At 42.7% G+C, this 288,358-nt stretch overlaps 7 protein-coding genes and 1 long non-coding RNA gene across 16 annotated transcripts; 5 read left to right on the top strand and 3 right to left on the bottom strand.

The window, feature by feature from the left end:
• Window positions 1–41,825: 41,825 nt before the first annotated feature.
• Window positions 41,826–107,069, top strand: Trpc3 (transient receptor potential cation channel subfamily C member 3). 5 transcript variants are annotated; one of them, XM_040754486.1, is made up of 12 exons: window positions 41,829–42,176; window positions 59,465–60,236; window positions 67,480–67,668; window positions 76,084–76,248; window positions 79,278–79,494; window positions 80,652–80,885; window positions 83,250–83,514; window positions 86,921–87,116; window positions 89,057–89,266; window positions 92,626–92,709; window positions 102,960–103,035; window positions 106,161–107,069. In XM_040754486.1, exons 1-12 carry the CDS (start codon window positions 41,998–42,000, stop codon window positions 106,301–106,303), a joined length of 2,730 nt encoding a protein of 909 aa, XP_040610420.1. In that variant the 5' UTR covers window positions 41,829–41,997; the 3' UTR covers window positions 106,304–107,069. The 5 variants fall into 5 exon arrangements, with proteins under 5 accessions (XP_040610424.1, XP_040610422.1, XP_040610423.1 ...); XM_040754490.1 differs by lacking the exon at window positions 106,161–107,069 and having other exon boundaries at window positions 41,826–42,176; window positions 92,673–92,709; XM_040754487.1 differs by lacking the exon at window positions 92,626–92,709.
• Window positions 107,070–115,615: 8,546 nt separating this feature from the next.
• Window positions 115,616–155,561, top strand: Bbs7 (Bardet-Biedl syndrome 7). Its single transcript, XM_040754491.1, has 20 exons — window positions 115,616–115,798; window positions 116,821–116,886; window positions 118,751–118,813; window positions 119,022–119,197; window positions 121,666–121,852; window positions 123,709–123,781; window positions 124,491–124,607; window positions 125,974–126,104; window positions 130,587–130,671; window positions 131,929–132,031; window positions 134,579–134,771; window positions 136,405–136,479; window positions 139,475–139,540; window positions 141,515–141,654; window positions 149,694–149,858; window positions 152,080–152,189; window positions 152,289–152,392; window positions 152,522–152,645; window positions 154,429–154,574; window positions 155,148–155,561. Exons 1-19 carry the CDS (start codon window positions 115,763–115,765, stop codon window positions 154,560–154,562), a joined length of 2,148 nt encoding a protein of 715 aa, XP_040610425.1. The 5' UTR covers window positions 115,616–115,762; the 3' UTR covers window positions 154,563–154,574; window positions 155,148–155,561.
• A 989-nt stretch (window positions 155,562–156,550) lies between these two features.
• On the top strand, window positions 156,551–164,393 carry Ccna2 (cyclin A2). The gene is given in 8 exon segments (NM_001281634.1): window positions 156,551–156,864; window positions 157,537–157,780; window positions 159,764–159,876; window positions 160,219–160,442; window positions 161,313–161,520; window positions 162,137–162,250; window positions 162,669–162,802; window positions 163,055–164,393. Coding segments are annotated over 8 exon segments (1,266 nt in total). The 5' UTR covers window positions 156,551–156,684; the 3' UTR covers window positions 163,104–164,393.
• Window positions 163,658–172,984, bottom strand: Exosc9 (exosome component 9). 2 transcript variants are annotated; one of them, XM_040754492.1, is made up of 12 exons: window positions 172,827–172,984; window positions 172,441–172,535; window positions 171,802–171,921; window positions 171,611–171,713; window positions 170,957–171,094; window positions 169,851–169,933; window positions 168,614–168,746; window positions 167,625–167,713; window positions 166,466–166,612; window positions 165,762–165,940; window positions 164,045–164,123; window positions 163,658–163,903 (listed from the first exon to the last, which is right to left on the bottom strand). In XM_040754492.1, the coding sequence occupies exons 1-12, from the start codon at window positions 172,890–172,892 to the stop codon at window positions 163,822–163,824; spliced, it is 1,314 nt and encodes a 437-aa protein (XP_040610426.1). In that variant the 5' UTR covers window positions 172,893–172,984; the 3' UTR covers window positions 163,658–163,821. The 2 variants fall into 2 exon arrangements, with proteins under 2 accessions (XP_040610426.1, XP_040610427.1); XM_040754493.1 differs by having other exon boundaries at window positions 164,045–164,168.
• Window positions 172,985–197,119: 24,135 nt separating this feature from the next.
• On the top strand, window positions 197,120–234,612 carry Smim43 (small integral membrane protein 43). Of its 2 annotated transcripts, XM_040754495.1 has the most exons (4): window positions 197,120–197,936; window positions 198,638–198,758; window positions 224,660–224,785; window positions 232,631–234,612. In XM_040754495.1, exon 1 carries the CDS (start codon window positions 197,707–197,709, stop codon window positions 197,896–197,898), a length of 192 nt encoding a protein of 63 aa, XP_040610429.1. In that variant the 5' UTR covers window positions 197,120–197,706; the 3' UTR covers window positions 197,899–197,936; window positions 198,638–198,758; window positions 224,660–224,785; window positions 232,631–234,612. The 2 variants fall into 2 exon arrangements, with proteins under 2 accessions (XP_040610429.1, XP_040610428.1); XM_040754494.1 differs by lacking the exons at window positions 224,660–224,785; window positions 232,631–234,612 and adding an exon at window positions 203,703–204,678.
• On the bottom strand, window positions 204,894–205,736 carry LOC101842781 (28S ribosomal protein S35, mitochondrial-like). The gene has a single exon (XM_040755208.1). The coding sequence runs from the start codon at window positions 205,734–205,736 to the stop codon at window positions 204,894–204,896; it is 843 nt and encodes a 280-aa protein (XP_040611142.1).
• LOC121143209 lies at window positions 223,510–228,528 on the bottom strand. 2 transcript variants are annotated; one of them, XR_005880394.1, is made up of 3 exons: window positions 228,277–228,528; window positions 226,797–227,208; window positions 223,510–224,952 (listed from the first exon to the last, which is right to left on the bottom strand). It is a non-coding gene; the product is annotated as an uncharacterized LOC121143209 (long non-coding RNA). The 2 variants fall into 2 exon arrangements; XR_005880393.1 differs by lacking the exon at window positions 223,510–224,952 and adding an exon at window positions 224,980–225,156.
• Window positions 234,613–243,353: 8,741 nt separating the features above from the next.
• On the top strand, window positions 243,354–270,195 carry Anxa5 (annexin A5). Of its 2 annotated transcripts, none has more exons than XM_013113111.3 (13): window positions 243,354–243,580; window positions 243,693–243,732; window positions 253,579–253,663; window positions 254,711–254,805; window positions 256,805–256,918; window positions 258,183–258,273; window positions 260,870–260,949; window positions 261,369–261,425; window positions 265,417–265,510; window positions 266,582–266,677; window positions 268,367–268,425; window positions 268,626–268,748; window positions 269,656–270,195. In XM_013113111.3, the coding sequence occupies exons 2-13, from the start codon at window positions 243,724–243,726 to the stop codon at window positions 269,716–269,718; spliced, it is 966 nt and encodes a 321-aa protein (XP_012968565.1). In that variant the 5' UTR covers window positions 243,354–243,580; window positions 243,693–243,723; the 3' UTR covers window positions 269,719–270,195. The 2 variants fall into 2 exon arrangements, with proteins under 2 accessions (XP_012968565.1, XP_021082567.1); XM_021226908.2 differs by having other exon boundaries at window positions 243,696–243,732.
• The last annotated feature ends 18,163 nt before the right edge of the window (window positions 270,196–288,358 follow it).

Consider the following 288,358-nt stretch of genomic DNA (forward strand, 5'->3'; position numbering starts at 1 on the left):
CAAGTAAACTCCTGAGTCCGTGGGAGCCATCCCTATTCAAACCACCATACCTTTCCTTTGTTTATGGCTATTTTGTAGTTAGAAGAATAGGGAATAACAAATACAACCTACCCTTGGGACAGTGTCCTCGGACTGACCAGGATCAATCACACCCTGTGAATTCAACCTGTAAGAATTGAACAGGTCTTGGTCATCAGATGGCAAGAGGGGGGAGTCATTTGCCTTTACAAAGTATCAGAACTTGTGGAGACAGTGTAGTGAAAATAATATGATGACCCACTTTCCTAAAATAGAGCATGTATAAGAAACATTTGTTTCCTAAATTTAGGGCTTGAACATCTGAAGTCCAAGATCTGGTATTTGGGGATTTGGTAATACTAATATAGTAAATATAATTTATAAGCATTAATATAAAAACATTGATCCATTGGAAAGATGGCTACACTCAAAATCATTAGATACAGACATAGCAGAAATTTCTTCAAGCAGTGGAGAACATAAAAAGAGCACAGGGAATTTTAATCAGGTTACAAAATTAAAATCTCAATAAGGAAGCAAATAAGAAGACTTGAACATCTAACTTGAACTTGTGCATGCTTCCATTTAACCTGGCCTCTCCCCATAAGATTAAGTAACATTAGGACAGACACAAAAAGCTGTCAAATTATTCACCGAAGAGGCTAAAGTCTGTGTTTTCATAATGAATGGAATAGAGACTAACAAACGATGCCATTGTGTCCACATCACAGAATACAAGAGCTCTTTCTGCAAAGGTCTGTATGTTTTGTGAACAGAAAGACTATAAAAGCTTATATTGCTAAGAACCAAGTATAATCACTAAAACCTTTACTAAAGGTGAGGAGTGCTTCTCCCTTAGAAGGCAATTAAAGAGACGTGGGGTGCGTTTCCCTGACTTTGCAAGGGAACTTGCCCTGGGAACAGAGTAGGGATGTCGTGCTAGCATCAGAGTGCCAAGCTTTTCTGAAGACAAGCCCAGTGTCACATGGAACTAGAGCCACATTCGTCAGAGTTTCCAAATGGGGGCAAAGACAGGTGGCGGATGGGCGTTCACATTCCAAGAGACACACCTTGGCAATCAGCCCCTACCAGGAGGCTTTCACTGCCAGTCATGTTTGCAGTTCAGCCCTTTCACTGTTGCTGAATAGGGTGCTTAGTGCAGCAGCTCCATCAAAGGAGTGTCGTGTAAGAAATCACGTGCTAACACACCCCTGAGCCCCTGGAGATGGAGTGATGGCTCCACTCAAGAGTTTGTGGTCATGGTAAATGATGAAGGATCAAGATGCTGGGAAGGTGAGTGCGTATGTAATTTTAAAAGAAGGGGCTTGAACTAACACATCTTGTTTTTTTAATAATTAAAGGTGCCGGTTAAAACACAGAAATCGTATGCTGTGCATGCAAACTACTTTGGCAATTATTCCTTCATTCTTCTTGGATCAAGATGATTTTTTAAAAAATCACTCTTTTAGATGACAAAGTGATATTGAATAGAATTTAGATTGCTTATTTCTCCACATAAGGCTTGTCTGTGCTCAATCAATGAATCACTAGGATTGATGCTTTTATAATGCAAATCCGAGTGTATTAATGGATTCATCTAAAATGGTAGTTTAATTTACAATGGAAAACAAAAATGTTGAGCTTACATTCTATGAGAAAACTAAAAGACAATGAAAAACAAAATGACGACTTTTGAAGTTGGTGGCATGCAGGAAATAATTGTGGCACTGTGACAATACTAACAATATATAACTGATAATAACTGACCTGCTAAAGGTTGGCACTATCTTTTACATGTAACCCTATGTTAGGCACTGTCATGGGATGGGGGGATTTGGAGTCATGTTGCAGATTCTCACATGGAAAGGTCACGGGTGAGGTGTCTGTCCTCCAATTCCTTGTACCTTCTGTTTGAGACAGGGTCTCTCATTGGCTTGGAGCTTCACCAAGTAGAGTAGGCTACAAGGCCATTGAGTTTCCACTGTCTTCCATTGTCTCCAAATCCACCACTGGAACTCCAGTCTCTCTCGACCATGCCTGGCTTGTCACACAAGTTCTGGGAATCCAAACTCACTTGTTCAAGGCAAGTACCTTATCCCCTGAGCCAACTCCCAGTCCATACATGTATCCTTGCCCTCATTTTATGGAGGAGAAACTGAGGGCTTGTCCAAAGCCACAGAGCCACACCACATTAGTAAAATGTGGATTTGAAGTGAAGCTATTTCCTCTGTTTGACTCAATGCCTTTGCTAAAAATATCAAAAGTATATAAATAAGGCATCTTTCTAAATCTTCAAGGCAATAACAAGATAGTTTCTTTCTTTCTTTCTCTCTCTCTCTCTCTCTCTCTCTCTCTTTCTTTTTTTCCAAAACAGGGTTTCTCTGTATTGTTTTGGAGGCTGTCCTGGAACTTGTTCTGTAGACCAGGCTGACTTCAAACTCTCAGAGATCCACCCACCTCTGCCTCCCGAGTGCTGGGATTAAAGGCGTTTGTCACCAATGCCCGGCTACAAGATAGTTTCTTAAAGGGCCAAAGATAAAGGGAACATAAGTACTCTGGAAGGTGAATGGATGCCAGAGGGAGGTGGGCAAGGGAGCCATCTTTGCCTTGAAGGGATTTGCCAGCCTGGGTAAATCCAATGCCTGGCTTTGGTGGCCTTGCAGCACTGGAAACATGCTGCCAAATGAAAAGCCCTGTGAAGACATCCCCTCCATGTACGAGAAGCAAGCCTAGGACAGTATGACCAGAGGTGAAACAGTACTGAAGGACACTAAAGCCTGGATTGCATTGCTAGCTCAAGACTTAGGCTCAGTTTAAGGTGGAAGCCCAGAAGAAGCAGACAAAACTTAGTGGTCTTCCATTTGCATACCCCAGTTTCCCCAAACAAATTCTCAAATACACATCGTAGACATAAAGACAATCAGGAATATAAGAAAAGTATACTTAAATAAGGCCCACCCCTACAGAAACAATAAACAATCAAACCCAAAAAGGCCAAAGCAAGCAACAAGAGACCGATGCTGAGCCAGACACAGAAATTGATGCTCCTAGTCCTTGACATCAGAGAGCAGAGGCAGGAATGTCCCTTGAGCCTGGAACAAGACCAGCCAGGGCAAAATGAGAAGGTTTGGTCTTGAACAACTAGCAAACTAACAGAAAGCCGGATTGGTTTTGTTGCTGTAAGTAAAAGAAACTCGGAGACATCTGCTGGAAACACCAGCGACAAAGCTGATTTTTTAAAATACAACTTGCAAAACTTAAAACAGAGGAAACTAAAATTGAACAAGAACCAATACATGAATCTGATACCAGATTAAGCTAAAAAGTCAATTAATGGTATAGAATATGGGTTGGTAGAAATTAGAGTACTATACAAGAACACACTGGTCAGGAAAGCGCAAAGAAAACTCGTTAAAATTTTCAAAAGCAAAACGTGTTAAAAAGCCATCCCAAACTACATGGATACAAAGAATCTGCTGCTAGAAAAGTCAGGATAAAACTTCAGGGGCCAGACTGCTGCCCACACTTATCATTCCAGCACTAGGGAAGCTGAGGCAGCAGGATTGTGAGTTCAAGGCCAGCCTCGTCTACATAGTAACAATCTTTCTTCAAACAGAGCAAGAAAGAGGAATGTTTAAAAGCCCATGGGGATGGAGGAGGGAGGAATTACCTTCAAAAAAATTGGCACCCTTCACCCGACTTTGTAGTAGTGGTTGATCCTCTGGATGTGAAGCAGTGTGCACAGGCCTGTGAACCGTGATAAGAGATTCCCATTCTAATGAATCCAAAACCATTAAAAAGTTGTGAGCAGAGGGATGACAGAATCTCATGTAAGTCTTACAAACTTAAATAACCCTGGCTGCTTTGTGAAGAGGGAATTTAAAAGGAAAACAAGGGACAGTGATTAAAAGGCCATTTCCATAGTCTACACAAAGGACAGTACTTACAGCATTAAAGCAACCCGAAAAAGAGTTTGTTTTGAAGAGCCTGTGTTCAGTTTTTTAGAAAAACTTTACTGAAATTTTCATACGTCAATATAATGTGTTTTGATCAAACCCACCCCTATCCACTCCCCTCCAACTCCTCCTTTCCCCTGACTACTTTTCCATCTCAGTTTTACATACTTAAAAAAATCAGGTCTACTTAGTGCTGTCTATGCATGAGTGTGGGCATCTTCTAGAACACAGGCAGCCCTTCAGGGACCTCATCAGAAGACAGTTGACTCTCCCTCCTTTAGCATCCATCAAATGCCGATACCTTCTGGCTGGGGGTGAGAATTTGTGGACTCCTGCACCACCCACACAGCCTCTAATTCTCTGCACTTTCATCAGTTGTAAATCTCTGAATTCACTAACAACTACTGCAAGAGGAAACCTTGTATTTAGGGTGTAGTTTATTATGGTGTCCATTTAGCTGAGTAAGGCATTGTATAATCCTTAGATTTTAATGTCATTATTCTTATGGTTTAACTGTGAAATGCCCTCATTATGCTCATAGTTTGAATGCTATATCTCCTGGTGGTGGCACAATTTTGGAAGGTTTTGAGGACTCGAGGAGGGGGGCTCAATGGGAGGAATTGGGCCACTGGGAACAAGTCTTTATGTCTATCTGGTCTTGGGTCTCTTCCTGTCTCAGTCTCTATTTCCTGGCTGCCACAATGGGAACTGCGCTGTCTGTCATGGCCTCCCCCAATATGAGCAGAAACCATGAACCAAAGGAGAACTTCCTCCCTTAATTTGTTCCCATCATGTCACAACAGTAAAGTAACTAATACAAGTAGTCAAGATGTAGATACATCATAAAAACCATCTTAGCAGGGCCCAGAGAGATAGCTCAGCAGTTAAGAGTACTGGCTGCTCTTCCAGAGGACCCAGCACCCACATGGCTGCTAACAACCATCTGTAATTATAGTTTCAGGAAATCCAGTGCTGTCTTCTGGACTTCACAGGCATGCCCACAATGCATAGATATACAGGCATGCAAAACACTAAAATAAAAATAATTTTTAAATCTTATCAAATCTGTAGATTATGCACAGTTAAGAACAATAGACATGACCTTATGTGGTAAAAATTAGCACCCCAAAGACTTCAGCTTTCTGGTATAGGAAGCATGGAACAGTTTGAAATTGAGCAGGATAAATGGGAAGGGCTGACCTTTGGATAATGTGTATTTTAAAAACAAGGAAGGGTTTCTTGACAATGAGCTGAAGATGAGTAAACTGTGGTTTCAGCTTTGCACTTCCTAGTTACTTTAACAGTTCAGGTATTTGTGCCACTTAAACCAAACCTTGTTAATGCCTGTCTAGTGCCTTGACAAGGAGATAGGGACAGGAGTGATGAAGAAAGGATAAGATCATATGATAAGTTTTATTTGCACAAGCAAGATATCACCACATGTGCCACCACAGCTTAATATGCCACACCTCAATGTTAGATAACATCATGAAACAATTATAACACACCACAGATGAGGTATTGCCACCAAAGTAAGAGTCACATTCATTCAAGGTAAGGGGATTGCCCAAGTCTTACGTAGAAGTGAGGGCAGGTGCCATTTGGGATCTTGTCAAAGGCTTCTTGACCCTCTATAGGTGTTTTTTTAATGTACTCATAATCTTAAGGAAGCTGAAAAGTTAGAGGAACCAAAATGTGTATAGTAAATAGGAGAGGTATTTTTTGAACCCCAGCCTGGTATTAGGGAACTGAAGTATAATGTTCTTTGAGAAAGCACCTTTTTTATCAAAAAACTCAAGGCAATTCCTCTAAGATCAGAAACAAGGAAAGGCTGTCCCCTCTCCCCATATCTCTTCAATATTGTACTTCAAGTTCTAGCTAGAGCAATAAGCCAACAAAAGGAGAATAAGGGGATAAAAATTGGAAAGGAAGAGGTAAAACTTTCACTATTTGCAAATGATATGATAGTTTACATAAGTGATCCAGAAACCTCTACCAGGGAATTCTTGCAGCTGATAAACACCTTCAGCAAAGTGGCAGGATACAAGATCAACTCAGGAAAATCAGTAACCCTACTATATACAGACGATAAAAGGGCTGAAAAAGAAATCAGAGAATCATCACCCTTTACAATTGCCACAAACAACATAAAATACCTGGGGTAATGCTAGCCAAACAAAGACCTGTATCGCAAGAACTTTGAGTCTTTAAAGAAAGAAATTAATGAAGACACCAGGAAATGGAAAGATCTCCCATGCCCTTGGATAGGTAGGATCAACATAGTAAAAATGGAAATCTTACTGAAAGCAATATACAGATTTAACTCAATACCCATTAAAATCCCAGCACAATTCTTCACAGAACTTGAAAAAACAATTCTCAACTTTATATGGAAAAACAAAAAAAACCCAGGATAGCCAAGACAACACTGTTCAACAAAGCAATGACTGGAGGCATCACCATCCCTGACTTCAAGCTCTACTATAGAGCTATAGTCCTGAAAACAGCTTGGTATTGGCACAAAAATAGACAGGTAGACCAATGGAATCGAATTGAATACCCTGAGATTAATCCACAAACCTATGAACAGCTGATTTTCGACAAAGAAATTAAAATTATGCAATGTGAAAAAGATAGCATCTTCAACAAATGTTACTGGCATAACTGGATATTGGCAAGTAGAAGACTGCAGATAGATCCATGTCCATTGCCATGCACAAAACTTAAGTCTAAATGGATCAAAGACCTCAATATAAATCCAGCCACATTGAACCTCTTAGAAGAGAAAGTGGGAGGTACCTTGAAAGAATTGGTACAGGAGACTGCTTCCTGAACACAACACCAGCAGCACAAACACTGAGATCGACAATTAATAAATGGGATCTCCTAAAATTGAGAAGCTTTTGTAAGGCAAGGACACAGCCAGCAAGACAAAAAGGCAGCCCACAGATTGGGAAAAGATATTCACTAACCCCACATCTGACAGAGGACTGATCTCCAAAATTTACAAAGAACTCAAGAAGCAAGTCTCAAAACACCAAAGGATCCAATTAAAAAGTGGGCTGCAGAACTACATAGAGAATTCTCAATAGAGGAGTATAAAATGACTGAGAGGCACTTGAGAAAGTGCTCAGCATCCCTAGCCATCTGGGAAATGCAAATCAAAACAATTCTGAGACACCATCTCACTCCTGTCAGAATGGCTAAAATCAAAAACTCCACCGACAGTTTATGCTGGAGAAGATGTGGAGAAAGGGGAACACTCCTACACTGCTGGTGGGAGTGCCAACTTGTACAGCCACTATGGAAATCAGTATGGAAATTCCTCAGGAAAATGGGTCTGAGTCTACCACAAGACCCAGCAATTCCACTCTTGGGCATATACCCAAAAGATTCCCATTCACACAACAAAGATGTCTGTTCCACTATGTTCATAGCAGCATTATATGTAATAGCTAGATACTGGAAGCAACCTAGATGCCCCACAACCGAAGAGTGGATAAAGAGAATGTGGTACATTTACACAGTGGAGTACTACTCAGCGGAGAAAAACAATGGAATCTTGAAATTTGCAGGCAAATGGATGGCACTAGAGGACACCATCTTGAGTGAGGTAACCCAGACACAAAAAGACAACCATGGTATATACTCACTCATATATGGATTTTATATATGGATCAGGGGAGTGTCAGCCTACAATCCCAGTGCCAGTGAATCTGGGAATCAGGGAGGTTCCCAAGAGAGATGCATGATACCCCAGAGAAGTGGAACGAGTCAAGATCTCCTGAGCAGATTGGGAACATCAGAGGAGGGGAGAGGGAGCCAGGAAAAAGAGAGGGTGATAAGATGAGGGGAGAAAAAGGCATAGGGGAGCAGGAAGGTTGAGTCGAGGTAAGAATAGAGGAGAGCAGGATGAGAGATCCCATAATAGATTGAGTCATTATAGGCTTGAGGAGTGAGCTGACTCTAGTGAGATCTCCAGAGATCTACAAAGATAATACCAACTAGCAAACTAAGCAATAGTGGAGAGACTATATTAATAGCTCCTCCTTGATGGTAAGATTGATGACTACCTTATATGCCATCCTAGAACCTTCATCTAGGGATTGATGGAAGGAGAGACAGATCCCCACAGCTAAACACTGAACTGAACTCCTGGAACCTAGTGACAGAGATGGAGGAGTGATGAGCAAAAGGGGTCAAGACCATGTTGATGAAATCCACAAAGACAGCTGACCAGATAAGGGCGGTCTTGAATCCCAGACTGATGGCTGAGAGACCAACAGGAGACTGATCCAGACTCCATGAATGTAGTGCCAGGGAGGAGGCCACAGAAATCTCTGGGGCCTTGGGTAGGAGATCAGTGTTTACTATGGTGTATGAATGAGCTTTGGGAGCCCATTCCAAACAGAGGGATGCTCTCTCAGCCTGGACACATGGGGAAGGGCCTAGGTTCTGCCCTGGATGAAATGACAGACTTTATAGATCCCCCCCAAGGAGGGTCTCACCCTCCCTGGGGAATGATGTGGGGAATGGGTGGGGGGCTGTGGGACTGGTGGAGAGACAAGGGAGGAGCGGTGGGAGAGGGAGCTGGGACTGACATGTGAAATATTCAGGTTTCTAATTTAAATAAAAACATATATTGAGAAAAAAATTCACTTCAGTGTAGAGTTATAACTCTAGTAGTAAAATCCTACAGATGCAGCACAAAACAACTACCAAATGTAAGTGATTCAGGAAAATCTGAACAATAGCAGAGAAACTAGTCAGGGTAGAATGGTCATTGGGGTGAGGTGCCACATAACCACCTGTAAAGTCTGACATCAGAAAATAGATCAGGAGAAAATGCCACTCATTGTCACTTCACGCGGGCTAAAAATACAATAAATTCAACATTTATCCATCCCTGATCATAAATGGAGCTCTTAATTGGTCTAGATAATAAAAACCCAGAGTCAGATGAGGAAAATGCTGAGAGATCAGAGAGGAGCAAGGCACCGCCACACCTTACCTCCTTACCATATCTGCAGACAAGAGAGTGGTTTCCTGTTTCTCCCTGCTTACATCCTGTTTCTCCCCAGCTACTTCACTTCCTGTCTGTCTGTACAGACCTCCAGACTTCTACGATTAGTTAGTGTCAAGCTCTGTTCTCTGACCCCCAGACAGGCTTTTTTTGTACAAGCAAGGTATCACCACACCTAATAAGAAGTCTCAGTGAAACATGGCAAAGTAGTTTTCAGGAACTGTTCTCACGTGTGCGAAGAGTCTGGGCTGTGGTAGACTGACCAGCTCAGGCTCCAGTCAAAAGCATCCTTATATTTAAGACTTAAACTACCCTCCAATCAAGAGGGATGGTCTATTTCTCAAGGTCCTGAATCTGAGGTGGCTTGATGGATGGCGTTGGGTAATGGCAGGCAACGGGTGCGACCTTCATGCCAATTTTAAATCTAGCCCTCGAGTGTGTTATAAGCTTCCTTTCACACTTGGACTCCTGCCTCCACAATAAGCAAGCTCTTACAAGCTTGCAAATGAGTGATGAGGCACACGGAGATGGAGGAGAGTCAAGTAATCCAGACTGACAACCAGCCAGGCCCTGGGGGCTAGAACTACCGGGAAATTACAGAGCTGTGTGCAGACCCCTGAGTCCAGATCAGACTATCCTCAACTGCCAACTCATTTGCATGTGTCAGCGGCTAAATAAATGGTTGTTTTAAACCATTAAGCATTGGGGGTGTTTGTTGTGCAGCAGTAACAAATGAGACAGATACTAAATCCACAAACCTCTTCAATCAATTTCCACAAATGGTAATTTCTGATTTGGAATAATTGTGAGTCTCTGTTAAGTTAAATAGAAGTATTATGCATTACTACTATTAAATTGATGATCAAAGGACAGATAATGATCACTTCACCTCAGATATTTTATCACTGCTTTATGTAAGTGATAAACTGTTGTTCTTCTCACAATGCAGTTATTCCTAAGAATGCTTTGATACACTTAGAAGGCAGTCATGAGCCAGGCACAGAGCTATACACCTGTGTATCATCACTCAAAAGGCTAAGGCAGGAAGAATGCTGGAGCCCAGGAGTTCCAGGCTGGCCTAGACAACATAATGATACCCTAACTTAAAAATAAGTTTGTTGATCAATTAATTAATTCTGTAAAAGACTTTTTTCTGATTAAGAATTTTAGGTAGCTTATGTTTTCCCCTTACACCTTTGTGATAATTACTTAGGCTCTGTATTCGTTTTTGTGTTTTGCCAACATCTTTGTTATATGTCACAATTTGGATCACAGTGGAGACACTGCATTTCTAGGTGAGGTGGATCACACCAGCTACGCGGCTCTTTCCACCCAGATGAGGAGGGTCACTCCAGTTACCTAAAGTTTCCACCCAGATGAGGTAGAACACACCAGCTCATCGCTGCCTGCAGTTTTTCACCTGATGTCCCCTGTCCTTTTTTGTGCTAGGCACTATTTTCTGTAAGGGAAATTATAGTTCAAACATCCATGATTGTGTTTTGAATATTAATCATTATTCTAGTTACTCTCTTCCTTAAAACAGACCCCTGGATTAGTTTACACAAAGCAATGCAAATCTGGGTAAATAAACGGTTTGCGGAATAGCTAAAAATCACAGTTAAGAAGTCAAGGTGATCCCTAGACTCCCTACAGGATGAGCTTAGGCTCCTTGGAACATCTGAAGTACAGTATCACAGGAGTAGAAGAATTTCAAACCTACTTTCACTCTCTGGGATGCAAATTTCTCTCTAGTTTTACTTCCAAATATTACAATGAATAAACAAGTTATCTAGAGTAGAAATTATTTCTTCTTATTTTTCCCTTGAATAATCTATTGATTTCTCAATTTACAGAGAGTAAAATGAGTTTTCTTGCTTAGAGTTTTGTCAGTTGAGAGTTTTTCCACTGTGGACCTTTTCATTAGAATCTTTATACTGACATTTGTCTTCTAGAGACTTAGAGAGAGATTAATCTGATCAGGACACTAGAACCCTGAGGAAGAGTATATACAAAGAGAAGATACTAGATAACTCTCCTTCAATCCCAGCCCTTATACAGGAAGCAGAGGCTGTGGGACTCTGGTCTACACAATGAGCTACAAGCCATTCAGGGCTACCTAGTGAGGCCCTGTCTCAAAATCAACAAAACTACTTTTAAAGGTATAGTTCCTCCATATTATCAACAAGATTTGGGGTATCTGGAATAAGGGGGGGTCACTGACAACACTTTTTCTTGAACAATAAAGACAATTACATGGCAGAGAGAAGCTCCAAGCTCACTTTTGTTGCTTAGATTAGAAAATGAATGCCCTATGATTGATAAGCTGAATCCTGGAAACTGTGCCCAGCTGCTTGGCTCTGACCCAGTCATGGCAGCTCTGACAATGAGCTGGAGGACTGTGAGGGGAAAATGAGGTCCAAACAAGCCTTGCTTTGCATCACAATCTCTAGGATGCCCAACTTGCCTTCTGCTCAAGCTATATTGCTGTGAACCCCAACACCCCAACATAGATGTGTCTGAGGTAATCCCATATACTTCATATATGTGTATGCGTGTGTGCGTGCGTGTGTGCGTGCGTGTGTGCACGTGCATGTGCATTACCTTTTGTGGTTTGCTTCATTTTGCTACATTTATAGTCTCATAACAGCCTGCAAATTGGAAATCATTTCACTACCAACATGATTGTGTAGAAAATGTAGCATGATGTGAAAATTATGGCTCTCTGGGACTGGATTTTGCGACATTGATTTTAATTACATCAGACTGGCATTCGGCCTCGTATCTCGTCTGTATCAGGCTCAGCTTCAGGAATTCTGTGTCTCCAGGCTGTGTACCACCCCGATTCCATCCTCACTGTTTTCCTCTCTCCTGCCTTTGCCTCTGGCTCGCTCTCCCCAGTTCTTGCCAATCCTAATTTTAACCCTCTAGAGGATAGCCTCAGCCATCTCATTGACATGCTTCAGGTCCATTCCTTCCTCTGTGTCCTACAGGATAACAGACATCTGCGGCCCCCACCTGTCTAGACACAACCTACTCCATCAACTTCATTCTTCTCTCTGATCTCATCTTTCCCAGTGCCCCCTGCCCTTCTCGGTCCTTCAGCCTCTGTCTTTCAGCTACTTATTGTCAACACACACACCCCTTCCCATTTGGGAAGTCCTGCCTTGCCGTCACAGGTCAAATCAGATGCTGCCACCTGGAGTCTCCCCAGTGTCTCCCTACAAAAGGAACTGCTCTGTCCCACTTCCCTCCTGTGTGGCACAGGGAGATAGTTTCCCTCCAGACCTACCTGAGATGCTTTCAGTTCTGATTCACATAGTATAGAGTGGCTTTTCCATCAGGAGAGGTCTCATGGAGGTAATTCCTGTGCTCTGAGCATGCTTGCTCAATCCCAGTGGGCAATTCAGTTACTCATCTCCAGGAAGAGGGGAGGGGAGGAGGGAGATGGCAGAAGAGACAGAGCAATGGAGAGAGTGAGTGAGTTCAAGGTACCAGCTCTACCTCACAGCGCCTTCCTCCCACTATCTCAAAGTTCTCATTATCGCTCTACAATACTTTTGAACAAATACTTCTGTACTGATTGTCCCTGTGTAGTGCTTCATGTCCATTACTTGAGAACCATTGTCACCCTGCTGTCCTGTGCCATCCCTGTCCTCTGAGCAAGTGCCCAGGGCTGCCCATGTTGCTGGATCCTCTCTTCCCAGGAGAACAAAGGGCAAGCCTCTTGCTTACTTGTAAGATGGATAAATAAAAGACACAGAGACTGATATTGGGGTTCAAACTTCAAGCTGAAGATCTGAAAGGCAAAGCATCTGGCCACTAGCTCTCGCCTCAAACTCAGGCTGAAAGAGTTGATCCATACCGGAGCTCTTCACCAAGTCTCAAACTGCAGCCTCTCCTCAGTGTGACTGGAGAACGAAAGTCTTAGACCTTGCTTCTGTCTTATATACTTCCCTAGTGTTGGGATTAAAGGTATGAGATATAATTCTCTTTTAGACTGATTCACTCTTGTGTAGATCTGGGTGGCCTTGGACTTGAAGAGATCCATCTATCTCTTAATCCTGAGTCCTAGGATGAAACGTGTGCACCACCACCTCTCCTAGCTTCTAGCTGATGGGATTAAAGGTGTGTGCCTGGCCTTTATTGCTTGTGGCTGACTTTGCTTTCTGAATCCTCAGGCAAGCTTTAATAAGTCATAAATAATATATCACTACACTTACTGGTCCATCTAAAGTCTTCACCACAGACCCCACTCCCTTGAAACCTGTTTGTTCTTAGGTTGCTGTGAGCCCAGCGGTGGTGCAGGCAGATCTCCAATTCAGACATTCCTTCCTTTGCTGCCCAGCCCAAATCTCATTCAAGACCTAAACTTCATAACCTCTTGCTCTAAGGAAACTGTTACAGGCTATGGGGAGGGACACCACCTACACAAAACAATCCTGGTGGGATGAGGGGCAGCCACCATATCCACTGGAGAAGAATTTCACTCATGCCTTACACTAGCTGCTGTCTTTCTGAACTGATGATATGGAAACATCTCATATACATTGATTACAATCTCAGATAGTACTGCAGTATTGCTCATTTTGTGAAAAGCTTTCAAAGCTCACAAACACAAAGCCCAGCCAAAGCAGCTGACACAAAAGAGGACACGTATTGCATGATTCCATTTATATAAAGTCCAAAAACACTCTATTGTATTAAAAATAGGAAAAGCAAGGACAGGCAAGGCGTAGGTGGGGATTCTGGGGTAATGCTCTGTTCCTTGATCCACACCACTCACTGCATAAGCTTTGCTCGAGAGAGCTTGAAGAATCATATACATGTGATCCACGCACGGTGTAAGGTATATGTTCTGCTTTGATCGAAAAGCTGAAAATAAGAAAAATGGATATGCAGCACTGTGATAACGGCCCAGTTACTAATGTAAATGACACACAGTCCTCTTTGGATTCAAGGACCTTTAGTTTGAGTAGAGTTTAGTTGTCATCAGCTAAGGTAATTACCCACTACTGTACAGCGCCTACGGTCTGGGGTGTACCAGGACACTAGGTGGGGACTCAAACCAAAGGTAGGGCTGGGAGTGGTGATGCCCTCCCCTAGACTAGCACCCAGGTGACTGAAGCCTTGTAACATAGTGAGACCCTGTCTACAAACCAAACAAACAGCAAAGCCTAAGGAGGAGTGGTATGCTCGTGCAGCCTGCCTTTGCTTGGGAAAGGAAATCCAGTGATGTGCTGACTGTCTCAGTAGGGTTTCTATTGCTGTGAAGAGACACCATGGCTTTCATAAAGAAAAACATTTAATTGGGGCTAGCTTACAGTTTCAGAGGTTCGGTTCATCGTCATTATGGGGGCATGCACACAGGCATGGTGCTAGAGAAGGAGGTGAGAGTTCTACCTACATCTTGATCCACAGGCAGCAGAAAGAGAGACTGTACTGGGGGTAGCTTGAGCATATGTGAGACCTCAAAGTCTGCCCCACAGTGACACACTTCCCCAAATGAGACCACACCTTTTCCAACAAAGCCACGCCTCCTAATAGCGCCATTTCCAAGAGGGCTCTTTTCTTTCAAACCACCATACAGACCTAAGAGGAGTTCCCTATGACTAAGTGTTGAAGGAATTCCTGAATCTGTCTCTGAGCCCTTCCATCTTGTTTCTTATTTAGATTATGCTAATGGGGTGGATTTTATCCTAAGGCAAAGAACTGTCCCATAGCCAGGGCACTACTCTGTGTCAAGACACTGGAAACAGCATACTTGAAGAGATTGTCAGGCAGCAGGGCCTGGTTGAGAGAAACCAGACAGGAACTAACTGTCACCCAAGATGGACATCTACCTCTTTCTCTGCTTAACTGAGAAAGATCAGAAGTCCTGTCTCTCTGGGGCCTGATTTTCCTCACTTAGGTAGTGAAATGACTGTCCTGGTCTGCCAAGGTCCTGTCTAGCTCCTTCCAAGATCCTTTGCTATAATTAGGGTGCAAGTCCTTCATGTAGAGATTAAGTGGAAAAAATGGGGAAAATGGAATCATAAGTTAAATGTTGCCTTCACTGAGTTTTTATAAGTAAAAGGACAGACTCTCTGAGTTTTATTTCTAAATTTTACAGGAAACTAAATATTACTTAAGTAGTAATTAGGGAGACAGAGGTTTTTCTAAAGCCAGACCTTTGTACATTTTCAAGCACTAATATTATTAATTTCCATAAAATATGAGTAAAAAAATCATTGCAACTTGACAGAATAACTTCTATAAACACTTAAGTATGATGTATTACTGTGGTTTGGGTCATTAAAATAACTATTAGTTTCTCATTATTTCCTAATTTTTATGAGCCTCACAAACCTATCCCATTGTGCTCTATTCCAGTGAATAAGGAAACCAACCCCAAGGGTCTGTGAACATCGGGGTGTATCAGGTTGGGTTGGAGTGTGCTTCGTTGTTATTGGTGACATTAAATGAATACTCAATGACAAGAAACAAAAGAGATTCCCGTGACCTGATTTCCTTCTGCCTGGTCAAGGAAATGACCTTGTGACTTAGAGGCTCCATCTATGTCCGTCTCCTCTGTGTCTGAATTCACTAAATCTTAGGCATGGTGTCCATGCAGAGGAAGAGAGGAAACAGGGAAAACAATGAGAAAAAAACCTCCTTGAGATACCTTGGTATTGTTAGATGTTTTTTAAGGTTGAATAGTTAGCTCAGAGGTTTAGAGCACCCACATAGTAACTTAAAGCCATATGTAACTCCAGTCCCAGGGGATCCAGTGCCCTCTTCTAGCCTCCATAGAAACTGTGTAAGTGTGGCACACATACACGCAGGCAAAATACAAGTATACATTTTTAAAAGTTAAAAAACATATATTGTCTGAAAGTAAGTAATGCAATACTATTTCTTTCATTTTTGATGTTATAATGTAATTACACCATTTCCTCACTCCATTTCCTCCTTTAAAGTCCTCCAATAATACACCCCTTCAAGCTCTCTTGCAAACTCATGTCCTTCTTTTTCACTGTTGTTTCACACGCATGCACACGTACACATATGTACACACACACACACACTCCTAAATACATAAATACACCCTGCTCAGTCGGTGTAATGTTACTTGTATGTATGTTTCAGGTCAGAACATTGGGTATTGGATAACAAATTGGTGTGCTCTTCCGTGGAAAAGACTATTTCTCTTGTTCTCAGAATTTCTTAGTTGCCTGTAGGTTTGTGTGTATGTGTGTGTGTGTGTGTAGAATTGAGGCATAGTGGCCTTTCCTCTGTCCATTTTAGCATATCTATTGTTATTATTGTCCAACTTATATTTAGACAGTCATATGAGACTTCATGGGTGTAGCTTCTATTGCTGAAGACACTGTGAACTTCAGACACGGATCTAGAAGCACCTACTCTAGAAACTGAACTGAATGCCTCCCTAAGGATTAGCTTTCATGGTACCAGAAGGTTGTAACACAATATATAAAAGGTCCAGAGACTGATATTGGGGTTCAAGCTTCAAGCTGAAGATCTTACCTCTACCTCAAGCTAAAAGGGCTGATCCTGTCTCCCGGAGCTCTCACCAAGCCTCAGACTGCTGCCTTTCCTCAGTGTGGCTGGAGAATCAATGCCTTCCTATCCTCAATGTGGCTGGAGATGAATGCCAGCTCCGAGGCCCTGTTCCTTTTTTAAACACCTCTCATAAATTCTGTGATTAAAGGCTTGTGATTCAAAGTGCTGAGATTATCTTTGTGTAAGCTGTTTCTCTTTAGGACTGGATATATTTTGTATAGTTCAGTGTAACCTTGAACTAACAGAGATCCATCTACCTCTACCTCCCAAGTGATGGGATTAAAGGTGTGTGCCACCACTGACTATCTTCTATAGCTAACTAGTATGACTGCTTTGGTATTTTGATCTCCAGTGGTTTTAACAAATCATAAACAGTATTATGTGTCATGCCAGCTTCCAAATCAGGGAAGCAACCAACAGTTCTACCAAGTGATGATGCCAATGAACTACAGCAACCATCAGTGTGACATAATAGTCCTAAGGATGCAGCGGTGGCACTCACACCTTACTGGTAAACAACTGCTCTCTATCTGGACTATAGGCTTGTTCAACAAGAGATAAACCAGGTCCTGGTACTGGAAACCTGACCAACCAGGTTTCCCAGGGCTCATGAAGTCATGGGTCTTAGAGGTGAACCTACAACTACTCTTTATTAAGCCTGCATAATTCTAATGACATTATAAATATTTATCCTTACACACAGAGATAAGTGTAGTTCTCAACCCTCATCAAAGAGAAAAAAATTCTCTTTGCAACATTTGGAGAACATTTCAGAAAACCACAACCTATCGAAACACAGAGCTGTTGGAACTGGGCTATATATACAACATGATCCCTGCACCCGAGGCTCAGGCACTATTTTGGAAGAGAAAGTAGAAAGATTAGAGATGCTAGAGGAATAGGTACTTTTCTGTGAGATTGTGTTTTCTAGAAATGGTAGAGAAGCTATACCCATAACATCTTATCAACAGGACTGCCTAAACAAGACCTGAACAGAGATGACACCAAGGGACATGCTAACATGAAGGGGACACTTCTTGAATCTTCAGCTTCAAATAAATAACTATGGACAACTGGGGAATGCTGAGAGCAGCTGAAGTATTCTTTCCCAGAAAAGATCCCACCCACTCTGGTTCATTATCCAATACCAAGTGGTCAGCTCCGAGATCGTATACGCATGGGTGACACTGTACAGACTGAGCAGGTTGCATGTGTGTGTGGGGGGGTGAATGAATGACAAGAGTTAAAGAAAGAGGCCGTGAATTTGAGAGACATGAGAGATAATAAGGAAGGGTACATGGGAGGGGTTGGAGGGAAGAAAGAAAAGAGTTATGTAATTATGATTTCAAAAAAAAGAATATAAAACAAATTTTAAAATTGGGTTCTTTACTGTCCCTCCTACTACAATATTGTTTGTGATGAAGATTTTGTTTAGGAGTTTAAACACCGTTGCTGCAGAATGTTATGGGGAAAGCAACTCAGTTAGAATAAAACCCATAGCTCTTGCATCTGAAGTCAAGAGTTCCTCCCCAGGAGATAACCATAGTTATCAGGAACCATAAGCACCCTAGAAGAGGGCTGCGGTGTTCAGCCAGCACTGCACTGCAGTCAGGGCTCCTGCTCTCAATTCCATTCTCAGAAGATTAGTGTGGACAGCCACAGTGTTCACTGGAGAAGCACAGCTGCATGCAGCATGGTCCTGTAATTCCAAATGTCTGTCTGGTCCCTACCCAAGTAACCCCAGAGCTCCACTTTGGCTGTCAGGAGTGATGTTACCACTGTAGAAAGAGTAATTAGTTTCACCCTAGGAGAGGTGCAATACTGTGGTCCAGTGAGATTTTCAAAGCAGGCGCCTTTAAAAGGGCTTAAGGAACAGATAGTGATTTCCCCAGGCAGAGAAGAAGATATGGAAAGTCATCTCCTGAGCAAAGGGAAATGCAAACGTGAGGACTACAGCACCAAGCACATGGGCACCAGGAGGGGTGACAAGATGAGCCATCTCTGAGTGGCGGCACAGTGGAAGAAGGGTGTTGGATTAGAGAGCTGTGGTCGATACAGAAATCCCTTAAACCCGCAATACTGCGACTGCTAACTGCAGGAGACAATGTGACACATTTAGCAGCAAGAAGTAGACTTTCATTTACTTACTATTGACTTTTTATTTTGAGATCCTGGTATGTTGCCTAGGTAGACTCACACTCCTGCCTCAGGGGTGCTGAGCTCACAACAAATGCCATGTGTCACCATGCTTAGCAAAAGATACACATTTTTAAAAGAACCACAGATTTATTGTATTTTTTACTTATTCACTTACCATTTATGCAAGCTCCTGTGCAAGCACGTGTCACTCCACGTGTGAGTCGGTTCTCCCCTTCTCCCACACGCCTTCCAGGGACTGAGCTCAGGTGGCCAGTCTTCGCAGAATACACCTCTGTTCTGCTGAACCATTGTGCCGACCTAAGAAACATAATTTTTAAATGGCTAGAAAAGTTTAAAAATAATCAGGTGGGACATTTAGAAACAAAGAATATATACTACTCTACATTTTAACTTTTTAATTGCTTTTTGTGTACCTTCTAAACTCTATACACTTTTCTCACTGTGTGTGTGTGTGTGTGTGTGTGTGTGTGTGTGTAAACTTACCGTCTGTTTCCCTATTTTGTCTCTTTAAGGGGAAGTACCTCCTTAAGAGGATATACTTGCTTTATTCAGAACACCCAAGAAGCTGAAACAACACTGGCCACCCAGTGACTTCCTGAATAAATGTGCTGAATAAATGAATAATCCTGTAAATAATGTAACACACAGATATAAAGACATCAAATATGAAAGACGTTTAAACATTGAGGACAGAATGGGGTTTAGCGAGCATGTTTACATCAGCCTAACTAGTGATTTTCATCCGGTCTTACATCAAAATCTTTGATCCCCTTTGAACCAATTCTTGTGCAAGGTGAAAGATGGAGATGAGGTTCTTTCTCCTGAATGTGGAAGTCAGTTGCCCAGCACAGTTTGCTAAAGAGACTGTCCTTTCTCCAGCATGTGTGTTTGACAGCTGTGTCAACAAGTAGGATGCTCTGTTCTTCCAACCCAATGGGCTTCATGCTTGTCTATGTACTTGAACAGTACCATGCTGTTCAAGGCAGTATAATTCTGTAATATAATTTGAGTTGGGAATTGTGGTAGGTACCTCCACCATTGTCCTTTCTGCTAAGGATTAACTTAGCTATCCCAGGCCTTTTGTGCTTCTATGGGAATTTTAGGATTGTTTTTTCTAACTCTGTGAGGAATGTCATTGGAATTTTTATGGCAATTGCATTAAATCTGTAGATTGAGTTTGACAATACAGCCATTACCATGATATTAATTTTACCTATCCATGAGCATGGAAAGTCTTTCAAATGGATGGATCTTAGCAACAAAATATTGAATGTAAGGGAGGGGGGAGTTGCAGAAGATTTGACACCAATTTATAAGTCTGAAAAAGTAAATAAGACTGAACATAGAATGTGAGGAAACGCCTGTGTTTGTCCTCTATAAAGCAGCAAGGATATAGCAAGTATGCAGTGGGCACTTTGAGGTGGGAATTCAGACAAGATGACCCCCATGTGGATCCAATAGTGTGAAACACTCGAGTGCTGTGTCATCTGTCTGTGGGTCAGCTTGGGTCACCATGGGAGTGCCCAGATCAAAAGCTACTTTCCAGTGTGTTAGGAGGGTGTTTCTTGATGAAGGGAGAGGTTGAATTGCTGACTCCTTAACATAACCCTCTTCCCAGCCGGCTTGGGCATCTTCCACACCACCGAAGGCCTGGAGAGAGCATTCGCCCTCCTGCTTCCTGCTTGCCGCTTGAGTGATGTCAGACACCCCAGCCCATCTCAGGCCCTCAGACCAGGCTTGTATCAGTAGCTCACCGATCTCAGACTTTGAACCTGGACTGAATTATTCTATAAGATTTCCTTGTCTTCAGCCTGATTCTCAGCCTTCATAAGTAGATTGAGCCAATCCCTTAAAATAAATATGAAAACATATTTCTCTAGATACATAAACATACCTATATGCATGCACACACCAAAAACTTCCTATTTGTTCTGTTTCTTCGGAGAATCCTAACACAAAGGAGAACATGGAGGCTAATTTTTATGATGGTAGTAACCTACATCCATTACATATCCACTTTTTATTTATTTTAGATTTATATTTTATCTATTTGGTTTTGTTTTTATAAACATGGGGTTCAGTTATGTATTCCAAAGTGGGCTGAAACTCAAAATTTACTGCGTCCTTGTTATAGATACCTGCCACATGCAGTCTCATATGCAGTTTTTATGTGGAGTATAACACCGGTACTTGAGGAACATAACACCGGTACTTGAGGTACAGCTCAGCGGATGGATATACCCAAAAGCCCTGGATTTGATCCCAGTACCTCCTAATCCAGGTTAGTGGCAGGAAGGCCTGTCATCCCAGAAGGAAGATCACAAGTTCAAGGTCGTCTTTGGATTCATTTGGAAACAAGCCATCCTGGGCTATATGAGAACCTATCTCTAAAATATAATACAAAAGGAAAAAAATCCCTGGCCTTAATTTATGCATGTATAGAGTATACAGAACATATAAACTCGAATAACACGATCAATTGGAAATCAAAGCCATAGATCTTTGTCATTTTTCATATATGAGTATTTTTCTTAATAAAGCTGTGAGCCCTTTGACATAGGAAACTTTGACAAAACAAGCTTCCATACTGTTTTGTAACTGCATATAATAATGAAGCAAGTCTCATTAGAATCGGAATATTTAAAATGAAACACAAGTAGCTTGAACTTTACCGAGAGACAACAGGCATGCAGTGGGGGTAACAGGAAAGCGATGGCATGCAGTCTTGGTATGAAAGACGACAGAAGCCGCAGCAAATGCCATGAAATAGCCGTTGGAAAGAAGAGACCGGAAGCACAGCTGCTCATTGCTGGATGCTTAGGAGGCTGTGGGAGCAGGAAGTGGGAGGAGCCTGTAGGCAGTTCAGAGCCAGAGCCCAAGGAGACACAGTGATCCAAGAGGAGGGAGAGGGTCAGGTGACCGGCATTTAGCTCAGGCCAGTAGAAGGATGAAGAGTGAAGAGGAAGGGGGCAGGTGTGTAAGGGAGTTTAGCAGTGCTTGGCTTTGAGAGGTCCCCTAGCTCTTCTTGTCTGTCTCCTTCCTCTCTTCTGGAATAGGTGTGTGTCCAGCTCTCCCTCACAAACCATCCTCTCTGTGACTCAGAGGGTCCCCAAGCCCTCAGCCACAGATGTGAAGAGCAGCTGCGATACAGTTAGAATAGGCATTAGGAGAAGGGAAGCTGCAGAGTTTCACAGTAAGATTTACACTTTCATTGTTGGGTGTATTTTATGCACTTAGCCACCAACAAAACAAATGTATGACAGAATTAGAACTAGAAAAATGATTAGCTTTATAGCATCCTCTTTAATAGTTCATGTCTGTTACCTGCCCTCAGTCCACTATCATCCCTCATAGTCTGCCCTCAGTCCTCCATCATCCCTCATAGTCTGTCCTCAGTCCTCCTCCATCATCCCTCATAGTCTGTCCTCAGTCCTCCATCATCCCTCATAGTCTGTCCTCAGTCTCCATCATAGTCTGTCCTCAGTCCTCCATCATCCCTCATAGTCTGTCCTCAGTCCTCCATCATCCCTCATAGTCTGTCCTCAGTCCTCCATCATCCCTCATAGTCTGTCCTCAGTCCTCCTCCATCCCTCATAGTCTGTCCTCAGTCCTCCTCCATCATCCCTCATAGTCTGTCCTCAGTCCTCCACCATCATCCCTCATAGTCTGTCCTCAGTCTCCATCATAGTCTGTCCTCAGTCCTCCATCATCCCTCATAGTCTGTCCTCAGTCCTCCATCATCCCTCATAGTCTGTCCTCAGTCCTCCTCCATCCCTCATAGTCTGTCCTCAGTCCTCCTCCATCATCCCTCATAGTCTGTCCTCAGTCCTCCACCATCATCCCTCATAGTCTGTCCTCAGTCTCCATCATAGTCTGTCCTCAGTCCTCCACCATCATCCCTCATAGTCTGTCCTCAGTCTCCATCATAGTCTGTCCTCAGTCCTCCATCATCCCTCATAGTCTGTCCTCAGTCCTCCATCATCCCTCATAGTCTGTCCTCGGTCCTCCATCATCCCTCATTGTCTGTCCTCAGTCCTCCATCATCATAGTCTGTCCTCAGTCCTCCTCCATCATCCCTCATAGTCTGTTCTCAGTCCTCCATCATCCCTCATAGTCTGTCCTCAGTCCTCCATCATCCCTCATAGTCTGTCCTCAGTCCTCCATCATCCCTCATAGTTTGTCCTCGGTCCTCCATCATCCCTCATAGTCTGTTCAGTCCTCCATCATCATAGTCTGTCCTCAGTCCTCCAACATCCCTCATAGTCTGTCCTCAATCCTCCACCATCCCTCATAGTCTGTTCAGTCCTCCATCATCATAGTCTGTCCTCAGTCCTCCTCCATCATCATAGTCTGTCCTCAGTCCTCCACCATCATCATAGTCTGTCCTCAGTCCTCCATTATCCCCTTATATTTAACCTTTCTGGTTCCCTTTCCTTCACGTTATACTTCATACATATATATATATTTATTTACACATACACTCTTGCCCATTTATTTTTATATTAGTGGCAGCAAATCCACTTAAATTTAACATACTTAAATATGGTGCTATAAAGGCATCCTTTTAGATTTTAGTTTAAGATATAGTTCAATATTGTGTCAAAAAAAGTGATCTGTATTATTTTTCACAAGAATATCACCTGGAAAATTCGTCATTGGCTATAATATATGTATCTTTATTTTAATCTTTAGAAACCAGGTGAGGGGCTGGGACTCAGTTGGCAGAGTGCTTGCTTTGTGTGAACCAAAGCCTTGAGTTTGATCCCTAAAACCACACAGAACCAGACTGGTGTTGCACAAAAAAAGAGAAAGGAATGAAGGAAGGGAGGAAGAAAGAAAGAAAGACAGACAGACAGACAGACAGAAAGAAAGAAAGAAAGAAAGACAGATAGAAAAGAGAGAAGAAAAGAAAAATGAGAAACCCAATGGGATGGATCCCAGCACTCAGTAGATGCAGCTAGGATAATCAGAAGTTCAGGTCATCCTAGGTTACATACAGAGTCAGCTATCAGCCTGGGCTATATGAGACCCTGTCTTATAGTGACTATTGTACAGCATAGACTGGCTTTGAACTCATAATCTTCAAATTCCAGAGTGCCAGGATTACAGGCATGCACCAATGTGCATGGCTATCCTATAAATTATTTTCAGGCTCTGGGAGGGAGTTGATGGTGAATGGGGTGTTTACATGCTGTATGCTCATATATGTGTATATGTGTGCTTGTCTGTATACACAGAGGCCAGAAGAGACCATGAGGTGTCCTACTCTGTCACTCTCTGTCTCACTGAGCCTGGAGGCAGGCTGATGGCCAGCAAGGCCCAGTGACTCTCCTATGTCCATCCTCACACCCACAACCCCTTCATCTCAGGTCCTGTGGGTACTGGAATGAATCCTGATGCTAGTGCTATAAGGTTTTTGCCCACTGAACTAGCTAGTTTTATGTCAACTTAACACAAGCTAGAGTTATCTGAAAGGAAGGAACCTCACTGAAAAGAAATTTTACCATAAGATCTGGCTGTAAGGCATTTTGTTAATTAGTGATTGATCTTGGAGGGCTCGGCCCATGGTGGGTGGTGCCATCCTTGGGCTGGTGGTCCTGGGTTCTATAAGAAAGAAAGCTGCATGATCTGTGAGAAACAAGTCATCCCTCCACTGCCTCAGCATCATCTCCTGCCTCCAAGTTCCTGCCCTGTGTGAGTTCCTCCTCTGACTTCTTTCCATGAGGGACTACAATGAGGAAAGTGTAAGCCAAATAAACCCTTCCCTCCCCAACTTGCTTTTTGGTCATGATGTTACAACACACTAATAGAAACCCTAGCTAAGACATGTACTAAACCATCTGTCCAGTTCCATTTCTAGTTACTTTTTAATAGATTTTTTTGTTTCAGTGTGCACCTGCTACTGGTTTTTCTTTGAGCAACCTTATTTGTTTTGTCTCCATAAAAGAATTATTTGTAACTTTTTGGTTAAATCAATGAGAAAAAAACATACTTCAGCAGTCTTGGTAGGAATGGAGTTTCTAATATGGATATTAATTTACTGGATGAAACAAAGATGGAGTGGGCCAATAGAAAGGAGGGAAACTAGAATTTTCATAAAAATTCCCATTTCTCCACAGCCCTTATGAATTAGATAAGTATGTGGGGAAATACTTACCCTACCTCATTCCCACTTACCCTGCCTGAGGAAATAGAAAGACCCTGTTATCACTTTTATTGAACCACTTTTTAAATTTATCCTGTGCTTAAGTTACCTCTGGGGAAAAACGCATATTTTCACATGTGGTTCTGAAATCATTTTGAAGGAAATGTGTGAAAATTTATATAGCATAATGGGATAATATGATTCCACAATTATTTCTGCTACCTATCCCAAATGATACTTGGGGAAAGTTACACCATTATTTTCTGATATTAAATGCAAGAAACTGCTTTTTAATTGTTGTTGCCTGACCAAACAAACATTGTGAAGTTGAAAGGGAGATAAATCACCGACTGTATTTATTTAAATTTAGGGGGGACCTTATGTGCGATCCTCTTTATTTTGCCACCCCATGGGCTGGCATGCAGCACTGTACCCTGACGTTTATGCATTTCTGTGAGGCTCTTGAGAACTGTCCACTGAGTAAATCAGTTCACTTTACTGTCTTACATAGCTGAGTGCCAGAGGAAAAAGATAACGTTTTCCCTCCCCATCAGGAGTTAGGCAAAGAAGGAGCTTTATAGCCTATGTCTATATTAAAGTCTGGGGGGGGTGTTAAATGGCTAAGGCACAATGAAAATCACTTATGTGTTAGTAGAGTAGCTTGTCGTCAAAGCCAGGGAATCCAAAAATGGTGCTTTAGTTAGATACTGACACTGAGCCCAAGAATAGGGTTATTTAGAAGTGATGAGATCACTAGAGAAACATGAGGGTTTAGTACCAACGGGAAAGGAAAAACATGGGCCTATTAGGTTCCTTCCAGATAAGATTAAAAGTGACCCCCCCCAGGATAACTGTCCATTTAATTAATTGCTCACTGGCTTCTCCTTCTGGCTCATTGTGCTGTTATCACCTTTTTATGTTTTAACTTTCTCTGTCTCTCTCTTTGTCTCTCTCTCTCTCTCTCTCTCTCTCTCTCTCTCTCTCTCTGTGTGTGTGTATGTGTCTCTGTCTCTATCTCTGTTGCTCTCTCTCTCTCTCTCTCTCTCTCTCTCCACAAAACCCGGTCTCATGTAGCCTAGGCCTCTAAATCAGCATACAGATGCAGATGCCCTTAAACTTCTGACCCTCCCGCCTCCATCCCCTGAGTTTGAGATTACAGATATGCAGCAGTATGCCTGGTTTTATGTGATACTGGGGAACAAACCCAGGGATTCATTCAGGGCAGGCAAGCATCTGTCAACTGAGCAACATACACCCCAGGCTTGTTTTTGACCTTTTGAGGGATTTTATGCTTGTTTTTCAGGTGTGTGTGTGTGTGTGTGGTGGTGGTGGTGGTGGTGGTGGTGGTGGTGGTGGTGGTGGTGGTGGTGGTGGTGGTGATGGTGATGATATGTATCTGTGGAGGCCAGAGGAGCACTCCAGACCCTGTGCAACTGAACTCACAGGTGCAGTTATGGGCCTCCAGATAGGAGTGCTGGGAACCAAACCAGAGTTCTGCAAAGAGCAGCACATGCTCTTGACTGCTGGGTCACCTCTCCAGTCATTAATATTTTATAGTGATAGTTTACACACAATTTTTCCAAAATGTATCTGGAAGTTCCTTCATAGGAAAACTTGCCATTTTAAAATATTTTCCTGGACCACTTTCTAAATATAACACCAGTAGCATAGACACTGAGAACAACAATGAAAAAATGGGGACCTCCTGAAACTGAGAACCTTCTGTAAGCAAAGGATACTGTCAAGACAACATGACAGCCCAAGAATGAGAAAAGATCTTTACTAGTCTCACATCTGACAGAGGACTGATCTCCAAAATTTACAAAGAACTCAAGAAACTAGATATCAAACTATCAAATAATCCAATTAAAAAATTGGATGCTGATCTAAACAGAGAACTCTCAACAGAGGAGTCTAAAGTAGCTGAGAGACACTTAAGAAAGTGCTCAATATCCTTAGCCATCAGAGAAATGCAAATCAAAACAACTCTGAGATACCATCTCACATCTATCAGAATGCCCAAGATCAAAATCATCTATGATAGTTTATGCTGGAGAGGATGTGGAGTAAGGGGAACACTCCTCCATTGCTGGTAGGAGTGAAAACTTGTGCAGTCATTTTGGAAATCAGTGTGGCCATTTCTCAGAAAATTGGTAATCAACCTACATCAAGACCCAGCAATACCACTTTTGGGCACATACCCAAAGGATGCACACTCACACCACAAGGACAGTTGCTCAACTTTGTTCATAGCAGCATTATTTGTAATACTCATAACCTGGAAACAATCTAGATGCCCCTCAACCAAAAAATAGATAAGGAAAATGTAGTATATTTACACAATGGAGTACTACTCAGAGATAAAAAAACAATGACATCTTGAAATTTGCAGACAAATGGACATAACTAGAAAAAGCTATCCTGAATGAGGTAACCCAGACCCAGAAATACAAATATAATATGTACTCACTCATAAGTGGATAGTAGACATAAAGCCAAGGGTAACCTGCCTGTAGTCCACAATGCTAGAGAACCTAGATAACAAAGAGGACCCTAAGAGAGACACACATGGATCCACCTAGGAAAGGAAAAAAGACAAGATCTCCTGAGTAAATTGGGAGCATGATGAGGAGGGGGGGAGGTGGAAGGGAATAAGTAAGGGGGAAGGGAAATGGGGGGGGAATGTACAGCTCTATAAAAATAAATAAATAAAAACAAAAAAATGTCTTCCTGGGGCCTGAGGAGTGAGCTCAGTCAATAAAGTGCTTGACTGATAACCATGAGGACCTGAGTTTAGTCTCCAGAATGCATGTAAAGTAGCCAGGCATGGAAGCATGCTCTTGCAATATACTTGCTGATGACCCTTGGACAGGCGGGTCTTGGAAGTCTTTTGAAAAGTTTGAAGCCAATGAGAGACTGAGTCTCAGAAAATGAAGTAGACAACATCCTTAGTAAAGACAGTTGAGGCTATAAACCAGTCTTCATGCTCACAAACACCTGTGTGCACAGGCACACACAGGACATGGGCTCATAAACACAAATGAACTTGAAAACTAAAGTATCTTCCTGTATATCTCTCACTTGGTTGATATTAAATACTGGTTGATATGGGTAATGAAATTAAACAAAAGCTGCTTGTAATTTGATAAACTGGACTTCAAAAAGGATTCTAATTATAGAAACAATTCTAATTATAGATAATCACTGTAAAAACTTTGAAGATCATGGAAAGACTATAGGAAAGTTCAATAAGTCTTCAAAACCCTTGGCATCTCTCTTCTTTCCTGCTCCTAGAATACACATGACCTTGCTGTCCTTTTGTTCATTTGTTTACAGCAACAGTTCTCAGCCTGTGGGTCATGACCCCCATAGGGATCACATATCAGACATTTATACTATGATTCATAACACTAGCAATGTTACAATTATGAAGCAGCAAGGAAATAACTTCATGGTTGGGGGGTCACTACAACATGAGGAACTATGTTAAAGAGTCACAGCATCAGGAGGGTCGAGAACCACTGGTCTACAGAAAACATGACAAAACTGTTCATGAAGCCTACACTGTTCTGCTTAATGTCATCTTGACCCCCCCACATATAGACCTATTCTTCTGTAGTGTGTCTTTAATATCAGTGTAGTATCCCATCGCATGAGAACACCATAAATTCCACTACACCATTATATTGCTTCTACTTATCTATTATACATTACTCTTCTGTGAATATTTATGTCTGTATCATACCCAATGTACATCATATTGATAATTAATCAAGTATTTTCTCTGATAATAGAAGATATTTGATAAACAGGAAGCAAAAATCAGAACTGATATTTTTTACAATCATGTATTGCATATGTTACATTTTCTTGTGGAAAAAATTATTAGCCCCTGAGTCCGAAGTATGACTGAGACATAAGATACTGAGACTGTATAGGAATAAATATGCACACTAGTCAACTGACTGATTTATATTCTAAGCATGTAACACAGTTATAGAAAATCACAGTCTTAAATCACTTCACAATGGAGTAAACAAAAAGCTTAGCATTTATTATCTACATAATTTAGAATATCTCACTGATTTACTAGGAAGAAATATGGCAAGGACTTTCAGTGACTCAGGAAAGTTTGCAGGCAAGTGCATTCTGGACAAATCTTACAAATTCTCAACCCTCCGATACACAGTCATTCATGAGTTTCGGCCTCGGCTCTGTCACATGCAGAAGTCTAGGTTTTTCAAACTCGAGCACCACAGATCATGACTATATACTTAATCATGTGGTATGGGGCTGTGGCCATCTGTTATGGGCCAGCATCTGCTTTCTAATAATTCCATCACCAAAATAATGATGGCAAATCTCAAAACTAGCTCAAACCTGCCATTACATGGATTAGGTCACAGGCTTGTTTTTTCTACTCCTTTTCGTTGGTAAGGTGTTTTGGTAGCTAGTGATATATTTTTTGAACACCAAATGTCTTACAGGAGGTAATGTATCAAATAATCAATTAAGAAAGCCTGGGAGGGCCATTAACTGCATCATCTGTCTGTTTCAAATATGATCCTTAGCTGCTAGAGTAGCTTCCCATGGGCATTCAGACCAGCAGATATGAGCAATAAAGCAAATAGCAAGAGAAATAAGATGGGTATAGGCCACGGAAGGGAACGATTGACAAAGAATCTAAGACTTCTGCTCTAAGAAAGTGTTTATAGTGTTCTCAGAAATTAAAACTATAATCTCAGCCAGGCTTGAGGTGAACACCCTTTGGTGGAGCTCTGTGAGTTTAAAGCCAGATCATCAGGGGCTTCATAGTCAGATCCTGTCTCAAAAAGCAACTCTAATCCAGCCTGCCTATAAATTCATCCAATTATTGCTCAACAAGGCCATAAAGACGATCTGTCCAAAGGATGATGCTTAACTTAGGATATTTAAGAAACACAATGGTCCATGTCATCAATATCACCCCCTCCCCGTTACAATGCTTACCAGTTTACTCTATTACCTATGATAAAGCAGTATTTTTAAACTAAAATTTCAAATAACTTATTGAATGCTAGTCTTTATCCTTAAAAAAAGACCTAAAAGGAAAAATTGCCTAGAAAGAACACACATGTTTGTGTATGCTCTTCTGTCCACGTGTAGAGCTGACATGTTTATTTGCCCATCACCCCTCTGCGTTATTGTTTATGTCCCACAGGACATAGGAAGACACTTGCTATTCTTGACATTTCTTTACTGTCACACCAGGCGATACCGTCCTGTTTTCCTCTGGGCCTAGCTGCACACAGAGATCACAGTACAGTGGAGTTAGGTTGCCAAGGGGATATAAGGAGGAGAAGTGAGACACAAGAGGGACCGTATTGTTTAGAGGGCAGTTACGATGATCTGGGATTTGAACTAGGTGACAGAGGCATGTGGAACTGAGGGGCTATGTGACAGATTGGAGGTACTGGGAAGACGGAGCTGGGTGGCAAGGTCAGAGTGAGGTGTGGGAAACTGAGATAACGAAGGAGTTTTAGGTAGTTGTGATGACAAATTCCAGGAGATGATCAAAACGTAGTGGCTGAGGGACAGTGTAGAATGCGATGGATGGAAAGGATTCAGGAAACAGAGGCTGAGGGAATGGAGAGATCATCTGCGTTTGTGTACCTCAGACAATCTGCATGGAGACCAACGTAGCAAAATCGGTAAAGAGAATGACAGAATCGGGGACTAACGTCGGAGAGCAGCAACTAGGAATGTCTTGGAGATGAACAGATACTGATAATGAGGACACATTTGTTAGGCCAGTGGGCGTTGATGCCAAAGTTAGAGACAAGGGGAGAGGAGGAGCCTGGAGCAAGGCCCAGAAGGGATAGGGAACTTTCCACAAAGAAGCTGAGGGTGAGGCAGGTTGTGCTGGTTGGTAATGGATGTTGAGCTTCGGATGAAAGAGCAGAAGAGATCCAGGAGTTTTGTAAAGAGCATGTGGGAGGTGAAGGCTTTGACAGATAACCCTCATGTCAATTTGATCGGGTTGAGAGATAGCTGGGAGGTTACTAATGCATACCTCGGGGTGTGTCCACGACTGTCTTTTGTGTCCAGAGATGACTTAGCCATGAGGGTATTGATATGGTGGACAGTTGGTCTTTTGATGGATTCACAGTTTGGTATTGTTAAGAGTGATGAGAGGTGAAAGGATGGTAATCGCACTGCTTTGTGTATTTGGGTTCATTTTAGATTTCTAGGGCACCATCCTAACCCACGTCCAACGATAAGCAATGATAGAAGAGTGTCTGGTGCTACCAATGGTGGTAATGATGAACATGGTGGTGATAGTGATGGTGATGGAGATGATGATGGTAACGGCGGTGATGACGATGAAAATGATGGAGGTGGTGTGGTGGTGGTGGCACTGTGGTGATGGTGGTGGTGGTACTTCTCATGCTGATAAAGGTGTTGATAGTGGTGATTTGAGACTTTGGGACAGAGAACACAGACTCTTGTCAGGTCTTCCAGGAATGATACACTCTGGATTTCTTGTAATAAAATTCTTTAATTCTCCACCACATTACTATCTTGGGACTTCTTTTTCTGAGACAGGGTTTCTCTGTTTAGCCCTGGTTGTGCTGGAATTCACTCTGTAGACCAGGCTCACACTCAGAGATCAGCCTGTGTCTGCCTCCCAAGGACTGAGACTAAAGATATGTGCCACAGCGCCCAGCTCTATCTTGGGATTTTTAATTCCCATAGGTACTGGTAACGTTTTCCTCGCTGTGTTTAACTCAGTTTTATAATCTGTGCTTATAGAAAATGGGTTCTGAATGCAGATCTAAATTCATGAATAAAATCTTCTTATAAATTTTCCCAAGAAGTTACTTCAGCTAAACTCCTTCCTATTTGTTCTCCAACTGTCCCAATCCATAAATCCTCGACACACTGTTGCTATTCATGGTACACTTTTATTATTTCTCCCAAGTCAATTCACTTCTAGATATTGGCTTGTTGCCGAGTTATCTCCAGGGCTGTCTGGGTTTTAATGCATTTGGCTACAGTATGCATGCTGTCTCTAGCCAAGGATGAGCTGATTATTTTGAATGAGGTATTATTGGTGGCAGAGGCCTTTCAATGCGGTTTGGTTAAAATCCACCTGTGATTCACTAATCTGGATTTGCATAAAAATTGGAACCATTTGTGGCTTGGGAGCCTGCCACCTTCTTGCAGTTGTGTGTGAAGCTTCTCTCCCTCTTGGGATGCTGGGGCTTTGAGCTGCTGGCTAATGGGATAGGGGCCCTCAGCAAACAGACACCCTCCTGAAATGATGGTTTCTGTCGTTGCTGTTGTTAGAGCCAAGACTGATATGACTTTTATAAGAAATGCTTTGCTGCATGAGAATTGCTTGTTCAGCTTTTATTGTTCCCAGGCCCGCAGAAGTACTGCCTTCCCTAGGTGTCCACAGAGTCCACCAGACACAGCTCCTTCTCCAGAATAAATTCAGAACTCATACTTTCCAATTATAATTTAGACTGTTCTCCTGTGCTGTAGTCAAAGCTAAATCTATTGCATGCCAAAATTATAACCTGTCTCCTTTCTGCTTTACCATAAAAGCATCTCCCACCACACTCATAAATACAATGGGGTCTCCGATGGAGATGTAGCCAAAGCTTGAATTGAAGGCGCACAAGTTTCAGTGAGGATTGGAGTGTTTACCAAATTGGTTATTTGTGTGTTCAGTTAGATGTCACCAGTCCTCAAACATGTCCAAGCTTTCCAGGAGCCTGCACAGATGTCATTTAAAGTTCTCTTAATCACTAACTCCATCAAGGGCAACTTCTTTAAAAGGGAGTTACAGGTTACCCATGAATTACCATGGAAGTCACATTGGCATGTTTTGTTCTGGTATCTAAACCTCTTCTGAGAAAGTATTGAATGCACTTTGTACCTTTTATTCATTTAAAATGAATGTGTATTTCATTCATTCATTCATTTACTGTGTCCATACACAGTGGCATATTGGCAGAGGTCAGGGGCTTACCTCTGCTCCCTCCTTCCACATGTGGATTCCAGGGACTAAATCAGGTCAAGCTGGATGGCAGCAAGTGCTTTTTTTTTAACCTGCTGAGACCTCTAGGTGACCTGGACTCAATGCATTTTCAAAGGTATGAAGAGGCAAGCAAAATCACATTTAAAAATACCCAATGAAGACGTATGTTGGGGAAATTAAACTGAACCAGAGAATCAAGCATTGTCAGGTGTTGAAACTGAATGTCCTTGAAAATATTTCATCCCCACACAGTTTATCATTTTCTGCATCCTATAGTCTTCTCTCATTTTTTTCCTTACAGCCTGTAAAGCATTATAATTTCACAACATAAGCAATAAGAGCATAGTTATATCTTTGATGTTGTATGAATTTTAGACTTTAAGCTTTATTTTATTTTTAATCGTGTGTGTGTGTGTGTGTATGTGTATGTGTGCGTTATTCATGTGTCTGGTGGGTGGGAAGTGCACATGTGTGCGGGTACCCTTGGATGCTAGAAGAGAACATCAAATCTGAACATGGAGTTTCAGGTGGTTGTGAGCTGCCCGACAAAGGCACTGGGAAGGGAATCAGGTCTTCCTCTTAATCACTGAGCCATCTCTCCAGCCCCTGTGATTTAGTTCTTAAACAAAATTGTCATGTAAGGAACCACTGAGACCCGGTGTCTCACATCTTTAAGGTAATTTATTCCTCAAATACAGGGAGAAGCAGAAAATATTTCTTTTTGTTTTCTCTCCTGTTTGCCATGTTCCTTTACTTTGGCCCCGAGTTACGAGTTACAGAGTGAAGGAGTAGCATAGAAAGACCAGAATAGGAGCAAGGGAAAGTGTCCTTTGTGTGTCCTTAGTGAGCCCAGTGTTACTTCCCCTTCCCTAAGCCTCTGCTGCTCCCACTGGCAGAGTCTCGAGACTGTGTTGCACCTGTTGCAGTGAACAGCTAGCTACTCGTGCTTTTAAGCACAGGCAGACAACCTGCTTCGTCACCTACCTGGTCATTTGGAGACAAGAGTATTACCTTGCTCCTATCATAGAGCAATTCCAGACTGAGACAAGACTGTGTCGTTAGGGGTTGTAAAGGACATTTGTGAAGCATAGAACTAATGAGACACAAAAGGGCTCCATGGTCCTAAGAATAGGTTACACTTGGATTTTTAGTTTTTAAGTGGAATTTCTAATATTAAGAGAACTGAGCCTAGGTAGAGTGAATAAGCTGAGTGACTATTTCATAGAACTGAAAAGACTGCGCCCCTCTGTCGCCACAGCCTCTCCTCCCGACAGGTGACTTGGTGACTTACAGGATCTGTCACTGGCAGCTCCTTGTGTGTAAGTGACTGGAGCCTTCCCTTGCCCTCAAGGAAGGACAAATATAACTTTGAGGAACATATCTTTAAATAGCTTTTGGGAGAAGGTCGGCAGAGATCGCAGTGCTTAGGATGAAGTTGAGTTGTTTTTAACCTTTCCAAAAATAAAGGCTGGCAAGACTTGCTTTCTAAATGCTCACGCTGAGTGGGGTCAAGAAATGAATGCTAAGGCTTTGCCCACTGTTCCTCACATCTCTGAACACAATAGTTGTAGAAAGCCTGGCTTAGTGAGTGACTTTTGAGCGGGCATTCTTCAAGTCATCAGAAAGGCACTGTGATACTCATCAAGTCTATCTTACAAGGTTCCGATGAGCACTGGCTTCACGTTTTAGAGAATGTATTATTAGGTATGCAGAAGAATCCCTATGTATAGAGAAATGAATCAATAATGGGCCCAGCCATGTGGGAAAGTTATCACAAGCCCTCTACAAGCCTCATTTATTCTTGTGGAGTGGTAGGCAGTGGGCTTTTTCATCTGTAAAGTGTGATAATCCTCCAGATCTACGGAGTCTGGATCCAGCCCCGTTTGTCACTCACAGTTTCTCAGATAGTAGCGCAAGGATCAAAGCTCTCAGGCCAGAGACGACGGACAGTGTCTGCCAGTGACGAAATGAGGGGCCATGAGGGGCCAGAGGAGCTCAGCACATGGAGTGGATGGTGCTTTACTTTATTCTAACACACTGCTAGTATTTCTACTCTATGGACTGCAACTTTTGAAAAACATAACTCCTCTAGGTATTTATACAAGTGAGTGTGCATCTGTGTAAGGCATTTCACCTTTAACAGCTAAGAATGGACGTCGTGAAGGAGTAGCAAGTCAGACCAGCGGGGCTGCAGAGAAAACTGGGAAGCATGAAGCACTGTGGGACAGAGATGAGCTGAGAGGCAGCTCTGTGGGAGGGTTAAAGCACTGTGACATCAGGGAAAAATGGGTACCAAGAAAGTGTCGAAAGATGGAGAAGAAGAGTAGGAGACACACCCAAGAGAAGCTCCTGCCCCCTCTCAGGGGCCATTTGTAGTTGGCACCATGCTGCCTTGCCCTACCCAGGCAGGGAAGGACCATGTCTCCTTGTCCCTCATTTCTAGATCTCTTCACCCTCACACATTGGTCAAATACCTGCTGCTGCTGCTGCTGCTGCTGTTAATTGGCACCGTTTTTGAACACTCACTAGCTGCAGCTTCATGATTCCACCAGTGTGGTAAGGCCAAATAAGATGTGTACTAACTCGCTGGGTTTCCTTGGCCTGTAAGGACTTAGAGCCTAGTGTGGACAACAGACAAGTGGACAGTGACATAACAGAAACGCACCAAGCAGTGGCAGGAGCTCAGTGAAAAGGCACTTGCCCAGCCCTCACCATATCCTCAGTTTAATTCCCAGCACAGCAAAAATAAGGTCAATAAAATGTTTGAGGTTTGTCCTTTGTTTATTGAGGCAACATCTCGTTTCAACCCTAGCTGGCCTGGAACTTGCTACATAAGCCATATTGGTCTCAAACTCACAGAGATCCACCTGCCTCCACCTCCAGATTCTGGTATAAAAGGCAGGAGCTACCATACTCAGCCTGGTTTTTTGTTGTTGTTTTTGAGCCGTGCACGATAGCATATACAAATAGACCCAATGCTTGGGAAGCAAAAGCAGGAGAATCAAGTGTCCGTGGTCATCCTAAAATAAATGAGTGTGAAGCCAACCCGAGCTACATGAGATACTGTTTATAAGCATAAATTTCAAAACAAACTAAAGGTAGAATTTAAAGTTGACAGTATGGGTCCTGGACTGAGTACCCAGACTTTGCAGCTCTGTTATTCTGAAGGTCACAATGGCGGGTAGGTAATACCTAAAGTTGACTTAGGACCTAGTGTGTGGTGGGCAGAGTTGGTGTCATAGTCCTTGTAATAGTCTCACTATACATACTATAACCACTCCTGTGACAGAGGCTCCTAGAGGTTGAGTAGTCTTTCCCAAGGCCACTGAGCCTTGGAATGGTGGGGGTGGGATTTGATTCCAAACCTCTGGCCTATTTTCTATGCTCTTAGACAGTTTTTTTCATATGGTTACTAAAAGAAGTTTATGCTAACTATTCTGGAAGGACAGAAATCTTTTATAACTTACTTCTATAATAGAGAAAATTTAAATTCCAGACTTCTGACTCAGAAAAAAATTGAACTGTACTTTATGTTTGGAAACTGCCTGGCACCTGCTTGGTTTATAAGAACTATAAGCATTAGTGACATACAATTTACTAGACACTGTCAGCTCTGTGAAAAGGGCACTAGGATATTAGTTAGTGTCTTAGAGTCTAGAGCAGTAGAAACTATTGCTGCAATGAGACACCATGACCAAAACAAGCTGGGGGAGGAAACAGTTTATTTGGCTTACACTCCCACATCACACGGTGGTTCATCATTAAAGGGAGTCAAGACAGAAACTCAAGCAGGGCAGGAACCTGGAGGCAGATGCTGATGCAGAGACCATGGAGGATGCTGCTTACTGGCTTGCTCATTATGGCTTCCTCAGCCTGCTTTCTTATAGAACCCAGGACCAGCAGCCCAGGATGGCACCACTACAATCACAAATGCCCTACGGGCTTGCCCACAGCCTGATCTTATGGAGGCATTTTCTCAATTAAGGCTCCCTCCTCTCTGATAACTTCAGCTTGTGTCAAATTGACATAGAACTAGCCAGCACAATTAGTATATAGTAAGTTCAGAGATGCTGTACTGGAGACTAATTGTTCTAACATAGCATTTCCTAGTTTAATAGTTAACTTATCCTGCTTTAGAAATTAGTGATGTAAAGTTAGTTTTTTTAAAAAAGCAAGGTCAATTTGTAAGAACTTTTGTTCTTCTGAATGTTGAAAGATGTGTGTTTGAAGCATCCTCACCGACTCCAGTCCTTACTCCTTGGGGAAACTAACCTGCATGCTGTAGTACCATGAAATGACTGTCACAGTGTCTTCACTCAGATGTGTTATACTAAACATGCAAAGAAAAGAGTAGGGTTGGGGAGAAGGAATGGAAGACTTCCTCGGATATTTCTTAAATATTTTCATTAAGATAGAATTACATCACTTTCCACTTTTCTTCCCCCAACCCCTCATCTGCCCCCAGACTCTGAAATGACAGCCACACATACGTGTGTGTGTGTGTGTGTGTGTATGTGTGTGTATGCATATATAAATACTATCTCCCGAGTCAGTTTTTGTAGTTTGTGAGTATATGGCTTCAGGGCTGACCATTTTTTATTAAACAACCGATAAGAGGGCTTGTCCTTGGGAGAGGCTAATTCTCCCTCTCCCAGAAGTCATTAGTTGCCTATAGTTCTTTGTGTAGGGTGGGACTCTGTGAAATGTCTCAACTACCATGATGTAGCAGGGATCCTAAAGAAGGTATAGGGTGTTCTGCCATTGCAACCCTTACCACTCTCAACAGTTCTTTCTCACTTCTCCCTAATCAATCTGTTTGCTCTACTCATAAAAAAAGGTACAAAATGTTCTTAGAAATCAAAGAGCAAATTTGGGAACTATGATCTGCTATCAGTTTTTTAAAACATTATTTGGAATTAACAATAAAGTTATGTTTCGCTTATTCCTCAGTGGCTAAGTCTCTACTTGAAAATAGTTCGGGTTTTGAATATTTATTTTGGGTTCCCCAAAGAAGTAACAGGTTTTGAATGTACCTCCAGAAAATACATACTTAACAGACTGCATAGGCAGCTGACAACATACATGTGCAGTGAGTAGACCCTCTTCTACAGATGAAAGAAATAGACAAAGCTGGATTATGCCAAGAAGGGACCACAGTTCCTTTCTTTCTAGGAACTGTTGTCTTTGTGTTCTCCTCTCCTCTGGGTTTTCTTTGCCCAAGCCACAGTTCATAAGAATAAAAACATTAGATTCTGACTTAGGATGTAGCTCGTTTGGTAGTGTGCTTGCTTAACATGCAGCAAAACATGCGTTTGGCTCCAATTACCTCCTAAGCTGGGTGTGGCGGCACACACTTATAATCACAGCACTCAGGAGGTTGAAGCAGGAGAATCAGAAAAACATTCAATATCAAGTTTGAGGCCAGGCTGGGCTACATAAAACCCTGGGTGAAAAACAACATTGACAGCCTCTGATGGGATAGGTTCCTCCGACCAGAAGAGTCAGCATGTATCACAGGCTGAATTGTGTCTGTGCCCCCTAATGCACAGGTTGAAATCCTAAACCCCAAGATCTCAGAATGTGACAGTAGTTAGAGATGGTTTTACAAGAACATAATGAAGCTAAAGTGGGTGACTGACTTAATCGATCCCTAATCTAATATGAATAGAGTCCCTATAAGAAGAGGAGGATGTGTAGCTTGAATAGTAAAAAAACCCAGAGACAGATATTATGGTTAAAGCTGAAGACCAGAGTAGCAAAGTGGCCAGCCTCTAGAGAATTCTCACCTCTACCAATGCTCAGACTGAAGGGGCGATCCTATCCTCAGACTGCGTCTCCAAACTGCACTGCTCTAGATTGCAGACTGTCTAGATTGCAGACTGAATACCTGCACTCCTGTCTCCACCCACCTTATATTTCTCTCTAGTTCTGGGATTAAAGGTGTGCACCACCATGACCCAGTTTCTATGGCTAACTAGTATGGTTCCTGGTACTAAAGGTATGTACCACCACTGCCTGGCCTGTATGGCTGACTAGTATGGCTAGCTTTGCACTCTGATATTCAAACAAGCTTTATTTGTTAGATCATAAACAAAATATCACCACAAAGATGATAGACAGGTACAAAAGGAAGGACATATGGGGACACAGAGCAAAGGTACACACACAGACACACACACACACACACACACACACACATGTGCACACACTCACATGTACCAAGGAGAGAGATTAGAGACACTGATGACTCTGCTCACATTTATAACTCATACTTCCAGCCCCTGGAATTGTTTAAGCTACTTCATCTTGGAAGTGTTGCTCTGGTAACCCTTGGAAACAAGTGTTGGGGACTCTTACACCCCCAGAACCTTAGAACTCAACTCATGTATTTTTAAGGAACCCATGGACTTGTTAATTCATGTTCTGCCCTTGTTCTGTGCATGATGGATTCAGTTAGATGGCAAAGACAGAAGATGAGCTCTCAGCTCGAAACAAGAAGGAATTCACAGATTAAACAGGAGACCTGCACACAACTAGTTAACTTCAAGTGGTGAGACTGAGGGACACAGACACACAGTAGGATCTTATAGGTGATAAGACCATGGATACTCACAGACACACAGTAGGGCAGCCTCCAGTGTATCTGGGTCCTGAGGATGGCCATTAGACACTGTCAGGCTGTGGGTCACCCCCACCTGCTCTTCAGGGGAGTAGATGAAAAGACAGTTCAGTGTTGGTAAATGGCACAGACAGGGAAATAGGAAAGAGACCTCAGTGTCAGGGGATGAGCAGGAGTGACAGAATGTCCATGATGCAGAGCAAGAGGGAGGCAGAAGAATCAGGGTCAGATCACAGAAGGCTTGCACGACAATGTGGGTTTTGAAAACGGATGTGTGGGGAGTCACCAGAGATCTTTTTTTAATGGAGCAAAGTCATGATCAGACTTGCTTTGAACATGGTCCCTGTCTCAGGCAAGAGGTATGTGACAGAAAGCAGGGAGGACAGTGGGAGCCCGGCTGGAGGCGGGGCTACTGACCTGCAGGAGGCAATCTCTTCATAAGTCTTTAAGAGTGGGATCAAAGGGGTCTGGCAACTCGCCTTCAGAAATTAACACTCTCATATGAAGTAACGAGGGAAATGGATTTCCGAAGGTCCCCATCTTCCCTGTTGCAGAAATAATACACCTTAGCTTCCTTAGACATAAGATTGCTTACTGCCAGTGCAAGGAATACACGGCTGGTTTTGAGGACTTCTTAAGAGCTAACTTAAAGGCAGCCACGTTTCTGTGTTTGTGTTTGTCTTGGGTTTCCTCCATGAAGCACAGTTTCTGACAATTACTTAAACATGTGGGTATCTTTGGTAACTATTACATTATAGGCTTTCTGCGGTTAAAAAAGTGAAGGGTGGGTGTATGCTAGGTAGGGTGGTGGGGGAAACTCGGGAGGGGCTCGAGGCTGGTAGATGGTTTTTAGATGGGCACAAATAAGAAAGCAGCATTTACTACTGAGAGTACAGAAGAGTTTCAAACTCTACAATGAGGACTTTAGGAAAATCTTGTATTATTAGGATGATTTATTGGTACTAGTGGCACTCATTTCATTGGGTCAATTATTCTTACTGTTAAGTTATAAGCTGGGTTTGAATGACCCAAATTTCTGTGTAAAAGGTCTTGTTTCTGCCATTGGTAATAAGTTATTACCTAAGGCTAACAGAATATTCACCCAGAGTATGTCTGTGGAACTCCACCTCACACTCAAATGGATTATCTTTGGTATTTCTTGGCATGGTGATTACCACGCTGGTATGTATGTGAATCTTTGATGTATTGCAGAAGGCGTCTGCCTGCCTTAGGTAACAAAAAGTCTTGAATACTCCCTGGGTCTGATGGGAACTTTCGCGTACCTGCTCACAAGGGGTGATTCACTCAGTCTCTGTAGCCCATGGTGTCCTCATCTGTAAGAGGCATACAGCCTAGTGAATAGCTCACAGATGGAGGCACCTAGCCCTGGGCACTGGGTGCCATTCCCAGCTCCAAGACTAACAAATAGAATGACAATAACAAGATACCTAGGTTCTCTGATCCCTAAAATGCTCAATGATCAAAGTCTGTAATTCTTCCTCCCAGAAAATTGAGTTACTTTGAATTTTAAAGTGAGTTCCTTTAAGTTTTAAAAGAATTAAGTGAGGACCTGAGTTCTCTTGAAAGCCTGGGGAGGTGGGATAGGTGGATTCCTGGGCCTCCTGGCAAGCCTAGCCAAGTCCAGAAGCCCAGGGAGATTCTATCTCAAAAACCAGGGTGGATGATTCTAGGAAGGACACAAAAGTTTGGCCTCTGGCCTCCATACACACCAACACACATGTTCACCAACCGCTATAATTTAGAGGCTGAAGCTGAAGGATTGCAGTGAGGTCGAGGCCAGCCTGTGCCAGATATTAAGTTTCATGTCATCCTGGGCCACCTTGTCTCAAAAGAATTTTTTTCTGTAAAATACTTCTTGAAAAGTATAGTACGCTAGAGTTGGATACTTGGCGACTGTAAAAACTAAAGCATCCTGCACATTAAACACTGACCTGCTGTGAGGAACTGGTACTCAGGAACCGCACTTAAACAGCCAGTGGGTTCAACTAAGCCTGACAACAGCGAATTAGCAATGCTTTGGAAATATAGAGAGCTGAGCGTGCATAAAAACCGATTCCGGGAAGACTAACAAGTCGACGATTCCTTTTCCTTCCCTAGGACACTTGGGTCTGCAGATGCAAGGGGATTCTGGGGCTCGGGTAGAAAGGAGAGTGGAGGGAAGTTTCTGCTGCTTCTCAGCTCCCCACCTGCTGTTCTGTCTGCTTCCTGCGCCGCGCAGTCTGCCAGGGACTGGTCCTCCCACCCCTCCCTCCTCCCTTCTCCCTCCTCCCTCTCCTCGCAGGGAAACCACGCCGTCTCGCCGCGATGCTGTCGGGCCGGCAGACCGTGCGCAGCCGGCATCGCGGCCGCAGTCCCCGAGCTCCGTTGCAGGTCGCGCGCTCGGCCCGGGCGTCCCCGTCGCTGCGACCCCCGGGGCTTGTCGCGGGGCGGCTGGGCTGTTGACTGCGGGCGGCGCCGCGCTCCGCCACTATGTCCACCAAGGTCAGGAAGTGCCGGGAGCCCGCGAGGGTGACCTTGCCTGTGCCGGAGGAGGAGGATGGCGAGGCCGAGGGAGCCGAGCCGCAGCGCCGCTGCCGGGGCTGGAGGGGTGTCAACGGCGGGCTGGAGCCGCCCTGCCAGCGCGCGCCGCCCTCCCCGGGGCCCGACGCGTGAGTACCGGAGCGCGGCCGAGGGGGGCGGGCGGGACGGGGATCGGGACCCGCCACGCGCCGCGCCATTCCGCTTGCCCGGCGGACTCGGGCTCGGCACCCCGGTGTTGCTGAGCCGGGCCCAACCGGGCTCACTGGCTCACGTGCACGAATTGCCCGCGGACGGTCGCCGACGGCGGGACTCGGGGAGGAAGAGCTGCCACCCGGACTAGGACCTCGGAACTCGAACCCCGAGCTGCCTGGAGGTCCGGGATCCTACTGTGTGCGCACGACCCGCAGCTGAGCCGCGGCAGGTGGCAGGTCCCCTCCACCTCTCCGGCCCTCCTGGGTGGAGGGCAGGCGGTGGGGCCCGGAGCGGTGCGGAGTGCAGAGTGGGTGGAAGACTTCCCCGACGGTGCACTCACACCCAAACCCCGAGGACAACGACTGTGAGAGTCGCTTAGGGGCAATTGGGTCGCTGGTTCCCAGAAGGCACAGGGCGGGTGACTCTTCCCCTTCCATCCAGTCCTGACTTCTTCTTCTCCAAGTCTCTGCTGGGTTTCCTCTCGACCAAGTAGCAGTTGACAACCGAGTGAGAAAGAACCGGTTCATTTCCAACATTGACAGCATCCAGCCAGCTTCCAGAGGCAAAGATGCTCTACTTTGCCTGGCGGTGCGCTGGGCGTGCCAAAAACGCGTGTCCTGGGAGGAAGGGTCTCGGGCCCGGGGACCCACGTTGGTGGTGGCTCTGCCGGCTGGACAGGTGGCTTTCTGTCCGGGCACGGGCTCTGCAGCACCGCCTACTGCCCGAAGCCTGCCCGTTGCCGGTCCGTGGCTTGGGGTGGTCCGACCCGCGGAGAACTCAGGCCTGAGCCAGGCCCCGCGGGACTTGACAGGCTAGTAAGGAACATAAACAGAAATCGGTAGCTGGGAGCGGATCTTTCAGGAAAGGTCCGATTTAAAGTCAGCTGCTCATCCTGGCGAAATTCAGTGACTGGTGAAAGAGCGTGCAGTGGAAATGGAGTGTGCCCCAGGAAATGGAGAGAAGGAAGGAGCATCCTTTGGGATTACATCCCGGTTAACTGCTGCCTCACTTCCACCCTCTAAAGTTTGAGAATATCGTCTACTTTTTCTTTGTGCCAGACTGGGTTTTTAATGAACACGTATAGTTTCTTGATTTTTACAAAATTCTTCTATTACCTTAAATAACGAGGACAAAAGGCACTTAACACTGCTGTCCGCGAAAGTAGGACGGATTAGAAATTAGGGCTCTCCCCTCTGAAGTTTGAGGTGGGTTACACAAAGCCCGGGAGCGGGTTCTTCTGGAGGCTTACTACCTGACTGCTGTCATCACTCCTTTCACACATCTACCGACTTACACACTGCAACAATGTGTCGTTCCTCATTTCTTAAGGTCGAAAGGACCGGTCACTTTAAGGAGCAGTGTTTACTTGACACTTGGTGACATCAGAGACTGGCTTGATACCTGCTGTGGGGAGCAGTTCTGTTCCTCCTATTGTGTTGAGTAAAGTCACTGTGTCTCTATGTCACTGTTTAAAGGTGAGTGGTTCGGCCTTGGACTCCGAGTAGCACAGATAACCTAGCAGAGCCAGCCCCAGGGTCTCATTCAGTAACCTAGTAGCACAGCTGAGCTTAGTGCTCAGTAGAATGCTAAAACAGGGTCCCACTTGCTTTTCAAGTCCTTATCTTTGATTGATTTTTTAGGTTTGCTTATGCGTGATGGGTTTCCTCATTGCATCCTCTTTCCTTCCTTGTCATCCCTCTCCTCCCCCGCCACGCTCTCCTATGCCGCCCCCCCACACACACACACTGGTTCTCTCCCATCCTCTAGTTTCCCCATCTACTTATTGAATGCATCCCATTACTATACCCCCCCCCCCAGATTCTTCCTCTCCACTCGTAATCTTCCTTGTGGTTTGGTGACAGAATCATCACACACACTGTAGCTTATTTGTTTGGTCCACATTCCAGATTTCCACTTGGGAATTTTAGTAGGGTTGAAGGGGGAAATGCGTCATTTATTACATCACAGTGAAACATCTTCATCTTTGGAGGGAACTCTTGGTTCAACCATTGAGTCAAACAAAGCTGTTCTATCTCATTTGTTTGCAAACTGGGACCAAATAGCATCATCGGAGAGTTCCTCACTCATGAAGTTTTCAATTACAAAATACATTTGTAAACATGGAAAGTGTTAGAAGTGTGTTCTCACAAGTCTCCACTCAAAGATGTTCTCAAGGGGACCCATGTGCAAAGTGCAGGCTTCATACAAAAACCCACAAAGATGAGGAAGGAAGGATGCCTTCCTCCATGTCTGAGGCGGAGTGAGAAAGGGCTAATGGGCAATGATGCCGGAAATCTGAAGAAAGTGAGTGTTAGTCGAAGCCAAATGAAAATAGAGCTGTGAAGCGCCAGGAACAAAGGAGAGGGGATATTTGTTTGTGGAGATGTTAAAGAAACCAATATGGGCCTGAAGGATTAGCATGATACGCCAGGGTGGGCAATTACCCCACCCTTAAGACTGTGGCTTGTTTCAGGGACATGTTAGTTAACTGAGTCTGGTTGGCACATGGGGTGTGTGAAGGAGAGCCTGAGATTTGGAGACATTTTTATTCTGGCATTAATGTGAAAGGTCTTGTGTGTCAAGATATGGCAGTAGGGCGCCTTAGCTCGTTTAAAGGCAGAAGCGACGTGATCATGGTCACTGTGCACAGCAGGCATGACAGAATGTGCAGGAACAAATCAGGAGGCTGCTGTAGCTGTCAGGGCTGAGCTGGGGTTCTATGCAGGGTGGTGTCGGCGTCATAGATGGAGACTGGAAGAGAGAACATGCAAATGAAATCTAGGGGATGTGGTTTTCAGTGTACTCTGCATGAGGAGTTGTCAAAGGAAGCTGGATTGGGGTAGTTGGAATATCCTGGCCTGGCTAACCAGGACTGTTGATGCCATTGTTGGGAGGAAAGGAGCTGTGAGAAGGTTCTGACGTCTCAGATGGTTCTCATCACCGTGTCTAACAAGAGATGGAAATTCTGGGCTGGGACTCGGGAGAAGGTGAGGGCAGGCTGTTGGAGAGTTGTTCGGGAGTTGTGTGCTCACACCGCTGTCCAAAGGACCAGGACGAGAGAAGCAGAGGAGTCTAAACTAGCGCCTCGAGGGAAAACTGTTCTAAAGGAAAGGTGGAGGAAGAGGGTGAAGGTCAGGGCGGTGTCAACTCTGGGTTGCCTAGAAAACTCTGGAGAAAATGGAAACATTGGCAGTAATTGGTGACAAAAACTCAAGACAACAGATATTTATGAGTCTACTGTAAACATGAATCAATCCTAGTATGTGTGAGTGAATACCAGCAGAGTTATTGCAATTCTCAGGATGCATTCATTAACAGAGTTAGACTTGTAGGAAAGAGAGTTCTGTGCCAAATGTTAGTTATAATGAAAACAACAGTTTGTGTTTGTGTATACTCTGGCTTGAGTCACTGCTCCTTAGAGCAGGTTTTGTCACTGTCATTACAAATGAGGAAATCGGCACACACAGCCACAGAATTTCTAAGAGTTATTAAGCAAGTCCGTGCCATCTGTTGATGCTCAGCCATTTGAAAGGGTGGCTGGGGACACGGTACTTCATATCCCACGCTGTCTAGTTGGGTCTTAGTTTCTGTGGTGGGTTTGGCTGTGGGATAAGAACCTATCATGGGGAATGGTTTAGTTATTAGATTTAAAGTACCACCTCCTCCCAGGGCTGGAGGTGAACTCCAGGTTCTCAAGTGACTGCTGAGTCTCTCTAGACTGGGGAAATTCTGACTGGGGTTGTAAAGGAAAAAGACAGGTTTCCTTACAGTAATTAATTTTCAAGTAGAGCACAGAGTGGCACTGAACTTAAGACCTTTAGTAATTTGACACTTTTCATTATACTGTTGGTTTTGTGCCCTGGAGGCACAACTTCATCCTGCGGAAGAGAGAGTTGTCATTTTGCTAGTTTGTTTTAAATTATTTTTATACAGTGTCAAAGAAATACACAAATATAGCTTTGCATGGTAGACAGAACTTAAAAAGCTTTTGTGAATGGCAACCCCAGCCTTTCCCTTCTTCCTTCTCTCTTCTAGACACTTCCATTCAGCTCCATCATGTGCTGACATCTTGTTACACCAGCACTGGCATACCATCAGAAGTCTTGAGAAGTTTTGCTAACATATGCCTCTTATTCTCCCCTCATCTTCCACAGCGTGAATTGTTACAATTTCTGGCCAACATCTTAAGGTCTTCATTATTTAGTCATGCAGCCACATTACTTTTAGCTAACGAATAGTATACTATTTCTTTTATAGTTCCATATTTTTCTTAAAATAACTATTTGTCACATTTGGGTTTTGGTTTTTTAGCTAAGTCTTCTACTGTCCCCAACAGAGATTGTTTTCCTGAAAATATTCCTTCTAGTTTTTTCTGACTTGCTTTGCCTGTGACCTTATAGAGTGGTCTGTTTATCCCTGCTCTTCTGGGCCCTGGGAGAGGGAGGGTGGTCTTTGCACTGCCAGAATACTTGGTGAACCCTTTGACCTGGAGTTAATTTGTTCTGAGAAATTTTCTTGCATTACTTTCCAAAAGGTTTCTTTTGTTGTTGCAATGTTTCTTAATCACTATTTTCTGTGTCTCCAGAGAGTCCATATTCTCTTTTCTGTAGAAGAGTGTAATGGTTGTCATTTGATTGTGTCTGCTGGGGTTCCTTGTCTAGACTTCAGCAGGTCACTCCTTTCAGGATGCAGCCTGATCTTTCCTTTCTAGAAGGCCCTGAACTTGCGACCTTGCCTGCCAGGGCCGACCTGCTTCCTGCTGTGCTGTCTGGAACACCTGCCTTTCCCCTAAATAATGAAACTCTAGGACCTCTCAGTGCCAGCTGTACATGTCATGGCTTGGAGTCACAGATGTCTCTTGTTTTTAAGGGCTTTGTGTTACTATTTGTTCTCTTATCCGTGGAGGAAATTTGGAGAGAAGGGGGGTAAGAAAGTCCTTTATTCCTTTGCTTGAAACCAAACACGCCTGTGGCTGTGGAGTGTTTATTTACAGCTGACAGCATGTTTTATGTCAGAGCTGCGACTGCAGAAGGAAGAATGTTTGTGGTCATGACAGGGTTTTAAGCAAATGGGTAGGTAATCGTTTCCGCGGTGGGGTAAGGACCCCATGTCCCCATCCCACGCCATCTTAGAACTGCTTCTCCACGTTTAACAGACACGGAGAGTCTCGTGTTTGAGAAGGGAGCCATGTCCCTTGCTTTCTTTTACAAATGCAGAAGCTGAAGGAACAACTGGATATCTAAGTCACAGCAGTCCCAGGTCATCTGAAATATCCAGGTTCCCAGGGCTGTGCTGTTTGCGCTGTGGCCTCCTTTAGTTAACACGTTTATCTCTTCCTCAAAGACATTTTAAAATAAATTTACTCCAGGGAAGAACAATATAGGCAACTATTAATTAGCATTAACTCATTTGTGAGATCCAATTAAGTCATCGTTGCAATGCAGCTGCTGACGGCAGATCAACTTGAGAATGCTTGCGAGATAAGTAGGAGGACCAAGCCAGGGCAAAGGAGAGAAGAGGACCTCTCCAAACCAAAGCGACCCTGCCAAGTGTTACTGCCATCCATGGCTTGCCTCAGTGCCACAGAGGGAGCGGTTCCCAATCCTACACTGCCCATCCTCTGATGAGTAGGACATTAGGAAGTTTCATTCCTGTGATGGAATAGCAAGTGTCTCGTTCTTTCTCTCTTCTTTAAATTTATCTTTGACCATTAAGCTTTTCCTGCCTACAGTGTCCCATAAACCATAACCCCAGTTTACAATTTGACAATAAAAAAACCATAGAAAAAGTGTTGGTGGAAGAAAGCAGTTGGCAGAACTCATGTACCCTTGGTAGGAAAGGGGCCTGATTATCCTGGCTCCTCAGGGAGCATAATCACCTTGCCTGGGCACAGGCATCTGAGGAGAGGGCTCTGGCTCTCAGCCTACCTCCTGCTGCCTTTAACATATAACAGTATTACTAAGTGGGGAGTCTAGCTAGCGCCTTGCAGGGTGACCTTCGGGGAGTCTGGCCCTCCACAGAGGGGCTGGGTATGGACTGGGGGTGGCCAACTTCACACTTGTACAGAAGGGAAACAGCAGTGACATTATGAGAATAATTAGGCCCGCTATGCACTCTGCCTTTAATTTAGCATCTGGGTCAGGGATAGTTAACTCCTGTTACCTAGTTAGAGACTCTCCTATTAAGAGAAACTAAACTTAGCATGGTGGCTTATACCTGTAATCCCAGCGTTCAGGATGCTGAGGCAAGAGAATCACTATGAGTTTGAAGCTGGGCTATATAGGAAAGACCATGTCCCCAAAACCAAAACAAATAAACGAAATAAATAGGAAGAATCCTCTCCTCAGAATTAAAAAATTAAGCAGTAAGACATACCTGATACTGCCGTTTTTTAATGGTATTGAAATGCCGACGGATGTGTAATGTGTTAAGGAAAGAGGTCACCTCAATGGTTTTTCACTCCAGCTTAATATCTCTAGATGCATTTTATCAAATGAAGTTGGTGATTTGAATTTTCTGATGAAACAGGGTGATGAGGGGACTGGAGCAGACATCTGAAAGACTCAGACTTTGGACTTTGAACATGGATGTTCATGAGAAAAAGCCAGGTCTCTCTGCTTTTCATGAAATAATAGGCAAAGCATGCACAGTTAATATAGTGATTAATATTTAAGTAGCCAATATTAGAGTCTCTTGAGTCAGTCGATTTTTGTCATTTGAATTCATTTTGTCTTTATTCTTATTCCATTATGTAGTGACTCCATAGGATTTTCTATTTTATCTCTAGTCTTCTGAAATGTTATAAAACAATTTCAAATGGTATCATGAAAATTAATTTATTTTACAAGGAAGGCCAAATTATTAATTAATCATTAGACATTACTAATTTTATTGTGTAATCCCTATCTGCCCTCAGATTTCCCTGGTAAGACATACTTTATATAGCGTCAAAATCAAAAGGCATCTAACTTACCAAATGCTTCTGGACTAGGGTGTACTAAGAACCAAAGGTAATTAAACAGAAATCTATAATTGAAAAGTTGATTGAAAGAGTGGTTGTTTATATTACTTTAATAACTGATTATTAATTTTCATTAATGCATTCATCTATTCTTTTTATTGAAAAGTTACATATTGTCATATGTGACTAATGGTACTCTGTGGTCTGAGGGAAAACTGTCTCTTCCTTGAGTCTGAGACGTAACAATTAGTATTGGTGCCATATGACCACCCATTTTTCAGCAGGTACTCCATCGTGTGTGAGAGCCAGGCGTATGGGCAAAGAGGCGGTCTGTGCTCTGTGGGAAATGACCGAATCCTTGAGGAGACAGGCATGAAAATGAACGAACACAGTATTGCTAAAGTTGGTTTAATGGTCTTAGGCACAAATGTATCCAGAGAGCATTAATATGTACATTCTAGGAGGTGTTTGCCTGAGTATACATATTTAAGAAGTTTCCTCAAGGGTCAAGCAGGAAATGCTGGAGCTCCCCTCTCTGTTCCTAGTGGGCTTTGGCAGGAGCAGCAGACTGCTCTTTTTTTTTTTTTTTTTTTTTTTTTTTGCTTTGTCTGGTTTTAGCTGCTAAGAATCTGGAAAAAATATCATTCCTACTTTCAGAAGAAGATGAAGGGGAGTGAAGAGAGACCTGAGCTTCCCCCCTACAATACCCAACAGCTTCTTGTCCCTTACAGTTAACATACACCTAGAAGGTTTGCTATTCATTAATAATTCTGAATGTGGACCAGGTCTGGTGGTATATACCTTTAATTCCATCACTTGGGAGTTAGAGGCCGGTGTATCTCTGAAAGTTCAAGGCCAGCCTGGCCTATACAGTGAGTTGTAGGCCAACCAAGGTTACACAGTAAGACCCTGTCTTTAAAAAAAGAAGTCTGATGGAATTCTGACCAACAGCAACTTAGAGATAAGGCCCAGCTATTTTCCAGATCTGTTAAGTGTGGAGATCTCTATATTTTACTTTTGTGGCATGGACATCATTTTTGTAACATTTATATATTTTTTGGTGTGGGGGCCTATGGAGGTCAGAAAGAACTTGCTGCTAAGCCATCTCTCCAACACTACATGGGAATCTTTGTAGAGGGAAGCTATGCCGTCTTCATTGCTACATGAAGTGTCTTCTTTTGCTGGTTTGGTTGTTATGGTGATGATGGGCTGTGATGTCTGACGTGTGCAGGCACTTACAGACTCAGCAGTGGTGGTACTCACACACTTAGGGGTTACAGAAGTCCAGAGTGGCTGCCGGGACACTTCTTTCTCTTCACGATCACATGTTAAGAGATATGAGTTTGGACCGGGTGGTGGTGGTGCACCCCTTTAATCCCAGCACTTGGGAGGCAGAGGCAGGTGGGTCTCTGTGACTTCCAGGCTAGCCTGGTCTACTGAGCAAGTTCCAGGACATGCTCCAAAGCAATACAGAGAAACCCTGTCTCAAAAAACAAACAAACAAACAAACAAAAGAGACAGACAGACAGACACAGAGAGAGATGCAAGTTTGGGGTAGCTCTGTTGAGCTCTTGGTGGGATTTCTTCTCTTATTGTCGCCTGTAGGAATGCTGAATAACATTAGATGTTTCCAGCAGTGGCTACACTGATTGGCAGACGCTGCTCACTGGGGGACTATAGTTTGTCTGTTTCTCCCTGGACTATAGGTTGTCTGTTTCTTGGCATTTCATTGCTCATTTTCAGGTCCTTGTCAGAGCGTTCAGCGTCTCTCCACCCACTGTCCCCAGTACAAGTAGCACAGTGGTTGCTTGGTGACTCATTGTGTTTCTCACCTATAGCTCCTTCTGGCTTTCCTGCCCCTCACGACATGAGCGGTGGGGTTCTGGTCAGCTGGCTCAGCTTCTGTCTTCAGTGTGACAAAGTGCTCCGTCAAAGCACTTTTGCGTTATTCTGTTTAGCATTCAGATGACTTTTTTTTTCAACACAGGGTTTCTCTGTGTGTAAACCAGGATGGCCTCAAACTCACAGAGACCCTGCCTGCCTCTGCCTCCCGAGTGCTGGGATTAAAAGTGTGCCCTACCACTGCCCAGCTTCAGATGGCCTTTTTATCAGCAGCAGAAGTATCAACTAGCTAGTGTTTCAAACATTGACTGAACTGTTCCGGGCCTTGTAGAGAAGACATAAGAAGTTTAAAGTAAGTATTGAACGCTTAGCCTCTATCAAACTGTGCCACTCAAGAGAACACTCCAGGAGACAGAAATCAAGGAGGGCCATAATCGTCGCAGTTTATGAAGTTAACCACACCACAGAAGTCCAGGTCCATGTGGTCAAGGGTAATTGCAGAAAGGACGAAAGACCTCCGTTTCAGAGTGAACACCTAGGCTTCACCCTGGGGAACTTAACCTTCTTTCTTAAGGTACAGTGTGAACTGGACCATGGCAAGAAAAAATGATGAAGGACAGAATTAAGATGTTCAGGGATGGAAACAACAGCAGGAAGAACATTCCAGAAGCAGGTATAGTGGAGTCAAGAAATCACAACAGCTTAGATGAGCAGAGCTTCCTCTTGAGTCTTCAGTGGACTGAATACAAAAGACAGTATAACCCAATTCCAATATGTGGTGGAAATTAGTTTTAAGTTTTCTGTTTTGTTTTCTTTGCTTACTAAACAGATACTTACTCAGCAAGTGAATTAAGCAATCAATAAATTAAGCAATTAAGTTAATTAAGCAATTAAGCAGTTACATGAGCTGACAGGGAGAGAAGATCTGCTCTATATTACCCAGGAATGTGGCCAACTAGGGCAGTGTGTTTTTGTATCCAGAGTCAGTGCATAAAGGCTTTTCCTTCCCGAGTCTCTCTCCAGTCTCTAAAGAGGTTTAGCTCTATATGGCCCAGCTGTACCCATCATTGAGCATGCTTGGAGAGATGCTTGAAGGCTGACCTCATTTAGCTGTTTGATGGTATAGTGAAAGTGTTCTTTGCATGGTTTTCAATAATCCCAGGAAACCATCCCTTCCCCTGCTCTTGGGGGGAGGGGATTACATGTCCCTGGGGCCCCCACCAGGTATCCTTTGATAGATAAAAACTATGCCCCCACTTTGTTGAAAGAAGTGTCTTCTCTTGCTGGTTTGGTTGTTATGGTGATGATGGGCTGTGAAGGATGATGTTGAGAAGCTGTGACGAGGGTTGATCTTTGACTCTTTTCTGCTCTCAGGACCACATTTGGTACCCACTTGGGTTTTTCTTGTCAGGGGAAGCAACTTAATCTTGGCTGATTTGCTTTATAAGGAAAAAGTGCTATCTCTTTGTTGGATTACAGCTGGCATTCCTGGTGGCCATGGCATCCTCCATCTCCCTCCGGGCACCAGCAGTCCACCTACCCTTGGTACTTCACCCTGGCTTTGATGCAGGCACCCTGGACCTCATCTTACATGGGAGTAAGAAGTGGCGGGAGAGAGCTCCCACCGCACCAACCTCTCTACTGCCTCTAGGAAACACCTACTCGTCCTGGTCATCCGGAAACCACACGCCCCTTGTGATTCCCGTTATTCTCTTTGTTCTTTTCTTTCCAAGGACAGTGGGCATCATGCTCTGCTGTGGAAAGCGGGAGAACTATCCTGTCCATGTGATGAGGTTGTGCTGTGGTGAGGTCCTTCAGAATAAATGAATAAAGGAATTGAGCAGGTTCAGCCATGGATGCCTCCTTTTCCCACAAATTCTTCTTATAAAACCCTACTTTTTCTTGTAAAACCCAGAATATTAGCTTGATCTTTTTTTGTATTGCATGCTCACTCTCCCATAAGCAGGAAAGGTACTCACTCAACGAGGGCAAAGCCCTCATATTTGGAAACACAAACTAAAATTTAAAAAAAAACACATTAACACATCTTTAGACAATAGCTTTGACAGTATAGGAGGAAGGGAGGCTGTGTGTTTACAGGATGGATGGGATGAATTTGAGAACAGGTTTGGCTAGGCCAGGTAGAGGGGACTGTGGACATTCCTGAATGTTAATTAGAATGACTCTGAAATATGTAGTAGGGGACTGTGAGATGAGGCATGGTAGACCAGCGTCTGAGAAAGACACCATGCTGGGGTGACTGTGGCTGCAGAGGGTTGGAGCATCAGGAACACCAAAGGGGACAGGGTCCACTGCCTCCCAGGCCTGTGCTTCACTGGATGTGACCTTAGAAAGGGTGTTTAAGGTCAGTTTTGGTGTTTATGAGGCAGAGAGTAAAAAACTTTGCTTCATAATATTGTTTGGAGAATTAAATCTGATAGTGCCTTGAAAACACAGTGCACATGTCAGGTGCTCAGCAAGGCTGACCTGCTTTACCTCCTGTCTGTACCGCAGAGCTGCCGTGATAACCCGGTGGTGACTTGATGAAGCCCTGGAGGGTGGTGCCGGCAAGGATGGGAAGACAGATCCGCCATGAGAGCTGCCCAAAGCTTCAGGACTCTGTGACTGGCAGGATCAAATCCTGGGCCACAGATGACCTTGACGGATGTTTCCCAATCTGACCATGACTTTAAAGATGCACATGCTAGGAATGCAGGGATACCCCTGAGTTACAGGTTGGGTAGCTGTTCGGGGGACCCTTAGGTCACATGGGAAGACAGGTAGCTCAGCTGCACAGACACTTAGGAGCACCTCTCCACAGACACCGGGATGTGCTCCACGGATAATGATAAGTAAGAAATGACCTTCGTATTTGGGATTGAGTGTGGTAGCGGCACTAAAGGAATACTTGTTAACATGCTGCTGTAAAATTTAAATTACTTTAATGGGCCTTTAAAACTCATGGAGTATAGGTTAAAAGACAAATATCCGTCTAGAAAGCAGCTTCTTGATGCACAGGGATGATTGACTTTAGGCTTGAATCCTTATAAAAGGTGTAATGGATTGGTGTCCTTGGCTGAATCTGCTCAATATTTTCAACTCCCTAATTCAGTAGCCTTTTAAAAAGCTTCACTTAGTGACACATCGAGAATGTGCCTTTAAATGGTCATAGGTAAAGACACTTTGTAGGCTACTGTGGCAGTCACCTGGTAAATCAAATGTTAAATAATAACAACAGCAAAACCTAAATGATGTAGGGTTATACCTCCTTTAGCCTTTGCTATTCAAACGCAGCATTTTATCTTTCATTTCGGCAGGGCCGGTGTGACAAGTGTTGAAAAGCCGGGTAACCCAGCATGACTGGTAGAGAGTGATTCCATTGCTCTATGGTGCAGGGTCCCTTATTTTAGCATATAGGAATTGTCAAGGTTGTTCATTTAGAATACATATCCCAGGGCCACACCCCTGGGATATGCCGAATCAGCCCCTCCTGGAATAAGACTGGAAATCTGTATTTTAGCACACACTTCAGGTAGAACTCAGGTCACTGTTGCAGAAACAATATTAGGTCAGATGACTCCATGGAAAGTTATGACAACTGGGAAGTGTTGCTTGTATTTTTGCTTCTGAGTGGAGTGGAGCAGAAGGTTCCCAATGGCTGGACAAAAATAGTTCCAGAAGGATTTTTCACTGGTTTAAATGTTTGTGCAAGTACAAAGATCCCAAGAAGCACTAAAAATTCTTTAAGCAAATGTAAAGGGTCTTACTCAATTCTGTCCGTGCCAAAAAGGCCCCATCGACTGAATCTACAGCAGAAACCTGTTTTCTGACCATTTTGGAGCCTGGAATCCTGAGATGGGAGCTGACACAGTCAGGTTCTGGTGGGGACGTTTCCTGGCTGCTTTCCCCGTGTGTCCTCGTATGCTCCAGCGGCAAAACTGAGAGGGGGCGAGTTCAGTCTGTAGCGGTCAGATGGTCAGGCTGTCCACATCAGCACTGGAGAAGAAGCCTAACCCAGCCTTGCGGGGTCTGTACTGTCGGCCAGCGTGCTCCAGTGCTCGGTGGGCGCAAAGTCTCTCCAGAGCGCCCTCGAAGTGCTGACTGGGTAGAGCCATTGGATGAGGGTCTGAAGAGACGAATAACCCTGGGAAAGTGTTCTCTTAGCGTTCTCAGGGTTTGGCATCTTCGTTCTTTATTTCAAAAGTTGGAAGAGACATGTTGAGCACATCCGACTCTGGACACCTGTTTGCCTAAGGAGGCTGACTCCGCGGCATGGGTGTAGATGATGGAAGTCTGTTTCAGTTCTGTAAGGAAAGTTGAAAGATCCGCCTACTGTGGGTCACGTGGAATAAGGAGCTCTCACTCAGCTCTTTTAAGTGACTGACGGTGTAAGGTATAGTTAGTTTTGATTGAGAGGTTAGGCCTCACACTTGAGTCACTCTTAGGATCTTTTAAAGACGGCACGAGACTGCCTATTTTGACTTACGCTGTATAGAACTTACCTTAGTCACTGTTCTACTGTTCTGTTGCTGTGGAAAGACACCATGGCCAAGGCAATTTTTTTTGTGTGTGTGACAGGGTTTCTCTGTATTGTTTTGGAGGCTGTCCTGGAACTCGCTCTGTAGACCAGACTGGCCTCGAACTCACTTACAGAGATCCACCCGCCTCTGCCTCCCCAGTGCTGGGATACAAGGCGTGTGCTACCAACGCCCGGCCCAAGGCAACTCTTTTTTTTTGTTGTTGTTGTTTGAAGATTTATTTATTATGAACATACTGTTCTGCCTGCATATGTTCCTGCATGTCAGAAGGGGGCATCAGATCTCATTACGAATGGTTGTGAGCCATCATGTGGTTGCTGGGAATTGAACTCAGGACCTCTGGAAGAGCAGTCAGTATTCTTAACCTCTGAGCCATCTCTCCAGCCCCCCCCCCAAGGCAACTCTTATAAAAGAAAGTGTTTAATTGGGCTGGCTTACAGTTTCAGAGCCTTAGTTCATGTCCAGCATGGTGGGGAGCATAGTGGCTTAGAGGCAGGAGTATCTGAGAGTGGTAGCTGAGAGCTTTACATCCTGATCCACAGGCAACAGTCAAGGAGAGAAAGGGGGAGCTTTGGAAACCTCAAAGACACCCCCCAATGACACACCTCCTCCAACAAGGCCACACCTACTCTGGCAGGGCTTTACCTCCTAATCCTTCCCAAACAGTTCCATTAACCAAGCATTTAAGCATTTGAACCCATGGGGACCATTCTTATTCACATCACCACAGTACTAAAATCAAACGTTTTAGTTCCAGTATACATTGTGTAGATAAAGGTTCTGGAAAAATACATATTGAAGAAAACTTTAACATGCTAAAATATTTGATTTATAACACAAGGACTCTAGGTTAAAAACATTGTATGATAAATGAGATTCATGACAGATGAGTAGATTTTAGCTGCTCTCATCAAATCCCATGTTCTATAATTGCATTTTGATTTTTTAAAAATATTAGCTGGTCATGGTGGCTCATAGCTTTAATCCCAGTACTTGGGAGACTAAGGCAGGCAGATAACAATGGATTCAGGGACAACCTGGACTATATAGTGAGTTCTAGGACAGAGTGATTGAGACAGACACTGTTTTTTAAAAGGAGCTAAAAATACAAAGAAATACCAGGAGAAAAACTGATGAAATAATCATTTTCTAGTATTCTCAACTCAGGCTTTTTTGCAAAAAATTGTAAGGTTATTTATATCTAGGTTCTTGTAAGAAAGTCATTAAATTAAAAATCTTGTTCATTAAGATGTGATACTTCATTCAGTCGGGATTCATTTTCCAAAGATAATCCTTATGAGTGTAAGGTGGAGTTCCACAGATGTACTCTGGGTGAATATTCTGTTAGCCTTAGGTAATAACTTATTACCAATGGCAGAAACAAGACCTTTTACACAGAAATTCTGGTCATTCAAACACAGCTTATAACTTAACAGTAAGAACGATTGACCCAATGAAATGAGTTCCACTAATACCAATAAATCATCCTAATAATACAAGATTTTCCTAAAGTCCTCATTGTAGAGTTTGAAACTCTTCTGTACTCTCAGTAGTAAATGCTGCTTTCTTATTTGTGCCCATCTAAAAACCATCTACCAGCCTCGAGCCCCTCCCGAGTTTCCCCCACCACCCTACCTAGCATACACCCACACTTCACTTTTTTAACCGCAGAAAGCCTATAATGTAATAGTTACCAAAGATACCCACATGTTTAAGTAATTGTCAGAGACTGGGCTAAAAGACGTAAGTATTTCTAAGTTCTAAACTACGCTCATAGCTGCTCAAACTGCGCATGGGGGGACAAGAGCAAGGTGGAGTCCCTCCCTGTTCTTGGGTCTCATGTCCCCGAGTTGCAGGGAGCTGCAGCTGGAATGCCATGCCTTGTTCTCTCAAGTACGTTTGGTTGACCTTCTGTGCTAAGCAGTGGGAGTTGGATATTCCTGAAGTTTGATCTAACCTGGGGTACATGGGTGCCTTCACTAGACACCCGTTTTCTCAGCACTGGAGAGCCAAGGTCTCGAGCACACAGAGCTAAGGAGAGCTGGGTGCTGGCACCCCCACTTCCTCTGCTGAGGAAGTTTCTGAATTTAGCCAGGCTCCTGGGGAAGCAGGTGTCCTTTCTCGTGAGTTTTCAAACCCTGGATCTGTGAATACATTTTTCAGTGGTAGGAGATGTTTCTGAAATACATATAATAGAAATGAAGTGACTGCTTTCCCTTCCCAGCCATTCACTTTTAAGTTGGGTTTATTTGCTTCAAAAGTCAGTAACATGGGGGAAAAAAAGCTTAACTGATACCCTTTGATATAGCTCATACCAAAAAAGATTTGACAGATTTTTTAAAAAGAAAGTTATTTTGAGCATTTGAATCAGAAAAAAAAATGTTTGCAACTGAATAAAGGTAAAGATAGAAATTTGTGTATTTATACAATATTTGACTAGTACAATGGATCAGTCATTGAGCTGTTACAGATAAGCACAATGTCAAAATTATGTAATTTATTTTGCAATGTTTTTCAGAGACTCAGAACATTTACAAGAGCTTTTACTTATAAGCACGTAAAATCTGGGACTTTTCATTTTAGTCTCCACTTTTGTAGTCCCGGGTGATGAAACCAGGGTCTGTACATGCTAGACAAGTGCTTTACAGATCATCTAGTTCTCCAGACCTTGTCTTAGGTTTTATCTTGAGTTTACTAAGTTGCCCTGACTGGCCTTGAACTTGAACCTCACCTCCTGCTTTACAGTTCCCCAGTAGCTGAGACTGTAGGTCTGTGCTGTTAGGCCGGACATTATTTATTATTTTAAAGTGGGTTTGTTGTTGTTGTTGTTGTTTTTGAGGAGACAAAGTCTTGGCCTTCTGAGTTCCAGGATTGGCACCAGGGACCACCCTCCAGGTTTAACTTCTCATTTTACATGTGGGATAAGAAGGCTCCGGAGACTTGTAACAATCACGACGTGATCTAAAGGTGCTGCACACGTCAGCCTATGGCATGACTTTGATGCAGTCAGATCTCAGCTAATGTGAGTTGTGGTAGGATTTCAGGGCACATTGTTCTGGCTAGAGGAGCAGTACCTGGAGTTATGTTCATGAAATCACACTAGAGAATTTTAATGCACCAGTCAAGAAATTTCCTTCTAGTTCAACAGGCAATTGTGTAATTTTAGTAATTAAACAATCCTATAACAAGAGTTATTGTCAATGAAGTAAATCTAGATCGATGCTTGGATTTTGTAATTGGTAAATCTTGTCTAGGTCATTGCAAAGATGAACCCTGTAAAACAAGCAAGCAAGCGAACAAACACACAAACCTTGGGTGAGGGGAAGGCTTTCCCGTAAGGGAAATTGTTAAAGCTAAGTCCTTGTTAAGATGGTACTCAACCTAATGTGGGGCTGTGTATATAATTTTGGTTTAGAATGTACAATAACTAGAGAAGGCTATTCTGTCCTGAATCTTGACAAAAAATTAACCTCCATTGAGTACTCCAGCCTGGGGCATGAATGCTGAGTGTCTGTAGACACTGTTTCCAGGATTGTTTTTCTTTTTGTCGTGGTAGAGACAAAATCCAGGTCCTCACACCTGCTAGGCCAAGTACTCTGTCGCTAAGCTATTTACCAGCAGGAACCAGGCTGAAGCTGCAGGATACTGAGTGTTTTTTTTTTACCAGGGAGGGGTAGGTGCATGAAAATTATTCCATTATTTTTCTATTTGAAGTCAGAATTAACTGGAGCTCAGGCAGCCTGTGTTAGGTGAGGGGCGACGGGATGGTTGACGTTAGCAATTTCCCCCGCCCTTCCCTGGCTTCGGGTTTGCAGCCGGGCTTGCTGGGGGAGAAAGCTACAGGCATCAAAGTCCCACACTGTTTTGTCACCCCACTGATCAGGTCCTCCGAGGGCAGCCCATCGAGGTGGCGCACTGCAGGGATGCGTGACAAGGGCAGGCGCCAGGCTGTGCGTGGCCCGGCCTTCATGTTTGGTGCTCGTGGGCCCAGCCTCACAGCTGAGGAGGAGCGCTTCCTGGACGCTGCAGAGTACGGCAACATCCCGGTCGTGCGCAAGATGCTGGAGGAGTCACAAACGCTCAATGTCAACTGTGTGGACTACATGGGCCAGAACGCGCTGCAGCTGGCTGTAGGCAATGAGCATCTGGAGGTGACCGAGTTGCTGCTGAAAAAGGAGAACCTGGCACGTATCGGAGATGCGTTGCTGCTAGCCATCAGCAAGGGCTATGTGCGCATCGTGGAGGCCATCCTCGGCCACCCAGGCTTCGCGGCCAGCCGGCGCCTGACACTTAGCCCCTGCGAGCAGGAACTGCGGGACGATGACTTCTATGCTTATGATGAGGATGGCACGCGCTTCTCGCCGGACATCACGCCCATCATCCTGGCTGCACACTGCCATAAGTACGAGGTGGTGCACCTGCTGCTACTCAAGGGCGCGCGCATCGAGCGGCCACACGACTACTTCTGTCGTTGCGCTGACTGTGCCGAGAAACAGAGGCTTGATGCCTTCAGCCACTCGAGGTCTAGGATCAACGCTTACAAGGGACTGGCCAGCCCTGCGTACTTGTCACTCTCCAGCGAGGACCCGGTGCTCACCGCCCTGGAACTCAGCAATGAACTAGCCAAGCTAGCCAACATAGAGAAGGAGTTCAAGGTAGGCCAGTGGAAGCCCCCTGTCTGCTGTGCCTGAGTCGGTTCTGCCCCGTGCCTGTTGAGATTTTGTTTGTCTGTTTTAAAGTAGATCCTCACTTTATACCTCAGGCTGGCCACAGATTCACAGCAACCCTCCTATTTCAACCTCTCAGACGTTGAGTTTCCAAGAACATGTACCGAGCTGGGCGTTGGTGGCACAAGCCTTTAATCCCAGCACGCGGGAGGCAGAAGCAGGCGGATCTCTGTGAGTTCAAAGCCAGCTTGGTCTACAGAGCGCTTCAGGACAGCCTCCAAAACAATACAGAGAAACCCTGTCTCGAAAAACAAAAAAAGAAAGAAACAAGAACATGTACCATGTCCCGTTTCTTTCTGGTTTAGACAGAGTCCTAGACTGCCCTCATACTTCATAGCCCTTGATGGTCAGGAGCTCACAGCAATCCCTCTACTTCAGCCTCCCAAGTGCTGAGATTACAGCATGGCTTGCTCTGTGGGAGATTTTAAGCTGAAAGGCACTGCTCTGATGGGTTCCCCCTTTCAATGAGACGAGCTGCAGCAGACTCACGTTGGAGACAAGGTAACACAGCCTTAGAGAGAGGTGGTGTTGGTGGCTGCTCTGTGACCTGGTTAAGTAATCAGAAGTTCCGTGTCCCCCTTTTCTAAAAGGGAGATGTGACAAGTCTGTCTCCCTTCCCGATTCTTTGTGTTCAGTTGCATGGTGTCACCTCGTCAGAAGGCTGCACGGCGTCACTGCGAGGTAAGGCTCTGCTTTCTTTTCTCCGATGGAGTGTTCTTTTCTTTGAAGTTCTGTTCGTGACCCCAAGCCTTTGTATATTTTTAGATGTAGCCATGTCCAACGTGTGCTTCACAGGCTGCGTGCATCCCAGGATAGTTATGATTTCTACTCAACACATCTGTAGACGACAGTGTCATATGGCCAAGTCGAGGCTGGGCACCCCTACCAGAATTAGAATTCAAAACGCAAATATAGAATACTACTGAAGCTATGTTATTGTTAATATTAAGGTCACTTCATTAATGGGACAAATGCCTCACCTTGAATTCCATGAACATATTTAGAGTGGTGAGTTGTGACTGTAGGATCAATCCAGAAACACAAAGGACAGCAAAGTGGTTTGCTTCCTTACAGGCTTTCTACTCTACTGGCTTTTTTAATGTGTTACTTTTTTTCTGTCAATCAGTAGTATTTTATGAGAATCCTATGTTTGTGATAGACCATTTTAAAATTTTATTCTATCGCCCCCCCTTCTATGCATTTTAAATGCTCCTACTTCTTAAAACTAGGGTGGAGTGGGTATTTCATTACAAAGGTCAAGTCCATCAGCTCTCTTCAGCAGATTTCCACTCTCCTGTTCTCCAGGTAAGGAAGTGGTTGCAAGCTCTGGCTCCTCAGCATCCACCCTTTTTAGCATAGAGTAATAGTATCAAAATGAGAGTTTACTCTGTCCTTCCAATCTTAATGTTGTTTTTCATAGTTAAATGGGTTTTTCAAGCACAATTGGCAATATAATTCAAGCTTAAGACAACCTGCTTTCTCTGGGGTTTCAAGAAAATGGCACAAATTAGTTTGCCCACTTTCAATCTACGACAAATTCCTTCAGTATTTGTCAACCCTCTCTGTGTCTTGGAGGAGTTCTGGCCTCAGTATAACCATCTTGTTAATCTATTTGTGCTTTTTTCCGATACAAATCTGCATGTTATGATGTAAAAAAAATTGAGGAAATATGGGAAAATCGAAGACTAAAATAAGTCTTGCTTAAGATCTACTCCCTGTAAGGACATCTATAATGTACCACTTGAGAAGAGTTATTTCCTTAAACCCACTATGAATTTTGTTTTTGTTTCATATTTGAGTTTTTAAGACAAGGTCTCATGTGGCCCAGGCTGGCCTTGAACTTGCTGTGTAACTGAGGAACACCTTGGGTTTTTTGATCCTCCTATCTCCATCTCTCACGTGCTTGGATTACAGATGTGCCCCCACCACACCAGGCTTGAAAACTTTTTAAACAGACCATAGGTAGAACAAGTATAAAGCTTCAAGCTTATTAGAGAGAATAGAAAAGTATCTGGGAAAAATACTTTCAGACATCGCTTCTTTATTTTTGAGATAGTCATAAAAGCATAATTCTAAATTTACTTAGTTGACACTTCAAATGTCACAGAAACTTGTCTTGTGTTCTTTATTTGATATATGTTGAAACTCTGCAAGAGAACTTCCATAAAAGGAAATATTTTCTAGGATTATGCTTTAATAATTGACTAAAGATGGTGATGTTTGCAGTTCCACATAGAGAAGCTGCCTTGGTGGAGCAATGGAAGAGAATTTGTTATTCATACTTTCCTCCTGAAGCCAGCTAGATCCACGCTAGTAATGCTCACATTAGAATCCTTTACTCTGACTCCAAGGGTCATCTCTGAGAACCTTCTGGAAGTGGGAAAATACCACAAGTAAAAAAGCAAAAGAGGAGAAAGCACACCTGAGTTCTCCAGGTCAGATGTTCCTGGGTCCAGCTTACACAGCACGTTCGGGAGTGGCCGAGTCCTCTATGAGCCAGAACGGGGCAGCTCCCCGGGACTCAGTCTCCAGAGAGCCTCTCTGCCTCAGCCCATGCCTTTTCTTCCCCACCCTTGGCCATCTCTTTGGTTCTTTCTTATCCCATCTCCGCTTGCCCTCTCACCCCCACACCCTGTCCATCTGTCTGTCAGATAGTCAAAGTCCTAACCCAGCCCTGTTGTGCTCTGACAGGAAGGACAGGACGAGTGAAGCTCATTCGGGAGGAAAGCAGGTAACCTAATTTGCCCTGTTCTGTGCTGTTCACTATATTCCTTCCCAGAGGGATTTTCAGCTCAGAGTCCTGGCCTGAAAATGAAGAGACAGACAGTGTGCTGCTCCCTGGCGAAGCACGGGGATGTTTTCCCTTTTCAGACACCTGTTTCAGCATCTTAGCGATGACCTGGAATGCAAACTTTCTCACCCTCTGCACACTCCACAGTCCCTCGGGGACGCAGAGGACACGTGAAGGTCACTGTCTCGGGAGCCTGAGCACTTGAGGTCATAGGTTTAGAGGAATTGATGGAGGATGGCCAGTGACATGTGATTAAAGTGCCAGTGTAGATGTGCAAATGATGTCTACAGCTGTTCCGAAAAATGGAGACTCGCGTCTAATCATTCGCCCATCAACGGCAAGGAAGCCTGCCGTTTATTAAGATACAAGAACACAAATTGAAATTTCCAGATTCTAACTGAGCTGGTGATGCACTTTTCTGAGAGGGAGGGAGGGAGGAAGGGAGGGAGAGAGAGAGGGAGGGAAGGAGGGAGGGAGGGAAGGATAAAAAGCTATTTCCCTGTGCCTCTGATTTTCTTTCAAAGTAGAAAGAAGTTTCAAATCCTACCACAGTAGAGTTAGAAGGAAAAGGGAAAAGAAACATGACCCAAAGTTAGAAGGCCTTTTACAGCAGGAATAGACTCTGGGCATCATCTAATCACATAGACCTCTCCGTATACAAGTGGAAAAACAGAGGTCAAGGTAATACTGACTAAACCTGATCTGGGCACCTTGGATCCCTGGTTTTATTTATTTAAGGTTTATTTACTTTTATTTTTGTATATAAGTGTTTTTGCCTGTGCACCACAGATGTATGTGTACCATCTGTGTGTCTGGTGTCCTTGGAGGCCAGAAGGGGGTCCCCTGGAATTGGAGTTGCACATGGTTATAGGCTGTCATGTAAGTGCTGGAAACCAAACTCAAGCCCCATGGAAGATCAGCCAGTGCTTTAAACCATTGAGCCATCCCTCCACCCCAAGTCATGGGTTTATGTCCAAAATAGCATGCCTTCTCACACTGAGGCATGCATAAGCTTTCTAATGCATACTGAGCAGGCTCTCAGCGTTCAGTCCCCACAGGACAAACAGGAGGTAGGATTACGCTTATAGGAAAGGTTAAAGAAATCCCAAACATTACCCTGCTGGTACATGATCTGAATGAAGATTAAACCATATATATTCTTAGGAGTGTGGAGAGGCTGTGATGAAACTGGACTTCATTGCTCTTCCTTGAGGTCCTTGAGTTTTTTTTTGTTGATGCTCTGGTCACCTGACCATGGTGCTGGGAAAGACCCATGAAGATGACTCAACAAAACTAAATTGAGAACAGTTTGCTGTCTCTGTTGGTCTGATCTGGGTTGTGAAGCCATGGTGGGTGGGAAGAGCTCAGGGTGGCCTGGCAGACAGTGCAGACGACAGTGCAGACTTTAGCAATGGAGGGAAGGGTGCCATTGGTCAGAGTTCCCCGTCTTTGCCTGAGCACTCTGGGTAGATCTAAAAGCCATGACTGAAGTAGCCAGGTGAGGTGGCATGTGCCTGTAGTCTAAGCAGCTAAGGAGACTGAGACCAGAGGACCCCTGGAGCCAAGAGTTGGAAGCTATCTTGGGCAACAGAGTAAGACCCTGTGTTTTTTTTTTAAATCTTCGTTATCAGTTCCTCTTCCAGAAGTGTCTATTTAATCTGTACAAACCATTATCCTTACGGCCTGTATGATCCCTAAGCCTTTTGTTTGTTTGTTTCTCGACTGATCTGTCAGGCTTTGATTCCTTTAGCTGAACAACTTTGAGGGTATAACTGTAAGAAGTAATGCAACACCACTGGCCCATCCATGCAGAAGCTTAGTTCAGAGCACTGGAAGTCTCTGTGACTTCCGGGTGTTACACAGAATCCTACAGAACACCCTGAACCATTGGGTGGCGGGAGGAAACTCCAGCTACAACACTGTGTTAAGATAGGAGCTGTATATGGAAACATCATGGACGTAATCCTCCTGGAAGCTATAATAAAATATTGCATTAGCTTCCAGGAATGGGATGGATATTTAACTGGCACCCACTCTGCACAGGAACCAGAGGCTTTGTGTTTTATTAATATTATCATGTTAATGGTACCAACTTGAATGGAGACTGGGATTTTATTCATTTTATCTTTTACCTTATGAGGGAATAAACATTAACTGTTATGTTCTTTGTCTGAATTTACTGATAATTGAAGTGGAAACTATTCCAGTCTGTATACCCTTTAAATGGCCTCTCTCTTCTTGTTTATTTTAGTTGGTGGTGTGGTTTTTGCCTACCAAATCAAATTATTTAAGGGAAGAAAATTAGAATTCTTCATGTCTTCTTGAAATGTTTTTGAAGCCTAGAAATTCTGCTGTGTGAAGTATTACTTCTTTATCAAGACACAATGTCTCAGAACACATTAAAATGAGGAATTCCATTTCCTCAAGTACATCAATTAAATTATTATGCGGCTAACTTTTAAATTGTTTCAGACAGGGTCTGACTATATAGCCCAGACTAGTCTCCAACTTGCCATCCTCCTGCCTCAGCTTTTTAAATGCTGGAATTACAGAGTATCTGGTTTAATTTTCTCTATAGGCTAAAAGTTTAGCCAAAGTCACCAAGGTAGAAATGGGGTTTCCAAAAGTGAGGCACTTCCCCAGGAGATGGCCAGTGGTACCTTAACTGGATCCAATGCGCTAAAAATAGAGCTCCATTCAGAAGGTAACAGGGAGGTGGCCAACCATCCATCACACCAAATAAATATGCAAATGGAATTAAAGATTCACAGATTATTTTTAGCAAAGTGTTAGTTCCAGTGGCCTGGAAACTTTTCTCTCAGGTATTGATATTTTATAACCCTGAAGAATCCAATTCCATGTAATCAGCCATTTCTCTCCTTCTGTTTCTGCAAAGAGCAATAACATGCCCTTCAGTCCATGGCTCTCTATGGGGATGGGCTACACCTCCTCTCCAGTTATTATCAGTCATTTGCAAACTCCGACTTGTACCGGATTGCTGAGGCCTTTCTCAGTTTTTACTTCAGGGCAGGACCAAAGAATTGCAGGTTCTTGGTGCCACTGATACTGTTGGTATCAGATCTATGTTTGTTTGACAAGCTATATTTCCCGAAAGGCCGTGGATAAGAAACTGGACACATTTTCATAATGGCCACTTTTTTGCATCAATCTGCCACTTTAGAAAGTTTCCATTATGGAAATAACCCTGCTTTAGCTTCAACATAACTATTGCTTATACAAAGAGATAAACTTGTTTTGACTTTTGGTGTTCAGCATTGGCACCTAGCCATTCTCTCTTTTTTCTTCATAAAACAAGCTTTTATATAACACAAGTGTCTAGTTAGTTGTCTTTATAAAATAGGAAGAAAAACAGGTAGAGAAGGAAAACAGAAACACAGGAAAGGGCAAAATCCCAGTGTTCTAAATCCAGTTACAAACTTGCCACACATTGACAGAAGCCCCCAGTGTCCCGTGAGTGGTGCCTTCCCTGCTCTCTGGAGCTGGAACCCTGGCATTCTGCAGACTCCCCAGGCAACAGGACTGCTTGTGGCATTAAGATGTGCATTTATACTTCAATTATCTTTAATACAAACCAGTGACTTGTGTACATACTACATTTTGTTTTGGGGGTGTGTTTTGGAGCTAATCTTGTTTTGGGGGGGTTTGTTTTGCTCAGACTGACCTTAAATTCACTACAAGGCCAAAGCTTGCCTTGAATCTGTGGTAGTCCTCCTGTGAGCCCTTATGACTGGCTTTTTTGGAGAAGTTTTAGTTTTATAAGCTAGTGTGGTGGCGCACCACTGAAATCACAGCCCCGGGTAGATGGAACCAGTACCGCACAGCGGGTTCCAGGCCCGTGTGAACTAATTGTGAGACCCTATCTCAAGAGCAAATGCCCTACAAAATCTCAGCTCCAAATGCACGTCAGACAAGTCCTGTACTATGAGTTGCAGTCCAGCCCAAACCTGAAACTGACAAAAATAATTGAACATATTATGGTATACCGTATAGTGTGCTGATACATGCATACAATGCTGAATGGTTAAATCAAGCAAATTAGCATATTATATCTTTGGCCAGTTCTACCTCCTGGCCTCTTGCTAAGTACCATTCTATTCTTTGTTTCTATGAGTTTGACTTTTTAAGGTTCCACATGTACGTAAGATCATGACCACGTAATTTTCAGAGCTCTCATACAGCTGGGCAGAAGGAAACTCAGCGAGGGCAGGGGAATACATCTGTATCTGCCTTAAGCAGCCTTGTATCCAGGTAGGGGCTGCATACTCTACCCAGGCAGGGATGTCTTTATCTACCCCCTCTATCCCCAAGTACTTGCTGCTGAGTTATTCTTGACATTAAACACCAAACCTCTTATTTTAGAATGACTACAGGAAGCTCTCCATGCAATGCAAAGACTTTGTAGTGGGCGTGCTGGACCTGTGTCGAGACTCTGAGGAGGTGGAAGCCATTCTGAATGGAGATCTGGAGTCAGCGGAGCCCCTGGAGACACACAGACACAAGGCTTCACTGAGTCGTGTCAAACTTGCCATTAAGTATGAAGTAAAAAAGGTGAGTGAGCCAGTCATCCATAGACGTCAGCTGGTGACCCTGAAATTCAAGGGAACACTTGGAAAACAATCAGAATAGATGGAGGGGTTGAGGGAGCATCGAGGAAAAGTTAAATGTCTTTAGGTTCCAACCCTTCTCAACTGTTACCTATTATAGGTCCTCTTGATAGCAAGGATAAGCCCTCTCTCCATTTCAGTTTCCTCATATGAAGAGGGTTCTATCTTTTACGTATCTCAGAGTTTTAGTGTAATTTCAATGGATTAGGATAAAGCAAGCACTCTGCAAACTGGATTTCAGTATCTCTAATAATAATAGCATGGTGGCACACATTTCTAATCCTAGTACTTGGAAAGAAGAGGCAGGAGACTCAGGTGTTCAAAGCCAGTCTCAGGTACCCAGCAGAGTCTGGGTCCACCCTGGGCTACATGAGACACAGTCTCAGAGACAAAACAAAAAATAAAATAATGATAATGCTGCTACTTGTATGCATTTGTAGAACTAACATATGTTCCCATGTTGATCCTTACTGCAAGCCTGTAATTTATTTTACCTATAAATCAGATTGATGATAAGGTTCTACTATAGAAAGAAATTGAGGATTACAAGCTTAGTGTCTGATGTAACACAGATATGGAGGTAGTCATGCCAGTGCCATAAATAAAGACTACAGTTACTTTCATTATGGTTACTACAGAAAAACTGTTTCAAAGTGTTTTCATTTTCTAGTTTGCATTGAGCTATTAAACAATTCATGAAAACAGTACTCAAAGTATCTCATATGGTGGAAATCTCAGTTTCTGGAATTAGATAATTTAAGTATGTTATGTAACAAAAAAGTTTTTTTTGTACTTAAGAGATGCTGTCAGGGCTTTGTAGTCAGAAGTTTGTACTGCTCTTCCAGAGGGCCCAAGTTTGCTTCCTAACAACCATGTTGAGCGCCTCACAACTACGTATAACTCCAGCTGCAGGGAGTCCAATGCTGGACACCAACCTCCCACCTAAACACACACAGACACACACACACACACTCACACACACACAGAGACATACACACAGACACACACAGAGATACACACACAGACATACACACACACACTCACACACACACAGACACACATGCACACACGGACATACACACAGACACACACAGACACACACAGACACACACATACACAGAGACATACACACAGACACACACACACAGATACAAACACAGACATACACACAGACACACACACAGACACACATGCACCCACACACTCACACATACAGACACACACACAGACACACACACAGACACACACACAGACACACAGACACACACACACTTAAAATAAATCTTTGATAATAAAAAATAGAAGCTGACAAAGCAGCAATAGCTGTGTCTTCTGTTCTTCCTTTGCTGTGTTCTCATACAGTAGATCCAAGCTGCCAGGGTCAAGTCCAGATGTCACTATGGGCTCTTGACTGGCCATGGACCTAGGTCCCTCTCTCTCTCTCTCTCTCTCTCTCTCTCTCTCTCTCTCTCTCTCTCTCTCTCTCTCTCTCTCTCTCTCTCTTTATCCCCTTTATCTCTCTCCCTCTCTCTCTCTCTCTCGTTCTCTCTCTCTCACGTTCTCTCTCTTTCTCCCTTTATCCCCTTTATCTCTCTCTCTCTCACACACACAAACACTGCACTCTTGTGCTCTCACACACACACGTACACTCACTCACATACACTCACACATGTATACACACACATACACTCACACATGCATACACACACATACACTCACACATGCATACACACATACACTCACACATGCATACACACACATACACTCACACATGCATACACACATGTACACTCACTCACATACACTCACACATGCATACACACATACACTCACACATGCACACACACACATACACTCACACATGCATACACACACATACACTCACACATGCATACACACACATACACTCACACATGCATACACACACATACACTCACACATGCATACACACACATACACTCACACATGCATACACACACATACACTCACACATGCATACACACACATACACTCACACATGCATACACACACATACACTCACACATGCATACACACACATACACTCACACACATACACAAGCACACACACTTCCATCACAACACAGGGAACTTTTGGGTCATATCCATGGGATTTGGGTCAGTCATTAATGGCATGGAGATTTATCTTCACTAGACATTGAAAGAAAACAACTTTTCAAGGAACAAATCAGTTCTAAGATAATTAAATCCCTCCTAGGAGTGTTCTTCCTGGGAGGTTTTCCTTATGTTGGGGAGAAGATAATTTTAAACAAGATTGATGGCAAGCCGTTTTTAGAAAAGTGTCCAGACAAAGTCATGGATCTTGCAATATGAATCTCTTCTGTTTGGCACCTGAGAGGGGAGAATTGATTTCACTTGTCACAGGCTTTTTATCATTCCATTGAAAGTGTCATATTAGCAGAAACAGCTCATCCACCGAGTGGCTTCTGTGAGCCAACCCATCTTGCAAAGTGAACACCTTACTTAATTGCAAACAATTTTTAAACAAACATTGAAGCAATGTATACCAATCAACATGTATGACTATGACTTTAACGTTTATTAGGAAAGGCTTTTCAATATATTTCTATTAGAAATCTGGAGAGACTGGAGAGATGACTCAGAGGTTAAGGGCACTTGCAGAAGACCCGGGTCTGGTTACCCTTATTGACATGGTGGCTCACAACCATTCATAACTCCAGTTCCAGGGGATCTAGCATCCTCTTCTGGCCACTGTGGGCATTAGACACACATGTGATGAACACACATGCAGGTAAAACACCTATATACATATGATTTTAAAAGTTGTTTTAAAGTAAGCCTTAAAACAAAATTGTAGATAACTTGACAGCATGTAGTTTGTAACTTCTATGCACTAGAGATATAATCAACAAAACCTGAAAGAAGCGAGTTGGAGAGATTCCACTGTGGTTAAGAGAGTTTGCTGTTCTCACAGAGTTTGTAGTTCTCTGCACCTACATGATGGCTCACAACCATCTATGGGCATACACATGGTGCATATGTATACATGCAGGCAAAACACACATACACATAAAATGCACAAACCCAACATCATTTTTAATAAAAATAAATAAAATTTAAACCCTGTGGTCATAAAAATCAGCTAGGTATAGAGGCACATGACTGTGATATTAGTAGTCACGAGGCTGAGGCAGGAGGACCACTAGCCCCACGCTAGCCTGGGGTCCACATTAAAACCTGTTTTAACCCTCTGCCAAAATAAATAAATGCTAGTATATAAATCTGTTTTCCTGCTCACAAAGAATAGTTACAGTACTTGGTTTACTGATGAAATCAGTGACACAGTTGTGTCTTTTCTGCCTTAGAGAGGATCTGCTCCCTTGCGTCCTAACTCTGGTCATACCTCTCTACTATCTGTGTAATGAAAGCAGGGTTTGTCCCTGCCCCAACACACACACACACACACCTCCATCTGTACTTGAAATATTTATTATAGGAAATTTGTTGACAGGCTATGGTATGCTATTTAGTCTGTAAAACTAGGTTCTAGAGAAAAATAATTTCCGGAGTTCTCCCCCAGTGCTCCAATTTCATCCTTAACAGAAAAGTAATCTAAAAATTAGACCTGCAGCAATACAAATACATTCAGTTATCCGCGGGTGAGTTCTCTGTAGAAAGTGTAAGAGGCCTCAGACCTGAGCGGCTCAAAGGGAGAATGGGGGATGTATTAACATAACAATGCCATTAAAACAAGAGTGGAAGCTTCCCAGGGATTTTGTACAACAGTACCTGCTTGAGGAGAGTTGAAAAAGATAAGCAACATAAATTTTTAAGTATAAGCCTATTCTGTTGTTTTTCTGTCTCCTGCCCTGGTTGGTGGTTCAGCTTACATCTTAGTTATTTGTCAGTGTGTGTGTGTGTGTGTGTGTGTGTGTGTGTGTGTGTGTGTGTGTGTTCTGTAATGCTGTGATAGTTTTGTTCCATTGAAAGACTGAAATGCTCTTATGTGTCAAGCATTTTCTTTTCGAATCAGAAAGCCTCAAATCTGGGTATTATTTTTGTAATGACTTCAATTTGCTGGTCCGCTGCAGTTGGAAAACAACACACAAATCTGGTGCAGCCAGCTATGACAGTGTGGTATCATAAGGGTATTTTTCCAGGAAATAGAGTTGTTTAAGAGATAAAGGGAACTTGCCACATTTTGAAGTTGTTGAAAAGAAAAAACAAAACCATCTCCCGGTGGATTAGGATTTTGTGCTCTTACTTGCTAATATTGTATTGGTTTTATTTTTATAAGTGTGTCTTATGTATTTGTATTAGGAGTTTTATATTGTTGAGGAAAACCTATTTGTTTGGATTTTAAACAGATATATTATACATCTCAAGAAGAGCATAGGCTGTGATCCTATTTACAGGAAATAGGCCAATGACACTGAATTATGTAACAGGTGAAATGCTAGGGTTTAGCGTATAGTGAGTGTTCACAGCATGTGGTGAAGCCACAAGTGTGGATATGGGTCCTCTCACACACGCTGTGGGGAAGGGTGATTAGTGCCCTAGCACACATCCTCACACTTAAAGATGACCTCGCTCTGTCCTCAAGTGTTGGGAGCAGCTCACACCTATAATCCCAGCATGAGGGAGACTGAGGCAGGAGGATTGCTTTCTGCTCTAGGCCAGCTTGGGCTACAGAGTGAGACTCTGTCAAAATCAAAATGAACAAAAGCAGGCTGGTAGGATGGCTCAGTGAGGAAAGGTGTTTGCTAGGAAAGCGTGGCAACTGGAGTTCAATCCCCCTGTGCCCTGGTTGGTTTATCAGCTTGATACCAGCTAGAGTAATGTTCGGGAAGAAGAACCTCAGTTGAGGAAATGTCACCATCAGATTGCCTGTAGGCAAGTCTATGGGGATATTGGAGGGCCCAGCCCATTATGGGCAGTGATGCCCCTAGGAGGATGGTCCTAGGCTATATAAAAAAGCAAACCAAGCAAGTCAGGGAGCTGCACCCCTGCATAGTTTCTGCTTCAGCTTCTGTCTGTAGGTGCCTGCCTTGAGTTCCTGCCCTGACCTTTGTCAGGGATCGGGGGTCATCTGAGAGTTGTAAATTGCTTTCAGTTATGGTCTTTATCACAGCAATAGAAACCCTAACTAAGTCACGGTAGATCCTGCACAGAGCTGGAAGAGAACCCACAGGTTGTCTCCTGATCCTCACATTAGCTCTACAGCACCCTCCTGCTCACACACACATACACAGACAATAGTAATAATACAATTTTTGTACAGTTTAGGCCCTAGGAAAGGCAGCGTCTTGGTTCATTTGTGCTGCTGTGACAATAACTGAGTCAGGATAGATACAATGTGTTTTCTCAGTTCTGGGGTGGAAAGTCCAAGACGAGGGTACTGGCAGGCAGGTATGTATCCTCCAGAAGCACTAGCAGTGTCCTCTTGTGACGGAAGAAAGGGAGAGAAAACTGACAATTACCGAATGGCTCTTCTATGATTCTTCATCCTAAAGCAATGGCTGTGTCACCTCTTAGTCAGGTTATTGTTTTTAAGCACAGGATGTTTCTGAATTACTCAGACTAGCCTTGAACTCCTAGACTCAAGCAATCTTCTGCCTCCAGCCTCCTAACTAGCTGAAACTACAAATGAACAGTACTGGGAGCTCTGACCACCTCCTCTAGTCCTTACCTCTCTCACCTCTCCAGAATGTCACATGACAGCACCAGAATGTTAAAGGAGGTGCACTCAGGCCACAACAAGCAGATGCTCCCTAAAGGGAAGTGAGTTCATCCATCCTGATGGACACAGTGCATTAGTCTCTTAGCCATGTGGATACTCTGTGCCTTATAGAAACTTTTACGTTGCCCCAGAAAAGTACTCTATGCTCACCCTGTGTCTTTCTGGGCATGCCCATCTCCTTGTCCTCAGCCCGGCTGGCTGGGGTCTCCAGAGAGCTTGGATCCATGCAGCATCTCGTCTCACAAACACAGAGCCCTTAGGTACTGAGATATTTCCACTAAGACAATATTGTTCCAACTTACTGTCTTGATGAGGATGTGGAGTTTGGTTTTATTATAATGGCTTACATTGCATTTATTGACAGCCTGCTGTAGTTGGAATTTTCTTTGGGCTATCAACTAGCTACAAGTAAAAACACAGAGACTTTTTATTAATTACAAATGCTCGGCCTGAGCTTAGGCTTGTCCCACTAGCTCTTTTAACTTAATTTAGCTTGTTTCTATTCCTCTATGTTTTGTCTCGGGGCTTTTACCTTCTTTCATTCTGTATGTCCTACTTTCCTGCTGGAGTCTAAATTGCTCTTCCTACTTACTCTCCCTGCCTGGGAGTTCCATCTTTACCTCCTCCCTCACTACTGGTCTTTAAGATTTTTACTAGACCAATCAGGTGCCTTAGGCAGGCAAGGCAAAATAGTAATACATCGTTAGGTAAGTAAACAAATGCAACACATCTTTGCACAGTTAAACAGAAATTCTGCGAAAGCCTACCATGTACTCTGAAGAAATGACTGCTCATGGTTTAAAGTAATATAGACTCTATTAATAGTTTGTTGTAGTTGTAAAATGTATTTATTTTACGTCCTGACTGCAGTTTCCTCCTATCCTCCCAGTCTATCCCCCCCACATCCACTTCTCTGTTTCTGTTCTGACTCTATTTATTTATTTATTATTTCTGCTTTTTGAGACAGGGTCTCTCTGTGGCTTTGGAAGCTGTCATGGAACTCTGTCTGTAGACCAGGCTGGACTTGAACTCACAGAGATCCACCTACCTCTGCCTCCCGAGTGCTGGGATTAAAGGTATGTGCCACCACTGCCAAATGACTCGCTTATTTTAATCTTATGCTAAATGCCCAGTGCAGTAGCTGGCTGATAGTGTATAAAGCATTCTGAAGAGTGAATGAATAAACAGAATAGACATTTAGGATCTACAGAGGAAGGAGTGAAACAGAAAAGAAATAGTTTAAATATAGCATAGGGCAAAAGTGGAGCTTTGGGGCTCTTCTCGGAATCCAAGGCAACACAGACCTGGGAGTTCTTCAGCTTTGATTGTATCTACAGCATTTCCCAAGAGATTATTTAATGACTATGTTAGTGTGTGAGACAGCTTTGAAACTGTGAACTTTACAGATGTGGTGGCCTGCACCTTTAATCTCAGTATTCAAGAGTCTTGAGGCAGATTCCCAAATTCAAGGCAAGTTGGGCTCATAGTGAGTGAGACCCCGTCTTAAAAGAAAACTGGAGAGAAGGAGAGAGAGGAGCACAGCAAGTGAACAGTTTGGAAAGAAGATGTGACATACCCCTAGCAGCTAGCTGTGGTGGGCTGATCAGAAAGGACCTTCAGTCGGGTATTTCTTGGGCAGTTTGGGTGCTAAAAACAAGACACCATAACGAGGGCGGTTTATAGACAATAGAAACTCATTTCTTAAAGCACTGAGGCTGGGAATTTGAGGTCAAGATGGCAGCAGGGGCTGTTCCAGGCCAGGGCCACCCATTCAGTTGCAAAGTACTGACTTCTCTTCGTAATACACGTGACCTTGTGTAGGTGTGAGTGTCTATTATACATAGACACCAATCTCACCATCTCATGTACTCTGTCCCCAGGTCCCAATGTGCCCTGAAACCCTGCCTCCTAAGGGTAGCACATTGGGAGTAAGAAGTTCAAAATGTGAATTCGAAGACACAGTCTTTGACCCAAAGCAATGCTGTTTTCACAATAAGTCATCCAACAAAGAAAGGAATCGCTAGGCCAGCCTGAAATACAGTGAGACCCTGTGTGAGACCATTAAAAATGTTTTCGAGTCAAGACTAAGAGTACAGAAAGCAAATGGACAAGGTTTAAGACACAAACAGGGCTGGGGAGGTAGCCCGGCAGTTAAGAGTGGTGCTTGTGTGGGTCCTGCAGATATCTGTTGACTCGGAAACCACTCTGCAGCTCTTTCTCATATCCGGCCACAGTGTTTTTATACATTTTAAGGAACAACTCAGAAATTTAGTAACATTTCTCTTACTTCTAGCCAACAGTAAGTCAAATAACGTCTTCCTTTTCCACTTTGAAATGAACGCAAGAAAGCTGCCAAGTGGCATGGTGGGGGTACACTTTCACAAAAGAAAGCCAGGGTCACCCATTGCCAGGAAGGAGTCAGCTACCAGGAAGGACTGTGAGTAAGGGCAGCATCAGCTTCCCCTTTGGTCCCCACCTTAGTTCTACTGGGAAGCAAGTTTGACTAATGGAGGGAAGACACAGGAGGCTTTAGCAGGCTGTATTCTGGACAGGTATGAATTGGGATGTTCTGCTGTGGACAGGGGAATGCTAACCTGACTCTCCCTCTACTCCCAACAGTTTGTGGCTCACCCCAACTGCCAACAGCAGCTTTTGACGATCTGGTATGAGAACCTCTCTGGCCTCCGGGAGCAGACCATCGCTATCAAGTGCCTGGTCGTGTTGGTCGTGGCCCTGGGCCTTCCATTCCTTGCTATGGGCTATTGGATTGCACCATGTAGCAGGGTACTAGCCTCTCCACCTCCCCTCTGTGCTGGGTGCAGTGTGTATCTCTGTTGGGAAAGTGCAAAAACTAAAGGTCAGGCTCCCAGCTCTTTGGCTTTGCATTTTAGGTGACCCTGGAACAAATATTCTACTTTTTAGTGGGTGGATCAACTCAAGGATAGAACCAGGAAGGATTTGGTACTACCAAAACAGATCACATTTGCAGGCGTGACATGCTAAGGGTTCTAGGGTACAATCCCCGTGGTAGACAGGAAGGAGCAGGTGGCTGGGGTGAAGCAGCATTTGTGCAGTTACTTCTGACGGCGTAATAAGGAGAACATGGGCGGGGCTGGCTGGAAAAAGGGATGGGAAGTAGACATCTGTACTCACTGAACCGCAAAACAGCTGGTTTCAGTGCGCTCATCTGAACCCATTAGAAACAGTGGGAACTGAGTGTTAAGCTCATGGCTATCAGCAACATTATTTAACCTTCAGTCATGCCCATGATGGGTCCTCAAGTCCTTTGTTCTTCCAGAAAGTTCCAACATGCCTAGAATTGGACTTTGGGTGCTTTCAATTTTTTTAACTGCTTAATTTTGCTTTGATCGCTCTGATGCTTTCTCCCCGCAACCTGTCCAAGAAGAGCTAATTTGGTTGTGATTAAGAAATCCCTTACACAAGATGTGGTGAGAGCATGAATCATGCTAACAGAATCTGCACTCTGGTAATAGGGGCACTTCCTGGAGAAGGAGCTGCCCTCAGGTCCTTTGTTTATAATCTCAGCCTGGCTTTATTTAAATCAGAATCTGTTTCAGTCGAAATGTGCCAAGGTCACTTATAAATGACCCTGCAAGGATGACATTGCCCCGTGGCTCAACAGCCTCCTCCAGGTATTTACCTGTGTGAGGATGCTTATCCATCTCACTTCCTTGTTGAGCTGCCCCATACAATAAAAGGTAGAATGTTTGTCATTTTGACAAAGTTTGATGACTGCTGGATTCTTTGTTATGTATCATAGAGGAGCTACTCTACAATTCTTTAAATACATAAAAACTAAAGACTAGAACATAAATCACATAAGAGCCTGCCGTCAGCAGAAAATTGTAACCCAACCAATTTCCCTTTTCTGGAGGAAATGCATCCCAAAGTTCTGGTACCCGAGAATCTGCCTTCTGATATCTCAGTCAATTAGAGCAGGTTAGTGCTGCAGTGGGCATTTTGGGGTGGACATTTTTACCTCTGATAAAATAACAGCTCTCTGAGTAGTGACATTTCATCATAAGAAAAGAAAACTGGGAGTTTAACCATTCCTTGGTCCTATGCATGGCTGTGCTTATTACACAGATAACTGGAGGATTCGGGGGTTGGGGGAGTACTTTAGTTGATGAAGTATTAATACCCAGGTTCCATGCCTACTATCCTCATGCAAAGCCAGAGGTGATGGCATGTGCCTGCGGTCTCAGTGCTGGAGAGCTGCAGAGGAAGGTTCCTGGACTTGCTAGTCAGCCAGTCTAGCTAATTGGTGAGCCCTAGGCTCAAAAACCAAGGCGGACAGCCCCAGAAGAATGGCACTTGTTGACCTCCAGCCTCTGCACACAGACCTGGGTGAGGGGGTCTTAGGCAGGGGCAATGCTCAGCATTAGACCTAGTGGGCATGAGCCCTGGCTCCAATACTGTAAACAAACAAACAAAACCTCCACATTTTAAAGATGAGTATGCTTTTTATTTGCATCTTATTTAAAGTTTCAAAGATCAATCTTTAAGGAAAACAGACTTGGAAACTCCTAAAAATTACATGAGACTTGGTGGTGATGCTAAGCACACCCTCTGCAGCTGTCTCGGCTCCCAGATGTGTGATTGTATTGTTGCTTATTTTTCTATGTCCAGTATAGAAACGTAACAACTGTCTGTGTGCATGCATGCTCAAATTCAGAAATGCTTGACATTCTTTGGTCATTTGTTGATAGCAGACTAAGGTTCTGGACATTCCTTTGAAGTTAGTCTTCCAAATGTGAACCGAATCTGTTTTTAAGGTCAGAGACTGAATTAAAAACCAGACTCTGAGTGTGCAGCATAGAGAACATACTTGACAAATGTGTCCAGTGTACCTCATCCTTGGGCTGTGAATGCCCTGGGGACAAGGGGAATTGCTTCTCATTTCCTGTTAGAATGTGGGACTTTTAAGGACAGTGTATCTCAGGATACTTTTAAGGAGCAACCTGCACATATTTTTTATAAACTGACCATTAAAAATGTCTTTATTATATGTATAATTTTCAAAACTTGATTATTTTTAATCAATCTACCTTACTTGGAAGTTCTAGTTAGTTTGTATCTCCCTATTATGTAAGTAGTAATTAATAAGATATTGATCTTGATTCTAATAGTTTCTTCCTTCTAAAATATGACTATGGTATGACGATTTTGGATTATTTGGAATTGAGAACTACAATTTGTTTACAGTGTAGTAATTATTTTACTCTTCAAAAAGAGGTGTGCCAGGCGCTGGTAGTGCACACCTTTAATCCCAACACTTGAGAGGCAAAAGCCGGCAGATTTCTGTGAGTTCAAGGTCAGCCTGATCTAAAAAGTGAGTTTCTGGACAGCCCCGGCTACACAGAGAAACCCTGTCTCAAACAAACAAGCAAACAAACAACAGAAAATGCTTTTAATGTCCCATGTGAATGAGCCTGAATAGCTCTTCCAACGCCAACAGAAAGTTTTCCAACTTCCTTCATTTACTTATTTTTATCCTGTATAATGAAGGTTGCAAGTAGAAGTCAATTTTTCTAGAACATCTCCTCCCCTTCCCTCCTATCTTCCCCTTCCTCCTGCCTCCTCCTCCCTCCCATCTCCCCTTCCTTCTCCCATCTCCCTCTCCCTCCTATCTGCCCCTCCCTCCCATCTCCCCCTTCTCCCATCTCCCCTCCCTCCTATCTCCCACCTCCTTCCTATATCCCCGCTCCTCATCCCCCTCCTCCATGTCCCCTCCCTGCCCCTCTCTGTCATCACCCTCACATCCCCCTCTCCCTCTCTCTGTCGTATTACAGCTGGGGAAAATTCTCCGAAGCCCTTTCATGAAGTTCGTGGCACATGCTGCCTCCTTCATCATCTTCCTGGGTCTGCTTGTGTTCAATGCCTCAGACAGGTTCGAAGGTATCACCACACTGCCAAACATCACTGTTATTGACTATCCCAAGCAGATCTTCAGAGTGAAGACCACCCAGTTCACATGGACGGAAATGCTAATCATGGTCTGGGTTCTTGGTAAGCCTTTTAAGAGCTCTAATTTCTATTTTAAAAAATAGTTAATGAAATGATCGCCTTTTTCTTCTAAAACTGTTATGCTATGTATGATGAGAGCATAAGCATCAGCTAGATTAGTAAATAACTGAATGACTCAATAGTAGACAATGCTGAAAGGTGTGTAGTGACACCAAATTATTACCATGGGCCTAAGTATTTAATTGAAATAGTTGTGACTAAAGAGACGTTGTTATACATTGCTTTAGTTTCAGGGATTTTAGGAGTGTTCTGGTTTTTAGGATGTTTGTTACTTAACTTCTGATAACTCATTTTGAGTAGCTGTGTTAAAGGGAAATTTTGAAGTAGTGCGAGGGGGGGGAATTCTGCTCCATCTCAGGAAATGGAAGCATCCTGTGCGTTGATTTCTCTCTCCCCTGTGTGCTCCTTGCTATTCTGAGTGAGGAGGTCAGTTCTTCACTCATTACCTCATGGCCTCAACCAGCTGTGGCCCTCAGGTGCACACACCCCACCATGGCTATGAATGTAGCCCAGCACATCTGCAAATGACATCATATCATAGTACCAAAAGGTGTCCAATCCATGTGTACATAGTCAGGAGAATCTGTTAAGCTGAATGCTTCATTTTTTTTCACTCAGATGGCAGTTTCTTCTAGAATTGGATCTTTTCTGGTGATGTTCCTAGCCTCCCCAGTAGGCAGGGGTGGGGGAAGAGAGTTTACAGGAGGACGAGTGTTCCTGGGTGACAGGGCATGGTTGTTGTCAAACGCCTGCAGTCAATTTCCCATTTCGGAGCTTAGTCTTACCCTGCATTGCTGTGATCGGAATTCATTAGCCTCTTGGATTTCCGAGGCTCCCTTCTCCTCCTTCTCCAAAAACTCATGGAACAAAGCCAAGAACTTGCACTTCCCTTTGCTTTCTTCCTGACCCCCATCCTGTGTCATCTACACACATGGGTTATATGAACAGCGATCCTGGAGTCACGTGTGTCTCTTTAAAATCTGACATGGTGGAGTCCATCAGTCCCTAAGCGGAAGCTTCCTTTCCGCTCCTCTCCACCAGGGCCTCTCCGCGTCCATCCGCGCAGTCAGGTGGTGCTGGCGTGTCAGCTTTCCTGGTTGTGGACAGAGTGTTGCCTCAGCCTCTGGTTTCTCTTGCAGGGATGATGTGGTCTGAGTGCAAGGAACTGTGGCTGGAAGGGCCCCGGGAATACATCGTGCAGCTGTGGAACGTGCTTGATTTCGGCATGCTCTCCATCTTCATTGCGGCCTTCACGGCCCGGTTCCTAGCCTTCCTGCAGGCAACCAAAGCACAGCAGTATGTGGACAGCCACGTGCAAGAGAGCGATCTGAGCGAAGTCACACTCCCACCTGAGGTTCAGTATTTCACCTATGGTGAGTTGTTAGCTGCAGAGCCCCTTTGCATTTCAGGAAGGGCATTTTGGGAAGAGATGGCTGGAGAGACGGCTCAGCCCTTAAGATAGGCTCGCAAGGCAAAACGCAAAATATAAGACATGGTAGCTCTCCTATCTGAGTTGGGGGTGTTCTGCAATGCCAGAAACCACGGATAGAATCAAACCCTACATATGCTGTGTCCTTTCTCACATGTAAATATGTGCTTGTGATAAAGCTTGATTTATAAATTATAGTCCATGATTGAGTAATGACTAATAAAACACAAAAAGGTTAATAATAGTCTACCGTAATAAGATTGCCAGCAACACTACTTTTGAGTTCTAGGGTTATGACTGAGTAAGATCACAGCCTCTACTGTGTAGAGACTAGCAGTCTGGTAAGCTCCACTGCTACTTGGGCTCTACGGGGCAAACAGCCTTAGCACTGTGGCTCACCGGATAGAGGGTGAAGATTAGGAAGGATGGAGTCAGTGGAGACTGGACTGTTATGATGCTTAGAAGGCTGCACAGTTAAAACATATCCATTGTTTACATCTGAGATTTGCTGTTTGGTATTTTCAGACTACAGTTGATCATCAATCACTGAAATTATAGAATGCCAAACCTCCGATTAATAGGCAGCCACTGTATGCTTAGCATGAGAAATGTGTAGAGTGTTTGTGGGCAGCAGGTAGAGCATGAGTTCCAGAATCTGAGAAACTAGATGCTCAGGGGCATGGAATAAGATAATGGATTTTAGCAGAGGCGGGATGTAGAAGCTGAAGTCCACACATACGACAAGGTTGGCTGTGGACACAGTAGACCCTGGACAGGGTGTTGTATCCTCCCCATGACAAAGACATCCAAGTGAAATGGACACTGATGGCTTCTTTGCTGGCACAAACCAGTATTACGGAGCTACAACTGGTGAATTTTCATTATAGTTGTATGTTAGTCGGGCCTGCATTCCCAGCTACACAGGGGGCTAAGGGAGAATCTTCACAAATCCCAAACTGGCCAGGCTACATAGATCAAGGTCAGCCAGGGCAACTTAGTGAGATCCTGCATGTGAATAAATTAAAATAAATAAATAAAGGCGTGGAGATATTGCATAGTCCTAGACGGTTTGCCTAGCCCAAATACCACAATAAATTAAGATAGAATAAATTATCACCTGGTACTCATTTTACAGATAAGAAAGCCTGAAACACAGAATTTAGAAGTGCTGGGGTTTGCTGGGAGGAAGACTCTGGAAGTGTGACTGGGACTCAATGTCATGAGGAGTACATATACTTTAACATTTTAAGGAAATCTCCAAAATACACAGTATTGCAGTGCCTGCAATTTAAACACATTATCTGTCACCATCAACAAGCAAGAATTTAATGTTCTAAAATGCTGGCTCAAAGGAGCAATTGGACACCATTTATAATTAAAGAATTGAAGTCTTGTTGTATGTGACATGTTATTTTGCTGTTTCTATAAGCTGTGTATCCAAATTTATTCATGTGTATTTAGTAACTGTTGGCTGGAGGGGAATTTATTAATTCAGGCTCCCCTACTTCTTTTATAAGTGTTTTTAAACTTTTTTAAGTCTTGGTTTCTATTTTCATAAAAAGAGAACTGACACTGGGTCATTGAAGGCAGTGTCTAACACAAAGCAAACATTCAAGAGATGTTATGTGTCTACAGTGCAGCCTTTCTTTTGGAAATGAGTCAGTTTGCACGGAATTAACCATTTATTATTTCAGGGAACTAGATCTGCTGTATATTATTGAGGTCCTCACTCCAGGTCTACCTCTAACATATTTACACGTTCTGGGAGCCTGCCACATGGCTCAGATCTCACAGGGTCAGAATCACTATGATCTGGTAATACTCTCCTTCCTTGCTGTTGGACATTTTTACTTGTGTTAATTGATAGATGAATTGATTTTCAAAGTAAATTTCACTGAAGTTTTGCCTATAGCATAGCAAAACAACCAGTAAATACAGCTGATACCTAAGGGCGAGTGAATACCAATGGTCTCCTGTCCCAAACATAGTCCTGGACATAGTCCGTGTCCATGAAACATTGAATCTCTCCTTTGTATTTTATTCTGTTTCTGTGCCCTGATGTCTTCATAATAGGGTTTCATCCATTGAAATAAAGATGTTGTTTCTAGTTTAACATTAAAAAATAGCATCTGGGACAGTTAATTAAACTGCCAGTAGTTTCAACTGAAGCAAGAACCACTTGTCTTTATAATAGATCTGTTTGCAGTATTTGCTTTGCATAGTTAGGAATAAATTAAAAACTCCATTTTAAGCTCTCTCTCTCTCTCTCTCTCTCTCTCTCTCTCTCTCTCTCCCTCTCCTTTTCTAGCTAGAGATAAATGGCTCCCTTCTGACCCTCAGATCATATCTGAAGGCCTCTATGCCATAGCTGTGGTACTAAGCTTCTCCAGGATTGCATACATCCTCCCTGCAAATGAGAGCTTCGGGCCCTTGCAGATATCCCTTGGAAGGACTGTGAAGGACATATTCAAGTTCATGGTTCTGTTCATTATGGTGTTTCTGGCTTTCATGATTGGCATGTTCATCCTTTATTCTTACTACCTGGGGGCCAAAGTCAATCCTGCTTTTACCACGTAAGTAAGACATCATCCTAAAAAGGTGTAAAAAGAAATCCCAACAGGTCCAGCAAGTGAAGACTTGATCAGGATTTGGAAAAATACCAGACCAAAGGGGCTATTTTAAGAAAACTGGATGGCAAATGTCTAACAGTGGATGTCTCTTATTTTTGTAGACACTAAATGTAGCTTCATCATTTTGAGGTCTATTTGTCTTTCAGCTTCTATATTAATGTGTTCATCAGTAGTGAGTTCAGGGAATAGAGGAAGCAGAAAGACAGCTCTAAACAGAGTCCCACCTCCTGCCCTGAAGAGTCACCTCCTCCCTGAAGCCTTTCTTGATTAACCTCCACAGTCATTGTCACCATGGAGCTACCCAGACTGTGAGATTCTCTCTCTCACCCATAGACGTTTGGTTGTCTTGGGGATGGGCCCTCTCTGTTTGTTCAGCCCTTGCAGGCAAGCATATCACAAACTCTCACAAGCTTCCCTTTGTTCCCCATTGTGCCAGCTACAGTGAGTTCCCTGTAGATACTGTACAGCCTCGTGTCCTTGGGGACATCTGAATTGTTTTTTTTTAATAGTTATTGTAACCGAGACCAGAGGCTCACTTTACTGTAATAAATGACAAGACAAAAGAATCCTGTGACTCCATTGGTGAGTAGACAGGACCTGCACACTTCCCTGCGCTCCCTGCCTCACAATAGTCACCTGACAGATTACATTTTCCTTTTCTCTTTTGAAGGGAGGCCTGCAACATAATATAGTACAAGGAATATCGGCTGGGAAGTCTGGCAGACCAGGATTTTAACACAGTTCTGCTATTTTCTAACTGTGCCCTTTGGTTAAATTACTGAGCATTTCTCGGTGTCATTTCCCTCATTTTTGAAAGAAGCATGATAGATTTTAAATAAGGTCGTTGTGAGGATTGCATAAGGCTGGTTATATAAACCTCTTGCCCACAGTAGGAGCTCACAACTGCAGTGTCCTTTCCATCCCAAAGTCCCTCTTCCCCCACATATACCCAGCCCACAGATACTGCAAGCAGTCGAGACAGGGACGTTTGCAAAGGAACAAGAGGAAGGGCAGGGTGGTGCCGTGACAGGCTTAATAAATGCAGAAGCAGAGGCTAAAGTGTGCAGCCTCCTGCCTCCACCTGCCGTAACTTCACACTCTAAAGTTTGGTGATGGGAAACTTCTCTATTGGAACAGAATTCTTTATTCTCAACCCTCTATCCCCAGGGACTAAAAACATTTCTAGAATGTACTAGATTGTCAAGCGATCATGGTTGAGTGATTAAATGAATTATAATATATATATATGCGTATATATATAATATATATAAATGGCAGGTCTATAGGCTTCATTTTTATTTAGAATCTGTAAAAATATTTTAAAGTACTGTTTTCATAAATGATTCTCTGGGCAGGGGGAGACAATTTTCCACCTGTGCTCCACAATGAATTTGACCTATGGAACTGTTCAAGGAGTCTTTATTCATTTCACAGATCTGAAGATCAGATGACAAAATGAGCTAAATGCCAGTGGATAAAAGTCATGGGAGGGGTGAAATTTGGAGCTCAGTCTGGCCAGGGCCTGCAAATACTTGTACTAGGAGGACTGGAATGCTCCCGTTCTGTTGTCTCCCTCCTCTCCCAACTGCGCAGTATTTTTATGGAGGAGGTAAAGCTGGCTTTCAGAATCCAGACCCCACGTGCAGCCAACCATGGGTCAAATGATTCTTTTAAGAAATTGTATCTGGCCGGGCGTTGGTGGCGCACGCCTTTAATCCCAGCACTCGGGAGGCAGAGGCAGGAGGATCTCTGTGAGTTCGAGACCAGCCTAGACTACCAAGCGAGTTCCAGGACAGCCTCCAAAGCCACAGAGAAACCCTGTCTCGAAAAACCAAAAAAAAAAAAAAAAAAAGAAAGAAATTGTATCTGTATTGAGTATGCACATTCTTTTCCTGCCATTATTCCCCAAACACTGTAGCATGACAATTATTTGCATAGCTTTGCATTATGTTTGTTATTGTAAGTGACCCAAGAGACGGTATAAATAACACCAGAAACACTGGTGACCTGAGAGTGTAGTACCATTTATTTGAATTCCAGGGCATATCCTCAGATACTGATACCTACGAGGGCCGCAGGAGCCAGTCCCCACAGATGACACGAGGCAACTATGGGGTTTTTTTTTGTTTGTTTGTTTGTTTTTTGTTTTGTTTTTTAGGGTAATTGTAGTGTGAATTTTAATTGGTTTTTTTTTTCATGTGGGCTGTAGGTTCTTGTGCCAAAAATTTAAATGGGGTGTTTACAGTGAAAAGCCTCACCTTCACACTCTGACCTCCAATCTATATGTTGTCTTTCATTCTTGGAAGCCATGATTTCTTTTGAACACTTTCAGAAATCTTTTCCCAAAAAGAAGAATGTATTTATGTAGCCCTCTCTTTTGTATTCAGATGACTAAGTAGTTCACACTTGCTACATTTTTTTCACTTGATATGTCTTTGTTACTGTTTATATAATAAATGTGTGACGGTTAATCTGCCTCATTATCATCAGTGGCTGCACAGCATTCCACCATCTGAATGCACCAAAGCTGTTTAGCATGTTCTCTGGGTATTGAGTTTGCTTTTATTCTTAAGGTGCAAATTACTTCATTGCAAGTCATAATGAGTTGTACATCCTTTTTTGAAGTGGAAATCTAGTTTTAAACTAACCCAGGAAATTTGATCTAAATTTCCAAACCATTTCCAAAATCAGACTCCTAACTTCCATCCTTCCCTAAGGAAAGCATGACATCACTTCATCTTTCTCCTGATGAGTGAAGCTGAGCATTGACACCTCCTCCAGCAAACCTCAGGAGATACTTGCTGTTGAGTACAGTAACAATATGAACATGGTGACATGTGCTTGGAATCCTACCACTTAGAAGCAGATGTAGGAGGATCAGTTCAAGGCCAGCCTGGGCCACATAATGAAATAATGTCTCAACATAATTGAAGAATAAAATATTATAATAATAATAATTCTACTCTTAAAATTTTTTATTGGAAACAATTATTTAGGAGCTAGAGAGATGACTCAGCAGTTAAGAGCTCTGGTTGCTCTTGCAGAAGACCTGGGTTCAAGTCCCAGCATCCATACAGCAGCTCACAGCTGTCATAACTCCCAACTCCAGAGTATTTATTGCCCTCTTCTGGCCTCCATGGGCACTGAATGTATGTGGTGCATAGATGTACGTGTAAACAAACACCAGTACACAGGAAGTAAATAGTAATATTTTTAAAAAGGGATTGTTAGGAGTTTATGATGATAGTATTTTACAATAATATTTTACATCTGTATAACATCAGATACTAACTTGTTTTTACTTCTTAACACTAGAAACTATTCATTACTTTGCTTAATTTTTCAACAGCGTGGAAGAAAGTTTCAAGACTTTATTTTGGTCCATATTTGGACTGTCTGAAGTGACTTCTGTTGTCCTCAAATATGATCACAAATTCATAGAGAATATTGGATATGTTCTTTATGGAATATACAATGTAACTATGGTGGTTGTTTTGCTCAACATGCTAATTGCGATGATTAATAGCTCATACCAAGAAATTGAGGTAAGTGTTTCCCACTCCCTGTGTCTCAAAAGCTTTAAGACTATTGGCTAGAAATACTGGTTATTGCTCCTAGGCCACCCAGCACTGCTCCTGGTGGAGGACTCGCAGTAGTTGACCATGTTCTTTAGGCAAAATGTTCAGTCCCTGGAAACTACTCTGCATTGGATTTTTGATCTGTTGGTTCCATAGCCTTCTTCATGGTTTTATACTTTCTTAGTGTCTTCCTCTTTTGAATTTAGTATCTTTGCTTAGCCATGTGTTAACTCTACCAAACGGCTATGCTTGTCTGGGTCTTTGAGGACAGGGTCTCACTATAGCTAGGCTCCAGGATCTCACTAGGTCACCAAGACCTCAAACTCATGGTGCCCTGCCTGCTTCATGTCCCCAGGTGCTGGGATTACAGGTGTGCAGCACCACACCTAGCTTCTAAGAACATTTCAGTAATGGATGTCCTTTATTTAGTGTCCTCAACACAGGATTACACACGGCATATTAGTTATTTTTCTTGTTGCTGTGGCCAATGCATGTTAAGGAAGGAAGAGTTTGGTTTGGGCTGACAGTTCGAGGGCACAGTTCATCGTGGTGGGGAAAAATCAAGAGCTTCAGGCCGCTGGTCACACTGTATTCTCAGCCAGGCCACGGAGGAAGATGACTACTGGTCCTTAGCTCATCTTCTCCATTTTATGCTGTCCTAAACCATAACTACCCGTATTTATGGTAGGCCATCCTACCTAAATTAACTCACTCTAAAAACTCTCACAAGAATGTCCCAGGGTTTATCTCTTAAGTGAGCCTAGATCCTGTCATAGTGCCAATCAGTATTACCCAGTACAGTAGATCCTACAGAAGCCACAGGTAGAGCACTGTAGATGTCTGTGTGTGTAGTAGCATCAGTGTAGGTTCTGGGGATTAAAGGAGCCCACTTCCTAAACCTGTGGCCCTTGTCCTTTGTCAATGAGGATGTTTGTGTCAATCGCCATGGGAAACATTGGGAACAGAAAAAGATGGAGACAAGGCCTCTTTAGGATTTATATGACATTTGGGGATATGTAGTACGAATACAAACTTCAAAATGCAATTGATCCAGTGAAGTGTGGTGGCATACGCCTGTTATCCAGAACTTAGGAGGAAGTGGCAGGGGTAGCCTAAGCTACAGTGTAAGCTCCAGGCCAGCCTGTGCTAACGTGAAATCTTCAATACAAAACAAATTAAGATAAATGAGACAAAAATCAACACATCTAAGTGCCATTTTCCCCTTTGCTTTTAGAGTAAGGCACTTGGCATCTACACCCACCTGGTATAGATGGGCCTGGGAGACCAGGGAGGGTGGCAGAGAATGAGAAACAATGATGAATGTGAAGAAACGGTTGGGATGACACAGGAAGACGGTGACTAATAGTTTTATCCTTCTTTGACCCTGAATTTTTTTCTTGCCTTTTGCTTTACCTTGGAATGAGGAACGGGAAGTGCTGGTTACATTCAGTAGGTACAGGCAGAGGCGTGTAGAAGAGAAAGCACTCAAATAGCATATATGTGAGTCTATATCATGTAGACACAGTAGGAATGATGTGCCTGCAAATGTAGTTAATTACTTAACTGTTTAAAACATAGTGTAGTTTCTGTAATACTATACATCAGGTCTAGAATGTGTAGTTTAAAATTTAGTAACTATGTGACTGGAGATGTGTCTTAGAAGAGCAAACACTGTTCTTGAAGAGGACCGGACTTTAGTTCCCAGGACCCACATCGAGCTTACAACTACGAAGATGTAACTATGGTCCCCTCTTCTAGCCACCACAGGTATATGTGTACACACACACACACACACACACACACACACACACACACACACACACACACACATACACATACACACTGAAGCAAAAAGAAAATCTCTAGACATCGTAACCACTTTAACAATGAGTCTTGTTTTGTGACAGGATGACAGTGATGTAGAATGGAAGTTTGCACGTTCAAAACTTTGGTTATCCTACTTTGATGATGGAAAAACATTACCTCCGCCCTTCAGTCTGGTCCCCAGTCCAAAATCGTTTGTTTATTTCATCATGCGGATCACTAACTTTTCCAAATGCAGGAGGAGAAGACTTCAGAAGGATCTGGAGTTGGGAATGGGTAACTCGAAGTCCAGGGTAGGTATTGAGAACATGCCAAGGCCCTAAACCAAATGTTTCATGTCTTTGTCTTTTGATGCTTGTTCATTAATTTCTGTTTTGAGCTTACAAGATTTTGAAGGTAGCTGTCTATTCCATGGTCTCTCATAGACTAATACTATCTGCAGCGTGCCTCGAATAGTCACTTAGTCTATGCCCTATTTGGGGTCAGCTTCTCATATAAAGTGCCGTAATATAAACAAGCAAATGAAAAGCTTGTTAAGCATAAAGCAGGGAAGTTATTGTCAAAAAATGCTTTGAGTCTGTGTCCCCATGCTCCAAAGTGGTCACTCTGAAGTTAAGCAACTCTAACTTCAGGTCTTCCGGTTGGCATATGCACAGTTCACTGATGCTACATTTAGAGAGACTGAGCAAAGTCGTCTTTCTTGTAGTGCCATGCCATAGACACGAGCTTGAGCATATTCCCAAACAGCAACAGCAATGAATGGCCTTTATAAAGAAGCGTAAAAGCCTTTGAGTTGACCCACTGAAGCCATTCGTTAACTAGGAAGGTAAGTTTCACGGCCACCCTTCATCACGAGGCACGTGGCTTCCATGTATAGAACTGGAGTAGGAGACACAACATTGCAGGTATATTTAAAATAACAGGGAAGGAAGCAGATGGGAACAAATGTGTGAGATTCAAACGCTGTTTCTGTCTAAAATTGTGAAAAATGGAGCCTGGCATGGCGCTGCAAGCCTGTAATCCCCACACTGGGTAGACTGGGGCAGGAGGATACAAAGTTTGAAACCAGGTTGCGTTACATTGTAATTTCGAGACCATCTAGGACTAGAGTGAGATTCTGTCTCAAAAAAACCAATTATGAAAATGGTCTCCAGCTGTAATACTATAAGACACCTAGGGAAACAAAACACCGGCCTTGAGCAAAGTTAGAGGCTTTTTCTCTGTTGAAGCTGGCGGAAAGACCACATTGATGCAGTTTAATTCCTTCTTCTTTAAGGTAGATCTATGTTTCCAAGAATTTTACTCCGACAGAAAGTGACCTTGTACTAGGAGTGTGTTCAGTGGCACACTGCCTCCTAGCATGCATAAGGCCCGTGGTTTAACCCCAGCACTAAAAAATAAGTTTAAAAGGAAGTGACTACTTAATGCATTTTGTGTGACCAGGATGTGATCTCTCACTGGTATTAGACTTTGCATCAGTGACCGGTTGTCCATGCCTTGTTCAGATATAACATCGCACAACACGGTGCGAAGCCGCAGCGTGTAAGGAGGGGGAAGAAGCTGGGTTAGACCTGGGTCTGAGCTTTGGCTCTTAAGACTCATCAGCAAATCACACAGATAAATTGCCTCACCTAAAAGAGGAAAGCCTCGGGGCTTCTGTGAGGATGAAATGGGATGTCCTCCACTCCAGCTCATCAAGCATCGGTGTCCATCCTTGTCAGATTCCACACTGCATTGCTGTGTGTTTAGACCTCGTGCAATAGTGGGAAGTGGGTATCATTGTCCCAATTCTATAGTACCTGAAGCCATTGAGTAACTCACCCCTCGCCAGGTTACCTGGCTCATAGTCAGTGTAGAGCAGACGTAGAGTCGAGGCTTTCTGGCGATCCACGCTCAGCCCGTTTCAGTCACTGGAGAGTAGTCGACTTGTGATGATCTGGGCGACTCTGCCTACTGTTAGGATTGACAGTGTTTTGAGAAATGTTTTGTCCCTTTAGGGAAGTTCGGCTACTTAAGTATATATTGTTACAAAAAAAATTTTTTTAAAGCATCTCAAGCGTGGGGCTTACTTACAATGCTTTGTGCTTCAGAGGACACCCTTGAAGTTTTCTTTCTGTGCGCAGCAGAGTTCACGGACTTTGGACCTGAAACGGTCGCAACGCAGATGGTGAGCAGAGCACTTAGACCTCCCTCAAGGCACACAAGGAATGCTGGTCATAGGGTGCCCATCCCTGCCGCGCTGCAGCGCCAACGCGAGGAAGGAGCTTTTGTTCCTCAGCTAGGAAAGCTTACCTTGGCATTCTTTTCATTTCATAGCCTCCTAATTTGCTAAAGTTGGCCTTGAACTTGTGATCCTCCTGCCTCACTCTCCCCAGCATCTGGGGTTCCAGGCATGTGCCATTACACCCAGCTAAAGTTTTTCAATCTTACTCGTGAGCATAGATTTCCCTCATTAGATGACTTAAATAAAAGTTGAAGAAATGCCAGTGCTTTTTGTTGTTCTGTTTTAGAAGAACTTTAAGAAACGGTTCCCTGCTGGGTCAGCTAAGCTCAGTCAGCAGGCAGATACTGACCTCCAGCGGCAGAGGGGAAAGTAGCATCGTCAAGTGCGGGTCCTAGCAAAACAGTGTACAAGAGGCCTGTCCGGCCCTGTCACCTCTGCCCTGACCTGCCACGCCTTCTCGAACTGTCACACTGGTGCTCAGGAGGTAGAGAGAATATAATAGGGTGGGGGGGCCTTTGGAATCACTTCCTATACATGGCAGCTTGCCCTTGAATGATGATAGGACGTCCCTGCTCGCGCCTGTGGGAAGGATGGACAGGGTGAGGCTCGCTGCTAGCATTCTGTTTCTGCCTACTCAAAACTTGAGATGAGACAGACAGACAGACAGACAGAGACAGAGATACACATTCAGAGAGAGGATATATGATGATAGATAGATTATATAGATGATAGAGAAATAGATACATGATAGATGGATGATAAAGTAGATAGACAGATAGATGATAGATGGAAGATGACAGAGAGATAGGTGATAAATGGAAGATGATAGACAGACAGACAGATAGATAGATGATAGACAGATAGATGAGAGATTAATGATAGATGACAGACAGATAGATGAGACAGAGAATAAAGTCCCATTCTTGAGCCTAATTCTTTCCAAAGGTCTAATCCTTGCTCAGAGTAAGGCAAGATGCTTAGGAAGAGATATTATTTAAGGTGGTATCACGGGGCTTCAAAATACTTGTAAGACTACCCACGCCCATGGTAGGCTTTTGTTAACTTAGGAGAGGAACTTGGGCTCAGCAACCAATCAAGTCACTTCAGAGGCGTTGGGGTTCTTCATGGTTAATAAAGCATGTCCCCAGGAAAACTCATGCTAGGTAAGGGCCAACTTCTAAAATACATTCTTAATAAACAGCTCTGCTACACTGTGTCTTGCCAGTGCTTTGATGAAGGTGAATGAACATGTCCTTCACATGGATAGTTGCCTTTGGAAATATTTAACCACCCCTCATAAAAGTCAGCCCACACAAAATGTTCCTCAGAAGTGCTGACTCCAGAAATGCCATCCAAGAGAATCAGACTATATTTCTTATTCCAAGTGAATGTATTCTAATTTACTAGGTTAATTGTATTTTTTCCTAGTTAAACCTCTTCACTCAGTCTAACTCGAGAGTTTTTGAATCACACAGTTTTAACAGCATTCTCAATCAGCCAACACGCTATCAGGTAAGCACTCCTTAGCCATTCTCTGATGTGTGTGAGTCCTTGTGTGTCACTCTGTATGTGTGGAGTAGTGTGTTCTTCATATGCACTGTAAAACCGTATGGAACAAAGGGAGTAAAGAGGCTTCTGTTGTTTCTTTAGCTCTTATTTCCTTTTATTTATTTATTTATTTATTTATTTATTTATTTTTAGTTTTACGAGACAGGGTTTCTCTGTATTGGAGGCTGTCGGTCGAGCCCGGCCTCGAACTCACAGAGATCCGCCTGCCTCTGCCTCCCGAGTGCTGGGATTAAAGGCGTGTGCCACCGCCTGGCTAGCTCTTATTTTCTTAAGATCAAAATTCTTTATTTCTTATTTTCTTAAGATTGAAGTTTGAACCAAGGGCCTTTTTTATTTATTTTATTTTATTTTATTTTATTTTATTTTGAGATAGAGTCTCGCTAAGGTTCCTGGCTTTACTTCCAAATCAGTTACCCAGGCAGGACATGGATTTTCAGTTCTCCTTCCTCTGCCTCTGCAGAAGCTGGAATACAGTCCTGAACCACCAAGCTCAGCAAGAAAGATTGCCTTTACAGTGTTGACAATGATGTGTTTCTATAGATTTTAAAAGTTAGAATTACATATATATATGGGTGTATATGTGTATGTCTATGCATCACATGAATACTTAGTGCCCATGGAGACCAGAAGAGGGTTTTGGATTCCCTGGAACTAGAGTTACAGATGGTTGTAAACTACCATGTGGATGCTGGGAATCAAACCTTGGTCCTCTGCAAGAGCAATAAGTCCTCCTAACCACTCAGCCATTGCTATAATTTCCAAAAAACAAATATTTGCATAGACTCTGCTCTGGAGGAAGGAGTGGAGAATATAGTATATTAGAATGAGTGATATTGTCAGTATGAAATCTGGTATGCTTCCCTGGGTTTTATTTACATGAGATCTATTGTTTTATCAGTACAACTTTAAAATGCCTTTTGAATGATGATGTTACATGCGGATTTGAACACTGTTATCTAGCACAGAAGAGATTATAGTTCTTTGTTTCATCCGACTAGTCATTTTGACCCTCAAATCTTCTAGATTCTAGTATATCTAAGGTGTAGAGAGGATCAAAACATTTATAGTGTCTGTAGTGTTGATTAATGAGTATAATCCACCTTTGTGTAATTTCCTTAGAAGAGAAAAACTTGACAAACTCGATTGACATATTACTTGTTGAAATCTTTCTTTGAGGACATTATAGTCTACTAGATGGTGGTATTTAATTTATTTCATTTCCCCATCTTCTACGGATAGAAATAAAGCCAAGATTTTTATTTCAGCCTAGCAGAAATAGCCAAGTGCTTTTACTGTGTGTTTGTCCTGGATGAACTTGGCCATGTCATGTTTAATGATCTACGTGCCTTTCCTGATGACTTTCTGTTACCAATTAAGAGAATTTCTTAATGGTTGAACTGTCAACCTTTACTAGTGATATGAGCTAAGAAAGTTTTTTATCAGTAAGTGAATGCCTTTAATTGTTTTATCTGTTATTTTCCTGTCCTGGACTTTTTAATTTTTGCAGTCAACTTTAAAAGGCTTTAATGGTTTTGGGATTTAATGTAGTATTTTTAAAAGACCTACTATATAAATGGCCTTTAAACTTATATGCATTTGGTCTTTCACTTTTCATAAAAAAATAGTCAATCCATGTAGAATATTCTTGAATATAATGATGTGTGAAGGTCTAGATTTATTTTTTCCAGATGATTAGGTTCATCTGTGTTCATTATGCTGAATATTATTTTGTTTTCTATTGAATTCTATTGAATTGACTTATTCCTAGGAGGGGTTTTTTTTGTATTATGTTCCATTGATCTGTCTGTAAATGCTATATGACCATACATAGTTTAAAACAAAGTCAAACAAAAAAATATACAAATTGATATCCTTTATTTCAGGACTTTTATTTTACAAAATTACCTAGCTATTCATTTTTTCTTTGGAGTTTTAGTTAGCCTGTCTAGTTCACAAAATCTCAAAGTCTCTGGCTGGTGTTTTATGAATATTGGGTTAATGTTTCAAGACTTGACTCTTTCTGATGTCCCTTTTTTCCTTTTTGGATTTTTCTAAAATAATTTATTTATATTTTTGTTGCTTGGTTGGTTGGCTGAATGGTTGGTTGGGTGATGGATTTTTCTGATGTTTATTTGGTTTTGTTTTTCTGAGATATAATCTCCTGTAGCCCAGGTTATCTTCAAACTCAGTAAGTAGAAGTTGGCCTTGAACTCCTGATCCTACTGCCTCTGCCCAACAAATCTGATATTTACAGGTGTGTGCAATCATGCCCAGATTTGTACAGGTTCTTGGGTCTTGTGTCATTATATTTATTATATTCAGTTTGTCAAGAAGTCTCCCAGAACTATCAAATAGCAACTACTGAGGGGCTGAAAGAAGACAAAATTTATGTTTTTTAATGTTCAAAAAGTTCAGGTTACCCAGCTCTTCTGGAATGTGACTGAGGATGTCTGAGACACAGGCCTTCTTTATCTATTGCTGTTGCTGTGACAAAGGACATGTACCCTGAGCCTAACTTTGAGCACAGCAAATTTTGAAGGGGAAAGTTTTATGCCTCTATACATAATTTTCCATGAGATAGAAAGCTTGTTTATTTTCCATTGGTGAGGATTTGTTGATGAGAGGCCTCGTTCAGACTGCTTCTAGAGACACTTGAACTCCAGATGAATTTTTTTCCAGATGAATTTTTAAAACAACCTATTTTCCCTTTAGGCAGTAAGTGTAAAATTCCATAGACTTTTTCTAAGCATAGTTTCAGGAAACATGTAAATATCTTGCAGCCTGTTACATTAGAAAGTGTGAACATTTAAATTTCAACCTTCATTAAATAATACCAATAGAACCTAACTATCTGATCAGGAACTATGGGTTTACATGCATTTGATTGTGTAACAATGGTTTACATGCTGAGTTTTGTGAACTCTTATGAAGCTGGAAAAACAGAAGCTCATGGGTACTTTAGAATCATTCATCTGGTAAAGACTTTTATTCAAATTCAGAGATTTTTTTATCCAAGACATCTGCCTCACCTCAATTCTTATTTGTGTATATGTCACATGTTCACGAAGGTATGAGTGTGTGCAGGTGTATTGTGAATGTGGAGACCAAACTTCAGTGCCAGGTGTCTTCCTCAGTCACTTTCTACCTTATCTCTCAAAGAGCCAAAAGCTCGGTCTTGGCTAGATGGCCAGCCAGTGAGCTGTAGGGACCCATCAGTCTTTCCCTCCCCTGTCAATGGTTGTATGAGGGTGCTGTAAACCTAAACTCAGGTCCTCATTTTTTAAGAGAAGGTCTCTCTATGTAGCCTTGATCATCCTGGGACTCACTCTGTAGACCAAATCTGCCTGCCTCTGCCTCCTGAGTGATGGGATCAAAGGCTAGGACTTCATTATTATACAGCTAGTGCATTACCAGCTGAGTAATTCCCCCACCTTTATTTTTAAGCGGTTTTAGGTCAGGCATGAAAGCAAGTGTTCATCTGTAACTGCAATATTTATGAGGCTAAGAAAGGAGCATAATGGATTTGATGTCAGCCTGGACTACATAACCAAGACCTTGTCTCAAAAACCAATTTGGCAGAAGTTTTCTAAGGAAAATCATTTTACAGAAGACCATTTTATTTTTTAATAATTTTATTTAAATTAAAAACAATCTTATTTTACATGCCAATTCCAGTTCTCTCTCCCTCCTGTCCTCCCATTCCCCCCACCATCTCCCCATCCCATCTTCCATCCACTCCTCAGGGAGAGTGAGGCCTCCCATGGGGGATCATCAAAGTCTGTCACATCATTTGAGGCAGGACCTAGCACCCCCACCCCCCATGTATCTAGGCTGACAGAATATCCCTCCATAGGAAATGGACTCCCAAAGCCTATTCGTGCACTAGGGATAAATACTGGTTCCACTGCCAGAGGCCCCATAGACTGACACCCAACTGACACCCACGTTCAGAGAACCTGGTTTGGCAGAAGACCATTTGTTTGTTTGTTTGTTTGTTTGTTTGTTTGTTTGTTTTTACGAGACAGGGTTTCTCTGTATTGTTTTGGAGGCTATCGGTCCAGCCCGGCCTCGAACTCACAGAGATCCGCCTGCCTCTGCCTCCCGAGTGCTGGGATTAAAGGCGTGCGCCACCACCACCCGGCGGCAGAAGACCATTTTAAATCCAGAGTTATTTTCACTTTCTTTGGCAACTGAAGTGCTTACAGCACCAAGGAAAGTGCTTATTTACTTGTTGTGACCATATCTATGCCACTACTCCTTGCTTTAACAAATATTAATGTTTTGACATATTCTTCTGGCCCCGTTCACTCATCAATGCAACTAAAACACCCCTGCTCTGCTAATTCGTCTCCTTCCCTACATGGAGACCTTCGCCTTCTTCTTAGGTCTTGTGTGTGCTTTTCTCATGCCTACTTTTGTATATTTACCACTTACACAAATATATCCATAGCACTATACACTAGCTTTGTTGGGGTTGTTTGTTTGCTTGAATTGGTTTGTAAAGATTTATTATTATTTTTAATTATGTAGGGGGTGGTATGTGCATATTGAGTATAGTGCCTGTGGAAACTAGAAAAAGTCATCAGATCCCCTGGAGCCAAAGTTACAGGTGGCTGTGAGTTGCCCAGCATGGGTATAAGGAATCGAACTTGGTTCCCCTGGAAGAGCAGTACACACTCTCAACTGTTGAACTGTCTCTCCAGGCCATTACTTGTGTATTTCCTAAGTATGTAAATAATATAATAAAAATTGTTACAGATACTACTTTTGCTGCCAAGAGTTCTCCATATTGATACATGAATATCTCATTCTTAATTGTTGTATAAAATGCCACTGTGTTAACCAACCATTTTGTTCATTTTTTCAAAGAATATTTAGTTCATTTTCTATTTTTGACTATTATAAATAGTGCTTTAATGACTATCTGAGGATATGTCTTTTTTCACATTACTAGAGTTTTTTCTAATTACATTCTTGGTGGTTGTAGTTCTATTTTGAGCAGTAGATACACATAAGGATTTCTTAGCTTCCTCACAAGCACTTCATCTCAGAATTAAAAAAAAAAAGAAGAAAGAAAAGGAATGTCAACTACAAAACAAATGGCTTATATCCTCCAAAAATGAAAGACCAAAGAGAGCCAGGCATGATGGTGCATGACTATAACCTTCACACAGGAGGCTAAGGCAAGAAAATTGCCATGAGGGTCTAGTGGGATGGCCCATTAGTACATAGTACTTTTTGTTTTGTTTTGTTTTTTTGTTTGTTTGTTTGTTTTTCGAGACAGGGTTTCTCTGTGGCTTTGGAGGCTGTCCTGGAACTAGCTCTTGTAGACCAGGCTGGCCTCAAACTCACAGAGATCCACCTGCCTCTGCCTCCCAAGTGCTGGGATTAAAGGCATGCGCCATCAACGCCCGGCCCATAGTACTCTTGAGTTGAGTTCACATCCCAACACCCATGGAAGGTGGCTCATAACAACCTATAATTCCAGATGCAGGGATTCTGAGTTCCTTTTCTAGCTACTCACATGCAAATAGCTCCCCCCCAACACACACACAGAAACACATGGACATATATATAGTTAAAAATAAAAGGTTTTTTTTTTATTAAGAAGATTTCATGAATGTGAGAAGAACCCAGGCTACAGAGTGACGCTGTGTTGGGGTCAACACTGGGTTGGAGAAACGGCTCACTAGGTAAATCCCTTGTCACACAATCATGAAAACGTGAGCTGGGATCCCCAAAACTCATATAAAACGGAACACAATCATGCTTGCATATGTGTAATCCCAGTACTCCTCCAGTGAGATGGGCGGGGGAGAGGAGAGCCCCTAGAAGCTCAGGCCAGCTGCCCTGGTGTGTGCACTGGCAAACAAAAACCCTTCACACAGGGTAGAAGACAAGGACCACGCTCCGGCTGCCACACGCATGCTGGCACCTGTGCATGCCGCCCCCTTCATACAGACATGCATACATATAAGAGAAATATTTCACTTACCATAATGATCTCCAGGTCTGTTCTTTTTTCCTAAAAGTACTATGATTTCATTCTTCTTTAGAACAGAACAAACTCCCATCTGTGTATTTTCCTTATCCATCCATCTGTTGATGGACAGGTTTCATTCCCTGTCGATAGTGAAGAGTGCAGCAATAAAATAGAATGTGTGGGAATCTCTCTGCTGTGTTGAGTTAGGCCCCTTACATAAGCACATACCCAAGAGAAGTAGAGCTCGATCATATGGTAGTTTCTCGAGGACCTTCCACCCTGATTCCCATAGTGAGATAGGATGATTGTCAGACAGTCAGAGCACAGGTTAGCTCATCCTTGTTCCTGCCTGTGTCTTGATCGCCTGGGGCAAGCCTGAAGTCCCTGGGATGGCACAGTTAGTAGCGATCGGGTCATTCAGCTCCTTTCCTCAGAGACAAAAAGTTTCAGAGGAAGCACTCCCTCTCTTTCACACGGAATAGTTAGAGAATAAAGGAGTTAAAGGAACCGGGAGCCCTTGTTTCCCAAGCCTTTTCCTTGTGGGTCTGTAGAGAGTAGGAGGTAAATTCCATATTGGTCCGAATCACTGCCCCAAAGGGACCCTGATGCTGGTGAAAACTTGTAAGGTAACTGGCATTCTCTCTAACCAGTTTGGAACTTATTATTAATCCAGGGACAATAGGGGAACTATCTGATTTGACTTAAGATTACGTCTCATGGATATCTTTTAGAGCAGTGGTTCTCAATCTTCCCAGCACTGCAACCCTGTAATACTGTTCCTCATGCTGTGGTGACCCCCAACCATAAAATTATTTTGTTTCTACTTCATAACTTTAATGAATGATAATGTGAATATCTGGTATGCAACCTACAGGTTGAGAATCATTGTTCTAGAGCATCAAGAATGTTTCCCTAAAAGTTTTAATTCATACATTTATGCCTTCAATCCACTTGCTTCATTTGTAAATACTGTGTGAGGCAAGGATCAATTTCTTGGCTTTCTGTAGGATAGTCCACGATTCAACACTACTTGTTAATGGTGTCCTTCCCATCTCTTTAAAACTAGTTACTGTTTAATTTATTATCATCATTAATCATCATTTTATTTTACGTGTATGGGTGCTTTTTCTGCATTTATGTCTGTGCACCATATATATATATATATATATATATATATATATATGCCTGATGCCTATAGAGTTCAGAAAAAGGTATCAAGTGCCCTAGAACTGGTGTTACAGACAGTTGTGAGCCATCACGTGGGTGCTGGGAATTGCACTTGGGTCCTCTGCAAGAGCAGCAGTACTCTTGGTGATCGAACCATCTCTCCACATTTATTCATTTATTTGTTTATTTAGAGAGTGAATGCATGTATGCTACAGTATAAAAGTAGCTCTCAGTAAATGGTAAATGAATCAGTGAGCTTAAGATCTGTCTTTTCTGGTTTGGTTTCCTTTGAATGGAGAGCCAGGTGGAAACAAGACTTTCTCAGAGGCCCTGATGAAGGGACAATGGGAACACTAGCTCTGAGTCTTTGCCTGGCCCACAGTTGGCAAGGCTGCAGCTTGGACTAGGGCCGGGGTCTTGAAGGAGTTAAGGTTTCAGCTCCTGGAACCCCAACTTTTCCCTCTGAAGGCCTGTGCTCATCAGTTTTGAGGCAGCTGTATCTGAGGTATCCAGGGTTCTCTTTGAAAACATTGTTTGACTTAGTTTTCTGCTGACCTTGGCCGGTTCTCCTCTTTAAAATAGTATATAAGATGATAATAAAGTTGCTTTACATTAACTCTCAGATCATACAAGGCATCCTGGTCCCAGATCTGCTTTCTGTGTTTTCTCATCCCCAGTCCTCCACCTTGCAGTTGGAGAGGCTGATTCCTGCAGGTTTGGGTTGCAATATGACTGGGGACACAGGCTTTTCAATACCATGGGATCTCTGTTGTCACATTGCTGTCATTTTTCAGATTGCCCTAAATCCGCACCCCCTTTTATTTACCTTAGTATCTCACAGATCACTGCCTTAAAATGTGTTTTTTCCATTCTCACGATTCTTCCACACTTTCCTGAATTATCTTTTAAATGTGATATTTATGTGTATGCACAAGAATATGTACAGCACATACTGAATTATTAAGCAACTTACGAATGCACAAGGCCACGCCCACCTGAGTGACAGCAGTATTGGCTTGTTGCCTCTAATTGTCACTCCCGTTGTCTTACATCTCTGCCAACATCTAAGAGGTAATTGTTCTCCTGAAGTTTGGGCTCCTAACCCGCTTGGTTTTCTTTTCAGATGTAGGTTTATCGCATGTAGGAGTATTCCAGGAATACATATAGCCTAGATTTACTGGGCTCTGAATTCCACAAGATAGCTTTTTACTTTGTTACATTCTTCCAACTGGACAGTTTCATTCATCATCACGCTTTTTTTTCTGTTTGTTTTGTTTTGTTTTGAGACATGGTCTCACTCTGTAGATCAGGCTGTCCTCAAACTCCCAAATGCAGGAATTAAAGGCAGGTGCCACCACGCCCGGCTTCAGCATCCTGTTTCTAAGATTTACACTGGGCATGGCTGTATGGCTGTGATTCATTAATAAGATGGATGAACACAGGGAGATCACTCTTTATGAGACTTTTTTTCTTGCTTCCCAGTGCTTGTCTAGATTGTTGGGTTCTTGCTGCTTAGGACAACATTACTTCTAACTCTGTTGTCATGTCCCTTGGCCATGTATGCAGTGAACTTTCTGTCTGTGTTGGACTTTAGAAAATAACACCAGATTGTTTCCAAAGTGTCTTGTCTATTTGCTCTCAAGCCAAGAAAATATAACGATTTTCATTGGTCCATGGCTTCTCCAGCAGTTGTCATTATCAATGTATGTCTTGCTCCTTTTCTTCACTAAATGTCAACCTGCGTCTCCCCTTTGTTATGATATGTGTGTCCTCAGGAATAGACTGTAAGAGTGTTCTATAAGTTTGTTACCATTTATGATTCCATTTCTGTGAAATATCTAGGTGTCTTTTTCTTGTTTAAAAATACTGATTATTTGAATTTTTCTTTGTTAAAGTTATTGTATTCGATTCTAGATTTCTTCTCAATTATAGAAATTACTAATTATTTTCTCCAAATTTATGGCCCCCTTTTCTGTTTTTTTTTAAATAGATCTGTATAAGTAGAAGTTCCTAAATCACAATGAAGCTCAATTTACCATTTTTTCTATTGTAATTAGAAATTTTATCTTGTTTTTAAAAAAATATGACCTGAGCTTGGCAGTGGTGGTGAACACCTTTAATCCCTACACTCAGGAGGCAGAGGCAGGTGAATATTTGCCAGTTCAAAGCCATCCTGATCTTCAGAGTGAGTTCCAGGACAGCCAGAGCTACACAGAGAAGCAATGTCTCAAAAAAGTAAAACCAAAACCAAAAAAAATATAATCTGAAATAACGATTTTTCCCTAAAGGATTAAAAGGCTTCATCTTTCACATGTAAAGTCAACTAGAATTCATTTTTTAGACATGGTATGAGGTTGGCATCCAAATTAAATTTTTTCTCATGAATAAACAATTATCCTCTAAGAACGTTTATAAGAATATTTATTTTGGCTTAGAGAAATAGTCACAATATGTGTTGCTAAAAGGACAAACATGTAATGCAACAAAATATGTGAAATCCAGAAAACACTAAATGTAACAAAAATTATGCATATATATATATATATTCACAAACATAAAATTTAAAACAAAGACACTAGAATAACCTATGCCCAAATAACAACAGTAATCATCTTTGGATGGTGGGGTTATTAGGGATTTTGTTTATTTCTTTTGTTGTTCTCTCCATTTTCCAAATGCTGTGCCTTGACCCTATATTAGAGTCCAAATAGAGAGAAATAGCTTTGTGTTTATGGTGATAACAGAGTTCAAAGCACCTTAGAGAGAAACCATCCATTGAAAGATACTGTTAATATCTTCCAACCCAACTTTTACAAAAGCTTTTTCATTTCTGAGATTAAAAAAGAAAAGAGCATGTATGTGGGTTGTGTAGTAAGTTCCAGCAGAAAATAAAAGAGAACTAAATTCTGCACCTTGGGCAAATCTTGAGAATAGTCATATAAAACCCTACCCCGTGCTGTTTGCTCTTCGGGCATGTTAGACAGACTAGACTGTGTTCTCGTGTGTATCATTGCTGATTTAATTATTTCTTTTTGCCTAACAGCAGATAATGAAGAGACTCATAAAACGGTACGTTTTGAAAGCACAAGTAGACAAAGAAAATGATGAAGTGAATGAAGGTAAGCATCTCCAGTTGAGAAACATCTTTCTTCATAGCTAAATTAAGGAACATGGGGAGCTGAGACAGAGGTATGGCTGTAAGTTCAAGGCTGCCTTGGGCTACATTGTACTAGGTCAATCAGAATGGCATAGGAAAACACTGTCAAGAAAAGATTTTTAAGCCCCAAACTATAAATAAAGATTAGAGGGTAGTACCACAGCACAGATCTAGAGTCAGAAAGAAATAAACCTGGAGCTGGAGAGGTAACTTAGAAGTTAAGTGCAAGTGCTACTCTTACAGAGGACCTGAGTTAGATTCCCATCATCCGTGTTAGGGTAGCTCACAACTGCCTGTAACTCCAGCTCCAGGGACTCTCCAATGCCTCTGACCTCTACAGGCATCTGTACTCATTTGCAGACACCGACACACACACACACACACACACACACACACACACACACACACACACACACACTCAATTAAAAATAAATAGAAATTCCTTTCCAATCCAGATATATCACCACTAGAACTGTCTGTCTTGATAAGAGAAAGGCCAACTTAGCAAACCATGTTGATGAATGGGCTTTGAAGTCATTTCCTGGTGAGCACAATGAGTCCCTTTCAAACCTGTATCAAACAAGTGGAATATATTAATAGGAAAAAATCTATTAATATAAAACGAAGGACTAGGAAAAATACCCTATTATGCTGGCCTATAAATAGGCTCAAGAAGGTAGTATTGGAATGGAGAATGTAGAAACAGAAATCTTGTCATTTGTTCCATAGCCTCCTTTGGAATACAGAGTTAGCTAATATACATGGGAGGAGTCATGTGACTATAATAGTGGCAAAAATGGTCAGCATTTGAACCCTTGCCCCAAAAGGGAAATTAGTGAAAATCAGTTTTGAAGAAGGTTGACTACGTAGAATGTAAGCATATTTGATGAGGTAATTCTTTTTTATCCAGGAGGCCAAAGTCCAGGGCTGAGTCCTATATTCAGTGGGTTCAAAAGCAAAGAAAGAGGAACTAGGGATAAAGGAACTCACTGTTGGGGAACCTTCACTCAGCCCACGAGACTTGTTTCAATCCAGACCACATTATTCCTCTATTTTTCCATTTGCCACAGGAAATACTTTTTTATTTTTTATTTTTGCCACAAAATGAATCTACAAATGATTGGTGTATAGTATTGAATAAGAGTTAAGACTTTCTTAAAATGAAAAGATTTTTATGGTATCTTTAGTTTTTTTTTTTTTTGTGATGTTAAGGATTGAATCCACGGCTCCATACATGCTAAGCACATGCTCTACTACTGAGTTACAGCTCATTTGATGTTTTATATAATAAAAAATCATACATACTGGATCATGTAACACATGCCTGTCATTCCACCACTCAGATGGTGGAAGCAAGAATATCAGGAGTTCAAGGCCAGCCTTAGCTACACAGTGAAGTGGAGGCTTGCGTTGTATGAGACCCTGTCTCCATAATTATAATTATAAATCATACAAATTATATTGTAAAAGTATCATAAAACTACCTGATGAAAGACCACCCTACATTGCACCCCATAAGTATTTACAATCACTATTTGTCAGTTGAAAATAAAAATTATTAATAAAGGGAAATATCCTCAAAGATATGTTTTTCTTTTTTTTTGGGGGGGGTTGTTTGGATTCTTTAATTATCTTACTTACAACTTTTAACTCTTACCACCCTTATGACTGTCTTGAGAACATTTTTCTCATACAAGTCAGTGCTGCGGGTGGGTCGGGCAGCTTCCCTGTGCTTTCTTATGCCAGAGATATGTTTTTCATACTAGTCTATTGTTTTTTAAAAAAAGATGAAGTCTGAGTTTCATGGATTATCAGGATGGATTTTTAGAATCTAGGTAATTTTCTGCCTCTAAATTTACTTTTCAATGCCAATGGCTTCTCTACATCACAATTAAATGGCTCCTCAGAACAGTCCTGTTTTCCATTGTAATGCATGTATGCTCAGAGTACTGCCCATCTGGATTCTGGGAGGAGCTGGGTTTTAATGTCTCAGCCCTGTCTCTCCTGGGGAGTCTGGAGTCTGCGTGCTGCAGTGGGCATCCTCTGCTCCTGACACCCTGGTTTCATCTGCTCCTGACACCCTGGCCTCTATACCAGACAGACCCAGCGCTGTTCATGCCATATCTAATAAACAGCTCCCTTTGTATCCTTCATTTCTCTTCACCAAATTTGACTTTAATTTTACTTCCATGTATTTGCACTTTAATTCAGTTCATTTTTAGAAGAGCAATGGAAGCTACCAGATGTAAGAATGTCAACCATCGCCAAAAGGGAACAAAAGGACTCCTTGTGTGTAGCAAGGGGACAGCATGATTGTTTTGAGGAGGGGTTGTTTGCTTTTGTTTTTGGAGATTGGGTCTCTCTGAGTAGAATTTGCTATGTAGCTCAGGCTGGTCTCAAACTCACAGTCATCTACCTGCCTCTCCCTCCCAAATGTTGGAATTAAAGGCATGCACCATCACGCATGTGTGATTTTATTGTTTAACCCTATGAAAACACATCCTTTGCCTTAACATTGTGAACAATGTTGTAGTTGGCTAACCCTGCACCCTAAAGAAAAGCTGGGCCATAACCTAGGGGCAGGGCACTTGCCTGACCTACACAGGGTGTGGATTTGATCTTAGATAACAAAAGGCACTTCTTGAAGCTGAGTTTTACTATTACAGACACAGATTATCTTTAGAGTTTTATCAAAGGTTGGTATGCCTTTAAAGTCTGGGTTTTCTCTTCCTTCCTTCCTTCTTTCTTTCTTTTTCGTTCTTTCTGTTTTGTTTTTTGCTTTTTGAGACAGGGATTCTCTGTATAACCCTGACTGTCCTGGAACTCACTTTGTAGACCAGGCTGGCCTTGAACTCACAGAGATCCTCCTGCCTCTTCCTTATGAGTGGTGGGATTAAATGCCTGTGCCACCACTGTCCTGCTAAGGCTAGCTTTTCTTGAACACCTTAAAAGATAATTTGAAATACCTACCTTGGCAACTTTGTGAAGCAAACATATTCGGGTTGAGTGAATTTCACTTTGTCTTTTTTGTCTAAATATGAAGAGCAAATCACCATTTACACATATTTTTTAATACAAATACTCTAGGTGAACTGAAAGAAATCAAGCAAGATATCTCCAGCCTTCGTTATGAACTTTTGGAAGACAAGAGTCAAGCAACGGAAGAATTAGCCATCTTGATTCATAAACTCAGTGAGAAACTGAACCCCAGTGTGCTGAGATGTGAATGAGACAGCAACTCGCAGTCAAGCTCTGACTATAGCACAAACGTGGGCAATAATATTCCTAAGTATGAAATACTTGAAAAACCATGGTGTAAAGCTCTAGTGTTAACTACGCTTATCATACACAGCTTTAAAATTAAGCTAGGTGGTAATGATTCCCATTACATGAAAATGATTTCAGCAATTGACCTCAACATTACAAGCAGTGACATGCTATTGTATTTAGAAACCCAGTATTAATGTCACTGACATGTTTGTCATTTTTGTCTTATTACCTGTTGGCCTCTAGGAAGCTGTAAGCTCCTTGGGGGACAGGGACAACATCAATCTCATCTTTATGTCTCCAACATTTAGTGCAGTGCCTGGTACATAGTAGGTGCTTCGTAAATGTTGAAACCAACTGGCCTGAACAGCCAATAGCATCCATGAACAGATGAAAGACCATTGCGATGTAGCATACCCTCTCATCCAAATGCGGAAGCAATTTTTTAAAAGTAGAAACTGAGAAAGTTTTACAAGGAGCTATGACTTGTTGAGATTTTTCTTAGACTTTTAGGCATCACTGACAATCCTAAGACATTTGAAACTCAAGTGAAGACTTTAACAGTGAAAAGAACTAATTGGGAATACAGTTATACTACGTATTTAAGTTTCATAGGATTGTTCAAAAACAACCATTAAAGATTTTTCTAAAATAGATGTTTGTGTCCATTCTCTTTGCATTTGTGGTTTGATGATGTGAACTTAGTCAATAAAGAGTGTTTTTTTTAAAGTTGGGGGTTATTGTAGACTTTATTTTGTTGTAATCTTCGAATGTGTACCTCTGATGTTTTAATGCTAAATAAGACCAACAACTGACTCCTTATCTAGCCTTCTGCTCCTTTCCGGTTTTTGGATTCATGGGGAGTATCTTAGTTATTATTCTAGTGCTATGAAGAGACAGCCCGAGGTCTGGGGAAATGAAAGAAGACGCCCAACTGTTTGTGCTAAGAGAATCTTTCTTCTCTCTCTCTCTCTCTCTCTCTCTCTCTCTCTCTCTCTCTCTCTCTCTCTCTCTCTCTCTCTGTCTCTCTCATAGGGAGGGAGCAGTCTTATATATACAGGCTTACAGGACAGTGGAAAAACCCAGGTGAAAGAGATTGTGTTTTCCTTGTGCTAGATGTTGATGTCAGTGGAGCAATGCGGGGGGGGGGGGCAGTAAACCGGAACTAGAAAACAGGAAGTACCTGTGGCTATCAGCTGACAAACAACTCAGACCCAGTGGGCACTAGGACCCAACACAGCATGACCAAGGCAACACTTACAAAAGAAACGATTTATTTGGAGCCTTGCTTAGAGTGTCAAAGGTTTAGTCCATTATCATCATGGTGGGGAGCATGTCAGTATACTGGCAGACATGGTACTGGAGAAGGAGCTCAGAGTTCAGCATCTTGATCCACAGGCAGCAGGGAGGGACACTGGGCCTGGCATGGGCCTTTTGAAACCCCAAAGCCCACCCCCAGTGACACACTTCTTCCAACAAGGCCATATCCCCTAATCCCTTCAAGTAGTACCACCCCCTGGTGACTGCATTCAAGTATATGAGCCTGTGGTGACCATTCTTATTCAAGCTACCACAGGAAGCAAAATGAGTGATGCTGTTAGTGAAGGCAGGGCTGTCCATGCCTGCTATTCCTTTCCTTAGCAAAGAATTTTAATCTTTTCTGCAAACTAGCTTGTGAGGTGTCTTCCTGGGACTTTTTATTAGCAAAGCTGAACTCATCATACATGCAATGTCTGTGATTTCCATAAAGGGACAAGAGCCAGGACAGACATTGTATCCTCCATGTTTGGCTCTCCCACGCAGTTAGGTTTAGCATCCTGTATATCTTCAGTGCATTCCTGTCAAATCTCATTGGGATATAAATTATGATCACATGACTTTCTAGTATCAAAAAAACAACTAAACAAACAATGATACCGTTGCTATTACACAGAAAGACTTACCAGACATGAAGACAAAAATGAACACCAACTACAGACAGCTTCCTAAAGCTCTTATAGATTAATTTATTTCTACCTTAGGGAAGTTAAGGAAAGGACTGAATATATACTTACCACTGTAGAATTATTTCATCAGTTTCTGTTCTAATCTAATAGAACATGATGTCTTAAACACTTCAGATTTTATGAGATGTACGCAATGCCTATGAACAGAATAAAACTGATTTTCCCCCATTGTGACATATTGTTATGGTGTCTAAACCAGGATCAGACACTGAAATGTTGCAAGGTAAAAATGTATTTTATAACCCAGCCAAACTTTCAGTCTTCTTGGAAGTATGAGAGAGAAGTGGCCTGACCAAAAGCTGGGGAGCCTTTTTCTTGTCAGGCTCTGATCTTTGATTAGGAAAGTGCAATATTTGCATTTGTTAATTTAATTACTTACTTTCATGATCATAGGAAGAGTATATGATGTTTTTATGGTCAGTCAGTTCTTGCAACATAACCTTGAAGCAATGAGAACAATTTACAATGTGTAAATCACAAGATTATAGAGGAAGAACAAGTCAAAAAAAAAAAAAAAACAAGTTGGCCTTTAGCTTGGGACATGATTAGAGAAAAACACCATAGGGAACAATATAGAAATAAATCAAATTCTAACATTATGTTTAACCAGGAAAAGGAAGAAAAATGCAGTCAGGTGGTCCTTCACCATGCTACAGTACATTGAAATAGTTGACAAGGACTTTCTACAAGGACTCTCTTTTTCTCTCTAAGGTTCCAAATGTTGAACTGTTTGTTTGTAACTAGGGAACAGAACACATAGTTAAAAATTTTCCTAATAGGGGTTAGAAAAAAGCTGAAAACAGTGTAAGATTATCAGAATCCAGAATTGCAGGGGTACGAATTTATGTACATGCATTTTTTTTCTTTTTGTCCCTGCCTCCTCTTGAGATAAAATTTCTATTCGTTTGCCTCACTTGTATAAAACCGGCATCCTGTTGTTTTATATTTACCTCACTTATCGTTCGTTATTGCTTAGGTTAGCAATGGGTTTAATTGTGGCATTGTCATATTTGTGTCATTATATTTTGTTCTCCTGCTCACTACACTCTACCATGGGTCCTGCTCCCTTCTGATACTTCTTCTCTTCTCCCAGCACATTGTATTTCATTTTTCCCTTCTTCATAGTTTGGAGTTATTAGTAGAGAACGGAGATAATGGCAGGTTTGGTGGGCACTGTTTGTGCCCTGCCCCATCCCCTGTGCTGGACTGCACACCCAATTCCCTGAAACTCCTGAACAGTTCCCAGCTAGTGTCTGCCCTCTGCCAAAGGAAGTAGAGTCTCCTGTGGTTAATGGCTGCCTGGCTGAGGGTACAAAAGGTTGCACTCCTGTCAAGGAAAGGCTAAACTTTTGGCACAATCCTTGACCTAGGAGAGCTTCCAAAGGGATGAAGAGAAGCCAGACTCAAATTTGAAAGGGTTTTGTGGCAAAAGCATATCTTGATGATCAGGGACAAGGAATGCCACAAAAATCACACCATGCAACAGACCTCACACAAGAGATTTATTGGGCAGGAGTGCAGGATGCAAAAGGCGGCCTCTGAGCAGGAAGGGGGGGGGAGACAGGCCACGTCATGATGGCAGGCTTCAAAGGGAGTATGGAGCATGCGCAAAGGGAAAAAGGGCAAATGTGGAGTCGGAAACATGTTGCATTAGTGATGATGGGGGCCGCTGAGTCACTGAATGTGGGGAGGAACCTAGTTCCGGTATATGAATGGTTCTTAGTTGACTAACAAAACTGATAGACGTGTTTAATTTTTCACCCTGCCTTTTCTTACTCCTTTTTGCCCGGGAGATTCCCACAAGGAATCGCTGACCCCCGAGTCTTAACTAAGTTGTGCTTCTGGAAATACACCCTAAGGCATAGGTCACTGTGAGGGTTAGATAAAGGATTACTGTCAGAAGTAATATTTCTTTGGGGCTTAAAGAGGGCTGTAAACGAGCCATCAGTAGTCCCACCATCTGTTGTACAGACAGAACTACAGGAAGGAGTGGTCTACGATGTGTGGCACACTTCAGAAAGGGAGCATGCTACTAACACCACCCTGTCCAGAAAATGATATTCAGACGCTCTCAGTGAGAGGATTGTCGCAGACTCAGGACTTCTCTTCTGACATGTCTTGCTTTTTTACTTTTATTCTGTTCCTTTTTCCCTTTCTCAGTCAAAAGCAAGATAAAAACAACACTCAAGTCATGATTTAAACAGTGTATTTAACAAATTTGATAATGTGCAAACAAATGTGTAAGCTTTTTTGAGAAATTTCTATTCAGATGGTTTGCCCCTTTTAAAATAGATTTGGGGGATTTTGCTGTCTATCTATCTATCATCTATCTATCTATCTATCTCTGTGTGTGTTCACATATGTGTGCATGCTCGTTATATTGCTGATGCTTTCACCTCAAAGAACAAAGATTCAGGTTGCCCTGCCTGAAGCATTCCAACATGAAAGGGTCACATGAGCTTTTATGGATCTAGAACTAAAGAAAGTCAGAAATCAAGGTGCTTGCCAAATGCATTGATGGGGAATCAGGTATGCAGTTTCCAGATACTTTCGGATAACATGCTTAATTTGGGGTGGTGGGAGATAATGTTGTTATGTTATACATTTGAAAGCATTTTAACTGGTAGTTGAAAGTAAATTACATTAGATATACGTGTGGGAAGAAATAGCAATTAAGAGGACTATAAAAATTACCAGATAATTTTAGCTATAGACTTGTAATTCTCCACAGTTGAAAAGTTCTAATCAGTTGTCCTTGGCTTTTTTTCTCTCTCTAAGAAATTCAGTCCACCATCTGTTCAACTATGTTCATAGCAGCATTATTTGCAATAGCCAGAACCTGAAAACAAACTAGATGCCCATCAACTAAAGAACTGATAAAGAAAATGTGGTACATTTACACAATGGAGTATTTCTCAGTGCGAAAAAAAACAATGGAATCTTGAAATTTGCAGGCAAATGGATGGAACTAGAAGAAATTATCCTGAGTGAGAAACCTAGCCACAAAAAACAAACATGGTATGTACTCACTCATATACAGATATTAGACATAGAGCAAAGGATTACCCGGCTACAATCCACACCTCCAGAGAAGCTAGGAAACAAGGAGGACTCTAAGAGAGACATACATGGTCCTCCAGAGAAGGGGAAACTAATTGGGAGGGGGAGGGAGGGGAAGGAGTTAGGAGAAAGAGGGGAGAAGAGGAGAGGGGAGGAAGACATGAAGGACCAGAAAGATTGAGTTAGGGAACGAATATAGGAGAGCAAGAAAAGACATACCATAATAGAAGGAGCCATTATAGGTTTAAAGAGAAAACTGGCACTAGGGAAATGTCCAGAGATCTACAAGGATGACCCCAAGTAACAATCTAAGCAATAGTGGAGAGCCTACCTTAAAATGCCCTCCCCTATAATAAGATTGATGACTACCTTATATGCCATCCTAGAGCCTTCATCTAGTAGCTAGCTGATTGAAGCAGAAGCAGACACTCACAGCTAAGCACTGAGCCTAATTCCTGGAATCCAGTTGCAGGAGTGATAAGCAAAGGGGTAAAGACCAGGCTGGGGAAACCCACAGAAACAGCTTACCTGAACAAGGGGGAACTCATGGACGCCAGACTGCCAGCTCAGAAACCTGAATAGGACAGAACCAGACCCCCTGAACATAGGTGTCAGTAAGGAGACCTGGGCAGTCTATGGGGTCTCTGGTAGTGGAACAGCATTTATCCCTAGTGTACAAATGGACATTGGGAGCCCATTCCCTATAGAAAGATACTCTCTCAGCCTGGACAAAGGGGGAGGGCCTAGGCCCTGTCCCGAATGATGTGACCGACTTTGATGATCCCCAATGGAAGGCCTCACCCTTTCTATGGAGCAGAAGAGGGATGGGATGGGGATTGGTGGAGTATGGGCAGATGGGAGGGAGAGGAAACTGGGATTGATATATAAAAAATGTTGTTTCTAATATAAATAAAAAAAGAAATTCAGTCCACAATATATTCTGAATATTAACTCTTTACCAGATCAATAATTTGCAAACATCTCCTGCTGTTCTGTAAATTGTTTCATTACTCTTTTGTTTGCTTCCTTTCTGCCTGAAGTGTATTGGCCCCGTACAAACCTGTTTGTCTATTTTGCTTTGGTTTCCTATGATTTTTGAATTTTGTCCAAAAACATCATTACCTATATCAAAATCCTGATATATTTTCCTTATCTCTCCCCACCCCCAGTAGATTTTTGCTTGTCCATTTTGAGATGGGATTTCTCTGTGTATACTTGACTGTCTTGGAACTCACTCTGTAGACTAAACTGACCTTGAACTCACAGGTTTGTCTGCTTCTGTCTCTGAGTGCTGAGATTAGAGGTGGGGGCCACCATGACCAGCCTCTCTGCCTTTTTATAGCTTCAGGTATCTTTGCTTTCAGTTGATTTTTGTGTAAGGTTGGAGATAAGGATCAGGTTTCATTCTTGTGGTGGGGGTATCCAATTTTCCCAGCACCATCTATTAAAGAGTTCCTATTTTCTCTAGTGTTGTTTTGGACACTTTTGTTGATAATCAATTGGCTGCAGATGCTTTGAATTATTTATAAACCTATAATTCTGTTCCTTTTGTCTATTTGTAGGATTCAGGTCAGTACCTGTATCTTGAGATCGGCATTGTAATGCCTCTAGCCTTGTTCTTTTTGGTATTTGGGATCTTTTGTATTTCCATATACATTTTAGGTTAGTTTTTTTTCTAGTTCTTTGATATTTTGATGAGATTGTATTGCACCTATATATCACTATGAGTAGCATGGGCATCTTAACAATATTAATTTCAAGAATATGGGGTGAGGTTCCTTTTATGTGTGTGTGTGTGTGTGTGTGTGTGTGTTATTCACATCCTTTCTGTTTGTTTGTTTCTTGAGACAGTGTCTCACTATATAGCCCTGGCTGTCCTGGAACTTATTATGTAGTAGACCAGACTATCCTGGAACTCACAGAAGTCCCACCTTCCTCTTCCTCCTTAGAGATGGGATTAAAGGCAAGCGCTACCACACCTTCATATCCTTTTAAAATTTATTCCTAAACGATTTATAATCATGCACCATCCCACCCAATTTATCCAGTGCTGGCAATCAAACAAACCTAGGGCTTTGTGCATACTAGGCGAGCACTCTACCAACTGAGCCATATCCCCAGGCCCCCTAAGGCGATTTGTTTACTTATTTTGTAACTATGGTGGTGGGATTGATTCCATCGTTTCTCATTAAGTTTGTTATTGGTGCACAAAAATGAATTTTTCTTTTTTTATTCATCTATTTTTATATTCCAATCCCAGTTCCCCCTCCCTCCTTTTCTCCTACCTCCTCCCATCTGCTCCACAGAGAGAGTAACACCTCCCATAAGAAGTCTACTGTGTCTGTCCCATCATCTCGCTGAGGCAGGACCAAGGCACCTCTCCACCCCACACCCCTATATCTAGGCAGGGCATGGTATCTCTCCATATAGAATGGACTCCACTAAGTCAATTTGTGCATTAGAGTTAGGTCTTGGACCCACTGCCAGTGGCCTCATATATTGTCCCAGTCACACCATTGTCACCTATATTAAGAGGGTCTAGTTTGGTCTTATACAGGTTCCCCATTTGCCAGACCTGAGTCAGTGGTCTCTCTCTAAAAATGAAGATTTTTGTATGTTAATTTTGTATACATCAATTTTACTGACTAAATTTATTTCACTCTTAATGAAGTCTATGTATAGATCATATTATCTGCAAAGAGAGACAATTTAACCTCTTTCCCTATTTTTATACTTTTTTCTCTTCCTGATTGTTCTACAGTCTAGTCATACAAAGAGTGGCAAAAGGGAGTGTTCATCCAGATCTTAGGGGAATGCTTCCAGATTTCCCCTTTCCTTTTGACAATGGTGTATAACACAAGTCCACAACCAGTCTTTGTCACAAAAGAATGCTGAAATTTACTTTTCAATTTTTAAGACAGGTTTTTACCATGTTGCCCAAGGCTTTTAATTTGTGATCCTCTTACCCAGACCTATGAGAAGCTAGAATTACAGGTGTGCATTGTCACTCGGAATGACGTGTGGCTGGAATGATGTCTTTGATGTGCTAGTTTTGGAGGGGTTATTTGTGAATTTTTTACATCTTTGTTTCATCAGTGATCTGTCTAGAGTTTTCATTTCATTTCCTTTTTTCCTTTTCCTTTTTTTGTTTCTATTTTTAAGTTTTAGAGAAAGTATTTGGTTTTGCTCAGAATTCTGGAACATACAGGTTGGAAGGGTCTGTTGAAGGTCTTCTTGTTAGCGGAGTCTCAGGGTAACACAAGGCATCACATAGAAAGAGGCTCTGTGTGTGTGTGTGTGTGTGTCTGTCTGTCTGTCTGTCTGTCTGTCTTGGGTCTTTGTCTGATTTTTGTGTAAGGAAATGCTGGCCTACAAAAGTTTGGAAACATCCCATCCTTTTCAATTTTAGGAAACTGTGTGGGAAGAATTGGTGGTTTTGCTTGAAGTCGCTTCTCTCTTTAGGTGCTATTGGTTTTTTCAGATTTTCCATGCCATTACCATTCAGGTTCGCCATTTATTCTATTGTTTCAAACTCATTTCTTTAGCATTAATGTCATGTTTTGATTTGATTTGTTTGGCCCAGGGTCTTGCACTGTGGCCCTGTGGTGGATGGGTGGGGGTTGGAAGGAAGGGAACTGGCAACATGACCCCTCAGGTAAAAGCACTTGTCACCAAGCCCAGCGATGTGAGTTCTACTCCCAGACCCTCAGGGTGGAAGGAAAGGACTGATTCCTGAAAGTGTCCCCTGACTTGGGCATGCACCCCCACCCCCTCCCATACATATTAAATAAATGCTAGGATACAGTTTTGTTGTGTTGCCCTTTCACAGGACCCCAGGTTCGGTTGTCAACAAACACATCTCAGGGCCTGGCGTCCTCAGGAGGCAACAAGCTTGTGACGCACATAAATACTCGGTGCGTGCCGTACTCATACGCACACAAATAAAAACCAATCTTCGGGGAGAAAGTTTGTATGCTAACGCCTAAAATGAAGAACCAGGAGTAGAACAAGTCACAAAATTTTCGCTTCTCAAGAGGTCTAGGCGGCGCTGAAGAATTTAGGTGGCTTGCCCAGCAGCCTAGAGCTGGGAGGCGGAGAACGCTCCCTGGTTGCCCTGGAAACCGGCTCCTGTCTAAGGACCGCCCCCTCCGCCCTGCTCGCTCTGAAACTCGCAGTCCAGGGACCACTCTCAGGGAGAGGGCGGGGCTTCACACTGAGCCTCGATTGGTCACGTGTCGAGCTGGCGTTGCTGGGCGCTGCTGCCTGGCGCAGGCTCCCTGGTCTGTGCAGTGGCGGGCTCCCTGAGGGAAGGCTTCCAGACTGGCAAGCAGGTCCCGACCCCTCTGTGCGGCCACCATGGACCTGACTTTAAGCCGGGCTGATTATCTCCAGGTAAACCGGTCGGCGGGCGCCCTCCTGGGTGAACGTGGGGCTGCTGTCCGCAGGCCTGGGGAAGCAGCTGTCGCTCCAGGCCCGGGTCCTAGGGGTGTCCCAGCTGCTCCCAGTGGCCTCGATTGCCCCGTCACTCCGCCTGGGGCTGACCACACCAGCCATGTTCCAGGAAACCATCTCAACCCTATTGAGCTTTTCTTCATAAAAGTTTACCACTAGGTAGGGCAATGAAGAGTCGAGGGGGGGGGGCGCCCAGAGAAGGTAAGTAACTTGCCCCATAGTTAAAAATTACGTAGTTGCTATTTGAATCAAAGTGTGGGACTCCCGATTGGGCATCCCTTCGGTGCATTACTGCTTCCCTGGAGACTGGACCAGCTACTTCACTTTAGTATCTTACGGATGCTGACTGCTCCATCTTGTTAATATCGCCTGGATCTGGCCAATTAGCCACCATCTCCATGGGTTGATAGGGCCTACAAGCTACATGTTCAACTTCCCCCAAGCCATGGTTCGAAGCACTTGAAGGTGTCAAGCTAAACAGATTGCTTAAAACTTTTAACACTATGCCTAAAAATTCAGAATACAGTCATATCTGTACTATATACAATTCCATGACTGGTTGTTTTTAAGTTCTGTCCCGCGTCTGGTGACTGTTACCTCTGCTGAACAAGGCATGCGTGCTGTTTTCATCCCCGTATCTTTTGTAAAACAGTCATCATCAGTTACACTGGATGTTTCCAACACCAGCGTGATGTCACGTCTGCAAAAGCCTCCTGCCTCCCGTCACTCTTTACCAGTGATGTCACATAATTGTTTTTACTTAATATGATACCTTTTGGGCTGTTTCCTCTATCTGACTTTATCATATTTCATTAGGAAATGTCAACTGATAAGAATATACGTTTCAGTGAAAAAATTAAAACTCAGTATGAACTGGTCTTTTTTTTTTTAATTTCTGATGTAATAGCTTCAATTACAGTATGCCAGCAAACACTCACCAGTTGGCTGGTCTGTTTCCTCAGGTGGGAGTGACCTCTCAGAAGACGATGAGATTGCTTCCTGCTTCAAAACAAAGAGCTACACAAAAGGTAGGGTAGACTTGACAGATTTCAATGACCCTCATTGAAGGCTTCAGCCTCCCTGAGGAGTAAATGGGGGATGAGATGGGAGGGTTTGGGGGGGTATGGGAGCATGGGAGGGAGAGGGAACTGAGATTGATATATAAAGTAAGATTGTTTCTAATTTAAATTTAATATGTGTGTGTGTCTGTGTGTGTGTGTGTGTGTGTGTGTGTACAGTAGACACTGACTTCTCCAGGCTCTAACAGGAGAGGCTCATTCTGTCTTCCTTATTAATAACTTAATGTGTAAAGGGTGCTAATGTGGGGCTGGAGAGATGGCTCAGTGGTTAAGAGCATTGACTGCTTTTCCACAGGACCTGGGTTCAATTCCCAGCACCCACATGGCAACTCACAACTGTCTGTAACTCCAAGACCTGACACTTTTATACAGACATATATGCAAGCAAAACACCAACTCAAATAAAACAAAATTAAATATTTTTCAAAAAGGTGCTAATGTTAACATGAAAATTAGCATCTTTAATTTGCATAGAAGTTGGAATATGAACAAATGTTTGCAGATAGCCCTGTTCTTGGACATTGATATATTGCATACAATTAGTGAGTTGTGTAAGAAAACTTGATAAAATTCATACATCTTGAGCTTCAGTTGTAGTTCTTGGAGGAGACTTGTATAGCCTGTTGGAGACCCTGAGGTCAGTTCCTAGAACTGCAAAAACAAACACTCCTTTTTTTTTCTGGTAATAATTCACTTTGTGTACCAGATTTTGTGTGTGTGTGTGTGTGTGTGTGTGTGTGTGTGTGTGTGTGTGTAGTGTAAAATACAGCAGAATGTTGATAAGTAATTCCTTTCAATCTTCTGTTCTGTTGTCTGTTGCTTTATCTTTATTTATTTTATTTTTGCGACAGGTTTCCATGTAGCTGAGGCTGGCCTTGAACTCTCCATCTTCCTGCCTCATCATCAAAACTTCAGGGAGTATGGGCATGTGCAATCATGCCTGGCTTAAATTTTCTCTTATTGTTTGAGTTACTGTCTTTAATGTTGAACTTTGTATTAACTTGACTTCTTATAAACATAAACCAATTAGTTTTGCAGGATAGCAGGGTATTTTAATAGTTGCAAAGCAAATGTATTGCTTTGAAGTATCAACATTATCAAGGTGAATGTAAAGAGGTTTCTTTTTTTTCTTGATAAACATATTTAAATACATTATTTAACCTTTGGCTATATTTTTAACTGATTTGAATACGGGTGGTTTCTCTAAATAAGGTATTTAAATATGTGAAAGAAATCTAACATTTTAAACAACTTCAAGAGAATCAACTGATTTCTGATTATTGCTTATTATATTCTAGATATAACAGCATATCTCAAAAATTTTACTCATTTGAGTTGTTGAGGATCTGAAAGAATATATTTATGTGATGTCAGTACTTCCACTACTAAATTTAAACCTAAGAAATATTTAAAATATCAAAAAATCAAACTCATGTTTATGTAACCATATTTGTATTAGAAGTATATTTTCAAGATAGAAAAATTTAGAAATGACAGCGATATTATGTTACATTTTTGCAAATTCTTAAATGTGTGTCAAAAACAAAGGTAGGTGGTTTCTTCTCTGCATTTCGGTCTGTTATGTTTTGTTTTGGTTGTGATACAAAGAGAAAAGCCTCATTAAATCAACTTACATAGATACATAGTTGAAAATAAAGGAAGATGTTTTAAGTAGCTTTTTCAGTTTACTCTGATTTTTGAGGCTGTCTTTAAATTGTTAAGGTTTCTTGGCTATCCCTGCAGTGGGTGGTCTGAGGGCACTGGTGAACTTTTCACCACGACAGTAAGTGTGCACTCGGTCAATCTGTTACAGGCAGTTGTTGGAGATCAAGATGGAGTCGTGATGTGCTTTGGCATGAAGAAAGGAGAGGCGGTGGTGAGTGGAGCTGTTTAAGGCAGCGGTTTTTCCAAAAGACAGATGCACTCCTTGCTGAACACTCCTAAGTTACAATTTTCCTAAAACACAGAAATGGAAAATAAATTGTAACATTTTATAAGTTTAAAAATCATAGCTTTTATAGTCAAGGAAAATGTTTACAGTAAGATCATGTGTACACAACTTTTTCCTCAATTGATTTTTGCAGCCAGTCTTCAAGACTTTACCAGGGCAGAAGATTTCGAGGCTGGAACTAGGAGGGGTTCTCAACATGCCCCAGGAGAAAATATTCCTTGCCGCAGGGTCTGAGATCAGAGGCTTCACAAAGAGAGGAAAACAGTTTCTCTCCTTTGAAACAAACCTCACTGAAAGCATTAAAGCTATGTATGTTCCATTCTCTTTCAAGTTTGTATATATATCTATAACACATTGGGTTGATGTAAAACATCTGATTAAATTAGTATATGCTGGTAGGTTTCCTGGAAAGTAAAACCAGCTACAGGTATTTCACTAGTCAGAACCTTGAGTCAATGCAAAGTTGATTGGCTGTTGTAATGTTTTCAACGTTTTTAACTTCACAGTATATGTATGTGTGTAGACACTCACACTCACTTTTTGTTTGGGAGCTCACATTCACTTTTACTTTGGGAGGCATTTCTAAAAATATATTTTGTGTTTTTAGTGGATACATAGTAATTGTGCGCATTTATAAATCACAGTGATGTTCAATACATGTACATGATGTGTGGTGTCAGACTAGGGTAATTAGCATATCTGTCACCTCTGACAAAATTTATTGCTGAGAGCATCCTAAATCCTCTCTACTAATTATTTTTGAAGTGTAGCGTTGTTGACTATATTCAGTTTCCACTGCCTGGTTGGTTCAGTTATGATCATGATTAAGGCATATGTAAAAAGTTAAAACAAAAAAACCTCTCTAGATGTACAGATTCCTCAAATGTCTTTGGTAGTTCTCATTTGAGGTAGCAATATTACCTTAAAAGGTTGATCAATATTTGAATGTGGTGGCTCCGGTCTGTAGTCCCCACATTTGAGAGACTGAGGCAGAAGGATTGTTGTGAATTTGAGGTCAATCTGGGCTGTATAACGAGTTCAAGATCGGTATGAGCTACAGAGTGAGACCTGGTCTTAAAAATCAAAAGACAAAATAAAGCAAAACCCTGGCCATTACAGCTGATGACCTCTAATGGCTGTAATTTCTAGTGGAGTCGGTAACACTAGTAAAAAGTAAGTGACTTCCTCGCATGAGAAATTTCACAATTATAAATTTAGATTTGTTTTGTACAAGTAGGGGGAGAGAAAGAGATGTATGGGTGGATATGCATGTGCTGTGGTCTATGAGTAGAGGTCAGAGGTCAACTTTGTAGAATCAGTGTCCTGTGTGAGACTGAGGAGAGTTCTGGGGAGAAAATTCAGATCATCAGGGGTTACATGGCAAGTTCTTTACCTTCTGAGTCATTGTCAACCCTGACAATGGGGGCTAGAGAGGCCTTAATTCATCTAATCTAGCCCCCTGCCTCTGTTTTTTGAAACAGGGTTTCTCTGTGTAGTCTTGGCTGTCCTGGAACTTATTCTGTATAACAGGCTGGCCTCAAACTTGGAGATCCTCCTGCCTCTGTTTCCTGAGTGCTGGGATTACCCAGTCTCTTCTCCCTGCTAACCCAAGACCTCTTGGGAAGCCTAATAGTAATCTGAGTAACTAGGAGTGCCTTTTATATTTCTTCCTTTGCTGTGATGCAACCAAGTTGAACACGTAGCCAGAGACCTGGTTTGGAAACTACTAGTTCACACCATATCCCTTTATAGTAGACAGATGTTATGTGTCATTCTATGCAATGCATAGTATTTTTCTTGACTTGTAAGGACGTTAAAAACTCTGGTTTAAGCCGGGCGTTGGTGGCACACGCCTTTAATCCCAGCACTCGGGAGGCAGAGGCAGGCGGATCTCTGTGAGTTCGAGACCAGCCTGGACTACCAAGCGAGTTCCAGGACAGCCTCCAAAGCCACAGAGAAACCCTGTCTCAAAAAACAAAAAACAAAAAAACAAAAAAAAAACAAAAACAAAAAAAACCTCTGGTTTAGTGAAATGAGCCTAGAATTCAACAGCAACAAGTAAAAATAATTTCAAGTGGTTTAACAAATTATAATTTGTTTGAAATGTCCTTATAGATGAATGAGAAACTCTTTGTGATTATTAGCTAGACTTTATTAAAACAATTATAAATGAATTATTTTCAAAATAACCTTCTAATCATCGCTCATCATTTACTTTAAAGTCAATTCACTTGAGGTGTTCTTTTCCTAGGCACATCAGTGTGAGGCTAATACTGGAGCTGAAATCACCCATGCCGTTGTCTGCCATTTACATTCTGCTAGTCACTTACAGAAGGGATAATAACATTCTATATAGTATCATGAGTGTTAATGTGATATCAGTTAGGACAGTGCTTGGCACATGGTACATATTTTAAAAGTTTCTCTTTGGATACTATTTTCTGTTCTTCGTTTTTCTGAGCTTTTTAATGAGAAGCCTAACTTACAGTCAGAAGTGTTATGTCAAATGACTAGAAATTGAAGCTGCATGGTTTGTACCTAGAACCCCACACTTGGGAGGAGGAGGCAGGGTGGCGTGATTCCACAGCCATCCTCAGCTCTTAGGGGATCAGGACAGCCTACAAGATCCAGTCTTTAAGTGGGGGCTAGAAAAGTGGGGAAATGGAACAAAAGTTATCTGTATAAAATGTAAGTAAGCTCTTTTCACGTCTAAAAGAAAATCAGTTCCCTGTGCTTTAAAATACAAACGTTCTAAATTACTGTTTGAATGTCCTCAGGTACATATCTGGCTCTGACCTCTTTCTCAGTGCAAGCTACATCTATAATCATTACTGTGATTGCAAAGATCAACATTATTACCTTTCTGGGGACAAAATCAATGATGTCATCTGCCTTCCCGTGGAAAGGTTATCTCGAATGACACCAGTGTTGGCCTGCCAGGACCGGGTACTCCGAGTTTTACAGGTGATGTCCTTTGGATTTTAGATCTTTTCATTATTCAGTAAATCATTATTATTTCGTTAATCTGCCTTAAGTATCCTATATAAAATTGAATATGAGAAAATATTTTTACATTTGATAATTTCTCTCTTTCTTCAGGCAGATGTGTTGGGATCTTTGCAGAGTTTTTAGAAAATATCTAGAGGGGGAAAAGGCTACTTTCTGCTTCCCTGTCCCCAATCTTGAATGGAGTACTTCAATACAGATGATTATTGTTAACATTTTCCCTACTTTGTTCCTTCATTACTTTTCTAGTCTTCAAAATTAAAAGGAGAAATTGGGTAGAAGAGTAGGTGACAAATAATTTGAATTTATCAGTCATTTAATCACAGTATGTAAGATAAAGTACTGAGTAAACAATTCATTGAATAAATAAATGCTAGAGTATTTGCCTACCAGGCATGCACACTTGGGTTTGAAATTCAGTGCTACATAAACCTGATGTTGTGGTACAGTAAGCCCCAAATCACAGCACTCAGGAGGTGGAGGCAGAAGAATCAGAAATTTAAGGTAATCCTTAGCTTTGTAATGAGTTTGAGACTAGCTCAGGATAGATGAATCCTGTTTCAAAAACACACAGAGCAGGAATGGGCTAGCATTCCACTAGATATTATCTAGCTGATTTCTAGGGTTCTGCTTTGTTTCACAAGAGGCTATCTATATTCTTATTTGTATTTATTTATCATTTTATTTTTTCTTGACATGAACCAGAACTTGCTGTGTAGACCAGGGTATTCTCAAACTCAGAGAGATCCGCGTCTCTGCTTCCCGAATGCTGAGAGTGTGTGCTACCATGCCTGCCGATATTCTTGTTGTTAGAAGTAGACCAACAAGGATCTGTGAAAGGAGAAATGGGATGTTGTCCTTGTGCCTCGCTCATACCCCTTTCCTGCCTTTGAGAACACTCCATCCTGAACTTGCCTCTTCTACAGCTTGTAGACGTTCTGCTTTACTTGTAGATGTCTACAAACTTTAAAATGATTAATACAGGATGAGCATATGGCTCTTTTCCATGTTGTAAATCTACATTAAAATCTTGTAAGTGTATAGTGGTTGAATTATGTAAGTGCTAAAACAAGGACAGCAGCTTGTTTTCATATCTGAATAGTAGATAATTCTGCCCCCTAGATGGAGTGCGTTTGGAGACTACCAAAAGGCAAGGTCAGGATTTCCCTCAGGAAGTAACTTTGGGTGTGCTCAGTTTTGAAGTTATTCTATCTTAAACCCACCAGTTAACACTAGAGAAGACAGAAGAAATAAACTTGTACCTGAAAAGTTTTAAAAGGTGTTTACCAGTATATGGTTTTCAGATAGACAACATATTAAAAATGAAAACTATTGACTCTTCTATTTAGAAGTTCATTGAGTTTTTGGTCTTTGGATCTGGCCAATTATGATTTTTTTTCTAAGAAGGTTCAAAATTTAAAAATGGAAACTATTCAAGGAGAGAATATATTATGTATTTTTCTCCTTGGTGCTTGTGTGTGCATTTTTTCATTTTCAATGTGTTAATATATGTACAATTATTGAAAAACACATTTATATTTACAACCTTTTTTTTTTCCTGAGACAGGGTTTCTCTGTGTAGCTTTGTAGGCCAGGCTTGGCCTCGAACTCACAGATATCTGCCTGCCTCTGCCTACCGAGTACTGGGATTAAAGGCGTGCACCACCACCACCCAACTACAATCTACTTTCTTAAAGTACTTTTATTTTAAATGCTTTATGAATTAATAGATTTAGATATTGATGTTTCCCATGGTTTCCCATATTCATTTGAGGGGTTTTTTTTCAACTTTTATAACTCTTTTTTTCCTTCAGGGATCTGATGTGATGTATGAAATTGAAGTTCCTGGTCCACCCACGGTCTTAGCTCTACATAATGGAGATGGAGGTAATCAGATTTCAGTACTCACAGCCAGTTATGAGTGTAAAGACCACTAAGTAAAAGCAGGAACTTGTGTGCAAAATGGAGCAGAGTTAAGTGTGTTCTCTGCTCAGGTGTGAAGTATTGAACTTCCTCATCTTGAAATTAGATGTAGGTAATATGCTTCACCTGATGACCACAAGGTGACTTATTCTAGTTTCTGCAAATCAGAACAACGCAGTAGAGGTGAAACATTTAAATGTTTGGTTTTCATTGATGAGATTGTTTTAAGATCATAAGAGCATGACATGGACATCACATAGTTAGGATTCCATAGGAACTACCTTGAAGCAAAGGAGTAATAATAGTCTTGCTTCTAGACACTCAGGACCAGCTTTCTTAGAAAAGAAGAAATGCCAGGTAAAGGAATTTAGTTCAGAAATTTTAAATGGAATCAGAAGGTATAGAGCAAACATGGACAAGCATTCTGGCATACATGAAATTTTTTTCTATTCATTTTTATTAATTTATTTTATAATATGTAAAAGCAAAAATTGCATATAAATGGTGGTACCATATAATGTTTTGATACATATAGACCAAATGTTTTACCCTTTAAAAAATTTCCCCAAGTGAAGTTTCTTTGCTTTATGTAATATTTGAAAAGTGAGATTTTTAACATTAAAATTTTTTTTTTAAGATCTAGTGTTCATATGTTCACTTTAATCTTAACTAGGTGACTCAGGAGAAGGTCTTCTGTTTGGCACATTGGATGGAAAGCTCGGGCTTATTCAAATCACCATGTCCAAACCAATACAGAAATGGGAAATTCGAAATGACAAAAAGCGGGGAGGTACATTTTCAATATAGTTTGTATTATGAAATTTCGACAATTATTTAATAAATAGAGTATGCAATTTATTCTGTTTTATTTGGTTATATTATATGTCAAGCTTAGTGATTCACTGAGGCACCTCTGACTCATCCACTATTTGATTATGGCATCTATTGTGTTATAGATATAATTTTTAAAATAAGGAGTGCAGCACTCGGGAGGCAGAGGCAGGCGGATCTCTGTGAGTTCGAGGCCAGCCTGGTCTACAGAGCGAGTTCCAGGACAGCCTCCAAAACAATACAGAGAAACCCTGTCTTGAAAAACCAAAAAAATAAAAAAAAATATAAATAAAATAAGGAATGCTACTTGTAGTCTGGGATAGACATATAGGTTAATCTCCACTATCCCATGTTAAACCCCACTGGAATAGAGACTTAATTGGAATCTGTGACATTTGGTGGGATGTAAAGAATGTAGTAGTGGGTCAGAAACTATTCCTATTTTCCAAAGAGTTTATAGATTTCCAAGAATTTATACCCAACTTGGTAGGTATTGAGATAGCTATTTATATGTACAGGATATTTGTTTGTCTATGTATTTATCCTTTAACACATACTTGCTTGGGGGAAACAGAGACCAGATGGCTGACTCTATTCGAGCCCTTCAGCTGGTCATGTGAAGAGAACACAGAGGTTTAGTGTATGGTGGGCGATGATGGAAGCGGCTCCCTCAATGACCAGAGAAAGTGCTTTAGAAAAGGGAAGTTTGAGCTGGGAAGGTTTGGGGGAAATACTATTCTAAGAGGAGTAAAAAATAATTGCCAAGCCCTTGAGACAGAGGTGAGCTTGATTCACTGGGAGACACTAGAAAGATCAGTGTGGCTGAACACAGTAACGTGGCCTGAGGCGAGAAGGATGACATCAGAGACATGGCCTAGAATTCTTTAGCCTATGCAGCAGAGGCATAGTTTACTGACGTAGAGGAAGCCTGGAGAGAGCAGGACTGATAGTGTGAAGAATATTAGAGAAATTTGCTTGGGGCATGAGAAGTTTGAGATGCCCATGTGTACAGGAAAGTGACAAATTGGACATAAGAGCCTGGGGCTTACTGAGAGGCCAGAGCTAAAGGGAGATGTACCGTAGGTTCATTGCTGTGTAAATTGTATGTAAAGCTTTGGAAATAGATGAATGTAGATTGAAAAGAGAAAAAAATAACACCTAATTATGTGCAAAGTTGTTCCTTTTCTTTACCCAATTCTAACTTATTATATAAAATTTTCATAACTATGTGGTATGAAAATATATGGATACATGTATATATTCTCTTGCATCTCTTGGTTTTCTAACCCATCACTCTCAGTACTTATACCTCCCCTTTTTTATAGGTATCTTGTGTATTGACAGCTTTGATATCATGGGTGATGGGGTTAAAGATTTGCTTGTTGGGAGAGATGATGGAATGGTGGAGGTGTATAGTTTTGAGACTGCAAATGAACCTGTGCTACGATTTGATCAGGTAAGTTAATTTACAAAGATTTGTGTGGGGACTGAGACTATAGTTTAGCGGTGAAGGCCTTGCCAATTGTGTGTGAAGTCCTGGTTCTAGCACTAACACAATAAACCAAAATCAAGACAAAGACTATACACTTACCACTTGTCCATTGTTGTAGAGATTGTTGATAGTCTGACTTCGAGTAAATTGCAAAATACTGCTTTTTAAAACAAAATGTTGTTCTATCCTGACCTGGTGGTAAGGCCTCTAAATCTCAACAACTCTGACTAAGGCAGGAGGATCACAAATTCAAGGCCTGCCTTACAGAGTAAACAGCTTTAGTGAGACTCTGTCCCAAAGCAGAAACTAAGAAGGACCAGGATATTGCTCAGTGGTAAATAAACACTTATAAAGATGCTGTCATTCGCAAAATCTCTAGTCTATTCTTGTGTGTGAGTAGCAGAGTACTACCTTTAAGCTGAATAACAAATTCCTTTTCCCTTTCAGTATTACTCGTAAATATCATTTTAATTTCTTAGGTTTTAAATATTTTATTCTAGTGTTTATGAATCAGGACAACACAGTAGAGGCGAAACATTTAAATATTTGGTTTTCATTGATGGAATTGTTTAAGGTAATAAGAGCATGACATGGACATCACATAGTTAGGATTCCATAGGAACTACCTTGAAGCAGAGGAGTAATGATAGTCTTGCTTCTAGACACTCAAGGACCAGCTTTCTTAGAAAAGAAGAAATGCCAGGTAAATTCTTTTAGTTCAAAATTTTAAATGTAGCCGGGCAGTGGTGACACAGGCCTTTAATCCCAGCACTTGGGAGGCAGAAGCAGGCCTGGTCTACAAAGCTACACAAAGAAACCCTGTCTGGAAAAAACAAATATAAATAAATAAATAAATAAATAAATAAATAAATTTTAAATGTAATTGAAAGGTATAGAATCAGCATAGACAAGCATTCTGGCACATATAAATCTTTCTACTGTTTTCTATTCATTTTTAATTAATTTATTTTTCTGATATATAAAGGCGAAACTACGTATGCGTGGTGGTATTGTATTAGTGGTATCATATGATGTTTTGATTCATGTATACCAAATATATTTCCTTTAAAGGTTTTAAATTGTACTCATTTGTGAATTTGTATTTTTAGTGTTTGTAGAGAGGTGTTTGTGTGTAGGTGTTTGTATACATGTGGTGTGTGAGCACCACTGTGCGCATGTAGATGCCAGATGATGACTTTTGGGAACTGGTTCTCTCTTTCCACCATGTTGGTCCCAGGGATCAAACTCAAGTTGTCAAAGATCTTAGTAGCAAGATCTTTATCTACTGAGATATCTTGCCAGTCCCTGAGTATAATGTTTAAATAGTGTTAAACATATTTCTTAGTGAAAATTCTCAAAATCATTCCTTATAGCCCTTTGAAGTATATGGTACATAATTGCTATCTACAATTGGCCTACACAATGGCAAATATTCTTTTCCTTCTATCTCATGATTCTCTATGAGAACTTCAGCAAATAAGTAAAAATATAGTTAATCAAGTATCAGAACTTCATGCTTATATAACTATTGGTACTCATTAATCAACTTCTCCTTATTCTTCCCTTCCTACTCTTGAGAGCTACAGGACCCACATCCTATCCTTAAGTCCTGTGAGGTCCACACCCACGCTTTATGTCGACAGATGAGTGAGAGCAGTGGTCTTGCTGTGCTGTCTAAACGGTATTCTTTCAGAAAATGGCACTAGTGGTAAAGTGTTTGATGGCTGTAATGAGATCCATGAGGGCAGGATGCCTTAGAGAGCGTAGGCTTGGCTTCTGGTTCTGAGGTAGAAGAAGTACGGCTTCATCTGGTCATGGTGTGTTTGCTGGCAGATTCCCAGCATGGCGCAGAGTACCACAGATGCCAGAGAAATCTGATGGTATTTGTGTGTGTGTGTGTGTGTGTGGTTTTTTTTCTTCCTCTCTCTCTATAGAGGCCCCAAACAGAACCAAATTCTGAGACTCCACCTGTAGACTTTTTGTTTTTGTTTGTTTTTGTTTTTTTCCAGACAAGGTTTCTCTGTATTGTTTCGAAGGCTGTCCTGGAACTCGCTATGTAGACCAGGCTGGCCTCGAACTCACAGAAATCCGCCTGCCTCTGCCTCTGGAGAGCTGGGATTAAAGGCGTGCGCCACCAACACCCAGCTCCACCTGAAGACTTTATCTGTCGAATCCTTTTCCAAAAGACTCTCCTGAGCCCTTAGTTGGGTTAATCCATTAAGGCATGGTTTTGAAAATGAAGCTTCGGTGGGTATCTACATGTTCCGTTAGACATTCACATCCTAGCTGCCTGATTCCATCCAGGGCTTCTCCATGCTGCCTCATAGAGGCTACACTGAGGCTTTCAAATAAAAGTGCCCACAAAGTGTGTTACAGAGGAGGCGATGTGGAAATTCAAACATCACACAGTCAAGTATTTTACAGATTTAGTTCAAACTTGTGCATCTTGATGTAAAAAGTCATCTTGCTAAGTAAAATTCAAGAAATAGCTCAGAGCCATGCTTTGAGCACACGATTTTTAAAAGCACATGCCTTTAAATCCCAGAAGAGGCAGGTGGATCTCTGAGCTGCCTGGTCTACAGAGTGAGTCTAGAAGAGCCAAGGCTACACAGAGAAACTCTGTCTTGAAGAAAACAAAACGAACAAAAAACAAATAGTTCAGGCTTCAAAGTAAATAAGTATATAATAGTATTGGTTGATGGTGTGCCTGTTCTTATCAGTCTTTGAGAAACTTTTTGTACCGGACCTCAAGTCTTCTCTCCTTCTGTTCTGTACCTTAAGAACAGCACGACATTTGCAGTTCACTTGTGTCTGTCACTGACAACTGCTATCTCCCTGGCTGTTTTTTCCATCTTCCTAATGATAGAGGGGCTTGTGTCAATAAAAAATGAAAAACACAAGAGTACAACTTAAAATACTTTGCAGCTAATGGATAATTTGGGAATACATACGTTTTTTATTTTAATTGATTCATTTTTATTGTACGCGCATTGGTGTTTCCCTGTCCACTGGGACTGGAGTTAGAGACAGTTGTAAGCCACCTGATGTGAGTGTGAGAGCCAAATCTGGGTCCTTTTCAAGAGCAGCATGCACTGTTACCCGGTGAACCATCTCCCAACCCCCTTATATTAGTCTTGATCAGATGGGTAATACTAATAATGATAGAAACCGCCAGTGCTTACAATATACAAGTTTCTGCTCCCCAGAGCTTTGTGATCACACAGACAGTTTTTAAAAAGTAGTTCCTTGCGAGTTTTGGACACCATGTTTTGATCATATTCATCCCCTCTAACTCCTCCCAAATCCACCCGCTTTCTCTATTCTCCCGACTTTGTGTCCTTTTAGTTTTTAAATCCCTCAAGACCATTCTATGCTGCCCGAAACATCCCTGGATGTGTGGTCCTCCACTGGAGCCTGGTTGACTCGCCAGAGACTACACTCAGAAAAAAGAGTCTGTCCCTCTCCCAGCAGCTGACAACAGCCAAGGGCTCCATGGCTGCAGGTGGAAATGTGTGCCCACTTGCCCTCCCCATGCTGAGATTTGATCTGGCTTGGGCTTGTACAAGTTTTGTGCATACTATCACAACCACTTTATATATATTTTGTTTTGTTTTTCGAGACAGGGTTTCTCTGTATTGTTTTTTGGAGGCTGTCCTGGTACTCACTCTGTAGACCAGGCTGGCCTTGAACTCACAGAGATCCGCCTGCCTCTGCCTCCCAAGTGCTGGGATTAAAGGCGTGCATCACCAATGCCTGGCCATGCCTGGTATATTTTAAAATAGAAATAAAAGTTCAAGAAGAAGAAGGAATAATAAAACATTTCTGTTTCATTCAGTTATTCTAGCTGATGTCTCTTACTTTCAATGTCGATGATTGTGTACACAAACTTTTCCTGGTGTTTAGAGTCACTGGATATGATTTTTAAATGTCATGGATTTATTTTAAAATATTATAACCTCCATAAGTTTATGATGAAAATTCTAGAAGTTAACTTAAAAACATACAGCAAATGCGTATTTTTTTTTCACTAAAGAAAAAAGCTCGGAAGAAATTTACCACCTAGACTAAACGTACTAGCTGCTTTGTTTATACAATTTTCCAAACCTTCCTTTATAGAAATAGTTTTGTTTTCTAGATGGTTATATTGAGTGTTATTCACAAATATGCTAGTTATTTTGAATCTTCTTTGCTATATTTAAAAATGCTGGAATTTTCTAGCATTCGTTCAGATTTTTCTCTCCTAATCTTAGTGTCTGCACATGATAAATATACTCTAAATATGTGTTGAACGGGAGACAGGAAGAGAGGTTTTGTAGCTCACCTTAACATGTCTTTGAAATGTTCAAATATTAACAAGTGATTGCTATTACATTATTTTGTAGCTCACGTTAACATGCCTTTGAAATGTTTAAATATTAACAAGTGATTGGTATTACATTATTTTAGATGCTGTCTGAAAGCGTTACGTCGATCCAGGGCGGTTGTGTAGGGAAAGATGGTTATGATGAAATTGTGCTGGCCACGTATTCAGGTAATGTGATGATATGAGCAGTCGGAGGGTGATGAAAAAAATCTAGATTTAGTAAAGTTACTTTTTGACTAATTTGATTTCTTTACTTGTGTGTGTGTGTGTGTGTGTGTGTGTCAGAGAGGGGGAGATGTGGTATATGATATATGTGTTTGCCAAGCCTGCCAACTGAGTTCCATCCCCAGATTCCCTGTGGGAGAGGGAGAGAGCTAATTCCTGGAAATTTTGTGACTTCTTTCACTCATGTGCCCTGGCATATTTATCCCTCTCTTCCTCCCCTACCTGTCCAAATGTAATATCAAAGAAAAGTAAGGGAGCCAGGCGTTGGTGGCGCACGCCTTTAATTCCAGCACTCCGGAGGCCGAGGCAGGCTGTGAGTTCGAGGCCAACCTGGTCTACAGAGCAAGCTTCAGGACAGCCTCCAAAACAACACAGAGAAACCCTGTCTCAGAAAAAGAAAGAAAGAAGGAAAGAAAGAAAGAAAGAAAGAAAGAAAGAAAGAAAGAAAGAAAGGAAAGAAAAGAGAAGAAAAATAAGGAAAGTGGCTGGGGACATAGCTCAGTGGTTTTATTGCCTCACACGTGTAGGATCTATGTGTTGGATCTAATATTGGATAACATTTTGAAGAGAGCTTTGCTTATCTCTAGTAAATTAAATTATATTCTTCAATTTAGAGAGAAGTATTTGCTAAATTTGAGACTACATTTTGGCCTAATGCACTTCTTATAAAAACTTGACTTTAAAGAGATAGTTTCTTTATCCCTCACAGTAGTCTTTTGAGTGTGGTTTCCATGTCAACAATACTAGCCAATTCTGACTTTTCAGCTACCTTTGAATTTGCCAGAGTGTACTGACATACACTGTACTTGAAAAGTGAGGTTTTTAAGAATTGAAAGATTGTAGCATATCAAAGAAAAAGTAGTGTCACAAATTTCGTAAGTACTTCCTGTATGATGTGAATATTTTTTTTTCTTTTGGTTTTTACGAGACAGGGTTTCTTTGTATTGTTTTGGAGGCTATCGGTCCAGCCCGGCCTCGAACTCACAGAGATCCGCCTGCCTCTGCCTCCCGCATGCTGGGATTAAAGGCGTGCGCCACCACCGCCCGACCGTGAATACTTTTAGTTTGAATTTTTGTTCCATTTTCTAAGAAGCCATGGGACTGTTGGGTCGGATGTGATGGACAAGGATGGTGTAACTAGGGGCTTTGTCACCAGCTTTTGTCCGAAGCACTAAGCATGATTGTACCTCATCTTTACAGGCTGGATTACAGGGCTGACAACAGAGCCCACTCATAAGCAAAGTGGTCCAGGAGAAGAGCTAAAACTTAATCAGGAAATGCAGAATAAAATTTCTTCTTTACGGTAACATTTTTGCTGTTTCCATCTCATCACAGTTTGCACAGTCTCTGCTTGTTGCACATGGGCACACTTGCTTTGTTTTATAGGTCTGAAAGATTAAGTCTCATAAAAGTTTGTAGGCCTGAGAAAATTAGCAGTCACTGTTGATTAATCTTTCGAGTTTGAAATATACCTTCCTTATGCATTATTCTCTTTTGTTTTTGTTTTCTGGAACAAGGTCTCTCATAGCCCAGGCTGCTCTTTTAGCTCTTTCTGTAGCTGAAGATGACCTTGAACTCCTGATCCTTGTTTCTGTCTCCATGGTGCTGGGTCCAGGTTTGTTGTACCCCACCCATCAGATGCATTAGTCTTTCTTGACTTACTGATGGGTTCATGTGTGCTCTACCCCACCCATCAGGTTCATTAGTCCCTCTAGATTTACTGATCAGAACTGCACTTTTTCGTTTGCCTAGCTGTAGGCAGTTACAATGTTTTGCTTGTTTTCCAACACATTACAAGTAAATGATGAGAAGTGACTAGATCTTTGTCATTAACTCTAATGTTGACTGTCCCTGTGAATCCTTCTGATCTATATAAGCTGCTCTTGCTGGACCTGAATAATGCTGACTCCCTTCAGGGCTGACATTGCCTTCATGGCCTGCTCAATTTGATATGTCCTGTGAAAAGTTGACCCCATGCTCACATACAATAAGGAAATGGATGTTGATAAAACTTTTATTGACTGGGCACCCTTGTATCACTTACTAACTTCTTAGGGAAGTGAGAGCTCACCCTTTTTGGTGGTAGTTGAAGGCTCTAGGAACTTTGAAGACAACAGATGCCGCAAGTACTAGTTGCATGATCTCTGTTTATGAAGATCACTAGGAAAGCAATATACAAGCTAATGTGCCAAATTTATTCAGGGTGTCCTAGTTCCTGCAATAAGGAAACAGTGAGATGACTCAGTAGATAACGCACTTGCCAGGAAACCATGAAGACCAGAGTTCAGATCCCCAGTATCTGATGGGGGTTCTGGGCCTTGCTAGCTAGCTAAACTAACTACAGTTTACAACAGTTCTACAGTTTACTGAGAATCCTGCTTCAATAAGTAAAGTAGAGAGTGACCATGGAGGGCTCTACACCAACTTCTGGCCTCCACACATATATGCACACACATGTGTATGCATCCATACACGGTGTATCATATGCATGTAAATGTTTACACACATGTATACTACACACATACTTCTTTAAAAAAAAAAAAGGCAAGTATGGGGCTGGAGAGATAGTTCCGTGGTTAGGGGCACTGACTGCTCTTCCAGAGGACCTGGCTTCAAGTCTCAGCATCCACATGCAACTCAACACTGTAACTCCAAGATCTGACATTCTCATACCAAGTAAAATTAGTGACTGACTGCTATGTTAGATACTCAGTATAATACCTAGAAAATAGTGTCAGATTCCTTGCAACTGGAGTTACACTTGTGAGCTGCCATGTGGGTGCTGGGAATTTAACTTGAGTCCTCTGAAAGAGCAGCCAGTGATCTTAACAGCTCAGCTGTCTCTCCAGCCCCAAACACCTTCCTTCTATAACCAAGTCTTCCCCTCCCTCACTTCCCCCAAGTCTTCTCTATCACAATGAAATATAAGCTGTGTTACAAACTTTTATTCTTTTGTTCAGTCAGTGCATAGAACACTGATGTAAATATGTAATATTGATCAGTAAATGTTTTAGATATATTAATATTTCCCTTGATTTACTGCATACATCCCACTAAATGTCCTTCTCAGACTTTTCCCCTAAATTTAGACTGGCTAACCTTCATGTTGCCCCCATACTGTTACTTCATTGCAGGTAACCTTTCCCCTTAACCAAACACCCCTTGACAATACTTGTAAAGAATCTGCTCCAACATTTCATAAAACTTCAGTGATGCCCCTGGTCCATAATCATCTTTGTCATTTTCAGAATGTTGATATTCTGCCCCCATTTTGTGTGTCTACATTAGTGACTTATAGAGAAGCTATGTCAACTGGCTGCGTGCTTTAGTCTTTTTCATTGGGTCTACTGTATTGGCTTCTCTTCTGATCAGTGCTGTGTATAGCTGCTGCCATGTGTTGGAGTTGGTGATTTGCGCTCTTGATCCAGCTCTATTAGTAATACCACTATTGGACTGAGTGGATGTTTTAGTTTTTGGATCAATGATAAATGATGTAGAATCACTTAGCCAGCCGGGCGTTGGTGGCGCACGCCTTTAATCCCAGCACTCGGGAGGCAGAGGCAGGCAGATCTCTGTGAGTTTGAGACCAGCCTGGACTACCAAGCGAGTTCCAGGACAGCCTCCAAAGCCACAGAGAAACCCTGTCTCGAAAAACCAACCAAACAAACAAGCAAACAAAAAAGAATCACTTAACCAGTCATAGAAGCAAACATGTACCTATTGGTGTGAAACAATTTTCTAGCTCAGCCTCTCAGTCTGGCTTCTCAAAAGGAAGTATCTCACATGTTTGTGCACACTGTAAGGATCTCAAGTGTCTGTGGGTGATAAGATTGTATGTATTTTCCTGCAGGAGTGAGTTAGAACATCTGCAGTTTAAGGTACTGCAGGAAAGAGAAAACTACCAACAGTCTTCACAGTCAAGCAAAGCAAAATCAACAGTTCCTTCATTTAGCATAAATGACAAGTTTACATTGAATAAAGATGATGCCAGCTACAGCCTTGTCTTAGAGGTTCAGACTGCAATAGATAACGTCTTAATACAGGTAAGCAGAATGCCTAGCTTCTTAATTTTAGGCTAGATCTGGGTTTTTTATTTGTTGGTTTTTGTTTTTTGTAGACCAGTGTGTGCCCTTATTATTAATAAACATTTTTAATTCTAGACAGTAATTATAAATGTTTACAGGTTATTGATCTTGTGATAGGTAGTCAATTATAGGTTATTTGAGTTATTTCTTTACATTTTATTTATTGTATACTCAACAATCAAAAGATATGGGAACTTCAGCTTTCAGAAGAAAAAGAAAAACACCAGGATTTCCTTCTTTGACTTCCCTCTGGGAGAATTTTAATCATAATATGGCTTAGAAAACTCCAGTATATGCTAGGTGTCAGGTTTTGGCCTGTAATTGTAACACTCACAAGTCTGAGGCCAACCTGAACTATAAAGTGAGATCTTGCCTCAAAAAAAGCAAAAGAAGGCTCCAATATTAAATCCTTTGTAAAGGTGCTTTCTGAATCTCCAGATGGTAGCTTACCTATTAACCCAGTAGATTCTAGGTAGGCCAAAGGCAAAGTAGATAAATTCAAGGGGTGAAATTTAGGGATAATAATAGGTAACTCACAACTATTTTTTGGTTTGTTTATTTAAATTGGAATGTAGCCATGAAATAGAAAAGGATAGATGGAAAATTATTAGATGAAAACCCCATAAAAATGGGAGGGTATCAAGGTGGGAAAAGATCATTTATCTCTCCAGAAGATACACTAAAAAAATGAGATAATCGATTAGAGGAAGCCTTCTTCCATTGCGTTAGCTCACAGGCTGCCACCCTGAACCACTCCAGGAGCTCCAGCCTCGTGCACCACGGGGCAGCAGCAGCTTTCTCTTAGAAGCTTCTCTGCTCAGTGGATCATATGCTTATGTAACAAGCTCCATAAAAATGAACTATTCGCAAAGGAGATGGTTCAGTTGCTAAAGTGCCTGCTGTTCAAGCATTAGCACTTGTGTTTGGATCTATAGGTGGCTCTGTGTCTGTAATTCCAGAACCAGGCAGAGACAGGTAAATCCTTGGAGCTTTCTAGTCAGCTAGTCTAGCTAATTGGTTTAATGAAGACTCTGTCTCAAAAACTAAGGTGGAAAATGACCAAAGAAGATACCAACATGTGCATCTCCATGAACATAGGCATATATTTACACACCACACACTTATAATTGATATAATCAGAATAACCCCATGATTAAAGCCCATGATAACTGCTTTTCACTAATAAAAACAAAAACAGGAAGATTATTCTTAAGGAGATAGAATGTTCTCCAACTTCTGATAAGCCAAATATTAAAGAATAGATGGTTATACAAATTTATTCTTTATTGAGCTCACTTTCTGATGAACCCGTTTTACAAATGGAGAAGCCACGAGTGAAGCATGCCTTTAATCTCAGGAATGGAGACACAGAGAGGGCATATCTCTGTAAGTTCAAGGCCAGCCTGGTCTGCATTTACAACTCTAGACCAGCTAGGGGTACATGGCGAGAGCTTGCCTAACAACACCAGAGAAGGAGGGTTGTAAACTGGAAGCATTCACACATGAAGACATGAACCCTTAGAGGAAGCATCTTGTGTACACTTTCAGGGTTTCCTTCTGAGCCTTTTTTGTTTCTACATATTTGCTGTAGAGTGACGTCCCAATAGATCTACTTGATGTGGATAAAAATTCTGCTGTTGTGAGCTTTAGCAGCTGTGACACAGAGGTAAGTTAAAAACAAACAAAAAACCTTCAAGTCTTGGTTTTGTGGGACTGTTTTGGGGTCAGCTCTGTAAGTGCTGTAGGGTTTGAAGCTGGTATTCCCATCATTCCCTTACTGGCTTTTCTCATATACTCTGCTTATGTCCTGATCCTGAGGCCCTGCCCTAAACTCCTAGGTCCCGTCCTAGACTCCCTGAGCTCTTATTCTGCACTTGTCTTGCTTCCTCCTGTGGTAACTCACTCTAGGCCCTATCGTGTCCTGCTCCACAACTTATCCCTATAGCTTCTCTGCCTTCAGTCCTGCCACTCACCGCAAGACTGCTGCACGCTGCCACCAGAGAGGTCTTTGTAGAGCACAAATGTCACTGAATCATTTCTCACAACCTTTTAAAGGTTTCTGGAGGACCAGAAGCTCTAGATTATGCTTGGCTATGTAGCTATGGCAATCTAAGATACATGGCACCCTGTCTTAAGCAAAAAGCAATTAACCTGTTTTGTTTACATCACTTCACAATTATTTGAAAAGATTATTTTATGCCAATTTAAAACTTGTTTCTAGCTGGGCATTGGTGGTGCATGCCTTCAATCCCTACACTGGGGAGACAGAAGCAGGAGAATCTCTTTGAGTTCAAGACCAGGCTTGTCTATAGAGTTGAGTTCCAGGAGATCCATGGCTATACAGAGAATCCCTGTCTTAAAAAAACCCAAGCCAAAAAAAAAAAAAAAGGAAGGAAGGAAGAAAAGAAAAACTTGTTTCTAGGACTGTGGTTTCTTCAGAAAGAATGCTTATTATGGAGATTTGAAATATTAAAAAAAAACATAGAAAAACAAATATAATCATCTCCACACACCTCTCACTTCCAGCATATGGCTCCCTCCTCACTGTCTCCTTTGCTGCCCCTAAACTGTACATGAAGTTCCTGTCCTGCCTGGTCTTGCAGCCATTTAATAAGCACACAGAAGCTTATATTAATTATAAATTGTTTGGCCAGTGACTCAGGCTTCTTATTGGCCAGCTCTGTCTTAATTATTAGCCCATTTCTATTAATCTGTGTACCGCCATGTCTTAGCTTACCCGTGATACCCGGGCCCCTTGCTTCCTCAGCAGCTACATGGCATCTCCCTGGCTCTGCTTACTACCTTTCTCTATCCCTGTTTGGATTTCCCACCTGGCTAAATTCTCCCTGTCCATTGACCAAAACAAGTAAGAGAAACATATATTCACAGTATACAGAAGGACATCCCCTATCGTGTCCTCTTTTTCTGTCTAAATAAAAAGGAAGGTTTTAACTTTAACATAGTAAAATTGTATATAACAAAACAGTTACCAAGCAAGAACTATAGTTAGCAATATTTAGTCTACTAACATTTGAAAAATTTTAAAGAAAATATTCTATCATTTATCATATCTTTGCAAGTCTAAAGTTTTATGTGTTAACTTTTATTATAACTAAGAAAAACCATAACTATAACTATCTGTCTTTAACTCCATCAAAAACCCCAGAAGGATAATATATAAATGCTATAGTTGACAGAAACATCTTACTGACTGGACAGTCACTCAAAGTTCCTTTGTAATGTTGGGGCATTCCTCTTCAGTCTATAGACCCAGAATGTCCAGAAGACTTTTTTTATTTTTTTATTTTTTATTTTTTTGGCTTTTCAAGACAGGGTTTCTTATGGCTTTGGAGGCTGTCCTGGAACTAGCTCTTGTAGACCAGGCTGGCCTCGAACTCACAGAGATCCGCCTGCCTCTGCCTCCCAAGTGCTGGGATTAAAGGCGTGCACCACCAACGCCCGGCTGTCCAGAAGACTTTTTGATGAAGCAGGAGCCTTGAAGGACTATCCTGTCGACTATCCTGTCCCTTGAGAAGTTCAGCAGTCATTTTTCCTTGTAACCTGCTTGTCCAGTTTTGACAGCATTCTGTCAAGCAGTCCAGGCAAGAGCAGTATCTTGTCCAAATAGTTATCCCTGCCAAGTTGAAGGCAAACTCCATAATGAGTTTCTTTGATGCCCATCTTCCTCTTTGAGGTAATCGGTACTGCCAGGAGATGTCTCACTGTCATGAAAAACCCTAATAAACCATTTTAAATGCCATATTGTGTAGGTCTTTGAAAGATTCTGAAGAATGCCTATCCATTTGAAGTATACCTCTGTATATCTTGAAAGTCTAACATAACGGCTGCTGTCATTTCTCACATGCTTTGGAAGTCACTTGCTCACACTTCCTGCTTACTCAATTCATATTATTTCCTTCTCGGGTCTCTGAGGGAGTTAAAGACTAGATAGTATAGTTATAGTTTTCCTTATTTACTAGGCTCAGAAAAGAAACTCATGAAAGATGTATTAAGTATAATAGGTTTGAAAATTATTAAAAGATAATTTAATAATGCAAATTAGAATAGAAAGTAAATTAGATACAAGACTTTGGACTCACCCAGAAAGAATAGATATGGAATATTTTCTCTGAATTTGTCAAATGCTAATGGACTAGACATTGTTAATGTACTTATTGCCTGTATGTACTGTATATACTTATTGTATTGTATATAGTTTTTCTTATATTAGTTATAACCTTTTCTTAATTTTTAGACAAAAAGGGGAATATGTAGTGATATCTTGTTGTACAAATAAAGCCTGTCTGAAGGTCAGAGAATGGAGCTTGTCACTAGCTAACCATAAAGGTCTGGAGGTCTGTACAGACAGACAGGAAGTGAGATGGCTGGGCAGAGAGAGGATATAATGGGGAAGCAACAGGAACTTGCTCTCTGGTCTGCTGAGATGCCAAGGAGGTAGAAGGTGGCTTTGGCTTGCTCCTTCTTCTCTCTGACCTCTCAGAATTTTCCTCTGTATCTGACTCCGGGTTTTTGTTATTTAGACCAATTAAGAACTCCATTTACACTAAGCCTTTATTTTTTTTTAAGTGATAGTTATGCAAGTAAATAGCGAACAGTATTACTGATAGTGTTTGCTGATTTTCAACTTTAAATTCTTCCAGTCGAACGACAACTTTCTCCTTGCTACTTATCGGTGCCAGGCAAATACCACCAGGCTGGAGCTCAAGGTAAATCGCTAGAAATTGCCTTTATTTCCATCTTGTTTTTATTTTTGGTGTTCAAGAACACTTTTTACAAGTTCTGGTTTTTAACTGTGTGTGTGCACACGTACATGTAGGCTCAGTGCTTTCAAAGGCCAGAAGAGGACTTTGCATGCCCTGGAGCAGACTTAGAGGCAGGTGTGAATCACCTAATGCGGGTGGCTGGGAACTGAACTCAGGACCTTTGGAATAGCAATACACGCTCATAACCACTCAGCCACCTCTCCAGCTTCGTTACCTTTATTTCTGGATGTTTGAACTCTCTTTTCCTTTGGTGTGTCTTACTTGTGATGTCATTTCTCTGCATTGAAATTCTCTGTGAAATGAATCATTTTGAAGTAACACTTTTAAAATGACCCGTTGGGTTTTAATTTATCCTGGCCACTGTATCTGTTGTTAGTATTCAGTCATTAACCATCTCTAAAATTACTGCTCTTGAAGTTTCCTCCAAGTGGGATTTTTTTTCTAGTTTTCTTTCATTTTGTCAGGGAAGAAGGTTGGTGGGGATGAGATCTGGTCTTACTTTGTTGCGCTGGCTGAACTTGAACTTTGACGATTAGTGGGAATTACAAATGTGGGTCACCATGCGCAGCTTTGCTGGTTTTTTATTTTGGAAATGATCCGAGCATGATGATCAACCCATGTCAATCTTGTTTTATGTCACTTGTGACCTAAAATCACTCTGAAGCAAATGCAATGTGTTTATGTTTAATTTGTAAAGATGTCAGCATATTTAAAAGATGAATGCTAAGTCAGGAGGTGGTGGCTCACACCTTTAATCCCAGCACTTGGGAGACAGAGACAGGCAGATCTCTTGAGTTTGAGGCCAGACTGGTCTACCGAGCAAGTTCCAGGACAACCAGGGCTGTTACACACACACACACACACACACACACACACACACACACAAAAACCCTGTCTTGGAAAAAATAAAACCAAACAGACAGCCAAAAAAAGATGAGTGCTCTTTTTAAAGAAAAAATGTAACATTATATAATACTATTTCAACAAAATTTGACAATAATTATTTTCAAATATAATGTGTAAAATGTACTGATCCGTTTATACACTCATGGTCTGTATGTAGAACTGTTAAAATTGTTCAGGGCAGGCAGAAAAGGCTGTGTCCCTTGAGCATTGCTCTGAAATGAAATCTCAGCAATTTTGTATAACATTCTTGGTGTTTGAATTCTAACCAGCTCTAACCAGCCATATTCAAAATATCCAGGAAGAACTTTTCAGTCTGGGTATAATTGGTACTAATATGCTTCTCTACTTACTTCCTGGAAACATCTGTGAACAGATTTTTTTAATTGACTTATTATTTATTTGTTTATTATTGGGTTGGGTTTTTTATTTTTTTGTTTATTTTTATTTTTTGGCTTTTTGAGACAGGGTTTCTCTGTGTAGCTTTGTAGATCAGGCTGGACTCGAACTCACAGAGATCCACCTGCCTCTGCCTCCTGAGTGCTGGAACTAAAGGCGTGCGCTACCACTCCCTGGCTTCTGTGAACAGATTTGTAGCAATATCTCTTAGAGATATTGTTCTGAGAAAGTATTCTAATTTAGTTTTAGTTATTTCAAAAATTAATTTCTCTATGCGCAGTTTTTAACCATTTTTCTTGTGACTCTTAAGTATATTATGCACTCGTCTCTTAAATGTGCAGGGTACACTTTGGGAATGATGCCTTCTCTTGGAATGATGTGGGAGTGAGAACATGGGAGAGATGAACTGAACATACATGATGGCGATCACTTGGAGGGTAATATTTGGTTAAAGACTGCCAAAGTCATTTAAAGTTTCCTGTACTCTTGCCATGGAAGAGTTCGACAGATGTCTCTTATCCCTCAGAGTAGTCCAGGAAAGGCTAGACACAAGTGTTTGATACCTAAGGGAACATCTGAAAACATATTTACACTGCTGACTTCTATGTTTTTCAGATTCGCTCAATTGAAGGCCAGTATGGCACACTTCAGGCGTATGTGACTCCGAGAATCCAACCAAAGACCTGTCAGGTTCGCCAGTACCACATCAAACCACTATCGCTCCATCAGAGAACTCACTTTATTGACCACGACAGGTAGGACATGGGAGAGAGTGCTGTATTCTTAAGTTATTACGCCTGCTTTTATTTTTACTTTTTACTATATCTTATTTACTCTATTTATGTAGGTATGTTTGTATGTATTATATATGGATGCACAGTGCCATGATGGGAGTGTAGAGGTCTGGTAACAGCTTTGGGGAAGTCAGCACCCTTTCTCCACTGTGTGAGTCTTAGGGGTTAACTCAGGTTGTGAGGTTTGACAGGAAGTGTATATACCTGCTGAGCCATCTCACCAACTCATGTCTGCATTTATTCATTTATTTGTTTATTTTTATTTTTTTACAGCAGGGTAGTAGTGGCACACACCTTTAATCCCAGCACTCGGGAAGCAGAGGCAGGTGGAGCTCTGTGAGTTCAAGGCCAGTCTGGTCTGCAGGGTGTGTTCCAAGACACCCAGGGCAACACAGAGAATCCCTGTCTCAAAAAACAAACAAAACAAAACAAAAGGCTTTTTACAAAATTTAATATTTTCATTTTTTCTATTTAGATGTTTATTCTTTGAGAATTGCATGCAGTATATTTTGGTCATATTTTTCCTGTTTCCCAACTCCCCTCAAATTTTCCCCCAAACTCCCTTTCCATCCAATTTCATGTACATAAAACAACGACAAAAAGCCAAATGAACTGGAGTATAGTTTGTCTTGATAGACTACTCTATAGCATGGGGCCACCCTGGTGTGTGGTTGATATACCCAGTGTCTTGGTTAAGGTTTCTATTGCTGTAAAGAGACACCATGACCACAGCATCTCTTACAAAGGAAATCATTTAATTGAGGTGACTTACAGTTCCAGAGGTTCAGTCCATTATTGCATGGCAGCTGGGAATATGGCGGTGTGCAGGCAGACATGGTCCTGGAGAATTCTGAATCGTGTTCCAAAGTCAACAGGCACTGAACCGTCTCACTAGGCATGACTAGTGCACATCTGAGACATCAAAGCTGGCCTCCACAGTGACACACCTCCACAAACAAGACCACACCTACTCCAACAAAGCCATACTTCCTAATAGTGTCACTCCACTGGCGGCCATTTTCTTTCAAACCACCACACCCAGTGTCACTCCATTGAAGAAGACTGATTTTTCTCTACCTCAGCAGCTGTCAGTTTCAAGTAGTTTCTTGACTAGGGGTGGGACTTCTTCTCTCTTCCCCTCTTCTATGCTGGGGTTTTGTCTGGCTTGCACTTGGGCAGGTCGAATGAATGCTGACACCATTTCTGAGAGTTCATATGGGCATCCATCCTGTTGAGTCTAGAAAAGCTGTTTCCTTGAAGTTATCCATCACTACCTCTGGCTCTTACTATCCTTTTTCTCCTTCTTCCACAAAGATCCTGGGGCCTTAAGGAGATGACCGTGTTACAGACATCCCATTTAGTGCTGAGCATTCCAAAGTCTCTTTTTCTCATCACACTGACTGGTTGTGGGTTTTTGTGTTAACCATCTATTGCAAAAAGAAGCTTTTCTGATGAGGGTTGAGCAATAGACCGATCTGTGGGAATAAATATGTCATTAGGAGTTGTTTTACTATGTTTCTTTGGTTCCTCTAGAACTCATGAATGTTTCTAACCAAGGTTCTTAGCCTCATTGATAGTGTCGGGTATAGGTTTCATCTCATGGAATGGGCCATAAATCCAATATTTTTAAAAAGTGGTTGGCTACTCCTATAACATTAAGGCAACAACTCAAAAAAATGAAATCCATTCTCGGTATTGGAGATTTTGTAGCATATTATGTCCAATTGAGGTATTGTATCCCCATTTAAGTGTGTGTGTGTGTGTGTGTGTGTGTGTGTGTGTGTGTGTTAGGAAGCTTCTACAATAGTAGGTTCCATATGGCTTTTTCAAAGGGCCTTTAGTGTTAGTTATCCTGCTCCATATTCCCTCTTATACCTGTCTTCCCATCCTCCCCAACTCCATTTAGTCCTCCTGTTCTAATCCCCCTTTAGCCCTATATGACACTGTATTTTATTTCCCTTTCCTTTGAGATCCCTTCCTCCCACCTGGTCCCTTACTAGCCACCTAACCTCTGTGGGTACTCTAAAGGAAACACACATACCTAAGGCATGTAATTGAATACACACATATGTGAGAAAACAGTAGTGATTGTCTTTCTGGGTCTGGGTACCTCACTCAGGATGATCTTTTCCGGCTCTATCCATTTACCTGCAACTTTCGCAATTCCATTTTTCTTAACAGCTGGATAATATTACTTGTGTGACTGTTAGTTGTGTCAACATTTAAAAGTTAAAAATTATTTTAACTATCTGGAACAAGGCAAGGCTGTCCCCCTCTCCCCATACCTCTTCAATATAGTACTCGAAGTTCTAGCTAGAGCAATAAGACAACAAAAGGAGATCAAGGGGATACAAATTGGAAAGGAAGAGGTAAAACTTTCACTATTTGCAGATGATATGATAGTTTACATAAGTGACCCAAAAAACTCTACCAGGGAACTCTTACAGCTGATAAACACCTTCAGCTAAGTGGCAGGATACAAGATTAACTCAAGAAAATCAGTAGCCCTACTATATACAGACAGTAAAAGGGCTAAGACAGAAATCAGAGAAACATCACCCTTTACAATTGCCACAAACAACATAAAATACTTTGGGGTAATGCTAACCAAGCAAGTGAAAGACCTGTATCGCAAGAACTTTGAGTCTTTAAAGAAAGAAATTAATGAAGACACCAGAAAATGGTAAGATCTCCCATGCTCTTGGATAGGTAGGATCAATGTAGTAAAAATGGCAATCCTGCCAAAAGCAATCTACAGACTCAATGCAATCCCTATCAAAATCACAGCACAATTCTTCATAGACCTTGAAAGAACAATTCTCAACTTTATATGGAAAAACAAAAAAATCTAGGCTAGGCAAGACAACCCTGCTCAATGAAGCAACATCTGGAGGCATCACCATCCCTGACTTCAAGCTCTATTATAGAGCTATAGTCCTGAAAACAGCTTGGTATTGGCACAAAAATAAACAGGTAGACTATTGGAATCGAATTGAATACCCTGAGATTAATCCACAAACCTATGAACAGCTGATTTTCAACAAAGAAGCTAAAATTACACAATTCAACAAATGGTGCTGGCATAACTAGATACTGGCAGGTAGAAGACTGCAGATAGATCCATGTCTATCACCATGCACAAAACTTAAGTCCAAATGGATCAAATACCTCAACATAAATCCAACCACACTGAACTTGTTAGAAGAGAAAGTGGGAGGTACCCTTGAAGGAATTGGTACAGTAGACTGCTTCTTGAGCACAACACCAGTAGCACAAACACTAATATCGACAATTAATAAATGGGGCCTGCTGAAACTGAGAAGCTTCTGTAAGGCAAAGGACACAGTCAGCAAGACAAAAAGGCACCCCACAGATTGGGAAAAGATATTCACTAACCCCACATCTGTCAGAGGGCTGATCTCCAAAATTTACAAGGAACTCAAGAAGCAAGTCTCCAAAACACCAAAGGATCCAATTAAAAAGTGGGGGATTGAACTAAGTAGAGAATTCTCAATTGAGGAGTCTAAAATGGCTAAGAGACACTTAAGAAAGTGCTCAACATTCTTAGCCATTAGGGAAATGCAAATCAAACAACTCTGAGATATCATCTCACTCCTGTCAGAATGGCTAAAATCAAAAACTCCAATGAGTTTATGTTGGAGAGGATGTGGAGAAAGGGGAACACTCCTCCATTGCTGGTGGGAGTGCAAACTTGAACTGCCAGTTTGGAAATCAGTATGAAGTTTCCTCAGGAAAATGGAAATTAGTCTACCACAAGACCCACCAATTCCACTTCTTAGGCATATACCCAAAAGATGCCTATTCATACAACAAGGAGGTCTGTTCCACTATGTTCATAGCAGCATTATATGTAACATCTAGATCCTAGAAGCAACCTAGAAGCCCCACAACTGAAGAGTGGATAGAGAAAATGTGGTACATTTACACAGTGGAGTACTATTCAGCGGAAAAAACAACAATGGAATCTTGAAATTTGCAGGCAAATGGATGGCACTAGAGGAAACCATCCTGAGTGAGGTCACAAAAAGACAAACATGGTATATACTCACTCATGTATGGATTTTAGACATGGATGAGGGGAGTGTCAGCCTACAATCCCAGTGCCAGTGAGTCAGGAAATCAGGGAGGTTCCCCAGAGAAGTGGAATGAGCCAAGATCTCCTGAGCAGATTGGGAACATGGGGGGAGGGGAGAGGGAGCCAGGAAAAAGAGAGGGGGATAAGAGGAGGGGAGAAGAAGGCATGGGGGAGCAGGAAGGTTGAGTCGAGGTAAGAATAGAGGAGAGCAGGATGAGAGATACCATAATAGATGGAGTCATAATAGGTTTGAGGAGAGAGCTGACACTAGTGAGATCTCCAGAGATCTACAAGGATAACACCAACTGGCAAACTAAGCAATAGTGGAGAGACTACATTAATAGCCCCTCCTTGATGATAAGGTTGATGACTACTTTATATGCCATCCTAGAACCTGCAGCCAGTGACTGATAGAAGCAGAGACAGATACCCATAGTTAAACACTGAACTGAACTCCTGGAACCCAGTGACAGAGATGGAGGAGTGATGAGCAAAGGGGTCAAGACCATGATGGTGAAACCCACAAAGACAGCTGACAGGACAAGGGGGAGCCCTTGAACCCCAGAATGATGACTGAGAGGCCAACAGGGGATTGATCCAGACTCCATGAAAGTAGTGTCAATGAGGAGGCCTCGGAAATCTCTGGGGCCTTGGGTAGTAGATCAGTGTTTACCATGGCATGCTAATGAACTTTGGGAGCCCATTCCACATGGAGGAATGCTCTCCCAGCCTGGACACATAGGGAGGGGCCGAGGTCCTGCCCTGGATGAAATGACAGACTCTGGAGATTCCCCCAAGGAGGGCCTCACCCTGCCTGGGGAATGAGGTGGGGATTGGGTGGGGGGCTGGTGGAGGGGCAAGGGAGGAGGGGTGGGAGAGGGAGCTGGGCTTGACATGTGAAGCATGCATGCATGTTTCTAAGACATAATTTATTTTAATAAAAATTTTAAAAAATATTTTAACTTACATGCTCAGTAATTAGCTATGGCTTTGATATTTCTAATAAAATAAAGATACTTTGCCTTATTTTAGCAGCTGTGTTGAGTTAGACTTCCTGTCATCCATTGCCATTCTGAGATCACTGAAGTAGCAGTTTCCTTAAACACCTATCTTGAGCAAATAGTGTTTAGCATTTAGATGTCACAGTGGTTCCCTATGAACCTCTGCACTGTATTAACCTCAGCATCACATTCCCCTCTGTTGCACCTCAAGTAGTAGTGGTAGAGCAGTCAACTATGATAGTTCCTGATACTTCTAATGTAAGCATCTTAATGCTGATAGGTTTTTTGGTTTTTTTTTCGAGGCAGGGTTTCTCTATAAAACAGTCTTGTCTGTACTGGAATTCACTCTGTAGACCAGGCTGGCCTTGAACTCACAGAGATCCACCTGCCTCTGCCTCCTGAGTGTTAGAATTAAAGATGTGCGCCACCACCACCTACCAATGCTAATAGTTTATTGAGACAAGATAACATGGGATTAAGCAAAAGAAAAAAGGAAAGGAAAGAGATAAACAGTAATTCGATATTTTATGGCATGTATTTGGTCAGGTACATATATATTTTCTGTTATTTTAAAATATTTTATTAGCATATATTACTTTTACATAATAATAGGTTTATTATGAAACTTTTTACATGTTCATAATGTATTTTAATCATATTCTTTTGGTATTTTTTTTTTTTTTGTATTTTGAGACAGGGTTTCTCTGTATTATTTTGGAGGCTGTCCGGGAACTCGCTCTGTAGACCAGGCTGGCCTCGAACTCACAGAGATCCGCCTGCCTCTGCCTCCCGAGTGCTGGGATTAAAGGAGTGCGCCACCACCGCCTGGCTTTAAATCATCTTCTTTCTTGCGCACTAACTCCCTTCCTCTCCCCAATTGCCTTACCTCCTATCCCCATTCTACTTCGATGTCTGTGTGTGGGAGCCAGCTAGATTCATTACGGTTGTTTACAAACGTGGGCACCTTCCTCATCAAGCTTTAACTTTTTGTGTGTCCTTGTTCTGTGACATGATATTGATGGCCCAGGCTTCTGCAAGTTACCATGACTACTATGAGTTCAAGTGAAAAACAAACAGCCATGTCATGCTCCTAAATATTACGACTTGATTCTTTTTTTTTTTTTTTTTTTTTTTGGTTTTTCGAGACAGGGTTTCACTGTATTGTTTTGGAGCCTGTCCTGGAACTCACTTGGTAGACCAGGCTGGTCTCGAACTCACAGTGATCCGCCTGTCTCTGCCTCCCGAGTGCTGGGATTAAAGGCGTGGGCCACCACCGCCCGGCAGTAGCCTACTTTTTAATACAAGAACCAGAGTTATGGTTAGAAGCCAAGGCCCATGTTCTTCCTAATGCAATTTGCACATTAAAGGTTGTATAATTGGAGTAAGATAAAGGGGAACGTTTCCTCAGGAAATTTTCTGGGAAACATTAAAATAATTCCTTTTTGGTCATTTTTCTGTTTCATGTTAAACCTTGGGGCCTATTCCTGAACTGTATCCTGAGACTTTTTTTTTTTAATCTTTTGAGGCAGGATCTCACTGAGTTGCTCAGGCTAGTCTTAAACTTGCAATCCTCATGTGGTAGCCTTCCACATAGCTAGAATTAAAGATGTGGCCACCAGGTATGGCTGAGAAATAGTCTTTTTTGGTTGCATTTTTTGTTTAAAAGCCAAGGTTAACATTAATGGGCACAGCATTTCCATGGAAGGAACAGCAAACACTGGCAATCAGAGACTTGGGTTCTCTTACATTCTTGTGTGATTTGTTATTTCTCTGGGTTGTAGGTTTTTCATCTGCAAATCAGAGGATTGCTTGACCAGATCTCAAAAGTCCCTGCTAGCTTTGTCTTTGGAACATGCTTCTGTTTCCTACTGAAGTTCCTTGTGGTGTGCTTTAGACCTTCTTAGCTCTTCATAAATACCATCTGTTTTAAAACTCTTTTTGGTTGATTGATTGATGATTATGTTTTTAAGATAGGTTCATACAAGCCGGGCGGTGGTGGCGCACGCCTTTAATCCCAGCACTCGAGAGGCAGAGGCAGGCGGATCTCTGTAAGTTCGAGACCAGCCTGGACTACCAAGCGAGTTCCAGGACGGCCTCCAAAGTCACAGAGAAACCCTGTCTCAAAAAAACAAACAAACAAACAAACAAAAAAAAAGATAGGTTCATACAAGTCCATGCTGGCCTTGAGTCAAATCTTCCTGTCTTAGCCTCCTGAGTGCTGTGATTACCATATGTGAGCCACCACTCCTGGCTTGATTTATTTTTCAATCTCTCCCTTACTTTATTCTATTAATTTATAGAAGTTGTTAAACTAAATCCATGAAAGATAGAAGGTACTGTTTTCTGGCTTCACTGGGACACAGCTGGTAAAGAAGAGAGCAAGAATCCCTGCCTGCCCTACCTCAAGCCCAGTTGTTCAGGGTTACAATATGTTGATTATTTCCTGGAGGTGATTCATATGTGTTTTGTAGTCTATGTAATACAAATACTACATGGATTTTCAAACCTGCAAAGCTACCTGAATAACCTCAGTTTAATTTATTAAAACATGTTATGATGAACAAAAAAGCTATTCACATCACCTAACTGCAAGGCACCTAGCAAAAACAAGTATAGGTGTTAACAAGAATTCAGATTTTTATCTGTAAAATTAACATGTTCATTTGTTTGATGTGTAGGATTGACTTCAGAAACTTTTTAAAAACTGTTTATTTAAAGCTGCGAGTGGTAGCGCGTGCCTGTAATTCTAGCACTTGGGAGTGTAGAACAAGCTGGCGTGCATGTGGGGTTAGCCTGGGGTGAATAAAGTGTTTAGCTCTATTTGGAGTTCTGCTTACAAGTGTACATGTATAGTATTTTCGTGGGTCCACACACAAGTGCATGTCTCTGCTGCTAAATTGCAGACCCATGAACACACTGACTCTAACAGGCCAGTTCAGCTTCGCTGAAGTTCACTCCTGGGTGGTGTTCTGCCTGCCTGAAGTTCCTGAAAAGCCTCCAGCAGGAGAATGTGCAACATTTTACTTTCAGAATACCTTTCTGGATACACAACTTGAGTGCGTATACAGGTAAATCAAACTTATTACTTGTTAACAATGGTCATTTAAAACAGGAATAATTTCAAAATAATAGTTAAAAATTGATAATATTCAACAGAAGCTACTAAACAAATAGAATTTGAGTGTAAAATGTTATTAGTAAAGATGCCTATGCAAAGATTAATATTTTCCAATAATATGTCTATAAAATCTGCAGTAATATTTGAATTATAATTTCCTACAGTTTTCACATGGAATGTTCTAAAGATGTCTGTTAAACCCATTAAATCTATGATGTCTTTTAAGATGTCTCTATTTTTTGCCCTAATGATCTGTCAATCAATGAGAATGGGGTATTGATGTCTCCAGCTATTATTGTGTTGGGCTGACTTATCTGTGACTTTACCTGTGTTAGTATTTGTTTTGTGAGATAGAATGGACCCATGTTGAGTTCATGCATGTTCAGAATTGTAATGTCCTCTTGACAGATTGTTTCTTTAATCAGTATGGAGTTAATTTTTTTTTTACCATTTCTGACTAGTTTTGGTTTAAAAATCTATTTTGTCAGATTTCAGAGCAGTGACAGCTGCTTATTGGTTCCTCTCTGCTTAGGATAAGTGTTTCCTTCCTTCTACCTTCTAGTAGCCTCTGTCTTTGATGGTGAGGTCTGGGCTTTAGAGACAACAGGTAGATAGATAGATCCTGCCCTTAAGTCCCTTCTGCTAGTCTGTGACTGGTGAAGGGAAATTGAGAGCATTAATATTTAGATTTACAACTGAAAAGTTTGTATTATTCCTGTCCATTTGTTGATTTTGCAGTACTTTCCTGTTTAACTATTATTACTCAAGAGTGGTTTATTCTTCCCTTGAGGCCCCATTGGGGATGTTTGTCTTTCTTCAGTCACAGAATTCCTTCAAGCATCTTCTGTGAGTTGGCTTAATGGTCACGATGAATTGTTTTTTGTTTGGCTTGGTTTTTTTGTTTTGTTTTGGTTTTGGTTTATTTATTTATTTTGGTTTTTGAGACAGGGTCTCTCTGTATACCAGCCCTGGCTGTCCTGGAACTCACTCTGTAGATCAGGCTGGCCTCGAACTCACAGAGATCTACCTGCCTCTGCCTCCAGGGTGCGGGAATTAAAGGCGTGAGCCACCAACACCCAGCATACAAATTGTTTTTATTATGGAAAATTTTTCTTGCCCCTTCAATTGTGATGAATTTGCTGGGAGTAGTAGTCTGGTTAAGTTATTCTTTTCAAAACTTGAAAATTTTAAGTTTTCCAGCTTTTTAAAGTATCTCTTGAAAATTCTGCTGTAGTTGATCAGTCTGCCTTTATATATGACTTGATGATCCTGTCTTGCCACTTTCAATGTCTTTTCTTTGTTTTGAATATTTAGTGGTTTAACCATATATATATATATATATATATATATATATATATATATATATATATATAATGACAAGGGCAAGTTCTTTTCTGGCCCTGTCTGCTTGGCATTCTAACTGCCTCTGTATTTGCATAGCCATTTCTTTCTCAAACTTAGGAAAACTTTTCTGCTATGATGTTGTTGAGACTGTTTTCTATGTCTGTGAAAAAGAATTCTTTAATTTCCATGATTCTTGAAATTTTCATTGTTTCCCAAATATCTGAAAGTGCAGTGTGAACCATATTAATTTATCCTCATCCTTGGCTGGATGTTCTGATTCCTGGGATTACAAGTGTGCTCCATTTTTCCTGACATGGGAAGTAGAGTTTTCTAAAGAAAACTAAGTGTCCTGGGATCATAACTAGTGGCAGTGGATACTAGTCCTGAAAAATAACAGGTGTCTTTCTTTCAGGTTGGATACCAGATTTATTTTACAGATAAAGCATACAGCAATATAAAATTTATTTGTGTGATTACATTAAAGAAAAACATACTTACATGTGTCTGTATAAATAAGCAATTGTGAATATATTTTATATATGAGGTTAGCTATTGGCAATGTTAATGTCCACAAAGTAAAGTTTTAAGTGGGGTACTTAAAAATTCTCATCTTAAGAGGACTGTGTGTGATAGGATCTTTAGTTTTGAGTTCAGGAGCTGCCTTGGTGTGGTAAAGGACAGAGTACATGTTTACGTATGCTTTATGTTAATGATATACACAGACCGTGTAAAGTCAAATGAAATTTAAACTAAACACTATGTGAAAATATGTATTTATAAGACCACTTGCTTCTATAACTTTTCTTTTAAATATGTTGATTTTGTAGAAAAGGAGAAGGAGTTTTTAAATCTGACAATATTTCTACAATATCTATCCTAAAAGATGTACTTTCTAAAGAAGCTACCAAAAGGAAAATTAATCTCAACATATCATATGGTAAAAAAGGAAAATAATTCATCCCAGTTTTTTATAGTTGTTATAATAGCAATGTTTCTCATGAACATGACTTAACTGTGCCCTGCCAACTTCTTCTAGAGATAAACGAAGTGTCAGTCAAGCACACTTTGAAGCTAATCCACCCAAAGCTGGAGTATCAGCTGCTTCTGGCTAAGAAAGTGCAGTTAATTGACGCCTTGAAGGTAAGACTGCGTCCGTGAGATTGTGAGCATCATTGCTAGCACTGCGTTTTCCAGTTATACTTTAATGTTATATTAGATTAAAATTTGACCATTAAGGTCCTTCTGTTTTTGTTTTTGTTTTTGAATAAGGAATTGCAAGTTCACGAGGGAAATACGAACTTTCTGATTCCAGAATACCGCTGCATTCTAGAAGAGGCAGATCACCTGCAAGAAGAGTACAAGAAGCAGCCTGCTCATCTTGAAAGGCTCTATGGTGAGTGGACCTTGGAGCATCCCTGCTGCAATTCTTTCCAGCAGCTCATTTACCAAAGAGCTGTGAAAGGACGAGGCAGAAATCCCCGCAGTCATGAGCCTGTGGCAGCCAGTTTATCGTACAGAGTATTTCTGTATTCGCCAACGTAGCCTTACAGCTTAACCGTTTCTACTTTAAAAGTGTAAGGAAAGCCGGGCGGTGGTGGCGCACGCCTTTAGTCCCAGCACTTGGGAGGCAGAGGCAGGTGGATCTCTGTGAGTTCGAGGCCATCCTGGTCTACAAAGTGAGTTCCAGGAGAGCCTCCAAAGCAATACAGAGAAACCCTGTCTCGAAAAACCAAAAAAAAAAACAAAACAAAACAAAAAAAAAACCCAAAAAACAAAACCAAAAACAAAAAAAGTGTAAGGAAATATGAAAGTGGAACTGTCCTGTGAACATATATGTGTACTGTGAAGAAGTGTTTTGACCCTCAAAGCCTAGACATCCCCACTGTATTTCTCACAGATGATTTTCAGGTTCTGTTGCTGTTGTAAAAATGCAGCATTTATTCTATTTAGGCAAAACTTGGTGGGGAAGTTTATGTGATGTTTAAATTTTCAGTTTAAACTTGTTTTGCTTGGTGGTGAGGAGTCAGGTGAGAAAAGGCCAAGGGAAGTGAAGGCAGAGATGGAAAGAGGGAGGGTGGAAAAGAGGACCAGACTAAGGTTTGTTAGCAGTCCTTCTTTCTGGAAGACCTACTGTGTGCAGCACACTACACTGACTTCCATGAGATTTTTTAACCGTTGCAACAGTTCAACAAGGTAGATGGTTTTATCTTCATTTTCAACATGCTGTAGCTGAACATGAGAATAAAATTTGTCATCACATTCCTAGGTGGTGACAAAGCCTTAATTAGGACCTTCTCTCCCTGAAATGGATGCCTTCTGCCCTGTGCCAATGTCATTTGCTACCAACAGCCCACATTGATCCATTAACCTACACACTTAATGAATAATAATGATACTTTAATGTTTATTATATGTCAAGCAGAGGATCTCTTTTATAATATCCTTAAGTGATGGTGTTGTAGATCTATCATCTCTATCTGTGATTCCAAAATCTAGAAAGTGGTTTTGAAAACCAAAGTTTTACTTTTATAAACCATTTACCAGCAAAATGATTTCATGATAAAAATCTGATTTAAACTGACACGTTATTGCTAATCTTTTTTATTTTTCTTAGTGCAAAAAGTATCTCCACCTATATATTTTATTGCAAAAGTATTGCCATTTTGATATCAGATGTCGCCACTCAGTCCCTTTGGATCAATGCCACCCGTTTATTCTTTTTCTCCTTTTTCTATTCCTAAAATACACTTGTCTCAGGTGTCTTGTATAAATGATTGACAACTTAGACCATCCCTGTTTTACATCTGGGAAACTCACAGGTGAAATAATTTGCCCTTGACCTATGAATCCTTAACCGTGGAGGTGGAGTGTTTTAGTTCAGTCGAAGCTTCTTGGTGGAACTGACATCACTACGATGAAGTGTGTACCAACAGCGATTCAAAATGGCTGGCAGTGGATTGTGTGAGTCAGCAGTTACAACCAGTTGTTAGGAAGGTTATTAAATATTTATATCTTGAAAGTTTCTTAAAACCCTCCCCACATACACAATTTTTTTTTTGAAGACCAACCTTTTCAAGGCTTGTATATCTTGTATAAAGGAATTTTGGGTGATTATAGAGTACCAACTGCATTGTTAAAGAACTAATCAATGACAAAAGAAATATTTTTCTTTATAGGTATGATCACTGATCTTTTCATAGATAAATTTAAGTTCAAAGGCACTAACGTAAAAACTAAAGTACCCGTTCTACTGGAGATTCTTGACAGCTATGACCAGAACGCACTGATTGCTTTCTTTGATGCGGCGTGAAAGATAAACAAGGTAGGGCCTACAGTACAGTCTCCTAACAAAAAGTGCTGAGGAGAAGCCACACTCTCAATACAAAGAACATCTGTTCCAGCACTCGGGAGGCAGGGCCAGGGGAATCTCTGTGAGTTTGAGGCCAGCCTGGTCTACAAAGCAAGTTCCAGGACAGCCAGAGCTATGCAGAGAAACCCTGTTTCAAAAAAAAGAAAAATCCAAGCAAACAAACTAAGTAGAATGATTATAAGAGCTACTAATGACTTTTGGGGGAAGTGATATTTTAATTTCTAAATTGAGAATTGGAAAATAAGATGTATCACTTTTATAAATTACATGTAAGTGTACAAACTTCATGTTTCATAATGTATTTTCCCTTTATATATATCACATTACTTGCTTGCTCTTCCTGACTGTTCTGTAAACTCATCAGCCACTTAAGTGAAGCTGATTCAAGTAAGATGCTATGCTAGTATTTCATAAGGCTGAGACAAACTTATATGTATACCCCGTTCCTCTCTGTTATCACATGCTAGTATTTCATAAGGCTGAGACAAGCTTATATGTACACCCCGTTCCTCTCTGTTATCACAGGTGGAAATAACGCCCCCCCCCCGCAGGATTTGGAATGGATTCACACCCCATTTCTCTCTTACTTGGTGACCGACATGATCCTCCTGCAGTTTGTGAAATATTTGACTTAGTGCTGTGGAGTACGGCCAGAGAAGGAAGCAGAAGGCAGACTGCAGGGATCCCAGATGTACTCCTGTTTGTAACCAGTGAGCTTAAAGTGATCAGGTGAAGAGCAGTGCTTCTTAGATTCCTGTACTAGTATTCATTTGCAGGGGAACATTGTATTTAAAGCTTAAAAATATTATTATAAGATAATGGAAAATTGCTGTTTCTTGTTTTCAAAGAATAGAGTTATGAAATTTTCAGAAACTGATAATTACATTGTGTTATATTTTATGTGCAATCCTTAAATATTAAATGTGAATATATAAGGCACCTATGTTGGGTCTTTAATAAGATTATAGTATTTTTTTCCTTATATTTTCGGGAGACTTTCTTTGGACACCCAGGGCCCTGCTTTTCATATGAATATTTTTTTTTTGAGACAGCGTCTCACTTTGTAGCTGGCTTGGAACTAGCTATGTAGGCCTAGCTGGCCTTGAACTAACTCAGTGATGCAGAGCTCTGGGATTAAAGGTTATGTGCCACCATGCACTTCATTTCTAAATGTAGTATCTATTTGGGTCCATGGGACTTCGTGGTGTGCTGTTTGTTGGATGTCATAACCAAGGATGAACAAAATTACTTAACTTCTTGTAATACACCATTTCGTTTAATGGTTATCAACAATAGCTTAAGTTGGTATTCTAAATTCATCACGTCTCTTATGGGAGGGGAAACAAGAAGCGTACTGGAAAGTCGGGCATAGTGACACAAGTTGGTGAGGCAGTGGCTGGCGGAGGTCTGTGAGTTGTTAAACCCTGTCTCAACAACAAACAAAAAATATGTACTGGAGACGTGATGCAACAGTAAACAGTAAAAGCACTAGAGGTTCCTGAGTTCCACGGGCAGCACCACCGAGAGAGCAAAGGAAAAAGGAGTGTTCTGGTAGCGGCGGAATTCCGTGCGCTCTTCCTAAGCTCCGCCCAGCGACGAGGGAAGTTGATACTCCCGCTGGTAGACCAGAACGCTGTCACTTCGAGGCCCGAGGGCTCGTCAGTCCCGCCCGGCTGCTCGGGCGGGATCCAGTGAGCCGCCGGGTTACAGACGCGCTCCGCTACGGGAAGTCGCCCGAGGCTGGCGCCCACCCCGCCCTTCCCCGCGCAGGCGCGTCCTCGGGCGCCCGCCCAGCTAGGTTCCCGTCGGGCCTTCGCTCGCGGCGCCCCGGCGCTCTGGTGACGTCACGGGCCCCGGGCGCCCTCATTGGTCCATTTCAATAGTCGCGGGCTACTTGAACTGCACGAACAGCCGGCGGCCGGCGCGCTGCTCGCGGCACCTGGGCTTCGCTCCTCCCGCCCGCAGCGCCTGCTCCGCGCGTCGGCCGCCAGGGTCCCGCGCAGCCCGGGAGCGGCGGGCGCAGTGCACGCTCTGCCGCCGACGGATCCCGACCGGAGCCGCGATGCCGGGCAGCTCGAGACAGTCGGGTCGCGAGGCGGGCTCTGCCCTGCTCTCGCTGCAGCAGGAGGACCAGGAGAATGTCAACCCCGAGAAGGCGGCTCCAGACCAGCGGGCGCGGGCGGCCCTGAAGACCGGGAACGCGCGGGGAAACGCACCGCAGCAGAGACTCAAGGCTCGGCGGGTAAAAGGGCGCGAGGCTCGGTGGGAGGGCCGGGCGGGAGCCGGCCTGGTGGAGCAGCCGAGGGGGCCTGAAAGCACGCTGCGCTTTCTGGTGGGAGTCGGGCTGCAGCCTGTGTGGTCCCGGAGTTGTAACATCAAACAGCCACAGCAGCCCTGCCGTGTGTGCTGCCCTCCAGCACTAGAGGAGACTTCTTTCCAAAAGTGCCCGGAGTCATCCCGAGCGATGCCCCCCGCGGGTCGACTTCGCCCAGCTGTGTGCCTTTCCCTCCACTTTTAAAGACGGGCATTGCCGTGGGATCCCTTCCCCCTCACCATCTGCTTCGCAGATTACCTCTATTTCAGAGAAGGAAAGATAGAAAGCAGTATTTTGTTTGACAAATCCGCCATTTTAGCCAGACCTGTATCTTTGCTCCACCCTGGAGCTAAAGTTGTGAATCAATACTTTCCCCTAAACTTAAACCCTTGACCGGTTGGTAGTTCCAATCAGTTCTATTTATAGCCTATGTAGGAATGGCTGTGACAAACCGGTTCACCCTTTATCTTGGATTACTCAAACTATTACTTATCTGGGCTTTGCCTTAAGAAGTGTATTTTTCCTGACATAGTATTTGGGGAAAAAAGCTGAGAGCCGCGGGGCAAGAAGGCAGAATTCTTTTTAAAAATTGCTTTTTAGGTTGCACCTCTTAAGGACCTTTCTATAAACGACGAACATGTCGCTAGTGGTCCTTCATGGAAAGCAGCCAGTAAACAGCCCGCCTTCACTATCCATGTGGACGAAGAAGAGGACACCCAGAAAATCCCACCTGAGCACAAAGAAATGCGGTGTGAAGATGCCCTGGCCTTTAATGCTGCTGTCTCTTTACCTGGGGCAAGAAAACCACTGGTACCTCTTGATTATCCAATGGATGGCAGCTTTGGTAAGGGTTTTGCTTTTTATTTTTGAGACAGGGTCTCAATATGTAGCTCTGGCTAGTCTTGAACTCAAATCTTCCTGCCTCAGGCCTGTGACACCATACCCTGCTTGGTACTTTTTAAAGATCTTTATGAAACTTAAGAAATTAGTTACTTCATTGGGTTAGTGATACTAGTTTTAAGGCTGTCGTTTTGTTTTGTTTTTCTAGACAGGGTTTCTCTGTTTAGTCCTGGAACTTGACTTGTAGACCAGGCAGCCTCTCTCTCTCTGAGTGCCATGTTTAAAGGTGTATGCCACCACGCCCAGCTACGACTGTCATACCTGGTCATAACACAGTGAGTTAGGATTACTGCAATGAACTTAAAAGGGTATCTTAGATCTCATGGCTAATACTCAGACCTACTGACCTACAAAAGGACTCATCCTTAACAGACAGGGAGGGCAATTTTAATTAGATTTGGGGGGGGGGGTTGAGGCAGGGTTTCTCTGTTTTGTTTTGGAGGCTGCTTTGTAGACCAGGCTGGCCTCGAACTCACAGAGATCCGCCTGCCTCTGCCTCCGGAGTGCTGGGATTAAAGGTGTGCATCACCAACGCCCGGCCTTTTAATTAGATCTTAAATGCTTATTTTAATCTGACTTCATAAATGCTTGGTTGGGAGAATAAATTACAGTTGTATTTATGACTCGCTTCTTAACATGCCACTCCCTGAGAGTGCTGCTTGAAGCTACAGTAAAGCATTATGGAGCTGGGCGGTGGTGGCGCACGCCTTTAATCCCAGCACTTGGGAGGCAGAGGCAGGCGGATCTCTGTGAGGTCGAGGCCGGGCTGGACCGATAGCCTCCAAAACAATACAGAGAAACCCTGTCTCATAAACACCCCCCCCCCCCCAAAAAAAGCATTATGGTGTCTGCCGTCCCTTTTAAGTTAATTTGAATGTTCATCTGATTCAGGTCAGACACAGATGCACAAGGAACACGGAGCAGCAGCTGCAGACAGCTCTGCTGTTGCTGTGATCTCACTGTATGGAGACCAAAGGTGTACTTGACTTTGGGATATCTTTAACTACTTTTCCATCTCATTTCTTGATACAAGTTCTCATTGGAGGTCATTGGTTTGACTAGACTGTTGGCCATCAAGCTTCAGGAATCTGGCTATTCTCAACCCTCTTTCCTTTCCTTCCCTGTCTTAGGGTTACAGATATGCCACATCTAGTTTCTGTGTGGTTCTGGGAATACAACCCACATCTTCATGCTTGTACAGCAGGCACTATACCAAGCCATCTCCCCAGCCCCCTTTATTTAGTTCTACTGGTGGGACAGAAGGGTATAGAAATAATTTATTTTTATATAAGTTTTGTAGCTTTTTCTTAACTCAGTGTGCTCTAAAAAAATGGAAATTCGTTACCTCGAAGATAATTTAAATGGTAAAAACTACAACTGAGTGTGTGCATGCCTGAACTAACATGCAGGACACAGGCAGGACTGCCAGCCTGGGCTACAGAATGAGACCTTGTTCTGTTTACAAACACCAAGTCCCTTACAGACTACAGTTAGTCTGTTTGAATGCATGTGACAAACTTGCTATCTTTACTGATGTTTGTTAATACATTTAGCTGATTCTCTACTCCTTGATTGTGATTTGAATGTCAGTCTCTGAGACCTACCATCTCTTTTAAGACAAAACGATAATTATTTCAAAACTTTAAGGATTCTGCTCTAACAGAACCACTGTACCATCTATTCATCTCATGTGGAAGATGATATTTAAGGTACTTTTCAGTCTTAGTCACCTATTGGTGGTATATTTCATTTATTTATATTCATATTTATAAATATATAAATAATTATATTTCTTTTTTGGAATTAAGTTCATCCTAAGCTATGGGGACAGAAATACTAAGACCGGAATAGGATACTCTGTGCTGCTTTGCCTGAGGGTCTTTTTAGTTGGGAAAAATAAATACTTTGATTTTAATATCATACACAGAATCACCACATGCTATGGATATGTCCATTGTCTTAGAAGAGGAAAAGCCAGTGAGTGTTAATGAAGTACCCGACTATCATGAAGATATTCACACATACCTTAGGGAAATGGAGGTAAGGTTCTGTTAATTAAAAATGACTTAATAAGCTGGGTGGTGGTGGTGGTGGTGGCAGCAGCGGTTCACGCCTTTACTCCCAGTACTCAGGGGGCAGAGGCAGGCTGATCTCTGAGTTTGAGATCAGCCTGGTCTACAAGTTCAGGACAGCCTCCAAAGCCACAGAGAAACCCTGTCCCGAAAAACCAAAAAAGAGAGAGGGAGGGAGAGATAGACTAAGTAAAATTGAAAGGATAATGTTGACATCTAATAACTAGTGAGTTACTCTAATGCTAAACTTAAGCTTGTGATTGGTAAAGTACCCTAACTGAAGTTTTAATACTACTGAGTTTTTCTTCAGATTAAATGTAAGCCTAAAGTGGGTTATATGAAGAAACAGCCAGACATCACTAACAGTATGCGGGCCATCCTTGTGGACTGGCTAGTTGAAGTGGGAGAAGAATATAAATTGCAGAATGAGACCCTGCATTTGGCTGTGAACTACATTGATCGGTTCCTCTCTTCCATGTCTGTGTTAAGAGGGAAGCTTCAACTTGTGGGCACTGCTGCTATGCTGCTAGCTTCGTAAGTACAGCCAATTTAGTTAGTCATTACACACTACCCCCTTTATTTATACTTTATTGGGCGCTTTCCCTGCAAGAATATCTTTGTAGCACATGTATACAGTGCCTGCTGAGGCCAGAAGAGGACACTAGATCCCCAGACTGGTGTTAAAGACAATTTTATGAGCCACTCACTATGCTGGTGCTGGGAATCAAACCTGGGTCTCAGCCTGTGCTCTAACTATTGAGCAATTTCTCCAGCCCCACTTACTATTTTATAATGGAAAGGATAAATTAAGATTTCCAGCTCTCGAATTCGAGGCCGGGCTGGACCGACAGCCTCAAACAATACAGAGAAACCCTGTCTCGTATTTTAACACTGACAGCTTTAGGGACGACTGGGCTGGGTGAGCTTCTGGGAGTAGAGGAGGAAACTTGTTTTCTGACCTAGAACATAAAACTTTCTAGATATGGGTTTCATATGCCTTGAATGGGCACAGACCATCTACATTTTAGCAGGCTAGATCATTAGAGTTTTAAAAAAACTCTTCCACAATCAAAGTGCTTACTGGAGTATCTTCCCTCCATCGGGACAAAAAAATGTTTAAAAGTAAGGCATTATTTTCTCAAAACTGTAGATCATCTAAATTTTCAGGTACTCTGTCCTTGTTCTCCATGTTTTTAAAGTTATGTTATTTCCTTCGACTACATGGGAGACACACCAGAAGCCTCTTACTAATTGGCTGTTAAATCATCTCAACTGGAGATGTAGTCAGCTGCTAGTGGGAATGTAGCTGATGGAAGTGACTCTTGAGTCTGTATAGCCCAAGCATTTTAGATTAAGACAAAGCCTTCTTTGGGAAAAACTCACTTAAAATTTCTTTTGTTGTAGAAAATTTGAAGAAATATACCCCCCAGAAGTAGCAGAGTTTGTGTATATTACAGACGATACCTATTCCAAGAAGCAGGTTCTGAGAATGGAGCACCTAGTATTGAAAGTCCTTGCTTTTGACTTAGCTGCACCAACAGTAAATCAGTTTCTTAACCAGTATTTTCTGCACCAGCAGCCTGCAAACTGCAAAGTTGAAAGCTTAGCGATGGTAAGTTCATTTTATGGGTTTTTTTTTTTCTTCCCTTTTTTGGTTATGATTAGCCCTGGTTCTGTGGTATAGTGTTGTAAGTATTGTCAGGCAGTTAATGTTCCAATACACAAAAAAACCTATAGCTAGCAGAAGGCATTAAAGGTAACTCAATAAGTATAGTAACTACCTATATACTAGATAAGTATAGCTCTAAACACACAGTGCCACTATTTACTTACTGTTTATTAGATATTATAAGTAATTTAGTGATACTCTAGGTATATAGCACTAGTTTGTGTGAAAATGGTGTACCTTTTATATGTCAGGTACTTAAATATTTGGTGTCCCTGGGAAGGGGCTGAGAGGCCCAGGAGAGAATTTCCCCAGGGATACCCAGAAGTGACCGTGCTAGAAAAATACTAACTAGTGGTTTAAAGAGAACATCCTGGTAGATTTTTTTTAAGTTCTAAGGGGGCAGAAATGTAAGCTGAGGATGGAGCAAAGCATTGGACTATTTTTCCCAGGGCTGATACAGAACCAGGGAGCATCACAGAAAGGTAAAACCGGTCAGGATGCAAGGGTTCAAAGTGTGAGTCTTAGAGCTCTTGTGATTATAGTTGTTTTTCCCTTCCAGTTTTTGGGAGAATTAAGTTTGATAGATGCTGACCCATACCTAAAGTATTTGCCATCACTTATTGCTGGAGCTGCCTTTCACTTAGCACTCTATACAGTCACAGGACAAAGCTGGGTACGTATTGCAGTTGCTGGTTTGGTCTGGGCAGAAAACTTAGCTGTAAACTTGGATTTGAAAGCTCTGCTTCGGGGCCGGGCGGTGGTGGCGCACGCCTTTAATCCCAGCACTTGGGAGGCAGAGGCAGGCAAATCTCTGTGAGTTCGAGGCCAGCCTGGTCTACAAGAGCTAGTTCCAGGACAGCCTCCAAAGCCACAGAAAAACTGTCTTGAAAAAACAAAAACAAAAAAAACAAAACAAAAAAAAAGCTCTGCTTCAAGAATCTGGGCCAACTGCCTGCTGCTAGCAGGGAAAGTAGTCAGTCAAAAGATGTGAGCTTGAACATGTTAACGATTAGCGCCAACATTAAGGTCAACTATAAAAATGAATGCCCTGTGCTGTTACTGAAAACTCAATGGTTGTCTTTTCTCTTTAGCCTGAGTCATTGGTACAAAAGACTGGATATACCCTGGAAAGTCTTAAACCTTGTCTCATGGACCTTCACCAGACCTACCTCAGAGCAGCACAGCATACCCAACAGTCAATAAGGGAAAAGTACAAACATTCAAAGTAAGAATCAGATTCTCATTCATTAAAGGGTATGGTAATCTGCCACAGCTGCCTCAGTAGGATAGTAAATCATGTGTTAGAAGATGTTGTACATGGCATTTGCCCCCTTTCATCTGGTAGGGGATGGGTAAGGGAATACATGTTCTAAGTCTATTCAAATAGAAATGGCCATTTCTCCAGGCTGGGGCACATAAACTGTTCTGTGATCGCCCCAATGAATATTTACTAAAAAAATTTTTTTCTCCTCAACAGATACCATGGTGTTTCTCTTCTCAACCCACCAGAGACACTAAATGTGTAAGAATGAAAGACTACCTTTGTTTAAAATGGGAGTCACTCAGAGTTCACAATGTACAGTTTTTGTCTTGGGTTTTAATTTCACAAATCATTTCACAATGTAGATGGTATAGCCACAGACAAATTATGGTATCCATTGCTTTTTAAATGGTTTTAATTTGTATATCTTTTGTACATGTGTCTATCTTAGATATTTGGCTAATTTTAATTGGTTTGTTAACATTTGGTGCTACCAACTGTCAGGATAATAAGAATAAATTGATTTGGAAATCTTTGCAAGTCAAAGTTAATTTGAGATAATGACTGATAATGTCACTTAGAAAGGCTAACTTGGGTTTATTGTTCAGTGGGGGTAGAAAGAGCTTCCTAAAGGAAATATTTCAGGGAAACTGACATTGATTATTCTAAGCAACTGAACCAAATTGCTGACTTGGTCATGAAATAAGCAAAACTAGACTCTTCAGGGTTGCAGAGATTCCCCAGACACATTGAGCTCTACTTATTTTATCAACTTTTACAAATAAAATTTTACATGGAAGGAAGATTTTGTGCAACAGAAAAGTTGTACAGAAAGTTTATTCAAAGCATAATGTTAAAGACAAAACAATTTATGAAACAGTTCAGCTCTTATAATGGATTTTCAAATAAAAAATACCCAGGGCTGTTAAAGCACTGAATAAATATCCTTTTAGTAGTTTTATATACAAAACATCACTTTAGCTTTAATTAGCAGTTCTCTTCTTTCTCCTCCTTTTCACTTGGCTTCTACTTGGTGCCTTTTCTTTTGCACTGGTGGTCTGAGCTCTGTGAAAATAAAGTAATGAATGCCACAACTCAGTGTATGTGCACTGAATCCTGGACCGGATTGCTAGAACTCTGAAGGCATCCTGTTTTATAGACATAGACATTTTTATGTATATTTGAAAGTAACCAGAAATCTGTTACCTTATTTTCTTTGGAGTCTTGTCTGGTTCCAAAATGATCATTTCTTCTTCTTCGCTATCTGACAGCACTATAGGGGCACCTTTAAGAAAATACCCAAAACTTATCAATATCATTAGTCCTAGTGCTCAAGCTCTGCTGCCTGGAGGCAGCATATACAACATACTCTTTCCAAAAATTTTGTAAAAAAGTCATGTTTTCTGTAGTTTTGTTTGTTTTTTTTAAAAGAGAACTCATGTAGGCCAAGACGGTCTAGTTTATTACTACCAGGGCTAACCATGAAAAATGTAGAAAACTTTTGTTTGCCCATATTAATTATATATATGTAAATAAAGCATGCAAATTAATCATTTGCCTATTTTGGCTGGCTGTGTATTCTTTGTCTCAGCATCCTTGTTATCTTAGCTGTCCATTAGCTTTACTAAATCTTAGGAAAATAGATTTATGCACATGATAGTGGGGTGACAACATTATTAAGACAACTGGATACAATGAATGAATGGTAAAGGATTCTATACAGCATTTAATAGACACAATTACTTTAAAACACCCATTAACCGCCAGGCAGTGGCGCACGCCTTTAATCCCAGCACTCGGGAGGCAGAGGCAGGTGGATCTCTGAGTTCGAGGCCGGGCTGGACCGATAGCCTCCCAAACAATACAGAGAAACCCTGTCTCGTAAAAACAAAACAAAAAGACCATTAACCTAATTAAACCAACATTGTCAAAACAAAGACCAAGTCTATAAGCATTCTCTTCCATGAAGACAGGTAGAATGTGCATTAGTTCAGAGTGCATACTGCTCTGGTAAAGAGCCTGAGTTCAGTTCCCAGCACCCACATATGGAACTCCAGCAAATTCTCTGACATCCATATGCATACAGTTTCTCAGACAAGCCACATTTCAGATGTTCAATACGTAAACGGTGGCTGCTATCCTATGCAGTGCACATAAAAGAACATTACTTAACACAGAAGATTATTAGTTTTGTGTGCAACTGTAAGTACACATGTGTGCTGGTCTCCAGAGACTAGAAGATGGGGTTGGTTCCCTTGGAGCTGGAATATAGAGGATTGTGAACCATCCAATGTGAGTACTGGGATCCAGACTCGCCCACATCATGAGCTTTTTGTTGAGTCAACCTATACAAGATAGCTTGCAAGGATGAGATCTTAAGGAAAGCCCTTCAAAACCCATGGATAGACTCTTGTTTGTCTGAGACAAGATCTCTAGTTTTTGGTGTCCCAAAACTCCCTATTTAGAACAAATATCCTCCTGCCTGTGTCTCCTCGGTGCTGAGATTAAAGGTGTATGTCACACCTATCCCTATGTAATTTTTTTGTTTAAAAATATCACTATTGCCAGGCAGTGGTGGTGCACGCCTTTAATCACAGCACTCAGGAAGCAGAGGCAAGCGGATCTCTTGAGTTCGAGACCCCCATGGTATAGTTCTAGGACAGGCTCCAAAGCTACATGGAGAAACCCTGTCTTGGAAAATATATATAACACTATCACTTACATGCCAAAGCATACCACTAAATCCCCGAGATAGCCATCCAAGACAGGAAATACCCCTATATATGATCTACAATTTCCATACAGATACCTCTTTACACAAATATATATGTTTTAGCTATAGTTTATCTATAATATATATATATATAGTTTATATCTGTAGCTGTCTCTATAGTACACATTAAAAGCCAAAAGCATCACCTACCTTGGTTTCCAGTATCAGAAACTCCTCCAGTGTCCATCTTTGTATCATCAAGAATAACAGCTTCATCAATGCCACCTTCCTCCTCTTCCTTCTCAGAATCTTCAAGGCCACCCCAGGAGTTTTCTATTCCATCTCCAATTTGGGCAGTTCCAGGAGTCCACAGCACAGGTTTTGAAACACTTAACAAGTTAAGAAAACTGAATATCCAAAGTACTACTATCTCAGCTATTTTAATACTGCGTCATATGTTCCACAAATTCTTAGGAATAAAATAAAACTACTACAGATGGATAACATAATTGGACATCACCAATAATGAATAACTTCAAGATTATGTAATACCATGTAAGGATCTTGGCCATGTTATCAGTATTGAAGTAGTTTCTGAAAGGGAAATGAATGCTGTAATTTGTTTGTATTTTCTTACAGTACTAGAATGGAACCCAGTGCCTTATACATAGCTAGAAAAGTGCAGTACCAACGAGCTACATCCCCCAGCTCTAAGCTGGTTCTTAAGCAAGAAAAATGTATGTTTTTTAGAGATAACTGACAGAAGCTAGATGCTACATTATCAATTTAATATGGCATATTTATCTCGTAAGTATGATTTCCCCAAAAACAAATTTCAATATGCACATTATATGACCTTGATTAAAAAAAAGTTATGCATCTTGTTACTGTAAAAAACTACCTCATAAAGATACACTTCTGGAGGAGGTTCGGCTTCAGCAATAATTTCTTCTGCTTTCTCCTCTATGTTGGAGGTATCAACAGAGGCCTTCTCCATTTTAAACGCTGTGATCCTTTGATTTGCTATAGACTCTGCAAAGCCAAACTTGCCACCTTCTTTCCTGTAGGTGGGTTTTGATAATGGTGTTTGGAGATGACAGTAAGAAAAGAGGGAAAAAAATTACTATTTTGGCTTTGGTAAATAGGAAACAGACTTGCTTAACTTCACTTGTTCTCAATAGCTTTAACGGTTAAAAAAAGAGGCCAGAGAAAGGAGACTGGCGTATCTGTGGAGGAGTATCTTGATTGTTAATTGGTGAATGAGGCAGGTGTTCCTGTGCTACATCAGAAATGTAGCTAAGCAGGAGCCTGTGAGCCAGCAATCAGCGTTCCTCTGGTTTCTGCTGTACTCCCTCAGCTCGGAGTGAGTTCCCTGATTAGAGGTAATACTACATGAACTAGCAAGGAGGCCTGCCTGCCTCCAGGTTCCTCACTGGTGAACTGTGATCTGGAAGTGCAAGCCAAATAAATCCTTCCCTCCCCCTAAGTTTCTTTGTGTGTGTGTGTGTGTGTGTGTGTGTGTGTGTGTGTGTGTGTGTGTGTGTGTGTGTGTGTGTGTGTGTACTAGCATAGTTATCAAGACAGATGTCGCCATAATTACTGAACCTCTGCTGCATATGTGCTAGGTACCTGAAGTATATTCCCTAAGCTTCAAGTCAGCTATATCAGACAGATGGCACCAGCCTCCACAAGACAAGTAAGTACACTGAAATGCTAGGTACTTGTTGCTTAAGGTAACATGAAGAGGAGCTATGAACCTGCCTGTTTATTGCTTCTACTAATTTGAGTTAGTGGATTCTTTTTTATAAGAACATGTTAACTTTTAAAGAAAACACTTCTATGACTTTTTAGAATAAAATCTCAACTAAGTACTAGTATATACAACTGAGATTCATTAAATAAAGACCAAGTATGAAACTATATGGCTGCCCTTGTGTGACAAAAGCCCTGCCATATACAACTGAGATTAAGTAAAGACAAAGTATGAAATTATAGGGCTGCCCTTGTGTGACAAAAGCAAGCCCTTAGAAACATGCATTTAAAGAGCATATAGTTCTGAGAAATTAAACTTACCTAACTTTCTGGTCATTTTCCAAAGCTTTCTGTATTAGCTCTGTGATTTCTGCTACTTTCACACCAGCTATTTTACTGCATCTCAAAACCTGTTTGTAAATTTGAGCTGTTAAAGACAACAAACTAAATGGCTTTTTCTAATGAAACCAAAACCATGACATGAATATTCTACCTTTACAATTTAAGCATTTCTTTTCCAAATGTGAGAGAGGCACAGTAAGTAGCTAAGACAAAATAAGAAAATTACTTTAACTTTTGAGGGTCTAGCACATTAAGGGAACAAACTTGAGAACTTTCTTATGTAACAGCTAAGCTACCAGAGACAACAAAATGCTCAGGAATACAGACTTCCTTTCTGTGCCAGTAATCCACCGAAACAAAAATCTATCGTGGTTGCAATTCTAGCACCAAAGGTGCTGGTGACAATAATGCAAAGTAACATTCACCGAGCAGTCTGTGTCCCAGATACCTATAATCTGCCTACACATTTACCCTTCAATCCATTCTATGGCACCAGCAATAGAACCATCCCCTAATGTACAGGACAATGAACAGAGATCCAGAAGTAAGTCATTTGCCCAAAGGCTATAAATATCAGTTAAAACTGGAACTAAAACTGTTCCCTGTACATAATTAGTGCTTGCAATGCTACATGGCACTCTATTTTCTGATTGCCTCTGTGTGGATCTGGTATGTGGCTGGGTTTGAGTATCATTGTTAGTTGTATTCACATTCCAAAACTAAAACTAAGCTTTCTCTTAATGTATACATTTAATACTTTAATTTCAGCACTCAGGAGGTAGAGGCAGGGGAATCTGAGTTCCAGGCCACTCTAGTCTACAAAGTTCCAGGACAGCCAGGGTTGTTACACAGAGAAACCCTGTCTCAAAAAACAAAACAAACAAAAAAGGATAATTTTAAAACAAATGAAGTAACAATAAATCTTCTGAAGAGAGACCTCTTAGAGGGAAGCTAGTCAAAGCACTAACCTGGTCTTTGAGCAGCATTATCCCACCACTAGACTGAATAGTACAAATTTCTCGATGCTTATTCATGGCAATCACCAGCAAGCCATCCATTACTCGCTCTTCTCGTTCATTGGGGTCCACCAATAAATATGTTCTGAAACAAATGTTAAATTGTCCTGAACACACATGAAGCTGAGTGCTGTTTCTAAACAGAGTGGGTTTGTTAAAGTTTGCATCCAAAGTCAATACTTCAGCACTGAAGGAGTCACTTTAACTCAATGATTTCAATTACGAGGAATGTATGCTTCTCTGGCCATTACAATGAAACCACACTAGGTTCAGACTGAAATTCAAATGACATATAATCCAATACTCATACCTTCTCTTTGATAAAATGATTTCTGGCTCATTTATAGATAGATAACATTAATTTGGTTCATTTTCAAATGGCACCAAGACCCTGTGCTCTCAAGTTCTAGAACCTGTAGATGGCACAGAAAAGGCTGCCTGTTTCTGCAGTGTCCTCTGCTGGCAGATACACATGGGCACTGAGCTCTACTCCAACTATGGGTATAAAATACTCAGTACAAATAGAAGAATGTAAAATCTTGAATAATTTTTAAAATACTGGTATATAATAAAATGAAATATTTTTCATCTATAAGGTTAAGAGAGGTATAAAAAGTTTTTAACTTGTTTTCATTAAGGACCCCACTACATTTCTGAGTTTTGCCTAGAGTGTGCTATGGAGCCCAGGCTGGCCTGAAAGCCACTGAGCTTTTCTTCCTGTCTCAGCCTCCCCAGTTTCTGGTTTTCACACTTGCTATGTTTCTCTCACCTTTTAATGCGACTACTGGAGATTGTAAGTTACTTTTATGGCATATACATTTTACTTACTAGATAATGCTGGTCCATTATCGAATTAGCTTCGATGACTAAAAAATCCTTACAAAGACAGGAAGAAACCAATAGATGCTGTAACATTAAGGTGTATCAGATCAAAGCAATAAAGATGCTGAGCTGGAAGAGTGTTACACACAGCATGCACAAAGCCCTGAGCTCAATCCCCAGCACCATGGAAACCAGGCATGACAGTACATGCCTGTCATGCCAGCACATGGGAAGCAGCGCTGGAGGATCAGAAGTTCAAGGGCAACTCAGCTATATGGAACCATCATGAGACGTGAGACCGTTTCAATAAACAGAATCTGATTCCTAGTATGCTTGCGTGTTCAGCCCATGACAAGGTGACACTTACCCTTGCTGGAAGAAAGCAAAACTGATACAGATGGGCATGTGGTGGATGCTCAGCGGCACAGGGTCGCGCTCTTCGGGGGTGTACTGTTTCAGAAGAAAAGGTCAGATTCTTACAGTCAGCATGAGAGAGACACAAGAGTACTTTGAGACCAAACACTAAGAAATGAAATTCTTAATTATGAGTAGCTAAATGTCTTTTATAATTGCTTATGACTTTGGCAACTGTGTTCGTATTTTAGGATGATAAAACACTGGTCTTATGTCTGATCTTCTATCCCAAATGCCTTTTTAGTAAGGTGTATGTCCACTATTACACAAGAAACCTTGAACTTCTCAGAATAGGATCTACCTCCATGTAAAACTAATCTCAATCTCTCTCTCTCTCTCTCTCCTCTCCCCCCCCCTTCCAGTCTTCAGATTTTCCTCTGACAAAGCGCCTCAAAACAGCTTTATGAAAGCTTGAGCATTCCCTTTGCACTTCAACGGATACTTCATTATTCCAGCATGTAATATATATGAATCAAAATTGACCTACCTGCAGAAAGAGGACAGCACAGAGCACTGGTTCTCACAATGATCCCTGGACGAGCACTGGGACCGTCTGGGCACTCTGAGTTAGAGGTATAAGTTCTTAGGTCCTATCTCTACCCTGCTCTATAAGCAGAGCCTAGCAGTATGTTGTTACTAAGCCCTCCAGGCACTTCTGATCCACTTGTGTCATATACTTGGCTTAATGAACGAAAGGACTAAAGAACACATATAAATCTGGTGAACCTCAGTCTTTTTCAGGTACTGTTGGTCTCTCAAAACTAAATATCTCATGCTGACCCTAAACAGACACTAATCATTTCCTCTAGTAGACAATCCAAAGAAAGGGTCATGGTTCTATTTCAGAAAACCAACCTGGGTTATTATATTATTGACAGACATTTTTGTAAGGGAACTGGAAATTTCAAGTGCAATTTTGAACATCTGCAGGTTTATGAACAAATACTAGGACAGATCTAAATACCATCTGCCACATGCCTCCACTAATAACTGCCTGTCTCACATCCAGGACACCATTTGTTCATAAAAACAATTCCAGTTTGCATCCTGGAAGCTTACCAATGTTACTTCCTCTCCTTGGACAGAGACGTCAGGTCTTCGGAAGTGACACAAGGCTACGATTGCAGCAATGCTGGCGGCATCAATAATATTTCCATCATGATTTAATAAATGTAGGTCTACACGGATCTGCCAAACCTGAAAGTGAATTGAAGACAAAAATAAATCCTACCTGAGCATGACCAGTGGCTACTGGAAAGTAACACTGCACAGTTTTTTTAAATTAAAGCGTGCAGTTAATCCTTCCAGTTTATCCAGTAAAAATGCATTTAATTTTAAGAAAAACAAATACTTGAAATACCAATAGTTAACTTTTCTATGTGAGTCATTTGAGGACATGACAATATGTAAATAAATGGAATCACTCCAACATTTAAAACCTCATTATGTTTTTTAAAAAATGTCCATTTTCATTTTACATGTGTGTACGTTTGCTTGTATGTATGTGCCGCACTCATGCCTGGTGCCCCCAAAGACCTTAAGTGTTAGCTTCTGGTCACAGGTGGTTGTGACTGACATGTAAGCGTTGGAGCTGAAACCAGATCTTCTGAAAGAGCAACCAGTGCTCTTAACCACTGACCCATCTCTCCAGTCACCCTAATGCTGTCTGAATCAGCAGTAGCCATTGTTAAAAGTTTGGGACATATTTCCCACCTTTTCACCAGCAACAACACAGAGAGATTCAGTGTCTATACACTTTGAATTTCTTAGACACCTTTCCAAGAGTCGATTCAGCTTCACCAGGAGATCTGACTGCCTTTGGAAACAAGAATGAACTGATGTCATGAACTCTGAGCATTAACAACAGTTTACTGTGGCTAACGGAGCTTAAGAAAGCGAGATACCTGCCGGGTTCAAAAGCCGGAGCAGCCATTTGAGAAAGTTCAAGGTTAAAAAACAGAATGCCTTCTGTTGCTCTATTGAGTTTTGGAGAAACAAGTTCACAGGAAACCTGTCCAAGAACTCTGCAAAAATAAAGGTACAAAGCAGTCAACTAAACATACTTCTCTTTTAATTAAAAAGAAAAAAATGAAATGTAAAACAGAAAAAACAATTCTAAGTAACAACACAATGTGACTTAGGAGGCAGAAATTACATACAGAATGTGGTAGACTGGGACCAGCAGAGATGCCTCCACACACAAACCGTGCACACACACACAATAAAATGTTTAGATGTAAGAGTTCATGCAGAAAAAAAAATACCCAAAAGGATAGCAGGAAGGAAATGAGAGACATGCAGGTAACAAATTCTGTGATAGATGTCAGCTGCCTACATGATTTATAAAGATCACGAGAAACTATGATATTCATATAGCAGAAAGCACTCGTGGTTAAAAGTGTGACCAGAAAACTAAAAAGGCTTACATTAAAGAAACACAGTTCTCATCAGATAATAATCAGATTTTTGAGTTGCCCCCTAAAAACTGGGTCAGTATATAATTTTCACATCTCCTGTGGCATTATCTAATTGTTTCGTGTTACCTTGTTTTCCCAAGTTCTACAATACAGCATCCATAATCCGTTCCGAATGAGATCCTGATGTTCCTGTAATCATAGGTTTGTCTGCCATCCAGCCTCTGTAAGCAAACATCATTTATTCCTTTAACCTTTTAAGAGCAGCAACTGTGTCTGTCTGGTCCTGGGCCCCAACACCCCTGGTAATAACAAATGCTGGTGGCCTGAGACTCACGGGAACTTTTCCAGGATAAAATAATTGACCTGAGGCTGGGGGAATGGGCAGAGTTCACACTGGGAACGACCCCGAGTCCACACCACGACCACACCAAACTGACAGTGACTCCACGGGCTACCGGAGTCCACGCCGCAGGCAACCCGAGTCTACACCCAAAGCCACGGAGACCTCGCACCTTCTTTTCCTCGATGGCGCGGAGCAGGAAGCGGCGCTCGCAGTTGGAGAGCGGCGTTTCCTTCATGGTGTTGGCCACGCAGGGGAAGAACAGTACTGAGAAAACTCAGCACGCCAGCTTCTTCCCGGCGTGGAAAATCGACGTCACTCAGGCGCCGGCGCGCGGAGCGCGGTGTGGGCGGGGCTAGAGGTCGCGGACCGCTGCCGCGGGGAGGGGCTGCGCTGATTTTCTTTCCGAAGCTGGCGGCTGAACTCAGGAACGTGTTGGAGAAAGAATCGCGTCTGCAGCACAGTCCTGTTCCTGCGTGTCCCTGGCTAACCTGGAACTCTACAGGGGGTTGGGGGATAGCAAGCAGGGCTTTCCCCCAGCTCTTGGCTCTGGCTTCTACCAGCTGGCCTAGAAACTTCGTTTACTGTCTGCTTTTTATTCGAAGTCGCCAGGCTTATTTTTGCCTACGCAAACGTGTTCTCCATCTGGTGGCCAGTGCCCTGGTCTACCCATATCAAGAGATGGTATTTGCCAGCTTGGGTAACAGTGAACGGCAGTGCCCAGTCCCCGTTCCTACTTTTTTTTTTTTTTAAATGATAGTACCTATATATCACTGGTTGTACTGGAACTAACAGATCCTCCTATGCCTACGAGACATAACAACTCTTGAATGGGCCTGGGAAGTAGGGATTTCCCCGGATCTTAGCCAGCTACTGGAGTCCAGGCTGACCTTCTTACTGGAATTACACATCATTTTAGAGCAAACCGTGCTACAGCTCTTGGTTCCAGGTCAGAGACCTTGGCCCCAAAGACTTGACAACTCTGATGCTTTCCAGTTATCAGGCCTGCAGTTTCTAGTCTTGCTCTCTGTTCTCTCTGGCCGTGCTTTACCGTGCTGCCTCGCTTCCAGCCCAGGCTGCTTTTGAACTGCCCAGCTGCCCGCCATTGTCTCCGCTTGGCCGCCAGACAGCACAGCTGTGTCTGCTGTCACAGCTGCTTTTCATGTTGCCCCCTCAGTTCACAGAACAGAAAGACAAGAGCGCTTGAGAGAAAACTTTTATTGGGTCAGATGCTCCAAAACCAGAGAAGACAGCACAGGATAGTGTCTTCCAGGCAACTCACTAAGTGATCCCGAGCCTGCATCTTTTACTTGTTTGTTTGTTTGTTTGTTTGCTTGTTTTGTTTTTGGTGTGTTTTTTTCCTTTTTGTCAGAAACATAACGGTTTAATTATGGAAAATAAAGAATTTAATGTTTTTCTACCATCATCCTGCAACATACTGAATCAATATATCTTTGAATTACATTGTGTTAAAGTGTTTGGCTTAGGGACTGGAAAATGGCTTAGAGTTAAAACACTTGGTCTTTCACAGGTGCTGTGTTACCAAACCCAGCACCCACATGGGGCACTGAACAACTATCTACACCTCCAGCACCTGGAAAGCCTAACCACTCTTCTGGCCTCTTAGGATACTGTGTTCAGCACACATGTATAAACTCACAGACATGCACATATACACAAGCACCTTCATTTTACTAGTATGCAAAATTGCTTTTATCCTTATCATTTAAAGAAGTTTCCTTATTTGTTACATGCTTTATTCACATGCCTAATTTACATACCTATATGCTTGACGTTCCATAAAAGGGTGTAAGGGTGGAAAAAGCTTAAGATGCCCTAATACATAGTTCTCTGGAGTTTGTAACACAATATCTGGCCCCAGCTGTTCCTTACCACCATGACTGACTCCAGGAGACTGGCAACTGGCTGCAATTAGTGTGCAGTGTTCTTGGAACAGCGGTGGAATATTCAGAAGGCTAGTGCTTTTTGTAGAGATACAGCTGACGAACTGACAGCTCTTTTGTTGGGAGAGCAGAGAAAGTCCAACTGCTGCTGAATATTGGGTCATATTGCCCAGCTCCAGTCTCTGCTTATTTATGAAAAAATTAACATCAGAAGGAACACTTACTATAAGAACACTAATAACACTAATAGTGATTTTCAGAGTGCCCCAGAGAGGAGCAGGCCCCCTCATCTACCTCACCGAAACTTTAGTGGTGCTGCAAGGCTTAACACTGGGCTTTGGGGTAGTTGCAATATAAAGTAGTTAAACACAGGAACCCTAAATTATCTGGATTCAAATCACCTCTATTCTTGACTATCTGTGATTCTGGTAAAGTTACTTAGAATATATGCTTTGTAATAGTCTGCAACCTATGAGAAATAAAGATGAGTCAGTATGTGTAGAAAGCTTAGAACAATGCCTGTGGAGAGGAAACACCAAGAAAAATCTTGCATGTTTGTAGGCAGAGTTTACCTGTCCTGATCACCTGTTCCCAAACACCTGGCAGCTACTTCCCAAATTACCACACAGAAGCTTAATATTACTTATAAATGCTTGGCCAGTAGCTCAGGCTTGTTACCAGCTAACTCTTACATTTTAAATTAACCCATATTTCTTATCTATCCTCTGCCACATGGCTTGTGGCTCTACCCATCCTCCAGCATGTCCTGCTTCTTTTGTGGCTCCTGGCCATTCCCTCTGCCACCAGCCTTTTTCCCTGTATCCTCAGTTTGATAATCTGCCTATACAGTTTTGTCTGTCTATTGGCCAATCAGATTTTATTAGCCAATGAGAGTAATACATATTCATACTGTACAAAAAGACTGTTCTGCACCATTTCTCTCTTTGGTCTAATTACAAAAGGAAGGTTTTAACCTTGGAATAGTAAAACTATATATAACAAAAACAGTTATCAGGTAAGAATTATAGCTGCAACATCCAGTCCATTTGTATTTGCCAAAATTAGAGAAAATAATCAGTTATCTATCTCTTCTTGGTGAGTCTAAAGTTTTATTTCTAATTTACTTTCTTTTATAACTAAGGAAAATTATAATGAGTTAGTCTTCAACTCCATCAAAGACCCCAGGATGAAATGTTACCTATTGATAGGAACGTCATGCTGTCTGAACAGTCAGGGCATCCAACTCTGGCATACAGGCCTAGCATATCTGACAGACTTTCCTGTGAATCAGGGAATTCTGAAGGACTGTCTTACCTTGGCTTGGCAAGTTTGGCAGTCACCTTTTTTGTGTCCTGCTAGTCTAGTTTGGACAGTAACTGTCAGCATTTGAGGCAAGGGCAGTTTCTTTTCCCAGGGGCTAGCCTTTGCCATAAAGATAACGAACTCCGCACGGAGTTTCTTCGATGCCCATCATCTTCTCTGAAGCAGACTGGTGCTGTCAGGAACAGACATGTCTCACTATTATAAAAAAAAACCTTATGTTATCAAAACATCCTAAATGGCATATTCTGTAATCTATGAATTATTTGAAGGCTGTCTACTTAAAATATATCTTTGTTTGACCTTAAAAATACATCTAACAAAGCCGGGCGTTGGTGGCGCATGCCTTTAATCCCAGCACTCGGGAGGCAGAGGCAGGTGGATCTTTGTGAGTTTGAGACCAGCCTGGTCTACAGAGCTAGCTCCAGGATAGCCTCCAAGACAATACAGAGAAACCCTGTCTTGAAAAACCAAAAACAAAAACAAAAACAAACTTTAATGTCTTCAGCCATTATATTTCTACACATATGATAGCACTGTAATTTTTTTATGAGACAGGGTTTCTCTGTATTGTTTTGGAGGCTGTTGGTCCAGCCCAGTCTTGAACTCACAGAGATCTGCCTGCCTCTGCCTCCTGAGTGCTGGGATTAAAGGCATGCGTCACCACCCCTGGCTAGCACTGTAACATTTAAAGCTTGTGGGTTTTGAAATACCTAGAACAGAGCTTGCAAAACCAATAGCATTGGGACCCAGGCACATTATGAATAAGTAAAGCTAGCCTTGTGTAGGACAAAAGGATTGTGTGGGAACTGTAATGCCCACACAATGCAAAATGGGTCTAAAGATTCAGACAACAAATAAAATATAAGTTGCTAGTTCATTTGTCCCCCTGAACATTATCCCCATCACTTCAATCCATTAAAATATACTCAGCCTGTTAGAAAAGCTTTTTGCTCCTTTTCACTAGATTTCTGATCCCAAGATCTTCCTATTTATAAACTGCAGAACTTCTTCTGAACAGAATTCATCTTTAAATACAAACTCCTGCCACTTCCTGTTGTGATCTTCTTTTTGGCAGCATCGGCATAGACAGTGATCTAGGTAAAGATACAACCCCCAGATTACATTCCAGACAAAACTGAATCAGAAACTCTAGAGTGAAACTCGGTAGTCTGAATGTTACAGTCCCTGCGTTTGATTCCCTCACAGAGTCTGAAGGTCAGAACTTCTAGATACAACCAGTCTCATGTAGCTCTGGGTGCCCAGTCTGCTGTGTGCACTGTTAGAAGCTTGCAGATTCCCAGAATTGGATGGAATCAGAAAAGCAGGATGGATTTCCTTCTGTGTGGTGGGCAGGGTAATTATTTAAAAAGAAGTGCTTTCCTGAAAGTGTTTCCAAGCCATTCTTCATTCACATTTTGTGACGTTTGGTTACAACTTCATCTTGAAACATACTTAACATCACAACTTTTTAAATGTTAAGAGCAATTTTAGGTCTTAACTGAAAAGTGCATTCTCCTTCTTCCCTGCCATAGCCCTTCCCCATGGCCAACATCTTCTCCAGTGCTGTATTGATGATCACGAGCCAGCATTTGCTAACTGTCTCATGGCCAACATCTATTCCAGTGCTGTATTGATCAGGAGCCAGCATTTGCCACCTGTCTCTTGGTCAGCATTTCCTCCAGTGCTGTGTTGATAATCAGAAGCCAGCATTTGCTACCTGCCTTACAAATATGTGTGTTACAAAACATAGAGGACTTGTGATTTTCCCATTTGCAAAGCTAGTAAATTGTAGAACCAAGATTCGTAACCATACAGCTTGTTGACAGAGATTCCATTCATAGATATACCTCATTATCTTAAAGACGGGGATTCATTTTCTTTTCTTTTCTTTTTTTTTTTTTTTTTTTTTTTTTTGGTTTTTTACAAGACAGGGTTTCTCTGTATTGTTTTGGAGGCTGTCTGTCCAGCCTGGCCTCGAACTCACAGAGATCCGCCTGCCTCTGCCTCCCGAGTGCTGGGATTAAAGGCATGCGCCACCACCGCCTGGCAAGACAGGGATCTGTTTTCTACCAAGCATGTCTTGGCTAGTTTTATATCAACTTGACACAAACTAGAATCATCAGAGAAGAGGATACCTTACCTGAGAAAATGCCTAGACAAGATCCCAGCTGTAGGCAAGTCTGTAGGGCATTTTCTTAGTTGGTGATTGATGGGGGAGGGGCCCAGCCCATGGTGGGTGGAGCCATTCCTGGACTTGTGGTCTTGGGTTCTATAAAAAAGCAGGGTGAGCAAGCCTTGGGGAACAAGGCAGTACGCAGTGCCTCCCCCTGGCTTCTGCATCAGCTCCTGCCTCTGGGTTCCTGCCCTGCTTGAGTTCCTGTCCTGACTTTCTTTGATGATATAGAACTGTGGTATGGAAGCATAAGCAGACTAAACTCTTTCCTTCCCAAGTCACTTTGGTCATGGTGTGTCATCACAGTAATGATAATCTTAACTAAGACACTATCTTTTACTACGCGGGTTTGAACATCTCTCATTTGATTGCTTTGCTATCTTCACAGCTAGAAAGAGAGGCAGCTGCTGTCTGTCATTGGGTAGTCACATTCAAGTTCTGTTTTCTTGGCCCATAACTCACATAGTAGGGCTCAGTGGTGCAGAAACATGACAAGGTTTAATTTAACCCAGTGCGTAGGCAAGGAAGATTAGCACTAACCTTCATTATAAGGAACATGGACAGTGGTCTTAAAGCTTGACTGACTTCTATAAAATATGTTGTTACACAGTCTTGGTGACTCCATTATTCCTAACCTAGGGATGCTGAACCTATATCATCCATCACCTGGTTGTACAAATAATTCATGATGTAACAATGATTTTATTTCTCCCCCTCCTAAAGTTGCAAAGAGAGAAGCCAATGTGGGTTTGGAAGCTGCAACTTCAGCAGAAATGGGAGACTATCAGATGATGTTGACTTTTAGTGAAGTGTCATTGGGTAGCCAAGGTCATAATGTGGGATCATGTGAGCACCATTCTTCATCAAGTAAAGCAGCATTATTTTTTATTTTTTTGGTTTTACGAGACAGGGTTTCTCTGTATTGTTTTGGAGGCTGTCTGTCCAGCCTGGCCTCGAACTCACAGAGATCTGCCTGCCTCTGCCTCCCGAGTGCTGGGATTAAAGGCATGTGCTACCACCGCCCAGCAAGCAGCATTATTTTAAGATAGCATGTCAGTGACTTGTGGTCTCTAAAAGGGTCCCTGATACTCCTGCCTTTCAGTATTTAGGGTCTATTATTATTTGTTCTTCTTGAATGACTTTCTTTGCCATTCTGAGAATGCCCTTCTCAGGGACCGTTAGCTAAGCAGAGCCCCTCCATTTTACAGATGAGCAGAGATGAACAGGAACAAAGTGGCTTTTCCAGGGACACACAGCTAAGCTATTTAAGTGGTCAGGATTTCAGTGCAAGCTGTCTGTCTTCATGTCTGTGTTCCGAAGCCCTATCTTACAACTCTTGCTAATAGGGGGTTCTACTTCACAGGTATATATACATGTATGTATGTATGTATGTATGTATGCTGAGCCCATGGTACAGCACAAGATACAAAGTAGGGCTCATAAATATTTGACTTCACAAAATTGTAGCCTTTGGAAGTAAAACACCTGATTGTTTTGACTAAATAATTGTTTATAATAGTTATTTTGCAGTTTTGGGTTCCCTGTGTGTGGTATATCAGCTTTGCAAGTTCATTCTGTAAAATAATCAGATGTTACTTGAATATTAAATTATGGGTTGGAGAGATGGCTCAGAGGTTAAGAGCACTGACTGCTCTTCCAGAGGTTCTGAGTTCAATTCCAGTAACCACATGGTGGCTCACAACCATCTGTCATGAGATCTGGTGCCCTCTTTTGGCTGAAGTCATGCATGCAGGCAGAATACTATACACATAATAAATAAACAAATCTTAAAAAAAAAAAAGAACACTAGATTATCTGACATATTTGTTTGAACATTAGATTACCTGACATATTTGTTTGGACTGAGCCCAGGCTGGCTTCTGATGGTCACTCAATCCATTTCTAAGGGCAAGCAGACCAGGTGTTTGGGAACCTGGTTTAGGATATTGCCTGAAAACAGTACGAGTTCTTTTTCCCTTTAGTTTATGTTTTGACATTTCTGGATCTTTGGGAACTTCTGTTTGCCTCCAGATGAAATATGGCTTAAATACATTAGTAATGAGGTCATTAGCCTTTTCCTTCATAGCTTTAACTTTTTCTGAAAGGAACAAGATGATTGCACAGTCCTGAAGAACATTTAAATATACAACAGTCAACTATGCCCATTTGAAGCTATAACTCCATCAAACTGTGGCGTTGATCCAATATAAAATTAGATCATTCATCTGTTAGGAGAAAAGTTCCAACAGGAAAATGTAGGTAGGACATGAGTCATAATGTGACATTCTTCTGCCCTGTAAGCAAATCCTATTTAACTAAACCTCATGTTTAGAAGGATTATGTGTGTGTGTGTCTGTGTGTGTGTGTGTGTGTGTGTTTGTATAAAAATATTACATACCTAGCCTATTTACCTAGCCTCTTACACACTTGGTCAGCTCAGGGTGATGAACTAGACTCTAGAAATAAGTCAACCATCATTGATGTAGAAGTCTTTGCAACGACATGTGCTTCCTTCACAAGGAATTTGAAATCATTTAAAACCAGCAAAGCCATGACATTACCCTTCTATTGTGCTGTTCTTGTTATTGCTTGTGTTTAGGTGGTATGGTCTGACATGAAGGCTATATTAAAGGCTGTAAAGCATTAAAATGTGAAGTCCTCCATCTCAACTTTTCCCCCTACCATCACAATTGTTAGGAGGTAAGGATTAAATTTCATAATGTCAGCTCATCAAGTTAGAAGTAAGTTAGAAGTTCATAGCAACTACATTTTTAAAATTATGATGCCTTAGCTTAATATGCTTCCACTGGCAAGTTCCAGTCAACAGGCAGAATTGGGAGCCACTTGAATGGTATGGTATTGGTCACAGAACTGTGAGTTGTACCCCACACCCTGTTCTCTTTCCTCTTCTGCTTTCAAAGAGCAGAGAGCTCTTAGATGAATCACAGAGCAGCTACAAATGGTGGAGGCACCAGGAGCAAAGAAAAGATCAGGGATCTTAAAGCAACACTGATACCACATGTTGGTGTCCCTGGTGTGTTTCCAGAGTTCCGGTTGACTCCAACCCCATGGTGCTCAAGTTAACGAGAAGCCAGTTTCTTACTTGATTTTTCTGTAGCCTTTGCGTTTGAAAATACTTCCTGCCCTTGATTCTAGGGATTTGTAGTTTCTTTTGCTTTTTCCTGCCTTTTTGGCCATTCCTTTCCTGTTTCCTTTGAGGGTTTCTCTTCTCCATGAATTGATCACAAGGCAAATGTGCTTGACCCCTTAGCTGAACTCTGCATGTTTCCAGATGTCCCGTGGATATTTCTAATTCACCCTATCCATATGAACTTCGATACCTTCTCCACAAACTTGTTATTCTCTGTGTCATCTCTGGTGAGTGGCAACACACACACACACACACACACACACACACACACACACACACACACACACAAACCAGTTTTTATGTTTTAATTCTCAGTTCCTCCCTCACCACACTCTCCTCATTCCCAACCTGGTGATTTAAGACTAAAGAAGAAATTGTTCAGAACTGAGAAATTTCTTACAATCAAAATCCTCACAAGCACATCTGTACAACACACTGTTTAAATGGAAATACTCGGTTTTATCCAGAAAGAAATACATGCTGGTCTATTATTATTGTGTTAAATAAATGCACGGCAGTAAGCACTGAGGAGAATTACATATAAAATGCACACTAATGCACTATAGTAGTGAGATGTGTTTGTTTTGAGGTATTGTATGCAATGTAGATAAAACTCAGGAAGAAATACAAGGCTGGCTTAGCAACTCATAGGACATGGATAGAACACTTGGCTCATACCTACGTAGACTCAACAGCCCTGGGCATTGTAGATGGGTGACTTCACTTTGTGGTTGCTTCTCTTTGTGTGGAAGGAAGGTAAGTGTGTGTTCATATATGCGAGGATGCATGGATATGTATATGGAGACCAAAGTCTACCTTGAGACAGGGTCTCTCCCTGGCCTGGGATTCAGCGATTAGGCTAGGCTAGGTGACTAGTGAGCTCCTGAGATCTGCCTGTCTTCAGTACCCCACCACAGGAATCACAGGCACACTGCTACACCTGACATAAATAGGAACTGGAGATTGAGCTAAGTCCTTTTGTTCATAAGAAAGAACTTTACTGAGAAGTCTCTGCGGTCTCTATGGGCCTGTTTTGACTAGAGACTTACAGCATCCGTTAGGAAGACTTGATCCTGTCCCAAGGCACCCAGCAAGCTGTGATGGTTGGTTAGCTTACATTGTGAAGTCCTATACTTAGTAGCACAGCCACGTGCTCACATTTGGTGATACACACTGGCTATTAAAGGGCTGCCAGAGAGCTCAGAGGCACACAGAGGGATGCTTCCTGGGGCCAAGATCACCCCACTCTCTGTGGGTGTCTCACTGCTCAGGAAGAAACAGGAAACAGCTGCAGAGAGTTAGGACCATTGGCAACAGCGCTGGTGTCAGAACCCTTTTGGCAAGGAGCATCTGTTGGTGGCTGTATGAGGAGTGCCAAGATTTTCTGAGCTGCCAAGAAAGAACAAATGTGGGTGGGAGAACAGAGGCAAAGAGAACACCATTAGTCCATCTTTGAACGCGAATGGGAATCAGCAAAGAGGTGATGCCTCCAGAGATGGGACATGGTCGCCGATGGCTTTGGGTGGAGGACACAATCCGCAGTGAGTGACAGATGAAATGCATTCACCCTCACTCTGCCGAGGACTCCACGTTGGCCGAGAGTCCTTTAATTTGGGAGATGGGGAGAGTGATGAGTAGAGTGGGGTCATGGAGGCAGTATCCCATACATCCCCAGATGTGCAATCTTCCTGTTCCAGTCTCCCAAGTTCTGATATTATAGGTGTATACCATGACAATCAACCGTGTTTCTTAAAAAGGTGATTTTATCCCTTCTCAGTAAAGACTTAAATCTCACACTATTTGAAGCCCATCGTTATTTGAGCAAAACTTTAACAAACTTCTATTTCTTCTTCTGTTTCAACTACCATTACTCTCCCCATTTTCCCTTAGTTTTGTTTATCCTTATGTAATCTACTTATGTTGAAAATATCGTACTATCGTACTAGTTTCATCATAGTCCATTATGATCATATCCTGTGAAGATAGCTATTGTACTGACTTATGATTATAAATGCTAGTAACCTACATTTGATTAAAACAGCACAAACTATAATCTTAATGAACAATCATGATGACTGCTCGATGGCATAAATAGGAAACAATAAACAAGACTTTGAGGAAGACTCAGAACTAAGAGTGGGCCAGCACTCTGGACCTTTCAAGCTCAGCCCACGGAAGGGATGCTTGGCTTCATCACCTTACTAATGCAAATCTGAGACAGGAAGGAACTCTTATTTGACTAGATGGCAATCAGACTCTCTGGAGGTGGATAACTGTTAGAAACGGGCTCACTGAGGCTGCACTGACGAGAAGTATTTGGGGCTGGTACATTGTTAGACAACTGATGTTCAGGGGAAAACGAATTTGCTATGTGGGTCCAGCTGTGCACTATCGGAAGGTGGACCTCAGAGGAGGGTTAGTTTTTCGAGGACAAGCTCTTGAAGCAGATTGAGGATCCTGGTCCCTTCTTCTGTTTTTACACCCCAGCTGTGATACGAGAGCTTTGTTCCACTGTGAACGCCTCACCATGACGCACTCCAGGCCACAAAGCAAGGAGCCCAAGCAACCATGAGCTGACCACAAACAAAACACATGAGCCAAAATGAAACTTTCTTTGTAAGTTCTCGCTCAGTGTTTTTTTGGTTTTTCGAGACAGGGTTTCTCTGTGGTTTTGGAGGCTGTCCTGGAACTCGCTTGGTAGTCCAGGCTGGTCTCGAACTCACAGAGATCCTCCTGCCTCTGCCTCCCGAGTGCTGGGATTAAAGGCGTGCGCCACCAACGCCCGGCTCTCGCTCAGTGTTTTGCCACTCATAAATATCTAAGAGTTAAAAGGAGCAAAGAACGCTCTGCGCCTTGTCTGTTTTGCAGATGAGGCAACTGAGTCGAGAGTTGGGACCACTGCCTATTAGGATGAAGTCCAGGGTTCCAGGGCTCAGACACATAGCCACCGCACTCTAATAGGAAGCAGTGTCTCCTGTTCCATGCCTTTTGAAAATGCTTGATAGACTAGAGTGACAAATATTAAGTTCCGACAAAGTTGTATCTACAGTGATAAGTTTTCTACAGCGATAAGTTTAAATGAGTTTCGTGTTTCCATTAGAAAGCCTCTAGAAAAAGATTACCGGCACTAATAATTCACTAAAAAGATACAATTGTTTCTTTTTTATATACCTTTCATAACTGGAGAGTATAAGCAACATTATTGCAAAACTAATCTCAATTTAATTTCACATTATTAAAAAAATCAGTGTGAAGAATAGTTGTAGGCATACTGCCATTGTGAGTTAGCTAATTTTCAGAATTATTATCAATAGTGTGTTACAGAATGTCAGACAAACATTTTTTATTAATATTCTGTTTGTGTTCAAGCTAAGAACAGACATGACTTTCCTTTGGTATCATGAGTTTGTGAAATTCATTACAAACGGAGGCTTGTGGATGACCTATCTGTTCCACTGGAAACTTTGCCTCAGAGCTCTCTCCAAACCCTGCCCCTCAGAAAGCCCACCAAGCAGCAGCTCCTGCCCCGACCACGCCTATGGAGTATTTAAGCTTTGGTCCATAGACCTGCCATGGGATTTCTCTCCTTCCCCACCCCCACTCCCAGGTCACCCAGGAGTGCTTTGCTCAGATCAAACCCGGTCCTTTACTTTTAATTTGTCTCGATTTGGCTTACTGCATTGGCGGAGAAACCCACTACCAGGGACTCAAAAATACCACCATCGAGTATACAAACTTTCTAATACTTCTGTGAAGTGATTACTATAAAAGAAGACAAAAAACACAGATTCCCAAGCGCTTTGTAACAAAATGTTCTTCTAGTGTTATTCAGTGTTTCTAAAGAAATATATACAATGAGATTAGTGTGTGCTCCAAATTAGCTGAGGACTAATAGAAGCCTTTCCGATTTTCCCATCTTATGTCTAGACAATACATTTGTTTATGGCCTAAAAACCACAGGCAACGGACTCACTACAGCTGTCCTTATCTGCACATGATCTGGACAAGAACATACTCATCAACATTCATTGTCTCCTGTCTGAATGAGGTAAGAATTCCTTTTCCATCCAGGGAGATGTAAACTGTCCCTTCGTCATATATTCCCAAGGACAAACCAAAATTTCCTCCAGGTAACCAACTGTTTTTATTGAGCCTGTTTACAGAGCATAGGGGCCCCCAAAGCAGCGGCAATGGAAAGTCGTTACTCAGCACCAACGATGGTGTCCTTACAGACTCACAGGTGCCCCCTTCCATTAACCTCCCCTCAAGCACGTGCTCCAGCACCCACCAAGACCCTGAGGTCATACACGGTTAGAGAAGAATTGCAGACAAATGCCTGGGAGGAAGTGTGGAATCTCAGGCTAAGTGTCCAATAACTGACTCTCCTAACACCCTGTTCTGTGAGGGGATGTCAACAGTCAGCAGGCCTGCTGGTGAGGGGTCCCTTGCAAGCAGGGACAGCAGATCTGATGAAAACAGCAAAGGATCTGCTTGTGGTCCAGGATCTACAGCTTCTAGGGAGGGACTCATGAGTCCCCATGACTCCCCAAGGGATGATTAGTTAGTAATCCCCAGGAGAGGGGAGGTCATTCTTCGTTGGTGTAGCCTTTGGTAAACTGCTCCTGCTCCTGTGGATAACCTCAAAACCCCCCTGCGCAAACAACTCAGTGGGTCACACACAGAAAACAAGACACCAAGGTAGGAGGGGGAGGGGAATGAGAAAGGGGACTGGGCATGAAACTGATGAATTTGTCATAAAATTTGTTATAAAAATGTATGAAACAAAGAATAAAAGGGCAGAGAAATAAAAGATAGAAAATAAAAGAGCATACCCCCCCCCAACAAACAAATAACAAGGAAACGAGGCTAGCAGCGCTGCTCACAGCAGTGGATGGCGTACCTCATTAACATGACTCTCTTTCTCACAGCCTCTCCAAGGAGGAAATGCTTTGGGCTTGAGCAAGGAATTTGAAGAGGTTGGTATAAACAGCTAGTAGGAGACTTCCTGTAGGCAGAGTCCATTTGATTTCAAAGAGAATCGGAAAACACCTACAGCTAGCCAGGAGCTTTAGGCCGGTCCCCAGGTTTTCTACAAAACACAGGAAACACGGGAGGAAGGTCTGATAACTTCACCAGGGAGGAAAATGTTAAAAGACAAGCATGTGTCCGTGTGTCCCTGATGATTTTCTCTGGTAATCTGCTATGTTGCACTCAGGCTTGCTTTGAGGTTTGCAGAGATAAAGTGACTGTTTAGAAATAGTCAACCTGCTCATTACACCGAATAACTCTACTTAGAACTGAAAGGAATAATGTCCTGGCTGGGAAGGGCAGCTGGAGTCGTCTGTTGTGGGGAGGGGCCTTCCGAGAGCAAATTGCTCTCCAGAGAGAAGGCACTTTGGGTTCCAAGCCTTGCTGTCATCATAGCAGCTGGGGAGCAATTGACCCTGATAATCACCCTCTTCCACCACCCCTGGGTTTGGCAGGAAAAACAAGAGGATGTGGGGATGGTTGTGTGTATGTCCCCTAGTTTAGGGAACACAAAGAAGTTACCAACAATGTCCAAAGTTCAGGGCTCCTGCCAGCCCTGGCTTCTGAAGTTGTCACCTACTGAAAATCAGGGAATAAGGCAGAGGCAAATAACCAAGACATCAGCAAAACAGCAAAGCTGGTATCTGGCTGGTTTCCTCTTTCAAACAACCTTTTCAGCGGACAAGTACAAGATAAAAGAGGAAGAACCGTGGAATTGTGAGCTTCTCTCTCCTAAGTGAGGAATGGTTGCGGCACAGCTCAGATGGATGGAACCCAGCAGCTCAGCACTACGACCCATGGAAAGACTGGTTAGAAAGAGCACAGACGGGTGCCGGTGGAGAAGGATTCTGAATTCCCTTTGGGGATTGCAACGTTTCCTGTTCATTGTTGAGCAACTGTTCTGACAGTTATGTGTAGTCCAACCAACAGATTTCCGATGGAATGAGACCCACAAGCGAGTATGGTAGTCAGTCGCCATTAGGTTTATCAGCAGCCTGAACATTTTCTTTTTACATGCTTTGTGGGTCACAAAGAAAACAATGGGACAGTCTCTACATTGTTGAATTTATAGCCCATGGTTTTTAAGCTTGTGGAAAATGGAAAAAAGGTTTAAAGTCCTCTACAGCTCTGATACTGGAATGTTTTTTATGTTTTGAAATTAATTAAGCTAATGACAGCACCTATGATTGAAGTGTGCATAAATACAACCAAATATGCACTTGTTGAGATCTCCAGAGGGGAAGAGTCAGGGAGCCAATGGTGTGTGTGTGTGTGTGTGTGTGTGTGTGTGTGTGTGTGTGTGTGTTTCTTTTGCTTGCTTCACACATTATCCTACTTAGTTACAATTCTTTTATTCAAATACTGTATGTCTTTAAAATATTTTAGCCTCATTTGACAGATGAGAAAAGTGATGGTTTTGAATATATCAGCAAAGTACTCTCAGAAACACCAAATTTAAAATGATGGAACAAAAACAAAAACAAGCTTTCAGGACTGGTTGAATTGCTAGCCCAACAATGCCACCAGGGATGCAGGTTTTGTTTGCTTTGCCATGACTTTATCTAATGAGCTTATCCTTTGGCTGGTTCTGGAGGATGCATGGTTCTGATTTGCTTATATATGGAAGGGATGGAGGGAGGGGGAAGGAGAGAGAGGAGAAGGGAAGAGAGAAGGGAGAGACAGAGAGGGGGAGAGAATGAGAGAGAGAGAGACAGAGAGACAGAGAGACAGAGAGAGAGAGGGGGGGGTGAATTACAGGATCACATTAACCTGGGCAGCCTTTCTTGCCCTACCTATGACCATTCTCTCTTCCCTCCTGTGCTGAATACCTGGACTGCCTGCCTCCTGTGGAGTTGCTCATGAAGTTCCTGTCCCACGAAGATGAGAGGAAACCTCGGCCACCTTGGGAAGTGGCTAGTAACGGTGGCCCTTGGCTCTCACAGAGAGATCACTCCTGAAGCCAGGGTACAGTGAGTGCTTTGGTGGCCTTCCCAATACAATGGCAGCAGGCTCTGTAGTACTGATCTGTCCTTTGTGCCTCCAGCCCTAGGCTGTGATTTTGTGGTATCTAGATGTCACTGTTTTACATTGCTCCCCACTTAACAGCCTTGTAACCATTTGATGGCTGCAGAAGCTTCGTCCTGTTTGGAGAGAAGGCTGACTCATATATTAAGTCAATGTAGGCCACAGGCTCTCTTGTAGACCAAAAATAAGAAACCATTCTATTCTCTGTGTGTATTTTTAGACCATTCAGGACCCACTTCTCTGAAACAGTTTTATCCATGCTGAAGGGGAAGAGGGAGATTCCTGAATAAAGTCAGAGTTCGGATTAAAGAACAAAAAGAGAGCTTTCGGTCTTGGTGGGTAACCAAAAGTGTCCAAGAGACCCAACAGGCAGGACAGATGCCCAAGGTAACAGCACTTGAAATTCCTATGCTTTCACCCTGTAGCACAGAAAAGGGAGACCAGTGGAGCCCAGGGCTGGGATCCAATCTGGATGTCTTATGTTCACTGGGGATGTGTGAACAACAGCTTGGAGCACCAGATGTGAGCGCTCAGGCTGTAGCTGTCAGAGTCACCAGATCTGACAAGCTGGTGATTCACCAACCAAGTGTCCTTTCCTTTCCATCCTTTCCCCCCGGAGCAGCCTGTTTTAGCCGAGTTGCACCTGTGCTTTTGAGAGTGCCTATGCAGCTCCCAACATTATCAGCTCCTATAAAGTTTGTAGACGTTGTTAGTGTCAGCTGTCTCAACACTGCCGTTAAAACTGGGTTGGACAAAGCTGTCACTCACTCATGCTAAGATTCTTTCTTTTTCTACATGACAGTATTGATCCAAGTCTCAGGTTAGCTGCAGACGTCTTGACTCCAATGTTTGTGACCAACTTACCAGAAGGACACTAAAGAAGTAGTGCTTGGCCATGATTACAATCTGCCATTCTTCTTCAGTAATGGGACAGATTTGATACATCAACTGTTTTTAAGACATTCTAAGCCAAGAACAAATTCTAAAGTGGTTTTTACAGAAGTATTCTAAGTGGTAAATTTGGGACCCATCCTACTGTGCTGGTTAGTTTTATGCCAACCTGAGTCATCTGAGAGGAGGGAACCTCAGATGGGAAAATGCCTCCATAAGATAGAGCTGGAGGCAGGCAAGCCTGTAGGGCATTTCTTAATTAGTGATTGATGTGGGAGGGCCCAGTCCATTGTGGGTGGTGCCATCCCTGGGCTGATGGTCCTCGGTTCTATAAAAAATCAGGCTGAATAAGTCATGATGAACAAGCCATTAAGCAGCACCTTTCCACGGCCTCTGCATCAGCTCCTGTCTCAAGGTTCCTGTGCTGATTTCCTTCAAAAATGGACTATATGTGGAAATATAAACCCAATAAGCTCCTCCCCCCTCAGCTTGATTTTGGTCATGCTGTTTCATTACAGCATTGATAACCCTAAGACAGACCCCCTCACAGAAATGTCTTCCCAGGTGTCCCTGCTTCTTTCCTTCCCTCCCTTTTCTCCCTCCTCATTGACATCCCTAGATGGTGACAAGAGTCTTAAGTAGCTTATCATGGATGTCTTATCTACTGAAAAGTATCTCATTATAAAAGCATTGCATAACCACTTCAGCTACCCGCATGGGATGGAGTGGGAGACGAGGAGGCCATGTGGGGTATGGATGCTTCTGTTGGTTAGTTAGCTTCGCACAGCATCTTCAAGTAGAAGGATCTCCCTTTCTGCCCTCCCACAGACTCTCTCATCGCTTTTCCAATTCTCATCTGGCATATAGCAAGTGTGAACAAGGACCGTTTCAAGAGACTCTAGTTTGTACCACATAGCAACGGACATGGTGCTGTACTGGTGAATGAAGCAAAGGAAGGGAAATGCAATTATCAGAAGGTTGTGGGCAGTATGGCTATAATACTTCTGAGATATTGGTCACCAGGATCACTGGGACCAGTTAGGCCTTAACTTGCTAGGACAGTGTGTCCTGGGGCCTGGAGATAGTCACAGAATATGGATCCTATCCCCAGAACATATTGAAATGCTTTGAAAGCTACCTTATCTAATCAGAGGTACCTACATCTACTAACTCAGTTTTCCTGGCCTGCAGCACCTGGGGAAATGTGCAGAAGAATCTAGCCCTGTCAATTATGGTCAAACCACCTGTCTAGACCATAGCATGGGGCAGAACATTTCTTTTGTTTCTCTTGGGTTATTTCAGACCAAACTGAGCCAGTCTTACAAAGGCTCTAGAAGCCTTGTGCTCCCCAACCCCAACTCTTCCCTCTACAAAGCTTCTTCCATGCTGTAGGTACCCCAACAGGTAAGCTTAGGGACTGAAAACTGACCACATTCTACTCTGGGTGATCCTTTAGTTCTGAAGCAAAATTAGGAGACAAATAAGCTTTTGTGCCTCTGCTCTCAGCTCTTTTTGTAAATGTCTGAGGTGTCTATTATGACAAAGGATACCCTCCATGTCAAGGTGAGGCTGGGGAGGAACCAGGCAGTCAAAAAGCTCTTAACTGTGTGACACAGATGTCATAGGCCAGGATTGTGGGGTCTGGAGAAGCACTCAGCTGTTCTCAGACCTGTGGGGAGGAGACAAAATATTTGAAAATGCTCAATTCCCGATGGAGTTGGGAACAAGGCAGGCTGTGTTAGTGGGAGTGTGTACTTGGTCCACTTCGTGGGTGGTGGTGTGGGGTCCAACATTCCTACTTGTGCATTGCAAGAGCTCTTTGTAGCCTAGGAATGTGCCAAGCTTTAATCTGTAATGAGCTTCTGTCTACCTTTAAAATACTTAGGTTTTCTTTCCATGGTTTTCCATTAATGTGCATACTTAAGAAGAGAAAGATTTGTTCCTTTGAGCCATTTGTATCACAGAACCCAAAATTCATATGGTCTTGTATGGTATATGACTGCAAAAAAGAAATAAAAAGAAGGACATGGCTGCGCCTAGATACGGTGGCGGAGAAAGTTATTGTAGATGTGTGGGAGAGCATAACCAGAGGCTGGAACATCTGGGAGAGTCCAGAGTAGATATGACCAGACTGAGGTGGGCCATGTGGGGAGAGGGGAGGAGGAGAGAGGAAGAGAGGGAAATGAGATGTGGTGATAGATTGTTCATGATTTATTAAAGCCACTGGAGATCAAAATAACAAAGCAGCCATTCTATTTAGCCTTAGAAGCCTGCAGTGGTGGCACATTCCTTTAATCCCAGGACTCGGGATTAAGAGGTAGATGGATCTCTGTTAGTTCAAGGGCCATACTGACTACATGAAATTGATCCAGTCCTAAAAGAAACAGCTCACACAAAGGTGATCTTAGCACCTGGGATCACATGCCTTTAATCCCAGCACTCGGGAGGTGGAGATAGGAGTGATATGGCTGGGTAGAGAGAGGAATAAAAGGAGGAGGAGACAGGAAGTGAGAGCTTTTGCCTCTGAGGATTTGTGGAGACAGGATTGCCATTTCAGCTGGGGAGAGGTAAGATCTACTGGCTTGGCTGCTTTGCTCTCTGGTCTTCGGCTTGAAGCTTGAATCCCAATAGCTGCCTCTGGGTCTTTTATTTTTCATGCTACAATGAGGTGCAGCAGCCTAGAGGGCAAAGGTACAAAAGGGTGGGTGACCAAAATGGCTGGGTTATACGGGAAGAACTCTGATGGCAGGGCAGCCCCTGAGCTGGAGAAGTTTCCGGTAGAGGGCAGGCTATGCCATCCACACCCAGTAACAAGTAAGGACTGGGGGAAGATGGGAGAACCTAACAGCTGGGTCCACTCTGATATGATAAGTAGGCATCTCAGCTATGACAGCTGAAACATACTGGGAGCATGGGATAAAGGTAACATTATTCTTGTGGCAATAAAGTTAGTTTAAGTGTAAGTTCTATTGAGAGCAGATATGGGTATTTATTAGTATTTATAAATTCATTTAAGCTGCTGAGATAATGGGTAATCTAAGTAGTTACATTTAGGAAAATTGAAGTGAATCTGAGCAAGGCAGCATAAGACCTTCATCCTTCCACCTCTTTCTGGAACATTCATCAGTCTGGTACTGGCTCACTTGAAGTTTTGACCTTCGAGGGTTTTTTTTTTCCTAAGGCAGAGTCTTATGCAACCTAGGTTGCTTCGAATTCCTGAACCCCCTGCCCCAACCTCTCAAATTCTGAATCACAAGTGTGTACCACCATATCCACCTCAACCTTCAAGGTTTCCAGGGAGCGGCCCCTGCACTTCCATCCTGGTCCAGACAGACTTCTTATTTGTTGTATTGCAACCTACCTCCAGGGATGCCCTGTCTTCTGCTACCTCCAGTCCTGGGGGCTCCAGCTCTTGGTACAGACACAGGGTCCCCTTAGCTCTTTCCTGCCAACACTTTTAGGCCTTCCACTCTAGCTCATCTTCATTCCTTTGGGTCAGCTGCTGATCCCCGAAGCACTTTCTACCAGCTACCCCCAGTGGCCACACGGGGCTGGGATGCTGGTCAGTGATTTTCTCTATCCTTCCTGTCCTCCATTCTGGCCTCTCCAGAACTATTCTTGGCCCTCCAACTCTACCTCCACATCCTGAGGACCCAGCCTCTCAATGAGACCCCCAGTCACCCTAGCTCTTTCTCTCTGCCCCCTCTCAGCCTTCCCTCCTAGCCCAACTCCATGTGGCACCCACTGACCAACATAAGCACTCTCTGCCAGGGACACCAAGGTCATCACACTTAACTGCGATTCAGAGTGGGCAACAACAACCAAAGAATGGAACAACCCCACCCCCCCAACAAAGATAGGAGCAGACATTTCCACCAAGAAACACTTCAAACACTGTAACTCCAGATGCCTAGATCCCAGGACAAAAACATAAACATGAACAGCCGAGACAATATGCTTCCTTAAGAGCCCAGTAACTCCATTACAATAGGCCCTGAGAAATACAAGACAAGGATGTCAAAATAACAATTTTGTGAATTTGTTCAAGGATCTTAAAGAGGATAGGAATAAGCGCTTTAATGAAGACCATGAAAACACAAACAATTGAATGAAATAATGAAAACATTTCAAGACATGAAAGTAGAAATCGAATAACTAAAGAAAATTCAAACTGAAATAAAACACTAAGAAGTCAAACAAAAGCCTCAGAGGTCAGTTCACCAATGGCTTTGAAGACTTGGAAGAGAGAATCTCAGATATTGAAGACAAGGTAGAAAAAAATGGATAACTCATTCAAAAAATATAAAATCTAAAAAAGTCCAGGCACAAAACATTCAGGAAATCTGGGACATCACGAAAGGACCAAACCTAAGAATAATAGGGATAGAAAAAGGAGAAGAAACACAGGTCCAAGACCAGAAAATATTTTCAACAAAATCATAGAGGAAAATTTCCCTATCCTAAAAAAGGATATGCCTATAAAGGTTCAAGAAGCATATGGACCACCAAATAGATGGGAGCAGAAAAGAAAGTCCCTTGGCACATAATAATCAAAACACTAAGTGCACAGTACAAAAAAAAAAAAAAGAATATTGAAAACCGCAAGGGAAAATGCATGTAACATCTAAAGGCAAACCTATTAGAATATTACCTGAATTCTCAATGGAGACTCCAAAGGCTAGAAGGGCCTGGACAGATGTGCTACAGACTCTAAGAGACCACAGACGCCAACCCAGACTATTGCACCCGGCAAAACTTTCAATTACTATACATGGAGAAAATAAGACATTCAATGATAAAACCAATTTAAGGAATACCTATCTACAAATGCTGTCCAACGGAAGGTACTAAGAAGGTCAACTCCAACCTAAAGAGGTTAACTAACTACATCCAAGGAAACACAGAATACATTATCAGATTATGGAACCTCTCTGTGCTTCAATATTCATCCTTCAAGCCATTGGATATTGTGGTAGTTTGAATGTAATTGGCCCCCATTACCTCAGAGGGAGTGACACTATTAGGAGGTGTGGCTTTGTTGGAGTGGGTGTGGCCTTTTTGGAGGAAGTGTGTCACTGTGGGGGTGGGCTTTGAAGTTTCCTTTGCTGGATACCACCCAGGGTCTCAGTCAACTTTTTGATGCCTGCAAGTGTAGTACTCTCAGCTGCAGTACTGCGTGTGTTTGCATGCCGCCCTGCTTCCTGTCATGATGATAATGAACTGAATCTCTAAGAGAGACACCCCAATTAAATGTTTTCTTTATAAGAGTAGCTGTGATCATGGTGTCTCTCCGTAGCAATAAAAACCCTAAGACAGAAGTCTAGCTGGCATATGATTTTTCTATCAAACACCCTGTTGATTATAATGCTTATCTTGTGTGAAGTGTGTAAGCAATGTTTTCCTTGTCAATCACCGTGCTTCTCTGCAAGCTGTCTTTGATCACCTTGCCTAACTGCAAGAGTGAGATCTCTTGAAGTACCTGGCAGTTTATAGAATGGAAACAAGGCAGAGGGCCCTGTAGAGAAGCAGCAGGAGCCAAGGCTGCTGTGGAGGCGGGCAGAAGGAACCAGGTCCTGACCCTGGACTGTTCTTGCTTTCAGAACACCCCAGTGTGGATGTATGAACCTCTCCCAGTCATTGCCCGCAGTCTGTCCATTTCCAAGTTTGCACTGGCATGAAGGAAATTTAGTTGTGTTTCCGTTATGACTTCTAATGCCCTTCTCTCTGCACTGTTTCAGAGTAGGGTAGAAACTATATCTGCTACCCAGGTTTCCATAACAGGATGAAGCAACGGAAACCTGGTTTAGGGATTTGTTCTCTTGCCAAGATTACATAAAACAGAGAAATCTACCCAGAGGAACATGTGGTGTTTCCAGCAGAGCTCTGGGATTCTGGGAAGTCAGAACTCTGTTAAATGTGGATAAGAACTTAAATTCTACTTAGTAGATAACACTAAATTCATTAGATAACACTAACAACTGGTCCTGGTCCTGTTTGTGGCATTGGTCCACTTCCTAGGGACAAACTCTGTCTCTGCCCTGTTTGAGTTCCTGTCCTGGAATCCTCCAGTGATGAACAATGATATGGAAGTGTAAGCCAAGTAAATTCTTCCTTACCCAAGTTCCTTTTGGTCATGGCGTTTCATCACAGCAATAGAAACCCTAACTAAGACAACGCCTTCACTGAGCAGGTATGCTTAGAAACAAACAAGCAGGAGAATGTATTTGCCATCTGACAGCAGCAACAGACATATAAGTGCATAGATGAAGGAGATGTATGGAAAAATCAATGGGAGGATGAGGTTTGAGTACGTATTCACTCATTAACATTATTAATTTATGTGATGGAATTTCTAATAATAGTTGCATTTTAGTAATTTTCTTGAAACATTTAACAATAATTCCTAGAAGCCAGTGACAACATAGCCCTGTTATGAAGTAGATCAATATGATATATATATATATATATATCTATCTGTTGATTGTACCCACTAAGAAGCTTGAAGCAAGCACATGTAAAATTGTAACAGTAGCCTGTAATATTGGAGATCCTAAAAATGTAATATTAGTATCTGGAATATACAGAAAAATAAACTGTTAACACCCCAAGTATTTTGACCCTCATAGCAGATTCAAGGCAAAGGAAACAGAGAGATCAGGGAAGCAGTAACCATTGTCAGGTAGAGCTGAGACTAGAGCTGAGTCTTCGGACCTTCAGCTTACTCCTACCATCCTGTCTGTGTGACCTCTGATGTCATTGGAACAGCCACAGACTGTGCTCAACCCATCATATAATCTGGGATATGCTTGTCAGGGTTCATCCTCCTGTCTCAGTCTTGGCAACTCTCCTATCTTTACAAATAAAGAATGAAACAAAGCCAGAAGCCCAGGAGATGGCTTGTACAAACTTTGGTAACAGACAGATTTGAAGGCCTCCTAGAAGTTCCTGTCCCTGGATCCTGGGGATCTGGACAAACTTTGATGACAGCCAGACTTGAAGGGGAAATTCACCATGTAGGTCAAATTGATCTAAAACTTGCTTTAGATCCTCCTGCCTCAGACCCCAAGTGTTGAGATTATAGGTGTGTGCCACCACACCTGACTAAGAGTACTCTCAAATTCTTGACCCACAGATAACTGGAGAAGTCCCCAACGTTCTTACTGTTTTTAGTCACTGAGTTTTGGAGTACCTAGTTACACAATATTATGATTTGGGTGTAAAGTGTCCTTCAAAAGTTTCATGTGCTGAAGGAGTGGTCCCTAAATGGTAGTGGCAACTAAGAAGTAGCTGGATCATGAGGATACAAACTTCATCTATGGATGAATGAATCCATTGATAAATTCAGGCCAGAATGAGCTCTCAGGAAGTGAAGCTTGGGTTAGAAGCACTATCCACGGGGTGTGGCTGTGAGGAATGTGTGTTGTCCCTGGACCCTTTCATTTCTGCTTTTCCTTGGCTGTCTGAATGGAGCAGCCTGTCCTGGGGCTCTTGCATGGCACTTCCATTTTTCACAGGCCTAAAACCAATGGACCTGCCGGGCAGTGGTGGCACATGCCTTTAATCCCAGCACTCGGGAGGCAGAGGCAGTTGGATCTCTGTGAGTTCGAGGCCAGCCTTGTCTACAAGAGCTAGTTCCAGGATAGCCTCCAAAGCCAAAGTGAAACCCTGTCTTAAAAAAATAAGCAAACAAACAAACAAAAAAAAACCAAAACCAAACCAAAACAAAACAAAAAACAAAAACAAACAAGCAAACCAAAACAACGGACCCAGCTGACCAGGACCCAAGCTCCAGGGCACACTCAATAGCAAACAAACTTCATTTCTCTCAGAGCTTCACCATCTGAGGTACCGGTTCTTCCAAATACGGAGCTGTTGGGGAGGGGGCCCTCACAAAGCACCTCGAAGACTTTTTGGTTCTCTTTTCATCAAAAGAAATTGAATTTCAAGCCAACAGCAGAAAGCTTATGTAAAACACGACATTTGAAATGCATTTTATTGTTAGTGCTTCTGTAGAAACCTATAATACAGAGGAGAAAACACAAACAACAACAACAACAACAACAACAAAAAACCCGCACTCTGTCTTACATGGCCTGTGCAATTACAAGGGACGAGGCAGCTTGAAGTGGAACAATGTTCACCTAACAACAAGGAGCATCATCCTCCAACCTTCCGATGGCATTTTTAGCCACTTTTAATTCTTCTGTGTCTCTTTTGGAAAGGTGCAAGTGGTACACATTAAGAAGGACATTCATTATGAAGGGAGGGGACAGGGGTTCCACCTGCTCTCCCCAATGGGAGTCTTAAGAACACCTGCAGGAAGCCAGCTGCAGACACTCGGGGACACTGGGAGGTTTCTCCTGTCTCCACCCGCTGAAGTTCGCTCTTATCTCCACGCAGAAGAAGAACCGCGGCGCTCGCAGATCTGGTCCAAGAGTTCCGGTGCTTCTGGGGAGTAGCGGAGGCCAGGCGGACGGCAGCGGAGCTGGGGACCCGGGGGCGAGCGCGCAGAGCCTTTCCAGGCGAAGCAGCGCGCACCGCCCGGGCGGCGCCCAGCATGGAGTGGGAGCTGAATCTGCTGCTCTACCTGGCGCTCTTCTTCTTCCTGCTCTTCCTCCTGTTCCTTCTGCTCTTCGTGGTCATCAAGCAGCTGAAGAACTCGGTGGCCAACACGGCCGGGACGCTGCAACCCGGGCGACTGTCACTGCACCGGGAGCCGTGGGGTTTCAATAACGAGCAAGCGGTGTGACCCAGGGCTCAGCTGGTCTCAGCTCCGCGGGGATCCAGGTACACCCCTCGGGAGCGGGAGCGGCGGCAGGGAACATACTGTGCTCCTCCCCGGTCTCCGGACCCGCTGTAGGGCAGGGGACCGCGGGGACAGGAATCTGGCCCCGGAGCAGAGTCCTAGAGCAAGCCTGATCCCGGGAGAGACGTCAGTTTGGGGGCGAGAATGGTATGCACACCTGCGAACTCTTTCTCGCAGACCAACTGCATTTGTATCTAAGGGTGGGAAATACTATTATTCAGCCAACTCAGCTCAGCCATTTCAACAAAATTATCCAAATTCCACTGAAGAGAGTGAGCTTTGCTTTGAGAGGAGTTTCAATGGTGGTGCCCAGGGGAGATGATTCAGTGACCTGTTGGGGGTGGGAGATTTCCTCCTACTTTTGATTGCTACTCCTAGTCTAGCCTGGTGGGGTGTCAAATGTGGGTTTAGACCCGGGGACAGCAGAGGATGAATATGAGGATGATTCGTTGGAAAATGACCTTTGGTTACGGCCCGGACGGCAGTCAAAAGGGGCCACTTTGCGTAGTGTAGGGTTAGAAGAAAGAGCTGGTGTGAAGGGAGAGGCCTGTTTGTGGTTAATGTATCAGACCTCTTGGAAAAGGCTGAGCGTCAGAGGAAAACTCCCCTGTGCATCCTAAACAAGGTCAGACAATGTAGTTTGAGACATCATTTCATCCCCCATATCTATCCCTTTTCCTAGATCTATGTCATTTGGACCCAGGCTGGTGCCCATGACTGGTGGCACCCAGGACCAAACTCCAATCACAACCGGGGAACCCCGCAAAGCTGGACAGTGGGCAGTGAAAATCTCCCTGAGAAAGGTATGTTGGGGCCTCTCCCTCCGGTCTAGTGTCTCAAGATCCAGGGCCTATCAAAGAGAAGGGTTGGGGTGTAAGAAACAGGCACCCGAAGTTGAAGTTTTCTGCTCTGAACTGGAGAGCTTCCTCCAGAACCAAGAAGCCAAATCTTTGACTTTGCAAAAGTCAAAGAAGAGACTGAGGCTTATGGGAATTAGAAACAGAAGCCAGGAGCATTTGCAAATCTAATAGGCACCCCACCTTTTGAAAATAGTACAGAGATGCAAATGTGATTTGTCATCAATAGGGAAGGTTTGGGGTTAATCTTTTTAGGATGGGACAGGCTATGCTATGGAAACACTAATTTTACACACACACACACACTCATACTCACACACTCTCACACACATTCACACACACACACTCACACACACACACACACACACACACTCTCTCTCTCTCTCTCTCTCTCTCTCTCTCTCTCTCTCTCTCTCTCTCACACACACACACACACAGAGTTAAAACCCACAACATCTTATTTTGTCTAGCCTGATCCTGATGATGCAGAAACTTCACAGAAGGGAACGGTTGATAATTTAAGCAAAAGCCAAACCAGACCTGTCTAGGTAGGTGATTGGCTGGAGACAAAAGTTGATTCCTACATATTTGATGTCGTTTTGTCACAATAAAGCTGGCCTTAAAAGAAGACAGTGGTTTATTTTAGCTCTTATTTCCTGAGTAAATTCTTGTCTCCTATCACATCTTCATCAGAGCTATAGTGAGGCTTGATTTCCATTTCCAGTCTTAATCCCAAACTTAGCAGCCGTGAATCTGCTTTGTGATTTGAACAATAGTTTTCTAATTAGCTGATGTCTATGCAGAGATGTTTTGCTACCAGGTTGCACAGTTAATATAAACATGGACAATGGACGTGGGAGCAACTAATGAACAATACGGTTGTTTATAAGGACAGAAAATAATCATTTCATACTTTGTAAATAACCAGAATATAAATTGTTTTAGCCACCAGCTTGGCTTCTTGATTTTGTAATATTTTCATTCTCCTGGCAATCCTGGGATCCCGGGGTCCAGGAGTGTAAGTCACCTCTTCATTGATTAGAGAGAACAGAAAACTCAGGCATCTCAGTACTGAGCTGGTCTCTCTGCAGTTTTATATACAAGTTGCTAAGAAAGGAGTGGCCATGCTATTACCACCGCACTAACTAAGTTAATTTGTTAATTACCACGTTCTAGTTTATGTAGCCTGCCCAGGGTATTTATTCTTCTGACATCTACTGGAAAGTAGTTCTAAAACACAGGAATTAAGATTCCTCACATTGGTCTGGAGAGATGGGATCAAAGGCACTGGCTGCTCTTCCAGAGGCCTTGAGTTTAATTCCTAGCAACCACCAGGTGGTTCACAACCACCCTCTCCTGCCCTGCAAGCATACATGCAGGCAGAACACTGTATGCATAATAAATTTTAAAAAAAACAGAAAGAAAAAAATGATTCCTCACGTCTGCCCTCAGAGAGTGTTGGTGGCATCTTCTGCCCTGCTCTCTAGTTAGTAATTCTGCCTTGGAAAATTCGACATCTGTAGAATCGCCTTTTCTAATTCTTTTATCCAATCACCATTTCCAAGACCCAGCACAAAGTTGATCCCTCACAGTAGAGATACTTTTTGTTCATTTGTTTTCTGGAGTCAGAGTCTTGCTACATAGCCTGAACTAGCCTGGACTTACTATGTAGTCTGAGCTAGCCTGAACTTGCTTTGGGGGCCAGATTGACCTTGAATTTGTCATTCTGCCTCCCAATTCTGGTATTGCAGGAGTGTGCCACTGTGATTGATTCAAAAAACTACATTTGAACTAGCTCTAATGTGCTGACATCCACAAAACTCCCGCATGTCTGGATTACTAAATTCATTGACCTGGTCCTAATAGCCTTGAATTCTAATACATGTATGAATAAGACATGTCTCACTACAGAGTCTAGGCTGCCCTGGAACATACCAGCTGCCTGGTTCATCCTCCTGATGAGGATGTACCACCACGCCTGGCCAATCATATTTTGAAAAATGAGGTAAATATGAATTAGTAAAAAGCATTTGGTAAGTTAGGAACATTTAAAAAGCAGCTCATTTTATTATAATTTATTTATTATTTTATCATATTTATTATAATTTATAAATTATTGTTTCATTTTCAACAAGAATACTTCACAAAGCTTAGAAGGCAAATTTCTTTCATTATGAGTCATAGTGATGAAATGCATTATTAGTATTTTATTTCAAATGTTGCTGTTTAATACTTAGATCTAAATTTTAGCTGTTTAAAATAACTTTATATCTTATTAGGACAATCTTGGTTGTTTGCTCATTTCCAAACTTGTAATCACAATGAGTCTACAGCTTTGACTAGAGGAAATCATTCTAAGTTGAATGAGAATGATGTCACACTCCCATTTGCAAAATCTAAAATGTCTGATAAAGTAGGTTCCCCATGCCCGTACTTCAGTTGCAGGGCACAGGTGTGACTGTGGGCCTGATGCCATCTGGTGCAGTCCTGCAGCATGGGGCATCTGCCCAGAGCTCGCCCTGTGCACGGGCTTCTGGGGAAGACAGGATTTGTTTTTGGTTCATTGCAGAGGTGGGAACTTGGAACAAGGTATACCAGCAGCACGCAACACCCTATTTTTAATGTGACATTCTACGTTCCCAGTTCCGCCTAGCTTCAGACTAAGTGCACTAGAATTCAATTATAAACGAAGAGAATTTTGAGCATTGTGAATGGTTAAGCCATTTAAGGATAGTGGGAAATGGTTTTTTTCTTTCTAAGTCATGATTTAGAGACTTTTAGAATTCTAGTTATACTAATGCAGAGTTCTGTACTTTGAAAATAACTTTTGCAGCTAGCTTGTGGTATTTGTGCTTATTTAAGCTAAATCTGCAATGAAAACTCTAAGGTCACTGGAATTGGTCAGGTATCTGTATTACACAGAAGGGCAAGTTAAGTGGTTGATGTACTGGGCTTTAGATTGTTTTGTTTTTTGCTTGAATCAGTTACACAACACAAATTCTTCAAATATCCTGCTGCTACTCTGTTTACATGAATGAATAAGGACTCACATTAAACGCTAGTCTAGTGAATAGTAAACAATTGGCCCTTAGGAAGCTGGGAAATGACCACTGCTGCCATGTTTGGAAAGAAATCAGAAAGTTGGAAAGAAATCAGAAAGTAACAAGCTGAGGAAAAAACCTCCTCTTGGATCAAGCTAAAAAAAAATCCTTCCTGTGTTTTGCAACAGCAGATTCTTTGTTTAAGGACCCAGCTCACCTCGGCCCTTCTTGGCCTATCTCACAGATTCAGAATAACCGGATGGGTCCAAGTGAATGATCTCTACACTCAACCTTTGCTTTGCTGGTGTTAACGCTCCTAAGTTACTTGAATTTATTACACAGGTCTGGGATCTTTAGTCAACATTGTTTTACTATAGGAAGAAATCATATTCTCAGTTGAGAATCAAGAGGGATTGTTTTTTCAATGAAGTAAGAAGTTACTAAACAGGGGCTTGAATAAATTAGGGGTCTTGTGATTGATCATGTAACTCACACTTTACATGAGGCAATGAGGATTTTTCCAGGTTCTGATATGGTCTCCATGGCTCCCCACAAGGAGAAGGAAGCTGGAAGGAAAAACAGAGCACGCCAGTCTGGATCCACGACTTTCTAAAGAGACTCCCATTGGCTAGAACTATGTCACTGACCACTGTTCTCTGTAGGGTTCTTTAATGCTATGTTGTTGTCTTTAACCAAAACCTGAGCTCTTTAGATAAGAGCAATGTGGGTGGACCGGGGTGGACAACCAGATGTCTATGCCCTGGCTACAAAGCACAGCTGTGCAGAAATACAGTGTTAAGAAAGCTGAAGCTTGTTCGAAGACAGATCAGGCACCAGAGTGACCTCGAGTGATCTAAAGGGATAACACCAATTGGCAAGCTAAGCAATAGTGGAGGGACCACCTCGAATGCCCATCCCTGATAATGAACTTGATGTCTATAACCATCCGGGAGCCTTCATCCTGTGACTGATGGAAGCAGAGGCAAACACACAATTAATCACTGAACTGAACCCAAGGAACCCAGTGACAGAGAGAGAGGAGTGATGAGTAAATTGGCAAAGAATGGGCTGGCAAAACCAGCAGAGACAGCTGATCTGAACAGGGGAGAGCTCTTGGACCCCAGACCGACAGTGGGAGGCCAGCATGGGACTGATCTGGACCCCCCAAATGTGAGTGTCAGTGAGAAGGCCTGGGCAACCTATGGGGCCCTGAGCTGAGGATCAGCATCTATCCCTGGTATACAAACTGTCTTCGTGTGCCTATAGCACAAAGAGAGATGCTCTCTCAGCCTGGACTCTTAGGGGAGCGCCTGGACCCTACCAAGAGTAAAATGACAGACTCTAGATATCCCCTATGGGGAAGGATTTGGCAATGGGGGGGGGAAGGGGAGTGCGGGAGGAGGGGAGGGAGAGGGAACTGGGATTGACATGTAAAACAAGCTATTTAAAATTAAAATAAAAAATGATTAAAAAAAAAAAGAAAGCTGAAGCTTGTGGTTCCATCCCTCCCACCTTGTGGGGGGTGTGAGGACACACTTCCAGGTGATATGGCTGAGCAGAGAGAGGTCTCCTTAGTTCTCAGGAAAAGCTTGTCAGGTCTGGTTTCCTCTCTGGGCAGCTGACTTCCCTGCGCCAGAATTTTCTAATCGAGTATCCTGGAAGCCTTCACATTTGTGACTCTATGTGTGTGTGTGTGGGGGGAGGTGTGGGTCTTCATGCTCTCTTCATGGAGCTTTGGCGTGGGAATCAATGTAGGTTGTTTTCTTTTGCTCCTTTTTGGTCCCCTCCACCATTTTCCTGTTAATTAAATTTTGGTGGTAACCACGTTTTTGTCTTTGATTCCCATAAGGCCATCCCTTGCATACGCCGAGGAAGGCACTGTGCTCAGAAACGCTACCTCTCTTCCTTCAGCCCAGGAACATCCTGGGAGATCGCCTCTCGAGCTGTTTCTACTCACAGCCTACGTACTGGCCAGGCAGAGGGAGAAGAAACACTTCCCACACCCAGAGCTGTGCAAAAGAACTTTCTGTGATGTGGAGCTGTTCTATATCTGTGGCGCCCAACACGGCAACCACTAGTCACATGTGTCTAGTAAACACTGAAACAGGGCTAGCAGCGCTTCAGTTTTATTTAGTCTCACCTGAGGCAGCCACATGGGGATGGTGGCTTTTGTATGTGCTGTTCATACCATTCTCCCTTGCCTGTGTTTGGGAATCAGAAGGGGAGGTGGCAGCTAGCCATGTGCCCCACATCCCATGGGCCTCACTGCTCTTCTTACATTAAGTTTGTCCCCTTGAGGAAAAAGAAGATTAGTATGTTGGAACTAAATTGAAATGCTACCATCTATCTGTTGCATGTCTTCTTATACCAAATGGGATAGGTTTTGGTGACAAATGATCATGGAAAAAATGGCAGTGCTGGGCCATGACATCCCTTGACCCCAGTTTATGTTCCCGACAGAGGTCATTCTGTCTAGTGCAGTTTATTCCATTTTAGTTCACTTTTTAATACTGTAAATGCCAAATGATTATTTTGTGTATGTTTTTCAAAGTATCTAATGGTTTATATTTTTAAGGTTGTGATATAAAAAGTAATAATTACATGTAGCTCGTTTTTGTGTGTGTGTGTGTGTATTTTTAGTAACTTGTTATTATCCAAACTTTGTTGTACTAATTAGGATATGGTTAATAAATAGAAAGAGATGTTGATTTTTATATGATTTCCCTTTTAATGGACAAGTTTCTATGCCAATGAATGTTACCTTTCAAAACCATTAAATGGTTCTTCTGTTATGTTTGAAGTTTGAGTAAAGTATGCTGTCTCCACCTTGGCTGTTTGGGCTGTTGTGTGGAGTTGTAGGAATTGTTAGAGTGTCCCAGACATGTTCCCTTAACAGACACATGCTTTGCAGATATTTTCTCCTACCTGTGGTCAATCTATGGATATGGTCAAAAATATTTTTTCCTGAATATTTTCCATTTATATCAAATCAGTGACCAAATACATCATAAAACTGATAAAAACAGGCACTTTTTAGACTTCACTCCAGATTTAACAGACTCTTCACAGATTCTTTGTACTGAGTGAGGATCTCCTCGTTCTCGCCCTCATTCTTGACTCGAACTACACACTTCTGGTAGTCTTCAACCTCCCTGCTCGGTGCCACACTGCTGTCGGCAGCTCTCCTCTGCAGCAGGGTCTGGAGAACATTTTTCTCCGAGGAGCTATTTTCCCACACACACTCCTCCATGTCTTCCTCAGTCCCATTTTCTCCCCATTCTTCAGTTTTCCACGCCTCGTGGTACAGGACTGTGAGGAGATACAGCACATAGTCATAGTTGTGCCTCTTCACAGGGCATCTGTCTCTGGTGACAGTGAGGACATCAGCGGTCTTGCGGAACCGCTCTCCTGCAAGTTTAATGCGTTTCTTCTTTCCATGGCTGTCTAAATTCAAACTTGAAAGTTTAACCCTTAATGTTACCACTCGTGCTTTGGGGTTTCGAATAGATGGTCCTGATGACGCAGAATCAGCGGCGTCAATCTCAGTTGGAAAATGCTTCTCACATTCCTCATCACAGTCTCGTGCAGCCGTCCACTCAGGGCAGAAATCGTCTAGAGCTTCACGGTGCCTTTTAATCCCCAGAGGAGTCAAATGCAGAAAATTCGGGATCTTTAAAAGCTTTCGGTTCCCCTCCTTTGCCATGGGCACGCCCTTCTTTACTGGATACCCCATTAGAACAGGCATTGGAGCAGCAGAGGGTTTAAATGGCGCCGCAACAGGGTAAACACTGGGCCAGTCTAGGTCAACATCCATCTTCTCTGTCCTAGGAGATAGAGCCTTTCTCGGGCCCGCACCCCCGTGGCCCCAGCACAGGATCGCCATGGCTGCAGGAAGGCGAGCCAGAACGGAGACTCGCCACCGGAAGGGACAGGACCGGTCAAAAAAAAAAATATATATATACATATATATACATACATATACATATATATTTAAAGGTGTATTTTTAACTTATTCACTTTTTGTTAACTGCTTTCTATGTCCTCTTTAGAAGACATTTGCCGACCCTGCTCCCACCCAGGTTACCAAAAATATTCCGCTGTTTTCCTCTATGCTAGATGTATAGTTTTGTTTGTTTGTTTGTTTTTAGTTTTTTGAGACAGGGTTCCTCTGTGTAGCCCTGGCTGTCCTGGAACTTGCTTTGTGGTCTGGCTGGCCTTGAACTCACAGAGGTCTCCTTGTCTCTGCCTCCAGAGTGCTGAGATCAAAGGTATGCATGCACCACCACACCTGGCTTGGAAGTATAGTTTTAACTTACACTAAGTTTTCTTGAATTGAGCTTTGCATATGGTATGTGATAAAGAATGATTTTCCCTTTTCATATAAATAAACCAGTTTTCCTCAAAAATTTCCCATCTCTATTCCTCCTTCCTTTCTCCCCCCATTCTTTCTCTCCTCCCTCCTTCATTTATTGAACAAACTTTACTCTCCCCACTGAATCACTGTGTTGCCATCATCAGCATCCAATGAGGACTTAGAGTGGTTCTCTTACTGGTCTTTTCTGTTCCATGGGGCCCTCTCTCTAAATGCCAGTGTCTTAGTCCCATAGTAAGTCTTGTTGCTCACTATAAGTATCATAACTGGAATCATCAATACAAGCTCCTAGTCAAAGGCTGGGAGAACACTCTAGGACGCTTGAATATTTTGAATTGAAATAGACAGAATCAAGAAAAGTCCAGTGGAGACTAGGCTTCCTTCATTTAAATCTAAGTCCTGATCTATGGTTGTTTCTTGGTCAAGAAGGGTGCCTCACTGTCCTGTTGGTCATGGAAGACAAGAAAGAAGTCCTCTCTTTACGATCAGTACAGGTGGGGGCAAGCAGCTTCCAAGCTCTGAACTCAGCTCAGTGATGAAAGTGTCTGCATTGTGCAAACTGCGTTTATCCAGTCTATGAGGAGAGGTTCCCCTGCCCATGCTATGTACACTGCTCTGTCATCTTCATTTGAAGTTGGGCATGTTCAGTTAAAGATAACAGCCAGTGCCTTACCTTACTATACATTCACAAAAGTGACTGAGGACTGAAGGGTATCAAGGAAGGGGCTATATTTTTATGTTTTCACAAACAGAGGCAGTGTATCCATCTGTCTACCCATGCCAACTCTCCCTTTTGAGGATCTTTTCTTCCAGAAGCATGATGTATAGAGGAAAGCTTTGCTGTTACAGGCATTCATTGCATGTTTAGTGTGAGCACTGGTAATTTCTCTCTCTCTTTTATTTTCTTTTGTCCGTTGCCCATATCTTTGTAGTAGCATGCTTTAGTTCGTCATTGGTCCTTTAATGATACTTTCTCTGGGTTTGTCCGAGGATTTTATTTATAAGTAGGAACACAATAAAATGAAATATTTCTCCATTCTCATTAAATTCCATCATCCTAGCTACTGGATTCTGGCTTTGTTGATGGTGGTGTTTTGTTTGTTTGTTTAGATATGGTCTCAGTGTGTAACATATACTGACAGTATGCTTATGGCAAGCCTCCTACTTCACACAGAGCACCACGTAGCCCTTTGAAATAAACCTGTGATTGACGTATGTATAGCTACATTGGTGTCTGCCTGGCTTCCGTTAAGAGTCACTGCAGCTGTTTTAACAAGCTGATGTGACATGTAGGGCCATTACTGCACCGGGAAGAAGTTCCACTGCCCTAAAAGTCAGTGCTCCATCTCTCTTTCTCTTCCCCTCTCCTGAAGCCCCAGGCAAGCACTACTCAGTTCACTGTCTCCAGTTTTCCGGAGATGCAGCCTTTTTTCAGATCCCCCCCCCCCAGCAATATGCATTCAAGCATCTTCTGAGTCTTGCCACGGACCAAGTGTGCATTTCTCTTTACCTTTCTATCCTAGTTTGTTCATTCACCCACTGAAGGACATCTTGCTTGCTTTCAAGTTTGTGCAGCTACGGGTAAGCTTTCTGTAAATTCTTCCGTAGGAGTTGCTGTGTAGACAAAACTTTTAGCCTTATTTGGGTAAGTATCATGGAGCAAGCCTGTAACAGTGTGTGGTAAGTCGATCTTTAGTTTTGTAAAATGCTGTCTAACCTTTCCAACAGGAGTTCCAATTGCTCTGTGGTTGGAATGTCTTCACCACCATCCACTGCCACTGCTGTATATATTTTCACACTCATTTATTTATTTATTTAGTAGGGAAAGGGGCGGGGTCCATGCCACGGTGCATGTGTGGAGGTCAAAGGATGACTTGTAGGAGTCAGTTCTCTCCACATGGGTCTCAGGCCATCAGATTTGGTGGCAAGTGCCTTTCACCAGTGAGCCATCTCGCCAGCCCCCAGCTTTCCGGTGTTGATGGTCAGGTGTCGCATCTGCCGCGCAGCCTGTGTCTGACCACAGTCAGGTGTGCAGAAGTGTGGCGTTGTTTCAGTCTGCAGTTTCCCTGGCAACATATGAAGCTGAGCATCATCCCACATGCTCATTTGACATTTGTTTACCTTCCTTGCTCGGGTTTATCTTTAGGCCTTTGGTCTATTTTAAATTTGACTGGTTGTTTTCTTACTGTAAAATTTAAGAGTTAAGACTTGATGCAGGGGGAGGAGTTTAGTCCTGGCTCAACTTGATATGCCATGCTTTGTTGATTCCTATGGGTGGCCTGTCCCTTTCAGAATGGAGAAGGAAGGGATGGGGGAAAGGTAGATAGGTGGTGGGGGAAGGGATCAGGAGGAGAGGAGGGAGGGGAAACTTTAGTTGGTATGTAAAATAAAACAAATGAAAAAATTTAATAAAAAATTTGAGTTCTTTTTATATTATATCCTTTCTTAAACTGATTTGTGAGCATTTCTGCTTCACCACCCCAGACTTGTCTTTTTATTCTTTTTACAGTGTCTTTTGAAGAAGTTTCTCATTTTGATGGAATCAGTTTATCAGGTTTTTCCTTTTGTAGATCATGATTTTGGAGTTGCATCCTGGACTCACTGTCAAATTCAAGGTTATCTGTATGTTCTCTTCAGCAACTTTAGAGGTGTTTATTTGTATTTTTTTTTGCTTAGATCTGTAAATCATTTTGAGTGGAATTTTATGAAAATTATGAAATATGAGCTGGGTGATGGTAGCACACACTTTTAATCTCAGCACTTGGAAGGCAGAGGCAGGTGGATCTCTGTGAGTTTGAGACCAGCCTGGTCTACAGAACAAGTTCCAGGACAAACTCCGAAGCTACACAGAGACACCCAGTCTGGAAAAACAAGACAAAGAAGATTATGAAACATGAATCCAGATATTTCTTTTTTTTTTCTGGTTTCGATTGTGGATGCTCATTTACTCCAGTGTCTTTTATTGAAAAGACTCATGGATTTTCAAAATCAAGTATGTCATCTGAAAGTAAATCTGTCTCTCTTTGTACTTCAAATTGCTATCCATTAATCTGTCTGTCTGTGTGTCATCTGTCTGTCTGTCTCACCTGATGTAGTCCAAGCTGACCACAAACTTACCACGCATTCAGGACGGACCTGCTCCCCTGCCTCCACACGCCCTCCCAGGGTGAAATTCCCCAGGGCTGGAATTTTAGGCATTCACGGCCACACTCAGCTTTGTTTACAGTTCTCTCACTTAACAGAAATGATGGTCATGTTTTGAAACTATTAAATATTTAAGCTCTCTGTGGCTTAGGTTATCGATCCTGCCAATGACTGCGGGCTGAGGGCTGCTTCCTTGTTACTGCTGGGTTGCAAATGAGAACTCAAACGGATGCAGCAAGCAAAGGACTACGTGTTGACCTGCTGGATGAAAGACCCAGAAATACATTTAGCTATGGCAGAGTCCTAAATGAGATCAGGAGCCAGACTTCGTGGCGCTGCCTTTAATCCCAGTGTAGCTGCTTCTTAAAAGTTCACACCCACCGGTGTCACTGCTACTAATGCTGTTCTGCTGATGAGGAAATTTACTCAGGGTAGAGACGACATCCTTTACCCAAGGTCAAGGTCTAGAAGCAGCCTCACCCTCTAACTAGGGAGCCTAAGGCAGAGGACAGGCATCATTGAAAGTCCTGCACAGGCCCCAGGGTCTTAGTCAAAGAGAAGGGAGAGACTCACTCAGGCTACACACCACCAAGCTGAAACGTGCCACTCCTCTGACTTGGCAAGACAGCAGCCATGTCTCCTTAACAGACCGATTTAAATCAGAACAATAAAGATGCTCTTTGTGTCTTACTCCTTGCATGAAAGAAACAATGTGAAATTCCCCGATGCTAGCTAATCAGTTGTTTTCATGTTCTCCCATCTCCCATCCCGTCTCTGCATCACAAGCAGGGTAATTTTGAAACGGCCAAAGCCCTTTTTGTTTTTGTTTTGTTTGTTTTGTTTCTGCTTCCTTCAAGCTCTTTCTGTTCATAGAACCAGTCTGTTCAGCTCATTGGAACACAATTCTGTTTTACAGAATGAATGTGGTCTGATTCTAGACTTCAAAGAAAAACCATAGAGAGATTCAAAGGTCATCACATTCCAGTGTTTCTCTCAGATCACCTGGCAGCTCCCTCAGTCATGTTTATCAAGCTTTGTTCCAGACACTGCTTAAAATGCTGGGGAGGCAGTGTAAACAGGCAAATGAAGTGTGTGTGTGAAGACACCACACACACACACACACACACACACAGAGCACTCACGTGTTCAAATACGTATGTGCTTGTATGGATACACATGCATGTGGAAGTTGAATGTTGACATGGGATACTGTTCCTTGGTTGCTGTCCAACTTGCTTTTTGAGACATCTCTCATTCACTGACATGAACCTTACTAATTAGCCTAGACTGGCTGTTAGTGAGCCCCAAGGATTCACCTACTCCTACCTTCCTAGCACTGAGGTTATGATAATACTGAGACCACTGTTCCAAGCCTTTTTATGAGTTCCTTTTGGGGAAGAATCCTGGTCCTCATGTTTACATGGCTTTGTTAATTGAATTTTTATTGAGAACTTTATTGAGCTGTCTCCCCAGCTCCAAGTCCTTACTTTTGATGAACTTACATTCTGGGGAAAAAAAAAAGGAATTTCATTCTGACTGGACACAGCAAGCCCTGCCCCAATCACTTGGTCTGTGGGCTGCGATGTGTGGGTACAGTCTTGGTGTATTTCTGTGCTCCAACTCCAGTATTAAGGATTGGATCGGACAGCATTCTGTCTTAGACAGAAGGCTGCGAAGGAATGGAAGTGGGTCTGCATCTAGATCACTTGGCCTGAGGATGAGGGAAGGAGATTGTTTAATCCAGGCAAACCTGCCCCTGCCCCTTGGGAATCTGGCACAGTACAGCACCCCCTGCACATGGCAGGCATATGTACCCTGTCCCTTTAAGAGGAAAACTCCACCCACTTCTGCTCTCTCTTTCCCACTGTTCCTCTGAAGGAGACAGACAGGACTTTGCCTATCTCTTCCTCCTCCTCCTCTTCCTCCTCCCCCTCCTCCTCCATCATCTCCTCCTCCTCTTCCTCCTTCTCCTCCTCCTCTTCCTCCTCCCCCTCCTCTTCCTGTTTCCCCCTCCCTCCCTCCTCCTTCTCTTTCTCTCTCCCGCTGTCTCTCCCCCCCTCTCCCTTCCCTTTCTCCACTTCCTTCCCTTTCCCCCAATAAAACTTCCCACTTAGGCTCTGCCTGCCCGCACGTGTGTCCCCCGCCCTCCATGGCATCTGCCACGGTCCCACCTCGCGCAGTATTATAACGGAGATGGGGCTGCATGTAGATCACTTGGACTGAGAGTGTGCAGGGCTTGAAGCCCAGAGAACATCTGGGATGTTGTTGGAGAGAAGGCATTCTGGATATTGGGAGGCAAATGATCCGTTTCATTAACGTGCTTGGGATTGCTCAGAAGCACTTTCGGGAGCGTCCTCCCTTACAAAGAAACAAGCTGGACATGTCCGATTGTCCATTCTGCTTTCTTTGTTCCCACAGCTGTGGTGGCTTTGGTACCAGCCCTCCCTTTGGGATATTTGTCAGTAAGATGGGAGCTTGTGTTGAGCAAGCCAAGCAAGTGCTCTACCAGCAAGCTTCCTCCGGTAAAATAAAGTAGTATTGTACAAATGTTGTAATCTAAAAAACATTGCCAAGAGAAGTCACACCATGCATCTGGGCTCAAACAGGAGGTTTATTGGAAGAGGAAAACGAAGGGGCAGAGAGGTGGGCGGGGGCACGGGATGGGGGCAGAGGCTGGTCCTTGGGGATAAGAGTTTTAGTAGAGAAAGAGAAAGGAAGAGAGAGAAAGAGAAAGGCCCACCTTTTAAAAGGGAATGTAGGGAATGTGCACAGGAGGTGCTCTTAGTTGCTGCAGGTAAGGATGTATCCTGTCAGGACCCCAAGGGTAGGCCAGTACAGATGCCTGAATACTAACAACAAAGCCTGCTCTCCTCTTGTTTATCAGGTAACAAATGCCAGAATTATTCAATGTGCTGATTTCTCTATAAATTATTATGTATTGCAGTTTCTGAATGATTGCTAATTTAATATTTGAAAAACATGAACCTATAACCAGTATGGAAGCTAATTAGATGTGAACTTATGTAAATATTGGATTATCACAGCGTTAATTTATATATAGCATAGTAGGTATTTTTAACAGACACTTCAGAATTGTCTATAATACCACAACAAGCTTCTAAAAGTTGTTCAGGTTCACATTGTAATGTCCTAAAACTAGTTCCAGAGGTTACAGGCAACATAATGAGGACAGGACAACCTGAAGGCAGCTTAGTGCCCTAAGTCTCTGAAAGAGCATTAAGTCAAGGGTGAAGATTCCCTTGGCATCTTCCCAGGAAACAAAGGTAGAATTCCAAAGGGCTAGACAGTGCCGGAATGGCCTACTAGGCGATGTGATGAGATTCTCTTTAAAAATGTTTCTTTCTTTGATGTTTCAATACAAACTTATGAATATATCATCTCAGCTTTGGTTGTCTTTGTACATTATTTGAATTGCTCTCATTTTTATTCTGGAGTCATATAGCACAGATGTCAATACTTAAAGGTTGAAACTGACATGGCTTCTCCTTTGGCATGTTTAATTGTGATGTTTAACAGACATCCTTGCAGTTTAAGGTGACACTTTTAAAATAAAATTCTCTCCTAACAGAAAAAAAAAAAAGGTTGAAATTGTTTTCCTCGGTCTAATATCATGCATTATTCCGCCAGATTCTTTTTTTTTTTCCTTTTTTCTGGTCAGGCAATCTCAAGAAAAGGGCATAATTTTTGAAACAGAACAAATAAAAATAAGATTTTTGCACATTCAAAATATGCACATATCTGAGTCCATATGATAATTTTTTTCTTTAAATTTTATTATGTATGCATATAGTGTTCTATGCTTGGACACCTGAAGAGGGCACCAGATCTCATTACAGATGGTTGTGAGCCACCATGTGGTTGCTGGGAATTGAACTCAGGTCCTCTGGAAGAGCAGGCAGTGCTCTTAACCTCTGAGCCATCTCTCTAGCCCCTGCATATGGTAATTTTTATAGTCAACGGTTTTTTGCTATGGGTAGCATTAACTCCTAAATTTACTCGTTTTGCATGTACCACAGAGTCAGTTCAGTGGTTCTCCATTTCTCAACACTGGATTAACAAAGGCAACACAAATTCAGACACCTCTGCAGGTCAAGTACATTGTAGGAAGTCATAAGTGTGTGTGTGTGTGTGTGCGCATTTATATGTATTATTTGTTAATGTATATATGGTTGTGTTTCATGAGTGTAGGTAATTTTATGTGGTTGTGCTGGGTGTCATGTGTTTCTGTTTATGAACTGTGTATTTGCAGGTTATGTGAGCACACATGTGCACACACATGTCCACGGGGAGAGAGGAGGGCTCTGACTAGTTTGATGGTATTTTCTCTAACTCCAAATGTCCTTCAGAAAGCATAAATATCATGCAGGCCAAACAGACACAGCTGGCTCACATGCTATGGTTCAGTGCGTGCAGGCTGGTCAGGTGATCTGGTCCGTGCCCTCAGCTAGTCAGATTGTTCTTTATTGCTAATGATAGGGAACTTAAAAGACCCCATAGAAAGTTCATTTGCTGTAAGATTTTTTTTTTTTTGGTTTTTCGAGATAGGGTTTCTCTGTGGCTTTGGAGGCTGTCCTGGAACTCGCTCTGTAGACCAGGCTGGCCTCGACTCACAGAGATCCGCCTGCCTCTGCCTCCCGAGTGCTGGGATTAAAGGCGTGCGCCACCAACGCCTGGCTGCTGTAAGATTTTGATGTCAGATTTGCACCAAGATTTTGTGAAAATATTTAGTCCATTGCTAAATATTGTTTTCAACACATCTGTGTTACTGTAAAAACAAAGTCACTATGAAAATATTCAGTAAATATTTGATAACAAACTCAATCTGGTGGTTGAAGGATGATTAAATATCAAATATTTACTCAATGTGATAACATGTAGTTAGTTACTTTAAGATGGAGCATAGCAGGCTGATGAGATCATTTAGCAGCTAAGAGCTCTGCCTGCTCTTCCAGAGGACCCATGATCAATCCACAGCACCCACACGGTGGTTCACAACCATCAGTAACTCCAGCAGCAGGGAATTTGATGCCCTCTGTTGGCCTCCTGGGGCACCAAACACACACAACATAGTGCACAGAAATACACACAAGCAAAACACCCATACACATAAATTAATTTTTTTAAAAAGAGGAAACCTCCAAAGTTATGAATTAAAAAATAATATGATAAACATAAAAATGGAATCCCAGCACTTGGGAGGCAGAGGCAGGCGGATCTCTGTGAGTTCGAGGCCAGCCTGGTCTACAGAGCGAGTTCCAGGACAGCCTCCAAAGCCACAGAGAAACCCTGTCTCAAAAAACCAAAAAAAAAAAAAAAATGGAAGATATGAAATCTGTGTATCAACAAAACATTGTTCTGATATATATTATGCTAAAAAGTCCTGCCATAAAATTTTGTGCCTACCATGGATATAATTATATATAACACATATGCAATTTGGTCATAAGCAAGTAAGAATAACCGTGGGGTACAGAATTCCTCAGTTATTTTTTTGGGGGTGTTCGAGGCAGGGTTTCTCTGTGGCTTTGAAGGCTGTCCTGAAACTAGCTATTGTAGATAAGGCTGGTTTTGAACTCACAGAGATCTGCCTACTTTTGCCTCCCAAGTGCTGGGAATAAAGGCATGTGCCACCACCGCCCAGCTCCTTGGTTATTTTTAAAGTTTTAAAAACGTCTTCCTGATCTTCTAATTGAAAAATGAATGCATTACAATTTAGGAAAAACACACTGTAGAACTGTATGTGTGCTTTTAGCCTAACCATTGACATGCTTTAGAGTGAGGCCTAGCCAGCCTGGCCTGACTTGAGTGCCCAGGGCATCACTTGTCTGACCCATTTACTTTGAATACCTGGGTACCCAGAACTCTTGAGGTACAGGGCTTTCTGCATGAGTTTTTACTCTTTTTGTTGAAAAGTATAAAGATATATATTTATATCTTTTTTCTGAATCTCAAACTCCATTAAAAACATTCCATTATTTTACACCCTTAGCCAGATTACTATATTTGCTCCATGCTGAGGTTCAAATAAACATGAGAAGTAGGAGGATCCAGAGAGATGGTTCAAAATAAAGTATTTGCCCTGTAAGCCTGAAGACCTAAGTTTGGGTCCCCAGTACCCATGGAAAAAGTTGGGTATGTGGTATTAATAGTAAAATACGGGGGATCTTCTGGCCTGGGTACCGTGGGCAGGTTGACTCACCCCTAGCGAACCAAGCAATCCAGAGTCTGCTGACATCTCTGTGCTAGTCCTGTCCCCACCTAAGGGAGAGGTGAGCATGGGCCTCTGTCTCAGGCCTGACTTCCACTTGCCCTCTTTGGGATCTCTGGGCATGGGGGCTGCGGGCAGGTCAACTCACCCCAGGTGGATCAAGCCATCCAGAGTCTGCTGTCATTGCAGTGCTAGTCCTACCTCCACCCACTAGGAGAGGGAATGTCTCAGACCCACCTGCACTCATCCTGAGACCCATCGGAGTATTGGACCTGCTTGCACCCACCGGAAGAGAACCTTGGATCTGTACCCACCAGGAGAAGAAGAGACCCCACCTGCACCCACTGGAAGAAGGGATGGGAAGACGATGACACTATAAGAATATATTCAGCAACAGAAAAAACAATATGATGTCACCAGAGTATAGGGACTCTACATCAACAAGACTGGAACATCCCAACGCAGATGAAACATAAGAGTATATGACCTTAAAAACAACTTCATGAAGATGATAGAGACCCTAAAGAGGAAATGAAAAAAAATCCTTTAAAGAAGTGGAAGAAAAAAAACAAAAAAAATCAAGAAATGGAGTAAAAGACAAACAAGAAATTGCAAGAAACAATTCAGACAATGCAAGGGTTTAAAGCTGAAATAGAGACATAAAAACAAAACAAAATACACAGTCTGAGGGAATGCTGGAATTAGAAAAGCTGGGTAAATGATCAGGAACTACAGATGCAAGCATAACCAACAGAATACAAGAGTTGGAAGAAAGAATCTCAGATGTTGATGATACACTAGAAGAAATAGATTCATTGACCAAAGAAAATATTAAGTCCAACAAATCCCTAACACAAAATATCCAGGAAATGTGGGACACTGTGAAAAGGTCAAACCTAAGAATAATAGGTATAGAAGGTGAAGAAATCCACCTCAAAGGGGGGCAGAAAACATATTCAACAAAATCATAGAAGAAAACTTTCCCAACCTAAAGAAAGACATGCCAATGAAACTACAAGAAGCCTACAGAACACCAAATAGAGTAGACCACAAAAAGTTCCCTCACCACATAATAATCAAAGCACCAAACATACAGAATAAAGAAAGAATATTAAGAGCAACAAAGGAAAAAGACCAAGTAACATATAAAGGTAAACCTATCAGAATCACACCTGACTTCTCCATGGAAACTCTGAAAGTCAGAGGTCCTGGATAGATATTCTACAAACACTAAGAGACCATGGATGCCAGCCCAGACTACTTTATCCAGCAAAGCTTTCAATCCCTATATATGGAGAAAACAAGATATTCCATGACAAAACCAGATTTAAACAATACATAACCACTAATCCAGCCCTACAGAAGGTACTAGAAGGAAAACTTCAACCTAAGGAAGTCAACTACAGTCAGAAAAACATAGGCAATAGATAATCCTACTATACCAAAAGCCAAAAGAAAAACTGGTAAATCCATACATATTACCACCACCAAAAACAAATCCAAAACAAAAAAGAATTAACATTCAATGGTTCCTAATTTCCCTCATTATTAATGGTCTTAATTTGCCTATAAAAGACACAGGCTAACAGAATGGATATGAAGACAGAATCTATCCTTCTGCTGCATACAATAAACACACCTCAACTACAAAGACAGACATTACCTCAGAGTAAAGGGTTGGGATAATATTTTCCAATCAAATGGAAACCCAAGACACAAGCTGGTGTAGCTATCCTAATATCTAACAAATTAGACTTTGAACCAAAATCAATCAAAAGAGATGAAGAAGGTCATTTCATATTCATCAGAGGAAAAATGCATCAGGATGAAGACTAAATTCTGAACATTTTGCCCCAAAATGTTTGTAAAAGAAACATTACTAAAATTCAAATCACACATAAAACCTCACATACTTACAGCGGGAGACTTCAACACCCTACTCTCACCAATAGACAGGACCACCAGACAGAAACTTAACAAAGAAACAAAGGAACTAAGAGAAGTTATGTCCCAATTGGGTTTAACAGATATCCATAGAACATTCCATCCAAACACAAAAGAATATACCTTCTTCTTAGTGTCACATGGAACATACTCAGCAAGATAGCAAACCTCAACAGATACAAAAAAATTGGAATAACCTCCTGTATCTTATCAGATCACCATGCTTTAAAGTTAGAATTCAACAACAACACAAATTGCAGAAAACCTACAAACTCGTGGAAATTGAACAATACACAATTGCACCATTCCTGGGTCAAGAAAGAAATAAAGAATGCAATTAAAAACTTCCTAAAATTCAATGAGAATGAAGACACAGCATACTCAAACTTATGGGACACTTTGAAAGCATTACTAAGAGGAAAGTTCATAGTACTAGAGAATAGTCGCACTAGAGAATTAATAGTACAACTGAAAACTCTAGAACAAAAAGGAGCAAACTCACCCTGGAGGAGTAGACGCCAGGAAATAATCAAATTGAGGGATGAAATCAATAATGTAGAAACTAGGAAAATAAGACAAACAATTATGTAACAAAGAGTTGGTTCTTTGAGAAAATCAACAAGATAGACAAACCTTTATCCAAACTAACCAAAAGGCAGAGATCATGCTAATTAACAAAATCAAAAATGAAAAGGGAGACATAATAATGGATACTGAGGAAATCCAGAGAATCATCAGGTCGTACTTGAAAACTTGTACTTAACAAAATTCAAAAATTAAAGGAAATGGACAATTTTCTGGATAGATATCACTTGCCAAAATTAAATCAAGAACAGATAAGCAATTTAAGTAGACCTAAAACCTCTAATGAAGTAAAAGCAGTCATCAAAAGACTCCCAGTCAAAAAAAGCCCAGGGCCAGATGGCTTCAGTGCAGAATTACACCAGAAATTCAAACAACAGATAATACCAATACTCCTCAAATTGTTCCACACAATAGAAGCAGAAGGGTCATTGCCAAACTCTTTTTATGGGGCTATAATTGCCTTGGTACCCAAGCCACACAAAGACACAGCTAAGAAAGAGAACTACAGACCAATATTCCTCATGAACATTGATGCAAAAGTACTCAACAAAATACTGGCAAATCGAATGCAAGAACACATCAAAGATATCATTCAACATGATCAAGTAGGCTTCATCCCATGGGTGCAGGGATGGTTCAACATGCAAAAATCTGTCAGTGTAATCCACCATATAAACAAACTGAAAAAGAAAAACCACATGATCCTCTTACTAGATGCTGAAAAAGCCTCTGACAATATCCAACACCCCTTCATGATAAAGGTCCTGGGGAGATCAGAGATAACAGAAACACACTAAACATAATAAAAGCAATATATAGTAAACCAACAAGCAACATCAAAGTAAATTGGGAGAAACTCAGCGTGCTTCCTCTAAAATCAGGAACAAGACAAGGCTGTCCACTGGATCCATATCTCTTCAATATTGTACTTGAAGTTCTAGCTAGAGCAATAAGACAACAAAAGGACATCAAGGGGATACAAATTGGAAAGGAAGAAGTCAAGCTTTCACTATTTGCAGATGATATGATAGTTTACGTAGTGACAAGAAAAACTTTACCAGGAAACTCCTACAGCTGATAAACACCTCAGCAAAGTGGCAGGATACAAGATTAGCAAAAAAAAAAAAAAAATCAGTAACCCTATGATAAACAGATGATAAATGTGCTGAGAAAGAAATCAGAGAAACATCACCCTTTGCAATAGCCACAAACAACATAAAATATCTTGGGGGTAACACTAACCAAACAAGTGAAAGACCTGCATAGCAAGAACTTTGAGTCTTTAAAGAAAGAAATTAAAGAAGACACCAGGAAATGGAAAGATCTCCCATGCTCTTGGATAGGTAGGATCAACATAGTAAAAATGGCAATCTTGCCAAGAGCAATCCAAAGATTAAATGCAATCCCCATCAAAATACTGGCACAATTCTTCACAAACCTTGAAAGAAAAATAATCAACTTTATATGGAAAAACAAAAGGTTAGCTAAAACAACCCTGTACAATAAAGGAACATCAGAGGCATCACCATCCTTGACTTCAAACTATATTATAGAGCCATAGTCCTGAAAACAGCTTGGTATTGGTACAAAAATAGACAGGTAGATCAATGGAACTGAATTGAAACCCTGATATTAACTCACATACCTACAAACACCTGATTTTTGACAAAGAAGCTAAAAATTATACAATGGAAAAAAGAAATAGTCTTTAACAAATGGTGCTGGCATAACTGGATGCTGGCATGTAGAAGACTGCTAATAGATCCATGTGTCGTCATGCACAGAACTTAAATCTAAATGTATCAAAGACCACAACATAAATCCAGCCACACTTAAACTCTGAGAAGAGAAAATGGGAGGTACCCTTGAATGAATTGGTACAGGAGACTGCTTTCTGAACATAACACACCAATAGCACAGACACTAAGATCTACAATTAATAAATGGGACCTCCTGAAACCTAGAAGCTTCTGCAAGGCAAAGGACACAGTCAGCAAGACAAAAAGGCAGCTACAGAATGGGAAAAGATCTTCACCAACCCCACATCTGACAGAGGGCTGATCTTCAAAATTTACAAAGAACTCAAGAAGCAAGTCTCCAAAACACCAAATGATTCAATTAAAAAGTGGGGTATAGAACTAGAGAATTCTCAATAAAGGAGTAAAAAAATGGCTGATAGACACTTAAGGAAGTGCTCAACATCCTTAACCATCAGGGAAATGCAAATCAAAACATCTCTGAGATACCGTCTTACTCCTGTCAGAATGACTAAAATCAAAAGCATCAAAGACAGTTTATGTTGGAGAGGATGTGGAAAAGGGGAACACTCCTCCACTGCTGGTTGGAGTGCCAACTCATACAGCCTGTTGGAAATCAGTATGGAGATTCCTCAGGAAAATGGGAATCAGTCTACCACAAGATCCATCAATTCCACTGTTAGGCATATACCCAGAAGATGTACATTCATGCAACAAGAACATCTGTTCCACTATGTTCATAGCAGCATTTTTTTGTAATAGCCAGAACTGGAAGCAACCTAGATGCCCCTCAACTGAAGAATGGATAAACAAAATGTGGCACATTTACACAATGGAGTGCTACTCGGCAGAAAAAATACAATGGAATCTTGAAATTTGCAGGCAATGGATGGAACTAGAAGAAACGATTCTGAGTGAGGTAACCCAGTCATAAAAAGACAAATATGGTATGTACTCACTCATATATGGATTTTAGACATAGAGCAAAGGATTACCAGCCTACAATCCACACCTCCAGAGAAGTTAGAAAACAAGGAGAGACATACATGGTCCTCTGGAGAAGGGGAAATGGACAGGATCTCCTGAGCAAATTGGGAGCACAGGAAGAGGGGAGAGGGAGTTAGGATAAAGAGAAGGGGAGAAGAGGAGAGGAGAGGAGGTCATGAGGGAGCAGGAAGATTGAGTCAGGGAAGAACAGAGGGGAACAAGAAAAGAGATACCATAATAGAGGGAGCCATCATAGGGTTAAAGAGAAATCTGGCACTAGGGAAATGTCCAGAGATCTACAAGGATGACCCCAACTAACAATCTAAGCAATAGTGGAGAGGCTACCTTAAATGCCCTTCTCTGATAATGAGATTGATGACTACCTTATATGCCATTCTAGAACATTTATCCAGTAGCTGATGGAAGCAGAAGCAGACACCCACAGCTAAAAACTGAGATGAACTCCCGGAAACCAGTTGCAGAGAGGGAGGAATGATGAGCAAAGGGGTCAAGACCAGGCTGGGGAAACCCACAGAAATAGCTGACCTGAACAAGGGGGAGCTCATGGACCCCAGACGGCCAGCTCGGAAACCCGAATAGGACAGAACCAGACCCCCCTGAACATAGGTGTCAGTTAGGAGACCTGGGCAGTCAATGGGGCCTCTGGTAACATTTATCCCTAGTGTACAAATGGACATCAGGAGCCCCTTCCCCATAGAGGGGTACTCTCTCAGCCTAGACACACAGGGGAGGGTCTAGACCCTGCTCCAAATGATATGAAAGACTTTGAAGATCCCCCATGGAAGACCCCACCCTCCCTGGGAAGTGGAAAGGGGATGGGATAGAGGTTTGGGGGGCAGAGGAAGAGGGGAGGGAGAGAGAACTGGAATTTTCATCTAAAGCAAACTTGTTTCTAATGTAAATTTTTAAAAAGGAAAAGATTATAAAAAAATAAAATATGAAACCAGGCCATTTATCTAGCCAATTAGTAGCTGGCTAATGGTCAGGTTTCTTAATTTATCCAGCAAATGCTCTGAGTACCTACATGGCTGTGGCTTGTGCAGTGAGTGCATGCATGAACAAAACAGTTGAGCATCTACACACCTCTGTGGGGGTTGGTTAGCTTAGAGCAGGAAGACAGAGAATCAACACTTGCTATAATCGGCAAGCTATTTCATACATTCAAAGGAGATGATGCTGCTGAGAGATAAACGTGACCAGTGTGGGAACTTTTGGCTACAGAAAGATAAAGAGTCTGGTGGTTGTCAAATAGGCAGACAGATGCGGCCCTGATGGGGTAGCTGGTGGGGAGGTCAGGGACACTGCTGCTGGCCGAAGGGACAGACATGCAGCCTCGCTGTCGCTGTTGTGGCTGGTGCCTTGTAGATCCCCACTGTCAACACATCTGGCTTCCTGGGGTGTCAGGGTACTCACCATCCCAGTGGGCACAGCATGGTGTAGCTAGGAAAGGCTGCAGTTGAAGGGGCTCCACAGGTTTCCACCTGGACTGTCAGCCACTTCTCCCCCAACAAAGCGTATCTGCCTCAGTGGTTTTCGTCCAGGTTCATGTGCATCTGCCCACAGCTAATCCCATTGGGCTGAGACTCAGCTCACCTCATCCATTCCTAATAGCCAGACTCCTTCACTTCTGATTGCCCTGCCTGATGTTTGAAAGTAAGGCCCTTTGCCTTCCCTGCGTGTGTGGTTCCCATGTCCTTCTGCAGGGTTCCTCTGTATCCTTGAGCTATGAGGTGAAGCGAGAGGCTGCCACGCCCAACCTCTGGTTCTTCAACACAGACAGGACATTGGATAGCAGCTTTCCCAACAGCTATCCTCAGTAGTCATGGCAACATTGTCTCTGTGTCAGCTGGCCGTATGAGTTAGACTGTGCCATTATGTCTGAAGTCTGGCCAGGGTGCCAATTTCATAAGAATTTCAATTTTCTCCCTCATTTTTTCCCAACAGAAGTGATCTCACCATGACTCAGATATAGTTCATGAATTTCCTTTACCTACTGCTGTCTGCTCCTCCCCAGGGAGAGAGGCAGTGCTTAAAACCAATGCAGCTTAGCACTGACATCGTGACTCCTCTCTCACCCTTATATGAAAGATGAAGATGAAAGAAGCATTTCTGTGGCGTTGGACCTCTGTGAGACACATCTGTGAGGGCATGTAATCCCTGAACTATATCTCAAGCCCTTTTTGAGAGAGGGCTTTATGTAACTCTGGCTGGCCTTGACTTTCTATGTAGCTCAGGATGAGCTTGAACTGTCATTCCTCCCCATGGAAATGCTGAAATTACAGTCATACCCAGTTTATGTGGTGCTGGGAATTGAATCCAGGGCTTCAGGCATCCAGGTGAGCACTCTACCCGTGGAGCTACAAACCCAGTCCCAACATCTGTGGTGACAGCAAGTTGAGTACTAGGAGGATCGGGCAACAAAGGGGCAGAGGCACCAGCTTCTAGAACATTTTACAACACAGCTCAAGGTGACAGTACTAAACCGAGGTGTGATGGTCTATGTCTGTAATCCCAGCAGTTGGGAAGTAGAGGCAGGAGGGGCAGGGGTTCAAGATCACTCTTGGCTTCGCCAGAATCCGACGCCAGCCTGGGACACCCAAGACCCTGTCTCAGAAAATAGAAACAAACAATTTAATTTAAAAGATGGAGATAGCAAATTAAGACCAGTGACAATGATGAGCAGACTTGGAGCTTCCAGAGGTACCATCCCCAATATGCCCCACGTCAAAACAGCCTCTTAGAATTGTTTCATGTGGCAGATTCAGCAGGAGTCTAATTCTACAGCGTACATTTTGATCTGCCGATGCGGGATATGAGGGAGACAGTTGTCAAGGACAGCTCTATATCATGGCCTGAGCATCTGGGAAGCTTCGGTTGGCACTCAGTAAGAGGGAGAATATTGAGGAGGTTTGTGGGTAACAGCAGGAGGGCAGGTGTCAACACAACGGGTTTAGATTAATGTAGTTCTGTTTATCTATACAGTTTTCATCCCTTTAAGGAAGTTCTTTTTTTTTCTCTCTCTCTCGTTTTTCGAGACAGGGTTTCTCTGTATTGTTTTGGACCGTGTCCTGGAACTCACTCGGTAGACCAGGCTGGTCTCGAACTCACAGAGATCCACCTGCCTCTGCCTCCCGAGTGCTGGAATTAAAGGTGTGCACCACCAACGCCTGCACAACGGGTTTAGAATTCTGTATTCAGCAGTTACGAATATGTAGATACCATTCAAAGCGTGGGTGTGAGCTCACAAGTGAGCATGGGGAAGTGGAGACCACCAGACATTAAGGAGATCAACCAACCTGCATGAATCCTAGCACATGATGCTCAGAATTCGGGCATGAGGAAAAGATCCAGGAATGCAGCAGTCTGAGTGTGGGAGAAATTCAGCCACAGAGCTACCCTGAAGTCACCCAAAGCCATGCAGAGAGGGCATTTAAGGACAGACACAGGGGTGGTAGAACCCTTGCATTGCTCCCTGGCCTTGATCTTCAGCAACATAAGGACACCAAAACTTTGCAGAAGACGTGAAATGGCAAATATGAGGTCCTTAGTGTTGCCAGCAGGGGTGGCTGTCTGGCTGCTTGAGCCCTTATGCAGATGGCAGCGGAGCATTTGAGAGCATTGTTGTCCACACCAATCCAGGGGCATTGGCAACAAGGACCCAGGTCGTCACCTCTATGGTGCATCTGGTGTCTGGAAGGGCCCTGAGAGAGAAGGCGTGGCAAGCCATCCTATTGGGACTATAATTCTTTCCTTCTCTCTCTTTAAAGAAAGCCAGAAGCTTTGGGCCCACAGCCTGCACAGCAGCCGAGGAGTGAATGTGTGAACACAGCACTGCTGACTCAGCGCCTGGAACCCCTTGGGCTGCCCAAGCACAGCCGGTAAAAATAGGCTAGGTGAGTTCTTGGCTTGTGTGTCTGTTTTAGGCCGGGTCTCATGTAGCCCAGGCTGCTTTAGACGCTATGTAGTAAAAAACGACCCTGTGCTTCTGATGCTCCTGCCTCCAGCGTTGGGATTGCAGGCACATGGTGCTATGCCCCATGGGATATACTTGCTTCTTTTCCTAAAAAAAGAAAAGACGTAAAAAGAGGGAAGTGACTGTAAGAATTCTAAAACATAAATATTTTCAGAAGACAAAAAGGTTAAAATATTTTGCTACTAGTCATTTCAAGCAGAAGTGTGAAAATCACTTTATAAAAATGCAGTGAAAACAGGTGGTGGGTTTCGGCTGGGTTTCTCTCAAATGGGCCTTCCTAAGTTGGAGCATCTGTAACAAAAATATATGTGATTTCATTTATTTTAAATACAGTTTAAGGCAGGAGCAAAACAAAGTAAAATTTACACAAAGGAATAACCAAAGATGGTTAAAGTAATTAACAATTCCTTTACTATACAAAGGAATGTTTAAGTGTTTCATTTTGTTTCTGTTAATACTCAGGCATCTGTACTGGCCTGTCCTCGGGGTCCTGACCCGATTGTCCTCCGTTGCAGCCACTAAGATCACCTCTTGTGCACATTCACTAAAGGGCCATGCCTTCTCCTTCTTTGTCTTTCTGCTTCTCTGCCTGTCTCTGATCTCCCTCCTTCCTTCCCTCCCTCCCTCCCTCCCTCCCTCCCTCCTTCCTTCTCTCTCTCTCTCCTCCCCCCTTCTCTTCTGTTCCCAGAGGCCCATCTCCCTTCTCCCCTCCCCCTTTCCCGTTCACTTCCCCCATTAGAAAACCCCTCCACCCAATCTCTGTCGCATGGCATCTTTCTGTCAAGTGCTGCTTTTAAAAATTACAAGTTTCCCCCGGGAGCACCACTCCCAGACACCCCCCTGTCATTTCCTAGAGTGTTCACTAACCCTCCAGACATTAGTTAATGCCAGTTCCAGCTACAGTGGGAACTCTGCCTTGGTGTGAGTGACAACACCTGAGATCTATTCCTGGGCTGTCTCAGCCAGAATTATTTGAGTGTTAATTATCTAAAATCTCTCATGGGGGGGGGCAGGAATTGCACCAGGGTCCTCTCCCACTGGATTTCCTCACTAGCCAATAGGGTTAACTTTTAATTCTGAATGTTTATAAAGTCATTTCTTTATCCTAATATTCAGCTGGCAGTTTGGTTTTGCGCATTGAACGTCAATAAAGTCTTGTTCTCTTGGCAAAAAAAAAAAAAAATTACAAGTTTCAACCCAAGCATTCCTCACGTGGAGGCTGCTGAGAATCCTGTACTCCTGAACACACACGTATTTTATCCTCTTTGTATGTGTGAATGAGGTGTGTATAGGCATTAGTATGTGTGTGGGTGCAGATGTGTGTGTATGTGCAGATCGCACTGCCCATGTGCACGTGAGGTCAGAGAGTGACGTCAGTGTCTGCCTCGTCCCTTTCCAGCTTACATTGCGAGGCAGTGTCTCCTCCTTGAGCTAGACAGGGATCTCCTCTCTGCCGTCTCGGCTCTGGGGCTACAGGTGGAGGATCTGAACTCTAGTCCTCACGCTTGCACGACAAGGGTCTCGCCCACTTACCTCCCCAGACCCTATGCCACGCCCCACTTCCAGACACTTTCATTTGTCTCCTAAGTGGCCTGGAACTTGCTATGTAGATCTAGCTAGCCTTAAACTAAGAAATCCTCCTGCCTCTGCCTCCCACATGCTGAGATCCACACTACATGTATTTTTAAAGTTAAAAAAAACATTTTTTCCTATGAATACACAACTTTTATCTCTAGAATATTTTGGTTAGACGTTATAAAAGTCAATTATTAGTAATTTCTTCGCTCGGGGTTTAAAAAACAGTCATAAACTACTCGATGTTGCTAGATTCCTGCTGTAACCTACACACTGGGGTTCTGTAGGGGATGTGGTAGCTTAGAAAGGGAACCTGAGTCATGACTCTAGGAAGCCGCTAGGGGGCGACATCTCACCGGGGTCTCTTGCGGGCCAGGGCAAAGGGTTCGGCTCCAACACTGACCACACTCTGCCTGGGCCTCTTGCCTCCCAGCGAAAGCTGTACATCCTGAATCTTGGGTCTGAAACGCCTGTCTCCTCAGCAGGGTGTCTCCAGAACGCGGGGAGCCACGGATGCTCGCCCAGGACACAGGGGTCATCAGACAAACGAGGTGGCCAAAGTCAAGCAGAGGCCCAGTGGGCCGCATCCGAGAGTCTTGGGAACCGTTTACAGAGGACACATAGTGCGGTTCCTTCTGGCTTCCGGGGCTCAGCTGAAAGCTTGTCTCTTGGCAGGGCCCGAGGAAGTCACCGAACTTGTCTCAGCGGCTCTTCTTGGCTCAAAGCTGCCAAACAAGGCAGGAATCCCTTTTCTCAGATCTTGATTCCCTGGGAAAAATGGAGCACCTGATTTTACCCGAGCATTTGTGAAAATGTGAGCATTTGTGAAAAAATAGCAATATAATTTATTTTTCTTTGCACACTCCTTGGGGGCAGTGAGTGAACGTGAGGACATGGCGGCTTCCGGTTGAGAAGATGTTTATTGCAGATGTGAGGGAGAGAACAGCCAGAGGCGTCAGGAAGAGTCCACACCGAACATGGCCAGCAGAAGAAGCCAGGGTCACGTGAGGAGAGGGTGGGGGTTATGAAGAGCAAGAGTGGAAGAGAAGAGAGAGGGGACCAGGAGAGGTTAAAACAAAAACAAACGCAAACAAACAAACCAAGAGGACACACAGAGGAGCCAGGAGAAAGCGTGGCCCAAATGGCTGGGTTATACAGGAAGCAGAAGCTGGGCAAGGGAAGCGCGCAGAGAGAGGCTGGAGCGGTTTAGGGTGGGCACGGGAGGTCAGGGTGGAGGGGAGGCGATGGGGTGCTGAGAAGAGCCTGGGCTCTGCTTGTGTCCCGCACTTGCGGTGCTGAGAGAGCCTGGCGGCCGGTGCCTGCTTTTGTGAGCTAAGCAGGCACCACAGTTCGCCGCTGTCCTGAGCTCCCTTGGACCTAAGCGGCAGGAGCAGCACAGGACCACAGACCGCCTCCAGTCTGCACACACTGCACGTTCTGTAAACCGACCCTCCTACCCGCCTACTCCGCCAGGTGGCGCTGCTTCCCGCTTCCTAGCTTAATAGAGATGCGTCCCCAGCAAGAGAGGACACAGCCCCCTTGGGAAGCGGGGGAGAGGAGAGGGCACAGGATTAACAGTGCGTTGCCGAGGTGACTCACGTCAGGCAGTTAGCAAATGCTCAGTCGTGACCGCGGCTGTTACCACTACTAAGTAAACATGGCTAATGAACGCATTAGCGGTTGGCTCTGTGCACCTATGGGAAGGAGGGGCAGACCTTACAAACAGCCCGACTGCTCTGGTTATTAAATTATCCATTAACGCAGGCTTATTTTTAAAGTGATACCATTACTTCTCTGACCCTGACCCTGCCTACTTTTCCTCCAGCCCGACAGTACCTCCTTAACAGCATGTTATGAAGCAAGATGGAGGTCACCGACACGGGGCTCAGGCTTCTGACGTGGAAATGTCTGTCACCTTGGTTGGGGTCTAGGTTGAGCAGAGAGAACTTCTTAGGACTTTGCTTGCTGTCTAGTGGGAAATGCAGCGTCCCAGCTACTCGGCGTGGGCGCCACTGGCGCTGGGGCTGGGTAATTCCTTGTTGCCAGGGGCTATCCTTCACGCTTTGGGCTGCTGTCGCCTTCCTCCGCCCTCCCTCGGCCGGAAGCAACTTTCCCCTACCTCACTCTGATGAAATTTAAAAACACTTGGCTATTTTCATGTCTGTTTGATAAGTGATTCGTGACTAATGGTGGTCTCTAAATATACGGAGACCCCTCATTTACGTTTAGTGGCTCAATGCAGTATGATTTTTACAGAGACTGCCAGGGGAAGTTTTATGCATTATTATTTTGTTATGACTGGATAATATCGAATAATGGCTTGGCTTATAGTCTTTTAAGAAGGAATTATATTCTGTACCTTCAGAAGTGATTCCAGCAGATTTGCTGATGATTTGAGGGAACCCCAGCAATCACATTGTTTGGGGAGCACTGCTCCTGGTCCTTCAGGAACAACACCAGCCAAGGAGGCCTGGAGATACTGGTGACTCGGGAGGATGAATTGGACACAACCCCAGGAAACATTTAATGCCCATCCTGTGCTTCGTTTGTTGTCTGTTACAGCTTGAAGAAAAATCATGGGATCTGTGGCCAGTGACTCACGTCCTAGGGTGTGATTCTCAGCAGTTTAACCTCTGTCTCATTTTCCTCATCTTCAAGAATTAGAATAGTAAGAATGACTTCCCACATATGAAGATGAAATAAAGTCAGATCTTAAGGCACAGAAACATACGCAGTGCAAGCTCCATTCCTGGACAACAGAGCACCTGACGTAGAATTGTCTTGTCTGTACGTCATGCGGCATAGGTCTAGCTCACACCCCTGTCCCCAGAGCCCGAGGCTCTGTTTACAGAGAACCATGAGCTCAGGGGGCAGTTCTTCCAGCATTATGAGTGGTGTTTCAGTGCTGCCTAGAAATAATGGTCGTATCGGCAGGAACAGCCAGGGTGAACACACACTGCATCATAGCATATTCAACAAGCTTGTGAAGGAGGCTCTCTCATTAACTTCATGGGCTGAGGTGAAAGCAAAATGAATTATTTGTAAAGGGACATAGTTGGAAGAAGGGTATCTTAACCAATACAGCCCCACTGTCAACAAACACATGCTGAACTGGCTAAGAATGACGAGTATGACACAGTCCAAATCCTCGAAAGGCTTGTGACCTGGCAGGCGACGCACACATACCTAAAAGAATGTTCCCGAGTCATTGTGAGAACAAGAGGCCAGTGTCTGGTACCGTGGACAGACTAATAAAGCAATGATGGCTTTTTCTGGGATCTTTTTCCCTTAGGGAGATAAAGGGGTCCTTGAATGAGTGAAAAGGTCCAAGGCTGCTCCAGACTATAGACCATGGATTGAATGAGGTCTCCACTGCTAAGGTGACAGTGATATCTTCTGAGATACGATTTATGCTGTCATTAGTCACTCAGCCCATTATTTTATTACCAGGATTATCTTTGGAAAAGAAAGATAATAAAATACTGTTAGATTTGAGATAAAGTGGTGGCTTGTATTTGTCCTTATCAGTAAAACCAAAAGCAACCAGCCCCTGGCAGACTCTGCCCTGCTGTAAAGACCGTGTGCTGGTCTGGCATTTCTGTGATGAGACTCCGCTTTCAGCGTGAGGCTTTAAGATGGCTGTCTTGAGTTCTGCTCTGAGCTGGAAGTAATTAGAGAGTTCGGCACCATGCCCTTCCTCCGAGGATCCCCTTTCTGTGTTGAATACTTGCTTTCTGCGTTGTTAGGGAAAATGTGAGGTCGTGGGGCTCCTCCTTGGGCAGACTGCCCACCAGGCGTATGCCTGTGCTCTTCTTGTCTCCACTGATGGTCTTGGAGAAATGCCTTGGGTCTGAAAACGCCCCTCTGCAATGCTCTGTGGTTTTCAGTCAGGGAATTACTTAAGGGATGGGAAATCAGAGTTTCCATTCAGCACCTTTGATGGCCCAGCAGAGTGAAGCTAACATTTCACCATTGCGCCGTGTGCTCCCCCACTCAAAGCTATGGACTCAACGGAGGCTTCATGCAAGGATCTCCTTGGGACCATTGGTGGATGTATAGGCAGTTAGCAGCATCACTAAAAGCTGTTACAGAAGCCCGTGATAGCGAACTCCAAGCCTGGCTTCTTCATGGAGGAGAGAGTATGTAGAGATGCGATACTACGTTGGAGAAAGGATGAGGGATGAGTTTCGGGGACTTGAGGACTACAAGGGGAGGAAAAGCTCAGAGGGGACACTTCCCAGAGGTCTGCTGTGCAGACAGGTTCTTAGCATTACATCAGCTGCTGCCTACAGATCAGGATGAAAGCTCCTGCTCCAGTACCATCTGCTTCTCAAAATAATGGCCACGGACCAACCCTCTTGTACTTCCTTGTTCGTAAAGAGGGGACAGTAATAGTATTTCACAGGAGAGTTGTAAGAAATTAGATGCACTTAGGACAATGCCTGATAGACAATGGACATTCAGAATGTGATAAGCTGTTACACCCTCTTGGTATATATTGTACTCCAAATATATATTTGCTTTTAAGCAATGACATACCTTGTATTTTTTACACCGACACACACACACACACACACACACACACACACACGTCATAGTTGCTGTTTGTACTAGTCAGGGTTCTCCAGAGGAGCAGAACCATCAGAATAGACATGTTAAAGGTGATTTGTTAGATTAATTGGTTTACATGATGCAGTCTGGATAGTCCATGGATATCTGTCTTAGTCCCACAAACCTAGATGACTCGGAAGTCCTATTGTGGTGTTTAAGGCCTAGGGTGTTCCTGGAGGCAACTCGTCTTCACTTCATGTTGAAAGGCAGAGAGCTGGGCTGTGATGTCAGTGAAGGATGGTGGCGGCTGTGGTGGTGGCTGTGGTGGTGGTGGTGGTGATGGTGGCGGTGTTGGTGAAAGTGGCAGCAGCAGCAGCAGCAGCGCTCGTAGGTGAACTCAGAAGGGAGATGTAAGGTAGGAACGAATTTAGGATGGGGCTTCCCTTTTCAAATGACTTAATTAAGACAGAGTCTCATGGGTGTGCCCTGAGGCTCCTCATGGGTGATTCTAGGTCTTGTCAAAGTGCTTGTGGTAGCTAAAGTCTCTGGGTTACATGTCTATTCTGTTTTTTTTCCTCCCTCTGGATCTTTTCTCTATTAGTGATTTAGGACAGCTAGAGAGAGACGGACTCAGCCCCAGGGTGCAATGAAGGTTGGCCTGCCTACTGCCTGACTGCCTTCCTTCCTTCCTTCCTTCCTCCCTCCCTCCCTCCCTCCCTCCCTCCCTCCCTCCCTCCCTCCCTCCCTCCCTCCCTCCCTTCCTTCCTTCCTTCCTTCCTTCCTCCTTTCTCTCATTTCTTTTACTTTCTCTTTCTTTTTCTTTCTATAGTTTTACCTTCAAAGCATAGTCTTAGACTTAGCAAAATTGAGAAGATTTGTAGCGATTCTTCCACACACAGCCATCCCCAGCTATCAACATTGCCCACCAGAGTAGAACTTTTGACAACTAGTGAGCATGCCTCTGCATCACTATCATCAGAGGTCCAAAGCTCACCACCCTGGCCTCCCTCTGGCTGGTGTGTGTACTGTGTGTTCTGTCAAATGACACACATCACGTAAAGCACAGAGCAGAGAAGAGCAGAGCAGAGCAGAGCAGCTTCCCTCCCTAACACTATGCTCGCCCACCTAGACCCCCCTGTCACCAAGCCTTGGAACCTTCCACTGTTTTCAGTGTCTATAGCTTTACCTTTGCCAGAACATCCTGGAGAGGACACTGCTCTGTAAGCCCTGGAAGGCTCTTTTCTGTCTCTGACTCAGCCTGTTTCTGGAGACGAGTTCTACCTGAGGTCTTCCAAGGCTCAGTGCTCACTGTGGGTCTTTTTTCTGCTCTGTCTTTTGAGGCAAAACAAAAACAACAGTGAAATAAAAAGGCCCTCAGTCATTTTCAGAGGCTCTCTGCTTGATTTTTAATGGGCGTCAGAATTTGGTCAGACCGAGCTGTACAGCTTGTTAGAACCTTTGCCCGGAAGGCTTCTCTGGCCCCAGAAGCCACAGTTCTGCCATCTCCTCAACCTTAGTGTCTCCTCATGCCATTGTCTGGCTTTCTGTCCTCTCATGCACTGCTCAGAGTGCACAGTCGTCCAAAGGAAAAGCCAGTTTCAAAACATAACTTTCCTCTCCAAGTTGTCTCTTTTTCCAGGATCATCCCGTCCAACTCCAGATGTCTCAGCAATCCTTCCAGACTTCCAGACCCACCCCGATCTGGGGCCTTCAGCCAGCCTTCCCAGAAGCCTCAGCAAGTCTCTAACCCTAGCTTCATCTCAGCCGAAGGAATTTCTGACATACATTCGTGGCAGATGATTTCTTATTTAGTTTATTTTTTCTACTGATTAATAAAATGGGCATGGTGATAATGGCTGTAACCCTAACATTTCGGAGGTGATGGAAGAAATATCAGGGGTTCAAGGGCAGCCTGAGATATATGAGACCTTGTCTCAAGAAACATCAAGCCCCACCAACCAAAGAGATTCATAATAATCTATTATAAACTTTAGGTGAGAACTCTACATGTCACAATGACCGTGTTGAATGTTACAGATGACTTGTCCTGAATTAGTATGTTGGTATGTATGTTAATATACTTGTCACTAATTATTCTATGACTTTATGAAATAATTTTTTATCATATTCATTTATTTTTATTTGTGTGTGTATATGTGTGTGTGTATTTGTGCCTGTGAGTGCGTGTGTGCACATGTGTCATGTGTGTACTTATTGTTGTTTGTCTAGTGTGCTAGGGCTTACACTAGACAGGGGACCAAACTGTTAGACCCCTCACCTCACCTATCCCAGATTCAACAAGAAACACAGATGGTAAGTTCAAGATTAAAAACTGAAGTGTGGCCGGGCGTGGTAGCGCACGCCTTCAATAGCAGCACTCAGGAGGCAGCTAGTTCCAGGACAACCTCCACAGAGAAATCCTGTCTTAAAAAACCAAAACCAACCAAACAAACAAACAAACAAAAACCCAAAGTGTGAATACATGTTCATTACCATTCCTTCCAAGATGATAAAAAGTGATAGTAAAGATGTTTTACATAATTAACAAGGCACAGTCATCAGGATAGGTATGAAACATGTGGAATTCTGGAAACGAAGAGGTGGATTAGGATTAGTTGTAGAACCAATGTTAGGAGGCAGACAAAGTTGAAACCACAGTTGGAAGCAGGAAGGCTGATGGTCTGAGACGAGGAGCTCAGAAATAGTTTAGAGATGTGAGTAGGGATTTATTGCATGTCTGTAAAAGAAGCGAATTAGCAGCTGAGCTTTTACATTCCAGGGGGGAGGACGGCAGAGCCCCCCAGGGAAAGCTGCCTGGAAGCAATCAGAAGAATCTAACACAGCAAAACTACTCAGCTCACTCTCAGGGGTGGGTCCCAGCCTCTTTATCTGTTGCCTGTCTGTTTCTTTTGAGACAGGGTCTTGTCTTGCTGACCCTGAACTTCACCTGTCTTGTGAGAGCAGATGTGACAGGCAGCTACTGCCTCACATGGCTTTTACTGTAAGTGTGAGCAGACAGGTATGAGTCATTAGACATGCTGAATGGATAGCTTGATGGACGCAAACAAAAAAAATAAATAAATACAGAAAAGCAGCAGCTGGGCTTGGAGCAGAAAAACATCTTACGAACACACGAACACCTATAGTTAAATAAACAGAATGTTTCAGAAGGGCTTAGAGGATAAAATTAAGCAAATCATCTAGGAAGTCAATTTAAAAATTAAGAAATAGAAAAAGGAAAATATTAGGATTCAAGAAGCCCAAAACTGACTGACACGAGTTCCAGAAAAAGAGCATAAAAAGGTAAGATGTTTTCAGAGAAATATTCAAAAGTTGTTCCTGGATGCTGTATGAAACTTTTGAATCGTGTAGCTAAGGAAAAGACTCTGAAGTCTCAGAGACTAAGGAGATCAAGAACTGAGGCAGTCTAGACTTCTTACCACCTCCCCTTACCACCCAGAGGGAAAATGACTTCAAGCTTAGTGTTCTAGTAAGCAAGAAGATTTCAAAGACGCAAGTTCAAAACATTGACCATCCTGGCTGGAGAGATGGCTCAGAGGTTTAGAGCATTGGCTGCTCTTCCAGAGGTCCTGAGTTCAATTCCCAGCACCGACATATTGGCTCACAACCTTCTATAATAAGATCTGGTGCCCTCTTCTGGCCTGCAGCCATAATACTACACATCATAAATAAATCTTAAACTCAAACAAACAAAAAATCATGTATCATCTTTGAATCTCTTTCAGGAAAATGCTGGAAAATGGACTCCACCAAGTCAGCAAATGCACCATGGAAAAAAACAAAATAGGTTCCAAGATCTGGGGACCTTCTGACTAGGCAAGCACTTGTCCAGGCTGAGTGAGCCAAGGGGCTGCTGGATGTGGTCTCGGCTACGGAAATCTCAGCTGGGAGGAGGTGGCAGGCAGAGAGCCACTCAGCTGGACGGTGTAAGATGTCCCCAGGGAAAGGTACCCGCACAGATGTCCCGGAGAGTTTGAAGGCTTGAAAGGGATTCTTTGAAGGGAGAGTTCAGAGATAAGGAAGCTGCAGACACCAATGAAAGCTGTGAGAAGGTTGGAAAAACAGTGCGCAAGTAGACGGAGCTTACTCTCTAGACCCCTTTCGAGTTACGTTTGCGTAATTTAGCCAGCGGTAAGACTCCATGGAGGGTGGTTCTCAGACCTAGGGGGCCACAGAAAGGTCTTTAGCTTGGTTAGGAGTGCTGCAAGGCTGGTGCGTGACCTGTGGGCCAGTGGGCTTGCCTTTTCTGTCCTCAGAGCAGTCGTCCTAGGACACCCCATTGGCCTTCACGCTCTCCCCCAGCCTCCTCCCTGCTAACACCGAGCTCCCTCTGTTACAGCTGTGGCACACGCGTCCCTTGAGACACCTCAGACTAAAACTGGGAGGGCTTTGTTAGCATGCTTTTCCTCTTGAGTTTCCCTCTGCTGCCAAAGTCCTCCTCCGGTGGCCTCCGGGATTCCTGGACCATGAGTCACTCTGGAACAGTCTGCTGCAGGCCGCTGTGGTTACTGTCCTCTGCTGTGCCCTGCTGGGCCTTTTCTAACCTCCAGGGCCCGTCTCGTGCAGCCTGAGTTTGCTTGGCCAGGACAAGAGTGAGTCGAGAAGAATGCGCGCCAGCTCCGGTGCCAGTGGCTTGCCCTTCTCAAGGGCAGTTGCTGAAAGTACTTGGAAATACTTTACTCGTGCGAATTGGAAATTGCTTTACTCGTGTGTTCTGAAGGCTCCATTTTAAAAACGTGTTTTGCTTTTGGAATTGTACACTGTTTTACATTGCCTATTTATACACAACTATTGAAATGGACATGAGTTTATTGACTAGTAAATTCTGAAGACATATTCTCTTGTGTGACTGCATTAAGATCCCTAAACCTTCCATCACCTCATCTCCTGCTTTTAGAAAACTGAAAAGTCCTCTCCTAAAATAAGCTAGAAGCCTCTGACTTAGCACCAGAACGTAGGTTTCCTGTTGCTAAACGTCATCTAGATGGAAAGAGAACAGATTGTTTCTTCCCATGTCTCATTCCTTTGGCGCAATTGTTTTTTGAGATTATTTCATGTTGTTGCTATTATTATTTTCTCTTTTTTAGTTACTGAATAAGAATCAACTATTATTCACCCACTCACCCTGCCTTGCAGTGCGGAAGATCAAAACCAGGGCCTGGAAGATTATAAAAACCAGACTTTACATGTCTTGATTTGTTTCCCAGAGGCTCTGACAGGATGCACATGAATGGAGTCTTGAAAGGTAAGAGCTTGAGTGAAGACGCTGTCTCAGTTTCCATGCCAGAGTCCTTAGAGCCATCTAAGTGGTGACAGAAATTTGGAACTGTTCTTTGCATTTCACTCTAAGAACAGCCCACTCAAGCTGTCCCCAGATAACCCGCTCAAACTGTTCTTCAGAACAATTTTTTAAACCTTCTTTCAAAGTGAAGTGGGAGAAATCAAAGACTGGTCGTGGATATCATTCAAAATCCATGAAGAGTGAGTCCCATGACCTTGGATACTGGCCCTGGAATTTCTGTCATGTTGACCTCTGACATGGACTGTTTGAATGTTAGTTATGGCTTTGTCACAGGTTACCCTCAAGGCTAGAGGATCTCACCAAATCCAGAGCAGGCTTCCTGGGTTGTGTGACTTGGGGTTTTCCAGGACCTGTAGTCAAAGCACTGAGCTGGGATTGCCTAGCAGGCTGGCTCTTTAGGGGGAGTAGCACTGTCTACCAGGTGTCATGCCTGAGGTACCTGAACAGCAGCTGCAGGGCCCATCCAAAACGCTGGCCCTGAAGCATCCTCTCTCAGGGGATGGCCTAACACACAACATCTAAATGTTCGGTGTGCTTTTAGAGAGGAAACCATCAGAATGATTACTCCTGTAGTCTCCCTCCTTAGCAAGCTGCCAGCACACAGCAGGGTGGGGCCGAGGTCTGTTAGCTCTGTGCCTGTTCCACGTCCCTCTTCATCTGAATCTCTTGTAACAGTTTTTATAATGAATTGATAAGCATATGTAAATGCCTTACTGAATCTTGTGAGCCATCATGGTCTATTATGTATGAGGCCTGAGGGAAACCTGATCTACAGCCATTGTTCAGAAATGCAGATGGGGATTTGGCTCAGCAGTTAAAAGACTTGCTGCTTTTGTAGAGATCTGGTTCAGTTCCCAGTACCCATAGTGTAACTGGAGACCATCTGTAACACCAGCTTTAGTCCCAGGGAATATGACACCCTATTCTGACCTACGTGGGCACAAGGCATGCACACAGTACACATGCATACGCACAAGCAACACACTCATACCCATAAAGTAAACTTAATTACTTTTAAACATGCAGACAACCCAGGACTCACAATGGGTGTCTGAAGTGGGGATGGTCTTGTGAGATTAAGTCCATAGTCTATCAGATAGACCTTTACCCCAGGTAGAGTCGAAACTAAATTGAATCTTATATAGCTAGTATCTGAAGAGTTTGAGAATTGCTCATTGTGAACGGAAAATCCCACATAATAGTAACAGAAGTTGGTTTTCCCCTTTGTATTAGTTTGAAAAAATAGGACCACTGAAATACATATGCGCACACACATACACAGTGAGACTGACTAGAAATTGCTCACGTGACCGGGGAGGCTAAGGGTCTTACCGCCTGCAGAAGACCAAGGCAGGCTGGCGGGAGAGCACAAAAGAGAGGGTGGGCAGATTCCAATTCAAGGCTGAACCTGAAGCACAGTGGGCAGGAGACCACCCCAGCTGTCGTGCAGACGTGAACCAGGTCCTCCGGGCTCTTTGCTCTATTCAGACCCGGAACAAATGGGGTTAGGCCTATCAGGGAAGAGCGTTTGCTCTACTAAGTTAGCCAATTCAATGCCAGTTTATTGCAGAAATACCCTCATAGACACGAGAGAAGCAACATCTGGGTACCCTGGAGCGCAGTTAGGTTGACACACCCTGGAGCGCAGTTAGGTTGACACGCCAGCGCTTGCATTCCCATGAGGAGATGTCTCTCGATGACTTCCCTCACTCCCCAGCAGCTTAGCTAATGGAACACTGCTGTCATCTCAACCTGCCAGTCCCAGGACTATCTAGACAGATTCTGTGTACCTTTCCTGCCACCTCTGTGCCCTCAGTGTCAGTGGCAAGGCACACAATACACTTTATGAATGAATGAACAATGAGCGAATGATACTAATGCTATCACACAGGCCCCAGGAGCAGAAATGAGCCAGGGCGTGTGGGTGCCTCCGGTGCGTGGTAGCTAGGCTCACAGCTATTGAGCTGTGAATGGGTTTAGAGAGATGTATTTTCGTTTTTGAGTGGGTTGGGTGCGGACCATTTCTTTTTTTGAGTGGGATGGGTGGGGATTGAATCATGGACATGAAAAATGAGGGTTGGGTTTGGTGGAAACAGTTTTTGGAAGGAGAAAAAGGCATGAAAAATTGAAATCAGTCATCCTGTTATTTTAGGAACTGAACAAGGCAGTTCGTGTAATCTTAACCAGCTTTCCAAATAAAGAAAAAAATCATGGCCAGGCAGTGGTGGCACACACCTTTAATTCCAGCACTCGAAAGGCAGAGGTAGGCAGATCACCGAGTTCAAGGCCAGCCTGGTCAATACAGGGAGTTCAAGACAGTCAGGGCTATACAGAGAAATCCTGCCTCAAATAAAATAAAAAAAACAACAAACAAAACAACAACAACAAAAAAATGAAATCACTGTCTAAGGTCATATACTAATAAGATCATAAGACAAAATTTTAATTGAATCAGGAATGAGTCTTCCCAAGAATTCAGACTCTGTCTGAGAAAACATCTGTCTAGGAAAATTCAGTTTATTTTGAACTTATTTTGGTAACTACCGATAATTCTGAATATTAACAATTTATGTTAAGCCACAGTCTTTGTTGAAAACCAATAACTTAAAATCCCACTATATATTGCATTCTTGTGTCAATTTACTAGTACAGTTTAAACTTGAACTGTCTCCCACAGGCTTCTGGGTTTAGTAGTTCTCGGCTGGTGATGCCATTTGGGAGATTACAGAAACTTCAGAAGGTGGGGCCTCACTGAGTGCTGCCTTGAAGATGATGTCTGCTTCCCAGCTCTTTGCCCTGTCCATCGTGAGGTGAAGAAGTTCCTTTACCACACACTTCCCTGATATGATATTCTGTCCAGAGTGTCAGCCAAGCAAGAAAGACCAAACCTCCCCAAATTGTGAAGCAAAAGAAGACCTTCCTCTGCTAAGTCATTTCTGTCAGATGGCTAGTCACAGTCACACCAAGGCAACTTCCCTCAGGGCTGGCACTGTGCTAGGCCCTAAAAAGAAGACCTTCCTCTGCTAAGTCATTTCTGTCAGATGGCTAGTCGCAGTCACACCAAGGCAACCTCCCTAAGGGCTGGCACTGTGCTAGGCCCTAAAGATTCAGAAAGGATGCTTGTCCTTTCCTAAGTATTTTTTTTTATTTTTATTTTTTTGGTTTTTTACGAGACAGGGTTTCTCTGTATTGTTTTGGAGGCTGTTGGTCCAGCCCAGCCTTGAACTCACAGAGATCCGCCTGCCTCTGCCTCCCGAGTTCTGGGATTAAAGGCATGTGACACCACCACCCGGCCTAAGTACTTTTTAAAAAAGATTTATTTGTTACCTGTACGGTATTCTGCCTGCATGTCTGCAGGCCAGAAGAGGGCATCAGATCTCATTACAGATGGTCGTGAGCCACCATGTGGTTGCTGGGAATTGAACTCAGGACCTTTGGAAGAACAGCCAGTGCTCTTAACTTCCGAGCCATCTCTCCAGCCCCCTAAGTATTTTTTTGTAGATTGTTTTTACATACTTTTATTGCTTATTTTATGTATTTTATTTACTTATCTATTTGCAGCACTATGTACTGAATCTAGGGCTTCTCTTGTCACTGAGCTACATTTCCATTCCTCATTTTACTTTTGATTTTAAGACAGTGTCCCACTAAATTTCCCAGGCTGACCTTGAACTCACTCTGTAGAACAGACTGACTTGGAACTTTTGGTTTTCCTGCCTTAGCTGCCTAAACAGCTACAACAATAGGCCTGCACACCTAGGCCTGGCTAGTCTTTTAAAGACCAAAACATTCTTTCTGAAAGAGTCCTATGAAATAATTTTGTAATCATTTATTCAAGGTCCACCACATTCTAGTCTTGTGTTTGGGAAACTGATGTACTTTTTGTTGTTGTTATTTTAATTAATTAAAAAATCAATTTTATATCTCAACTGCAGTTTCCCCTCCCTCTTTTTTTCCCAAGCCCTCTCCCACCCCCTTGCCACCTCCCATCCACTCCTCCATTTATGTTCAGAAAAGGCAGGCCTCCCTTGGATACCAAGAAAGCATGGCATACCAAGTTGCAGTAAGGCTAAGCACCTCCTCTTGTATTAATGATGGGCAAGGCAACCCAGTAGGGTCCCAAAAGCCAGCAAAAGAGTCAGACACAGCCCCTGCTCCCATTGTTAGGAATCTCACAAGAAGACCAAGCTACAGAACTGTAACATATATTCAGAGTGCCTAAGTCAGTCCCATGCAGGCTCCCTGGTTGTCAATTCAAACTCTGTGAGCCCAAGATCACTTGATTCTGCGTGTTTTCTCGTGATGTCCTTTGTAACACACACACACACACACACACACACACACACACACGCACACACACACAGATCCAGAGTCAGATATTGGGGTTCAAACTTCAATCTGAAGGTCAGAAAAGCGAAGCAGCTGGTCACTAGCGTTTACTGCTACCTCAGGCTGAAAGGTGATCCTGGCTCCACCAAACCTCAGATTGCTGCCTCTCCTCAGAGTGACTGGAGAATGTCTTCCTATCCTCAATGTGGCTGGAGAATGAATCCTTGATACTGACTACTGAAGACACTGCCCTATCTTTTATACCTCCCTAGTGTTGGGATTAAAGGCGTGTGATCCCAGGTGCCGAGATCATCTTTGTATGAGCTGTTTCTCTTTAGGACTGGATCAATCTTGTGTAGATCTGGGTGGTCTTGGACTCATAGAGATCTGTCTATCTTTTAATTCTGAGTCCTAGGACTAAAAGTGTGTACCACCACCTCCTAGCTTCTGGCTGCTGGGATTAAAGAAAGGTGTGTATTATCACTGCCTGATCTCCATATCTTGTGGCTGGTTTTGCTTTCTGAATCCCCAGGAAAGCTTTAATAAATCATAAATAATATATCACCACAGTCCTTGGTCCCTCTGGTTCCTATAATCCTTCCTCCTTCTCTTCAGTAGGATTCCCCAAACTCAGCCTAATGTCTAACTGTGGGTGTCTCCATCTGTTTCCATCAGTGTCTGGATGAAGCCTCTCTGATGACCACTGGGCCAGGCACCAGTGGAAGGACATCTACTATTGTAACTCTCCAGAGTCTCAGCTTTAAGTCCTTGGGCAATACATATGCAGGCTGTTATCGTGGTGGGTCCAGAAAACCTTCGGAAAACGTACCTAGGCTTATTGTGATCTGATGTATCACTCCCACACTGATAGGTTGAAAACCCAGCTTCCAAGGTTACAGGATTGCCTTTAGGAAGCAATTAGATTATGAAGATTTCACTTCACGATGGAGATTAATGCTCTTATAGCCGAGACCCCAGGGAGCTAGGGAGCAAATCTTGTGCCATGTAGAGCTTCAGTGAGATGATGTTCTCTGAGGAAGCAGAGGTTCATCAGACCCCGAATCTGCAGAGCCTTGATCTTGACTTTTCTGACTTCCAGATATCTGAGAAATAAAACTCTGTTGCTTATAAGACAACTGCATTACATCATCTCATGCATTCTTTCACGGCATGCTCCCTCCTCTGTGTTTGTGTGTGTGCTATATTTAGAATTTTAGGGTGGGTTATTTTATGCATGTTTTCCCAGGTGCTCAGCACACTCAATCATATTAATTCCAGCTTTTCCTTTAGTTGGGAAATCTTCCAGATCTCCTTTGGGAAATAGTGCTCCTCTCTCTCATCTGTGAACTTCGTCTTATTTTCTGTATAGGACTCATCACATTGGCCTACTCTTCCAGAAGGAGGGCTTAGAGTTGTCTGGGGTCCAGGTGAATAAACTAGTTGTAACTGGAAGTAAAGGAAACACTTGCTGGGGAAGATCAAGAGCCTGGCTCTAATAATTCATGCTTTCCTACTTAACCCCAGGGCAGAGCACTCTTCACGATCCCCCACAAGGCATAGTTTTCTACATCAACATTCTTAAACAGGCTCCTCTGTTCCAGAGTAGAAAGTGAATGGAGGAAAAAGCAGTTGAATAGGTGTGGTGGGAATAACAATGCCTAGGTCATATAGAAGATTATTTATGGTCAGAATGAAAGACAAGTATGGGTGACTGAGAGATGTATGTCTTAAAAGAATGCTCGGGGCAGGGGAACGGGCAGGGAAACGGGGCTATCGAAACCGTTGAAGTCCCTGGAGAATCATGTGTGAGAGTCCCTTGAGTCCAGAAAAAGAACAAAACAAAACAAAAACCATTCCCCAGGAGAGGCGCTGAAATGTCCAAGGCTATTAGGAGCGGCTAGGTCCCTGGAGAAGGTATTCCACCGAGCCCATGAGGAGGCAAGGGACACGAGTATGGCCTTGGGAAAGGTGGCAGGCTCCCCCTCCTTGGCAGTTTTGTCTCTTTTGCTAGAAAACCATTAAGCAACTGGACGTTGTCAAGGCCAGACAAAGTATGTGGTGCACAGCAAATGACAAGTCCTGCACAACCACATTCCTTCTCCACGTGATCGGCTTCTTCTTTCTCAAGCCCCGATCCTGACGTTTGCTTCTTGAACATCCGTGGCTAGGACGCCTCTGTCCTATTGCCTCATAGGCAGGCCCCGCGGGCGCATCCTCCCACACCAGCGAACTTGAGAAGGGCACCGGCTGCTTGGCTGCTTTTCCGGCGTCACTTCAGTCACGGTGCACCTCGCAAGTCTCTTGCAAGTTACCGGCTGGGTTTGGAAATGAAACTGTTTCCAGTGGCTTTTACATAGCCACGTGTACTACACAAAACTACAACCGCGACACGGACACCAAGAAGCACTAAACACTTGACAACAGTCTGGGAGGGAAAGGCTCTCACTGCCCGACGCTCAGCGTGCGGTGGAAGACGCTGTGGGCTGAGCTGGGACAGTTCCCGGCTCCCCAGCCCCACCCTGGCCCGTGGGTCCAGCACAGCGCGTCCAGCAGAGCAAAGGGTGGGCGTGGGCCAGCCGCGCCCCACGCAGGCGCAGGAGCAGAGGCCAGGACGTGGCAGGGTGTGGCCTGATAGGGGGCGTGGCCGTGGTGGGGGTGTGGCCTTTTCTGAGGACGTGGTCCTGCAAGGGTAGTGCGGTAGCGAGGGGTGTGGCCAGTGCCTGGGACAAGGTGGAGCTTGCAGAGTAGCGTAGCTGGGCGGGGCCTTAGTGGGTATGCCGCCTTGGCAGGGGCGTGGCGTGGCGTGGCGGGGCAGGGTCGGGCTGGGCTGGGCTGGCTAGGGCGTTTCCGTTGCACGGAGCCGCTGAGATTACTGCCCTGTCTCTCGGCGTGCGCATCGTTCCCGTTCTCGCCCGTAGCCTGCGCTCTACGGTCTCGGTGAGTGGCCGTGGGCCCGGGAGCGGCCCTTCCACGAAGGCTGTGGCGTGGCGCGGGGCACTCTTGGGGAGGGGGACCGGGACTCCTGTGACCGTCTTTCTCTCTCCCCCAGCAGCCCCGGCTCGCTCCTGACCAACAGCATCATGGCCCAGGTAAGCTGTGTGCCCGCGATGGGGACCAGGGCGATGGGGACCGTCTCCAAAAGCAGCAGAGCTGGGGGCGACGGAGCTGCTTTCGGAGTCTCGGTCTCCGCTTTCCCCTTCCACGTCCAGCTCTATGCCCTCTCCGTGTCCTCTTGGTGTCCCCTCCGTGTCCGCTCTCCTGTTTTCTCCCTCACCCCGGAGTGTCCGGAACCAGCTGGTGCTTCTCTAGGTATATGTAAACCGGCCGCCCCAAATCCAGAGTTGCCAAAATTAGAACCCGAGCAGGAACAGCTCTCTTGGTCATGTGAGGCGAACGCCCTTTTGGCTTCCCTTATTTTTATTTTTCCCGCAGTTTCCTGTGCTTGAATACTGGGTGTGTGTGGGTGGTTTCCATGGTGCTTCAGGGTAGCCTTTTCCAGCACTCAGCGCGGCAGTTTATTTAAAAGGAACCCACTATTCATAAGACCTGCGCCCCCCCGCTAAAGGCACTGAACCAAAGTATGAACTCACAAAACAAGTTCTGAATTGAATTTGCCTTGGGAGTCTTTCAGAAGTTGATTACCTATAGGCTTTTGTTGTTATTGTTTTTTTAAATCTCTTAATATTTGTCTAGAGTGTACCAAAGAACAGCTAGTATGTATAGGGATTTGTTTGTTTTGTTTTGTTGTTTTTCAAGACAGTTTCTCTGTGTAGGCCTGGTTGTCCTAGAAAGGATCAGGCTGTAAATCAGGCTGCCTCTGCCTCCAGAGTACTGGGACTAAAGACGTGGGCCACCACCGCCTGGTTTGTGTAGTAATTTTAAAAAGTTGACCATTGAATAAGTTACCATCCCTAAAATATTCCACCCTGAGGGCTGGGTGGCTATACCTGGAATCCCACATCTTGGGCGGTGGAGACAGGGAGATCAGGAGAGGTCATCTTTGGTCATCAAGGGCCTTGGCTGTAGGAGACTGTCTCAAAAACCAAAAGAACAAAACATTTCTACGGCTAAACTAATTTTCACACATCTTGTCAATCTTGTCAAAGTCCAGACAATCTTTAGCCTAAACACACACACACACACACACACACACACACACACACACTCCCTCCCACTCTCCCTCACTCCCTCTTCCATCCCTCCCCCCTTCCCCCCTCCCCATTAGGTTAGTAGTCCGGTTGCTTTCCTACAATTGGATAGGATTTCCTGGCCCTTTCCTCGGGAAAGTGGAGGGACTAAGATGATTTTAGAAGTTTACTTAGTTTCTACAGTGCAGCCATTCTTTTGCTTTTGCAATTAGGTAGTTCTCTCGTGTTACCTCAAGGGGACCATGGACTTAGGCTCCTCAGCATAATGCGTGTTTCTGTGGGATTAGCGTTACTCCCGAGTCTCTCCTATCTTCATACCTGCTATGGTGATGGACGCGGTGATTAGCAAGTGTCTCAGAGCCAGTTCCCTCTGTCCTTGCCTATTTGGCTTATTCTTCAGTTGTCTCAAGTGTTTTTGTTTTGATAAGGTCCCCGTGTGTAGCCCAGGCTGGCCTGAAGCTTGCCTGTACTCTAAGTGAGGACTTCCTTTTTCCCTGAGTTCCTCTCGCCTCAGCCTCACTAATGTGGAGATCACAGCTTGCCGTTTCTCAATTAATTCTCTTCCATTGTATCCACTCTTTATCCAAGATAGTATTGGAGACATTGTAGCATGTTGAACTTCCCGCAACTTTGTCAGGAATCTGTGGAAACCATAGAAGTAAAACCTTTTGTTAAAACATTTCAGATTAGAATAGTGTTTTGTATCTTATATTTGCATTTGGTGATGAGCAGAATGTCCACATTATATAACTGCTATCCTCCCTCTCCCTAGTGGTTTTGGGGACCAGGTCTCAAATAGTTGGCTCTGGCCTTGAACTTACTCTGTAGCTGAGGATGACTTTGAACTCCTGGATCCTCCCTCCTCCCCCCTCCCAAGTTCTGGGATTCCAGGTGTGGGCCACCATGCCTGGCTCTAAGTGCACTTTGCTGTCTAAATCCTTTGGATTCTAGTGTCGTTGGAGGAAAGCTGGAGCTTCATGATAGGTTTCGGATTGTTTCTGTGGAAGGACTTTTGTTGAACTAAGGGGATAGGAACAAGAGATTTCCATTCCATGACATCCGGAGAGTAATGGTATCAGATTTCTGTCTTGGAGGTGTGTGCTTCAGCAATTAAAAATTCATTGATGTCTCTTGCTTATTGAAAGCTGAGAATGTAGCTTCCCACTACAGTAATTCTTCATATTTATGAACCTGGAATATGTATTTATACCCTCTATACTTACCATTTCCTTTTATTTGTGTTGGGACTGCACCATTTATGAAAGTGGAGACTCCAGAACATGACTGTGACCATCTTGCTAACAATTAACTGCAAAGAATTGGTTGATCTCTGGTGGTACCTTGGACTCCCATCCCTCCCCTTCATTTCCTTTCCCCTCACCCACTCTTTCCTCTTTGTCCCTTATATACTTATTATTGAGTTTTCAGCTACAAGTTTTATTCTTTATTAATTAAATTTCTTTGACAATTTCATGAATGTAAATGGTGCATTCTGATGCCTCTTACCTCTCTTTTATCTCCCCCCCCCAGCCCCCTCAACCTTCCCAACCCCTCCTCCTCTCTACAGGTCCTTTTCCTACATTCATGTCTCTTTGTCTTGTTTTGTGACCCAGTGAGTTAAACCCGGGCTGTCTCTGTGGTCACGAGTTTGTAACAACCCATGGAGTCTGGTGGACTTACCAGTGTAATTTTCTTTTTCAATTAAATTTTTACTTCAATCCTATCAATCCTATCAGAACAGGGAATAAAAGTGAGACAGGAGGTCATACTGAAAATTGTGTAATTTGTATTCTCATGTCTAGCAGACACACTCAGAACTGGAAGAATCCATAGGGTAACACCATGTGATCTGCTCTTTCATTGGTCCTAACCCTCCCCATATCCGTTAGCATCAATAGATTGGCTGTTTGATTGAGGAAATAGTTTAATGATGGCTTTCCCAATCTTCTCCAAAGAAAACACAGTGGTTAATTGTATTTTCTATGATACCCAGGAAAGATTTAAATTACAAATAAACTTTTATGTACCTATAAACAGTAAATGGACACCAATTATTTTCTAAATGTTTGCTTGGAAGTATTCATTTGAATGAGTTATATGATTCTAAACCATAATGCCCCTGTTATTTTAGCATAGCAATGCTGCTATGTAAGTCACAAATTACTATGATTTTTGGATTAGTAACATTTTTTGATGTAGTAAATTTGAATGCAAACTAATTTAAATTATTTATTGAGAATTAACAAAGCTGTTAAAGTTGCCTGAATTATCTCTATATAGTAAAATATGTATGAATCATTTTATCTTTTTCTTTCTATATCCAACTTTTTACAAAAATGTAATTTTCTTTACATCTTAGTAATGTTTCTTCAGTTACACTTACCATATATTGGACTAGATTTTAAAAATCAGGTTCCGAAGCTCTTCTTTTTCTTAAATTTCATGCTGTTGTCTTAGTTAGGTTTACTATTGCTGTGATGAAACTCCATGACCAAAAGCAACTTGGGAGGAAAGGGTTTATGTCACTTACAGTTCCATGTAACAGTTTATCATTAAAAGCAGTCAGGACAGGAACTCACACAGGGCAGAAACCTGGAGGCACGAGCTGATGCAGAGGCCATGGAGGGATGCTGCTCACTAGCTTGCTCAGCCTGATTTTTATAGAACCTAGGACCACCAGCCTAGGAATGGAACCACCCACAATGGGCTAGGATCTTCCACATGAATCACTAATTAAGAAAGTTTGCTACAGGCTTGCTTATAGTTTGATCTTTTGGAGGGTTTTTCTTAATTGAGGTTCCCTCCTCTGCAGTGACCCTAGTTTGTGAAAGTTGACATAAAACTAGCCGGCACAACTGTCCTCTTATTAATTTGACACACAAGTGTATCACTGGTAAGACCAACCTTTCCCTTCTTGTTTATCCCAAAGATCACACGTAAATATCAACAGTACAATATAAACATTCCAAGTTAAAAAAAATCTCAGTCTATAAAAATTCAAGCAAATTCATCCTCTTTAAAAATACTCAGTCTTTGCAGGGTGGTGGTGGCACACACCTTTAATCCCAGCACTCAGAAGGCAGAGGCAGGTGGATCTCTGTGAGTTTGAGACCAACTGATCGATAGAGTGAGTTCCAGGATAGTTAAAGATACACAGAAACCTTGTCTCAAATCTTCCAAAAAGCCAACCCCCCAAAGCAACAACAACAACGACAACAAAACCCAACTCAGTCTTTTTAAAAAGCCAAAGTCTGTAAAATTGAAGAATTTCTTTAAAAGTTCAAAATGCCTGAACAGTGGGATCATCTAAAAATCAAAAATAAGTTAAATACTGTCTTACTTCAAGAATGAGAAATCAGGGAACAGACAATTGGAACAGAGTAAAACCAAACTCCAAAAGTGTAACTAGCTCACTGTCCAATGTCTGGGATCCACTGAGGATCTTCTGGGACCCTCCAAAGGGCTTAGGTCACTTTCCCAGCCCACACAGCTTGTCTTCTAGGTTCTGGCTGCCTCCATTCCACGTCTACTGCTGTTGTCCTGTGGGACTGGCATCTCCAGAAATGATGGAGTCCCTTGCTGCAGCTGGGCTGCACTTGCACCAATAACCTTTCCTGGGCTCTCTACAGGACTCCATCTCTGCCACAGTGTCACTCCTCAGCTGCTCTCCATGACCCCTTAATGCCTTCAAAACCGTACCATTGGAGTGACTCTTCTATTACCAAGTTCAGCTGCCCGCTTAAGATGCAACCTTGGCCACTTCTGGATCACAGCTTCTGTGTGCTGACCCTTCGGAAACACTTCTAGAACACTTCTCCTCAGTGATGCCTGTCTCTTCTTAATCATAGCTGATTCTTCAGCCCCAGCTGGCCAGCATCCATTGGTTCTGGCCTCTTGTTAGTCACAGCCAGTTCTTAGCTCCAGCTGACCAGACACTACAGACTCTACTTTCTACCCCAGTAGAGTCTTTTTTTCCCCCACTAGAGTCTTTACTTCCCTCTGAAACGTTACAAGCCAGGCCTCCATCATTCCAAGCTCCTATCAATGCTCACCAAGCTTTGAACATTCATTGGCTTTTCTAATCCAACAGTCCTCCCAAAAAACATCATCACGTCAGTCATACCGCACCAGTCTGGTACCAACTTGCTTTAGTTGCTGTCATGAAAAACCATGACCATCAACAACTTGGGGAGGAAAGGGTTAATTTTGCTCACAGTTCCATGTAACAGCGCAGCTAGTATTTCATTTCACTGTCTAGCTACAGCCAAATTAGTAGGTATTTTAATTTACTTTAAATACTTAAAAGTTCATGGGCTTGTTTTCTTTGGCTTGGAGAGAGTTGTCGGTATTTCATAGACAAATGAACCATTTCATAATTTAATTCAGTTTAAGGATGTTATTTTCATATAATGAAATTTTAAGAATTTAATTTTGAGCAAAACGAACTTAATTTTATTAGTCTTTCTCTTCTTAAAGAGTTAATATGTTCACAGCAGCAGGAATGTCATGAAGACAAAACTGGGTTGCATAAATGTTTAGTAGAAACTTTAAGAGTATCAGTTATCTCAGTGGTATATATTTAAACTGTATAAGGTTTGGTTTGAAAATGTGGGGGTTGGTTTAGAGTTGTGGGCTCATAATCATTATTTACGAAGGCCCTTTGCATAGCGGGCAGGATCAGGGTAAACAAGTATGTTTCCCACACGTTCATTGCAGAGGACTCTCTGGACATTGGCTTACACCTCAGGTCAGTTACCTCTGTAGCTGGTCTCCAGATCCTGGATCAAGGCTGCCTGTTCCCATGGCCTCTGCTGCCCTGGCTCAGTGTGTTGCAGTTCCTGATGCCTTTGACTCTGAGATCTCCACTCTGAGAAAGCTGCTTGGCTGCTTTACAAGCCACCGCTCACTTCATTGGCACCAGCAAGTCCTGGTTTCCTTATCACTTTTCTGAGCTCCTTGGAAGACCCATCCCAGTGCTTAAGTGACTTGGCGATGTGTAGTCTGTGATTTTCTTCCTATAATAACTTCAGAGTTCAAAACGGAATAAATGTATTTCTATATCATAGATCCATTTCCAAAGACACTTTAGTTGTATAACTGTTTACTATTCTAAAATTTCACTAATGCCTTAGTCGAATTAGAATTAGTGCTCCTAAGGTCTGTGCTTTAAAATATGTTTTGGATCCATCCTTTCCATCTAGTGGTTTACACAGTATGTAAACATGTAAGCCATTAATTAATTGAAAGGAACGTGTGGTGGACTTCATTTCTTTGGACCATTGTTTCTGTGTCTTTCCGTTTGTGTGTGCATCCTGGAAGTTTAAATATTTGCTTTCCTATTCTGTCCTGGGTCTTGTAAGACATGGAAAGTAAAATGGGAGCTGTGACTAACATTTGCCACTAGAATGGATGCATTACCAAACCCTTTGCATGCATTATCTAGTGCTTGTGATACATTTTGGAAATATATATTATTTGAGGTTACTTTGCTGGCATGATTTGTGTGGGATAAATCTTATGTAGCCATCACAAGAACAAATGCAAAAGCTTAGGGCATGGCCGAGACCTTGGCAGGCTGAACTGTGGGTAGCACTGTCAGAGAGACTGTGGTAAGGGAGATGAGTGGTTTCCTGTCTTGGGAAGGGATCCCGGGTGAATAGGCAGAACCAGACTCAAGTAATAGGAATTGCTTTCTAGATGATGGTGAGCCCTCCAAAGGGTTGTTAAAGCTGACAGTGCCTGGACCAGATTTGTGTTTAAAGGGGAGTATCCTGGTGCTAGCATGGGGGCTGCATTTCTGGGGCTGTAGAAGAGGGGTTGCCATGTTGGAGTTGGGAGGGAAACTGAACCTGTTCCAATAATCCCAGGAGTGCTCCACCACCACCAAGGAAGTAAACTAGGCAGTGGCTAAGACTTTATTGTTATTATTTTTTAAGACAGGGTCTCACTCAGGCACAGGCACAGGCTTGTCTTGAGCTCACAACAATCCTCCTGCATCAGCCTCCAGAGTCCTACAAATACAGCCATTAGATATGAGGCGTGGCACAGCTGGGACTAGATGGCAGGGACCGATGGGAGAAGGGGACAACTTTGATAAGTGAGTGAGGTGGTGGTTGATGAAGGGCTAGGTGCAGATCAGGACGCTGGCTTGCTGATTTACATTTGGACAGAGAAGAGAGACGTGGATTTGTTGAAGTTGAGTTCCTGGTTCCCAGTATCCACATTAGTCATATTTACAGACCCTTATTTTGCCATTGGAACTTTTCTGCCATTGTGCAAGTAACTTAAATAACTTATTACACAATGATACTGTTGTTCCTGATCGTAAGAAAGAGGTCAAAAGTAGTTGGCTAGTTTGACTGGCTGAAATGAAGCAAAAAGGAGGAAGGCACTGGAAAGGGAAAGGGAGACGACTTCAGAGCAGTAAACTGTGTGACACCAGGGCTTGAAGCTAGTATCCCTCTCCTGACGGGCTAGGGCTTGAAGCTAACATCCCTCTCCTGATGGCCTAGGGCTTGAAGCTAGTATCCCTCTCCTGACGGGGCCAGGGTCAAGGCTGGGATCATATGTCTGGCCTGGGTGTGTTGCACCCCTTGATCCTGTTACAAGTTCTTACTTTTCCTTGAGTTTATTTCATTTTGCAATGCACTATCATGTCAGGCTGACTTTTCCATCTTTTCTTGATCATGCAATTATTCAGTGATTAAGAATTTTTTCCTCATCTCTTGGTTGCAATATCACAGGGAATGTTAGAAGTACCTTCCTGTTTCACTGAGAGGGGGTACAGAACTCTGTCTTCCTGTCTCTACCTTTCCAGGCAACAAAATTATCAAGCTAAAGATGAGAGTTAAAACGTGATTTTTGTGTTTTGAACAGGTATTGTCTAAGCAGGTGGAGTAATTAATTCCTTTTGTGGGGAATTGGTGATGAGAGAGGAAGAGAAATGAGGATAAGTTGAGAATGAAGCTTACTCTGCTGGACTGTGGGGATTTCCGGAAGTGGGGGCTTCCTGAATGAGTCACCCAGAATCATATTGCATTTTGCGTGGGTAGCAAGGGGCAGACAGAGCCCTACCCAGGGCTCTGTCCTCATTACTCATGCGTATGACTCACATCTGGCCCCCTAGTGCTACCATGTGGCCTTGCTAGCCCTGTATGGAATATAGCAAAACTGTATCCAGTTTCTAGAAAGCTCTTAAGTATGCGGTGGGAAGTTATTTCTTCTAGTTAATAGCTGAAATCTTTAAGGATATTTTTCTTCCTTATACGACTCAAAATGTTTCCTTCAGTCCTTAGGGTCAGTTGTATTTTTTGAGACAAATGACTTCTCTTTGTTCAAACTTGTCCGTGTTTAATTCTTTTTCCTTGAAGTTTCTTCATAACTTACAAAGCAGATTTTTGCTTTTAAAACTTTGTGAGATGTGGTTTCTCTGAAGCAATCCACCTTATGTCTTGTCTTCCCTCATCTTTGTTCTTGTGTGCTGTATAGTTTTATGATAACTTGATACAAGCTAAAGTCATCTGACAGGAGGGAACCTCGACTGAGAAAATGCCTCGATAAGATGGGGTTGCAGTCAAGCCTGTAGGATATATTCTTAATTAGTGATCGATGGAGGAGACAGACCAAAAGGCTGCCCAGAGGAAGGGGACAGGAGGGATGTCAGATGTACCCCTCTGGGAGACAAAATACGCTACAAGACATGTTAAGGTTTGCTATGTTGCCAAGTATGTGGTCGATTTTTGAGAAGGTTCCGTGTGGAGCTGAGAAGAAGGTATATTCTTTTGTGTTTGGATGGAGTGTTCTATAGATGTCTGTTAAACCCAATTGGGTCATAACTTCTATTAGACCCTTCGTATCCTTGTGCTTTGAGTTTTAGTAATTTTCTTTTACAAACGTTAATGGCTTTGTATTTGGGGCATAGATGTTCAGAATTGAGACTTCATCTTGGTGGATTTCTCCTGTGATGAGTATGAAGTGACCTCCTTCATCTCTTTTGATTGATTTTAGTTTAAAGTCTAACTTGTTAGATATTAGGATTGCTACCCCCGCTTGTTTCTTGGGTCCATTTGATTGGAAAATCTTTTCCCAACCCTTAACTCTGAAGTAACGTCTGCCTTTGAGGCTGAGGTGTTTTTCTTGTATGCAACAGAAGGATGAATACTGTCTTTGAATCCATTCTGTTAGCTTGTGTCTTTTTATGGGCGAGTTAAGACTGTTACTATTGAGGGGAATTAACGGGAGATTAGTGGAAACTCTTTATATGGTAATGTGATACCGGAGGGCTCCCGAAGAAGACCACCCTGCACGTCACTTGTCCGGCACACAAATTACCAAGTATTTTCAGAAATCGCTGAATTGTCTCAAGATTCCCAGCTCTACAGGACTGGGACTCAGTATGAAGGCTATGTAAAGCTGTGTTTCCAACTGAGTGTGTAGAGTGGGCGTCACATTTTAACGCAGGCTCAGTGTGCTTCAAGTGGGAGAGACTTAGCAGGGAAGAAGCCTGCAGGCAGGGCTCTGTGAAGCAGGAGGCCTTGGCTGGGTGACCACAGTGAGGGAGCTGCCCTCTGATGTTACTGTCAGTGGCTCTGGGTGTCTCCTGCCCTTGACTGGTCCTGTCACTTCCATGCTTACTTCCCCTTTCAAGTAGGTCACAATTCTTACCAGATGGTAAGTTTGCTTAGAGGTCAAACACAGCATTGAGCAAAGGGAGATTGGACTGTTGATGTTACTAGTTTTTTGACATTGGTCACAGTGTGAATAACACTGTCCTTCCGTCTGTCTCAGGTTCTCAGAGGCACCGTGACTGCCTTCCCTGGATTTGATAGCAGGGCTGATGCAGAAACTCTTCGGAAGGCCATGAAAGGCTTGGGTAAGTCACATCTTTTCATTCTAAAAGACCAAAAACTGGTATGGGAGGCGGATACAAATGCATTCACATAATGAACTGATACCTTAGACCACCCTGAAGATTCATTCTCTAGAATTCGATAGGAAGTGACATCAGCTCTGTGCTCTGGGGTCACCAGTCAAGCTTATACAGTGTGAGGGAAACTGGTGTAACTTAGTGGCCTTGCCCATCACATGTCCACTTTTCCTGCTTTAGGGGCTCCTACAGAGTCCCCCCCCCCAGTGTCTTTCTAAGCAGATGCTAACCTCTTGAGGGTTTTTGTGTGTAACTGACCGATCGCTCTCAGGCTCCTACACCAGATCTCTCATTCTCCTTACCTTGAGAGGTTGCCCATGGCATCCCCAGGCCCCCTTTCAGACTCATCTCCCGTTACTGTTTGAGATCTCAGATCCAGTCAGGCCTGGCTGTCTGCTATGCTTGCAAGTCTCACATTTTTCTATTCTGTGAGCTTTCCCCAGATTCTAAGTCTGCCCTTACATGGCTGCCTTTCTTTTAAGACAGTTTGGAACCTCCTCCTCCCAAACTCCTTTCTACTTTTGTTAGCCAGGAGACCTGGCTTTGCTTCTCGTGTAACACCTGGGCCTCCCTAAGGAACTTGCTGTTCTGCTGTAGCTTTAGTTATTTGTAGGTTTTTTAGTTTTTCACCCTAAACTATCTGTAACCTGAAGCCAGGCACTATTGTTTTTCTTCTCTTAATCTCTTGTGAATAACTATTGCTGGGGTAATTATTTAACTGTGCATAAAAGGTAGGCACACTAGGATTTTAAAAAGCCAGGGGTGTTTGTCCATATTCTTTAAGTCCAATTGAGAATAGGAGTGTGTGTGTGTGTGTGTGTGTGTGTGTGTGTGTGTGTGTGGTTTTCATATGTATATATATGAAATATATAGTTTAACTATTTTCGATTTTGTATTTTCTTTTGTGTAAGCTGTGCATTATGAGCTGATTGGAAAGGTTACATAAAAGTGGGTGTGTGGGAGGCAGGCTCTCATGTTAACCATCAATTGCAGGCACTGATGAGGAGAGCATCCTGACTCTGCTCACATCTCGAAGCAATGCTCAGCGCCAGGAAATTTCTGAGGAGTATAAGACACTGTTTGGCAAGGTAAGACTACAGCCCAGCCAAGGGGGGAGTGAATCTGGCTGTGAGTTTTAGAAGAGTGTGAGAAGTTAAACAATCACCCCATATTTGTAGGGAATTTTGTCAGGACTTCTCTGCTCCACCTGAAGGATATGAGAATCCTTAGATGCTCATGTCCTCAAGAATGGCACGGGGCTCTCCTGTGACTTGCTGACCTCCTTCTGACGAGGTCAAACCACTCCCGGTTGGTTAGAAAATCAGTAGATACTAATAGAATACATGCACTGTGCCAACAAATTGTCATGTTGCTTACAAGATAGCGAAAAGCAGCCTCACACAATTGTTTTTCCTTCCTTGACACTTTTGGGGTGTAAAGGTGTCGGTGACCCCATGTTGGTAACTCTCCTCTTCCTTCCTCTCTGCTTTCATTTTTTTATGTATATGCCTGTATTGCAATAATAATAGATATATGCCTGCATTTCAGTAATTTTAATAAATTTTAAATTATTTGATTCCAGTTCTTATTTGATTAATAATTCAAAATAAAAATTGAAATTTCACTGAACGAGAGGATGTGTGAAATACCATAATGTGGACCTGTAATTCTGACAATTTACATTTTTCATTTCACTGAGAAACAAATGCAGTGCTGAACCAGAAATTGTCCTTTTATGTTGCTGGGGATGAACCAGTGCTCCCCACGGAGCTGCAGTGTAGCCCATTGGTAGATGTTTAATCCCAATGCTGCTACCCAGTGTGCTGGGGGAAACACTGTGTTCCTTTCCACAAGTGACTGCACACGTTCCCCCACTAAAGGTGCCTCTCACCAGCATATGCCTCTCAAAGTATAACAATGTTTATCAACTCCGAATTGGACCGTTTATATTATATATTATAATTGCATGGTAACAAAAAAGAAAAGATGTTGTTTGGATATTATAGGCAAAATCTCGCCCTTAAAAATATATTTGTGAGTTTTGAGAAAATTTCTTTTGCTTTTGTTTGTCTTTTTCTTTCTGGTGCTAGAGGTCCAACCCCAAACCCTGTACATATGACTCAGTGCTCTGCTACTGGGATACAGTCTAGCCCTTTGGGGGAGCTTTTGTAAGGATATTTCTGCAAGGACACTGGAAAAAAAGCATGTATGCTGAATGTATGCTTTCTGTGGCCCAAGCGCTCACCCACAGAGTGACATTGCTAGTTAAGCTTTTGTGTGGGTGCGTGGGGCGGGGTGCGGGACAGGAGGCTTGGGATTTTGAGAAAGATCTTACTATATAAATCTAGGTGTAGTGTTGTAGGCTTGTAATTCTAGATACTTCAGAGGTTGAGATGGGACCACAAATTCAAATTCTAGCTGGTGTCAGGCAGTAGTGGCACACACCTTTAATCCTAGCACTTGGGAAGCAGAGGCAGGTGGATCTCTGTGGGTTTGAAGCCAGTCTGTTCTACAGAGTGAGTTCTAGGAGGGCTGTTACACAGAGAAACCCTGTCTTAAAAAAAAGAAAGGAAGAAGAAATAATAAAATATAATAATAATCATCATCATAATAATAATAACAATCCTACCTGGGGTACAGAGTATTTAAGATCAGCCTGGACAGCGGCCTCACAATTTATAAAGGGCTAAGAGTGTAGACTGACTTAGGGTGTTTTCCTGGCACAAGGAGACCCTGGGTTTTATTCTAGTACCAAAATCAGAGAAGCACGTTTCCAGGGTGACTTCCTCCACAGCATCATATACTGGGATTACAAGTATGTGCTACCACACATACTAGCCAGCTCTATAAAGGAATTCCATATTATCTTAACGCTCAAAGTTAAGGAACACATCTTTAACCCCTTAGTAGGTAAGTGCTGCTGTTGAGGTTAGGGTCAGATGTTGAAGGTGCCCTCCTTGGGATGCTGTTTAGCACAGATGTCTTCTGTGATACTTGAAGAAGCAGCATGGGGAATTGACTAGAGCAAAGGGCCGTCCATTCTATTTGGGAACATCGTGGTCACCAAGTTTGTGTTTTCTGAGGTAGGACCTTCTGGATGACCTGAAATCAGAACTGACTGGAAAGTTTGAGAAGTTAATCGTGGCTCTGATGAAGCCTTCGCGGCTCTATGACGCCTACGAGCTCAAGCATGCTCTGAAGGTAAAAGGGGCATGCGTGGTGCGTTCCCACCGTGTGTAGTGCTGCTTTTTTTTTTTTTGGCAATTAGCCTGTGCTTTATTTGACTCATTTCAGCAAAGGGTGCAAAGAAGACAAAACTGGGGGAGTCTACGAGAAGTAAAGGGGAACAAACTTAGCACGGGTGCCATTCAGTCTTCTTGTATAGTTGAACTCAAAAGCGCTGTCTGAAATTTTAGTGTGCTGGAGTTCTGTATTTTCATTTTATCTCCGGGCTTTGGGAATGTTGCAGATGAGATATTTTAACTTTTGAAATAGAACATCGGAAGTTGATTGTATTGGAACACATGTTTGGACAGTGAAAGGAGTGGCTTGTCCTACGTGGGTTCTGAATCGGTAGATAAAATTAGCAGGTCAGGGATTCCTCTCGCATAGCAGAAGACTAGAAATCACGCAGCTAGGAGACTGCATTTACTGAGTGTCTGAGCTTCTGCAATTACAGTTTTGAAGTAAATGAGACCGTAGGGCCTTGAGAAGAGGACATTTAACAGAGTACATCACAAAGCATTGCGAGCAACTCAGATTTTCCCATAGGATGAACTTAGGTGTTTTAGTGTGTGAGTTGTTGCAAAGTAGAAATAGGAACTATGCTGTCTTAAACAGACAAGCCTAAGTTTAGCCGTATTGCTGCTTATATGTTCTGACATTAGCAGGGTAGGTATGACTTATAAGTACAGAAGGGAAACCAGCTAAAATTATTCTTCAGAAACAGAAAGTGAGTATTAGCACATGATCGCCATTGTCGGCCACCTTTCTGTTCTGCTACCTGAGATGGCCTGTTTAAGCAGTAAGGCTTATTTAGGCTCATAGCTGGCCCCAAGAGAAGAGACAACTGTGGTCCCACCACCCCCTTTAAAGACATCCCCCAGTGACCTAAAAGCCTCTTAAGGGTGTGGTTAGCAGCCCCTAGTGCCACTCTGGGCACCAAATGTTTAACGATTAGGCTTTTAGGAGATCTCAACTGTAATGATATGTTTGATGGACATAGAAAAGTAAAGTAGACTTTATTTTTCACTGGACAAGATAAAAAGTAAATAGAATTACATTGCCCCTAGAAAGAAAGTTAGTATAGAATCTTAAATCTGTAATAATAGAACCCAGATACAAAGAAATCCATGTTTTGTTGGATGTTTTTGTGATTACGTAATTTGGATAACATCCAGGGAAATAGCTTTCTTTTTTTAACCTATTGACATGTTTTCACCATTAAAAATAAATCTTCCAACAGGGAGCTGGGACCGATGAAAAAGTACTGACAGAAATTATTGCTTCAAGGACACCGGAAGAACTAAGGGCCATAAAACACGTTTATGAAGAAGGTAAGCAGCTGGAGTTCATTGCCTTCCCTTTCTCTCACTTGGCTGTAGTCCTGTGTAGATACGGGCGTCAGTCAGTACATGATTGCTGAGCGAGTGAACTGTAAATAAGGCAGGCTATTCTTCTTCTGCAGTAAAAAGCAGACAAACAAAACAGCAAATGGACAGCACCTGTAAGGGAGATGAGGGTTATTTTTGCAAAGGTCTTGCAGACACTACAGGAATAGACTGGCTTTTTCATCTACATTAAGTTTCTTCAAAGAAATTCAATTTTATGCTATATAGAAGACATTTTGGGGAATGGGAAGAAAGACTGAACCTCTTTTTCCAGACTGGAGTTGAGAAAACATTGATAAAAGTACGCTCTTCAGTTGCTGGGAATGCTGGGAATGCTTGGCTACAGTACCCTGTTATTTTGGTTGTTATTTTTAGTGTGACCTATTTTTTTTGTGTGTGTGAAAACAAAGTCTGTATTTTAGTCTAGTTCATATTTCAGTGCTTTGAATGTATTCAAGCCCATGATATTAAAGTGAAGGAAAAGAGTTGTCTGGTTTTCTGTCTTTGGACTCAGCCAGGAATGTTAGCCAGTGACGGTGGCTCTCCTGCAGAAATAGCTTATAGGATTTAGATGTGATGTTATAAACCACCAGGTCAGAACATTGTGGAATTTAGGGCAGCTAGATAATTACCTGAGTCCCTCTTTCCAACTTCTCTTTGTAGCCGAGGTGGTTGCTACCACCATGGCAGAGGTGGCACATATATCACAAAGTGGCAGTTTATTTGGTGTGATCTTCAGAGCTCTCCATCTAGGCCTGAGCATCTGTGTTGCTGTAAATGGGCATGCTGCATCCTGTTCAGCATGTTACTGGGCATGACTCTATGTCCGTTGCTGCCCTAAGGGACACAGAAGGCATGCACAGCACAGGTCTTGTCATCAAGGAGGTTATAGTCAGTAGTTAAAGGGTGGTGAAACTTAGAAAGTCCTACATGAGAAGTATAATTCAGGATGCAGACAAGAGGGAGAGGGCAGTGTAGCTTTGGGTCTTAGGCGAGGCTTTATGATACAAACGGGATAGTTGAGTTTCAAGAGTAGGTGATAGAAACTAAGTGACCATTGAAAAATGCATGGAAGAAACAAGCTGGGCTTACATGCATGCACACACAGTGCTGCATTATTTAGCCTTAAACATGGAGCTTCTGACATTTGCCATAGCACAGGTCAACATGGAAGGCATTACATAACTTAAGTAAAGTGAGCTGGGTGCAGAAAGACAAACACTTCATGACCTCACTTGGGTAGAATCCAAGCAAGTGATAAAACAGGTAAAGCTGTTAGAGTTAGAGAGTAACATGGTGTTTGCCCAGGCTGGACAGTGAAGAGAGAAGATGGCGTCACCACAGAGCGTGGTAGGAGAGACAAGCTGTAGTGTGAAGGCCGCTCATACCACTACATTGTACACTTGAACTTTTCTAAGAACTAGGGCTTAAGTGTTTCACCATTGAAAGAACACTACATGGTGGTGCCAGTTAGTTTGTGGTAACCATTTATTTCACAGTGTGTATAAGCATGATGTATACCTTAAATACATACATGTTCTATTTATTCTTGTAACTAAGCAAGGTGGGGAGGGAAGGATAAGATGGGTCTTCAGTACCAAAGGTGACTTTGATCATCAGTGGCACGGACTCTGCATTGAGGAGCATAGACTGGGAGATCTGATGGAGACTGACTCGAGGGAAGGGTACATGTGTTTTTGTTATGGAGATAAACAGCACTGGGTGGGTATGCAGTGTAGGAATTTGCATGCCTGAATGATGAACATGTCCTTGAGTCAGTGGCATAATGGCTGATGGAATGTTGAAGGACAGAAGGAGATTTGAGTCTAGATGTGTATTGGATAGATAGTTCTGTAGAGAGGCAATGAGGAAGTTGTGTAATAATTATGGCATCACTGAGGTTGCTGGGAGGTAGGGGCATGAAGAGTCCAAATCAGAGGAGCAAATGTTTGCGGGGATTTGGTAACTAGCTACTGGTGTTGGAGTAGAGGGAGGAATTGATAACTGGTTACCAGTGTTGGAGTAGAGGAGGAATCAGATGATTATAGACTTTGTATTTGGGTACCTGGTAGGAGGATTCATACTTTGAAATGTCATTGCTGTTTGTCAGAGGTAATATGTGCTGCAAAGGAAAAATATCTTATTAGTGGGAGATACGACTGTGCAAAGACAGGAATTCATAGGCTGGAAAACATCTGGCAAATATAAAAGCTTCTACTTACAATTACCATTCTCTCGAAGCTTCCCACTGTCATTCTGTGTCTGCACATTACTAACTATATTTGGGGAGAGCATTTCTAAGTGGCTGTTATAATTTAGGCTTGAGTGAATGCTTTTAGGGGATGTTCATGTAGCCCATTTTCATCTGGCTGCTCACTTATTGAATTTGCCATCCGTGTTTAGAGCACTCCTTGATGGCATAGAGAAGATTTTGTTAATCAAATATACGTGTCTTCCTTTATGTCTTGTTCATTTGATTAATGGGACAGGGGTTTTCTAGTTGAGAGATGCGATGAACAAGTGTGAAATCATTGTTTTGCAGAATACGGTTCCAGCCTGGAAGATGACGTGGTGGGGGATACCTCAGGGTACTACCAGAGGATGTTGGTGGTCCTCCTTCAGGTATTGGCAGAGACTTAACCTAGTTGACTAAAGAGTTGGGAATGACCTGCCTGTGTTAAGTTAAGGCCACTTAAAAATCTTTCAGTAATTCCTGGTATGTGCAGATTCCCACTGTGATGGCCCCGTGCTGCCTGTGCTTGGTTGTGCCTCAGAGTATTTGATTCAGATTGGAAATAACCAACTCATTCATTTGCTTCAGGCAGTTGTGTGCAGCCTGCTCATTCATAGAATTTAGAATCAGCAGGGTTGTTCTGGTTTGGACACTGCTATGTGGCAGGGCAGCATGCTGTAGGGTGATATGATCTTAGCACAAGCGTAGCTTTCCGGGAGAGAACGTGCCTTGTGCATAGGCATCAGGCACCTCTTTCCTTTAGAATGAGGATGCAATGTGGTCCAGTGTGTGATGTCATTTCTTACAGGCTAATAGAGACCCTGATACTGCAATTGATGATGCTCAGGTTGAACTGGATGCTCAGGTGAGTAAGGTCTATTGTATGAAAACTTTGTTATGACTTAGAAATAAAAAGAATTCATAATAATGAAAAATCATGTGCATTTTAAGAACCTTAAAAATGCATTTAGCAGCTCCTGTAAAACATATAGCTACATTTTTCTTACTCTGATCTGGCCAACAAAATAATTGTATCCAAAGCTGAAATAAAATTAAGTAAATAATAAAGACACGTTATTTTTTATTATTATTCACAAAATGGAGAATTTTATTTAAAAAAATCCCTGTGTTCCCATTCCATTGCCATGATTGAATATGTTATTTTTTAGTAAGATAAAGTAAGGAAGAATGAACAAAATGTTTATGGTTTAAATGGCACTTTATTACAAAAGAAATGACATGTTACTTTATTTCAGTATTATAAAATTCTTTGTTTCCACTGACAGTGCTCTGAACAGAGCAATTGTTCTTTGGACAGCTACTTTTTATCAGTTCCTAAATGAAAAACTGCACGTCAGAGACTTCTGAATCTCAGTGTGGTTTATAAAGTAGTTACATGTAAGGAAGAAGCGTTAGGAAATGTGAAACATGAGATGTGAAACCTGGGAATTGGTCCTGGAGTACTTGTGTTCCTAGAATCACCAGCTATAGTGCTGTCTCTGGTCATGCTTCAGTTAAGGTGCCATGGGAAAATGGAGATCTGGTTGACCACTCTATGCAGTTGCCAGCAACATACCATCTGACTTTCCTAAAGAGGGGAGAGTTATATTTTGAGTGGTTGATTTCTTAACAGCTTCAGCTATTGTGGTCCCAGCCTCACTGGCGAAAAAAGGAAACACTTACTGAGGACCCACTCACTGTATTCACTCCTGCCCAGTCTGCCTTGGAAATATCAGCTGCGCCACATTCCTATCTAAGCTCTTCAAACTCAGTGTGGCGTTGTCCTCGGGATAAAGTCTGGACTCCTGAATGTTTTTCCTTGTAATCCATGTCTTTGGCCTTGAGTTCTCTTTTCTTCTCTTGTTCCTACCCCGTCTCTTCAAAGGTCAGTCCCACTTCAGATCCTTCCTGTGTGACTCTTCCTGACCTTCAAGGAATGAGTCAGGTGGCCCCCAGGCAAAACTGTAGCACCTCAGGCTTCCTGTCCCTGTCTTCCTGTCTCAGCCTGCCTTTCTAGGGCACCATGTCAGTTCAGTTCTGGCCCAGTTCCTACAATAGCGCTGGCATTCAGTCAGTAACTGATGTGTGAGTAGGGCTGCACCAGGTTGAGGGGGCCTTTCAACTGTGATCCAGGTAACAAGCCCAGGCCCTTCCAGTAACAATGGAGCTCAGATACCCAGCTTGTCTAGTGACTGCAACACCCTCTCTCTTCCACCAAACAAGCTCCCTGTTCCAATTTCTATTATCATATGAAGCATTTATAAATTCAGGTCAAAAGCTCAGGTCCAACTCACCCGCACCATCTTGTAGAGAAAGAGCAGGAACAGACTTCTCAAGTCATCTCCCCCAGCTAGGGGCTCTGCACAGTTTCAGATGACCACATTGCTTTCCAGGCATTGATTCCCTCTGGGCTTTCGTGGGAGACAGGGTAGTTCTCACGTTCCTACTCTCAGGACTAGGAGTTCTGGAAGCTTTTCGGTGATTACAGGGAGGGGAGCCAACTGTAGTCTCAGATGATAGCTAGCGTGAGGCCTGCACTAGGCCCCGCAGGCAGACTTGCCAGCACAGCTGCTGTAGTCAGCAGCGTGTTGTGTGAGGCCTAGGGAAAGCTGTCCCTTGAACTTTCTCATCGATTTTTTTCCTTCTCACCATTGGTTGCACAGGCCTATGGATCACCTGCCAATCACGGGCTTCAGCTCTGGTCCTACAGGTCTGGGTGGGGCCATGGTTTTCATGCTACCCCAGGCACTGATGTCCTTATCTGGGGACTGTGTTGATTACCCAAACTGCGGACGTGTCACTTACCTGTCATGCAGCAGATGTGACCATTTAGGATACTGGAAGTGAGATTTTGTATGTGTGAATACTGCCTTATGGGGGGACTTTAAAATCCCCTGGTGGAGCCCAGGCTTTCCTCCCGTTGCCATGACCTGGAGCAGCAGAGAGTAAGCCACACTGGCCATGCCCTCTTGACTGTTCGTGTCAATAATGCAGCCTTGAGCAGACTGCTTCTCTCAGGTCTGGGAAGGTGCATACCCTTTGCCGATTGTAGCAAAGGCAGCGAGACTTTCTTAACTAGGAGGGATCAGTGATTTCTTGGTGGAGAGTAAGCTGAGACAGTGAAAGGGCTTTTGTACAAACCTCTGAGTTTTTCTCTACTGATACTTGGCATTGAGCCAGGCTGTTATCTCGGTAATCTGATAAGCCACAGTTGAGTCATTCATTTGGGAACTGAACTTGTAGATAATATTTCACATTATACAAGTTAAATCAATTTCACCTTTTAAAAACATTTTTAAAAGGTTTTAAAAATGTACACTGGGGTTTTGCTTGCATGTATGTCTGTGGGAGGGTGTCAGATCCCCTGGAACTGGAGTTGCAGACAGGTCTGAGCTGCCGTGTGAGTGCTGGGAATTGAACCTGGGTCCTTTGGAAGAGCAGCCAGTGTTCTCAACCAACGAGCCATCTGTCTAGCCCCAATTTCACGTCTTTTAAAAAATGATTTATTTTTCATTTATTTTTGGTTTTTCCAGACATGGTTTCTCTGTGTAGCTTTGGAGCCTGTCCTGGAACTCGCTCTTATAGACCAGGCTGGTCTCAAACTCAGAGACCCGCCTGCCTCTGCCTTCCGAGTGCTGGGACTAAAGGTGTGCGCCACCACCCCCGGCTCATGTTTTCAATGTGTTAAACTGACTTAATATTTTAAGAGTGCTAAAACTGATGTTTATCATTTTCTTGTCCAGTGCTTGCTTTGGACAGAGCACTGAACTCTAAGAGGGAAAAGGGAATTGTGTTTATTGAGCACAAAGATATAGGGGGGGGGAATCTTACCTTTTGATATCCTGTTGGTGAAATAAAGAATAGTTCTAGGCCACTATATTCACATGCTTGTACCTCCCAAGACCAGGAGTCGTATATCCACAGGCAAGCCTCTGTCATGCATTATCTGTATTTGTAATGCCCTTGCGGCAGAAGGCCACATCCAGGCAAATTAAATTCCTCTTGGCCCAACAAGGATCTGCTTGTTAAAACAGTAACTAAAAAGATGCAACTGTATGTCATCGTAAAGACTGGCACATCCCAGGTGACCTCAGATTGCATAATGTTCATGTATAAGTTTTGTAGGCTTGTGCATGCACTCTGTGAGCATTTGTATTTTTCATATCAAAAGTGAATATGGGCGCTCAAGTGATTTCAGGACTACTTATTAAGTGCCCTATAGATGCCAATCACTGCGCTGTCCTGCAGCATGTGAGCATTTTACCGTGATCTGTGTACTAAGGTGTTCTGTGAGTAACTTTGCTTAAATCACAGAAGTAAACAGGAATCATGGAGTCTACTTTTTGTCATGTGCTGTAGACGTGACAGCAGCTATAGGACGAGCCAAGCAAAACCCAGACAACTTCTCATTGAGTTACTTCCTCTCTGTAGATCAGTGTTCAACAGTGGAGGGCAGGAGCTTTCCCAGTCCATGGCATCTCCTGGAAGATGGGATGTTCCTGTCAACACTTGAGTTACTTCCTCTCTGTAGACCAGTGTTCAACAGTGGAGGGCAGGAACTTTCCCAATCCATGGCATCTCCTGGAAGTTGGGATGTTCCTGTCAACACTTGAGTTACTTCCTCTCTGTAGATCAGTGTTCAACAGTGGATGGCAGGAGCTTTCCCAATCCATGGCATCTCCTGGAAGATGGGATGTTCTTGTCAACACTTTGGACACATGAGCTCCTGTGTCATCTCTGTGCTTTGCATGTGACCCGTTAACTTGGTGCACAGGCAGGTAGAGATTCACTGCTCAGGAAGGGTCAGAGCCCTGGAAGCCAGAAGAGTGACTGACATGCAGGGTGGTTCGTTGCAGGCCTTGTTCCAGGCTGGAGAGCTGAAGTGGGGGACAGATGAAGAAAAGTTTATCACCATCTTTGGGACACGCAGCGTGTCTCATCTGAGAAGAGGTACGTAAAAAAAACTGTTTGAGACCAATGCTTTGGTAGATCTGGAAAGTCCATGACAAGTCTGAGCAGATACCTGCCCAGAGCAAAATCAGTTCTCACGGTTTGATCTGGAGGAATCTCAAAGGTCTTGATACTGCTGCTGCATGTCTAGCTAGATGTCCCTTCACCCTCAGAGGTGATGAGGGACATCAGACTCCAGACACCAAGGAGTGTCTCACTCTTAGGATATCCCTGCATATTGGTCCCTAAGACTTCATATGCATTCGTTCGGTTCACATGCCAGTGTCAGGTTAGAATTAGTTCGGTGGCAAGTGACAAAAAGCCCTCATCTTGGCTTTAACAGTTGGACTTTATTTCTGTGAGTACGGCATGGCTGACTTGGTAGGATCTGTGTCTGTTTTCTGGTTTCCTGTGGCATTGTCCTCCGTGCTGGCGTGTCCTTCTTATGCTCATTACCTCATCATCACAACATGGCTGCCGTAGCTCCAAGCCTCACTTTCACAGCAGGAAGTGGAGAAAAAGTTCAGTCAGCTGTATTTGTTGATCACTTTTTAGAAGGAAGGAGAAGCTTTTCAGAACTTCACAGCAGGTTTATCTGTGGGTCTCACTGATTACAACCAGCAAGAGGCCAGAAAATCAGCATTTATGAAACACTGTTTAGAAGCCTGGTGGCTTCTGCCTAATCATCTCCATGCCAAGCCAGATCCTCAAGCAAGCCATTGTCACATCTTGTCCTTATTTGGACATTCTTCTTGGCTAATGGGGATATGCCTGCTAACTCAAGACAATAACTAAAAGGACGCAATGGCATGACGTCATAAAGACTGGCCATATCTCAGGTGAGCCCATGGAAGGCAGGGACTGGAGGGTCAACGTCGAGGCCAGCCTGTGCAACATCGCAAAATCCATTACAACAAACAAAACCAATCTCAATTAAAAATTCCTAATTAATGACGCTTGTTACAACGTAAGTAAACCGTTGCTTAGGACTTAGCACATGGAGGCCCTGACATCAAGGAAGCAGGGTTGTCTTCACTGAGTATGAAGGAATATTCTTTTTTATTTTTCTAGTGTTTGACAAGTACATGACAATATCGGGATTTCAGATTGAGGAGACCATAGACCGAGAGACTTCAGGGAACTTGGAGCAGTTGCTCCTGGCTGTGGGTAGGTGAATTCACAATGTGTGTAATATTTATTGTGGTACAAATTGATTTCATCCAGTTGAGGCTAAATCTGAAAAAAGTCATGGAAAGTAAGGGAATGACAAGGCATTGAATGAACCTAACTCGTGGGTTTTCCTTTGGGAAGTCTGGATTGATGCTGTGAATACGTGGTTATCTGGTCATTTGCCCAGTCACGTGGAAGCACGAAGATCATTAGTAGGACTCATCTTAAAGTCACATTAAAAATAGTACAGCAGGTGTGGTAGCTCACATCTTTAATCCCAGCACTTGGGAGACAGAGGCAGCAGATCTCTGTGAGTTTGAGGACAGCCTGGTCTATAGATTGTGCCAGACCGGCCAGGGCTGTTACACAAAGAAATCCTGTCTTAGAAAAAAATAGATGAAAAATAGTACTATGGCCCTCTGATGCTGTGGATATCATTACAGAGGCTTCCAAGTGTGGCTTGCCTTTGATACCTGTGGGGTTTTAGAATTCTTTGGAATACTGTCCTCAAGGTTTTCATGTGGACTGAGAAATTATCTGGCTAGGGAAAAAATGTGACAGGAGATGGGATGGTGGTTGTTTTCTGGTTAAACAATTTGGGGTTTTCGTTTAGGGCTCAGAATAACTGAGGAGCTGAGTTTGCAGTTGACTGTGGGTTTTTATCCGCTCCCCAAATCCTGAGGGTCCAGGTCCTGGTTTCACATGGTCTGAAGGTGGCCTGTCTTTCTGTCTGTCTGTCTTCCTACCTGCCTACCTGTTCTGATCATTTGACATCGAACTTTTTATTTTCTGAAGAATGAGCAAAAGTTATGCAAGAGCCAACTTTTAAAAGTTGCCTTTCATCTGAGCACATGGTCAGTGAGCTGGAAACTTGGCTCTCATGGTGAAGACAGGTGAAAGTCACAGTTATTCTGAGCACTTAATTAAAACTCCAAGTTATTTAACCTGAGAACAACCACCATCCCAGCTCCTGTCACATCAAAGACAGTTTTCTTTTCCTAGCCAGCTGATAATTTCCCAGTCTGCAAGAAAAGATGTTTTTCTCAGTGTTTGACAAGGAAGAGTTAAGAAACCTCGCAGCTTAAGGATTGTCATTTTTTTATACTGCTGGGTGTCCTTTGCTGAGTGGGCTGTGGTCTGCACAGCCTTAAGTGTGTGCGGTGGGAGGAGGAGGGACACTTCTCTGTCAGCCTGGCCCAGTGTCTGGACTGCAATGGTTACATGCGGGCTCTTATGTGAATTGTGAGTTTTAGTTTAGACGATTAGGAGAGAATACAGAAAGTCAGTCCAAGTGCTTGCAGAGATTATAATGTGTTCTTGTATCATTTGATTAAACATCTTAGAACAGAAAACTTCCAAGCTACTTATATAACATATCAGTGATGAGGGCTGTGGCATGATAACTACCCAGGTGCCAACCAAAACGGCAGAGAACAAAGGAGCACAGAGACCAAGCCTCTGGTGCAGTGCCATTTTGTGCCTGCATAGACCTTAGGGGAGAACCAGGCGAGTGTCTAAGGAAGTAGTTGGTGAGGGAAGCCTAGAAGCTTGCAGATGAGCCCCCCAAAGCACATCTCACTCTTATACTTAGAAACAGAGTTGAGAACATGAGACAGTGTTTGCATTGTGACTACGCCATTCTTGTGTTAGAATAGCATCTGACAGTTGTATTATGTGTTTTCCTAGTGAAGTCTATTCGGAGCATACCTGCCTACCTTGCAGAGACCCTTTACTATGCTATGAAGGTGAGTGGACACTGTAGACCCTCTATCTAATGAATGCATCCTTGTCTGTCTGATTCCATTTTAGACAGCAACCTGAGCATTTTACATCTCCAAATGTGTAGCCTGTTTTTACTAAACTGTTAGACTGAAGTGACTCAAACCGGGGGCATTTGATGTTGTATGTGAAGACTTTTAACACTTGTGTTCTTTCTCCTTTAAAGGGTGCTGGGACCGACGATCACACCCTCATCAGAGTCGTGGTGTCGAGGAGCGAGATTGATCTGTTTAACATCAGGAAGGAGTTTAGGAAGAACTTCGCTACCTCTCTGTATTCTATGATCAAGGTAGAACTGTCTTACGTTAGAAACCCAGAGTCAGACAGTGGACAGCATGCAGGAAATGGATGACAGAATTCTCCAGTTCCTGTGCTGTTGGGTTAGAGACAGGGATTCTGAGGGGACGAAGGGAGATAGGGTTACAGGCATGGCCAAGGCCCAAGAGACCCAAGCCCGTGCTTAGAAGTATTCTTCTGTGTTCATCACTATCCACTGTCTATTTGAATGCCTCTTTTTTGTCACTTTTTCTCTGGTGTCAGGTCACTTTTGCAGCAAGGGGCCAAGGTAACACTGCTTCACTGTAAAAGGGAAGCCTACTGTGACTTTGAAATTTGGCCACAGGTCTTTTGACAGTCTTTCTTGTGGGGCAAACTACCATGGACCATCTGTAGAGCAGGGTTTCAGTTGAGCAAAACTTTGGGTTTAGTGTGCGTGGTCTGTGTGTTTGGGCTGAAGGGTACCTGAGAGTTGGTACACTTACGACACCAGTATTTCACACATACTAATATGCAAGGCAAGCTTGAGAAAAGCATCTTCTGTGCTTGTTTCTGAGTCAAAGCCACAGCACCCATGTGGGGCTCCACCTTTGTTAGCCTGAGAGAGACTGGGCGTCTATTTGGACTGCTTGATGGTTTTAACATACTTGGAAAACTTTCCTTGCCCTCTCTGTTTCTAGGTGGAAGAACACATTCCACTGCTGTTAAGAGAACAGCCTTTGAGGGGTAAAATTAGAAAGTTAAACTAAGCAAAGTTGGTAGGAACTTCCCTGTGTAGCATTCCTGTTGTGAGATTCACGCAGAGAAGTTACCCATTTGAGAGAAAAGTCATAGGAATACAATTCATGCCCAGATAGTTCTTGTCCTTTTATTCCCTGTGGCTTTTGTGAGTCATCACAATAACTGTGTTTGGGTTCCAGGGTGACACATCTGGAGACTATAAGAAAACCCTGCTGCTGCTCTGTGGAGGAGAAGATGACTGAGGGATTGGCTGTCTGGAGTACTCTGCCTGCCGCCTCCAGCAGCTTCCTTCAGCAAATGCAGCCATGCTTATATTTCTCATGCCTGACTGGATGCCTTACTCACACTAGTATGCTAATGACCAAATGTGTTGCCTTACTGCACTAGTATGTTAACAACTAAATGTGTCATAGATGACATTAGTGGCACATCCTTCTGATCTTCCTGTTGACATTAGTGCTTACCTTCACTTGTCTCTAAGTCTAATGTCTGAATTATCAATACTGTCTATAAAGAGGTCAGATTGCTTTTTATAACATTTTTTTTAAAGCTTCATTTATATTAAGTTAATAACCATATTACCTTGATTGGAACCTTAGCCATGAAATTGTGAACTCCTGGAAATACTGTCAATCAAGCTTACTGCTCTATCAGACCTGTAAAGTTATGATAGTTGTATCAAAAAGATGAATGACAAATAAACATTCCCTTCCCTTGAATCCTGTATGTGTTTGGAAAGTTTATCTAACAATGATATCCTTCGGAAGTCAGGCATTTAACAGCAGTATTGGGAATAGCTAAAATCCTAGTTGGTCTTGGGGTACTAAATATGCAGTGCTGCAAACCAAATTTCTTTTTTTGTTGTTGTTTTGCTTTGTTTTTTTGGAGACAGGGTTTCTCTGTATTGTTTTGGAACCTGTCCTGGGACTTGCTCGGTAGACCAGGCTGGTCTCGAACTCACAGAGATCCACCTGCCTCTGCCTCCCCAGTGCTGGGATTAAAGGCGTGTGCCACCAACGCCTGGCTGCAAACCAAATTTCTTAATGAAGGGATGGGCGTGGGGGAAGGTGTCCTGACTGGGTGTGGGGTGGAATGTTGAGAGAGAGAGAGACAGAGACAGAGACAGAGAGACAGAGAGAGACTGAGACAGAGAGACTGAGACAGACAGAGAGACAGAGACAGACACAGAGAGACAGAGACACAGAGAGAGACGCAGACACAGAGACAGAGAGGAGAGAGAGATTGTGCATGAGTGTGCACGCTTGAGAGTGTACTTGCGTGCATGAGAGGGGGGGAGGGAGGAGAGAGAGATTGTGCATGCACACTTGAGATCGTTCTTGTGTGTGTGTGTGTGTGTGTGTGTGAGAGAGAGAGAGAGAGAGAGAGAGAGAGAGAGAGAGAGAAAGAGAGAGAGAGAGTTTTTCCTGTTGAGGAAGGGTAAAGAGGTCTATTTCCTCATCAGCTAAATGTGACAAAGGATTGCTGTCAATTTGGAGGACAGGCTAGACTACATAGCTGGACCCTGTCTCAGAAAAAAAAAAAAAAACACCACTCTAATTAAAAACTAAAAAGAAAGGGTTTCTAGAATAAGAAATATAAATGGGCCTTTAACACATGAAAGGTGCTTACATTTCCTAATAGGGGAGGCAGATCCAAGTTAGGTCAAGATTTCTTTCTTTGCCAATCAGATTGTCAGGAATTCAAAAGCTGTGTGATACAGGGTGTCAGCACACTGGTGAGAGAGGAACTCCAACGTGACAGAAATGGGAAGTTAGCCAATACACACTGGCAGTAGTCATCGAAGCCATAAAAGCATTTATGGCACTCTGGGACTTGTCCACTATCCATTTCTGAATGATGCAGGCACACGGTTCTTATTGTGATAATGCCTATTTTAGCAAAATGTTGGGAATAACCTGTATTTCCATCCACAGAAGACAGCTCAAATGAACTGGTGCATAGGTTTTCTATGTGGGTGATGGCAGAGTGTCCAACACCCTTAGTGAGGAAACGGCTCGGGGCAGAAGAGTGTCCATAAGTAGGAGATAAGAAAGAGATGAAAGCATATATTAGCTTATATCTCTACAAAGAGATGCAGGAAGATGCTTGAGGCATGGTTTAAATGGTTTGGGCACAGGCAAAGGAGAGCATCAATCCAGTGATGGAGTCTGTTTGTGCCCATGGTCCTAAACCGTTGTAAGCAGGGCCCCGTTCCACTCATCGGCACTGTTTTGATGAGCCCTATGTGGAGTGGATCTGGAGGAAGTGGAGTCACTAGGATGGTGACACAAGTCTTAATGTGCCCAATTATTAAACTGATGTGTGAATAAAACTTGCACCGATAGGCAAGCTTAAAAGAAAACCCCCTGTAAAATACTTATAACTCAAGGGCATAATTTCCTTTATATATATTATATGTTTAATACATGTTAAGGCATGAATTATATGTATTATATATGCACGCACATATTAACAAGGCAGTTCCTTTTAAAAATAACTTGCATGAAGATAACTGGGCAATCATTGACTGTCCCAGCACATATTAACTGCCTGTATGTAATCCTTTCACACTGAAAGCAAAATGACCATGACTCATGAAAACTGAAGGCCAAGGCCATGAAAAAGTAATTTACAGAGTGGGTGAAATGAGTTATTTTGAAACATGCGGAATGATGGATAAAATCACTCATGGTAGTCATGCAAAATAAAATTATGAGGAGGCATATTTTTTCACTTAATTTAGCAAAAATCAACGAGGTGTGGGTCAAGGCCTTGAGTGCCATGCCGTGCACAGCTCCAGCGATGGCCCCGGCAGGCAGCAGGGAATGAGGAAAAGACAATACAGACAAGACAATACAGACAAGACAATACAGACACACAGAAAATCTGGTCGGGGCCTGGGCTCTCCATGGAAACACCGCCCCTCCAGACACACAGAAAATCTGGTCGGGGCCTGGGCTCTCCATGGAAACACCGCCCCTCCAGACTCTAGGAGAGTGTATGGTACACAGGCGAACAGAGAGGGGAAGGGCCTGACTCCCGCGTCCTCTAAGAGCACACCCCCAGTGACCTAGCTTCCATTAGACCCGGCTTCCTAGGGGCTCCCTCATCTACCAGTAACACCACACGCTGAGTCCAAGCCTCCAGCGTGGGTGCCTTTAGGGGGTGTTGCAGACCCATCTATAGTAAGCAAGAGTGTGTCTACTTGGACTCATGTGTACAACATTCTGTTTAATCTGGCATATAGTTTCTAAATAACATTGTTGATTACAACTGGAAAAGCAGGATAAGAAACATATACAGTGTGGTTATTATGTAAATATTTTTGTGACAAGCATTGTTTCCTAATAGTCAGCTCAGGCTGCGTCTCCAGGAGAAAACTGTGTTTGTGAAAGCTCTTTGGAGTAAGCAGACCTCACAGAGGCCAGCAGGCGTCCAGCTCACAGCGGGCTGCTGTTCATGAAGCAACGAGGGGACGTTGCTTCCCTGCTTGTTTTTAAAATGTATTCTTTGACAACTTCACACTTGCAGAATTTTTATTATATTTACTCCCATTTTGCATTTTAATGCCCTCAATTTTTTCTTCAACAAGCACCCTTCCTACTTCATGGCTTTTAAAAGTGATTTATTGAGTTGGATTAGAGTTGCTTGTGTGAGCACGGGGGCGGGGAGGGGGAGGGGGAAGGGGGGAGGGGCGTCATTTCCTGGAACATGAACAGCTTAGCAGTGAGCACATAACCGAAGAAAAACGACCTCCCCCAGCAGCCATTAACTCCCAGTAACACCACACTGTTGTTTTCCCTCCCTCCCTCCCTCCCTCCCTCCCTCCCTCCCTCCCTCCCTCCCTCCCTCCCTCCCTCCTTCTTACACACACACACACACACACACACACACACACACACACACACACACACACACACACACACGTATATCTGGGCAGTTGATTTTGTGTCCAGCAGGTGGTGCTGTTGGCTTGGCATGGATTTACTTGTACCTCCTTCAAACAACTCTGAATTACAGGAACTTTTGGAAATTTCAATACCATTGCAGAGTATTCTTTTTTTTTTAAATGTCTTTATTGAATCTTTGGGGGTTTTTCATCATGCACCCCAATTATGTTCACATCCTGGTCTCCCCATACCTTCCCATTCCTGTTGCATCCCCCATGAAAGAAAACAAAACAAAGTAAATAAGTAAGCAGACAAAAGCAAGAATAGCAACAAAAAACCTAATAAACCGAAACAGAACAAAAACCAAGCCAGAAACAAACAAACAAAAATCTCTGCTTCTTCTCTCCTGTCTCTGTCACTTACTCATCTGTCCTGATGGCATTGGAGGCTTCCGTGTGTCCTATAGTACACCCTTTAGTTCCATCATCTTGCCTGGCAACTGCACATTCCAATGAGTCATTGGTCTGGCTCAAAGCTGCTGGATTTTGGTACACCATTCTCATCGGATCTTCCCTGGAAAAGCCGCTGGCTTTTGGTACACCATTCTCATCGGATCTTCACTGGAGCTCTTCTAGGGTATCCTGGATCTTGGAGATCTTTTGGGTATCATTCCGCAGGACCAGTCCCTTCATGAGTTCCAGCGGGACCTAGATGGGGTAGATGCTAGGGCGGGTCAACCCAAGGCCCAGTTGTGGACCTGGGTGTTAGCTAGTCAGGGCAGGTAGAGCCACGGGGGCCACCTGCCTTGGGTGTGGTGTAGGAGTCGGCTCCCCTACATGCATGTTCTCAGGGTAGGTTCATCCTCCCCTGTGGTGAGAGGGATAGGGACCCTCTCTCCTGAGTGTAGGGGCCAGCTCTCTCGCTGCAGTGGACAGCCAGAGTGAAGGCCAGCTTTCCCGGGGTAGGGAAGGGCGGGGCTGGCTCAGTATAGCCCTCTGATTTCATCTCATGTGGTTCCTAGAGCCTCCTGAGGTGACACAGGCCACAGACATCATCACAGACCCCAGCTGTGGCTGGACCATGGACCCACACAGGGCTCTTGGTAGCGCCTTAGGCCAGGATGTCGTCCGGTGGAAGGAGTGACCTCTCAGGCGGCAATGGCCTCTGGATACCACCGGGGCCTCAGGTGCAGCCTCAGTCCTGGGCCTTTATGTGATCATTAGTGGCAGTGCCATTGCAGGGTGCTCTTATTTTTTCTTATAAATGGTTGGCTGATTTATAAGTGCTACTATGGCAGTTACAGCCCGGAAGTTACAATGAGGAGTTATTTAACTGAACATACTGTCCATGGCAATTAGAAGTCGTCATGGCAAGAGAAAACCACAGGCAACCGGCTGCGCACGGCACACAACCAACCAGAGAGCAGCAGGGCAAGCCGGGATGGAGGTGGGAAATGCTTATTATAAAAGAAAACAAAACTCCAGAGGACTCCAAAGAGGACAGGAATATTCTGCTGGGAGAAAGAAGACACAAGGACACAAACGACACAAATGTCTGTCCTCCGCTCCTCCAAGAGCAAAGCAGAAGGAGACACTGAAACAAACAGGCTATTCTGTAAAGTTAGAAACCTACCAAGTTGATTAAAAGTTGAACTTGTTTTGCTTTAAAAAATTTAATAAATCAAAAGGCCTGCTTTAGTGACATGCTAGTCCCACCAAAAACAATCCTCACCCACCCCAATCAGTAACAATGTTCAAGTTGACCAGCCAACTCATTCTGCTAACTCATGTGTGGATATATATGCATCTTAGCCTACGCACGGGGACAGCACTGGTGTCCCACCTGCTACCTGTCCAGCATCTGCTCCTGCAGAGTGGGCAGGGAAACCCCACACAGTTATGAAGCAGCAGAGCCCCAGATAGCCACTTTTCCTGGTCCTGCATCCCCACCCTCTACTCAAGAGATCCTTACTTGTAACCAAGTACTTCACTCAGAGTTGGCAAACACAGTGACTAGGGTGGTTTTGTCAACTAGAAATACACATATATGCACACATCCATATATATAACTTTCGTTTTTACATTTAAATATAAAAATACTACTCTGCTTTGTGTTATAAACGGAGGGTGCAGGGTGTTCTTATAAAAGCTTCCTTGCCCTGACAAGCAGAACCTAAACTTAACATCCTGATGTATTCATTGTGGTGTTAGAGGTGTGCTATTTTCTAGTTGGGATATTCAGTTTTGTCCTGCTGCCTTTGGATCACAGAGATTGCTTTTCATTTGTTTGTGTTTTTGAGACAGAGTTTCCTTGTGTTCTAGGCTGGTCTTGAACTTTAGATCCTTCTACTTCTGCTCCTTGAGTGGTGGAATTATAGTCACGTATCCACTATACCTATCTCTTCTCTGTCTCTGTCTCTGTCTCTCTCTGTCTCTCTCTGTCTCTCTCTCTCTCTCTCTCTCTCTCTGTCTCTCTGTCTCTGTCTCTCTGTCTCTGTCTCTGTCTCTCTCTCAGGACGGTGCCTGAACATGCCTGTGGTTGTCCATTGCTCCCCACATGCATGTACAAATACATGTAACCTCACACAAGTGTGCACAAAATTACCCACACATGAGCATGGATGTGCATGTTACAAGAGTGGAATGGGGGCTGTTGGGAAGATCCAGGGACTTTGGAGATTGTAAGGACTTCAAGAGAGTTTCAAATAATAGTTGGCAATGAGGCTTTTTTCAGCGAGAGAAGCCATCTTGCATTAGGAGGACTTTCTGTCTACTGGAGAGGCCCCAGCTGTATCCTGGCTCCGTCTTTGGGGCTGCACTGGATTGCCCATGAACGTGAAGCAGGGTGGCAGAGAGGGGAAAGGAGAAATGGAGAAGATGAAAAGGGGGTGTTGATTTCAGGTCACTAAACATTTGACGTTTTATACGTCTATCTTTGTATCATTCAAAAATACAGTTGAATTTTCCAACACATATTGGCTATGGATGCCCATCAAATGTTTTCATTGTGTAAGGTATTAACTGTCTTTGTCTCAGATCAGTGGGAGAGTCCTTGACTGGCATGCAGATAATCCCAAATTCCATCTTCATTACAGCCTAAAACACCACCACCATCATCTGCCAAGTCAGAGCAATCATGACAGACACACTAACACAAAACCAAGAAAATCTATACAACTCTTCACTGTTCTTGTGGTATTTTCATAAATAAATTACCAGGAGGATAAAACTTTTCCCCCAATAAACTGTAGTCACAGTAACTGTCCTTGTCTCATCTGCAGGCCAGGGTGAGGGGCTTTGTTGGATTCTAGATGAATCTACTTCAGATGGGCTCATGGAAAAGGAAAATCATTGCAGCAGGAGGCACTGGGACTGACAATCACTTTGCTGCTGTGGGAACCATGGAAAGATACAAACACATCAATACGGCTGAGTAAGAACACGTCTGTGGAGCCAGACCTCACAATGATACCCTCCTGTATCCGTCGGCAGTTATGAAACTGAGCCACTCACTTGACTTTTCCGTTTCTTCAGTTGCAAAGTGGAAAGGGTGGGAACACTGTGTGGATTACTGGCTAACTACCGAGCAGATAGACTTGAAATGCTCAGCCTGTCCCCTGGCTCCAGCTGTGACTGGCAGGGGCAGAATGCGCCAGGCATCAGATGAGTAACCACTGTGGCTGATCCTGAGAGGCCATTCCCGAGGAGTTCGTGGAGGATAAGAATCTCTGATCGCAGTGTCTCGTCCTATTAAAATATAATCAAGCAAATTGTCCACTTTCACTTCTCAGACTCTACTGCTGGCTTTTATTTCTGTGTGTAGAATTGTTGCTACTGTCTTGCTTTTCCTGGTTGCGGCTGCTGCTGCTGCCACTGGCCCCTTGGGAAGGCACACTGACGTCACTTTCCCATTTGCATTCAGAAAGGAGAAGCAGACTTTGGGTTCCTCCAAGGTCAAGCTGAGGGAAGCACCCCTGCGTTTGGGGTGGCAGAGATAGGAAGGGACTGCATGGGGTCCACCCTGCGGGAAGAGAGGCTGGGGTGGAGAAGAGGAGGTGGGCACTAGCAGGGACAGGACTGCTTTCCCCCCGAGTGATACCGGAAGGTGGCGGACCTTTGATGAGCAGTGAGGCGGGAAGATGTTCTGGAGATGTCCCTTCCAAGGGCCATCTGTCTGTCCTGGGGTGGTAGTGAATGCCTGGCATTCTGTAGGCAGAGGCAGGAGGATAACCAGTCTAGTCTACATAGTGAGTTCCAGGCCCACCATAGCTAAATGAGAAGATCCTGTCTCAAAAATAAAGAAAAAAAAATGAACAAAAAATACCTAAAGGAATGACTGAACTAATATCTTAAGAGAGAAGGGCTTGCCACAGAAACCTAAAACCTTGGATTCAACTTTTTGTTTTGTTTTTTCCTAAACATTTCTCCTGTGGATTCAAGGGTGGAGGTGTGACTCTCAAAGCACTTACAAGCCTGGAATCCTTATGAATATGAAAAACAAGTTAAAATTCAGGCTCCTATGCGGTCCAGGGGAAAGGTAGTGTGGCGTGGAGGTTTTGCATTTCACTGTTCTGAGGCAATGTAAGGGTTTAGAGGGTCCATGAAGCCCAGCTGATGATTATCAAGTCACAAAGGCATTTAAAACCCGGCTTTGACAAGGATCTCTGCACTCCAGGTTTGCTGTGGTAAGGCACAGTAGATGAGCTCTCCTCAGGTCTTGATTCATTTGTGGAAAACAGGAAGCATGGGTCCCTGGAGCAGTTTGTGTCACTTGTTGGAGGGATCTTGAGGGTGAGTCACTTGAAGGTGTTGTTCTAGAACATTCCCCAGCACCCCATACCTTATGTCCCCAGCTACATCAAAGACATTGCCACATCTCAGGGGACCTCAGGGGAACTGTGTGTGCTGTCTCTTTATGAAGGTGTGATTTATCTAGGTATTTCTTATGTGCAAGAGATCTTTTCAAAAAATGGTTTTTGACCGAGTAAAGGTCAAATTTCACATCAAAATCACGAGAGAGAGAGAGAGAGAGAGAGAGAGAGAGAGAAAGAGAGAGAGACTAAAGCAAAATAATCTTATTTATTCACAAGAGAAGAATGCATTACCTTAGTACCTTTTTTTCTGTACAGAATTTGATTTAAAATATTTATACTATTTTGACTTGACAATTCTAATTCTATTCTATTTTCTTAGAAATAACCTATGAAAACACTTTGAAATACAGATAAAATCCCCAACCTATAAAATGTTCATTATAATTTTATTTGTAGTAGTTGGAAAGAATCAGAACAGAACCATTTGAGGCATGGGTGGATAGATGATGACATGTATGTATAATGAAATGTCATTTAGTAATTAGATAAAATATAATGAAATAATTTTTATAACATGAAAAACATACAAAAATGTTAAGTGATAAAGTAGATATAAAATTTTAGAGAGACTGTAACTCCATACAGAAAGCAAATAGCAATGAAAAATAGTAGACCTAGCTCATATGCTTACCTAGAATTAGGTTAATACATGTCTTTCTTGTAGAAGACAGCAACAAAAATAAACTCTTGTCCCTTCAAATAATGTGAATTAATCTTTTTTTAAAATTTATTCTTCCCTCATATAATTCTTCCCTTCCCATCCCTCCTCTCCTCCAAGTCCTTCTCTTCCCTCACCTCTCTCCAAGAGCCACACCTCCTCTGTTTCCCTTCAGAAAAGAGGAGGCCCCAGGGATACGAACCAAACACGGCATAACAAGATATAATAAGACTAGGTGCACATCCTTAAATTAGGACAGGGCCAGGCAATCCAGTAGGAGGAAAAGGGTCCCAAGAGCAGGCAAAAGAGTCAGAGACACTCTTACTGTTAGGTGTTGCACACAACCCCCAAGCTAAACAATCATAGGCAAATGCAGAGGACTGCTGACATGCATGCAGGCTCCATGATTCCTGCTTCAGTCTCTGTGAGCACCTATGGGTTCTGCTTAGTTGACTCTGTGGACCATGGGCTCTTAGAGTCGCCCATCCCTCTGGCTCCTACAATTAATTAATCTTTCATAGTGAAAGAATAAAGATGTAAGATTCACACAAATTTATTTATATGAACTTTAAGAAATAGGCAATTGAAATCTTATTTTTAGTAACACATACCTAGGTAATAAAATCATAATGAGAAGCCAGGGTGACAACTGACAGGAATATCAAGTTGGTGATTACATATTGAGGAAGAAAAAAATACTACCACTGAGGAGAGATAGATGGAGGGGCCTGTGTTGAGGGAGGTCAATGCAATATGGAATATAATATATTTATTTACCAGAATAAGAACTTACACACAAAGGCTGGGGAGTCAGAAGCATGGCAGGCTTCCAGAGGAAGAGAGGAGAAGAAGAGGGATTCATTTCTCTTTCACCTGTCCTAAATTTCCTTATCCCCGCCCTTAGGGTAGATAGCTTTGTGGGGCTCACCCCTACAGGCCTGGGTATCTTTATATTCCTTGACCTGGAGAACAGGTATGTAGGGATTTGTTTGTAGTAGTTATTAAATTCTGTGTGTATATTATATGCATTTATAAATGGTATTTACAACATAATATGGGAAAACAGCAGAAAGAAAATAAAACATCTTGTAAAAGAAATGTTGGTAAAATTATAGTTTACTTTTGTTCTTTTCATGTTTTGATCTGTTTTCCAAATTTCTTTTTTTTTTTTTTTTTTTGGTTTTTATGAGACAGGGTTTCTCTGTATTGTTTTGGAGGCTGTTGGTCCAGCCCGGCCTCAAACTCACAGCGATCCGCCTGCCTCTGCCTCCCGAGTGCTGGGATTAAAGGCGTGCGCCACCACCGCCCGGCTCCAAATTTCTTTTATACATCTTCTTTTAACCATCAGATAGATAAATAAATGAATACCAGTCAAATAAATAAAGCTTATTAAAAATTGCCATTATGAATCCATCCATCTATCTCATTGATCACAAGTCAATCATCCGTCTTATCAATCATCTAAATCTGTCTTCTATTATCTATCATCTATCTGTCTATAATTTACCTGTTTGACTGTCTAGCATGTATCTTAAATCTAGGGCTTGGGACTTGGGAGATGCTGGACTCATTTGTTCCCTCTGATACCACAATGATTCAGTTGTCTAATGATACATTCTTATCAGAAACCATGATCTCCTATGAAGGTTCCAATTTATTTGAGAGCTCAAGAAAAAAGCTTGCTTTAAAGAGAGATTTTATTAGCCTTGACACCAAAGCTTCAACAAACGCTAAGTAAACAGCTTAGTCAAGTGTTTGTGTTGGAAAATTGAATCATAGAGGTCGATCAACTGTCAGGAATACACTTCAGCAAACGGTTTCCTTTGAAGAGAGGTTAAAAAAGGATCCAAAGCCAGCTGAGGTTGGCATGAAGGCTTTAAAACTTGCATCATTTTTAAATATGCATAAGTACTGGGAAAGAGATAAAATCATGTTTTGCATGGTTATGTTAAATGTGTTTGTTGTTACTGTATATATTATTCATTTATTGATGATACTTTACAATTTATATTCATTCATCTGGAGCAACTATAGCCCTTATAATATGGAGATTATTATTTCATGGATTTCATCAGATTTTCAATGTGACTCAGAAGAATCACAATATTTTGCCCTATTTTTTCCTATTTGGAAATTAAGCCTGAACTGATTTTATAGATTATGTAACAAGGTAGTTCTTTCAAGGTTTCCAGCACACAGTGATTGTCTAATCCTTTTTCTGACTTTGAAGACACCAAGGACTTTTGAGTATAAAATTTTCATTTAATTTCTATAGAAATAATATTCTCCTTTCTCCAAAGACAGAATCTCTCTATGTAGCCCTGGTCATTATGGAACTCACTATATAGGTCTGACAGGCCTTGAATGAACAGAGATCTACCTGCCTTTGCCTCCTGAGGGCTGGCATTAAAGGTGTGTACCATCATGACGAGTCTCAATATTCTAAAGGTATAAAACAAGAGTTTTTGGGATGGGGTGTAGCATGAGTAATAAAACCCAGAGACAGACATTGGGGTTCCAGCTGAAGTTAGAGATGCAAAGCAGTCAAGCAACCAGAGAGCTCTCACCTCTACCAATGCTCAGACTGAAGGGGCAATCCACTGAATCCCAGATTGCACCTCCAGACTGCACTGCTCCTCACCAAGTCTCAGACTGCTCCTGAGACTGCACTGCGCTCCTTATATTCTCTCTAGTGCTGGGATTAAATCATGAGCTCTGTTTCTCTTTTAGACTGATTCACTCTCATGTAGCCCAGGGTGACCTTGAACTCACAGAGATTCATCTGCCTCTGTCTCCTGAGTGCTGGGATTAAAGGTGTGTGCCACCACTGCCCAGCTTCTATGGCTGCGGCTAGCTTTGCATTCTGATCCCCAGGCAAGCTTTATTAAATCATAGATAATATATCACCACACTGGGGAAATATACCTGTTGATAAAGTATTTGATATCTGTGTTGATTTGAACAAGAAATGTCTTTTACAGGCTTATGTTTGTGAACACTTCATCCGCTGTTGCTACCGCTGTTCTGGGAGATTATGGAACTCTTATGACATGGAGCCTTACTGAAGGAAGTACGTCACTGAGGGTGGGCTTCAAGAGTTCATAGCCTGATGCCACTTCCTGTTCACTCTCTCTCCCATCTGCGAATGGTTGAAGATGACATCTCTTAGCTCTCTGCTCCATTCCAGCTCCCTGATGCCATGTCACCCTCGCAAACTAGAGGAAATAGCTACAATAGTGAATAAATAAAAATAAAAAATGAGGCAGAAGATGTATAAAAATTATCTTTACTTCTGGGATGGGGGATCTTGGCCTGCCATGTGTTGAACAAGACTGACCCTCAGAATGCACAGGGCACTGGTTAGAATGAGTCTCCCTTTGAAGGAAAACATGCGTGGCCAAGTCTACCCCAAGGGTGGCCTGAGCCAAGTATGCCTATTTATTCTTTCCAAACATAGCAACGAGTTAACTGACTTCCTGTCTTGAGAATCAGTAGGGAGGAAAGGGAAGAAGGGAAACTGAGTGGGGACCTTAGAGAAAAATCCTCTCAATGGCAAAAGAAAGTGGGCAGTTCTCGAACTCACAGAGATCTGCCTGCCTCTGCCTCCCGAGTGCTGGGATTAAAGGTGTGCGCCACCACCACCCGGCCGGACTATAGTATTTTTAAAGTCACATAAAGAGAACAAAGCGAAAGTTGCAATGGAATGTGATTCCTGAGGTATCAAAATACTGCACAGTGGTGTTAGTGGGTGGGGCTGAGTGAGAGTGCCGCCCTTAGCAGGCTCTGCTGGCTGCCTGGTCCTTGCGTGGTGTCTGGGAGCGTGGGTTTTGCTCCCATCGTGGACAGAGCTCATGAAACCTGCTCGTTGTGTCTAAACTGTGCTCACAGTACTCAGTTGCTTCTTGCAGTCTAGCTTTTTCCTACGTGTTAAACAGAGAATGCCAGCATGACCGTTCCCAGGTGAAAACTGAGGAGTGAGGGTAGCCAGCTTCTTTAGTTCATCGCTGCTCACATACCGCCCCCCAAGGTTCTCTACTGGGAGTGTCTGCAAGGTCTTCTCTCCCCTTTTTCCACAGGAGATGCCTCCATTGATTTTATTTTGTGTCATTTTTGTTGTGACAACTCTTAGTTGTGGCTGCTGAGATCAAAGAATCTCCCTGAAGAATCATTGAGCTGACAGTGGTCTAGTGAACTCTTACACGTGGGTAGCTCTGTGTGGTAGCTGAGTGTGTGCAGCCCATAGCTCCCGCTTTATTTTCCTCCCAGGTCTACCTCTGGACCCGATGTCCATTCTTTCCTAGATGAAGGACACTGGTGTCTTCTGTAGGAGCCATTTCAAAGGCGGAGACTTGAAAATAGAACGTAAGGCAAGCTCCTGCTCATCGTGACTGAATTTCAGCTCAACCTCCCAAGTACGGGGAGAGGCACTCCACATGGACTCTGAACACCCTAGTATGCTTGCTTAGTTTGCTGAGAATGTTTCTCAGAGCTGTTTGTAGCAGTATCCTTGAAGGTGACACAACATCTCCCATAAGGACAAAGAAGAAGTTTGCTTACCACTTACTATGGAAATAAATGGTTCTTAAAACTCAGCATTTCTTGGCTGAGATACAAGTCAATATAGAGGCAGTGGCCATGTGGGATCCTCTGCACAGCATCAAAGGGACTTGAGGTTCAAGAGACCAGTGGTAAATATGGCGACCTTACTGTTTGCTCTTCTGTGAGCAGGTAAGCATTTTATCTCTGTGCAGGAGTTCTGTGTTGTCTGCCAACACCCAAACCAGCAGGAGGCTGACTTGCTAGTCTGTAAGTGTGCTTAAACCCTAGCCTCTCAGCAGGGCGGGCCTACTTCCTAGTAAGTGTGCTTAAACCCTAGCCTCTCAGCAGGGCGGGCCTACTTCCTTGCATTTCTCTTTCCTGTCCACCTTATCCTCCCACCAGCCCTCTTGTGCATTTCAAACACAGCCAACCAGTTTCTACATATTGTCTACCCAGAGCCTAGGTTTGTATTAGGACAAATTCTCACAGAAAATGTGTTTTCTGGACTTTTCATAATGGATCTGTTTCTTGATCAAACCTTGACTTTAATGGTTTGCCTTACAACTAACTTAATCAGTCTTCTAAAATTACACATTTCTGTGGGGGCCCATTGTTACTGACTCTGTTCCATCATGACTTAAGGTCAGAGAGTTCAAACCTATAAGAATAGGTTAAATGATAGGATGCTTGGCCTAAGGTGTGGCTACTGGATGTCTTGACCATCAAGACCAAATTACAGGAAGTTTGACTTAGAGTATGGTTACTTGATGTCTTCCAGTTATGAAATGCAAATGGTTCTGTTTGCCAGGTATAGTCTTTAGAGTGGTTGGTCACTCTTGGGTGGTGCCAATGGTAATGGCTATGATACTACTCTGCACGATTCTGCCTTTGCAGGAGGCCCAAGTGATAATTGTGTCTGCACAATGTGAAGAAACCAAATGCCCGGGTCTGGTGACTGTATCTGCACAGCGGGTGTCCTGTCTACTTATGATGCTGGAGGGCAGTAACACCCACTATTATTTTAATCAGACATCATACATGAGAAGAGATTCTCACTAAATTTGGAGTAAAAATTTAGTGAGGTAAGGAACATGACCCAAGAATTATCATGTCTACACAGAACGGAAGAGAAGTTAAAGGAAAAGCATGGGTTCAGGACCTCAAGGCCAAGCTCTCAGCACAAAGGAGATTTATTCACCCCAGAGGGACAGAGGGCAGGGAATAATAGACAGAGACAGCAGACAGAGGACGAAGGAGAAGGGGAAGAGGACAAGGGGGAGGGGGCAGGGGTATTTGTCTCGGGGTGGAGGTGGGGAATAAAGACTCTCTCTGGGGGACAGACGTGGCCCATAGGAAAATGGCAATTTATAAAGGTGAAATGGGAAACCCATGTAAGGATGAGGTGTTTAATTTTAATTGGGCATGTTAATTAGGTGAATGAAAGGGGGTTTTTGATTACTGGACTTCAATATTTTGATAGTGGGACCTTGGTAGTCAGCCTCAGGAGGAGGAAATGGCTGAAGGAGACAATGGGCCTTGGTGGCTAGATTTAGGAATGTAATCTAATGTTCCCTTGTTTTTGTTTCTTAAACAGGGCAGGAGGAATGGAGGAGGGAGAAGGGCAAGTCTTGCCACAGCCATGCTCACCACCACTCAAGCTGGCCAGAGTCCCTTCAAGAAGTGAAAAGATCAACTTGTGAAGGAAGCAGGCACAGCTCTTTTTACTGCAGTGTTTGTTTGTAGGGCCCCATGTGGTGCCTGTAATGAAGTGGGTGCTTGGAAATTAATTATTTGGATGAAGAGGATCAAAAGAGACAAGTCAGAGAATTCAGCCTCAAGGCGGGACCATCTCCTGGGCATGGGATCTTGGGTTGTTTACGAAAAGAAACCCAGAGGTATGCGGGTGTCACTCCTTCCTGCCTTTTTCAGGGACTGTGGACACAATATGACCAGCTGTTTCAAGCTCTAGTCTACTTCCCCACCATACAAGGTGTCCAGCCTTAAACTGTAAACTAGAGTAAACCTTTCTCTTGACCTGTAGACAATTTTAATCACGGTGGGAGAAGAAAACTGACGTAGAAATCTATCTTCAATGCTTTTAAGGTTTAGCAATATAGAAAAAATGAGGCCAATATGTGTGATTATCATCAGCCTTGAAGGTCATAAGAATTTTTTCATCACTACAATTTTTTTAAAAGCTACCAGATGTTCCTAGTTGTGGGTTTCTTTTGGTTTGCTTCTTCAGGAATGTAGTGAATTGTTTTAGTCCATGATCTTAAGACTTTAAATTTTTTTTATTTTTCACAGTCAGAGGTTGCACATAAAGGGTTTATTTTGTATATTTTAATGAAGGACAGAGTTACATCATAATTATAAAAATTACTTACAGAATTAAAAGACTTGTACTGGGTATACTTCTAAATGCAGAGAACAGGGAACTGTCTCTGCAGTTGTATACCCGTTGTATAAAATAAAATAAAAATGAATTCAAACTCAAAAACTCAGGTAGTTTATCTAATTTTAAATATGAACACGGAGACCTCTGAACTCTACCCATTCATTCAAACTGCACCAATGATGGACAATACAGAGAGCGCAGCATCCCCAAGGAACACAGAAAATTCAGCATGATTATTTTGTGAGTAATTTTTCTTGTGTCATCTTTGGAGGACTTTTATCTCTTTAACAATCAGCATAAGAGTTTTCAGGCACTACAATCTGCGACAATCAGAGCAGTTTTCTTTCTAAGGGGTCTACGGTGTTCAGAGATTCAGGCCCAATGCACTTTGAGGTTTGGCACATGAAACAAGAAAAGAAATGAAATCTGGCTTAGAAGCAACTGTGATTTTTAGAGCGTGCAGAGTCCCTTCGAATACTGTTGACCTATACAACTGGAGTCACCTTCTGTCAGCGTTGAGACCACTTTACCCGTGTGGCTTTACCCTACAACTACTAGAACAGCACAGTAAAATATACAGGAAATCAACAAATTGAAAAGAAGGAAGAAAGGAAGAAAGGAAGGAAGGAAGGAAGGAAGGGAGAAAGAAAGAACCCAAGTCTCATTAACATGCAATTTTACTTAGTTACATTGAACATTCTACTTAGAAGAGTGCATGCAAAACAGAATGGTCTGCTTTAAGGTTCTTCTCTGAAGTTTACGTGGCAGCCTGACGTCACACACGCACACACACACACACACACACACACACACACACACGTGCACGTACACACACAATACGATACTAGAGTAGGTAAGTGAGGAAGACCAGTACATTTTATACACAGATTCACGCCTTGTTGCCACAGGCCCCATGATAATTTTGGAAATTAATGTGGAATCTAAATGAGGAATCAACACTCAGATACCAGAACAACACAAGCCATGCATGCAGATCTGAACTGTGAGCCTAAGGGAAGCAGGTGGCAGGCTCAGGAGGAGAGTCAGTCACCATTCAGGATGGGGGAAACCACCAAAAGAAGAGTGGGAGAGGGGTGGAAAACAATAAAAACAAATAAAAACCTTCCCCTTCCCTCAATGCAATAAATGGAATAGTGATCAAAGTCGTCACCATCATCACATTGCATTCCTCTGGGTAACCCAAGTAACGTGGGCTACTTGCAGAAAGCCACAATGCAAGGCATCAGATAATGCAGCCCTTGGGACATTTCAAAAGGAACTTTACTTTCCAGCCACCATGCCATGTTCTGCACTGTCAGTCCATGCAGAACACACTCGCCTACTTGGGCCATAACTGTCAGTATGGGCTTTAGGAGTCAAGACTCAGCTCTGAGATTTACGTGCAGGATGACACCTGGTCACACACACTAGAAGCACCGAAGACTAGGGTATATCACACTGCATTGGGAAGCTTGTCCCTGGGTCCCTTTGGGAAAACAATGAGCACAGGGTGATTGAAGCCAGGGACGGAACTGAGGTACTGTGTTCACATGGTCAGCCTCTGTGAAGACTAAATGGGTATCCACTAATATGCTCCTGGAACTATGGAATGATTTTTGCATCAGAAGAGCCCCAACAAGGTAAGCAGACCTAAACTAGGCCAAAGCTCTGCTGTATGCTTGACTGTATCCAAACCTGTCCAGCTACAGAGAAGATTTCCAATCTCTACAAGAGACTGGTTTTACAAACCACTTTTCTCTCAGCTGTCCGGCAACCAGGGTTCCTCTTGAAGTGAGCGCAAGCAGATGTTTGGCTGGTCAACCAACCACATTTTCAGTTCCATCTCAGCTTCAAACAACCTTATAGGAACAAACCACGAATGCTCACAGTGGCCAAGGGCTGCTGTTCATCCACGAGCTGGCTAGCATGACAGCCTTCCACAGTGACACATAATGTACATGCAAAGCCCAGGGTCACAGAGGGAACAAACCCGCATGAACAGCACACCTGCAGCAAGAGCAGACACCGCCACAACAGGGTCAAGACAAGATGCCGTATTTGTTCAACATTTTCTGGGGGGGTGGGGCAGGAGGAGCAGGAGCAGGAACAGGTAGGGAAGGGGAGAGGAGGCCTTCTGACCATAATCATACATCAACAATAATAGTAACAAAAATTAAAAAGCCCCAGAGAACTTAACAGAAGGCAACAATGCCATATTTAAAACTTACATTTCTAATACCAATGCACTGTTCTTGCAGGAACTTCCCACATACACAAACCACTGATACACTGTGGCCATTAAAATCCATGTACTAAAATCCTGATGGCTGGATTCATATCAATGTGCTATCCAAAAACACATCTACGTTATTCCTTGTGAACCAAGAACCTGGGCTTTATTTTAAAAATACTTACGATTAAGAATAAACAACAACAGCAAACAAACAAAAATCCAAAACACAGAAAACAAAGCTTAGAATTGAAGGCAGCCTTTTACCCAGATTTCTCAACAGTTTACTAAATT

Source organism: Mesocricetus auratus, unplaced genomic scaffold (assembly GCF_017639785.1).
Source record: "Mesocricetus auratus isolate SY011 unplaced genomic scaffold, BCM_Maur_2.0 Super-Scaffold_100011, whole genome shotgun sequence".
In the NCBI taxonomy this organism is placed as follows: domain Eukaryota; kingdom Metazoa; phylum Chordata; class Mammalia; order Rodentia; family Cricetidae; genus Mesocricetus; species Mesocricetus auratus.

Bases quoted from the DNA above. Each gene is read 5' to 3' on its own strand.
- Trpc3 (XM_040754486.1), top strand. From the start codon at position 41,998: ATGTCCACCAAGGTCAGGAAGTGCCGGGAGCCCGCGAGGGTGACCTTG. The intron at 42,177-59,464 runs GTGAGTACCGGA...CCCACTGATCAG, and splicing joins CCCTCCCCGGGGCCCGACGC to GTCCTCCGAGGGCAGCCCAT. The intron at 92,710-102,959 runs GTAAGCACTCCT...TTTGCCTAACAG, and splicing joins ATCAGCCAACACGCTATCAG to CAGATAATGAAGAGACTCAT.
- Bbs7 (XM_040754491.1), top strand. From the start codon at position 115,763: ATGGACCTGACTTTAAGCCGGGCTGATTATCTCCAG. The intron at 119,198-121,665 runs GTATGTTCCATT...GAATGTCCTCAG, and splicing joins ACTGAAAGCATTAAAGCTAT to GTACATATCTGGCTCTGACC. The intron at 152,190-152,288 runs GTAAAAAAGGAA...AACTTCTTCTAG, and splicing joins TAATCTCAACATATCATATG to AGATAAACGAAGTGTCAGTC.
- Exosc9 (XM_040754493.1), bottom strand. From the start codon at position 172,892: ATGAAGGAAACGCCGCTCTCCAACTGCGAGCGCCGCTTCCTGCTCCGC. The intron at 169,934-170,956 runs GTAAGCTTCCAG...CTTCTGAAACAG, and splicing joins AAGGAGAGGAAGTAACATTG to TACACCCCCGAAGAGCGCGA. The intron at 167,714-168,613 runs GTTAGTGCTTTG...ATTTACAAACAG, and splicing joins TAATGCTGCTCAAAGACCAG to GTTTTGAGATGCAGTAAAAT.
- Smim43 (XM_040754495.1), top strand. From the start codon at position 197,707: ATGGAGTGGGAGCTGAATCTGCTGCTCTACCTGGCGCTCTTCTTCTTC.
- LOC101842781 (XM_040755208.1), bottom strand. From the start codon at position 205,736: ATGGCGATCCTGTGCTGGGGCCACGGGGGTGCGGGCCCGAGAAAGGCT.
- Anxa5 (XM_013113111.3), top strand. The intron at 261,426-265,416 runs GTGAGTAAGGTC...GGTTCGTTGCAG, and splicing joins AGGTTGAACTGGATGCTCAG to GCCTTGTTCCAGGCTGGAGA. The intron at 268,749-269,655 runs GTAGAACTGTCT...TTTGGGTTCCAG, and splicing joins CTCTGTATTCTATGATCAAG to GGTGACACATCTGGAGACTA.